This window comes from Diadema antillarum, unplaced genomic scaffold, assembly GCF_040938485.1.
Source record: "Diadema antillarum isolate AM-2024a unplaced genomic scaffold, OU_Dant_1.0 seq00000847_RagTag, whole genome shotgun sequence".
Classification (NCBI taxonomy): domain Eukaryota; kingdom Metazoa; phylum Echinodermata; class Echinoidea; order Diadematoida; family Diadematidae; genus Diadema; species Diadema antillarum.
In genome coordinates, this window is record NW_027271721.1 from 96296 (window position 1) to 344363 (window position 248068).

At 39.2% G+C, this 248068-nt stretch overlaps 9 protein-coding genes across 9 annotated transcripts; 3 read left to right on the forward strand and 6 right to left on the reverse strand.

Moving 5' to 3' along the window:
- Positions 1 to 2407: 2407 nt before the first annotated feature.
- On the forward strand, positions 2408 to 32991 carry LOC139740335 (atrial natriuretic peptide receptor 1-like). The gene is made up of 22 exons (XM_071650929.1): positions 2408 to 3101; positions 10338 to 10483; positions 13950 to 14105; positions 14697 to 14832; positions 15284 to 15378; positions 16095 to 16227; positions 17214 to 17295; positions 19166 to 19319; positions 20258 to 20302; positions 21150 to 21227; positions 21994 to 22098; positions 23587 to 23658; positions 24246 to 24396; positions 25039 to 25188; positions 25822 to 25993; positions 26893 to 27045; positions 28809 to 28932; positions 30013 to 30081; positions 30706 to 30880; positions 31358 to 31456; positions 31988 to 32079; positions 32926 to 32991. Exons 1-22 carry the CDS (start codon positions 2408 to 2410, stop codon positions 32989 to 32991), a joined length of 3147 nt encoding a protein of 1048 aa, XP_071507030.1.
- Positions 32992 to 37485: 4494 nt separating this feature from the next.
- LOC139740314 (uncharacterized) lies at positions 37486 to 52512 on the forward strand. The gene is made up of 2 exons (XM_071650908.1): positions 37486 to 37787; positions 48935 to 52512. Exon 2 carries the CDS (start codon positions 48959 to 48961, stop codon positions 51152 to 51154), a length of 2196 nt encoding a protein of 731 aa, XP_071507009.1. The 5' UTR covers positions 37486 to 37787; positions 48935 to 48958; the 3' UTR covers positions 51155 to 52512.
- A 13008-nt stretch (positions 52513 to 65520) lies between these two features.
- On the reverse strand, positions 65521 to 71042 carry LOC139740336 (collagen triple helix repeat-containing protein 1-like). Its single transcript, XM_071650930.1, has 4 exons — positions 71037 to 71042; positions 67163 to 67312; positions 66498 to 66702; positions 65521 to 65666 (listed from the first exon to the last, which is right to left on the reverse strand). The coding sequence occupies exons 1-4, from the start codon at positions 71040 to 71042 to the stop codon at positions 65521 to 65523; spliced, it is 507 nt and encodes a 168-aa protein (XP_071507031.1).
- A 1016-nt stretch (positions 71043 to 72058) lies between these two features.
- LOC139740337 (collagen triple helix repeat-containing protein 1-like) lies at positions 72059 to 81897 on the reverse strand. The gene is made up of 5 exons (XM_071650931.1): positions 81837 to 81897; positions 80168 to 80193; positions 78749 to 78898; positions 72609 to 72813; positions 72059 to 72204 (listed from the first exon to the last, which is right to left on the reverse strand). The coding sequence occupies exons 1-5, from the start codon at positions 81895 to 81897 to the stop codon at positions 72059 to 72061; spliced, it is 588 nt and encodes a 195-aa protein (XP_071507032.1).
- Positions 81898 to 82019: 122 nt separating this feature from the next.
- LOC139740338 (collagen triple helix repeat-containing protein 1-like) lies at positions 82020 to 85674 on the reverse strand. Its single transcript, XM_071650932.1, has 4 exons — positions 85612 to 85674; positions 85096 to 85245; positions 82881 to 83085; positions 82020 to 82165 (listed from the first exon to the last, which is right to left on the reverse strand). Exons 1-4 carry the CDS (start codon positions 85672 to 85674, stop codon positions 82020 to 82022), a joined length of 564 nt encoding a protein of 187 aa, XP_071507033.1.
- A 3064-nt stretch (positions 85675 to 88738) lies between these two features.
- Positions 88739 to 93282, reverse strand: LOC139740339 (collagen triple helix repeat-containing protein 1-like). Its single transcript, XM_071650933.1, has 4 exons — positions 93193 to 93282; positions 92189 to 92338; positions 90199 to 90403; positions 88739 to 88890 (listed from the first exon to the last, which is right to left on the reverse strand). Exons 1-4 carry the CDS (start codon positions 93280 to 93282, stop codon positions 88739 to 88741), a joined length of 597 nt encoding a protein of 198 aa, XP_071507034.1.
- A 3891-nt stretch (positions 93283 to 97173) lies between these two features.
- On the reverse strand, positions 97174 to 100324 carry LOC139740341 (collagen triple helix repeat-containing protein 1-like). The gene is made up of 4 exons (XM_071650934.1): positions 100250 to 100324; positions 99279 to 99434; positions 98669 to 98876; positions 97174 to 97322 (listed from the first exon to the last, which is right to left on the reverse strand). The coding sequence occupies exons 1-4, from the start codon at positions 100322 to 100324 to the stop codon at positions 97174 to 97176; spliced, it is 588 nt and encodes a 195-aa protein (XP_071507035.1).
- Positions 100325 to 115498: 15174 nt separating this feature from the next.
- On the reverse strand, positions 115499 to 213284 carry LOC139740315 (cilia- and flagella-associated protein 410-like). Its single transcript, XM_071650909.1, has 6 exons — positions 213101 to 213284; positions 163621 to 163639; positions 154616 to 154886; positions 136034 to 136199; positions 121055 to 121145; positions 115499 to 115625 (listed from the first exon to the last, which is right to left on the reverse strand). The coding sequence occupies exons 1-6, from the start codon at positions 213178 to 213180 to the stop codon at positions 115521 to 115523; spliced, it is 732 nt and encodes a 243-aa protein (XP_071507010.1). The 5' UTR covers positions 213181 to 213284; the 3' UTR covers positions 115499 to 115520.
- A 4021-nt stretch (positions 213285 to 217305) lies between these two features.
- Positions 217306 to 242824, forward strand: LOC139740342 (separin-like). The gene is made up of 22 exons (XM_071650935.1): positions 217306 to 217389; positions 217639 to 219115; positions 219614 to 219756; positions 220469 to 220671; positions 221267 to 221374; positions 221866 to 222006; positions 222422 to 222566; positions 223306 to 223563; positions 223861 to 224112; positions 224323 to 224653; positions 225073 to 225229; positions 225766 to 228110; positions 228585 to 228789; positions 229869 to 230059; positions 231299 to 231429; positions 233344 to 233466; positions 233904 to 234071; positions 235190 to 235375; positions 237166 to 237383; positions 238166 to 238249; positions 239243 to 239407; positions 242596 to 242824. The coding sequence occupies exons 1-22, from the start codon at positions 217318 to 217320 to the stop codon at positions 242822 to 242824; spliced, it is 7332 nt and encodes a 2443-aa protein (XP_071507036.1). The 5' UTR covers positions 217306 to 217317.
- The last annotated feature ends 5244 nt before the right edge of the window (positions 242825 to 248068 follow it).

The following is a 248068-nucleotide window of genomic DNA, read 5'->3' on the forward strand; positions in this document are numbered from 1 at the left end:
CGCTGCTGAGACTCTCATTTATCTGGTTTGCTGAGCAAACACAGATTAGGATTGGACTGATTCTCACTGCCAAGCCCCATCGACTGAGTGAAATTCATCTGAAACCAGCCGTTGACATCGCCGTGGCAACGATCAACAGTCGGAGCAGGCTTGGCCTGTACGTAGGAAACCTGTCCGTGTCGTCGGTTCTGCTCGAGACCATAACTTCCTGCGATGACTTCGTGTCCATGGTCGCCCCCGCGGTGGCCGCAGAGCTGCTCTACCGCCAATCCGTGGTCGCTTTCTTCGGTCCCTCATGCTCGGAGGAGACAGTGGGCGTGGCCGATCTGGCATCGTACTGGAATCTGCCCGTAATCTCCTCAGTTTCTATCTCGAGCGAACTCGACGACAAGACCCGCTTCAGCAACCTCGTCAGGATGTCGTACACGGCGTCGGAAGTATCCCTGGTCGTCGCCCGAGTCTTTGACAACTTCAGTTGGGCTCGAGGAGCGGTTATCTACCAGGACTGCTGCGTGTTTCAGCGGACATCACTCGCTGTTGGAAGCTACATGCAGTCTAAACTAGGCGCCTCCAACTTCCACATGATATCCATCGGCAAAGGAGAAACATTGGATGCTCGGAGGGGTTTCCTCAAAGCTTTGCCAGAAGCAAGGAGTAAGATCACCGTAGAAATACATGAAGTATGATCCCTATTTAATTGCGTAGTCTATCTCATCGTAAGGCTCCTATCACAAAGTCTAGCCCTATAATTATTTAAAAGAAAGAACACATTGCATAGTTAAAAAGTGAAAATACCACAATTGTCTATAACTATCATTCAGAGCCTTAATAGCATGGGGTAACAAGATTTTACGTACCACAAAGAGACATAAACAATAATAACATAAAAAGAAATTCATCCGTTATTCTTCCCCGAGTATTGAGACCATGATTGTAATTATGTTACAATCAGCATAAAAGCTTGCCCCTTATACTCACATGCATCACACGTACTGACTTGTGCATTTTTTTTTTCTATTTTCCAGTGTATTATGATATCACCACATGATATGACATTAGATTTCATTGTTATGGTCTTGCTGTACGTACAATGTATGTGCGTGAATAATTTGAATATCTTTATGACTCATATCTTGATGTTAAAGAACTTGTATATTTAACTTTTTCATTTATGCCACAGCAATTCAGTCTTAGACTGCGAGAGTGGATCTGTGTGAATAAATGTGCCCCCGCGATACAGAACCCTCTACAAAATAACTTTAGGTTAACACAGCCAATATAGCGCATTCCACCTCATATAGCTGCAAGTGTCATTATCATGACCTCTGTTGTGGCATGACACTTGTGTGTGTGTGTGTGTGTGTGTGTGTGTGTGTGTGTGTGTGAATTAATTTAAGTCTGGCCGATGCCAGAAACCGACACACCTGATGATATACTTTCAGTAGACCAAGCCCTCATCAGTGAACTTCCTAGAAAGCTGAACAATGCTGAAAGGGTGAAACAAGGTGTTGTAATTCGGAGATATTCGATATATTCAATATTCCGATGCAAGTAAGTCATACAAGTCATACACAAAACGCTTTGAGTGTATGTGAATGTGTCCAAAGGTCTTTTGTTATGTATTGTACATTGTGTTCAACACTAGATGCCCCGGACTTGATCGTTATAGCTTCTGCAGTTAAACTTAAACTTAGACTTATTGTTTTTGCTTAAATGTCTGTATGATCAAGAAAACGTATTGCATTTCTTAACAGAATAAAATGATCCAACTATCTCTTTTCTTATTTTAAACAAATAAAGAGAGTTGGACAAGAAGATTTTCGTTATCGTTAACGTAATCTGAGAAGCTTAATTGTTCGACAATTTGTTGGAATCTGATTTAACTATTCATATCTGTCACTGTCTGTAGGAGACGGTGAAATAAGCTGCTGTCAACTTTTTGTAAATTCAATGGAATAACAAAATGTAACATGATGACGTTGATCAACAAGTTATAAATGTTATGAACGAAGGGAAGTACCAGTAGTAGCATGTTGTTTTGCATTCTTTGACTAAAGGTCAATTCAAAATACATCTGTCCTCGCTCAAACTTCAAATTGTTTATCGACTTGCACATTTGACGATAATTCCGAGGTTCGTCTGTCAAATGCGGTGATTAAACTAATTTGACGGGGCGTTCAGTTACGTAAATTATTAACACAAGTTCCACGCCGTTCCCTGGCAACGTAATTGTAGAAAGGCTTAATTACGACTGGAATTGACACAATCAGGTAGAAGATGGTATGATTTATTAGTCCTAATAGATCCATGGGAGTGATCACTCCGGTCTGTGGTCCAGAGTCTCAATTTTTACCCCGTGAATCGTTGAATTTGGGGTACTTTTGCTCCGATTGTCATCACGGTCACTATGAAGCGGACGGTGAAGAAGCTTTCAGTTCTTTTCACTTGTTGCATTTTCGACATCGTTTACGGATTGGTGGAAGGCAAGATCAACGTGACTTTAGGACTCCTGTCTCCGTTGGAACCGGCATTCATAACGACTGCGCAGATCAAACCCGCCATCGACATCGCTGTTGAGGCTATCTACGACCGAAGTCGGCCAGAGATTCGGCCAAATTTCACTCTGTCCGTTGTCACGAACAACAGGGATTTTGGTTGCGAGGACGAGCAGATCAAAGTCATCGCTCTGGCCGCTTACCTGTATCACGTCAAGTACGTGTCCGCCTTCATCGGGCCCCCGTGTGGTCCGGAGACGACATCGGCTGCCGACCTCGCCGAAGTCTACAACCTTCCACTCATCACGCCTACCATCCCCTCCCTGAGCTTCATCAACAGGAGGACTCGCTACCCGTATCTCACAAGAACCGCCTACGAGGTCCGCAGCCTCACCGCGGCAATAAAGGCGTTACGCAAGCATTTCAATTGGAACAACTTTGCCGTGATTTACCAACAAGGTTCGGACAATTCGTCGATATATCTGTTTGATTTTCTCATACCAATATCTGAGGATGACGACGCCACTCAATCAATGGAGCTTATACCTATCGATCCACCGCTGACCCTGGACGCCGTCTTGCAACATGCCATCAGAACGAATACGAGTAAGTACGTTCAGTGATCAATTTAAGCGTGTGCTGCATAGGGCAGCGGCCTACCACTTTCATGTCTTTACATGAAACCCTGATCACTTTAGACATATTACATGAGCCTATCATTTGCGGAAATAACTTGATTGTTGTCTCTCTCTTCTTCTTTTTCACACACGTCTGCAGCAAGAGACGATCTGCAAAAGCGTTAGAAATGAAGCCGTGTTACTATTCAGCCAAAATGATTTCTTCATTTTGAAACAATATGGTGTTGATATGTAACCACAAATTCTTCAATCACTCTAGGTTCATTCCGTGATCCGTGTTTTCAAAATCTACAATTTCTCTGCAAGGTCATAAGTTGAACAAGTTCATGAATCTCCTTTTTTTTTCCTTATAGGCTATCGTTCGAATACTATAATTTCTCTTTGTTCATATGAGCGGTCTTGTCGGAGATATTGTCTGGTTAAAGAATATAAATATAACATATTATTTAAGCAAGTTCTCTTTTAGGTATCCGATTTACTATAACAACACAGTCATAGGACCTAAGTATCACATGCGCTTATGAAATTAGCATATCTATTGTAAATGAGTTGTAGCGGCAGTTGAATCAATTATCGCAAAACATCGCTGATGATTCAACTCTACTAATCATAATCAATATATTCAAATTATTGTTGTGTTTCGTACGAGTGGAGTGTACACCAGTCCTTTGTTTTGGTTATATTCTAGCACATGTGTGAAAATTTATTAATGAAGAGACAGGAAAAATATGCGTTTAGCACTTGTGCGTTGCCAAGCAAGACGATGTCGCACTTTGTGTCCCAAGAATTAAAGAGGCACTGCCATGATAAACAGTCTTTCATTGAGAAGTTATGATACTTTCAGCAACTTGACAAAATAATACCTGTTTGATAATGAAGCTGTAAAAGAAATCGGAATTTGGTGATGATATAGGTAGACCAAAAAGTACTAGTATTAGGGAGAGGGATATGTTCTTTCGCCATTAGTGTATGTTTTGTTTTTGTTTTAGTGATGCCAGAACTCTTACACACTACATTGATTTTGGATGATATGAAAACGTAATTGCCATTGAAATACTAAAAAGACAAATACATCAAATACACCTTTAACCTAATGAAATGACATAAGTGTATATTGCATGTAAAGAATATAGTTCTCGCATTGACAAGATGAAGTATACATAACATGCAAAACTGTCAAACAATCGATTTGTGTCACAAATTCCTTTCTGAAAAGTACAGCATTGACTTTGTATTACTTAATAATACACGCCGTGTCAAAATGTAGCATTTTGCCATACACATTGGAAAACTATGATTCCATGATACTCATGAAAGTATGCAGTAGTATATACAATCATTCGTCATTGTCCGTGGTCTTCCTTCGGATTAGACATTGATTACATATCGCTAATATCTCTTATCTGATACATTAAAACCTTGATAAATAATTTTTGTGTTGCTACATGTTACTAGCAACAACCTTTGCAACACTTTTTTTAATTGGACTCTTTATTTGTTGCTTGCTGGCTTGCGGAAAAAAAACACAATCAACACATACACAAAATGCAATTCGCTTGCTGTTTCATGTTAAGACCATGGAGCTGCATGTTCTGAAGATCCATGTTGAGATTGAGGCTTAATACACTAACAAGTCCATTTTAAGACATTCTTTTAACGACCCAAAGTTACCACTAATCTAGAGAAGGCCCTATCACTGCCTTTTTTTTCACATAAATTGTTTATATGTTCTGGTAGAGTAAATGTAGGTTATTATTAAAAGTTTTTTTTTGCGAATAGCTAAAGACAGAAGGGGTCAGAGGAAGAGGACATCGTACATCCTTGAGAGGGATGAAAGTATTGGATCAATGATGAATGAGGAATACTCGACAAGCCCTAATGTTCTGTGGTCATAAGCACACTGTTGATGACTTTACACTGTACTTATGGTGTTCGGGGAGAGGTATTTGCTCTCTTCCACTCGTAATCTAAATGTCGAAGTGATACACGAATAAGAAAAGGGCACTTCCCGCAATTTACAGGAGCTCGTAATGACGAGGATGTTGGCATCGTGTGTCAAGAGTTTGGCAAATACAATGATGTATCTCTTCTTTGGGGACATCGAGTATGGCGTCCTTGGTGCTGGGGACGATTTCATGTCTGGAAACCACTGTCTGACCGGAGTTAGAAGATTCCAGTGGTTTCCAGTGGTATTTAGACGCAATATCTGTAAAAAGAACACATTCTTTCATATCGGCGACACCATCTATCACTATGATTACGGTCATCCTGGCTTTGCTCTTGCCTTCTACGCCAAACTTTCTCAGCCCCGTTCATCTCCTACCTGCCATCGACATCGCCTTTGAAAGAGTGAACGATGACGTACGTGATGGAAGCTATGTTAACTTCACGATGTCGTATGTGCTCCGGGAAACCGGTCCCAAATGCGGTAATCGGGTGATGGAAGCACCAGGAGTAGCGGCAGAGCTGTACAGGTGTTACGACCTGGCTGGATTCCTTGGCTCGCCTTGTAGTTACGAGACGGTGAGTGTGAGTGATCTCGCCAGCTACTGGAATCTTCCCGTCTTGTCGGGGGTGTCAATCTCGGCAGACCTCAAGGATAAGATTCGCTTCAGCACCCTCACTCGTACGTCATTCAGGGGGCATGTTCTGGCAGACGGAATCGTATCGTGCTTACAGGCATTTCACTGGCGTCGGTGTGCGATCATGACTGAAAATCTAGGCTTCTTCGACATCACATCGCACGCGATCAAGCAGCAGAGCCGAGCTGTCGGCATTAAAATGAAATATACGCCCCTACAAAGATACAGCACGTTGTATGAAGCGCTGCAAATTGCTGCCAATTCGTCAAGAGGTGAGTTAAAGTAGAAAATCCAGATTGTGAAAATGGCACAGAAAGTGGTTGATTTCATACAGAGGGATCTTCTCTGGCAGTGTGAAGCACTGATATACGACGCTGTAGACGAGCGACCATTAATCGTCTTCTTAATCATGCATGAGGACTGTTTTATCAATATCTAGTTCTCCTAATGTGCAAAGAAGGCATTACTGTTATCGTTATAGTTATGATCAATACCAACAAGTAAACCTGATCTGGGAGTCGTAACATAAGTGGAGTTAATCAAACTTTGCCAATGGTACAGTCATTGTGAGATGTTAATCCTATTCTCATTGGTTTATTTTGAAGAACTAAAAGAAAAAAAAACTGTAAGATGCCTCCTCGATTCAGTTGCGCTAAAATCCTATTAAATACTGCTTGAAGTGACACACTTCAAGCAGAACGTCAATCGGAGATGAATGCCTCTAACTCTCCTATAAACGAAAGTCCTACTTTTTTTAGGTGAGGGTATGCAAAACGTCGAAGAAAGCTGGGCGTGTCAGAGTTTGTACCTCTAACTGACAAAAACATTTTCAGCCCACACAAGACGGCACTGAGAGCTTCTCACACTCTCAGACACTTTCTAAAACATTATGCAATATCAACGGATTAAACATGTGAATGCATTATTGTAAAACAATTGCACTATGCATTATTGTCAGACAAACTGCCGAATTTGAAAAGTCCTTGACTTTAACTGTTTCGTGTGTCTTTTGTTTTATTTCGGGTTTTTTTTTTTTTCTTGCTTTACGTTGATGCTATATGTAATGTGTCTACTGGGAAATACGAAAATAGTGATTGTGATTTCAACCTTTAATTACCGAAATCAAAGGCATTTGTATAAGCATAATATATTTTGTTATTTTCGTATGGCATGTGTCTAGTCTTTACTGATCATTGATGGTCATCTTGGGCAAACCATGAGGGGTCAGCGTCATTCACCGGTTTTTCTGGTATGGATGTTTGTGTGTGTGTGTGTGTGGGGGGGGGGGTTAACACCGTGCTCTTTGCGAGAAAATTAAGTGGGATCATTTTTGTGCGTGAGTTGTGTCTCCCTCACAAATGGAACCTCGATTTTATGTTCCATCCGAAGGGCTGTGTTTTTGTTTCTTACAAGAGGAGATGGCATTGTCATACGTAACATTGCTCACCTTGACTCAGCAGGACTTGACTCCGTATTAGTTGATTCAGGGAGGTGACACCTCCCTGGTTTGCAAGGGTGACGCGCTACCGCCTGAGCCACCTCATCGCCCTTACTGCGCGATCAGCCAGAAACGGACAGTTGGTGTACTCAACATCTAAACTACTAAATGGTCACTGTTCGGTGTGCATGTCTTTCAGACATGATAACGAAGTTTTCCAATCATTGAATAGATTGCAACACTTACAGACTAATTCATCGATCTAGCCTTCAACAATACTTTTGTATGTATCGAACACATGAGATTTTTCAAACTCATTTCTCTGTTCCATTTGTTATAATTTCACAGATTTCCATGGTTTGCCAGACTTAGATATCATGACTAACGAGTGTCAAATGGTCTACAAAGGAGACTGATTGTTTGCAACGTTGATGATTCTTTTTTTTTTGTTTCCTTACTTAACCAACACAAGGAAGGAATGAGGTATGCGTATGAATTATGTATAAACCTATATATTGACATTTTTTCGATTTTCTAAAAACACAAGAAAATTATGGTAGTAGATTATAAGGTCTTACCTCTGTACTTCATATCATAGGAGCTTTTTGTTGTTGAAATGTTAGTATGATTATTAAATTATCTTCTTTTTGTTTGTTCTTAGAAATACTGCTGAATTAGTAATGTCTATGCGTCATCACATCTCTGACGCGTGAAGTATAAAAAGCGCATTTCTAATGCCATTAGCAAGTGTGGAATAATATTAGTACAGGTTTCCATCCCTGGCACTGTAACTAGGTTTTGTCGTTTTAACTGATTAACGAAACCTTCTATGCGCCAGACCAAACCTGAGTGACAAAAATCTTTAAAAGAGAAAGAAGCGCACGGTTTCCGTAGTTACAGCTACAACGAACCAACAAGACGAACATTGTCAACATCACCTTGTACGTGACCAAATGAAAATTGTCCGGCACGTTTTCCGTTCGAGTGTTGTTATTAATTCATGTCTCGCAAGTCGGTTTGCTTTACTTGCTCTACATTTCTGATTCAATATCAGTCACTATCGTTACTTCCCATTTCCAGATAAGGATAGTTAAAACAAGGGCAAGAAAGGGTGGATAAGGCTTTTTTTTTGGGGGGGGGGGGGGGGGTGAGTACATTTATTCAGGTTTCTTTTCTTTTTCTTTTTTTTTATCTATGCTCCGACACACAAACTGCACTCTTGAAAAAAAAAACTGTGAGGGGAGATAGGCATATGCGTAAAATTCATAAAAATCATTACACCTCTCTTCGTTTCTTTGGCCTCTCCTCGTCAAACGTTCACTGCTGCGAATACTGCAGCAAAGCAAGTAGCGAAGAAATCTTGATCATTACCATTTCCTAGTTTGTTGCCATTACTGTTGTGCTTAATATACTTTAAAGGTTTGGACATGATTTCTATTCTGCTTGGGTTTTTGCTCCCCAGCATTCCTAATAAGATGAGCTATATTCATTTTTTGCCCGCCGTTGACATCGCAATGGACAAAGTCAACGGCGCTGGGGCACTTGGAAAATACTTTAATTTTACTATGTCATATGTGCTCCGCGAAACCGGTCCCATCTGTGGTGGAACCACAATCACGACAGCTACTGGGATGGCGGCAAATCTTCACAGGGACTACCTACTGGACGGTTTTCTGGGCTCGCCATGTGCAATCGATATGGTGAGAGTAAGCGAACTCGCCGCCTTCTGGAATCTCCCAGTCGTCACCGGTTACCCATGCCCGGACGTCGGAGACAAAACTCGATACCCAACGGTAACGCAGGTGGATCTTGAGCTTGAGGTCTTAATTGCAACGCTCAGACAGTTCGGCTGGATGAAAATCGCCATCATGGCGGAAAACACCGACTTCTATTTTGCTTATGGAGCACAGCTATTCCTGAAAGAAGTGCCCGACCTTAACGTTACTTCACTTTGGTTGTTTGACAAGTTGAGCGATATTCCTGAAATTATCGGAAAGCAAAGCGAGTTTGCAACAAGTACGAGATCTTACTTTAGTAACTCCCAAGGCAACTATTCTCGTTCTTTACTCAGAAGTAGAATGTAGTTGCATTTTCTTGATTATTGGTAGTATAGGGAAAGATGTAGTCGTATAAGCTGTGATTCAACATTCAGCGAAGGAAGTACCCTTGTATCCTTGATTCAACCTTCCATAAGGATCCCCTCGGCAGAGCCCAGAAATGAGGAAAACCACCGACTATTAAACTGTTACAATGTAAAATCCTTCCCTATCTCCTCCGCTGATAGCTATGCCGACTGGCTTATTATCACGTCATGTACATTGGTTTTGATATCTACATGTACTATCCCCCTTCTGCAACATAATTGTACTTCTGCTGGATTACCAGTCCTCATACATTCATTGGGGGAAAGAATTTAGTTAGGTTATAGAATGATTTAGAATCTGTGTTTTTTATCTTGTTCATTTGAGTATCTCATGTAATTCAAGGAAAGAACGTAATCTTCAAAAAAGAAGAAGAAGAAGAAGAAGAAGCTATATTAAAGGTTCATGTATTTGATGAGTGTGTGAAAGTTTGTGAGAGGTGCGTGTATCGAGTGGACAGCAGAGGATTATTTTGCTCATCTCTTGCTGAAAGGATACGTGGAAAATTATATCCCCTTTGAAATCTTGGTCTTTTTAAATATTGATATAGATGTATTTCATTTGCGCTTAACGGTGTATGGGGTGTATGTGAACAGATGGTAATGCTTCAGCTGTAATTAACCCTTTATGACTATTTTTGTTTTTACTTCGATTGATGTGCTGCATGTTTTGGTTTTGTTTATAATATTTGTTATAATTATGTTGATATTATTTGTATGGACCCAGTGGAAGACCAACTATGTCATGGTGACAAAGCTGAATATGGGCAATCCATCCATTTTTTGGATTGTGTCGTGGACTACGATATTGTACTTTACCATATTGTGAGAAAATTAGTCAAACGATCAATTGTTAATTCGTTAATTTGTCAAATTTCATATCTTGTAGAAACTTACTTTACACCTGACTATCTGTCTATGTTTTTACTTCCTTTAGATTCTTTTTAATCTTATCTTCTTCTTTTTTTCAAGACACAGACCACTGAAGAAGTTACCTGTATCTGTTTCTACCTTGTCTTTCCTCGCCTTATTACGATTATGCAGTAATCATCATCGCAGCCAGGGGTGAGGTGGTTCGGGAAACCATGCTGCTGGCCTACGACATGGGTCTCATCAACGGTGACTACGCTTTCATCAGCATCGAGCCTTTCAGCAACACGTTGGTCTTTGGAGACGATTCATGGAAACAGGTAAATGTAGCTTTCAATTACCACTTCAAGGAGAGAGAGAGACACACACACACAGACACACACACACAAACATACCAAGAGTCATTATATGATTGAATTTTCCTGAAGACGATTTAGATATTACATTTGATTCAAAACGAAATAAAAAATAGGCTTGATTAACATCGCTGAGAACTTACACGCTATCCATGACATTTAATCCATGACAAGTTAAATCCGTGGCATTTGTTGATCAAATCTCAGATTGCGCTTGGAGGAGGCTACTTCCTATATCAATGACGACCTGTCTTTTCAAAATTTAAAAGCATCTTATTCGCCACAATCCAAGTCTGGATTAAAACAAAATTAACGAATAATAGTATTTGTTTTTGAAATCATCAAAATAGTTTTCCGTCTTGGATGAGTTTCCTCTAATGGAGCACATTTCATTTCATTTTGTTTTTCAAATCCGAAATAGTGCCAAATTACGATATAAAAATAGCAATGATAATTTTGTACAAGCAGGGGTTTGAACGGTACATGATTTTCGTTCTTACATTCAAAAGTTCAGAATGAGGTAAAAATGGAAAATGCATGATTTATACGGAGTTGGTAGGCTTCAAAAAGAAAGAGTTCTAATCATTATTGTTCTAAGGCGAAGAAAGCCATGCTTATTGTCATTCTGATCAATGCATTAATGCTAAACGACAAGCACCTGTGTAAGATTTTCTTCTGTTTCAGCACGTACGTTGATAGTCATGTATAAAGGCCTATTAGCCACATTGGAGGACCTGACGTATTTACATCAGGTACCGTTAATCAAAAATGTTAAAGATTTCAATCTTTGCCAATTCTCCCCAAGGGAATGACAGCAACACGTGGCTGTTTTTCAAGCAAGCAATCATAATGATGATATAACAACAGTAATTATAAATGAATTACGTAAGTATTCATTGCGAGTAACACGAAAATTTCTAAATACTTTACAAAAGATATACATGAAAAGTTTGATTGCATAACAAGTTAACTCCATTCTTGTTAAGTTGACATATTTGCGATGAAACCTACTTAAAACAAAGAAAGAAGAAAATATGGAACGTTTTTACTCATAACTTCAAAAGCATTGCTTGTTATACAACAAAGAAAGTATCAATGAAATGTATTTACTTTGCTTTACTTAAAATACTCAGCTATGGCGCTTAATCCGTTTGCCATCAAGCTCTTCATGTTATGATTGTATAAAGTACATGATTATACAATACAGTTATTATCATATATCATATAATCATATGATATTATACATAAACTTATAACAAGTATTTGAATTCAATTTCAATAAATTTTAAATTGCAATATAATAATACAGTAAACATGTAAGTAAATCAGAATGCCATCACGAGCATTCTATAACAATGTGATCAAGAATAAAAAAAAAACAAATCAGAATTAATACTGCAACTAACTTAATAAAACAATGATGATGATGATGGTAATAATAATAATGACAATAATAATAATAATAATAATGATAATAATAATTCATTTAGAAGCAAATAACGTGTGCAGCATTGCCGAACCACTTACATGTTATTCCATCAACTCAAAATGTGCATTTCATCAAGTAGATTCTCAAAAGAGCATTTTCTTTCCCACATTTATCCTGGCTCAGCTGTTGCCTAAATCAAAAGCATGATCCAGATGCTTCTTCATGTATCATTTTCATTCGACCCTTTCCTGTCCAAATCTATTTCTATTCATTGCAAGTAAAAGTAGGACCGACCGCTGAGGCAGATTATTGACGAGAAAATGGCAAGTATGTTTCTATGGCAACCAAACCATTCAAACATATTTCAAACTTCCCGGACTGACATGAAAGAGGAAATTCAATAACAAACTGTATATACAGTAAAACCGGGTTGCAACTTCGATTGAAATTATGTATGTTTAACATAAAGGACATACCAAACCGAAATATGCCTTCATTGATTGCTGTTGATTCCGTATCAATTTCCAGTGGCGCTTCAGAAATGATCTGCCCCAGTTTCGAGTGGTATAATCAAGAGTTCGTATGGACGAAGAGCTCATCAATCATGTATTCCTTCCAGTTTTGACGGTCGAATGTCTCCGGACAATGAATCATAATTTCGCTGTCATGGTGGCAAACGCGTGAAAGGAAGAAGCCAGGAGTAAACAAGGCGGCATTTGAGTGAGATAAATGAACCCAAAAGTCACCCTAAATTTTCATTTGTCTTCATCAGTGTCGCAACTCTAAATGATTCCGTGAACTTTGGTTTTCATTTTCTGAAACGCAAGCCCCGGTTCCCATGCACGTTAGAATCCGCACAATTAAAGACTACTTTGAATTATACCAGCTACAGACATGCCGTGTCAAAAACGAAATAAAATGTAAGAATACAATGCTGTCGTGCTGTTTTGATTGATTGTGATTTGATATTCTTTTATCGTAATAGAAGATAATGCAGCACCATTTAAAGCACTAATTGTATTGTTGTTGAATTATTCAAAATGTGTTTTTGTACAATAATTTCATTAAATATCATTTCATTCTACGATTCTTTCTGTGCCAAAATATGTGCCGCCTGGTTCCTTTATAAGGACATTGCATTTCTAAATCTGAAAAAGACTTGGATTCTGGTATTTGAAATTATGAATAACAGCAATTTCGTTCACAACGTCTGGTGTATGTCACTGTCAGCAGAGCACTAAGTGAAATATGAGTGAAAGTATAAATGAATAAATGAACTTAACAAATCCGTAGTTATCTAAGTAATGTCTTTTGTCTTTGTTTATGGCACACGTTTCGTATGTGTGCTATAGTTTCACTTCAGTAAGAGAGATGTTTGTTGCTCTGTCCTTTACTTAGATTTGTACATTACAATCAGTATTAGACACAAATACACAGCCACATATTATACACTAGCACTCTTTAATATCAATACCTTCATGAATGCAGACATGACCACGTTTACACTCATGCTCTGTGTATATCCCTGCAAACACACACTAACATTAGGACAGACAGAGACACGCAGACACTTTTTTTATAATTCTTTATTCGAATTTCGTTCAATTTCATATCACAGAAACAGAAGCGTCCACAGAAACAAAAACAAAACATCATACAAAGACAAACTGCATTATATACAAACATTGAACAAAACAACGTCAATCTTACACTATATGAGAACAAAATGCAGTAACACCAATATTGTGCAAACTAATGTCAAACTTACATTGTAACTCTTTTAACCAAGGAAACGAAATCCGCTTCTTTTTTTTTGGAGAAAAACTCAGGAACACACTTCACACGCACACACACACGCACACACACACACACACACACAGACACACACACACACAACCCTCGTAGAACGTGCATGCGCATGCCCACCCATCCCAAAAAAGGGGTGGCGTTCTGCATGATTTTCATCACATTCCATGCAATGTATTTTGTATTCGTTACCAGAATGATGGCAGAGACGAGGATGCAAAGAAAGCATACGAAGCCTTGCTTACCATCAGACTTTATGAACCCACCACTCCCGAGTATCGTGAGTTCCAGAAGGAACTTGAACGTCGCGAACTGCGGGACTATAACTGGACCAGACCTACTCCCGACCACGTGAGTCTGTAGGTTTAGATGTTTTAGATAGGTATTAAGACAGAGATAGCGAAGATATTACTTCATACTTGGATTATTCAATGTGTGGTTAGAAGGTGTTAGAGTAAAGTATCATGAATTTCCAAGGTTAAACTCTTTCTCCCCAAAATACCGTTCTTACTATGACTGAAATGAGGTGAACTATACTTCAACGTAAAAGAAGGCAAAAGGTGATGACGGAAATTGGGACAACGCTGTGTAGGCCTACAGATTCTGTTATCTATAAAATCATTTTCAGTGTGTCGTAACTGCATCTTATCAACACACTTATTTAGTGTCAATATGATTAACAGTACGTATTACTGTACATAACGTATAACTTTGGATAATATTGCAAGGAGATGTATCAATGAATACGTCAATCATTTCAACTTGAATTATTCCGACAGTAGTCCACTTCAGTTTGTATGACATTAACAAATGGGTCCTCTTGAAATATTAATGTTTGCTGCTTTTGCAAAGTTTTGCAGGAAATTTTCAAGGACATCGAATACTTAAAATGCTGATAATATTTATCACGATTCATTATTCTTCCATTTTGGGTCTGGCCAGAACAATTATTTCGCCAGTGCGTTCCACGATGCTGTCATTCTCTACTCCCTGGCCGTCAACGAAACCCTGGCCGAGGGCGGCGACATCAAAGATGGCTATGCGATTACCAGGAAGATGTGGAACCGCACGTTTGATGGTAATGTTTCCAATTGAAATACACCTGTACCTGAGAAAACTACCTACGACACATGAAGATCATATATCTTAAGAACAAAGATCAGTTATAGCATGTTAAAGAAACACCTCTCATGAACTCCAGAAACAAGTTTATACGTAACTGAAGTGGAATCTGCCGCTTTCTCTCTCTCTCTCTCTTTGTTGTGTAGTAATATGTATATATATATATATATATATAAATTTCTATCTTCCCTAGACATTACCGCGCCTGTTGTACATTAAACGAAGTCGTAAGAAATCGGAATGTAAACATTGACGACAATGAAATTAATAATCTTTTTACAAAATGAATAAAATCGATGTAAATGAGGCACCTATGACTAGAGGTAAATGATACGAGCTGCAATGATTGCGTCTGTTTAGGTTTGACGAGAATAAAGCTAACGACATTTGTCGATGATTTGTTAAAGGGATTTCTGGCAAGGTGACGATCAATAGTAACGGGGATAGGGATGCTGACTACTCTCTGTGGGACATGACGGACACTGAGAATGGGACGTTTCAGGTTGGTACCTTTATGACTGCTTGTATTTATTTGTTTATTTTTTCTTAGAGGATTCGTTATCTCATTAAAATTGGATTGGATTGGATTGATTTATTCAATGATGAGTAACGCTATATGCCCATAGCACGAAAACAGTCGTCGACCTTACTATTCCTCAGTTGGGAAAACATGACTCGGAAACCTTCATGGAATAATAGAACGCAGAGTATATACGACATGGAAAGAAAATAATTAACGATCGTGTCTGTAGTTGTTTATTTGTGTTTGTTTATTTCGAGTTGTGCTTGCGGAGCGTTGTCATGTCCATACTGCCCTGTCATAGTAAACAGCGTGAACCCAGCAATGTATTCTATCCTTAATTATAGGCGTAGACCTATGGATGAAATAGAAATGCAGCGAAGAAGGCAAGGGGAGAGAATTGAACAATGACTACAACTTATTTTGTATATTGAATGTCGCACTGAATAGCGTGTTTCTGTTGTACATATGCTCGTAAACAGTGACTGTATATAACTGTAATAATCACCTTACTGTAGTAATTATCAGTAGGTTTCACTGTTAGAAAGATTGTCACTCGCCAAATAAAAAAAAACAAAAACAAAAACAAAAAACACGCCATCATGTTTGATTCTCATGCAAAATTTTATTTCAGTGACATCTCCGGCCACGAGTTATTTGCATTACTGTTCTTAATTAAACATTATTTTGTACATCAGGTCATTGCTAATTACTACGGAGCGACAGGTGTGTTTGAGACCACGGACGTGGAGCCGAAATGGCCCGGAGGAGCCACGGGACCACCTAAAGACACCCCTCCGTGTGGCTACAACAACGAGCTCTGTCAGCCGGGTATATGTGCCTTTCTTTCGATTCCCTTATCATTGGAGCAAACTCTGTAAATTCGCTGATTAGGAACACGATTTAGCACTTACTTTATTTCAAACATTTGCAATAAAGGAACAAAATGTCAATGAAAGCAGCAATGCATGTACCTTTCTTGTACCTCAACTACGCTCGACCTGTTGAAATTAATGTGCGACTTTGTAATGACTGTTTACATCCTTAGACCGTTCTGCTTTGATGTGAAACGTTACCATTTGTCGTTCTTTTGTTGTTGTTGTTGTTTGTTTGTTGTTGTTGTTGTTGTTGTGTTGTGTTTTTTTTTTTGGGGGGGGGGGGTTCCGTTTGCTGGATGTCCGATAATTTTGTGACTATTTATAGCATGATATATTTATGACATGATATTCTAATGTAATCCATAATTTTCTTTTTGCACCGTAAATCCTGGGTCAAATTGGAATCCCAGCAAGCTCGTACATCCTTTCATGTGTTTTACACGTTTTATCTCCTTCAGCCAGCTGGGTTGCATGATTGAGTACTTTACAGTGATGAGGTGGTCCTTTGTGAGAACTGTGCTTACACAGCAGATTGTACCATGGGTAATATCAATGACGATAATAATGATACTATTAATGATAACAATGATGATGATAATAATAATAATAATAATGATAATAATAATGAATAAATGGTAATAAGAATGATAACAATCATAAATATAGCCGTCGCTTGGATGATAATGACGATATAACAATAATAATAAAAATAATCATTTTCATCATTACTGTTACAATCTTTACCTTGTATGTACATTATACCTTGCGTCGATCCCTTCTGAAAGGTCCGCTAGAAACTATGCCCGCAAATTAATAACCAGAAATTAATACTAAGAGCAATAGTACAAAATATACTAGCAAAAACATTGCTACTGATACCACTACTACCAATACTACTAGTACTGTTCTTATGGTCATCATTCTGTGCTTGTGACACAGGCCTACCCGTGCTTGGGATTATCGGGATAACAGCGGTCGTGGTCATCGTGGCGGCGTTGTGTGTACTGGTCATAGTTTACAAGTAAGATGAGAACAAAACCACTCGGTGCTCATCAAGGTTCTTAATTGTGTTCTATATAATTATGCCTGTGTATTTATGAATATGCTTACTTGTCATTAATTTCTTTGGTTAGATATTCCATCACCTGCCGCCTTGGAAACAATACCAACATCTATTATTTTCGGCATGGTTTTTGTCTCGCCCACCGGAGGTGAAGGCGAGACTAAGGGATCCAAATGACGTCCGTCCGTCGTCCGTCCGTCGTCCGTCCGTCGTCCGTCCGTCGTCCGTCGTCCGTCCGTCGTCCGTCGTCCCTCACAAATGTTAAAGTTTACCTGCAAGACTCTCTTATGATGCATAACTTGGCAACTGTTACAGCAATGGCAGCCACACTTGGGTGATAGAAGCACTAGGGGTATCTTCATGTTATGGTGTTGTCGGAGGTCATGTGATGATGTCAAAGGTCATTTGAGGTCATATATTAAAGAGTATGTGCAAGACTCTCTTTTCTATGTTAAAGTTTACCTACAAGACTCTCTTTTGACAAATAACTTCACATAAGTTGCTTGGATTACAACCTAACTTGGGTCATAGATGCACTGGGGGTACCTTCATGTTATGGTGCCGTTGGAGGTCACAGGATAAGGTCAAAGGTCATTTGAGGTCATACGTTAAAGTTTACTTGCAAGACTCTCTTATCACACGTAACTCGACACATGTTGCTACAATGGCAATCAAACTTGGGTGATGGATGCACTGGGGGTACCTTCATGTTATGGTGCCGTAAGAGGTCACATGATAAGGTCAAAGGTCATTTGAGGTCATACGTTAAAGTTTACTTGCAAGACTCTCTTATCACACGTAACTCAGCACATGTTGCTACAATGGCAATCAAATTTGGGTGATGGTAGATGTCTCTTGGGAAGTTGAAGGTAACCACAAGGTCAAAGGTTACAGACAGGGGTCAACGAACTTTTAGGGCCCAATGTTAAGTTTTTAGGGCGCATTTCGTTTATGGCTCATTACTTTTGATCCCTTTGTCCGTTTGTGACCAAACTTGGATGGAAGATGTCCCTTGGGGAGGTAAAGGTCATCACAAGGTCAAAGGTCACAGACAGGGGTCAACAAACTTTTAGGGCCCAAAGTTATGTTTTCAGGGCGCGTTTTGATTGTGGCTCATAACTTTTGATCCCTATGTCCGTTTGTGACCAAACTTGGACGATAGATGTCCTTTGGGGAGTTAAAGGTCATTAAAAGGTCAAAGGTCACAGAAAGGGGTCAACAAATTTTTAGGGCCCAATGTTAAGTTTTTATGGCGCGTTTCGATTATGGCTCATTACTTTTGATCCCTTTGTCCGTTTGTGACCAAACTTGGATGGTAAATGTCCCTTAGGGTGTTGAAGGTCACCACAAGGTCAAAGGTCATAAGCAGGTCAATTAACTTCTGGGAGTTATAAAAGAATATTAATTCCTTGTACGCGAATGGGCGAGACACAATTTGGCGATTGCCTTGTATTTATATTACATCACTTTGATAATAGGGCGATTCTATCTTTAAAAATAATGTGTCGACTTATACTTCTTCGATTCTTCTCATTTGATTTCATTTCTAACAATACAAAAAATTTACATACACATCGTGATTCTGACTTGAGGTGTTATTCTTCGCTGCTCTTTCATATCTTCCAGTATGTTATTTCATATATGGCAAAATATATTCTTTATTGAGGATAACGTGTCATAGTAATTCTTTTTGATCAGCAACTATTTACATTAAATGTGGGCGTTACTACTTCGAGGGTGTTATGATTATAATTATGATATGCTCATGTCTTTCCCCCGTCCGGACTCCCTCCTCCTCTCGTCCAACCGTCCAAACTCTCACTCGAAGGAAGCTGCGTCTGGATGCTGAGTTGATGAGAATGTCCTGGCGAGTCAAGTGGGAGGACCTGATTTTTGAAGATGTCGGCAAATCCGTTGTCACGGCAACGTCTGGCTCACGACTCACGGCTTCTGGTCTCACCGGGGTAAGGTTGCATTCCTGTGTGTCATCTATATAATGCCCTTAGACACAATCTCACAAGTAATATACCTCAACACAAAAGGAAATCTGAGTATTAATTTTCGCGTGTGTAGGCTGCATTAGCTTACAGATCGGCATAATTTAACCCAAAATGTGAATCATGTCGAATAATGATAATAAAAATATATGTTGTTCATCATCCTCTGTCATTTTTTCTTTTTTAGCAGAGAAAAGAAAAACACAGGACTTGAGCCGAAATTCAGCTCATGAGTAAAATAAATTCCCAATTGCACGCTATTTTCATTCAATCCAATTCAGTTATACTCTATGTCCATCCAACAGCAGGTAATGCAGAATACAGAGTATTCATTTGATAAAGTACATTGTTTTTACAATTTGTAGGAGGTACACGTCATTAGGTGTAATACAAAGCATAACAATGTACAAATGAATGAGAGAAACAATGTGGGGCCTATACTTAGTAAGGATTACAAAAAAAAGGAAGTAAATATACCAATGAAAAACAGTTCTCTATTTAAAAGCTTAAAAGGTCAAAAAATCTGAAAAAGGTAAAAAAAAAGCTGAAAAGCTACTTAACAAGCCAAACATCACAGTGTACAAAGTAGAGAGACAATGCCCCTGCAGACAGAAGTATATCATTAGCCCTCCCGGTTACAGTAACTCTACACGTCATGTCAAAGGCGTTCAATCTCTATTCTATAATACATTATAAGTTTTATTACTACACACTGTACTATACAAGGGTGAGAGAGAAATAGTGACTTTTGAGATGTCTTTTTAGCTGCTTGAAAGACTGAAGTATAAGGCCCAGTTGGCTGATCCGCAAAGAATCTCACATTTTCATACCTCCAATAATTTTCATTCTACTGACGATGTGGTCTGGAATGTGACGTAATTACGTCGATTTTCTTTAAGGGAATATTCAACTCGATTCATGAGCGCCGGGACGCCGGCCAGCTGTTTGCATCGGTGGCAAGATATAAGGTATGATCACGTGTTTCTTTGTTTGTCTCAACGTTATCCCTAGCCTAAAGCCGCGAAAACTGTGATCTGAATGAAATGTATGAAAATTACCCTTTCTTACTAAATTATAAACTTTGATATTTTATCAACATTTTGTTCGACTTTCGAAATCTAAGAATGATCTCGATTTCACTAGAGTATGGTTTTATGTTATTCTTAAGTCTCTATCTGTGCTTGAATATCCCATCTCCCGGACGTTTGATTACTAATACCCTGCTAGGGTTACAAGCAATCTTCTAAAATTGTATTTTTGTATAACGTAACCAGCTGTTTCACCAATTGTATTTAGTACCTAGCTGAAGGCAAATTATGTTACATCATTAATTATCAGTGGACAGCATTAAGGTTGGGAGAGTACAGCTAAGTATGTCACACAAATACATGTTTACACACACACATACACATATGCATACCTATATGATTACATATACAATAATTATACATAAAACATCCGACATTTTTGACTCCCTATAATCTGTTGTCCCTTCACTTGTTCACCCTAATTCTCATGGTTCTACGCCAGCGAGGTACAATGTGTGTATGCATATACGTTGTATAGAGGAAGAGAGAAAACAATGATGTTGATTAAAAGAGGTATCGGAATTAGTGAATAATAGTTATATCAATGGCACTTCGACGCATTTTGAGCAGATGTAAAATATGCCTTCTGCCCCTTGACGTCAGGTAAAGAAAAAAATTTGTTCATGATTCGCTAATAACTATTTTAATTGCTCTCCCTCATAGAGATGATAATAAGAGCAAGTTTGCGATGTATAATTTTCATGATGGACTCCCTTTTCTAACACAGGGTCGACTTGTGATGGTAAAGCGCATTGTGAAAGGCAAGATTGAACTTACGCGCAGTGTGCTCATGGAATTGAGAAATGTGAGTCGCTCATGATCTTTGCATTATCCGTTCCTTCGAAATGAGAGAAAAATAATGTCTAGTGCTACCCGAGGAGTCGATGATAAATTGTCTTTATTGGTACTCAGACGCATTCATTTCCACCCGATGCCGCCATTCCATAAATGTCTGTTGTCTGGGTTACGTTTGAGATGTTGAGTGGTCAGCCCATCTTGGCAGTGCCGTTTATGTGTGTGTGTGTGTGTGTGTGTGTGTGTGTGTGTGACAACGCTTGATTGTGTGACACACACACACACGCACGCACACACGCACACACTCACACACAGATATATACATACATATACATACACGCCGTGGTCATAGTACTAGTAGTCTTATCATAGGTTTTTGAATGCATTTGTCGCCCTGTCCCTTCAGATATGCCATGTATGATGACCATCTTTTGCGAGTCCATCCTCGTCGAGTCAAATTTATCTTAAAAGCTGATGATAAGTTTCCTAGTTGTAGTGGCGAAATTTTAACTCAAATTTTCACTGTAGAGAGTTACATTGGCATTAATCAAACCGTTCTACAGATGGCATCATACAAAATAATTCCTTGAGACTTAGTTGGAATATTAACATTAACTTTGCCAGGTGCCCTGGGTCCCTGAAACAAATCATCGTCAGCCTCATCGTTACAAAGAACATGTTCTATCTTTTTCCTCTGCTTTTTTTTTTCACGCTTACCTCACCGCTCGCTGTCTCGATGGGGTTAAAAAATACAACAACAAAAAAATAAAATACAGATGAGGAATGTGGAACACAGCAACGTCGTTCGTTTCGTCGGTGCGTGCCTTGATCCACCTAACCAGGCTATCCTCACGGATTACTGTCCCCGGGGCAGCTTACAGGTGAGAGCAGCCCCGTTCATCTCGTGTCAATTCAGCGTACGAACTACTGCTACCTTATTATTTGTTTGGGGAATCCCTTACAACAGACAAGCGATTTATATAATTATATTTCGTTGCGACAGTGCTCTTTTCGTAAAGTAAAAGAGATGGTGAATGTAAATCCTCTGGGTGGCAGAGCAATATGAGAAAATAGATGAAAGCGCAGTCGTAAGGCTCTTTATTACCCCAGATGTGAATGAAGCGGAAATTAGATTCTCAGGTCTAAAGTTTGACGACATTAAATCACATGTAGTCTCCACAGCTGCCAATTTAGAGTTGGACCAATGAAGTATTGTCGTTATGTTTGTCTGTAATGTTGCTGTGCACATATATAAAGAGATATATTTCATTTCTTAATATTATGATCATATTATTTAGATATTCTTGTAGAAGCAAGTTCTTGTAATATGTTTTACTAACCAAAATTGATTCAATGATTTATATGTTTAAAGCCGATGTTAAATTCATTCTTCTTACGCTGAAAAGAAACTGGGTCTCCGATAAGTGGTTGATTACGGTCAACGTTTCCTTTCGGGGATGCATCGCATTCTTTTTTAAAGGGATCGTACAGTTTTGGTTGAGACCTAATTTCAGGTTTCTAACATTTTTGGTGAGATAATCAGAAACCTTATATGAAATATGAAAGAGCATGTAATTCTATGAGGAATTCAAAGTTATTTGATGAAAATTGGTTTTGAAATGGCTGAGATATCCAAAAAAAGAGCGATTCTAATAAAGTGTGGGACCCACACTTTATTACGATCGCTTTGCTTTACTTTATTTTTGAATGTTTCAGTCATTCCAAACATGATTTTCATCAAATAAACTTTGAATTCCTCTTAAACTGGTATGCTCTGTACTATAAGTGTTTTCTTGGTATCTCGCAAAAAGTTAAAGCCCAATTTTCATCTCCACCAATACTGTACCATCCCTTTAATACTGACAATCCGTGTACAGTCATCTACGGAGAAATGATTAATGTGAACACTTCTGAAGAGTATGTCATATATTTGCAATAACACCACATTTTATGTTATGAGAAATTTAGTAACATTCGCAATTTAAACATTCCTCACGTTTCCATGCTATGTTGGTGTTTTACTTTATGCAAGGACGTCTACATATTTAACAAAAATAAAACTTTGTGACAGAAGACGTTACAAAATTTATTTTCACTGTTATCCCGCACACTGAAACCACGATAGTTTGATAGTTCGACGTTAGTTCGAGGTTAGTTCTTCCCGTATATCCACTACGTTGGTTGAACTGATACATAATCGAATATACTCTGTAAGTAAACGAGATATTTAACCATTAATGTCTGATGTATTATCCACTGGTACGTTTAACAGAGTTTTCGGCATATCTCTCATAAATTCAATAAAAATGTGCCACGTACGTACAGCCATTATTGATAAGTCACATATCGTACTATCTTTTCGTTGAAAGGATATTCTAGAGAATGACCACTTAAAGCTTGACTGGATGTTCAGACATTCCCTTCTCATGGACGCTATCCGGGTAAGAGTAACATCGCGCTATTTTTTTTCTTTTCCTGGTAATATTCAATTCATATGGAAGAATAAAACTGGAAGTTAGTCTTTCGTCAGCCGCACCATACTAGTCATTTTCTTACAGTTCCTCTGTTCATTCAACGTTTACATAATCATATCAGTACATTGGAAGAATCATTCCCACATTCAATAGTCCAATCGAACGCTAATTTTGCTTCTTGACTAGTGCAGTGAGTTTTACATTATTCTGTCCTACACGTCCTAGGTTACATTGCACCAAACTTTCCTGATTTCTCCTGTCCGTCTCATTTAAGTTTGAGATAAAATTCACCTGTTTTTATCAAAATTACAATATCTTATAGTTCCAAATGTATAGCGATGTGATAAGAAATATGATCCATAATGTGACATTAGCGTTGGAGTTTTTATTAAGAAAAAAAAAGACTCGACCACACCAACAGCAACAGGTGGAAAAGAACGATTTAGGATCGTCTAGGAACTCCACCTTTAACTCCACTCCTGAAACGCCATCCGTCAACTTCTCTGGTAGGAGGCATGTCTTAAACTGTTGTCGACCTTTCGTCCCACCTGCAGGGCATCAAATATCTCCATGATAGTGTGATAGGTGTCCACGGTCGATTGACCTCGTCAAACTGCGTGGTCGACGGCCGATTCGTGCTGAAGGTAACGGATTTCGGCATCCCGTCCCTGCGAGACACACCCCGGATGAACGACAACAACTACAGTAACTGTTTTCTTTCCTTTCATTTCATTTAATTTCAATTTATTTTCATATTTCTCCATGAAATAAAAAAGATTATTATTCGTAGTATTACTTTTAGTACCGTGATTTGATAATTTACCTTGTTATCATCATCATTACTACTATTATCAACATTGTCACTATGGAAGTCCTGGTACTATAATGTCATCATTGTTAGTTTATTATCACCATTTTCAGTTTTGATGGGAAAGGAGAGGAAGTGAGCAAAATCCAACAAGTATCCACAAACACTTATAAACATTAATCATAATCAAAGAAATCCTCTCCTCATTAAATATGACTGAAGTATGATTTTCATGATTCCTTTAAAAAAAAGAAACTGAACGTGCTGTCAACCAGAGTAAACAAAAGATAGCAATTTACTTTGTTATAAGACACGTTGGCAAACAAGTAGCAAAATTTTCTTACTCCTCACACTTTTCACCTCTCTACTTTCCATACTTCTCTCTCGACCTCACATTACCCCCCCCCCCCTCTCTGTCTCTCTGTCTCTGTCTCTCTCTCTCTCTCTCTCTCTCTCCTTCTCTTTTTTGTCTTTCGCTTTTATTGTTTCAAGGCATTTTCCCCTATTTCTTTCTCTATTTCATCTGTGTCACATCGCAGGGCTTTTGTGGCGCGCTCCCGAGCATCTCCGCTACCCTAATGAGCCACCGTCGAAAGAGGGCGACGTGTACAGTTTGGGAATCATTATGCTGGAGCTCGCTACACGGTCAGGCCCGTTCGAGGAGGAACGTAAATACATGGACACGGAGGGTAAGTTTGGCTAGCCAGATTACTGTCGATAGAACAGGGAAGATGCAATAAGGATATGTTACTTTTTGGAGTAAGAAAACAAGAGAGAGTTTATTCGTAGCGTTGCCTTTGACAAGATATAATTATGATTATACATATTTTTTTATTTATTTTTTTTTTTGGGGGGGGGGATGAAGGGTGGAGGTAAAGCAGATATGCACTCCTTTAATTCAACAAGCTAGAATCAAACAATCTATCACGACGTGCCCACATTGCGACCGCTTTACGACGGATTCCTCTATTCCACAACAACAAAGAGCAAATACAGTTTATGCTGGAATGGTAAAAATCAGTGTGCCTACACTGCACTAGAAGAAGTAGAAGTAGAAATAGTGGTAAAAGTTAGTGGCAGTAGGTAGTAGTGGCAGTAATAGTAGTAGTAGTAGGCCCTAGTAGCCTAGCTATTACTACTACTAGGGTCTACTACTGCCACTAGTACTGCTGCTACCAATAGTACATGCGAGTATACAAGTTATTAGATATGTGGTAATGTAGTAACAGTTACAGCATTTGAGATGCATCTGTTATTGCTGCTTGTCGATATAACTGTCAAACGATTACGATCTAAAAGTTTGTAATTTTGCCGTGATTCAGACATCTTGAAGCGTTTGAGGGCCCAGTCATCTCAGCAGCAGCCTTTTCGTCCGGTTCTCCCGGAGACAGTCCGGAGCCCGGAATACAAGAGCCTCATGGCGAAGTGCTGGGAGGAAATCCCTGCAGACAGACCCACCATTCACTCGCTGATGACTGCCTTTAAAAAATCCAAGTAAGAACTGATAGTAACACGTTCATGATTTTACCATATCATATACACTTTTTCCAATACCATTTTATTCACTTCCATTGAAATGATATAAAGAAAATAATCCATTTGGTATTACTATACATCGTAGCAGAAAAAAATCTTTTAGTATGTAGCATTCCGCACTTGGTAATGGCTGAAACGCACATTTCATTTCATACACGCACATTTCATACACGCACACACAATAAACATCACACATGAACACAGACACACACACAGAAACACTCACACACACCTCACCCGCACAAACATGTCACACAAACAGGCACAATTGAATTACTTTGAAGAATTAAGTCAATAATCTAAAATTTGAAGATAATCGCGAAAGAGGTAAAGCACAACAGGCCTTTGCCTTATCTGATACGAAGGTTTCACACACACGCACGCACATATACACACACACACACATACAGAATTATCATGTTACACACGCGAAACGTTTGAAATAGATGGCAATTCATAATTGTATAGTTCAGTTGAATTTTTATTCAGTTAGCCGCGATCACACTGGCAAAAGATCGAGAAGTTTAAAATCGCGATCTTTAAGATCTCGAAGTTTTGCCAGTGTGGTCGCGGCTCATGATTCATCATGATTCACACGAGATGAATTCAGGCTTAACAAGGATTAATGAGACAAAAAGAAACCTCTTGTTTGCTGGTATCATACAAGACTTAACCGATAGCGGGAGCGATAAAAACACCTTAGAAATGAATAACAAACATTGTCCCTCGCCGTAATCTATCATTAGACTGTTTTTTACCATCTTGTGTACTTAATTAATTGTTTTATTATCGTGTTATGGTCCTGTTCTTTCTAGAGTTGTTGTTTGTTTGTTTGTTTGTTTGTTTTTATTGTCTAGGTGTGCGTCTTCCGGCGGCAACTTTTTAGACAACCTGTTGGACCGCATGGAGCAGTATGCCACCAACTTAGAAGCACTGGTGGAGGAGAGGACGGCCGCGTTCCTCGAGGAGAAGAAGCGATCGGAGACGCTCCTGTACGAGGTGCTACCAAGGTGCGAGACGTCACATTTGCATCTATTCTTTATCAAAATAATTGGAGCACTTATTCTTCCTGAAGGGCGTGGCGTTACACCGACCCTCTCCCGGTAGTGGCGACTGTACGACATTGAATTGCGCTACCAGTAGTTATCTGAAGACGTGGTCTTAAGAGTCTTGATACAGCATCTTTTTAAAGGAAGCAAATGTCTTTGTAGGAAAAAGAATCATTCAACAATGGTCAGAAATTTCCCTCACAATGGGTGCAATGTACAATGCGTGCATTGCGAGCAACGTAATCATATTTCCCTGTAACAACATATTTCCTTTCTTTTTTTAATGAGGGTGTTTTGAATCTTCATTGTGACAGAAAACCTGGTACTTGAAAGCTTATTTTCGCGATTGCATTCGCAGGAAAATAAATGTACGCAACTTGAAAAAAATGTTGCAAGTTTGCTCGTTTGTATTATCCCGACGACACGGTAGGTCACGATATAGACCTTTCTAAATAAAGATATTCAGAATGATTTTCTGAAATACCACTTCTTCATCCCTTCATCTTTCTCAGATCTGCATCATTTTTCCTCCTCCTCTTCTTCTTCTTCCCCTCCTTTCCATCTTCCTCCTGCTCCTTAAAATAATGGTAGTACTGATTATTAGTCAACTTTAAGCGTAAGTGACATGAGCATACACACACCATTTAAGTTCAGCTATCTTAGTTAAGCCACCTATGCTGTCTTTACATGCTGCTACTCAATATACTACTCTGTAACTAACCATAAGTACCATCTTGGATGTAGATAGATAATCGGACACAACGACATGTCTGTGTTTGACGTTCAATCCCATGAAAGTCTGTCCAGACATTTCTACTTCCCGTAACTGTTATGGTGCTTGCGCTTTTTGAAAGAAGGTTTCATACAACCTGGTAAATTCTCCGCCATCATCTGACAAAGTCTGAAGGGAGCGGGAAAATGTACCACAATTGAAACGAAGTAACATGTTATAATGGCTGTTTGTTCCGGTGAAGGTTCGTCGGCAGCTTGAAAGCAAAGCGATTGTCGCGCTCTGAGAGACTGGAGGGACACAATGGCATTGAACGTTTCTTTGTTTACCATGCTTACACTGACACGGTGTTCTCACAGGAATATCGTGCTCAAAGGGGGGAAATATTGTCGTCCGCGATGGCGACTTGGGTGGTTTTGTGGTGCTAGGGTTTGCGGTTTCCTTTCTCACATGATTCGGGTAGCAGTCAGAGAAGTTTGCCTGTGACCAGCAAATCGACCAGAGCATGGATTGTTAAAGGGGATGGCTAGTAACTGATCAGTTGGAATGCTGGGGGATGATTGTTCCAATCCTTGTGGGATTCATTTAAGAGTACATTATATATAATTGTTGGGTGAAAATTATTTGCTTCAGAATGGTCTCATATTCAAGTAATGTGCAGTGTAGTGTTTCCAGGTTAGCATGCCTGTACAGTGACGAGGCGATCGTTAACAGGCCGTAGGACCTTATGCATATTAAGTTAGAATTTTGCGATAAGTCGGAGGCATTTTCCTGGAAGTAATAAGTAAAACGCGTCATGCCTAAGATAGAGAACATCTTAATGTTGTTTTTTCCATCTTCACCAAAATAGTATAATCATTGAAATAAAAGCGGATTATGCTAAAGATGTAACAAAAAATTATAAGAGTCCATTGTGTTTGTTTCGGAATCTCTGTCAGTAATTCTCTCCGTTTTTCAATGATTAGTTTACTGTAGGATCTCTATTGGTTGACAGGTCTGTCGCTGAGCAACTAAAGCAAGGGTTGTCGGTGGATCCGGAGTCGTACGAAAGTACCACCATCTTCTTCAGCGACATCGTTGGCTTCACCTCGCTGTCGGCGCAGAGCACCCCCATGGAGGTTCGTCCTCGTCATCATCATCTTCATCATCAGTCCATCTCCTTCGTTTCTATCTTCTTCTTTCTTATCAACACCATTCTCTTGTCCTCTTGTGTTTATTCTTCTTTCTGCCTTCCTTCTCCTGATTGTCATTCTTTCTTTTCTTTTCTTCTTCTCCTCGATATTCTTTTTTTTTCTTCTTCATTCTCAAACTCTCTCTGCTATTTGCTTTCTATGACTCCTCTTTTCCTTTTTTCGCCATCTTCATCGTCTTGTTCATTTTTTGTAGGCGAGACATGTCATGGACTACATAAGTGAATGAACTAGAATGATTGTTGGCAGGCATGGTGCCGATACTGTTCATTTCGCTGATATTATCTACAATTTGCAACTAGAACAATCTAGTCCCTTTAGAGGAGTTCGACGTAATCATGCTAACGGGGAGAAAAGCCGTCATTGCCAACGGTTCGTCAAGCAAAGGATATAAATTGTTTATTTTGACCCCCCCCCCCCCCAAGAAAAAAGTATGTTAGGCAAGAGAATATGTAACCCTTAAATTTGTCGCCGTTATGACATATCGTGTCGTCGTCATCAAACTTTTTTAATTTTTCATCTTTATTTCTGTTTAGTCCGCATAGAGGACGATGCTATAAATGTACTTGCAATGCATTATCAGCAACTACGCACTTTTCTTTAGGTTTCCTGTATCATTCGACGGGAGAGATGAAAGCAATTATTTTCTCTGCGTCGTTTTACAGAATTGCTATGTGATTCGGTGGTTGCAAAAGTTGCGCTGGCAGGAACATTTCGGTGCACGCTTGATTTCTCTTACGATTACGTGTATCTTCTGCATAATCATTATGAATTTACTTAGATCAAACGGTATAACAGCATGATCATTGTTCCCTCTCTTTCATTGCTCCGCTCTGAATCATTTGCGTGGGCACTTAAACGACTTCGATCTGACACCATTTGACTACAGTGACATTTATTGGAGAGTTAGGCGTACTCGTAAAATTTCCTTTTATGTATACTGTTAAGCGGATAATGGCAGTTTGTATTATCATGACCTTCTGCCACTTTGCACCATGTTAAATCCAGGTTGTGGCCCTGCTGAACGATCTGTACACGTGCTTTGATGGGATCATCTCAAACTTTGACGTTTACAAGGTTTGTCTGTGCAGGAAACCATCAGAGGCGGGGATACTCTAAAGGGCGTGGGCTCTGCTTTATCGCGAAGCTTCATCTCTTGAGTCCCATGGTGCATTTCCCGCGCCTTTATGATGCCATCCACTTGTTGATAGCAGTGATGATGATTATGATGATGGTGATGATGATGATGATGATGACAACGATGGTGATGATGATAATGATAATAACAATAATAATGATAGCAATTATTGCAATGATAATGATAATAATGATAATAATAATGACAACAGGAATCATTGTTCGTTAACACTTGGCAGAGAGTGGTGGCAACATCTCAGTGCAACATTGACAAGTATGTCACAACCAAAATCAACGTCAGTAGCGCAGTATCAGTAGATGGAGTTTTCCAGAAGGAAGAGAAATGATCGTGCGAGGGAGCAGTGGTAGGCCCTCCAAATAATAGCTTTGATTGGTGGTTACAGCAGAATGGAAGAGCAAGTTGCCAGTTCTGTTTTCATCTTGCCAAATTGAAGCAAGATATTCAGTCATCTTTCATTTGTGCGTATTTCTGCATGTACATTAATCAATCTAAAAGAAAAAAACAACAACTTCTAAATTCTAATACATTGTATCATATTTTAGGTGGAAACGATTGGAGATGCATACATGGTGGTTTCGGGACTGCCCATCAGGAACGGGACAGCTCACGCCCGCGAAATCGCGGAAATGGCACTCGCCCTCTTGGCGGCGGTCAAGTCCTTCAAGATTCGTCACCGGCCAGACGAGAAACTCAAACTGCGAGCAGGAATTCACTCAGGTATGTTTCGCTCAATATTTCACATCGATTATTTTTGTTATTCAAAGATAGATTGATTGTTAATGAATGCACAAATAATGAAATGAATAATCAAGTCTACATAAAGTATGCAACTAAATGAATGAACAAGTACATGATGGAGTATAATAGCATAATATGATACTATACCTATACTAGCTGAATTGATTGCTTGAATATAATTCAAGTAATTGATTCAATTAAATTCCAGTTCATTTCCTTTTTTATTTGCCTTTCCAAACAATATACATTGATGCCACAAGTGTCAAAGTCATGGTATATTTCTTGTAACATATAGTATAACATGATCAGTAGGAATGCATCTTGTTTCAAGTTATCCAATACCTAGATATCTAGTTATCCATTAGATATTTTGACACTCTGTCGGGATGTACATTGTTATGTCTTCGTTCTTTTCTATGAATGACAGAATATGAAGGTTTTTCTTCTGTGTATTAGGTCCATGTGTCGCAGGAGTTATCGGTCTGAAGATGCCTCGATACTGTCTGTTTGGTGACACCGTTAACACCGCGTCTCGAATGGAGTCGACTGGTGAAGGTAATCATGCCAATGGCCTATAGTCAGTGCGACGGATTGATAATAATATGGTGAACAATCATCGATTATGTCGATTAAGCAACAAATCTCAAGCTAATGTATACGTTCATTCAAGCTCAAGGTATACCTTGCCAACGCTATCACCCCACCACACCACAAAGCTGTAATATTTTTGAGTTCTTTAATAAAAATTATGCGGTGAAAAGGATCTCTTCGTCGATTCAATTGATGCCGCATTCCCTCTTTTTTTGTTCTCATTTTTAATACACGATATCTCTGCCTTCTGCCTTTAACTGAGTTATTTCTAACATGTAAACAAACACTTCAGAACAGACTCGTGAAGGAGTAATATCAATCCTCAGCTGCTATTGTTCCGTATTTGCTTGTCTACTAGAGCAGGACTGTTGGCTGTGCAAACATGTTGGAAAGAATAACAAAATACATTGTAAATCTTTTACCCCGGTGTCTTACTCATGAAATCCAATTCATTTCCTTCCGTTCGTTTCTCTTTTCACTTTTGTTTCATTACAGCGCTGAAGATTCACGTCAGTGTAGCGTGCAAGTCCATTCTGGACAACTTCGGTCGCTTTGAGTTATCCCTTCGCGGGCAAATTGAGATGAAGGTAAATGAACTACCATATACCCCATGTTTGCAGACTAGGCTTCAATGTATGCTTTTCAATGTAATCAATAATATTTTCTAGCAAGACGTTTCGTCAATATTAGCTAATATTAACTTTAATGTCAGCTTTCGAAAGTGCAGGAAAAGGGATAATATTGCATTACATGATTTCAGAATATATCAACACACGAAAAGAATTTGTCAAATTGTAAATTTTTTTGTGTGTGGGTGAAACTGGGATATGCAGAGACATCTTCCTCTGACACATTTCAAAGATAATGTCACTTAAAAAAAATTCGAAAACCTTTTAGAATTTCTAGTATATACACTATGGACGGCATTCCACGTCAAACTGATATCTTCGAGTTTTAAAACAAAATCTCTGATAGAGTTTTAGGTATTTCTTTTTTTTTTCTCATCTTTGGACTGATACAAAAATAGAGACTAATTATGATTCGCCGACTTCACTCGATGAGATGTCAATGCTTTGTCTGAAAAACTAGGCTGCCTGACAACTCTTTGTATATTATTTACACGTTTAGAATCTAACATTATCATTTACTCTTTTTAATCCAGAATAGTTGAAGGCAATTCATCATCACTGTACCTCGTTTTATAAAGTATCAAAATATATTTTACGCAAACATTGTTTTTCCGACATCTATTTCCCTTGCTTTGTTCGTGCCTGATCGACATGAAAACAACATATACACACCCAGAAGTTCGAGAAGAAATTCGAAGTCTGCAGGAACTGTAGAAATGGATTGGAAATCTCATAATGAAAATTAATGACCTTCCTGATCATCTTAATCACCTTCCTGATCATCTTAATCAATCCCGTATACAGGGTAAGGGCATGCAGACGACATATTGGCTCCTTGGTCAGAAGGCAGAGAAGTGTTGGTATCGATAGCGAAAGTCGAGACTCGACGGACTCGAGACGAACACATCCATAGAGAAAAAAATGATACCTGACTGTTGCCATGGCTACTCATATGGTCTCTACATTACATACCCTTTCATAATCAAGGATTTTTTCTGAAATCCTAGCTCGTTAGTATTTGAGAGGCGTCACCAAGACTGTCGTATATGGTTATCTGGACAGTTCTATACGGTGCACTCCTTCTGTGTACGGTGTATACACTTATCTAAGTTGCGTAGCTTGAAATCAGGATTTATTGGCGTTTCAAAACCAGCATCTACCTGTTCTACCATTATACGCACAACATAATCAAACCAGAGAGACAGAAAACACAAAGATTCCATGATGTTCGTATTTCCCTAACTGTGAGCCGGATACAGAATGAAAACCATAATCATTGGGTGTTCGACAACCCCCGTATATTGTCAAATGATATTGCATGGTATGATCACCTATGACAGTTGGCACACGCTATATGCATGACTCATCAACCAAACAACAAACAATGACGACGATCATCATGGTATATGATTCGATTCTGTCAGTGTCAAGCATGCTGATGCTAGTGTACTATGTGTTAGTTTATGCGTTGATGGCGCAAATCACGCGTGTGGCGTACAAAACATCTTTAGGGTCACATGTAATACAAGTTCATCAACAATATGACTCGTGCAGTCATATCAACTCTGCCAGTGTTGCTGTTTCCGTGTTTCTAAAATGGTATCAACTAATACGTTTGATTTCAAAACGATGATGAAAATGGTATCCTTTATGATTGAACAAGTTCACATTAATTACCATGGAAAGAGAAAATAATGGAATTGTTTTCAAACATTTCTTTGGTTTGCTGTGTTACAGTACTATGTATGATAACAGTCTCTGTTGTTGGCAGATGATTTAAGTACAGTAAGAAAAATGGATCAAAGTCATATATCGACACTAAAATATAATGTGTGTATTGTACTAAGATCAGATTAGTACACGAAGTTACGAATTGGGTTACGGCAGGGCTGATGAATCGGTCCCGAGAAGGGGCGAAGGATTAGATTCTGAAGATAGGCCTAAGTAGCGATTCACGATATTTCATCGATATTTACTTATCCACTGCTGTCATGGCTGTTGTATACTCTCATAAACTCCGTGAGACAGTAGCAGTGAATTAGGGCACAGGATAAAGCAAGAGCGACGGGCCAGGGTGAGAGTTATTGTACAGGATGTTGGTTTATAGGAAGAATGGAAGATGAAGTCATTGTAAAATACGTAGAATTGATGTAATTTGACAAAAGAGTGACAGATTATCTATCACAAGGATGAAGGATAAGGTTGATTCATCTTAAAATGAAAATGCAGATTACGTTTTGTTAATAAAAATGAAATAAGGTAAGTAAGAAAGAAGCAGTGGTTCACATTACTCTAAGGGTCATGGAATTTGTTAAGCCTGGAGCAATAGAGCAGGTTAAAAATTGAAAGTAATACACGACTCCGGTGTTTATAGAGCGAATGAAGTCAGTTTCGTCAAAGAGAGAGAACAAAACCCTGAATGTTTCATTGATATCAAACACAATGAATAAATAATGTTACCAGTGACAATATCATTTGCAAATTGAATGACCTTATAATGTAATTAGATATCATTTTAGGTAAGTTGTTTTATCTGTGACTGATTTACCATATGTCCACATGTCATGAGATAAAAGGAATACACATGCACATACATGAATGTACGCACTTCAATTCTGTAGTGCAGTGAGTCTATTCTTTCTTCCTTTTTTCAACTGAAGCATGACTTTGTATTATATATATATTTTTTTTGCCAGTATGCGCTCTTATGTTTATCGATATCATTTATTTATTGCAAAGGCAAGTGTTTTTTTTTTGTTTATGATGTAATACCTGATTTATCTTGTGTTATGTTTTTGTTGAAAGAAAAAAGGAAGAATGATAATTAATGAATTGAATTGAAAAAAAAAATAAAAAATTGAAATAATTATTTCCATTTGTCAACGCTGGAATAACTTTAATCGGCAGATCGGTGGCAATGTATAGGCGTGATATTGTACATGTATAATATTAAGGATGATACATGTCGTTATATGTCGTAATTTGTATATCGCGTGTTGTATGCCATCTGATAGATTCCGGGTGTCATCTGCGGGGTCATGATACCTGGAAGTAGCCAACTTGGCTACGTGACTGATGTGGAATCATTTCATCAGGAAGTGCAACATCCATATAATGAACTGTGCCTGTAAACTTTCATTTCACAAAAACTTCTTTTTAATGATTCTGCATGTCACTCGTTAAGTCTATTAGGATTTTACACATTTTAACTACAACGGTGGTAAGGGGGGAAGGGGAGGTACCTTCGTGCAAAATTCTTTTAAAACCCGTTGAGGACGGACCGATTTTGCGACAACACGCATTTCCCATACACACCTGCCTGAGTGTACTCGGGACTCGGCCTCAAAGGGAAAGGTATACATTATTATGTATATGTGAATACTTTTGTGCATTTGCGTGTACATGTAGTTGGAAAACAAACTGCTAGACGAAGGCACCTACGTTACAAGGAAATTTACTTTCTACTTTGTGTTGGGTCTGTGCAATGAGCAATTATGCCACTTCGCAGCATTGTGTTTAGTTTGCGGGTGAACAAGATTTTTTTTTTTTTGGATATTTGTTATCAACGATGTAATCAATTCATAGTAATGTAAACATTATTGTCCTGGCAGGAATGTAGCTTAGTGCATATTAACCCCCATTTTCGAGGTAAACTGAAATTATTAAATGATCGTTAAATGTCAAGTTCTATCTTTTTCCTGAGATAATTATTTTAGGAGTGTATCATCTTAGTACATGTTTGTGGTACCAGTCTGAGTCAGTCATTCTCTATAATGTAGTAATACTTCCATATCTCCCTTCACCAGGGCAGTATAATATATTTAACTATACCTTAATGGATTAATACCACGACCCCACCCCACCCCACCCCGTCAGTCACAACGAACTTCCTCCTCTCCTTCCTATTCTCCTCACGCTTGACCCTTCTGATCGCCCTTCCAACCTTAGTGCACGGTCAACCCCCCCTCCCCCCAATCTTTCCCCCACCTTCTTTCCCCTCCTTTGGGCATATTCTATCCTTTCAATCTACTCCAGATCCCTGCTCCTTTTTGAACACTTAGCCCTTGCGACCACCCCACCCTTGATACACGGCCAACCTCATTGATCTTCCCCTTTCTCATTGCCTCTCGCATTTTCCACGCTCCATTGCTTCGACCACACCCCTCCCCGCTCCCTGACCTTATGTGAACCATCAGCTTCCTACCCGACCCTTGGTGCACGATCACCACCCCCCCCGCTTCCCCACGTTCACATTTTATTCCGATTTCTCCCCTCCCCTGACTCACCATTTTGTGCTCAGCATAATATGTTCATTATGCGGTTTTGTCATTAAATGTCAACACCATCACTGCAATGAAATCAATTCATATTGATGATGTAAGTTATGAAAAAATATGATGTGTTTGTCATTTATATCTCATCACTGTTCTATATGAAAGTGTCAGAGATACAGAAGGCAAAAATTGTAGAGAAGGAAAATATAATGACAAGGGCAGATTGTGATAATGGTTGTATACAAAAGATTGGTAAATTATCAATAGATCAACAATAAATAACGGACACTGTGATCTAACCTCGTTTGCTCCATTTTGCGTCAATGATAAAATCCATTTTCAATACAATCTCCACGCTAGCAATTCGATGAACATAGACAAAGCAGAGTATTCGACTCATACATAGCAAAGAGTAAGGCTAATTGCACGTCTACAAAATCCCTCCTCTGCATACACACACAATGCACATACTCCTACTGAGAATCAGTCCCAGGTATCTAACCTTTCTTCCACCCCACCCCACCCCACCACATCCCTGCTCCATTAAAAAAAAAACCCGAATAACATTATGTCTTGTAAAATTAGCGCTTATACAACTAATGCCATCATTGACTATCTATTACCCTCTGTCAACATACACAAATGGCCGATTCCGCTATCATTATGTAGTTTTAGATTCACTTTACGACCAAATAGAAAGCATTAGGTTGAACCTCGCCGTAGGGCAACTGGCCTGCCCGCAATTAACAAAGTTTGATTGATCATCAACTGGACAAATAGAGTTATAACATGAGGGAGCAATTTGTTCACACTCTGATCGAACACGTGTTACGGAGAGTCATACCGGTCATACATTCTCGAGGAGTGAGCTAATATTCATCCAATAGCTGCACTTGAACATTCTTTCAGATCGACCTTTGCCCCCAAAGCGTGCGACGAGCTCCCGCTATTTATCCCTATTCCCATCTGAAAAGAAGTTGAAAAAAAATACGCACACACACACACACAACACACACTCACACACATGTACACAACGATCGACTACCGAGGTAGCGGAGGCGTCATTCTATCACAGATTTCAGCACGGCTTTTCATGTCCCTCCGAGCATGCCATTGTGTTATTGAAATGCCTCAGTTCGCTTCATGACGGTAAACATCGGTGGAAAGCGACATTTTCGTCTGCATTCCTGCTATTCACCCGCTGCTGGTGCACACTTTGGAAAAAGGTAGTGCTGTCGAAACTGCGGATTTAATAATCTTCAACATCAACTGGAGTTTACGCGAACTTGTTGACGTTTTGACACGATCCCAGGGTTCGCAAACAACCACTGATGAAGGAGTAAACGGAGAATTCGCTTGTTACTGGTCGCTTTGTTCATATACGCAAAACAGGTGAGTGATCTTCCTTATCTAGCTACCCCTGCATTAAATCGATTACAGTTCTCATACATGTTTATGACATTCCGACCTCTATTGTGTGGCGCGTGCTGCACGAACTGAATTCTTCAGCGAACGAGGACACACATATTATATCAGCGTTGTGTGCTATTTGCATCGCGAGAAGCGAACTGGTAGTGGTATACAGGTGGGTGTGGTGTATAAGGATATATGCGATGATACTGCTGGATACCACTTAGGAAGTTGAGAAACCTGGGAGTGAGAGTCATCGTTATCTACAAACATATCGAGTTAGCTCGTTTGCAGCGTGGCTTTAATGGGCCAAATGATGGTGAAATGTTTGTGCAGTGATTTCAGAATACTCACCTTCGGTATGCAGCCACACCAAAATGTTTACCGTTACTTTCGTGGTCACAGCATGCTACCACCTCGATGCGATCGCCACTCCACGGCAAATCGTCAAGCTTCGCAGAGTACATACTACATGTGTAAATCATTTGGTAAACAAGGTTCTTTGAGCGATTATCAGAGACTCGTGTACGTGTTGTTTATTTCGCTCTCGCGAGACATGCTTTTACAGATTCTGGGTATCGCGTGTGGAACGAGATTAAGCCATAGAATCCATCTCATCTCACAATGATAGTCATTCCATTTTAACAACTAAGAGTCACTCCATTCCATGTAGGCAAATCTCTGATCATGGAAGTTACAGCCGTTAAAGGTGTCTTGTAGAAAACAAAATGGAGCGTGGGGTCAAGTTTCAAGACAAATATACCACTAGGAAACCATAGCATTTCAAAATGATATTAAAACGTCAAAATCTTAAAGGGGAAGGGTAATTTCCTACCATGCAGAAAATGTGGTGTCACTCTTTATATGACGCACAGGATGCATTCTACAGAAAATGGTTAAGCTTAAACTAGGAGAAAGGGGAAATCTAAACCTATTCATCAATCATCTTGTACCACCTTGACGACATGGCCCAAAAAGTCCTGCATGTTTATCAAACACAATACAAGTGGTGGACATTGCACATCCATTACGTTCGAAAGGATACCACTGAAAGCAAAAACACAAATAACAGCCAAGAAGGTTTGTCACTATTAGCCGATTTGCGAGGTTCACAAATTATAAGCTCTAAATGGTCGTCCCCACTGGAACAAACTAGAAAAAAAAAAAAAAAAACTCGGAGAACACAGACCCCAAGCAGCAAATTTCCATAGCATATTGTGAGTTCCCCCTTTATTGTATAGTCCTGTATGAACATTACTACAGTACCCCACTTCGTCGTAAGAATTCATTAACGGTCATTGTATAGTGTACAAAAGAGTGGTGACGATGCTAACTAATCTGGCTATCTATTGTGGAGTTACACTTACAGTACTGTATATACAATGACACATATGCTGAAAATGACCCGATTTTCCAATGACAATCAATCTTTAAAAAAAAATAACAATCCTGGATCAAGACAGTGATCAGAATCACGGATCACTATAGAATTAACAACATTGCTCCTCCTGAAAAGTTTCATACAGATGCGTTCAAAACTTTTTTTTAAAGTTATTATGCAAACAGACAGACAGACAAACGAAGAAACGGACCGACGAACAAACACCGGCAAAGGATAACCTCCTTGGCGAAGGTGATTAAGAAGTAACTCATCATAATACATGTATTATATAAGAACAGTGAAACATGACACTTCACTTTCAGGATGGGCTGTTTAGACACATTTTAGAATTACATAGCATGTTGGGCTTTTCCCCCTCTTTCATTATGCCTGATTTATCGCCTGATTTTTATCGCATACGTATTTTGAAGGAAATGTTGACAGCTACCGGGACAGCACATACAGGATGTGCTTATGCGAACTCATTTAAAAAACGACCGCAACCAAAAACCGTAGTGACAAGACCTCGAATATGTCCTTTCTGTTTGTTTGTTTTTCAGATAACATGCCTATTGTGGTAGTCTTTATTGATTCTGTACAAACCCTCCTCTTGTCGGTAATATCATGTTTTATATACTGCACATTGCGGGGTTTGTAATAATTATTATTCCCTATATTGCAGTTGCTCTGGGAACAGGCCCGTTTAATGATGTCTCCAAGTGGAAGTTGCTTTCCACTTTTTTTTTTTCCAGCGAGGACCTAGTTAACGCCAGTTTACATGCCGTTGTTGTCGTTTATTTGGTTTTTATTGAGGCGTCAGTCACTAAATGGCGAATACCTAGTAATATGTATGACAGTGTTACTGCCATGTTGCTATCATGGCTGGTAGCCTTGGATGAAGCTTTCTTATTTTTTATCCTCTACATGAAATTTTGATGTCGTAAACAGGCATCTCATTGGTGGAACAAGAAGACATTTTTTTTTTTCAGTGGATTTATTGAAATACAATCGTACATACCGGAGGATTTTACGGCGACAGACAAGCACTTTGGGATTGTATCACATCTATTTTCATAAGCGGTGTGTTACCAATGATTCTTATGATGACAAATAATAAATGTTAAGTGTCAGGTTAATATCGTATCGATCGAGCTCGTGTGAATTCAGACTCATGAAAATGCGTACGCTTCGATAACTTTCCATTTGTGCCTTTCTTGTGTTTCATCATGGAGTTCCCGACCTCCATTGTTTGATCATGAAGCTACATCGTTGTAGCTCCATGGTTTGATGAAGCCATTTTTCCTCATATGAGAAAACGAAATCAAAACGCATTCACCCAAAGAAAGGCGACCCCTCTCTATACTGTTCCTTTCCAATAAAGAAAATCCGACAGCAGCGCTTGTTGCTTGTCTGAGGCGTTATTGCATAGATAAAATATTGCAAACTTTGATCTGGATTTCGCTTGTGCAAACATGATCACAAAGATGCAATGTTGACAAAGGGACATGTCTACGTGCGGACGGGGGAAGCTTCAGTGAGAGAGACAGCGTGTGATTCACCCGTAAAGTATCACATATCACATATATCCCACATCATTCTTCTGTTGTTTGTTTTGAATATCTTTTAGTTGTTGTTGTTGTTGTTGTTGTTGTTGTTGTATATTTATGTCTGGACATCCAGTCGTTTTTTAATTTGTTCTACTTATTCTATTTATTCGATTTTCTTATTTTCATCGAATAAAAGGCGATACATAATACAATGTATACAAGCAAAAAGCAAATAAGTATACACACTATAAAGAATAGTACTAAATGTATGTGCGAATGAATGTGTGTATGATTTATTCGTCCAAGACAAAGAAACCCCCCCCCCCCAAATAATCAAATGACATGTGTTCGTCAAAGAAAGAGTGATGAAAGAAAAAAACCTCGCAATGTAGTACTGCATGTGAAATGACATGATAATACGTAGATCCGTATACCGGTATGTGTCGTTAACGCATTTATAGAATTTCACAATATTAAGTAAATACAGACATCTACCATCTACAGTCTAAATCCTCCAAAGAAATTATATATATATATATATATATATATATATTATATATTACTGACAGTAATAGATATATAATTTCTTTGGAGGATTTAGACTGTAGATGGTTGATGGGAAATACCCTGAAACCTATGGTGCATTTGCTACTTTTAGAGTTATTGTCAATGGGTAAAGTAAAATCCAGCGATAACCCCGAGTGTAAATACAACTGTAGACACTCCTCTTCCCCGTGAAAGATACAACTGAAGTAGTTGTTCGTAAGCAAACATCGAGTTGTAAACTACAGCTGAAGTCAGATTATTCTTCTCGTCACGAGTCTGTACGCTTCAATGCCCGTGGCTTCTCGTGTGGTTGTAAAAGGGCGTGCAGCAGAACTTACCAAAATCGCAATTACCATTCCAACAACGATTAGCTTTCAAAAAGTCATTTGTTGCCGTTGCATTTACATAACAAGTATTTTTGGATGGCTTTTAGAATGCTGGTGCTTGGGTCTCGTCTATTCGTGTGAGTCTCTCATCGAGTATTCTTAGGAATTTAGAACAAGTAGGAACTGACAGGTCAAATGATTTTTCTTGTTGAAGTCAATTCATTTCAATTCAAATTTAATTGAATCATTTATTATCATTGACATTATAAACCACTTTATTTCGCGCAACAAAAGTGCGTGCTACTTGACTTGAATTTTCCATATAGTGCTTTCGGTTGATGCATCTATCCAGTAAAACAGAGGGAAAGCCTTTGACTCACATACATTCCTATTTTTGAATACAACTTAGCATGCATGGGCCTTCAGCAGCAAACTCATATTTTTTTTCCAAGCACAAATTCATACCAGGAATCTACAGACGACGAGCCATTTCCTTGCGCAGCACCTGGTTACCCGGAAAACGCCAAATACCCACACGTAGAAGGTAGACCTAAAGTTAACCCATTGGTGAAGGGGGTCGCGTGTGTCATGTGCAAAATCTACGGTAGATCAACGCATCTTAGAGGAAACGGCTTAACTGTAGTGCTGTGAAATTTTACAGAATTGGTCGAACGCATTAAGTTTGCAGTCACTCTACTTCTCTCCTCTCCGCTCTGTGAGCATGTAATCTAATGAATAGGTGAATGATAATGTGATTAGAGTGAAAAATATGTGATAAGTCAAAAGGAAGGATGTCGTACAGGCTTCAGAGAAATGGGGGATTAACTTCTAGCTTGTCAGACAAAGACTATTATCTGATGATGGTAATGCGTTCAGTTGTCATAAAGGGGTACAGCCAAACCAGGATTTAATGTCTAATCTGTACGAGAGACTTCAGGGTCTTCCTTATGTTGGAAAAAGGAATAGTTTCGCTCAAGAATCATTGTACGTATACTAGTAGTCTCTGCATGAGTTAGCCTGACTTACAGCGACTGAGATGTGTATAGTTATGCATGATTGTGAATTTGTGATACAATGAACGACTTTTTGAGCAAGTGGATCTGAACATACGAATCTCAGATTTTAGAAGTATGAGGTCAGCATAATAACGAGAAAGTGTAATGTAAAAGTGGTCGTGCAAAAAATGGGGAGGGGTAAATCAAGCAATCAACAGTGGAATTTTTTCTTCAGACAGGAAAATGATAAAGTTTTAAGAGCTTCATAATTATGTGTTATCCCAGGAACATACAAGTTACATGAAGCAATGAAATTGTCGTCAATGTCTAACTAAAATGAACTAATATCTAGTTATATGCAATTGATAACCACAAATGCCAACGGCCTTATTTACAATGTTGAAATTGATTATACATGTACCTGTCTGGCGGAAATCCGCCTTTCCAAGTTTGGCTTTTTGACCAAATCAGCTAGTATTTTGATTGTTGTTAAAGGGATGATACAGTTTCGGTTGAGATAGGGCTGAGAGTTTCCAACGATTTCTTTTAAATGGTTATTTAATTAATAATGAGAAATATGAAAGAGCATAATAATTCTAAGAGAAATTCAAAATTTATTTGTGAAAATTGGTTTTGAAACGGCTGGGATATCCAAAACAGAGCAATCCTGATAAAAGGTCGGATCCACCTTTTATTTGTATCACTTTGTTTTACTTTGTCTTTGGATATCTCAACCATTTCAAAACCGATTTTCATCATATAATCTTTGAATTCCTTTAGAATTGTGTGGTCTTTGACAATTCATAAAGTGGTTTCTAAGTATGATACATGTATAGGAAAACGCTGAAAGCTGAATCCTCCACCAATACTGAACATCCCTTTAAGTGAGGTAGGCCTAGCGATTACGAGCAGTGTGCATCCTTTCATAAACACGATTTTTTTTTTAGGTGGGGGGGGGGGGTGGGGAGGTGGAAAGTTCTCTGTTCAAGCACTCCCTTAAAAAGATAAAAGATGTTGATTTATCGCCAACTTCAACCATGTTTATACACATTTCAGTCAAGACTTTGCTTTGATGTTGACCCTTGACGGAGTTGGACGCAATGATTGACAAAGGAAAATTTTCGTGGTTTGGTGACTAGCGCCCTCATCTCAACCCCACTCCACTCCCCCCTTTCCCTACCCTGATCCCAGACACAGTACTTTATTTGTCATGAAGCTTACGGTAGTTCCACTTCATGTGGATCTTCTGACTCTCCAGTTCTTGATATTTGGAACAACATTGACAGTAATGATCGAATCACTCTGAAATGTAATCTTACAATAATGATGTACCTTGCTGTTCTACGGAGTCCATGGTTACAAACCTATGAGGACTAAAGTTTACTGAATGCTTCACTCTCAATAGACATGTCAACAGGTGGATATATTAAAACAAGAATCGAGATTTAGACTTTTGAAACTGACAGTTTTCAGAACGAATCTGTGTATCTCAGTTTAAGTTTAGTTTATTTTATATTTAATCGTGGCAATTTGCTTCAGCAAAGCTGTTCTTCTACAACAAAGAATAGCTCGAAGGATAGTTAGAAAACTTCTAAGGTGTTATATGTTTCGTTTCCGCATGAACATCTTCTTTCATCCTAATCAGATTGTACAGCAATATTCTCTGTTTGAACTCCGGTAATAAGTCCCTTAAGTTACACTGTGCTAATATAAACTGCATACACACATTGAATGAATTAATCCAGCAACAAAAACAATAATAACGAAAAGTCCTTTAGATTTTCAGGGACAATAATTATCCAGCCCCTAGACTGGATGGCTTTTCTATAGAGTCATTCACCCTCACTATAACATATCACTAATTTTCATCTTCGTTATTATCATTGGTTGTTTTGATAACATCAAATTGGTACAGCAAATGTACGAAAAGCCTGGAAATATCCACTTTTCTTCCGCAGGTGCATGCAGACCAGTAAGTGTACGGCCATTTGTTCATGGCCCATGCGACACAGACAACCATGTAAGGCCTATCAAGAAGTGTGTGCTAGTCCCCTGGGCCTGGTGACTTGCTTGACAAATAGTGTGAACCTAGGAGATCAAGCGTTAGGTGGCATTCGCCATATAAGGGTGGGCATTGTGTCCCGCTGAATGTCCTCCGACCTTTTGTTGTACAGAGGTGACTAATCGTGTCACATCCCCAAAAGAAGCCGGGCTAGGACATCTACTCTATGCGGAGCAAGAGGCTGTCCTTCGAACTCTTTACTAAATTCGGAGAATATTTTGAATCCGTGACCGAGGCCAAGCGAACACACACGGACCGTGAATCAACGTGCAAGAAATTCACAAATGATTTTTTTTCTTTTTTTTTTTAATACGCACCTTGGTACATGTATTACCGTGATTACTTAGGTATCAAGAAGTAAGTGCTTGAGGATGAGGACCATGTATCGAAACGCTGCCTTGAACACGCCATTATAATGGACACATAAGCTCCTGGCCGATGACTGTTGAGACTAATGCAAAACAGGAATGAACCAATCCAAATGCGTGGATGAAAAAGTGATAGAAATGTGTCTGATTAACAAGTTCACATGGCAAATGACGGTACGGGTGCTTAAATTCATCTTTGTTTTCAAACCACAATTTGGTATGTACATGGTCGCGTAGTATTTTGAACGTTGACTTTGTGACAGGCCTAACATTCAGCTAATACCCAAACATTCATTCTTATGTCATTAATATTTCTTCAAACCCCAGGGACGACCAAAGAAAAGAATGATGTCATCTCTATAAATTCACACTAACAAAAGATAGCGCGTGACAGCTCAGTATTGGGTCCTCAACACTTGGGCGGGAAATTAAGCAGGAAAGATTATCACACAATGGCGCCACTCTTGCAGATCCCTGCCTGCGTCGAAACCAGTTGCTAATGGCAACGCTCGTAACACTTTCATCATCACCACACTCGCTATACCTCGTACCCTATACATGAGCCACTGAGAGATTCCGCCATTCACCTGGCACGAAGGAATATCAACAGCAATACTGTAATATAAAACGGGCGTGTGCGAGGAATGAAATGAGCACACCGTGTGTTTCTACAGTACTGGAAACTATATTGATATCTAAATGTGTTATGAACGTATGAAAATTAAATTTGGTTCGACGTATTGGTCAGAACTGCGAGCGCTCGGGGTTTGGATGATAATTTTTCCATTGCAGCCTACAAGAAGGGAGAGAACGACTGTTTGCTAATCCCAGGGGTGTTTTGGGTGTGGCTCATATGTCTAGTGTTCTTCACTTCGGCTGGAGCACAAGGCACAAAACAAACACATAGTACGCATGCAATATTACAGGTCAGCTGTAGGGCTGCTGGTATTAAAAAAGAAAGCGTCGTTTGAATGAGTCATCGGCTGAATGCTACTTTCTCCCCTCTCCCCTTCTCTCCTCTCTCTTTTACTCCCCGTCTGCTCGTGCCATTGTTTGTATTGTCTTCAGTGATGTCAGAAAAGCAAATGTGGGCGTTAACCGCTGACCGCATTCATTAGGAATTCAGACGCATTAATCTTGTCGGGGTTCGGAAGCTAGATGATACGTCCAATTAAAAAATAAACACAAAAGAATGAGGCAAGGGACCAGCATGGAAAACTGTGCCTGATTTCATTTTTGCTAAATGCCGTTCAAACAGCTGCAGCAGTTACGAGGTGTCGAGTTGAAGGTCATGATTTTGTTGTATTTTACTGTACACACAATGATTATGATACCCGTAGTACAATGTATCTCTTTTTGCTTTAGACGACGGACGTCTTTGCAATGTCTCTTGCTCACACACACACACACAAACACATACATGCTGACACCGTCTGTAGTTTTGATGAAGCACTTTGATACCAGTTTGCCAGTTTAACTTTAAAGTATATAATGAAACATAGCTGGACATCTTATAATACACACAGCGATAATGACTATTATTAAAAACTAACAACACTAAGGCCCATTTTTGAAAAACATTTTCCCATTTAAACGAATATAATCTTAATCATAACACACACATTCTCTCTCCATCTATCAGTCTATCTATCTCTCTCTGTTTTGATTTTTATTTTGGTATTTTCACGCATGTCTGCTAATCATGTCTGCATAATGTCTGCTAATCTCAGGGGAGCTGTATCAAGAAACAAATGTCATGGAACCTTTCAATTACCTGTATACTTTGAAGCTTCTCTGAATATTAACTAAGGATTTAATCTTTCAGAGGGGGAAATGCCCTAATTGTTGACTGATGATCATGGTGATGATACCACCCCCTCCTTTTGATTGTATGACATTTGTCATGTGTCTGGAAGTCCTTTCAATATAGCGCGCCTCCTACTGCTGAGATGGGGAAATAGTATAATAGAGAGGTTTCTTCCAGACAATATGTCGTGATGTCATGGTTGTAGTTCTCACCCATATATAGGTATCCACAGACAGAGCTTGACTTTCCGAACAATAGGCGTCACCTTTAATTGTTGCCGGTCACCATGCCAATTCTTACTCTTATTAACAGCATTCGTGGACCGACGAACGATGGAAGCTTCATATTAGGAGGGGAGGGTTGATGGAGTCTCAGCTATTTTGTCTCTACATGCGGGATGAATAAAGATTTATTAAGTCTCATAAGATGCATACTCATTTGCAATACCAGTTACATGTGTAAGTCTACTTTATGGAATTGGGTCAGGTATAGCTAATCGGAAGCGCTGCAATAAATCGAATGTGTTCTCTTTTTTTCGCTATTGCACGGTAATGCAAAACGTTTGCAAAACAAAAACAAACAAAACAACAACGTAACTTCTGTGACATAATTATTACCAATAAGCCAGTTCGGGGTTAGCTCATGGGCACATGGGTACACATGACCTTTATTCTTTCTCAGTTTGCCAGGCACTCCATTAGTTTCAAGCGACAGAAGGCATAAGCTTGCCCAATGTAACAATTTATGGAATTCATCATGCAGTCAGGTTCAAACAAAGGATGAAGTTGCGAAGAACAGGTGACCAGACTGATCCGCAATAATTAGCACTCTGGAAAGCATCCATTTCATTAGTTTGCAATGAATGTACATTATGTATTAACAATCTTTTTCTGTTGATATTGTTAAATACCGCTTTTGCTGTCAGGTGGATGTGCTGGCAAGCACCACTTATAAGGATCACTTGAATAATCATTACGTCACAGATGCTTATCTCAGTGAATCTAACAACCAACATGCTCTGCTGGTACAGGTGACCTTTTTCTGCTCATGCTCAAAGTGGAACCCCGAACTGGCTTATTGCTCTCTGCAAATGTGTACAGGTGAGCGCGCGGCGTTAGTGGAGATGCAACACACTCTCGGGTAATGTAATGAGACATCCCATGCACCACTGTGAATACTGCGGTATCGTCGATTGCGCTGCATATTCACCAACGCACTTTCTACTGAGTATTATTCGTATAAAATTCGTGCCTTTCTGAAAAGAGGTGGAACGCAATCCAGGTTGTGTACGCGTTGCTCCATGCGAGTCCTAGATATGTTTCATGTAACGCAGAGAACCTCTAATTGGACAGTCTGGTATAATTGGCATATAGGCACACATGTGTCACCCACAACGGGCATCCTTTGTATCTAAAAAAAAAAGGAACAAAAAATACTCCCGAGTTCTCTGCGAGATGTATCGTGGCAATTTCACGTGAGATGCCATCCTTTCCAGTCGATATGTTTAGCCGTTTTAAATATCTTATCTCTGTCCCCCATGACGGTAGCACGAAATTTGAGATACAATAGCCGAAGCTGTTACTCTTACAGCAAAGACTAAGATCAATTATTCTTCTTTATGAATTGTTTGTGATTTGGGGTCATTTATTGAAATACTAGCGTAATTGTTTATTGATGAATGCAAGACACAATGAGATCTTCCTAGTAAACATGAACAAGGACTTTCATATTTCCTCATGTCGTACGTTTTTTCTCTATGAAATGAACCTTGTTAATTTATTGACATTTCATAAAAGAACTGTCACAGTGCATCACACACCCAAAAGAAATTAATTTCTATAATGCTGGGTTGGTTGACAAAATTGTCGGTTAGTAGCGAGAAATGTTATGATGCAACAAGCCATTTTCTCGGACACATTTTACCTCCACTATGTGCTAGAAACGAAGCAACTTATGATATATTGATATATTATCTGAAGGAGGGATCATTGCTATCACATCTCGATATTGAAGTGTTTCATCAAATTAATCGTTTTTCTGTACATCATTGCTAATTTTCACCAGAAGTATCTTTTTTTCTCTTTTTTTTTTCTGCAGGCAACAAATCAGAGATTGGCCATCATGGATAACGGGTTAAACAGCACCATATCATGTCCGGTCTGCTTTGAAGACTACGACACCCCCAAAGCGCTCCCGTGTCTTCACACGTTCTGCCTGAAGTGTCTACAGCGCTGGTCGGCAGAGGGCAGCATCACGTGTCCCTTCTGCAACCTGGTCCATGACTTACCTCCTGACGGCGTGGCGGGTTTCCCGACCAACTACGCCCTCAGTAAGGTAGTCACCGACCTCAAGTCACCCAAGTTCCATGAAGTGATGAGCCAGAAGTTTAAATTCGAGGAGGTGGAGGACATCGTCAGGCGAGAGGTCAATAATCTGAAACACCTTGTTGACGTTGTTCATGTTCCTCTTCTGCAGAGCATTGCCAGGTTGAAGAAGGGCGCTAGCGTTCAAGAAAAAGACAGTGTACTGCTCGTGAAGGATCTCTACAACAGCGTCATCGCCCATGCAGAAAAGGAGAAGGAGAAGCATATCAAACGTATTCAGATGAATACGGCGGATTCAGTGAGATACTTCGATGATGCACAGACTAGTATCCTCAAGGAGAAAGGTAAAATTGAATCTTTCTGTCGCAAAGCTGAGCGCCGGACGTACGAAGAACGCGACAAGATGGACCTTAACAGTTTCCTTACTGATTCTGCAGAGTACAACCGATCAGGGCGTAGAATGGCCACCGATCATTCACTCCTCATGTGGAGTCACGTAGATGTCGTCGAGGGAAAGGAACAGGTGCGTCTCATTCATTCGAGTCTCGGAGGTGTCATCCGTGCCCAGACTACCAAGCGATCGCACCGTCCTCGCATTGGCACCATGGAGGTTGGTAAGGGGCGCAGAGAGGCAGCCAATAAGAGGGAGAGGAGTAAGAGTGAACCCAACCCCGATGCCATCAACACTGCTTGCCTACCCAGGGTCGATAGGGGGAAATTAAGTGATCCGGTCAGAAATGTGGTGGATATAGTTCTCCAAAGGTTCCGCAACAATAAGTCGCAAGCTGAACGATTACATGATACGAGCCCTCCTCAACAGTCCACCAAAAGACGGCCTCAATTTAGTCCTACGACGTCTGTGAAAAGGAACACAGTCAACGGACCACCTCCTTATCGCAGCCACCCAGACATGAGGCGGTACACGTCTGACGAAGAACCGCTGGTCATACGCACATCTCAAAGTAATCACTCACCGCCTCATAGATCAGAGAGCAGCAAATCAAACATCTCAGGTAACAGCAACAGCTCAGGCACATCGTCCATCCCTGGTCCACCCAAACCTCCACGGAGTCCCTCTACGCCGGCTTTCCGATCACCATGTGGTATCGCGATTTCCAGTGACGGTCAATTGTTGATAGCAGAGCGCAATCCTGGTTTGATTCGCCTGACATATCCTAGAAGTCTACGAATGAAGAGGCAAATCAACCCATTTATGGGCCACGCGGACGAGGCAAAGGCGCATGCCCTCTTCGACCTTACAATACTGCCTACTGGTGATATCGCCGTTACCGATTCGAATGTCAAAAAAGTAATCTTTTTGCAGAAAGCCAACAACTACGCTGCTCCCCAGCAAATCTGGATGCCGCACGATATGGTGCCCAGGGGAATAACCAGTGACGGCTCGTGCATCTACATCGGCGACGCGGGCAATGGGTGCATCCAGGTCTACACACACACGGGCAAGCACTGCAGTAGCATTGAACTGGACAATCTCACCCAGGGCGTATCCACCGCGGTATCGAAAGTGTGTCCGCAGTCTGTTGCCGTTAGTCCAGGAGGACATATCCTGGTGAGCGACATCATCAATCGTTGTCTTTATCTCGTCCTACGCACAGGCGAGATCAGTGGACACCCGATGAGGTTTAGACAACTCAATGGCATTCGCTGTTCATCCTCGCCAGCTCAGGCGGTCCCTCGTGGAGTCTGCTGGTTGGACGACAGATGCGCATTCATCGTAGAGGAGATCAGCCAAGAGATACTCCTCGTCAATGTCGGGTCAATGGAACTCATCCGGGTCATCAGGAGACGCGAGTTTTCTTCCATACAGGGTTTGATCGTCGACAAGGCGGGTGATGTGATCGTTACCGACATCGGAAATAACAGAGTCCACGTGGTGTCTAGGTCAGAGTACATCTCGAATGGTAGAGGGGTGGGCTTGATGAAGCGCTCAAAGAGCCTCAGCGGAGAAGAAAGATTGAGCACACTGGTCTGACGGGCTCTTTTTTGTGCTCAATTGCATATTATGGAGCAAAAACATACCCACTGTGTTAGTCATGGAGGCATATGAACACTCCCAAAAGGCTATTGAATACATTGGGATTTTGGGAATGTGTTAAACGAATACACATCAGTCTTCCTCAACCTCTATCCGATGACAACAAATCATTTATAATGACATCATTGAATGAATTAGATACTCTTGGACGCGCACACTAATAGCCACAAACGTTTCTTATCCTTCTTCCTGATCTCTGGCAGACGACTTGCATTTTTGATCATGTGACTGATTTTGTCAGCGCTCTTGGTAATTATGAAGCCATGTTTTCGAGATGGATGAGTTATTTGTATCATACACTGTAGTAATTTGATTGGTGTTGCGCAGGTTCAGTTTCCAGCCTTAATGAAACATTTTTGCTGATGTTGGTATGATGACTGATGGCTGATGACGGTTATGTATTCGAATGATTGGACATGGTTCTGTAATAGTCATGTGATGCTAATGAGGTGAGGAGCCAGGCTTTGATCTGCCGAGTCCTTGGGGACTTTTTTGTTTTTGTTCTTTTTGTAAAGAGTTTGGCACGTTCATCAGTCGTATTATAATGATGTTTATCCATATCCTCGCACGTTTTTTTTTTTTTTCAGAGCCATTTACCAAACTGATCGATTACAGTACGGAATACTTCATCCTCCTTTCCATCTCATCAGCGAGCTTTAGATCTGCGACGCGAAGCCTAAGACGACGTTAATTAGGCAAAAATTGATGTTTGCACATGCATGAGACAGCTGTTTACCTTTCACTCGGAAGGAAGTTTCTATACTTAGCGTTCGCGTCGCAGATCTTAATCTCGCTATTGTAATGTGCCGTGCGGATTAGGTATTAGGGGGTAGAGTATCTGAATCGCCAGCTGAGAATGCAAAAAATGTTCCAGTGGAAAATGAAATTTTAAATTTCTCGATGCACTGTATAGCTATATATGTCACCATTATGTGCTGTGATGTGGTGAATGATCTAACTGTTGAGATGCAGGATAAAACCTACATTTCGTAAGTTTCATGCACTATGTATCTGTTACTATAACAGCAATTTTCGTGTACATTCCACACTTGTGCATTATATGGATTAGTGTTCTGCAGATATGTTTTGTTCTTAACGATATTGAATAAGAATTTTCTCCTCGATCAAAACGATCAACACCACTTTTGTAATACACATACATTGCATGTACATGTACATGTTAATAAGATGAGCAAATCAATGCCTTGTAGCCTTCCCGTAAGTCAGGAGTCAACTGTGTTAAGATTTTTTCTTAACACTTTCGCTGGAGGTTTGATGTAACCTTCCAGCATTATGACATGGCCGTCTACCTGGTTGTGTCGCATGTACAAATGTATTTGTGTCATGCCGTAGATCCGGGCAGCGGAGCAACGAGTTGAACTAGTTTTCGAAAGACTGGTATACAATGTATTGCATTTCAACCAAAGATGGCGCTCTGCAAAAGGCGTACGAACGGCTGCATTGAGTGTCTATAAATGATGCCGTTTTCTACTTTCATTATGGACATTACGGGCTTTAGTCCACAGGCTTCACGGCTATGCAACAACCATTACCATCATTAACGAATCTTCCCCTCTCCTTGGATATTTGCAAGTGCATCATGAGTGACTCAATAATGTTCTGCTATGTATTAGCATCTGCGGACTTAAGCAACCTGGAAGTGAATTTTGAATTCTCTGTAAAGAGATAGTGGAATGTGCTGAAAGGGTCAGAACAATCATACAAAATGTAGATACAATTGTATTTTCATTGATTATCGGTACAGCACACTCGTATCTTGCAACTGTAGAAGACTTGTAAGGTCAAAAACTGCTTAAAGCCATGTAGGATTAGGGCTTATGAATTCGACATATGTCGTTGTTTGCCAGTTTATTTCAGGCGGGGATTTGTGTGAAACGTGTATACGATTCATGTGGTGCGTTACCACGTTACACGTATAAAGTTGGACATCCTAAAAGAAAGAAAAATGCGCTTAAAGCGACTTCGACAATATGACAATTTTCTAACTTTTATATTTATAAAATACTTCCCGTATTTGGCATTGTTCGGAAGGAGAGCAAATTATATAGCAATTTAAAGCCTAGCATCTAACGAAGTCAAATCTGCCAAAATATAATGTATTATAATATAAATATTTTCCCGACAGATGGCTTTCGTAGTTGCAATTATTGGTGCATATGAAGAGCAATGATTTCATCTCGTATCCATCTTCTCTTTTTTTTCAGTCTAAGCGACCACAAATCCAACATGGCCTGAACGTATAGTGTCTAATGTGTCTGCATGCGGAAATATGGACAGTTGTGCTAGGGAAAATATCTGAGCAACGCTTTTTAAGTACTTTTTGCTGATTTTTTTTTCTCACAGTATATACAAGCGGAAACTGACTAGGACAATTCAGATTATCCCGTTGACTAATGAAATACTTTCATCATAATCATTTTAGATTTTTATACTGTTATGCACAGCGGCAGGGCAGCAAGAGGGTTGCTTCACTCTATACAGTGAAATGAAATCACACATAAACGCGATGCTCTGGATCTTGATTTCGTGACATTCATTGCAAGTTATCATATTATAAGCAAGGGGAGTTCATGCATTCATTTTATTCATTCTATTTACATTCTAATTATGTGTTAAAGCTCATGATGATCTGACTATCGTATTATTGTGGTAAAATGAGCCTATAATGCCTTGATTTTTGTACGTCTGAGATTGTAAATATTGCAAGAAAATTATACATAATGCAGATAACAAAAATAAACTCTTGGTGTTCATATCTTTACTGTCTTGAGTCTTTTACACAGATTTGATATATATTGTAGTTGTGAATTATTTGAAAATGTTTGTACATGTTATTTGACAGTGGGGGCGCACTTGCTAAACAAACAAAAACCCTTCATGTTATAAGTACATGTGTACACGTTTCCAAACAGAGCGCAAAAGAGTTGAAAATTGACCAAAATGTGACCTGAAAGAATGGAAGCCACACTTTTTTGATATTTTGAAAATCTCCCTAGGTCATTATCAATTCTGCGACACAATACAACTGCGACAAGTACACATTTCACTTTACACAATCGGGTTAGACCGTAAAAACTTAGAAGTAATTTTAAAACTTTTGAAATTTGTGTTTAAAACCAATGTAGAATTGTCTACTCGTTGGACCCAAATTGACTATCGCACTTCGGAGAAAACTGCTTTGAAAAAAAAAGAAGAATGTATATATATATATATATATATATATATATATATAGGCCTACAATGAATTCCTTTTTTTTAGGTCCGAATTTGTTGAAAGATGACAAACTTCTGCGTTTGAAACATTACCATATGATAATAGTATGAGATGCAGAATTGTACATATGCGCATATGACATTATCTATCAATCAAGCTATCTATCTATATATATATATATACATATACATATACATACATCAAGAATAAAAACATACGAGTCAAATATCAAAGTAAGTCTGAACATAAGAAATAGATGCAAGAATCTTTCAAGCTTCTTATATCCATTTTCTATCTTATGTTCAGACTAACTTTGATAAAGGTCTTTGACCGAAACGTCAGTCCAATTTTTTTTTTGGCTCCTTCGGTGTTTTTATTCGACCCCTGAGTTTATACTCCTAATATCTATTTATTATACACCGACGCAGAACTTTCATATTATTATATAACACAAATCCATGGTTCTGGCATCTTCTCCACAGCAAGCACTCGTTAAGGGAAGATTGACAATTGATGATAATTCCTATGAATCTGATTTCCAGGACCTTTGTGTGTGTGTGTGTGTGTGTGTGTGTGTGTGTGTGTGTGTGTATGTGTGTGCGTGTGTGTGTATCTGTCTGTGTGTGTGTGCGTGTGTGCGTGTGTCTATGTCATAAATAGTTTACAGATATTTGCAATTACGTTTAAAGCGCTGTCAAGAAGTCGAAAGAGATATAGGCCTGTGGCAGTTCCACGCTGAAGACGTTACTCCTGGTAAAGAAGCCATGATCTGATTTATGCTATTGCTATCATGATGATAATGACAGTAACAATGATATGATAAAATGGCCTTCCTTTATATGGCCTGGTTATGTTCTTCCACTGGCGTAGCCAGGGGGGGGCGATGGGGGCGGTCGCCCCCCCTAAGATTTGGACCGGGGATTTGGGAGGCGGAAAAAAAAAAATGCGTGTATACTGTATGCATGCACATGAAGCGGGTCTCCTTTGCAACCTTTCATCAAATAAGATTTTTTTTTGATATTTCACTCAAAGTGTGCACCAGATCGTTGAATTTCAATTCAAAATATGCAAAATCTCTCGTGCTTGGGAGGGGGTATCCCCCTCCCAAACCCTCCCCCTCTGTGCCTCTTTCCCTAGCTAAGTACTTTTTTTTAGATTTACAAAAAAAATATGAATAATTCTGAGTGCACAAGACTTATCTTTTAATTCCGAAAACTCAAGGTTCCCTCATGTATAAGGGGAATTTCCCCTTTTAATCGACCCTTTCCTCCCTCAGCCCCCCCCCCCATCATTTTTTTTTTTTTTGGGGGGGGGGGGGGATTTCCCAAATGTTGATTCCATCAAATATGCGTATACGAGATATCTCAATTTCAACCTTAAAAAGGCAAAAGCTCCATCGGAAGGGAAGGGTGGAGATAACACTCGCCCACGTCTTCTCCCTGCTCGCCCCCCCCCCCCCCCCCGCCATGCATAGAAGTAGACTGTGACTATACCCAGATCGCTTTATTTCAATTCTAAAAACGCAAAAGCTCCACGAGCGGGAGGGGGAATCCCCCTTCCCCTAAGCTCTACCTCACTAGACTTTATACATACACCCAGATGGTGCACATTCGGAATAAGAGCTAAATTCCGTGATTTTAACACTTCGATGAAAAAGTATTGCTCCAAAAATTTGCACCAGATCGCTGAATTTCAGGTCTGAAAACGCAAAATCACCTTCGTGTGGCAGGGGATATGCCCCTATCTACACCCTCGTGTGCATGCTTTTTCTGTTTGATTGCTGAACAGACAGCGTTCATGATATTCAGTGTAAGAATTAATACAAGAAGACTAGTGTATTTAAATTATACCATTTTATAGGCAAATTGTTCAATAATAATTTACACTAAAATATACTGCTATACCTTGAACAAGTGGGACTGTTTCACGTCGATAAAACGCGCAAAAACGTGCATCAAATTGCACCATTTGCAATATCAAAATGCAAAAAGTTTTTATCGTGGGAGGGGGGACACCCCCCTCCCACACCCTCCCCTCCCCCTTCGCTCGCTCCACTCGCTCGGGTTCAGTCGCATTTATGATATTCAGTGAAAAGAATTAATACAAGAAGTGTATTAAAATTATATCATTTTATAGGCAAATTGTTCAATAATAATCTACACTCAAATATACTGCTATATACCTTAAACAAGTGGGACTGTTTCTCGTCGATAAAACGCGCAAAAACATGCATCAAATTGCACCACTGGAAAATCAAAATGCAAAAAGTTCTTACCGTCGGAGGGGGGAAACCCCCCTCCCACACCCTCCCCTCCCCCCTCGCTCGCTCCGCTCGCTAGGGTTCAGTCGCGTTCATGATATTCAATGAAAAGAATTAATACAAGGAGTATATTCAAATTATACCATTTTATAGGCAAATTGTTCAATAATAATCTACACTAAAATTTACTGCTATATACCTTAAACAAGTGGGACTGTTTCACGTCGATAAAACGCGCAAAAACATGCATCAAATTGCACCATTTGCAACATCAAAATGCAAAAAGTTCTTACCGTGGGAGGGGGGACACACCCCCCCCCTCCCACACCCTCCCCTACCCCCTAGTTCGCTCCGCTCGCTCGGGTTCAGTCGCGTTCATGATATTCAGTGAAAAGAATTAATACAAGAAGTGTATCTAAATTATACCCTTTTATAGGTAAATTGTTCAATAATAATCTACATCAAAATAAACTGCTACCATAAACAAGTGGGACTGTTTCACGTCGATAAAACGCGCAAAAACATGCATCAAATTGCACCATTTGCAACATCAAAATGCAAAAAGTTCCTATCGTGGGAGGGGGGACACCCCCCTCCCACACCCTCCCCCCCCTCGCTCGCTACGCTCGCTAGGGTTCAGTCGCGTTCATGAAATTCAGTGAAAAGAATTAATACAAGAAGTGTATCTAAATCACACCCTTTTATAGGCAAATTGTTCAATAATAATCTACATCAAAATAAACTGCTACCATAAACAAGCGGGGACTGTTTCTCGTCGATAAAACGCGCAAAAGCATGCATCAAATTGCACCATTTACAACATCAAAATGCAAAAAGTTCTTACCGTGGGAGGGGGGAAACCCCCCTCCCACACCCTCCCCCCCTCGCTCGCTCCGCTCGCTCGGGCTCGGTCGCTTCCCTCCCTCGCACACTAACCGCCCCCCCTAAGATTAAATCCTGGCTACGCCGTTGTGTTCTTCACGGGCAGCATAATTCTATACCAAGAGACACTGTCACTGACTGTCAAAACCATAAAATCACGGTAACCACAGCATTGCCGGGCATATATCTTCTTCGACGTGTTGGAACAAGAGTATTTTTTTTTGGGGGGGGGGGGGAGGTGGGGGTGGCATGTTAATTCTTACAGGGAAAGTCACTGCTAAAGGAATATTTTCCTCGAATTTCAAAAATACAGAAAAAAATAGAAGAACACTTCAGCGCAGTATGAGGAAATTTTAACAACTTATAAAAGGTTCAGAATTTTCTGAATTTTGGTTCAATCAATGTACCATCGTGAACAACAAATCGCTATGTGGAATACTAGCAAGGATATACGAGAAAAAAAATCACCACATTCTTAGTTTTTTATTAAAAGTATTTTTTTTTATCTCGAATTGTTTTTGACATAATGTTAAAGATGTTATTTACCATTGGGAGCAGTGATTAAAAAAGGTTCGAGTTATCACATTTTGATGAATATTGGTAGGTCAGTTGTACACAAAACATTATACCATATTCAAATTTTGCGGTGAAAACCTAAAATATAGGGAGATGTCACTTTTTTTCTCACTAAGTAATAACTGTAGACGGTTTAGTCCAAAAATCATTTCATTATAACTATTTTTCCAATACATATGTATATTGTATATTATAACAATATTTAACATTGATTATATTGAATAACTTTTTTACACTGGTTGTTTCTTTCCCTAACTCACATTTTAGAACTATTTTGAAGCACAAAAGCTGGGCTTTTGTTTCATCTGCAAATGGTAGATAACGCCTCTACGGGGAATGTCGTTCCTTCTGACAGAGGGAAATCAAATGCTCATGAGTATGATGAGGGTAGAACAATAGAACTTTTGCGGTATCAAGTGTATATTTTCTGTTTATAATCTTATTTCTCTGACATCTAAACGATTTATTTTCCCTCTCAATCCTCACTGATGCGTCCTATGAATACTTCTGAATCCATACTCAATTCATATTTGGGGTAAATTTCCAGCGTAACCTCTGACAGTGCCAGAGCAAAGCAAGTATCCATTATTAAACGTGGCAAGAAAGTCGTTCAGTGAACAGACATGGCAATTGGAGCACTGTTTAAAACACGGCGCATTTATGATTTCTCCAAAATCAGTTTGATTACAGCAACCATGTTGATCAATGGTATATTGTCATTCATCATGTCTGCGGACGTCTCAGTTCACCATTCTGGAGAGAGAAAAAAAACATGACAATAATGTAACACCAACGCTCTATAGGTGACGAAATGCGAATCTCTTGATGGATGCAATGATGCGTTTACACGAAGTGATAACAAACTTTGTCATTGACAATTATGGCGCCTCCGAGCGTTCCAAGCCAACTTCAAAGCAAGTACAACGAATTGGAGAATACTATCCACAAAAAATAGAACGTGCAAACCCCTCAATTTCTTACATGAAGTAGCTATTTTCAGGGAAGTATTACTTGATAGATTATATAGCGTAATGCATCAAAAACCCGAGAAATATTATGAAAATACATTGTACAGTGAAAACACAGAATTTTACGACTTTGAGAGCGCATCTGCACATTGTTCAAGCACACGGCTATCTTACAAAATCACAGCAAATGATCGAACCGACGTAGTAGATTATGCACAGCAAACAGTGTCTGGTTATTACAATAATTACAATCAACATAATCTCATACAATATAGATTCATGAAAAAAATGCATACTGATTTGGGGCATTGTAATCTCGCACATTATCAACAAATGTCTCAACTTTGTTTTGCTATGAAAAGCCGTAGATTCTATCGTGTTTACAAACTTGGGTGAGATGCGATGGGACCCTCTGTTATTGAGACCACGTTTGTAACAATTAATTTGTTTTAAGAGCAAAATACGTTTGATGAACGGTCGAGCATTGATATATGATTACAATGTATCTGCATTTTTGGATTTGTTCCGTTTTCGTGGTGGGGGTCTAACTGAGGAGGTCTCTGGTTGGCAAACAAAAAGACACCATGATATTATTTCGTTTTTGTGTGTAAAGCGCAGGGGGCATCTTTTCAAGTGTCCGTCACAAGTCACCTCGCTTGAGTACACCTGCATTGTAACGTTGTTTGCACGCTGTCATTAATTTATTGATGTCGAGAAAATTGGTTTTCCCGGCTGCACAAACGTCGGTGAAATTGTGAAGTTGCAACACCTAAGAGGTCCTGATCTTATTGAGGCCTATGAATCATTCAGAGCTTTTAAACACACCGATCTCTCATATTAGTAGAAACCCGGTGTGACGTACAACTGTACAGATTTCTTATTTGAAGCTTATAGACATGAATATCGTTATACACACGTAGGTATACAATGAACGTAATGTATATATATTTAATGTAGTGTGTATATATTTCGACAGTGGTTCGCTCGATGATAATAAACTTGTCATCCTTTCAAAATCTAAATACAATTATGGGGTTTACACTAATGGTCGAAACCGTCTTTAGCAACTGTCCACTGTCACTCTCTGTTTAAAGGTTATCACTCACTCAGTTGAAAATTACTTCATGCTTTACAATTATCCGCTGACATAACAACTGTCGCAACCTCAAAGTTCAACTTAAAATACAGTCTCGGCATATATTATGTTCGTGGTAATAGCATTTTAAAGTACTCCAGAGACATCTGCTACTACAACCACTCGCTTCCTCACATTCCATTCCAGTGCCCCCGTGTAACGTAAGTTTCTTAAACTTTACCTCCTTGAAAATGATGAGCTCGAAGTCACCACATCTATATCGAGGGTATAGACATTGCCAATAATCATACAATGATAATAACAATAATGAATTATACTGCGCCAGTTCCACTCTGTGGAGTGCTCAAGGCCCATGTATATTATTAATACCCGGTCACTGGATATAGGCCTCGACCTACATTATTTCCACGTATAGCACTGACAGTGCTCACTCTTCACTCCTTGGGGAGCATTCCAACCGGTCACCATCGTACAGTACAGTCGCCATCGCACATACATATTATGCTGATCAACATGCATGTCTATTTCTGTTGTGAACGGAAGTAAACACACATAAAACAAGAAAAGAATAGCAATAATCTTGTTGGAAATGCAGAGAGGAAATCATAAGCATAACGATGGTTGCGGTTAACGAAAGGTATACAGTAATGTTCTAAAGACGAATGTATTTATCGGTGTTCACGGCAAGAGAAATTCCTACTACCATTCATCTTTTTTTCCATGCACCATACACATTATGTAACAGATAATTATTGTGGAATATAAACAAGTTGATTATCCACAAAGAAAAACAATCTTCCTCTTTCTGATGAAAAGAACGTCCATAAACACAGTCTGTTGTTCCAACTACTGCGGTGACTCAATTGCCATCAAGTCGGGCAAGGGTACAGTTGTCAGTCTGTTATTTGTTTGTAGACACAAGAGGACATTATTCCCCGAGATTGTGACTCCCCTGGGATTGGAAAAGGAAGTGCAGCTTTGCGTTTTGGGGCCGAATTCCACGTTGATTTCGTCGTTCTTGACGTCGTTCAAGCGAAGATAATGATCAGTGTTGCTCCGCACAGCTACGACAAACTTGGTTTCATCAACCCAACATATGCCCTGAGGGATAATGTTATTTGGAAACTCCTTGCATCGCTTCCTCGTGATACCATCATGGTCAATGTAATAAACAGCACGAATCACAGGATCCGTAATAAGCAGGTCTCTTCTGGCGTTGACGTCGATGTACCGTGGTGTGATGAGTCCACTTTTGTCTCGTGGAAGATTGATCTCCCTTACGTAGTTCTTTTCGTCAATGTTGATTTTCCACACACATCCAGCCTGCCCGTCCACAACGTAGAGAAACCCATCTGCATTTGTAATACCATATGGGACCACATCACCCATCTCGAGGAAGATTTCGAAATTTTCCCCATCTTCGGGCACGTCGGGAACCCTCAATAGCCGGTTTCTAACTGAGTCGCTGACAATTATGTCATTGTTTGGCAAAACTGTAACATCCATAAATCCGCATGCTGTCGCTTCATCAGAAGGGCATAAAGGAAATTTCTTGATCAGTCTGTTTTTGGCTAACAATGACAACTCTCCCCCATTAACAACTACGAATGTACCATCCTCGCAAACATCAACCCCAACAGGACTTTCAATAGTAGCACTGGAACAATCATGACCAGGGGACATTTTGAGCCGCGGCGTGCATGAAAAGTGTCCTGCAGATTTGTCTTTGGTTTCTGTTGAACAGGTGGTTAGCTCTGGTAAACTGGCGTAGTTCGTTCCAAGTCTGTCGACTGATGCCGAGTATCTCCGACGTCTCACGTTCGGAGGGCGTGGTCGGCAGTCTAGAAGGGTGAAAGATACTCCGGTCAGAGAGGGAGGCGGTGGGCGTGGAGAAAGAGCTTCTGATTGTGAAGTCACACCTAGTCTTGGCAGGGTTGGCGAAACAGGCTCATTCACGAAAGGTTTGAGGGGCTGAACGTTCCGAGATGAAATCATGAATAACTTCCTAATATTCTCAGAGAGTTGAAACGCAGCAAGCTGCTTTATTTGTACCGTGACATCTTGGACACAAATTTCCGCATACTTTTTGGCGATCTGCACACTATTCCGTCTGTAAGTGTCAGTTTTGCGAAAAAGATGATCCAGCTGATTGTTGTCAAGTTTTCCTGCTAATTGGTTTTCTGTTTCCTTCACAAAGTTCTTCACACTATTCTGTTCCCTCGTTACCCCTGCTTTTATCGCCTGTATTTTCCTTTTCTCTTCTGCGCATGCTTTAGATACGCTGTTTCTATATTGCTGAAAAACACCTTTGATGATTTGATTGATATCATTCTCCTGTTTGTCAATTATTTGAAGTTGGTTTTCCAAATTGCGGTTTATTTCGTTCATCCTTGCGGCTACGGCCCTAAAAATAGGCTCGAACACCGTACCATCATTCTGTTTCAGAAGATTCAGTTCATCCTTGATCTTGAAAACATTCATGTACACGTCACGTGTGGCGAACGGCGAGCGTAATGCCAGAGCAACCATGATATTTTCGAAACTTATACCACCATTTCGTCTTTTATCATATTCAAGATCTACGCTAAGAACGAATAAAGGTCCGTTACCTTCAACAGATGTGTGTGATAAACCGAATTTCCAGTGATTGCACCAAATACCCAAGAAACGGTGACTTTTGTGAAGGCCAATCAGAGGGCGATCTAAGTTCATGAGTTTTGTATAGTCCAGCCTCTGAACTTTTTCTCCTGGCGGAAGAAGGGCTTCGGGTCGCTCGATCAGAGGATTTGCACCATCTCAGTCTGTCAGGAACGGAAATATGTACCGATAAAAAAGGTACGGCATCCACAGTTGTGACTTGTTGTTGTTGTTGTTGTTGTTCTTGTGTTAAAAAAGGGAAATTGAACCCTATCAAAATTAATTTGCCCCAAACAATACTGTCATCAAATCAGACCACAATATTTAATCATAAACAAATCGAACATTATTGTTTACATTGTTATGAAATATATTAATCTCCACGAGGGAGCGCATAATGATCGGGTGGTCTTGGGTTAATTCTTGCTTGGATTTGGTGGTCTTGTCTCTATCATTTCCATCTCACAAATGTCTCTCATCATTAAGATTACTGTTGCAAGGTTAGTCCTTTGAATATTTTCTTTCACTAAGAATAGCAACATTGTCGTATCAGTAAAGTTCTTCAGCAATATTAGACTTCTTTGAATCATCGGTTATTTTCTTCTGTTGAATGTTCTGATCTAAAAACCTACACATATGATAGGAAGTCGTCTATTTATAATTTCTCTCAAACTCTGACTTATCTATTTTTTTGAAGCCATATGACTCACTTCAACTTTAAAAACTTTTCAATACGTTATAATAACCTAAATATTACATTGTACTTTGGCAAAAACAGATGATGGTTGAGCAACGCAATATAGAAATGATAGGAAAGCCATGAGGAAATCACAATAATAGTTTATCGATTTAATCTCCAGTATTGGAAATGACGTCACATCTTCGTATACATGTACGTACAAACTTTTCTTTGTTTTCTTCAAAAGGAGTCTCTTTGAAACTTACACTAAAACACACGCTGGAAAGAGCTTGGCATATTTACACATGAATCTAATAATATATCACTAACTTGTTACCACCTGTTCAACCAATCAAACTGTGCAATTAAGTCGTACTTATATCAATCGCTGAATTTTCACTCCTTTAACAATGAGAGAAACCTAAGAATATTTCGGAATCGAGAAGAGAAACGACTAAAACTGAATCCTCAGCACATCACGTTTGGGCTCAGAACTTAAATTATTAATTATTTCGCGAACATTTTCTTAAACTCAGTCCAACAGATAAAATATTTAATGTCATTTAACATCCGGATTTCTTTATTTCGAAAAGTTTTCCTCTTTGACGCATTCTGACCTTTAAAAAGTCACCACCACACGTACCTTACTCTTTACACATTTCTGACATTTCTTTTTCTTTTTCTTTGCTTTTTCTTCTTCATCATAAACATCTCGATTCTAAAAATATGTAATATCTGTGTACAGAAGAAAAGAATAAACAAATAAAAAACCGTTTGAATCTTTGAATATTGAAACTGCCATTTTTCCTGCTTATTAGCCGCAGCTTGTATACAACGTTGGACACATTATCGAATAAACGACAGCACGGCTGATATTCTTACTTCTGAATATCCACAACGAATGCATATCGCTATCTTGTTAATGGGGTAATTTGATATTTTTTACCTTGTTCAGTTAAAATAAAAACCCTGTCACACTACAGGGAGCAAAACTAACGTGTGACCAACTCTGTTGAAATGTTTGGTGTGCGTTGGCGTAAGTTGTCATTCGTGACAAGTTTGACTTACGTTGTACATATGCTAGTATTGAGCCCCTCCCCCCCCCCAAAAAAAAAATGGCTTGCAAATCTAACCAATTTGCAGGTATTTTGTCTACATCAATTTTTTTTTTTTTTTTTGGGGGGGGGGGGGGAATACGACACTCTATAGCGTAAATTTGCTCTATAAACTGCAAAAAGAAGGCCGTTGGAGAATAGAACGATATCTTAAGAGTAAAACACACTATTATTCTATGGAACATGTCGAACCAATTCACCAGTTCACGCAAATTTACATTTTGTTCATAAATCACTCCGGCAATAACTGTTATGGTCAAAGCCAAGATATGAATATAAAGCGCATGAGGAAACTGCGTTTTTAAATGTTGAGCCTATAACATCACGTACACATGGTTGGTGACGTCCTCAATGGCTATCCAACACTGCTCGACATCAATATCGAAGCATACAACGATGGTACTTGGCGAATGCCATTGAATGAGCAGTCGACAAGTATGCCCCCCCCCCACAAAAAAAAAGTCTTCTTTGTCTTGTACAGAATCAATTTTACACCCAATCATAGCACGTGGGATCCGTATGGTAACAAGAAATATCAGGAATGTACGCACTGTCAAACAGACACAAATTATATGTAAGGATGAAATATCAATGACTTTTTAACAATGATTCGTGTTCCATGTTCGGATGCAATTATCAAAAATGTTTGATCTTCGGATCTTTCTAAGATTGTTTTTTTTTTCATCGGTACGGCGTATTTTATAATGTAAGCGGAGGAGACATTATCATGATGATGAAAATTTATATATCGCTGGCCTGGGAATAAATGCGGAAGAAAGAGTTTATTAACAATGCTGGGAAAGGTTCAGTCTTTATTTGTTTTGTGTTCTTGTTTTGGTTTCCTTGTGTCACCCCTCAGTAGTTAGATGCTGGGACTTCCTTGATGATGATCCTTGAGGCGCTGTTCCATCCCGTGTAGGCGTCGTAGTCCCCGTACCCGGAGCAGTCCCCGACCATGAACTTCACGTCCACGCTGCCTGCAGCCACGTTGTGACAGTAGCCTATCATTTGACATGGGTGAAAAAATATGCAAATAATGGTCTCCCGTAGTCCTATCGACTGATTTGAGCAAATTTGAAATATCAATAGTTTCATATTTTCTTTCAAAAGTAAATCTTTACAACATAAGTCTTTTTTATAAGATGATATCAAAAGTAATTCGCCTGTGTGGACGTAAAGACCTAGTTTTCTTGGACTGTCCAACGTCAAAGCCCACTGGCATACCAACACACGCGCGAGCTTTCAGTCCATTTCACGTCCGTTAGCTACGCTTTGTTCCTTTAAGCCAAGTACACTTTTCATTAAACGTTCGATCGATGTCTTCTTTACATGTTTTAAATGTTCATGCGTAATCGTGTTCATTGGTTTTGAATATTTTGTAAAGCATATCTTGGTTGTGATAACTGTTACTCTTCATGTCTTTTAATCTTTTCGTAGGGGACCCAATATGTGTTCAGTGTAATTGTTATTGTCTGTATGTTTGAAAAGTATCCTTTTAGGTTCTTACCTACTGTGAAGACAAAAATTTTCGCGAATTTCAAGAGAAGCCAAGATTCGCAAAAACTTGAAATGCATGCGAAATTTCTGGTCTACATTATGTATTGAATGCCAGTAGTAATTCGTAAAAACTTCATTCAGCGAAAGAGACCGTCCGCTTCAATCCGCAAAAATTTCATGCCAGAGATATTTCTGGGTTTGTAGTACGTAGTGAACTTTTTCTGTTGTGAATTTTACTGCTGGCACTGAGCTGCACAAGCTTGAACTGTTAAAACAGCTTTAAACCAACCCAAATCTACCTCCAAGTCGACACAAATAGGACATTAATAACTTACCTTGAATACTCCTGTGCCGGTGAAGATTCATGTAGTAAGTGTTTTCCTGGTAGACTACGCCGTCAATGGGAGTGGGAGAACATTCGTCGTCGTTGAAGGTAAAGTACCATCGCTTGCAGCAACCGGTACAGCCGTAGAGACGGATGTTTCCTCCGTAGTAGACCCATAAAGCCGAACTGCTTTCTTTCTTATTAAACGTACACGTCTGAAGAAAGAAAAAACAAAACAACCAACAAAACAAACAAGGAAATGCAGTTATTCTAGTAGAGCCATTGGTTAGGTTACCTGACCGGCAGAGCCTCTTTCTCACTGATGAGAGTGAAGAACAATTAAAAAAAAAACATCATGGAAGCAGACAAAATCGCATGAATAATCAAGTTCAAGTTCAAGTTCAAATTTATTTTCATTTCCATCAAATAAACAGAGAAAATTATATACAATGTATAAGCAGAACATATTTGTAATATTTGCAATAACGCGAATTAGCAAAATACATGTGATAATGAGTAACAAAATGAAGAAACATAATTGTTTTCAAATTACGGCGCAATATCTTTTTTGTTCTCAAAATGACGTTAGGTATCTTTAAAACCTTAAATAATTCTAATGTATGGATTGGACAACGATGAACATTAGTAACATTACTGGTGTACCAAGAAACTTACGTAGATTGTATCGTAGTCGTTCCCATTGGCAGAATACCAGGCACACTGTTTCCAGTTGTTGTACTCGAGGAGTTCCCCCGGGCCCGCATCTCCGGTAGCACCCTGTGGCCCTGGGGGTCCGGGAGGTCCCACCGGTCCTTGAGCGCAAGACTAAAACAAACAATTGCATTAACTATCTCTGGACCACCGAAATCTACGGGCCGTGTCACACCTTTCCGGGCAAGCCTTGCGTGCGCCTTGCGAAGAACAATTTTTACTACCCGGAGCCGGAGGTCCCCCAGATGACCCGCACATGACAGTACCTAGCACGTATCTCACCCTTGGTCGCCCGGAGGTGCGCACGTAAATCTTTTCACCCGCATCTATGTTTAGGCCCTGTCACACCTTTCCGGGCAAGTTACGAGGGCTTGTTGAGTGTAGGGATTTTCCAGCATACCGGAAATTCCTGAGGGCGGACAAGGATTTGAGCGAGTCAGTGCACGTGTCTTACAAGCTGGACGCTCTCTAATTAAGTTCTACTTGCGGTTATTCTGTGTGACCTGCGTGCCAGGCGCGTGGGGCTGATCACTCAGTGAAAGAATTCCTCTGAAGGAATGGCAGAAGTCCCACAGAATGTCATTATCTTGGCTGCATACGGGGACTGCGAAGAACTGTGTGGGAGTTGCCTTCGAGGTGCTGCCGCTAAGGGCCTCCTACTGGCGTTCTGCGTGGACCTCTGCGGGCAAAAGTTTTGGTCATGCTCAAAACTTGGCTGCGGGTAAATCGGACTTGCGTGCGCACCTCCTGGCAACTATGGCAAGATAGGTACTGCCAGGTGCGGACCAACTGCGGAGAGCTCCGGGTAGTAATTTTTTTTCCCCTTAAGTCAACCCACAAAACTCCCCCAGATACGGTATGAAAAGGCCTTGAGCATGCTCAAAACTTGTTCCGAATGAGTCGCGGGGGTTCGCCCGCAGAGATACACGCAGAACACTAGTAGGAGACCCTTACCGGCAGCACCTTGCGGGCAACTCCAACGCAGGTACTTCTCGGTACCCGTAAGTCGCTCGTAACAGAAAACGGATCGGTTTCAAAGCTCTCACGCAGGTCACACGGAATACACGCAAGTAGAAGGTGAGTAGCACGAGTCTAGCAGGTAAGACACAAGTGCAAAACTCGCAAACATTCTTGTCCGCCCGCAGAAAATTCTCCTGCGTGCTGGAAAATCCCTACTCGCAACAAGCCCGCGTAGCTTGCCCGGAAAGGTGTGACACGGCCTTAAGACTTAGCATCAAAATGTTAATGATAAGAATGAAATATTGATGAAAGCACTCAGTATTATGAATTTAATTTGAATGAAAGATGTATGATCAAGTGTAAGTGTAGCACACCATCGAAAAGAATTCTTAAGTAATCTACCTTCTAGAAAAACAGTCATCAATCTACAGTTTGTCAATATTCAAATGGTCAAACGAAAATGGTTTTTCTATATTGAAAGTACTTGTAACGTTAGATAGAGGAAAACCAATTTTGATGGCCCTATATACGCATGTTTAATTTTGTGATAAGTGTGTCTTTCGTCATAACTGCTTCGGAAATTTCGGAAAAATGTCTTCCAGAGGTTTTTAGGTAAATAATTCAAACGTGACCCGGCAATGTGTATCAAAGGAACTAAACTCCGCAGGGAAAGACTTTCGCCAAAATTTTGACATCTTCTGGTTTTCGATGTTTACCCTATCCTGATTATATGAGAGGCAGCACGGTTACCAAAAGGTATCACTCCTGATAATGACTTCACTTAAAAAAAAAAAGAAATCACTTTACACTGTTTTCGGATTACCAGACTGCATTTACCTATGTAGTAAGTTTCTCTGTTTACATGGCAGTACTTTGATGATTTTAATACTATATATAGCCAGGGATGTGTATGACACCTTAATGTGACATATCAGGAAGAGTTAAATTAGATCAAATTCATTTCAATTCAGTAATTCTTCATTTGCTCATTTATAAACATCTGTATAAAAAAACATATCACAGTTATGAAAATAAAAGGCCTTTTCTTTCTTTCGAAAAAATGGAAATGTAAAAAGTAACATGTTATATTGTCAACTGAGCAGTAACACATGTCAGAATGTCGAGAAGTGATTTTTTAAAGTGATGCTTAGCATCATCCAACAACACACGCGCGAGCACACACACACACACACACACACACAAATATGCATGTGATTATATATTAAAATACATATATGTGTGTATATATATATATATATATATGTATATATATATATCCCTGTCATCCCTGTCATCCCTGATGAAGAGGAAGGATCCTCGAAAATTCGGATTATTCATTGAAATCAAGATTGGCTTTTCATGCATTCCTCTGTTGTGACATTATTATTGCTATTTCTAGTACTGCCAATACGCGGAGCAACTACAATATATTTATGTATGTATATATATATATATATATATATATATATATATATATGTAAAGACCTGAAATATGACAGGCCTTCGTAACGCAGTAATTGTTACATTTCCTAAGTGCATGTGACAGAATTCTTAATGGCGATTGTAAGATCATTCTTCAATATTAAAATCGAGTCTTCAGAGCTAAACTCAGATAAAAGGAGATATCTGCTTCGTTAATATCACTAACGGAGTAAAATTCGTGATACCACATTAGCTATACCAAGAGTGAAATTGATAATATCAAGAACTTAATTTGTAGTGTGTAAAAGTGGTGTCCTCTTGGAATGCAAAGTCTTTTTCAATGTCAAAAATGGAATCTATGATATCACGAATCTATGTATTATCATTAACTGTATACTTGATACTTGATATGAAAGAATGAATAATAATAGGACTTATCATAAGCCCAAATAAGCATTTGTATATACAAAATGTCACCTTATTTTAATCTTGAAAAACAACTATGATGTAGAATCATACTGAAATGAATCGAAATTAATGTCAATTTCTATATATAAAACATTGCTGACAAATCTACCTCTCCATACAAGAATTTCGAATCCCCTTAGACTTAAAGAGCACTCAAAAGCATCATAAACAATGCACACACAGGAAAAAAAAATAAGCAAAACACATATAACAATAGCTTTCATTATTATTTTTTAAAACCAGGTTACATTGTGATAAGAAACTTTTATTTAAAAAAAAACTTACCGCTCCCCATGCATGAATACATGGAAGAGTGAAACCGAGTAAAATGATGAGGCTATACAGCATTTCTTCGATTCGAGCAGCTTGATTTATTCCCGAAATAATTCCATCAGTATACTTTAAAAGAAGATTAGCGGACGAAGCTGGATAGTTAGAATATCAAATCTCATCTACCTATCTCGTGCGAGACACTTCTCTTGCTAGAGGTGTTATGAAAGGAATCCCTCTTGTTCATTACTCAGAGAAAGTGCATTGTAAAGGCAATCAATACGAGCCATAAGTATGGCTGACTGTCACCGTGTGACACAGACTGACTATCATACAGTGTACTAGTATACAGTTTTTCAGGTCTGGGTTAATCAATATGCATAGGCACAAGTATTGCAGAGTGTTTCGATTATGACGCAACAATGGACCTGTTGCTATACGTATAACGCATATTGGCCTTGAGAGATGTAGTCACAAAGAAGAAAGGAAATTGGGAACAATATTGTCTAGAAGTGTGCCTGAAGTTTACTTCTGATTGACAACATCTTGTTTTTGCAAACTTATAGGCAATTTTTGACATACTGATATGTATAAATGTTTCGATGCCCCCACTTTTTTTAGCACGATTATGATTAGGGCAAAAATAGAAAACAAGTCAAGTCGTATCTACTTGTTTTTCTTGAAGGAAAGTAACAGCAATGGATGAAGATCTTCTTACCATCATGGTTAACATTCTTATACTTCATTGTACTTTCTGAGGCACAAGATAGAATATTTCCCCTACAACTAATTCAGACTTCAAACAAACAGCTTAGCTTAAGTGCCTCCAAATCAGGAATTTCAACAGTGAATTTCAGATGATGAAATACAATTTATAAATGTTTTTAATGAAGATTATGTCTTGTAATTAGCTGAATTCAAGTCAGTTTATTAGATAGATGGAAACGGAAAGATGTTGTAACTACAATAGACATTGATTATTAGACCATGTTTATTCGGAGGGAGCAGTAATTTTGTGCTAAGGGCTTACGCTGGCTTCGATGTCTTCCAAACAATCACAGACAAATTCTTTCTACAGATTCCGTAAAAAGTTATGTTTAGATTGATATTATTGGTGATCTTCTTCATTAAAACTGTATCATAGTTATGATGTACATAGTAGGTAAAAAAAATATATATATATTTTAAAGCACAATTTCTAGCGTTCAAATTATTGTATTGACATATACACTGCTCTCTTCAATACAATTAATATTGTACTTATTCATGGATGTCCTGATAGTGCAGAAAACAGTAGTCGAAAGCTCACACAAGGTAAATAGATTTTTGATTGTGAACTAGTGAAATTCGCTTTTATTAGTGACAGTATTAGTTTAACTTTTTTGTATGCCGGAGTGTGTGTATTTTTCTGTTATCACGCATTTGAACATCACACAATATTCAGTCAGCAAGGTTCCACAGTTTCTGAAATTGGATCACAACAATATTCAACATATCCATCAGATTACGAAGATTGTGGGGATTGATGATGAGGATCTTAATTATTGTGAAGGAAAAACACTTCATCAAACTGAAATGACTCAGTTGATTTGAGAAGATAGGGAAAAGATTGACAATCCCTTTAAGCCTTATCATTGGGTCCTACAAAAACAAATAAAAACACACCCAAGAAAAGAAAAAATATATATATAATGTCCAATCTTTTTTATTTTTTATCATTAATCAATGCTGCCACTTCTCCTAGTAGTTAGATGCTGGGACTTCCTTGATGATAATCCTTGAGGCGCTGTTCCAGCCCGTGTAGGCGTCGTAGTTCCCATACCCGGAGCAGTCCCCGACCATGAACTTCACGTCCACGCTGCCTGCAGCCACGTTGTGACAGTAGCCTGTAACATGTACATAGACAGACAAACATAGTAGAGGAAGCGATATTTCCTTTTGTTTCTATTGGTGATGTCAAGCCTGAGGAAGAAAAACGCATGAAATTAAAATTTACTTCAAATCACTGGAATTTGATTTTTGATTGTATCAATACTTCACCATTTAGACCTTGCTTTGATCTTATTTTCAGACCTTGCCCTCATTTTGCGTTTGGGTGATTATGTATTTCCAAAAAGTACTTGCAATTTGTATCAAGAATTCGATTTGTTAATGTATCGATATCTCATTATTCAAACCTTGCTTGGATCTTCAATATACCACACCCCATTTTGCATTTGGGTGATTTAAAAAAACTAGCATTTGGAAATGCATTTCCGAAACTAGTTGCAATTTGTGTAATGTAACTCACCCTGAATACTCCTGTGCCTATGTAGATTCATGTGGTAGGTATTTGTTTGGTATACGACGCCGTCAATGGGAGTGGGTGAGCATTCGTTGTCGTTGAAGGTGAAGTACCATCGCTTGCAGCATCCGTCACACCCATAGAGACGAAGATTTCCTCCGTAATACACCCACAGAGCCGAACTGCTGTCCCGTTTATTGAACGTGCAGGTCTGGAAAAGATGCATTGATTACAATGAAAATGCATTTCCACATCGGGCCTTGATTTAAGAAAAAACAAACAAACGTGATTTTTATATTTTAGCATGATTCCAGGAAACAGTGATGATTACAAAATTTATCAGGCAAATTACATGACGTTTTGCCGTCATGGCCTCAAAGTATCCAGCCCCCCGCAAATCTTCACTAAAACCCTTCTTTTTAACAGAAAATCACATGATCATTTAAGACCACATTTTTTGTGTGACATAAAGATATAAAGTAGACCTTATAGAGAAAAGGTTTAGTTGCTAAAGTGTGATTTTTATGACATTTTTTGATATCTTTATGATATCTTTGTGATATCTTTACATTTTTTTGATATATTTCATATTTTGTATGATATCTTTTTGCACACTTTCAGTTCTCTAAGATGACATCACCTGTCATTACTAAAGTTAATATGCACATTACGCTCGCGACCAATATACCGTATTATGTGAAAATATGTGAAACCGTATATTGTCATAACTTTCTCATTCTCATCATGGGCGTCACCAGGGGGGGTGCGTTGGGTGCGAACGCACCCCCCTTCAGACCCTTAAAAAAAAAAAAAAAAAAGTCAGTCTGCGAGCGACCTCAACGCCGGACCCTAAATAATTACTAGTATCATTTTTTATCTATTTTTTTTTGTTGTTGTTGTTGTTGAAATTTTGCATCGGGGAAAAAAAACACAAAATCGTGGGCAAAAACAATTCGCACCCCTGGTTCTGGCAGCACTGATTTTATACATTATACATATCTACTAGTACTAGTGTATTCTATACAGTGTTTACTATTTTGATAGATTTTGGACATCCTTCCCATGCTTGGTCACTTCGACGCCACCTCGCTGGTCATACCTCCCCCAGTCATGAACATAAACCGACACCCTTGACTACCAGTGGCGGATCCAGGGGGAGGGGCGCACCGGGCGTCCCCCGCCCCCTCGCTTTTCCAAAGCGAAAAAGTATAGCTACAAACGGCAGTTTTTGGACTGTAAAATGTCAAAATTTTCAAGTTCGCTCGCTCCGCTCGCTGGCATTTAGTCATAATGCCATTCTCCTGAAGTTGCTGCCAGTAATTGCCGGCAGCTCCACCCGGTGCGCCCCCCCCCCCCTTACTGCAACCAAAAAAAAAAAAATATATATATATATATATATATGTATAGCTACAAACAGCAGTTTGGGGACTGTAATGTCACGATTTTCAAGCTCGCTCGCTCCGCTCTCTCGCATTTAAATTCTCCTGATATTGCTGCCAGTGCCAGCAGTTGCGCCCGGTGCGCCCCCCTTAATTTCGAAAGCAAAAAAGATATAGCTTCAAACGGCAGTTTTTGGACTGTAAAATGTCAAAATTTTCAAGCTCGCTAGCATTTAATCTTTATGCAATTCCCCTGATGTTACTGCCAGTAATTGTCTGCCGTTGCACCCGGTGCGCCCCCCCCCCCTTAATTTCCAAAGCGAAAAAAAAAATACAGCTATGAAACGGCAGTTTTTCTACTGTAAAATGTCAAAATTTTCAAGCTCGCTCTCTTCGCTCGCTCGCATTGAATCGTTATGCAATTCACCTGATGTTGCTGCCAGTAATTGCCAGCAGTTGCGCCCGCTGGCATGCGCTCCACCCCCCCCTTTAATTTCTAAAGCGAAAAAATATGGCTAAGAACGGCAGTTTTTGGACTGTAAAATGTAAAATTTTCAAGCTCGCTCGAACTTAATCGTTATGCAATTCACCTGATGTTGCTGCCAATAATTGCAAGCAGTTCCTCTCGGTGGTGCGCCCCCCTCCCTAATTTCCAAAGCGAAAAAATATGGCTAAGAACGGCAGTTTTTGGACTGTAAAATGTAAATTTTCAAGCTCGCTCTCTTCGCTCGCTCGCATTTAATCGTTATGCAATTCACCTGATGTTGCTGCCAGTAATTGCCAGCAGTTCCGCCCGGTGCGCCCATTTCCAAAGCGAAAAAATACGGCTAGGAACGGCAGCTTTTGGACTGTAAAATGTAAAATTTTCAAGCTCGCTCGCTCCGCTCGCTCGCATGTAATCGTTACGCTCTCCTGATATTGCTGCCAGTAATTGCTAGGAGTTCCACCCGATGCGCCCCCCTTAAATTCCAAAGCGAAAAAAAATATAGCAACGAACGGCAGTTTTTTCTTTTACTGTAAAATGTCAAAATATTCAAGCTCGCTCGCATTTAATTGTTATGCCTTTCTCCTGATGTCGCTGCCAGTAATTGCTGGCAGTTGCGCCCGGTGCGCCCGGTTCACCCGGTGCGCCCTCCCCCTTTATTTCCAGAGCGAAAAAATATAGCTCCAAATGGTAGTTTTTTGACTGTAAAATGTCAAAATTTTCAAGCTCGCTCTCTTCGCTTACTCGCATTTAATCGTTATGCCATTCACCTGATGTTGCTGAAGCCTCCTCCCTTGCTCGTTCCGCTTGTTCGGGCTCGGTCGCGTTCATGACATCAGTGTAAGAATTGTTACTAGAAGTTTATTTGAATTATACCATTTATAGGCAAATTGTTCAATAACAATCTACTTCAAAATGTGCTGATACCTTAAACAAGTGGGACTGTTTCAAGTCGATAAAACACGCAAAATACCTGCATCAAATTGCACCATTTACAACATCAAAATGCAAAAAGTGCTCACCGTGGGAGGACACTCCCTCCCACATCCTCCCCCTCGCTCACTCCTCTCTCTCTTGCTTGGCCGCGTTCATGATATTCAGCGTAAATATTAAAACAGGAAGGTTATTTGGATGATACTATTTTATAGGCAAATTGTTCGATATTAATCTACATCAAAATATACTGCTTTACTTTAAACAAGTGGGACTGTTTCAAGTCGATAAGACAAGCAAAACATGCATCAAATCCCCCCTCGCTCTCTCCGCTTGCTCGGGCTCGGTCGCGTTCATGACATCAGTGTAAGAATCAACACAAGAAGTTTATTGAAATGATATAGTTTATAGGCACATTATTCAACAACAAATTCCATCAAAATGTACTGCTGCCTTAAACAAGTGGGACTGTTTCAAGTCGATAAAAACACGCAAAAAACCTGCATCAAATTGCACCATTTACAACATCAAAATGCAAAAAGTTCTCACCGTGGGAGGGGGGGTGGACAACAGGCACTTCCACACCCTCTCTCTCTCCCACCCCCCCCCCCCCCCGATGAAATCCTAGCTACGCCGGTGCCCTTTCCCCGCTTGGTTTCCCTCAAAAACAGTAAAAGTCTAGGGATTTAAGAGAGCTTCCTATATTCCAAAAAATGTCTGTCCAAAAAAAAATCTCGTTACATTAGGGTCAAAACGCACCCCCCTTGAAAAAAAGCTGGTGACGCCCCTGCTCATGTATACTCATACACACTTTGTATCCTTCCTCTGCATTAAGGTATGATTCGAAACTACATTGTATCAAACACTGACATTTCAATAGTCATTCTAAAGTGCTATCTTGAAGCAACGATTCCAAGCAGAATCGAACTGCATTCACTTGTTCCCTATACCCGCTGCCGATCTTTTGCGATTTCCTTCAAAAGCTAGGGATATCTCTTTGCAAAATACTTTTCAAAGCCAGACGGGCAATTAGAAGTATTCAAGCACAACCAAATCCTTATTTGTGGGGCAAAGACAAATTAGGCCATCACTCACTCCTTGAGAATTTTTTTGGAGAAATCAACATCTCAAGTTTGCGGATGAGAAGTTCGGTGCTCTTCTGGTAGCGGCGAATCTCACGAAGTGCGACTGTGCCGGGCCTATAGCGACCCATATCTTTATTATCTTCTATTTCTAAGATTCTTGAAAGAATAGTCTACACCAGGACAGTACGTTTTCTTAAAACCTGCGACATATTTTCAAACTTTCAATTTGGATTCAGGGAAAATCACAGCACAACACACGCACTACTTGCCCTCATCGACAAAGTCACACACGCACTCGACACACGTTCACACACAATAGGTATCTTCTTGGACTTCTCCAAGGCCTTTGAAACGATTAACCACGGAATACTTCTCGCCAAACTGTCTCATTATGGAATACGTGGAAAGGCCTTGGAGTGGTTCACGAGTTACCTATCAGAAAGATCCCAATTTGTACATGTCAACGGCTTTGACTCTCAAAGTAAAACAATTGCATGTGGTGTTCCACAAGGGAGTTTATTAGGCCCATTGTTATTCATTATTTATATTAATGATTTTCATAGATCCTCGGAGAAACTATCATTCATATTATTCGCGGATGACTCTAATCTTTTTTTTTCCCACCCTGACCCAAATATCTTAATAAGAACAGTCAATGAAGAATTGATAAAGGTCATACAATGGATATACGCAAACAAATTGTCATTAAATATTCAAAAAACAAAAGTTATGCTTTTTAGTAATTCTTTAGATAGCCTCCCAGGCAATATAACATTTGATACTACTCCCTTAGAAGAAGTTTCTTCTTTTAAATTTCTTGGTGTTTGCGTTGATAACAAGCTTTCATGGAGGAATCATATTGATAACATATGTAAAATTATTTCACGTAACATTGGCGTAATGAATAGATTAAAATATTATCTTCCTTCATCTGCATTATTAACTCTTTATTCTAGTTTGATACTCCCTTATTTAAACTACGGGATTCTTGCTTGGGGTAATACATATCAGATGTTACTTGATAAACTTCTTCTATTGCAAAAGAAAGCGCTTAGAATTGTTTTTAATTTACATACCCGAGAACATACAGATGCTTTGTTTTCTGACCATAAAATATTAAAAGTAAATGATTTGTATGTGTTTCAACTTGGTCAGTTTATGTTTAATTACAACAGTACCTTTTTACCTAAAATATTCCACGATTTATTTCATCGAAACAGTCATGTTCATAACTATCCCACGCGACGATCCGACGAATTCCATCTTCCGTTAATGAGAACCGCACATGCCCAAAATACATTTCTTTATACTGGACCCAGACTTTGGAATAATTTAGATAATAGTTTAAAAGATTCCCCCAAATTTGTCACATTTAAATATAAACTCAGAAAACATTTACTTTCTACTTATAATCTTAGATAATTTAAATTGCTATAATTTATGCTTGAGCTTTCACCTGTCCTGATGTCGCAGCACTTGGCGTGTTCTGTGTGCAGACCTCTCTTCTTTCTTCTCTCCTTTTCCTTTCCTGTCTATTGTTCTTCGTAGACTTGTATTGTTACCGTCTTCTCTCCTCTCGGTACTGTCTCGCGTCCAATAGTGTATATGCGTGTGGGTAATTGAATGTGTGTACGAATGTATTGTCCTTGTCTTATTTTCCCGGTACATGTGGTTCAATGAACAGTGTCCGGGCACTATAGCATTGGTATTCTATATTTTTTTTCCCGACCTGTGTATCTCAAAATAACTACATGTATATTGTTATAGAATAGTATATCATTCACTCATTATTTATCTAGCGATCCACGTCCGACAAGCTTTGCTTTTTAGTGGATCACTATTTTCCATGATCGAATTTACTTTCCGCTCGCCCACGTAGTATTTGTACAGTGTTCCTCTTTATTATTGTACATATATGTTGTTCTATAATTTGTCTCGTATATTACATGAATCTTTTGCAAGCGTTTGAACAATATCAGTTAATGACATGTATACATTGTACTATGTTTTTGATTTTCGTTGATTGGAAATAAACTATGATTGAATTGAATTGAATTGAATTGAACATGTTATCGTTAAATTGGCACCTCTTACTGTAACTTCACATCTTTTAGTGGAGAAAAGATTACATGTAAAATAGACTTACTCATTAGATACGCACAAGAGTCAGAAAGAAAAAGACAGACGTGTTCCAATTTGAGACGGAAAGTGGGAATTTATCTTTAAGTTTCTGAGAGTTTTATTTTCCATCATTTGCTCACTTACGTAGATTGTATCGTAGTCGTTCCCATTAGCAGAATACCAGGCACACTGCTTCCAGTTGTTGTACTCAAGAAGCTCCCCCGGACCAGATGTTCCAGACGAACCCTTCGGCCCCGGAGGTCCAGGAGGGCCCACCGGACCTTGGGCACATGACTACCAAAGACAAAAGGAAAAAAACACAAAAAAGAAGCAAGAACAAATACAAAAACAACAAAACAAAACAAAACCCCCTTCTTCCTCACTTACATCTCCAAGCAAACTTCCGAACGACAGAAAACAAAACAAAACAGCCACCAGCATCACTTGGACAACCGAGGAAAGTACTGACGTTACTGTGAATGTCATCATGTTTAAATTTATCAGGTGTTCGAGTTCAGATGTAAACATATTTCTCTTAATTTGGCGGATAAAGAACAATATTCATATTTACTCATACCAAGCAAAAGTGAAGAACAAATGAGTGCTGAATTTACTGCAAAATGCCAATATTCCAATCGTGCAGAGCATACAGCTACAAGGAATCATATACATTCAACTTCTGGTAAGTCGGTACCTCATGGAAGTTTGGAATTGTTGACCATTTAAAAAAACACACACACACACACAAAATCAAAACTTAAAAACGAGAACAAAATATCATTTGTACTCTTAGTATTAGTTATTGTTCGTTTGCTTTTTGTTTTTGGCAAGAAGCAAAATCTGAGATGCAACAACGCCTTCTTATAATATAGCATGTGTTAATTGGCAATGGTCAAGACGGACGATAATTATGTCATGGTGTCTATGTCACGATTGAAATCCTATATCAGTCCATTCTTTTTTTCCTATCCACCATGGGCATTCACTCAAATATCAAAAGATCAATCTGCATATAAATTGAAAAACTAGAACACTTAACTGATAATGAAGGGGACTTGTCTGGAAGGTTACACATCGATGAAAAAAAAAATCTACATTAGGCAATGGCTCTTCCATGCGACTTGATTTTCACACCATCTCCATCAGTGCCTTTTCTCATAAGATAGAAGAGAAGATGCCAATGCTAAATGGGCAATTTGACTAATGTTGATTGTAACGGGCCGACTGGCATGTTTGTCTCATTCGTTACGCAGTAAAATCACCCATAAAATTAGTGGAATACAAGATCCACCACCAAATGGGGAAAACTCACACATCTTTCCCTCCCTGCAAACACGCAAAGCACACAATGTTTTGAACTTTTTTGACCGCACTTAAAATAATTCTGAATGATTCCTTGTCCCCATAAGGATCTAAGTAAAGATTGGAACACACATGTCACCAATTTCACTTTTCAAACACCATCACTGCAACGCTGAATCGACGACATACGAAGCGTACACTCACTGTACGAGTTTAAGACACCAGTAGTTATACGTCACTACTATGACTAACAGAACTTACCGATCCCCAAGCAAGCACACATGAAACTGGGAAGAAGATCAGAAAAATGAGGCAATACAGCATATTCTTCACTTCCCAAGTGACTTTAATCCAAGAATAATTCCTTTTACAGAAGTTCTATATATACAGGATGGATGCTAGCACGACGGAAATCCGTATATTCTTGTCGAAATCTTGCTTACAAATTCATTCTTAAAGTTCGCTCCTTTTCTAGGCAGTCGAAAAAGTTCCACTAAAAGCAGTCCGATAAGTTGACTCTTTGCTAACAGATCAATTGGGAGACCAAGAGATATGCTTGATTTCATTACAACCATGCAGTTGTCGGTCTGTCGTCACTGACCGAATCAATATGTAGGTGTTTCGATTTTTTTTTGCACGATGTTACTGGTTACCTGTTCGGTTCTAACATTATTGTTCGTACACCTCACACTTAATTGGGTGTAGCCTCTGGTTTGCTACTCCATGTAGTTTTCTCAGTTTAGTAATGTATGGTTAGATCTCTGGGGTGTCATCGAGGTCACTGCAGAATGCAGACGTTTGAATGATAGTACATATTGCATTCCTATATTCGGCTTAACTTCCATATTTTTTAACCTCGCAGTTTAAGAATACGTGTGCAAGAGTCTGGTATATTCGTGCAGTCACAATAATACAGTACCGTAGTTTCTTACAATTTTTCGTTCGATCGACATTTCCGAATAATCAGTTTCTTAAACGTAACTTCACACCAGTTGAATAAGCTGATAGTCTGCGTTATCATTGTCTTAATACACACTCATTCATTTGAACAATTTATGCCACTACGACAAGAATGACGACGCAACTAAACAACGCACGTAGTTTGTGCAAGCCCAGCTACAAAACACAACAGCTATGACCACAACACCGACACGATCTGAAGATCGATACATTCTTCTCAACGTTGTTTCGTGGCGCTCTTCTACGTAACTCCTTTGTTGGGCTTGAATAGTATACTGACGAATGGCTCTAGAGCTCACGTCTGCAAGACAAAGCCCACGGTCTTTGAAATAAGATCGCATCATTTGTATGCTTATAACGCAACATTACTTTAACGTCTGATAACAGGAAGGAAACGATGTTGGTTTTTTCCAAGTTTTATACCAATACGTATTATAACTGTTTCTTTTCCTGATGTTTAACAGGTGTTGAACTCGACTCATTTTATGCTTATTTGCACTCGAGGTGTATGCCGAGACAGTTATCTTCAATATAATAATGCCATGTACTCATTTAACCCAGCGTCTAGGAACTTCGGACATCTATACTGATTAAACAAAGAGGCTAATATACTGTATATACATCCGCAGCGGAAAACGGGTCATCACGAGTTTTATCACCGAAGGAAATAGGCTGTGGCTTCAATTATGGGCTTTCGTCCCACTCTCTTCATAGACGTACTTGTCCAACTATAAACTGAGAAAAGATGTACTCATATACTCATAAGGTTCCATTTTGAGAGAAAAATGAACAACTATGGACGGTCTTCTTTTTCACTCCTTCGTGAGTATTTCGTTTCCAAGTTGTAACACCTTTGACACATCGTCAAAATCTCATGTTGGGTAACAACGTTGGGTATGCATGCTCTACTAAAAGGCGTGTAGCTACGTGATGAAAGTTAGAAACTCTCACGTAACTAGGGTCCCTATACCAGGGTCTGTTAGCAGCATGAGGCTGTTGCGACTGATGGTGATTTCTTTCAGCGGGACCATTAAACAACAGCGAAATTATTTTACTGGAGATGATTCCGAGAACCTCTTTTTGTTCAATCCCTCATTAAAGTCAGTAGCTGTAATAAGCAAGTCACTTTATTTGCTGTTGCAGAATCTGTCTATTAGTAGTTAGATGCTGGGACTTCCTTGATGATGATCCTCGAGGCGCTGTTCCATCCCGTGTAGGCGTCGTAGTTCCCGTACCCGGAGCAGTCCCCGACCATGAACTTGACGTTCACGCTGCCTGCAGCCACGTTGTGACAGTAGCCTGTGAGAATTGAATGAAAAATGAAGAGGACGAGTACAAATAGGAGAACCGTTGTATTCCGCCATATTTTCACAAAGGATGACAAATGACATAATACTGATTCAAGTTGTCAGTTTTTGTTGGCGTTGTTTTGATCGGATTTAATCATATCATATTTGTCTTGTAAGGCATGTTTTAGAACAGTGCTTATACTGAGGCTGAGGTTTGATGGATAAGACCACAACACTGTAGAGCCATCTTGTCTTTTTCAGTATACAGTATATGTATGAATAAAAGCTAGACTGCATGTCTATTGAGATATATTACGTAGATTTAAAATGAGTCCTGCATGTCTAAATTCTTGCAACCGGTGAGTCCTTTTCAATTCAAGACCGACAGTGTCTTTAACTATATTTACGTCATCATGTTGCTAAAACATTTTATCTTGAGTTGAACTTGTCAGGGACACCATCCCAGGAACATCTAACCATGATGGATCCTCCGTAGGGTCCATGATCTAAACCGTAAGCCTCTTTCACACGAATTGGAAAGTAGTGATTTTTAAGCAAATGTCCTTCTTTTTCCTAACACGACTTGGAAAGTAGTGATTTTAAAGTAAATATCCTTCTTCTTCCGTACACTAATGATTGTGCCTTAATTCAAAGTTGAGAATGTATATCATGTTAAATACATGATACATTCACGGTATAATAGATGTAGATAGAGATAAACTCACCCTGAATGCTTCTGTGACGATGAAGATTCATGTAGTATGTATTCGTTTGGTAGACTACGCCATCGATTGGAGTAGGTGAGCATTCGTTGTCGTTGAAGGTGAAATACCATCGCTTGCAGCATCCGTTGCACCCGTAGAGACGAAGATTTCCTCCGTAATACACCCACAGAGCCGAACTGCTGTCCCTCTTGTTAAAAGTGCATGTCTAGAACAAGCAAACCGTCAAACGAACAAACAAGTTAAAAAAATATGAAAAGCATTCGCTTCTTCTATCATGTTATCTCTCTGTAGACAAACTGTTGGAAAGTATTTTACATTGTACTTAATAACGCCGTGTTCATTTATTTGCTCCCAGATTCAAATAGCGTTTCCGAATCATCCGCGTCATCTCGATATTAAGACGCCATAAAAGGAAACGTTAAAAAATTGCTGTAGTAATTTTTACATTTCAAATTTGTTCTTTCATACTTTGAATATACATTCACCTATTCCCAGTATAAATGTAAGAATCTGAAAATATTTTGAAATTCTAATCTTTCCATTTACTTAAAAAATTGTTGTTATAATATTATATGAATTTAATAAAATCGTTCGTTTTTTAAAATGCTTAATCTCCTGCATTTTTTTTTCGCATATTGCATATTGTTAGCTTCATTTTGATCACTTCAGTATTTATTGCAATGTAAAATAATAATAATACTAATGATAATAATAATGATGATAATAGTGGCTACTTGTATAGCACACAGGTCCACCTTTCAGTGCTCATGGCGCTTCACGAATGAAAAGATAGATCATACATGCATATACACATGTTCAAACGTGACAGCAAAGAAGAAAATGACAAACAACAAACAAACATATACTAACAACATAATATACCAAATAAAGAATAAAAATGTCCCGAGCATTAATGACAACACTTACAGTCCTCAGTGTGAGAGGAACAGATACGTTTTAAGTTTGGATTTGAATGTCTCTGTAGATGGCAGTTGCCTTAAGTGAATACGTAACTGATTCCACAATTTTGGTCCCATAACGAAGAAAGCACGATCATCCCATTCATGTTTTACTCTGGGTTTTTGGAGTAGCAATGCATCTAATGATGAACGTAGACTTCGTGTCGGATTGTATTTTTGAACAGAGTTACTTAGGTATACGGGGGAAAAAGAATGAACTGAATGATAACAGAATCTTGAAAATAATCCTTTTCTCTACAGGTAACCAATGTTAGGAACGGAGAATTGGTGATTTGGAATCAAACTTATTAGTAAAAGTTAACAACCGGGCAGCAGAATTTTGCAACCGTTTAAGTTTTGTGACATCTTTTACACAATAATGAATTCGAAAAATCCAACCGAGAGGAAATCAAAGCATGAATAAGTATCTCAGCTGCAGATTTAGACAAATATTTCCTTATGAAACTTAAATCACGCAACTGATATCTAGTATTCCGCTGAATTTGAGTTATATGACTTCGAAATGACATTTCCTGATCAAATATAACACCAAAATTACGGGCTGTCTTTGACGGAGTACTGCAAGTGCTACCGATGTTGACATGACATGATTGGTAATCAACTTTACTTAACATATGCTTTGAAGCCAATAACAAAAACTCAGATTTATCATTATTCAGTTTAAGGCCATTGGATGTAAGCCAGATTTTCAGGTCTTGCAAACATGCTTCAAAATGATTTTTATATTCTGTTCATTTGTCATTGCCTTGTTTACCTTATTCTCTGCTATACAAAAGACAGTGAAATGTTTTATATGTTTTGTCGAAAAATGAAAATAAATGAGAATTGAAATTGAAATTGGAAATCTACATTTCAGATCCATTATTTTTTTGTCTAGCATAAGTGAGACAAGTAACTTGACCTTGAGACAAGTAACAGTGGAAAGTATATTGTCTGGAAAATACAATACATGCTATTCAGAAATCAGAAGAAAGGTGTTATTTGATGAATAAGGCTTTTGTGTGTATGATAACAGGTAATATTAGAAGAACATAATGTCATACTACTGGATGTCCGATAAAGTCAAGTAGGTGATGTAATGACAATTTAGACCTTTTTTTATTAATCAAAAGTATAGCAGAAACATTGGGTGATGATTTAAAAGAAATAACAACATATACAAGCAAAAATTGAGCGTTGTCAATATGCGACTGTTCTCTAAACAAACCAGATGGGTCATTTTAAGACGCACTCACATAGATTGTATCGTAGTCATTTCCATTTGCAGAATACCAGGCACACTGCTTCCAGTTGTTGTACTCGAGGAGCTCCCCTGGGCCCGATGTTCCAGACGGACCCTTAGGCCCCGGAGGTCCAGGAGGGCCCACCGGACCTTGGGCACATGACTTAAACAAACAATAATATCATTTTTGTATAATTCAGTCAATTCAGTGTTGATTTCATTGTCAATATCGCATGAAAGTAACATGTTCAATATAAACTTCATATCAAATAACTCACACTTTTGTTGACTCTGGAAATGACGATTAATAATGGTAATTTAATACGATTTAAGTTTCACATGATATTCCAGTAGTAGTCGTTATTATGATGATATGGTAAGCATAACAAATTGAATATTTCGCCAGAAAAAGAAAAAAATAGGGTAATACATTGTTTCTTTGTTCTGCACTTTGTCATGATAGATATTACTTTATATGATAACATGAGATGTATATGTTGTTTCAATGTTCTGTTTCGATTTTACTTACCGCACCCCAAGCATCCACACTCCTCAACGTTCCGATTAGAATAAATGACAAGACACAAATCATGGTCCGGGAATCCTTCATTGTTTTTAAGTTCTGTCTGTAATTCCACATATATTCCTGATATGACAGCTCCAACAGATTTCACAACTGGTCTTATAAATGCCGGATACACAAGGCACTGAAGAGGCTCAACTGCACTACTGCTGCAGCAAGTGCAATGATGGACTCCTATGACTTTACCCAAGGACGCGTGAAAATCTGACTACATTCAGGGCTCTTGCTCCCTAAAATATAGACTTAATCCTCACCCCAAATGGTTTATCGATTCAGTGTCCACAGCCTCGCTTTGCAAGGGGTACTTTGGTATTGTCCCATGTACTCCGTCGATAAAGGGACGTCAATACATACTTTCGTCATAATTCTACTTCATCCTAATATCTAGAGTATTTTCTATCGTTTCTGTAGGTCACTGTCATGCCATCAGTGACGGGCAGTAAAAGAATTACCTTGCCCCCTTCCCCCTTTATTTACCTGATGGGCAAGGGAGAACATAATATCTATAACAATATGCATAGATACATTTCCCAGTCCATTACTGTCACTCTGTCTTTACAAGGGGCGCAGTGTATGGTTAATCGACACAATGTCTTCAAACGATCGTTAAGCATGACACAATTGAGGTATTATTAGAGAGTAAAATAGGATCTTTGTCGCAGTGGTGTTCTAAGGCTGTTTATCCTTCGAAGTGGTTCACTAACACAGGAAGCAGATATTTTCTTCTTACCCAGTAGCCCTCCAGCATTTCACCCTAGTCAGTCACTAAAAGATGTTACCTTTTTTATGAGAAACATGTGTGAGTCTTGCTCTTGACATGAGTCCTTTTTAAACTTCCCGTCATGATGAATAAACAAGTAGGTTAAAAATTATCGCAATTTCCTTGAAGACATTGTTGTGACAGATGGGTTTCTGAAACTATACGACTTCTTAAGAATGTATCCATGCAGCATGCACGAAATATATATTTCACAATATTCAAAAACAGAATATGAGATCTTAACGGATTGTACAATGAAGCGTAGCTTTTCATATCTCTCGTATAGTTGTTATATTCTTATACCTATACCGGACAAAATGTTGTTCATTCGCGCTATGTGCGGAGAATGACTCTGACAGTCTTAGTGGGAGCGGGGGGGGGGGGGGGGGGGGGGGGGGTTAGTGTTTAAGATTCTGGGCTTGTATTCGTAAACAAAAGATCTTGTATTGGTATCATGCTGAGTGCGTTCATCGTATGACATCATGTTTTGCACTCGATGTCCCACACTTGTGTAAAAATGGGCACCTGACAATGCTAGTGTGATAATGATATGATGTCAGGGCCCACTGGAAGAACAATATGAAAAATGGAAGAGGATATCCCAACTGCAAGAACCTTTACAGAAACAATCATGCGTACGATACATTCCATGAGAGACTGACAAACTGTAATGTCGATATAGTAACCTCCAGCGTTGTGACGTCACTTTACAAATCTTCGAGAAGTTAAGTCATTTTGCACGCATTACACCTGGTCGAAAGACCGCAACATCACAGGAGAAACTACCTTCAACAAACACACGTGCAAACTTTCGTCGATTCCGTGCCTAGTCTACGTGAGGAAGACACAAAAATACTTTTTAATCCTTATCGTGTACAAGGCATCTCTAAACGAGAACAGCTCAAGAAGGTACCAATAATCTTCTGTAAATTCATCTTTCCAACATAGCAAATAATTAGCACTCTATAGCGCTGAAATACTTGTACACGACAGAAGTCCTGCATAATCTCCGTGCTACAATATCATTCACATTTAAACACATCTCTGCGTTTTCGTCAAACTGTTGATAACCTCATAGATTCCTACAAACATTTCTCAAATAGAGGGATCCAAATTGATTGATTTCATCGAAATTCAAAAGCATACGCTTACGCAAGAATGTTAATATGCATAATATCTTTCTTAAATTTCACTTTCACGAGACTGATAAATCCAGGCCAACAGGGAACCAGCTGATCTTCTTGTAGTCAAGGAAGTCAGAATATTTCACACTGTGTCACCATTGGTACATTACGCAGGAAAATAATTGCTTGTGTTCGAAGAAAGGCTGGCAGCTATTGAGAGTGATTACAATTAGGCTTGTTTTATAATCCGCCATGATTGGCTGATTCAGGTTCCACAAGCACGAATCAGGCACTTTCAACAAGACGCACTCGGATCGTTGAGATCTGTATCCAGCTCAAGTTTCTTATCATAGCGCACTGCACTGCCACCAGGATTCAGATGGAGACATCCAAGTCTTGAAACAAGAACACAAAGGAGACTCCTACATGTCTACATCAGTGCCGGCGCAGTGTTTTCAAAAGTGTGGGGGCCCACTTCCCGGTTTCATGAGCTAAAAAAACAAAACAAAACAAAACAAAACAAAACAAAACAAAAAAAAAAGGTCCTCAGCTCATCTCTCCCGTCCACTTCCGGGTTTCTTCAGCTGACAAGCAAAAAAAAAAAAAAAAAAAAAGGTCCTCAGCTCATCTCTCCCGTCCACTTCCGGGTTTCTTCAGCTGACAAGCAAAAAAAAAAAAAAGGTCCTCAGCTCATCTCTCCCGTCCACTTCCGGGTTTCTTCAGCTAACAAGCAAAAAAAAAAAAAAAAAAAAAAAAAAAAAAGGTCCTCAGCTCATTCTCTCCCCTCCCATTTCCGGGTGTTATAAAAAAAAAAAAAAAGGTCTCAGAAAACACTTAACCTTACCGCCGCCATACCTTACGTACTTCCGGGTTGAAAAAAGTGTGGGGGCCCAAAGTGATTACACCTAACGTATTCCTTTGTATGGTGCACAAAAAGTGTGGGGGCCCGAGCCCCCACGGCCCCCACGGCCCCCACGGCCCCCACGGCTGCGCCGCCCCTGTACATTCTTCCCCACGCATCAACACGCTTAACCGATCAATGCTATGAGGAAACTTTAGTAAGTCTCCTTAGTCAATCCTCTGATTGGTTCAGCCACACTTTCGACCTGATGGGAGGGAATCTGGTCAGTAGGAGTCATTTGATGTGCCCTTGGAATACTAGTAGGATGTCCTCTTCGTGGTCAAGTGCCTAGTACCCATACGGCGATGCCGGTACTTCCTTAATGATCATACGAGAGGCGCTGTTCCAACCCGTGTAGGCATCCGAGGAGCCGTATCCGTTGCACGTACCTACCATGAACTTAACGTCGATGCTTCCGGCCCCAAGACTGTGGCAGTAGCCTGGCACGAGGAAACAAGATATAAAAAAAAATGAGACTGCCGTGAAATCAAAGATAATTTACTAACAAAATGGGGGTGTATAGTAAAACCAATGGATTATTGACAATACATTCAGAGATGAGTATGACAGGCTCGTATTGTATGGCATGTCCGAGGAGTTGACATCTACATTTGTTCATTAAAACTTGCATGAAGATACTGATAGATGATTGAAAGCATGTGCTGACGATTATGCGATAGACACAAACATTTGCTTCACTGGAAGATGAGTGGCCTTGCCATGAATACTATAATGGTGGATGTCATCAACACGATCAATCCCTGACATGATGAACATCAAACTATGCAAATATGCATCTCCCACAAAAAGCAGAAGAAATATTTTCTTTAAAAGAAGTCCTCCTTAATCATAAAATCCTCCTTAAAGTAATGCTCCTTAGCCCTACGACAATGAGAGTCTTGATATATGAATGAACATTAATTTTGTTTCACTCTTAAATTCCTGACCATCAATGACTCTACATTTGTTCTTCACCTTGTCAACATCTCTTCTCTTTCTTTCTGTTTTCTTGTCTACAAACCTCTTGTTTTGTTTCGTTGTCACTCCTGTCGAAAATTTGGTTGGCTCCAAAACGGACACTTTTGATCAATAAGATTTGTCAAAGGTAAGTCAGGTTAGTCAAGGTCCTTTAAAGCTCGTCTGTCCCATTTACAACTCTAAAAATTAGATGCATTTCATGAGCAGGTATATCAAAAGAGTAGGTAACTCAGATCTTTCCTGAGACTTATAAAACTGGAAAGACATTCATAATGGGGAACGAAACAATACTAAAGATTTCCAGTGAATTTTGTCGGACCCCGAGAACATTTCAACTGTTTTCTCGGTTCAAAAGGGAAGCGTATTATCGAATGACATGGGGTTAGTTTTGCAATTCTTTTGCAAATTTTCTGCGGCGTATTGCTGTAAGATTTCATACACAATGTTGGCAGATACTATCCATCAACCATACAAAATGTCGTGACTTTTGCAAAAGGGATAGTTGCCGAGTAACCTCATCATACCCCGGACATACACACAGTCACGTGCACTTATTGACGGGGAAGCATTTTTTAAATCTATACAATATTAAACTGAGTTTAGCCTTCCCCACGCTATATCGTTGGGTGCACAATAACATTTCCTTCTCGTCACCCATAGTTTTGATTCTATATTTCCTGCCTCTGGTAATAGTTGGTGATATTTTTACCCCCCCCCCCCCAAAAAAAAAAAGGATTATTCTGCTTCCCTGCTCTGTGACTGTATTTTACCTTGTATGCTACGGTGTCGATGGAGGTTCATGTAATAGGTGTTGGTCTGGTAGACGACCCCGTCAATGGTGATCGGCGAGCACTCGTTGTCGTCGAAAGTGAAATACCAGCGAGCACAACACGAGTCGCAGCCGTAGAGGCGAAGGTTGCCTCCATAGTACACCCAAAGAGCAGAGTCCGACTCGAGTTTGTTGAAAGTGCAGGTCTGAGATAAGAGAATTTGGAGATGAGAGATGTATAACTGGCTTATATCTACTTTATTTTATGTGCTATAACTGGAAACAGAATATTAAATGTCTTCTGTATGAAAATTCCGGGCCCAATTGATAGTGCTGCAGTTTACGCATGCAAACTTATATGCAAACAACAAACATATGCACGCACACACAAATACATACACACACTATTTTGTTTTATGATTTTCTTTATTTGAATCTTATTTGATATCAAGCCCATGTTAACAATGACATTAATATGAACACAAATAAGCAGCTGTATCCTTCTCTCTTGTGCTGCTAAATCATATTTTTTTCAACAGACATTTTGGGGTTTGTCTGTTTGTTGTTGTGTTTTTTGCAAATCATACCATGTATAAGGAAACTGACATAGAATTCTGCATGACTCTCAGAAAAAGCTATCTCGATCAACTTAATCAAGCAGATCCATATCTGCCTCATTACACAAACGCTTGTGCTGCTGATTCACCTTTTTTTTTTTTACATATACCCCTTTTTGGAGAGCTACCCTATATACAAAAATTACATTAAATTCTGTATAACTCTTAGAAAAAAACCATCTTGATCAACTCGGTCAAAGTAATCAATATCTGCTTCATTGCATGAACTCCCTTACACTCCCTTGAGAATACGGCATTTCCCAAAACCTGCAGTGAACTAAAAAACAACAACAACAACTCATACTTACATTAACCGAACGAAATTCATCATTTTTCACCTATCAACCTACCCCCATATCTGATTTTGTTATACAAAACCAGGGAGGTTCTTCCCACCTCCCTGTACAAACACACACACACACACACACACACACACACACACACACACACATTATATATATATATACATATATATATATATATATATATATATATATATATTTATATATATATATATATATATATATATATATGTATATATATATATATATATATATATATATATATATATATATATATATATATATATATATATATAAGTCGCTAGTTCTTTGCTGTTTTGAGCCTTTCACTGTTTTAGCCTGTTGCCAAGTTCTGTAACCCCAGCACAGTTATACATCATGCATGTATACAGGTGAGTTCCCCCTTTGTCCATTGTTTCATCCAATACAACAAGCAGTGCAAAAGATAATAGGATCATGCAGGTCCCTGTCTGTTGAAAGTGACGACCGAACACATTCCTATTGTTGGTCGAAAACAAGTGGAGGGACTTTTGCTTTGTTGTGTGTTAGCCGACTCCTCGATCCATTCAAGGCCAGTATGTCTCTAATGCATCCCAGCAGAAGCCACTAATATTGAGCACATTAAATTGCGGTGTGCATAGATGACGAGTTCTAAAGCAATATCATAAGAAAAGCACGATGGGTCTGTCTCTCTGTCAGGCTTTCTACACAGTTTGAATATAATATAAATGATAGCAATAGTACATGTATTACTATACCATGTAAAAATGTGTTTATGTGTGTGTCTGTAATGTGAGTGTGCATGATGATACATTATTTTTACCAGTAACGAAAGGCAGTTGACAGATATTTACTTGTGTCTTTTTTTTAATGGCAGACCTTATATTCTTAAAACAACAATAACAATAACAAAGACAAACAAACAAACAAACAAAATGGAAGAATTTCCTTGCATGTAAGCACCGAACAATGCGTCTTGCTGTCTTGCTAACCTAGAAAGACATTTTATGAGACCGGGTGAGAACAAGTCATAATAATTCTCACAGCATAATGGTGGACGAAACTGACTCACGTAGATGGTCGCTGAATCTGAACCTTCCGCCGAGTACCAGGCGCACTGCTTCCAGTTATTGTAGGGCAATAGCTCGCCGGATCCGCCACTCCCTGTCGGGCCTTGGGGACCTGGTGGGCCCGGAGGACCAGGTGGCCCTATAGCGCAAGACTTCAATTGACAAAAACACCACTGGATATGAAAGTGTGGTAACATTTTTCATACTTTGTCTGAATGAGTTCACATCGAATTAAGGTCCCTGCTCGTCATACTTTGAGCGCCGGGATTTACCCAAAAGTCATTATGTATATCATAACTTTTCACACAATTGTCCATGTTGTTTCGGTCATTCATTAGGGCAGATAAATGTATCTAGATTTTAGAGTAGTCATCTCCGAAGGGCTCTAACATAGTAAAAGGCATCAGGATTACACTGTTTCTTTGTTTTTCTTCTTTCCATCCACTGACCATATCAGAGGCCTTTTGTATACTGGATCTCATATCAAAGAAAGACGTGATAGCGAATGGATGATCGAGTGTATGTTGTTTGAGTGACGGTATGAAATCATCTCATATCATTCGGGGACATTTTGTTTCCACGTACGTATCAGAGAATAATGTAATGGCATGTACAATTTCAAGACACAGACAACCTTGAAATTGTAATTTGGCCTGAATAGAAGGGTAGTTTATCAAACATATGGATTCTCGGAGTGATCCGTACATTATGATAAAAATCACTACCAACGACCTTAACCTTTTATACGGAGTGAAACTTGTTTATTAAGCAGAAGAGAAATCGTGGTTTTAAATAAGAAAGGGAAAGAAGAAGAAATGAGGAATGGAAAGATAGTCAAGAGATAAGGGCAGGAAAGGGGAGACACAAAGATAAGGATTAAGGCATTGGGCGAAGGAGATAATGAAAGACAGAAAGGAACAATATGAGTGAATAAAAACACTAAGGACCCGAAAAATTGCAGCAAGGCAAAAAGGGGAAAAATACATGAATAAATTATTTATCTTACCGAGCCCCATCCGTCCACTCCGTGCAACATCAGGACAACGCTAGTAAGTACTACAGCATAGTTTCTATTCCATTCAGATTGTAGCTCCATTTTATTTTCAATAAATCAGTGCACCGGGTCCGGGCTCTCTCCTTTGATGAGTATCACATCAGCAAGAGGTCTAGAAAGCGATATCTCTTCACTTTTCACAATTTACCTTTCATCAACTTTCCACATTAATTGTTTAGGCAGAAGATCCCCTGTGCCAATTATTGGTTCGTCTGTGCACTGTGACAACACATGAACTTCTCCGCAAAACACTTTGCTGAATCAAATAGACATCTTTCGTAACAGCTTGAGGCATCACAGAGTGGCGCATGCGCGCTTCCGTGCTATTGTTTTCAGTTATCTGCCACGACACTTGATGAAAATCAATTTCCTGCAATGGCATTGCCTTGATGATTTTGTCGTTTTGCCATGTTTACTTTAAACAAAATACCGAAAGGAAAAAAGAAATAAAAGAGAGGAAAAATAAAAAAGAAGAAGAAGAAGAAGAAGACAGGGGGCAGGAAGGGGAGGAAAATAGGAAGAAGCAATGTTTTTTTGTATAGCATACTTTATTTCCATTGCAAATTAAAGCATGTGATAAATAATCCTAGGATACTACCTGCCCACAGGCAGGTACGTACAAGGAAATGTATTGATATGACAATCTTGATTATTCGCATCTCTGTGGAATTGGAGTCTCGGTAAAACAATTTTTTATTGTTAATTTTGAAATTTCTGTGCGGACTGAATGACTGAAGCCTAAGTTTTTCATATAGAGTTATTTTTGTATTTTGTAATTTATATTTTGTACTACTTATGTACATTTGAATAACTATTCAACCAATTAAGCCCGAATTCTCTGTGATTCCCATGATTATCAATGATAAATACCTCATATTGGCGACTCTGTCGATAACATCTTCCATATTTGCATATTCTCTTTAAAAAAAAAAAGAATGGCAGATTATTTGCTTTTGAAGTCATCAGCAGACATTGTCATTCTGGATATCCTGCTAGACTCAGCATGAAAGTTATAGGCTACCTTTTCTGGCAGATATGAAGATTATAATATCTTGGATATCAGCTATCCTTTCCATCTTTTTTTTTTATTTGAATGTGTACGTCTTGCGCAATTCCCAACTTATCGGATGTCTGGGTGGTCACGTGACACGCAGTACCGACCGCGACTCGTGCCACTACGAGCTGACTCCAAATTGCAAACCTCGGACAATGCGCCAACAGTCGAAAGTTTACCCGCAATCGATTCAAGAGGATTTCGTTTGTACCCCATCCCGAACTCCCCCCCCCCTCCATCCCCTGCCAAAAAAAGAAAATTGATTTTTCCCCTCCAGGGTTGTAGCTGCATATGCCTTCTAAGAGATGAACGACAGCAATATTTTACCCTCGGAAACAAAGATGACACCCGAGTTGTAGCTTTTTGGACAGGCATTGCGTAGGAACAAATGAATAGTTCATAAAAATTCAGAATTTTACAGTGTCTGACTTGGCGCTGTTGTGAAATCCATGCTAAAGAGGAAATCAAACTACATCCAAAGACACAACCATCAAAGAAACGTCAAACTCTGAGCTTTCCTGAAGGCGCATCTTCAGAAGACCTTGATCTTATCACTAGCAATTGTGAAAGAATAAAGCAAATATTCACGTATGTCTATATGTAGGACTATATATTTCTATCTACGTGTATTGCGTTATGCATTTCATGGCTACATGCCTATCAAAAGAAAAATCTCTACCTACATAACTTTTTCGGAAAAGTGCAAGAGTTGAAAAGTTGGTTTCCGCCGGGAATCAAACCCGGGTCTTTGGCATAGAACGCCAACGCCTTAAACCGCTCGGCAACGTCATAGCGGTTCAGGCAGACCTAAGCTCGATTACCCGACGGACAAACCTTTCAACCCTTTATGTGCATGTATGTATGTATGTGTGTGTGTGTGTGTGTGTGTGTGTTTGTATGTGTGTATGTATGTATGTATATCATGTATATATATATATATATATATATATATATATATATATATATATGTATATATATATATATATATATATATATATATATATATATATATATATACATATCCTCCGGCAAGAATTTGGTTGTTGAGTAAACTTCTTCAACTAAGCATGCATAATATTTGAAGTGCACATTACAGAACCGGTCTATTTGACTCATATCCTAGACTGGAGAAAGATGTGATTCGATATGTTTATTAGATCTGCGCAAAATCAGAAAACAACAAATACACAAATTTGACAACATGAGAGAAAAACAGAATTTTTCCCTTTAGCAAGTACAGTATGTTGCTGATTTGAGAACAAGTAATAAAGTTAGCAACGACGAGGCTTTCGAATGTACTGCAAGCGAAATAAGCAATCGTGATACTAACAGCAATGTGCGTAGATGAAAGGGAATTTGTAACTCTACATTATAAAACATTAACAACGAACACGAAACAATCATAATACAAAACATATAGACCACTGAAATGATGTTTTTGATACTTTGTAGGTTAAAACTGACCATCTGTTTCAATGAAGATCGTGCGTTTGAAGAAAAAAAAAGGCGTAGGAATGTGAACGTAGTCCATCTGGAGACCGTGTCTAATTTTGAAAATTTTCTCGTGACAAAACCAAACCATATAAAAATATTGTCACCTTAGCGTTGTTTCGTTGTTTGTTTTTTTGCTACTTGAAGTGAATGCTATTTAAGTGTTACAGAAAGATAATGGCAATGAAATTTGTATCACGTTGATACTGAATATATCATACAAAATATACGAAAAGTTCAGATTCGTATTCCAGATATTATTCAAGTACGTGACATGATATGTTACACTCCATTTGGGAAGAGGAAAAAAGCAGGAATTGCGTAATATGATAACAAGATTGTACCGACAAAACAATGTAGAAGACTCTTCTACAATGGGAAGTTTAGATTTTTAGACCCGCTGACGATTGGGAATTTAAAGGTGATATAAACGTAATATCATTCAACAACGCAAATCGCCATGACAAGCATTGTAACGTTTGTATATGTTATGTACACTATATACAAATAAATATGTACATGTTAAACTTTATGACTATGTTAGTATTACTACAGTCTGTGGATATACCGGTAAATGAGAAAGTAGAAGAGATATTTTGATAGAATCAGTAAAAATGAAGCATAAATATTCTAACGAGTAATAAAAGCGAATTTCATTAGTTCACAATCAAAAATCTTTTACCTTGTGTGAGCTTTCGCCTACTGTTTTCTGCAGGTTTCTTCAGACTGGCGTTAGCCTGCAGAAAACAGTAGGCAAAAGCTCACACAAGGTAAAAGATTTTTGATTGTGAACTTATGAAATTCGCTTTCATTAGAGATTTACCAATCAGATGAACCTCTTCCAAGATTCTAACGAGTAACTTGAATCGGTTTACTGCACCTGCCTCCTCTATTGTTTTGTCTAAAGAATTCCAGTTTTGTATATAGGATCTGTGAAAAATAAGTTTCGGTAGCAAATACTGTTCTGCTTTTAGGTAAGTGATAGTTACTTAACTGTCCAGTATCCCCTCAATGCACATACCGGTAATCACTTTCATTATTTTAAGTCATAATGTAGATTATTTCTGTCAAGTTTATATTATTATATTGATATAAATGTAAGCGATAAAGGCGATTTATTCTAAGAATACATTTGTAACAAAATAATTCATCAGTATTTGCTCTAAAGGGAGCATTGCATATTATTCTCATTACTTTTTTCTTTTCTTTTTGAGGCATTAAAACAGTGTTAAGTCTTGCTTGGGTAGCATTTCCGCATGGCAGAATCTCATGTTTATTTAAGGTAGGGTAGAATAATAGTACAACACAACATGGTAAATTCTGGTATTTGAAGAACGCTGTAGTGTCGAATGTATGAGTATTTTCCGTTGATGTGTCTCGTCCTCGAACTAGCTGTAGGGTGATGCCGGTAATTCTTCGATGATGATTCTCGAAATGCTGTTCCATCCAGTGTAACAGTCAAAATAGCCGTAGCCGCTGCATGCTCCCACATTGAATGCGACGGTGATGTCTCCCGCTGCGAGGCCGTCACATACACCTGTGTAAGTGGAAATAAGATTCTTCAAAAGTCGTTCTTTCTTCTGAAGGCTGAAGAGACATCAAGATTCTTTTGAACACGTCATTTTTTTAATCACCAACAACATTACGACTTCTGCAATCAACAATTGTATGGATATAACTATTAGCGCCATTGCGACCTCCTGTGACTGCCGTCATTATCCTTTCGTTGTCATTGCTGCCAATATCGATATCATTGTCGTCTCTCCGAACCATTATTATCGAATCAACCTAAACCTTGACCAAATGAGAGTCACGAGACACAAAGTTCTGTGGATAGCTGTCATATGCAAGGTAAGGTCCCAAAGGGATGGTATTATTGGCCACCTTTATACAGAATATTCGCCTCGACTGAAATTGGCATAAAACCGTCGTACCGTCATCTCCACTTCGATTGATGTCACCACACTATCACCACACCCGGAACCACTGTATATCATATTTACCATATTCTACCATATTCATATCATCATCAAAATAATTGTCCTAACCATCTTCTCCACTTTCATCACCTTTTTGTATCCCCCTTCCTTTTTTTCCTGCTATTTCTTGTTCTCCTCGAACTTCTTCAAAATTTCCTTTCTTGTGTTTTGTTTATACTTTTTTCTTTATTCCTTATTTCTTTTGCAAGACTTTGTGATTATTTTTTTGGGGGTCAAAATAGGGACGGAAGATCTCTACTCCTTGATCGCCTGCGTTTAAGGGTAATTGGTTCCATTCACTACTTTGTAGTCAAAGTAACTGTTGCCCAGTTCTGGATTGTTATCTCTATGGATATTATCATGATCACCATCACCTCAGTTACCAATGTAGCCCTATTGTGCAAGCACAATTAAGGGTTGCATGACATTTGCTCCTGCGGCAATAAATTGCTCCCATGAAATATCTGCACGCTATAAGCCAAACATAAATTCTGCCCAGAAACATAAACCCAACCCTAATCTTAATCTTCACATCAAACTAAACCTAAAACTTAAACCTAACCCTATCACAATCCTAACCCTAAACTTAAGTTCTTGGAGAATATATGACAGGAGCAATTACCGCAGGGGTAAACATCGTGTCACCTGTCCAATAAGGTCCTGCCATATCTCTTTTTCTTTTTACCTTAGCATTGCCAGATATGGATTGATAAACCTGGGTATAAAAAAAAATAGTAAAGTGATACCCCTTTCAACGTCTAATCCACGATATCGCGGTGCTCGATCATTGATATCTTCAAAATCATTATTTTCCGCATATTAGTCATCAAGTCAAACCCATTGTTTGTCTATGACAATAGCGAAGAAAAGGAAAAAACATAACGAAAAAAGAAGAAAAACGCACCTGATATCGTTCTGTGTCGATGTAAGTCGGCGCTGCTGTAGTGGGCCATGTACACGGTGCCGTCGATGACTTGCGGGTTGCTACACTCGGCACCGTTGAAGGTGAAGTACCATCGGCAGCAGCAGCCGTGGCATCCAGAGAGACGGGTGCAGCCACTGAAGGCGACGAAGAGCGATGACGTAGCAGAGTTCTTCGTAAACGAACACGACTTCGATACAAAGAAAAGAGAATGGAGAGACGTCATGAGCGAAGATTGGCAATCAGAAAAACAATCGATGCGTTTTCACGGTGTGGCGGGCTGTCCACTTTCTAATCAAATGCAGCATGCAGTTTGCATTGTAACCAATGCAACCCATGCAAATCGATGTCAACAAACTTTTTCTTCTTGTATAGTCCTCTTGCTATAACGATCTATTCCCCATTACCCTTTATTCTTTAACAAATCTGAATGTGATCAAGATTACAACTTGCAACGAAAATGAGGACTGCTTGGTTCATAGAAATTATCTAGTAGTTCATTTATACATGTATATTTAAAAAGAAACCCCGAAATGAATTACACTCTGACAATCATGTGCATATTCATTATGCTTCAGATAGAGACACTCACGTAAATGGCTCCGTTGTCCGACCCCGATGCCCAATCGTATGTACACTGTCTCCAATTTTTGTTGGCCAGCATGACGTCATACCAAGTGTCGCCGGTCCCGGACCCCTGGTCACCTTCATCTCCTGAGGGACCTTGTGGGCCTTCCGGTCCCACACACTATCGATGATTCGACAATATGAAAAAATAAAATGTATGACAGTGTGAAAAACAAGTAATTGCGTGTAACATAACACGTAATGCACTGACTCAATTAAAATCACAAAGCGAAGAGTATCTTGATTAGTGAGGCTTCATCTTTCTATTTGGGCCTGTAATAAGATAGGATTGATGAGAAATGTTCCCAGTTACCTTTGTTGAACATTTATCGAAACCTTGTCCACGGTTTTAGACCATGGTTAATACAGAGAAGACTATAGTGATTCTATCAAGACACGTTTTCCATTGTTAGTCGACGGGGGTATGCTGGAAAAGTGGGTTGCTTCGATTAAGATAAAAGAACATAGATCATTGCAAATGTATAGGCTTAATAATACTAAAGGGCGTGGTCACTCGCTAACACAAAACATAAGAAACCATGGCCAGTAACACAAATGCACTCATCAGTTCCATAATGTACTACTTCTGTCACAAGCTTCGTACGACTGAAGTTACATACATCATGTACCACAGCTGTGCGCCTTGGCTCGATTCTCGAAACCAGGCAGATTTTGACACCATTCACCTAACACCTTTTAAATAAACGTGAAGTGATCATTAGCACCTTTGTTTACTACCCTAGTGAAAAGTTGGACCTTTTTAAACAAACAAACAATGAGAAAAGCAAACGCTTTACTATTCATGATATTGACGCTGCACAATGCCGTTGGATTTAAGCGGATGACATAAAAGTGTGAGAATAAGCGGGTGAATAATTGCTTACAGTACAATAGAATTAGGTAATTGACAGCATTAAAATTTACGGAATTGCTTACTTGTTGAATCGATCTGCCAATCAGCACGCTGCTAAGGAGTAGGAAAAAGAGGTAGTGATGTTTGATCGCCGCCATTTTTGGACGACTCGGCTCTTGTTGTTCATGTCTTGCTCACTCAAACGCCCTGAGCACCTTGTTATCGATCCGTTCCCTACTCTTATGCTGTGATGCAGAGTGCGGCTTTCTCTCACCGCTGAAAGGCCTTTAAGTTTTAGACCTCAGCGGTGTCCTGTTGTAGGCAATTCGTCCCTCCTCTTTGGAGATCGATTTGGAGTAATCAGCATAACAAAGATTTCGTGCGACAAGTTATCGGTTGTGTCTTGCACATTGCTTGTTTCATTTGTTCTGCAACTACATAAGGCTTGTTGTCACTGATAACGGATGCTTAAAATGGCAGAAAAGTAAGAAATTATGACAAAATTGCCTATCTCATCACAGGCATTTCATCGACTATAGGTGCGGTGCTATAGTTAATACAGAGAGCTCATTATATAAGTAGATCACTGAATTGTGTTCAAACAAGTTTGATAAGTTCTTCCAGTGGAATCATGCGACATATTGAAATCCTTTACCAACTCTTCAGAATAATTTGTGCATAATAATTGGGGAATTTTGCATTACAAAAAACAAAAGGACACAAGCCCATATATATATATATATATATATATATATATATATATGTATATATATATATATGTTACATATTTATATATAATATGTATCCATAAATGTATATGTATATAAGCCTATGTACTATACTCAGTGTATTCATAATGCTTATATGCATTCATTAACCTCTTTATATATTCATCAGGTCATATTAAGGTAAGATAAAAGGCGAAACATACTAACTGCAGGAACATTATCTTTGACACTTTAACTTTCGTTAAACTTTAGTTTATTTTATTTTATACATTATATCAGCGTGCTGACCAGAGCAGCATTAAGTATCAACAAGTCGATGTCACATTATTCTTTAAAGTAATTTTAAACACTTTCTACATTGTCTTCTTATCCTCTATAACACTATTCAAGTATATTCACACATATCGTCTCCCAAGGCTGAAAATTAGATCATGAGAGAATTTCTTCATAGATTTACGTGTCAAAAATCCAACCACGTAGCAGGCGCATATGAGAGCATCATTTAAGTTTGATAAGTTAATCTTTTGCACGTTTGTAATGAGCCCAATGCGAGCGATCTTTAAGACATTTTACCTGCATAACGCAACAATATTTACAAAAGTCGCATAAACAGAGAAGAGATAATATCATAGAAATTAATTCTAGAAGTACGTAACTTCAGCGTCAAATAATAGATTCAAATACATTCAAATACATGCTGCATTTCGGTTTCATAAAAAAAAGTTGATACTGGTATAACTCTGAAAATTCATAACGATATGATGATTATTCTTCTCCGTGTAAATCCACGAGAATCCTATTCGAAATAACCAAAAATATCAACAACAACAACACAAACATGTTACAGGGCCGTGCACATGTCCTATAATGTTTGATTACCAGATACCTGGATTAACAAGTTGATAAGAGAAGCCTGAAATTTACATGACTGTCGCAATAGATAATAATGTTAGCTCATGATTATCCAAATGAAGTTAGAATTTGTAAACTCTGCAGATCTGTTGTTACACGTCGAGGCAATGGTTTTGACGTCATGGCATGCAAAGCTAGGTGAGCAAATAGATCAGTTAGAGAATCTCAGAATGTTTCAACGTACACTTTGGCTTAGTACACCTATTCAGCTGAACATTAGTTTTAATTTTTCAAATCTTCGGGTAATTTTGATATAGGTCAAAATCTCCCGCCTCCATAAGATTGGTACTTCTGAATTTTAATGTATATCCTAGACTTGAAAAAAAAAGATCAGATGGACTGTTGAATTCATTAAACTTGCACAAATCAGAATATAAATACAGAAATTTGGCAATTCGAGAAAGAACAAGAATTTTCATAGTGCAACTATATTGCCAATTTTAGAACCTGTTACAAATTTAGTGATGACGAGGTTTTTATATAATATAGTGCAATTGAAATAAAACAATCATGTATGAACAACAAATTTATCAGATGAAAGAGAATTTAAATTCTCCATTATAAAACACTAACAACGAATAATAGCAATCATGATACAAAACATAGACCATAGATATGTTGTTTCTGATATCTATTTCAGGGAAAGGTCAGAAAAGTATTGAAAAAAAAGTAGAAAATACCACTGCTGAGGATGCGAAATTGGTCCATTCTGATGCCGTTCCTAACTTTTACAATCTTAGTGTTAAGACGAAAACAAACAAAATATTCTCTCCTCGGCGAAATTGATATTGTTACGACTCGAAGGAAAGGCTCTTAAGGACAGAGAATGCCACTGACGTTTATATCAAATTAGTGTTAAACTGTCGTAAATGATATGAACACATAAGTTTATTTTCCGTTGACGCATCTCGTCCTCGAACTAGCTGTAGGGAGATGCCGGTAGTTCTTCGATGATGATCCTCGAAATGCTATTCCATCCGGTGTAACAGTCAAAATAGCCGTAGCCACTGCATGCTCCCACATTGAATGCAACAGTGATGTCTCCCGCTGCGAGGCCGTCACATATTCCTATGTAAGGAGACACAAGATTATTCCAAATTCAGTCTTCCTCATAACGAGACATTAAAATCATTAAAAAATACGTAAGTTTCAATCACCGACAATTTTAAAACCACCAAAGCGACATTCTCATTAACGCCATCGCTCTGACACATTTCAGTGTCGTTATCGTCTTCCCTTTCAACATCAGCATCTACTTCCCCCAAGGCCATTGTTATCGAAGCCACCTGAATCCTGAGAACACGGAAGTCGTATTGCGACAGACTAAAGCTCTGTGGATAACTATCATTGATTGATTGATTAACTGATTGATTTGAATTCATTTCCACCCTGTGTTAACAATAACAAATAACAAGCATAACTGCGTTACAATGAATATGCGATAACAATTTGTCTTTTTGACGTAAACGGAAAATACATAGAGAACTTATATTTTGATAACATATACATTTGCAACAAATGATGAATAGATAATATCATATAGGAATCAAAGTGGGGGAGTTTAAATGGCGCATAGTGTGTCCTCGAGTGGATTGTACTAAAATGGTCACCTTTGTAGGATGCTTATCTCGACTGAAGTCAGTATAAGACCGTCATAACCATCATCAACAGTAAGACTACCATCATCACATTACCACTTCTCTCTAAACTGCTGCCATTCCTATCGACGTCAAAGCCACCATCTTCACCACCTTTATGATTTTCATCATCTATTCGTTTTCCTCTTCCCCCTCTTCTTTTTGCCGGTCTCAAATGTCTCTATCTTCTTTCTTATATTTTCTTTACTTTTCTCTCTTTTCTATTCGTCTGAAATCCAAGTATTTATGTATTTATTTTGCTACTGAGAAAGTGCTTCATTTTGTTCACTCTTCATGGGCTTGGAGATGGAAGACCTCTATTTGGTGACCGTCCGCGTGTAATGGGAACGAGGTTCCATTCACTTGCAATCCGAGTAAAGAACGTGAGAAGTTGTTCCCTCTAGTACTAGATTATCATCTGTGAAGTACCATCGGCAGCAGCAGCCGTGACATCCGTAGAGACGGGTACAACCACTGAATGCGACGTACAGCGATGACGTAGCAGAGTTCTTCGTAAACGAACACGACTTCGATAAAGATAAATAAGAAACGTTATGATTCTTACTTCAAATGTAGCACACCAAACCACATCAACAAACTTTCTCTTTTAGAGTCCTTCTCTATGACGGTTCTAGAAACAACTTTAAGTAAGATATACAGAGGACTGCTCGGTCATACTAGAGTAAAAGGTTCATCAGCATATTCTAAGAAGCTTAATGGACTAGTTATTTAAAATAAGCTATGTGATAACGTTTTGTTACTGTCAATTAGCCATTTCCATAATCGAATCTATTTTCCGCACTGTCACAAAGTATATATGTATCGTTCCTCCTAATTATTGTATACATATATATATATATATATATATATAGTATATATATATATATATATATATATATATATATATATATATATACATATATATATATATATATACACATATATATATATATATATATATATATATATATATATATTGTTATTTATCTCGGATCCTTTATGAATCTTTTGCAAATGTTTGAACAATATTATTTCATGTCATGTATACTTTGTACTATGTTTTGATTTTTGTTGATTGGAAATAAACTATGATTGAATGACATTCCTATGACATTCGCAAACCCCTGCCCTTAACAGCAGTTCTGATTACACTACAGCATAATATTGCAAGTGAAGTGTTGCGATCACCGTGTCGATGCCGCCCGCAGCGCCTGGCGCCGTTGTAATGGAGCAGCCAACATTTGATAAGTCATCGGCTTATATCATAATATAGTCAATGATTATCTGAACCCATTCCCTTTGTTTGAACCACATCGCGAATTCAAAGGATTGGAAGATTTGTTGCTGATGTTTTGGGGTGTCGTGACTAATACTTGTTTTGAAAAAATGGGGTATGTCATGGTTTCGCTTCGTTAACATACCAAACCATTGTCCGATTTGATGCCACATTCATCGCACCTAAAATACATTGAACAAAAACAAACGACAGTTTAACATGAATGTATTCCCTAATGGTGCAGATAGAGACACTCACGTAAATGGCTCCGTTGTCCGATCCCGATGCCCAATCGTATGTACACTGTCTCCAATTTTTGTTTGCCAGCATAACGTCATACCAAGTGTCACCAGTCCCGGACCCCTGGTCACCTTCATCCCCTGCGGGTCCCTGAGGGCCTTCCGGTCCCACACACTATATCATGGTAAAATTAACAGTATGAGAGAAAACAAACATGACAATGTGTAAGAACACTATCTTGGTGAAGAATACACCCACGGGGAAGCTAAAAGCAATTAGCAACTTGGATTGTGAGGCTTTACTATTCTTTAATTGGGGTCATACTACCCCTATCATACAAATATATATATTTTTAAAGAAAACAATATATATTAAAAAAATATTTTGTATCAATAAAATTATGTTATGTATGATTGTATATGACTTTATTGGAAAATGAGAGCTTTATGAACTGAAATTTAGGTCTTCAACCGAAATAGAACCAGTCATAGAAATGGCACATAGTCTTGTAACGGCGTTTATGTTGAACATTCTACGAAATCTTGTTCATGGCTGTAGACATCAGAGAAGACTCAAAGAGAAGATTTGCCATGACTTATCTAACAGTAAGATCTGGCGGAAAAGTGAGTGGCACAGTTCACGATACAAGGAGAAAGAAATAGTTCCAAGCACGCGCCCTTAATATACCTGATTCTGCGCGAAGTTTCACATAATATCATGATGCGTTGGTTTTACTTTAGTGAAGTATTGCCTTTAAGATAACCCTACCTTTAAGTATAACAGTCGAATATGAGGATTTAGTTCAAAGGCTTGATTTCTATAGTATTATCAAGATTTGAGAGTTTCAGAAAAATAAATATTTTCACTATAGAAACATGTTTCTATGTCGTAGACAGTGTAAACTTTTTCATGTCGCCGTTGACATTATTTTGCTAACATCTTGGGTTCCTGGCACGCAAAGCAACCATTGAGAAAAAATAAAAACCTTGTCCAATTTATAAGCAGACATAACTCATCAATGCCACACGCTTCTATCAAAAGCATTGTCAACACTGGTTGCATGTATTATGTAACTGTGTGTCTGCTATGGACTCGATGTTGTAAAGTGACTAGTTTTGACACCGTTTACGAGACACTTTCTAAATAAGATGGTCGTTATCATCTTTTCTCACGCTCGTCAGAGTTTCCTCTTTTTGAAACAAACACAATAGTAAACTATTCAGGACAACGAAACTGCACAACGTTGTCTGATTTCAGCCGAGAGGAATGTAAACGTATGAAAATAAGCGGGCAAAGAATGGTTTATTGTGCGAGAGAGACAGGTAACTTACTGTATTGAAAATCATAACTTTATGGAATGACTTACTTGTTGAATTGATCCGCCAATGAACACGCTGACAACGAGAAGGAAGAACAGGCAGTTGGGTTTAGTCACGGCCATTTTGGACTACTTTGAGTTCTTGTTGTCCATCTCTTTCTCACCACTCTAACTCTTTGCACACCTTATTATCGATCCATGCGCTTTTTTTAATGCAGAGAATGAATTTCAATCCCTGCTGAAAGACCTCTGAATTTTAAGTCTTAGCAATCGCTCATTGTAGGCAATTTGCCCCTCCTCTTTGAGATCGATGCGGAGTAATTAGCATGACAAAGATTTCGCATAATGCGCAACAAATTTCGGTGTTGTGTTTCGCACTTGCATTCATTAAATGAATGCAAGTAATGTGTAATTGATGTGAGAGACACAATGCTGCGTTTGTTGCACATCTCATGAGAAATCTTTGTTGAATTTTTTATGTGACTCTGCAAAGTTTGTGTATAGTGGAGTCTTTAAATGCCGAAAAAGTAAGTAATTTATGTAAAATGCCTTTACCGTTCATGCATTTAGACGGCTAAATGCCATGTACGATTTAAGAATACAAGAAATGCAATATATGGCAATATATGAATGTATCTCTTCAAATTTGATATTTGAAATTATAATCAAATAAATAACATCATATTCCTAGATATTGTGTTTCCAGAGCTCCTGAATAAAAAAGCGATCGGTTCTTCCGACTGAATCCTGATAAGACACGTTTGGGTTTAGAGGTAAAATAAAAGAAAGAAATGACCCTCATGAGGTATTTTAGACATTGTTTAGAGAAATTACTGAATATATTGTGCAATTATTTAAACTCCACTCCCCTCGTACCCCAAGTTAAATTTCAGTCATAGGTCATATATTGAGGAACATTTGAAAGTGACGAAGACAAGGTATCAGGTACCAGGAAAAAGACATGGTCCTCTGATATAATAATCAAGAAACCCATTAGTCAAAAGTTGTGTACAGATTCAAATATTTGAAATTAATGTATTTATAGTCCTTTCAAGAACTTCGTCAAAGATTCAATTTGATGAAATCCTGATGCCGCCCTCACACGTCGATAATAAAGAATATCAGGGATGCTCTCTTTCCAAACATATCTTCAAAAGAGCATTGCTAACGAAAAATATCAATTCCCTGAATCTCTATCCTTTGGAATAGTTTACCGCTTCTTCTTAAAAATATCCCATTCCTTAATGGTTTTAAACGTGCTGATAAAGATCTTCTTATGAGTTTGTATTCTTCCTGTCACTGATTTGTTTGTAAGCTACTTTTGTATCGTTATCTACTTTTTTTTTTTAATGATTGTCCGTTTGTGTTTGTGTTTTGTGTCCTTCTTGATGTAATATTTTATATTTCTGGGGTTTTTGTGTCATAAGACTTTAAAGGGGAAGGCTAGTAACTGATCAGTGGGAATCAGTGGAAATGCTGGGAGATGATTGTTCCAATTCTTATGGGATTCATTCTAGAGTTCATTGTATATCTATTGTTGTGTGAAAGTGATTTGCTTCAGAATGGTCTCATATTCAAGTAATGTGCCGTTTAATGCTTCCAGGTTAGCGTCCCTGGTCAGTGACGGAGCATTAATCTGCACATTACTTGAATATGAGACCGTTCTGAAGCAAATCACTTTCACACAACAATAGATATACAATGAACTCTTGAATGAATCCCATAAGGATTGGAACAATCATCTCCCAGCATTTCCACTGATTCCCACTGATCAGTTACTAGCCTTCCCCTTTAAAGTTCTTTTTGTTGATCCCCATTCTCATGAAGCAAAGTTTTTGAAGTTTGTATAGTTGTATATGTCCTTGTATTTTTATGTATTTTTATGATGAATGAAATAAACCGAACTGAACTGATATTATGGTTATTTAGTTGCAGTTGGGTAGGTTAAAGTCTGAAGGTTTGATCAATAGCTCTACTCAGTTTTGTGATAGTTAAGGTTAATAAAATTCAGTGAAACCAACCAACCTCCTGCAAATATTTACGTCCGTGACATTGCAGTGTTGCCAATATAAGAGGGCGCAGTAAAGATTTTACTGCAATTTTTGGTCATAAACTGAGAAATTAGAACCTTGAATGCATTATCTAAATACAGCACTTGGCCGGGGGACCGTTCGAGCATAACATGTATCCCCCGAACCAATTCCCCATACCCCATTTGGATGACATCTTAGGCCAAAATGTTGTGAAATATGGCAACTGGGGACCATTGTTTGAATTTTGGGCATTTTTAAGTTGTTTTCACAGAACATACAATGAAATCCGATGAGAAATGAGGCTGGTATGGCACATTCAAGAAATGATAATTACATGTATGACATGGCATCCTATAAAAGTCGGAACAATGAGGGCGCTATTTGTGAAAACTTTTGCATTACTTAGAATAACCCCAAACCTCCATAGCAAGTATGAATACAATCAAGGAGCTTCGTGTCTGAAGCTCCTTGATACAATCCGACAAGAAATGTGACATGGCATCCCAGTCGGAACCCTGAGGGTGTCGTCACCACAAACTGTTGTGTCCTACTTGTAGAATGACCACCCATACACCTCCTTAGCAAGTCTGCATAACATCCGTTGAGAAACAATTTAGTTATTGCATAAAAGCAGCTTTGCAAATTTGACCTGATGGTGACCTTTGACCCTGTAAAAGGTGGAATAATGGATGCAGCATTACCAATAGGTACCGTATAGGCGTCTGGATTTGATTATGGTACATTGATATACAATATTTGGTTTATATGCAAACACGATTTATCTGTGTCTGTCTGTATGTATGTAGGCCTATGTATGTATGTATAATACATATACATTATTATTATACATATGCACGTGTGCTTGTGTACAGATATCTATGCCATCATTGCTATCCTGATAAATCCATGGACATGAAAAAAAAAACACAAAACAAAACAAAAACAAAAACAAAGCAAACAGAAAACAAAAAAAGCCTTTCCAAAGTTGCAAAGTAAGGTATTCACACAGTTGTTATTCTGAAGATTAAAATCAGTTTTGAAATGGCTGAGATATCCAAAAACAAAATAAACAAAATGATCCTTACAAAAGGTGGGTCCCACCATTTATTAAGACCCATTTGTTTTTGGATATTTCAGCCATTTCAAAACCAATTTTCAAAAAACTAACTTTGAATTCCTCTTAGAATTGTATGCTCTTTCATATTTCACAAGAGGTTTCCCATTATCTCACAAAAAAGTTGGAAACCTGAAGTCCTTTCTCAACCAAAACTATACCATCCCTTTAACAAGCCTTTGGAATAACAAACCTTATACTGTAAAAATGGATATTTTCGCGCGACTAATTTTTTGCGCTTGGCCGTGTCAGAAGACTTTCGCGTGTTTTTAATTCCGCGGAATCAAGACATCAAGTACTAGAACATATGGCATCCAAAAATATTCGTGTGCTTTTATTTTCGCGCTAGCTTCTCGTTGCGCGAAATGCGCGAAAATTTCAACACCGCAAAAATTTCCACTTTTACAGTAACGCACTTGAAAACACAAACCTTCAAAATGACACAACAAATGTTTGGATTGAAGAACCCTATTTCATTTTCAGATAAAGAACATCTAGGTACTGGGAATTTGTGTGTTTTGACATAACAAACCTGATATAATTTTTGGATGAACGAATATTCAAAATCATGAACATGACCCTCTTTTTTACATAGTCAGTAATAAAGCAATGAATGCTCACACTGTATATGCAAACTTCCTGAAGACTAGCCAAAGAAGAGAAGAACTAGGCAATGAGGATGATCAGGTGCAACTGCTGCTGTCAGGGGATTTGAACCACCGGCTTTATGATTGAAAGTCTGTGGTCTTAACCACGAGACCATGAACAAACAGTTCCTCAGTTCGCAGAATGTTTGCTGATACACTTGTACAACAAATGAAACGAGACCATGGCACACCATATAGCTTGTATTTCCACATGTACAAAGTAGTTTAATATCTCTCTTTTGTCACCATTTTTTCTTGTTTTTTTTTTTCAGAATACAATGCTCATTATCAATGAAATGTTTGCAAGATATGTAACAATGCTGTTCCAACAATGTTTTTGATGGAATAAACAAGACACAGACACACATGTACATGTATATACAGGACTTTGTACATAGCTGAAGACGATCATTTAGCAATAAACATTATGCAATAACTTCACACATCTCACCACTGATATCGCTGAATGTTAATCATGTTTGTGATTGAATACATAATAATTAAAGCTGTTTACTAAGTGACAGAATTTTCTATCTGCCAATAATTCCCCCCCCCCATTCCCTAAAATGACTGCAGTCAAATATTCCTCAAAATGCCATAAGAAAATAATAGCATATAATTTCATCAATGTGCAAATTTCCTCATACATATCACCATATTCAAATAATTTACAGTGCAGTGTTACATTGTTTACCTTCCCATGTAGAATACAATACTGGGAAAAACAAACAAAATTCATGAGCACAGATTTATCAAAGGATAGCAAAATATATCACTTTCTCTCTGGAAAAACAGCTTCGACATTGAAAAAATATATGTAGATTCACCAAAGAAAACATTAGTCAGCTTTTACACTGTAATAAATGATACAATTTTTCCAAACTTAATACAGCTCTATCTAGGGGTTCTGTCAAATTTGGAAGGTAAAAAAAGAAGAAGAAAAAAAAGTCATACATAGGTAGCTTTTTATTACAGACTAAATGTGATTATGGCTTCTGACTCAAACAAAATATACAAGTCACTGCATGAGAGATTGATCCTAGGAAAAAAACATTTTGATCCATAAATGCTTAAATCTAGCCGAAGATTTACTGGGCGTACGAAAGCAAGACATTGAAGGACCAAATCTCTCATGACTGAGCTTTTGTGTGTGTGTGTGTGTGTGTGTGTGTGTGTGTGTGTGTGTGTGAGCGTTTTTTTCCTTCCTGAGTTAAACAGGAGAGATGTCAACGATCTTTTGCATGTAAAAGAAAGAAAAAAATATATACCATAAGTATGCCACAATATTTTATATATATCACAAACAAGTGGCAGTTGTTTTTACTTTAGTCATTATCAAAACTATGCAGATAAACATTTATTGTAACTGGTGATAAATCATACAAATCAATAATTTGATATAAAAAAATAGCTTCCTCCAACTGTAAAACTATAAGTCTACATCTGCAAATTTGGGGGAAAAGTGTTCAAGAATTTTCTAAGGAAGCAAATAAACTAAACAATAACAAAGAATTAAAAAAAGACCCACGTAAACTCCATCAGTAAAATCAATTTGACCTATTGACTTCAAAATCTAGAATTACACAAATACATCTCAAGATCGCTGTTGGAGTTTTAATCCAGCTATGACTGCACTTAGTACAATATTCAACTTACATTAGTAAGGTAAGTAATGCAAGATTAAGGTTGAGCTATGCATCACAAAATCACAAACACCTAATGCACTAAAAATAGTTTGCTATGCATTTTCAGAGGTTTGAAACCCACACCCACCAGTGTAAATTTGGAAATTCACCCTTCTACATAAAGTGATTGTGTTTTTGAACTGATAGACAAGCAACTTAGATGGACACATGTCAGAGGAATGGATAATCTAATTTAAGGGAGTGTAACAGACATACCGCCATATTTTAAGTGTATTCAAAACATGATACACACCATTGTTCCCATCACTGTCATTATATGGCTACAAACATACAATATTATGTTCTCACCAAAGCTCAAGAGTAAAATACTTCTGACAGTGCGCTAAAAGTGATAGGAAAAATGAAGAGGGAATGTTAACAGGGAATAAGCATTTTTATTTGCCCTTCTACCTGGATTTTTAAAGGTATTGACAAAAATATTGCAGAACAAAGAAATACATGACTTCAAGTATATGTGTGTGTTTGTGTGTTATCTGTCAGTACATAATAATGTAGACTAACAGCCTCCAAGAAAACCCTGCTTAGAAGTGGCAAAAATGAATATTCTACAAATTTCATCAATATTTCAGTTAACCAGAAAAAAAAAGAAAAAAAAAGAGAAAGAAAGGGAAAACAAGAGCAAGTCTTGATGCAAAAACTAATGGATCTCAATAATCCACTGTTTTAGATATAACAGCCAATGAATGTCATCCATCCACTTACACTGATAGACGCTGATGCACGATGGATTATGTATCAAAGCTTCTATTCTATATTATCATAAACAAGCTTCGAGGCTAAAAGTTTGCTCTGATGGCAAAGATTAATCACTTGCTGTTCACTGCAATGCAAAACACAAGCAAATCTTTAGAACTTCAGTGCTTCCCTTGAAGTCCGTTCCACATCCAAGACTGTGCACGACTAGAGATATATCATGTCCCCATTATCTAAACCTAGCATGCTGCCCTCTGTAGGTGAGAGACTGCCAGTCAAAGTCATTCTATGCTATCAGAGTGCAAGATCTTTTTATGTGCCAGGAATATTTAACATAAAGGTACTAAAATGTAATGTAAGGGGGGGGGGGGGCTTGAGGCAGGATCTGGCAACATTTTACTGCTAGAGGTCTATGTCATTCCAACTTGGACTTCTTCAGTACACCTCCTGTACTTGTCTTCTCGGCTGCTGCCATGCATACTGCATCACACAACTCAAAATCTTTTACACCATCGACATCACAGTTTGTATCCTGCCATCTTTTACACAATTTAAACATGCTGTTAGCTGCAATGAAGTATCAAATACAGTAAACCTTGCCTAAGTCAAATCTATTTGGACTAAAGAAATAGCTTCGACTTATGAGGGATGAAAATCAATAGAATATAAAGAGAAAAGGACTTGAAAAGACCTTCAACTTAGGTGATTATTCGACTTACATGTAGGCGATGCCGACTTAAGCAAGGTTGACTGTACCTCACAAATAATAAAAGCACCTGCCAATCAGGTTGATATAACCTTGACTAGGTTCTCACAGCATCTCAATACAAACATGTCTTCATAAATAACCTTCAAATCCATGAATGCAGGAAACTGGCCTAAAATTAATATCCTCACAAAAACCAATGGCATTATGCTACAAAGAGAAAATCAATGGACATGAGGCCGAATGATGAGCCTGTGTAAAAGTGTTGCTGTACAACACATCACTCTGAATAAAGCATCTAATTTAGAGCCTTAATAGTTATGGGCAGACCATACCAATGATTTACTTAACGGTCATTAATTTTGAATGTCAATCATTCGATACTGTACTATATAAAGCAAAACTTAATCATGCATTCTTTCCTTCTTATTTTTGTTTTCCATGAAATGGTCTCAAGTACAAATTTCTTTTTTTTTTTTTTTGAAATGAAACTGACAACATATTTGCATGATTCTCCTCAACATGATGGGGAAAAAATTATATCAAATGCATCACAAATTCATTCCTCACAATCTTGTAAACAGAGCCTCTAACTGTATTCCTCAAGCTGTGCAAAACAAATCATTCAGCGAGTTACTTTTCTACACTGAGTCAAATATCCGCATTCAAGATGCCAGTGGCATTCCACACCTTATGATGTGCAGACAGTATAAGTTCTTTAAACATTTGTCTAATTTCATTGTCTAAGTTTACAATATAAACATTTTACTAATACAATTCCTTACTGTCACTACCTTGATTTAAAACACTTTTGTCTGAATCTCAACATAAGACAGATTTGGCAATTCCTGGTTACCGTTCTCCAGAAGAAATGGACATCAAAAAGCCCATTATAATTTTTGGGAAACACAAAAATGAAAAAAACAGAAAATACAAAGTGGTATGATTTACAAGCTCAATATCTTATGGACCAGGGAGGTGTAAGAAAAGGAGAGACAAACCCTGCTCTCCTTTGAAGGATGCGCGGCACCGCCGAGAAGTTATGCGCATAACTACAGGTGGAAATCAGGTGCTTTGACAAAAGAGAGCATCAATAATCGGGACTAGTGCTCTCACATCTAGAAATACTTGCCCCTACTGCATTTCGCTCTCTCTCTTTCAATGTGATGGCAATAATGAATTTGTGTACCTTGAATTGGAGCAGCGAATCAAAATGCAGTGTAAAACTGACAATTTTAAAAGCAAATGGTTTAAAAGCACACTGGTGCTCGCTTTAGCGGAGTACTTTATCTGAAAGATCAAAATATCGAAGATTAAAGGATAGAAAACTAACATGTGGAAATGTGCGCATTATACAAAAATATTAGGTTTTTAAGAGGGCCTAATTTTCATTTCATTTCGATTTGCGCATTACGAAGAAACTAGAAATATATGTTTATAATATTGAATTCTTTCCTAAACTACTCTTAATCAATTCGAGTATTTCATTAAAAATTTTACGGGGGAATAAAGCTTGTAATTCAACGAAAAGCGAAATGCGTTCTTCGTCTCCGAACTTCGCCTTGCAACTAGAGAGGTGCAGAGCATGACTTCAAAGCATATAGTGGAATGCTAGACATCCCACTGTAACGCTTTGAACCAAAACATGTGTTTGCATGAATACGAAGAGTTGTCTCTCCTTTTCTAACACCTCCCTGTATGGACAAAACATATAAGCAAATTCAATGGCACTCAACTCCAGTACTACTCCACAATGACTAACATCATCTCCACAAGAACTCTTTTTTTTTTCTTTTAAATAATCAAATCACAAACGATATCAAGTGTTCTGTGGAAAAGACCAGATTTCATAAAATATCATCACCCGTTCTATCTCATCAAGTTCCTCAGCAGTCCAAGTAGCTTGCATCAACCTTCCACCAAGTTCTCCATTTGCGATTCCAATTTCAAAGCTGGATGGGCATAATCACAAAAATCTCAGGATGTGCCTCAGATGGGCTGCTGACTCACACTGTAGCCAGTGTTCTCTTTAGAGTCATAAAACATATAATGCATCGTTAGAGAAGAAAAAAAAAAGTGTCTTTGCTTCACGTGAGTTTGATACAATGTCAGTACTTCTTCAAGCAATGATGGGGAGTCTGCAAAGCGTAAAGAATGTGTGACGCACCGACCACAGATCTGCTCACTTATTTGATGACATCGATGATGACGATGCAACAATGTCTCTTAGCATCATTTGAGTTCACAGATGGACCGCATCACTTTGTGAGCTGGCTCGATAAGGACGACACCCGACAACGACCGAGGGTGGTAGTGTCTGTTGACTGAGGCGGGGAGGGTGAGATCATAACGACTCTAACCGATCCTTGCAGGCATTGGCCACCACCTCCAGACTGTCACGATCCAACTCCTTGATGAGTGTCAGTACGGCCGATAGAATGCTGGCATTCTACAAGGCACAGAGACAAAAAATAATAACAATGATAATAATAATAATGATAATAATAATAATAATAATAATAATAATAATAATAATAATAATAATAATAATAATAATAATAATGATCATAATAATAATAATAATGATCATGACAATAATAACAATGATCACAATGATAATAATAATAATGATGATAATAATAACAATAACAACAACAATAACAATGATAATAATAAAAATGATAAGGATAAAAATGAACTTCATTCAAATACAATATCTGACAATTACGTCTATGCTCTTGAAAACAATGTATGGCTATGTGGCTGCAACCACCGAGTGTGAAATGGATTCACCATTTCCCAAGTATACTTGCGAGATTTTTTACTCAAATATATAGGCCTACCTAAAGCAGACCAGTAGGTACCCATGTTTTCCATTTTTTTCTGGTCCGTTCCTGAAAAAGTTACTGGTGCGACAGTGATTTTTTTCTGGTCAGGGACCGTCAGACCAGTGCCAGTGTGCAGCATTGCCTAAAGGAATACTCAAGACAGCAGGCCATCTAAAACTAGTGTTAAAAGAGTTTGCCTGCTTAAAGATATGTTGCTTAGCTTCCACTGAACATTGCAAATGAACCAATTTGTTCATATTGATATGGTCCTGCTTTCCTGTATGACGAACAAATCAACAAGGGTCCTCAATCATCTTTCCCCTACACCTTTGCCTCATTCTATCCCTTGTTATTCCTTATTCAATTTTGCAAAGGTTTGCTCCTGTTGATCTTAATTCAGCTTCCTTCATGTCTTGTAACTCTACTTACTCTGTTTGACATAGCCCACCACTTTTACTGATAAGAAGCAGTGAAGCCATGAATACATTACCAAAAAACCTCAATTTGTGGATTTGAGGGTGCTTTCCCTGTGTTGATAACTGCATAATTTCTGAGGCACTTTTCACAAGACCGAAAGAAACTCAGTTTACATGCTTTGCAGTTTATCATCTTTTGCGCGTAAATAATTTTTTGCCCTGCACTTAGACCAAATATATTGCTAAACAGTTTAGCAATCTGGTCTAAGTGCTGGGCAAAACAGTTAGATTTGATACACATCATGTTGCAGTCCCACACAGTACATTTTCAGAGAAATGATGTGAGAATGAATAAGTATTTGGTTGCATAACAAGTCATGAAATTAGTTGTTAAAAAATGCTACAGAACTCTCTACTCAATCTGAAGTTAGTGATTCTACCAATTGTGCATGAAGGATACCCTGAGGTTTCTCTAAATCACAATCTATTTTGTCCCTGGGGTGACAAGATCTCATATCTCCAATGGCGTATATTAAAAAAAAAACACCTCATTGCTCAATTCTAAATATAGAAAAATTGATATGGGATTACAACATCACAATTGCTAGTGTTCTTCCAAACATTGTTTCTAAATCATTTGATATTAACATTGATGTCATTTTGTGAAAATGTTGCAAAATAAAAAAACTCTTTTGCTCTTCTGAAAATCAATGTTTTTTGTTTGTTTGTTTTAGATTAGAGGTCTTGTTACACGAGGATGATGTGTACATTATTTAATTAGTGTGCTGAATCACTAAAAGATACACTGGATTGACACAACTGGTATGGAAGCAATGGCTGCTTGTATGCAGGCAAGCACAGGACGGACGGATTTGAATTCCCTCTGAAGGAGCAGACAATGAGGATAAAAAGCCTTGCCTAGGGACACAACCACTGCAGCTAGGGGACTTGAACCAGGGACCTTGTGACTCATGGTCCATGAGCTTATCCACTGAACCACAGCAGCTCCTCGCACCACAAAAAGCCTGCTATGAAACCTGCATTCACCCCATCCTCGTACCCTTCTCTCAGTCTTCCCGTGGTTTTGACATTGACGTGCATCATGTTTTATGCTTTCTGATCAATTATGGATGACTTCAGAGCTGCCAGCATTCATCAGGCAAACATAACGGAGGCTCCAAAGAGCCGTCGGGAAGATAGTCGTTCGTTTGTTTGTGCAGGCGCTTATATTCTTTTTGTCGGGAAATGAAGAGATAGTTAATTTTTCAGGAAGCCTCCAGCACAATCGAGACTTGGCATCTGTGTAAAACTGATCATTCAGCCACTCAATCCCTGATCAACTGATGAATGCTGAGAGGCGCACAAATTGCAAAACCAATACAGTCATTCCCAGGTACCTGCCTCAGATGTTAATGTGTTTTCTATGCGAGCCACATCACTTAAAAGGAGGTACTTAAAACAGAAAACTTGAGTCAGAAAGTGTTTCATACCACTCAGAAACAATTCAGGAAATCATCATAGGATGCATCAGGGAAAGGGTCTAATGATTTCTCAAGGCTCTTGCATACAGGAATACATTAGCAAGTAACGATTATCAACATAGTATACTGCTACTTAATTTCTTTCCAGATTTATGTTGACTCTGTATCACAAATCCACCAAAACGTAGCCAGACATGGATTTTTAGATTAGGGCAGATTCTGAAAGAGCGGACTCTAAGCTTTGAAATGCCGGCAGCCATACTAACTCAATACAAATGGACTTTCCCAACCCATCTAATGATGTAGAGAAAGTACACCCTCTAGAAAAGTGCTTACTGAAAGAAAAAAAAAGCTTTGAAGTTTAAGGTCTTTTCCAGAGCAATCTTACCCAGTGGTACTCTGTGCAATGAATGGGACAAAGAATAGGATGTAAAATTCCATAGCAACCACAATAATTAGACTAAACTGCACATGCATCAAGAATATTCTATTCACGACTAACATTAATTTTCAATGCAATATCATTATCATTTCAAATATTATTAGAGTTAAAAGTGAAGACTGTGTAAAGGATTTCTCCTGCTCCTAATCCATAAATTCTAGACAGCCTACATCAAACTGATAAAAAAAGTGTTCTAGAAAAACTGCAAAAGAGACAATTTCCCATTCATTTTATGATCCAAAACTGTAAAATTACATGGAAGATCTATACTCTTTCAGAAAATATAAAGAACTAAAGATTATTTTAGTTTACCTATTTTACCTAATTTAAGTCCTCACTTAGAATTGGGTTGTGTGACTTTTAGTTGGTTTGGTGATGCACGGTCACATACAGGACATATTCCCCTGATTATTTGTCCATTTTGTCCATTTGGTTTATAAATCATTAACCCGTTGAGGATGAGTCCCGAGTATACTCGGGCAAGGGTCTATGGGAAATGCCTGTTGTAGCAAAATTAGCCCGTCCTCAATGGGTTAAAGTTGAAAAAAAAAAGACACACGCACATAACAACTTCCAGATAGACCCATATTAAGGTATGATTCTGGAGCAATTGAGTCTGTTTTTTTTTTTTTTGTGGGGTGGGGGGTGGGGGATACTGCTAAGAGAAGGTCAATTAGTCCACTCCAAAGTTCTTCTCACTCTTAGATCAAAGGCCCTCCTGTGATCCCTCTAGACTCCTCCTTGACTTACCTAAAATTCTACCAAGTGGGAAAGGCTGTGACAAGTGGACCAAGAAACCCCCTGAGCTCAAAGAACTACCTTTCCACCACTGGTGACTAAGAGGTAGCAGGGGATTCGGTCCATCTGATGGGACAGAATCGGCATTTTCTACGTCTATGTCATTATCTGGCTCTCGCAAGGGACCCTACGGAAGACAGCACAGCGTGCCTTCCTCATTTTGCCTCTATCCTACTGATTATGGAGTGCTTTCTGATGGAAGCAATCTTATTCCCTACAATAAAACCATTACCCAGACTGCTGCTGCTTAGACTCGGCTCTGACCATCAATAAATACTGATTGTACTGTATTGCTTATCTTAGCATTCTGTTTGTGATGTAGAAGACATAGACTGAAAGATAAATACTGTTTGGCTAAAGTGGACACATCATTGGCAGGCTTTTGTGTGATTACAAGGATCTGGTGCCTGTGATAAAATAAATTTTTAGCTCAGGTCTCAATGGGTATTAACATGTGCACTGCTCATCAACTGTGACTATATCAAACAGTAATGTGCTGTGGCTCATTTACTGTGCAGTGAAACATATTTCTGTTCATTTTTAATCAAGGGTTTTTTTTAGCAATGAAGTAGCATTTACAGTTTCATGCTTCAATGCCACCTCCCCCTCTCATACCCACCTCCCCTACCTCCCCCCCCCCCCAAAGAAAACCCTTGATATGTCTAACTGAGCTCGAAGTATACAATCTGTATGCCTGCACCATACTGAGGTTTGCTGGGCATTACCTGTATCTGTGCTATAACTACACGCAGCACCATCGTATATTGAGAATTTGCTGGCTTCACAACAGCTCCATGTTTATATCTAGTGTGGGGACGGTCCCCTCCCTTGTTCATAGCTGCATGATTAAACCTGCAAAGTTTGGCGCAGTTCTTTCTTCTGGAGCCATTCTGCAATGTTCATCTGCTAGGGTGAACAGTATGTTCACGTCGGTGGAAAAAGATCATTTTCAATTTATCGCACTGCAGTGAAGAAATGACTTGTAAGTATGATTTGACAAACTGGGCAAATAAAACAAAATATTGTTTTTCGCTATGATTGATCTCAGCCTCCATTTCAGTGTCATGACATATTATAATTAAGGTATGATCAAGGAGATACGAAAGATGGAGTTTCAACTGGCTGTAATCATTCAAACAGCTGTCGATGTTCCTATAGATGCACAAAAGAATTGCACAGGTGCATTTGTTCCTTTGATGGTTGGGGTTTGAAGCCGCTGTCTTTATGAGCAATCTGAAGATCAATTTTGAATGTAACAAAATGTAGGCTATATTTTGCTTGTTTATTTACTATTTCATTTCATAATACTAAATGAAATGAATTTTCATCCTTTATCATAACGCATATAAAGCAGAAGTAAATCCCATACAGATATATGTTCAAAAGAGTAATCTAAACAGTATGTTGTGTAAGTGTTCAAAACTGTACCCTCATTAAAAAGCCTATTCTATCATTTTTTGATCACTTGCGACAAATGAAACTGATATAGTGGAATTTTCAAGTACAGTTCTTCATTCATTTATATGTCAGATCAGTGTAAAGACATGTGAAGTCAAGAAATTTTGAACTTTAATTCGTCAATCTTTGCACAATTTTTATTTGCACATACCCATGTTTGTACCAGAATGTACCGCTCATCTTTTGTAGAAGAGACAGCGAAAAGTAATTATCAACATAAAGACATATCTTCCTTCGAGAGTGGCTGGTCATTATGCAATGCCACATGAATCAATTGTCTTTCTATCTGTGGGGCGGCTCCAGTTTTACACATACTCCATATATTTTTGAGTGGTGGCATCAAACATGGGATGAGAGGAAATGGACTGTTGTGACTCCATCTTTTGAACCTCCTTTGGTAATGATAGCAATGCACAGCAAGAGAACTCACACAATTAGTTGATTAATGTGCTTACTTTAGTTTTGTGGCTGCTTACTGTCTTGTGCTTGGCAGGGGAGAGTTTGTCGGCAGGTAGTGGCTTCAGTCCCAGCTGTTCTCTGATTTTACTGCAGCAGGAAAACAAAAATAAGTGAGAGAAAGTTGTGAAGTGCCCATATGGAGACATGGAGACAGACAGACATACATACATGCCTTCATACAGACAGACAGAGATAGACAGACAAGCAGACAGACAGAAAGAAAAAGACGACAGATGGACATACATGTATAGACAGACAGACAGACAGACAGGCAAAAAGAATGAGAGAAACTGAGACAGACAGAAAGACAGACAGACAGACAGACAGACAGACAGACAGATGGACAGATACAGAGACAGAGAAACCTATTCAGGCCTGGATATTAATGTTTAATTGTAAAAGTGGATTGTATGTGCATTAACTGTCCAGCGTCTGGAGCTGATGGTGCATTCAATACCTGCGGGAGTGATCATAACCCACTTTAAAAGGTTATTGCACATTCATAACAGGGCTGTCATGTATAATGCATACACAGAAACTCTTCATTGCCATAATCATCTGTCATTTCAAACATTACCCGCAAGCAAAGTGACAAAATTCTAAAGAATTACATACATGTTCACTGGCAGACTAAAATCCATAATATTCATGAGAATAAGGTAATTTCTACACTTCGACGAATAAAATTCCTAAAATGACAATTTTATAATTTCTTGTAAGTCACAATTTCATGTAAGTCACAATTTCAACACCAAAATCACGAACATTTTGTTTCCAGCTCATGAAGGTGTATCTGAAGCACTTTTTAATCTACAGCAGTATGTAAATTTAAGAAAAAAAATGCTAACTATTGCAGTCTGCATCTGGATGCAAAAATGAGTCAATCTGACTCCCCCCCCCCCAAAAAAAAAAAAAAAAAAAAAAAAACCGTAAGCACAAATAATTTGCCTCGCACAGAGTGTACAATTGTATGAACTCCATCTTTTAATCTTTTGATGCAACTAACAGCACTAGGCTTGGGGTAATGCTCCCGACATTGCTTAGAAATGGGCAGTTCCAATATTTCAAGTGCCTCACGTGCAGCGGAATGAACTTTTTTGTTTTCAATGTGTAAAAAACGGTAAATGAAATCAATATTTGCATTGCAATCCTAAAACCAATGACTCTCGTGAGTGAATGGGTTTTGAGTCTGATACTCTTCGCATGATATGTTTCAAAGGATCATCAAATCCATTTGGGTTTTTTTTTCTTTCCATCCTTGCTAAGAATATTTTTATTCCAAATTTCTGCTTATTGAAGAGATACTTGGATTTTGTCATCTCTAGCTCTTTTTCTCTCATCCTGAAAATTCTTCAAATCTCCTCAAATTTCACAATTTCATGGTTGTCTCTCTCAATGCCACTTGTAGATGTTGCTACCAATCCTGCATACATTGATGACTATATATGCACACCACAAGAAGCACACAGCAGGATGCCACTTTGTATTCCCTTCATGATAATACAGCACTGTATGCTGAGAAAAAAAACAAAAACAAACACACACACACAAAACTTTCCTTGTTGGGCACTGATGGTAGCAACTTTAAGCTGATCTTGTATGAATTTGCCTCATCTCCTTCTTCTTTGTAATTACAAGAACCAAAATCAAGAAGACTACAATACAAATTACCTACACCATAAAAGCGGAAATTTTCACAGTGTTGACATTTTCGCGCATTTTGCGCAACGAGAAGCTAGTGCAAAAATAAAAGCACACAAATATTTTTGCTTGCCATATGTTCAAGTAATTGATGTCTTGATTCCACAGAATTAAAAACACGCGAAACTATTCTTAACCGACCGAGCTCGAAAAATTAGCCACGCGAAAATATCCACTTTTACAGTACATGATGGTCCTTGTCCCAATTTGTTTTAGAACTAAAATATGTTATGTACCAATGATGACTTTGATAATAGGCAATAATCTACGCTTTTATAGTCACACGTGTGAAGATCTTATATGGGGTGCGCACAAAACCCTCTTTCTGTTGAACTCACAGACAATATGATACCTTCTACTTTGCCACGTAAACAACACACGGCAGATAGTACCTTCAGTCTCTGAAACAGAAGGTAAGCTCCTGTGAAGACAAAGCGACTGATCCAACATGCGGCCTTGTCTTCTGGCGTTGCACGAGACTCCGTGCTGGTGCTGATATGGGTAACATAATTTGCAGCTAACAAGCAAAACATGTGTCCAATTACGGCTGCTCATACATGCCTGGCACATCGCAGCACAATATTCTCCCTTCATTCACAGCTTGTTTGCAGTCCCAATCAAAAAAATGCTACGCACTAAATGGAAAGTCATACGAGCAAATAATGTCGTCATTGCCGGGATGGGGGAGTTTTTGGAGAAGACTGACGATACGGTGTATTCAATGTGACATTTTTTTCAAAACTCAAAACAGAAAATACTCTCTCATTATAAAAATTGTATCATTAAGAAATTGTTTTGGAATACCTGCTGATTTATCCTTGAAGAAAAAATTGTGTTAGTTTACATTGGCAATATGTGGTCGCCTCATTAATTTAAATTTCTCCGTGGGGATATAATCCAATTACAGAACCTCAGTGGGTTTTCAGTGGCTGGCTGCTGCAGTCTGACTGCTGATGAGAAGTTAACTGTGATGGGAAAGGGAGAGGGCGGAAGAGCAAGAGATGGAGAGGGGGAGGGAGAAAGAGATGGAGGCGAAGGAAAGACCTCACTAGGAGGTGTGAATGAGAACGACAGTCAACCCCAGCTGACTGACGCAATTGGTAGAGGGGCAAATTTTGATAATGGGAAAACATTAACCGAGTCCTCACCGAGCTTAAAGAGACAACATTAAAAAAACTAATTTTAATAGAATTACTATCATGAATCTTTCATTTCTAAGTGAGGGAGACAAGTTGTCTCTGTGAGGTAAATCGATGAAGATAGAACAACTGTAAAAGTGTTTTGAGATCATCGTATATGGGAACAGAGCAGACAAAGAACAAACTCAGATGAAGATAAATTGAACAATTCAAGTTAACGGGATGGTATAGTTTTAGTTGAGATGGGGCTTCAGATTTCCAACTTTTTTGTAAGATAATAAGAAACCTCTCATGAAATATGAGAGAGCATGTAATTAATTCTAAGAGGGATTCAAAGTTTACTTGATAAAAATTGGTTTTGAAATGACTGAGATAGCCAAAGCAAAGGGATCTCTATAACAAGTGGGACCCACTTTTAATTACGATTGCTTTGTCTTACTTTGTTTTTGGCTATATATCTCAGCCATTGCAAAACAGATTTCATACTTGTGTGTCACATAAATAGACAGAAATAAAGAATTTGTATATAGGCTTATAAGTAGAGTTGGGACAGAATGTAAAATGGGTGAAATCTGTAGATTGATACCAAGTGGCGGATCCAGGGGGGAGCGTACTGGGCGCCCCCCCCCCCCAAATTATTATTTTTATTAAAACCAAAGAATTAAAAAGAAAAAAATGGGGGGGGGGGAGGGGTGTGTGCACCCCCCTTTAATTTTGTAAAGGCAGCCCCTCTTAACGGAATTCCTGGATCCGCCCCTGGATACCAGAATATAAAACAAAGTAGCTGGTGACTACTGGTGACAGTAAATCAGCATTCAGCTCAATTTTCAATGCAAAATATTGTATGAAAAACATTCAGGGATATTACAGGTGAACTGGACATTTCACTGGTAGCAAGTTGCTGGGTTTGTTTTTCTTTACGACTGGATATCAGACACAAACGGGGCAAGACTTTGGGTGGTATAAAATATTCCCCTGATTCCAATCTAAAATACAATCAAAATCAGAGTAAATATTCATCTTTCATCTTTTATCACTCTACCTTTGTTGCCTCCAATATAGAATATTAATCAGGAAGTGTACAATGTACTATAATATCCATATACAATGCAAGTGGTTATAAAGGAATTTAATTACAACGAAGTAAAAGATTAGGTAACAAAATCATCAGAACATCTTTATATGCCTTATTTGTTTGGATTTTACAAATAATAGCAAAATGAAAATGCTGGTCCACAGAAAAAGAGAGGCCTGTATAATTCAAAATCATTTGTACCAACTTTTATCACCAGGAAATGTTAATGAATCATCCGAGCTGATTCAGGGAGTTTTATTTGATTTTGCCCTCTGTATATCTTTTTTTTTTCTGTTGATTTTGTTTAATGCAGCCTCCCTCCCGCTTTTTTAAAATTTTGTTTAGCTGCTGCCACTGAATAGCTGCAGGGGTTGAGTCACTTACGGCGGAACCGCCAAAGTGTGGCAGTTTTCACAGGATTATGTCTTTGGGATGTTGTGAGACCGTTAGCAACGCCATTATGACATGCACCTGTCCTCCGTTTCACCCCTCCCCCCATAAAAAGGCAAAAAAAGTTGATTCCAATGAGACAGGAAAAGCCCAGAAGATAATAGCCTGACTGCATGGATGGAATCGGAAGGGGAAAGACATGGTCGAGACTGACGCATCATAAATTTATGACTGCAACTAAGAACTAATAATCGTTAGTGCTTTTGAGCTGTCACGTATGAGTGAACACGAACAAAGGAAGGGGCTACCCTGCCACCCTTGCTGGCACACTTTGGCGGGGTTACTCATTTTGGAAGCCGGACACGAGGTATGGAGGAGGAGGTGGGGGCAATCATGCTTCTTAAAGTGCAAGGTATCTTTCCTCATCATCCCCCGGTCTCATGCATCACTCTAAGTTACACAGTCGCCGACAGGAAACCTTTCCTTTATGCTATGTGTACTGTCTGCGTATCAACCTTTACTTGAAGATCCAATTGAAGTTCAATCTACCTCTCTCCTCAATCTATCTCTCCATCTCTCTTCTCTTGTCCAAATGTTTGCTGTTCATTAAGGCGGGGAGTCGGCACCTCAAAGACTGCAAAATGATACTCTTTAGGCGAGGGAAGTATTGATCACTCAAGACTACACCTAGACATCTTCATAAAAACCATTCTTCAAACACACCCGTTGAAAGAATTCATACATGAGAATATTGAGGCAAACCTTTCATGCTAAATCTCCCAAGGACTGAGCCATCTGCAAAGTAACTGAAGTACAGGTGTGATATTAGTACTCAATGACCTTGAAGCATGCTTCACAAAAAACAAGTAGTGGTAGAGTAAATACTATTCTGTAGACTCTGTATTGGTAACCCACTCGCAGCTTTATAACAAACTTTCTGAACATATTGAATCTCCAGAGGGAATGAAGTTGCTTTTCATCCAGTGACAAATACTGAGATACACCACATGATTATGATGACCAACTTCATTAGATGCAGCTGCAGAGGAAACTGGCATTAGTCCAAAGCAAAACATCAGCCTCACCACATAAATTAAATGACTCAACCCTCCAGCAGTAGACATTTAAATCACTCTATCTCCTTTTCACGTTTCTGGTAATTAAGATATGATATACCCAGCCATGTCCCTCCACTCCAAGCTATTCTCTTCCAATCAGTGGGAATATTGGCGAAATCCCCCCAAAATCCATGATCCGTTGAGTCACTCATACAAACTTAAGACCCAGGCAGACACATCAATATCCACACAGGCAGCCAACTATTACGCACTGCCTACTTGTGGTATCAGCAATTTGGGCTTGCATGATGAAGATGATGGTAAGGTATTTTGATGAATTAGAGGGAAAAAGCAAAAATCCATTTCATCTCCCCCCCCCCCCAACTTGCCACTAGAGACATAATTTCATCCGCACTTACCAATACCGCTGGAAAATTGGGTTGACAAAGAATACACCTAAGTGCATCTTGAGATGATATCTTGCAATGTGAGAAGATAATTGAACTTCACTTTGATGTCTGGTGCAGAAATGAATGACTGATTTCCTCATACTATATGAAGAAGAATGGTTGTGGTTGTTGTTAATGTACACTACAAATGTGCCTCTCTCCAAAATTGTCATTTTCATGGTCATACGGGCATACTTTTCAACTCTAACATAAGAGTCGTCTACTACAGATGTGAACATATCTTCAAAATGAGAGGGGCCCACAAGGCAGAAGAAATACTTGCAATGGGAAGTATGCAATGATTGGATCTGGTATCAGTAATACATTCATCATCGTTACCATCATTATCTACATATAATCTACCAATGTACAGCCACAAACTTAAAAGAGAAAGAAAAAAATGAAAATGGAAAGTCTCAGTGGCGTGTGGGTTATGAACAACTCTTAGAAACACACTTGAAATACACTTTAAGATGTACTGTAAATGTTCTGATTGATTTCCTATTTCTTTCTATGTCTGTCAGTGTGTCTATATCTGTCCTTCTCTTTCTCTCACTACACACATACACACATATCTATATAAATCTATGGAGAGATAGCGAGTGAGAAAAAAAAAAGGAGATTTGGTATAGATGTGTTTAAAACATATGAGTCAATATTGGAGTTAGATTTGTGCACTTCCTCTGCTTGAAGCAGAAAGTTGAAAGAAAATAATAAAACACTACAAAGTTTAACTTGTGGGAACAATTTCCATAAATATAAGCTTTCTACTACATGATAGGCTGGCAAAATATATCTATCTTATGTATCATTGAAGGATGAGACATTTCCCCAGCCAAAACTTGTTCTTTTATCAGTAGTTCATTTCTGCAGATGAAAAGGATCTCCTTGGTTTGATTGCAGCATTTGCAAAACAGGAAGACTGGTAGATTGGGAACTCCCCTGCAAGCATGTTTGTGTGAATTTCTGAGAATTGCGAGATTGCTTGCACGCCCCGAGACTGTCTGAGGCATTGTTTTTTTGCTTTTACCCAATATTTTCTCTTCTCTTTCTTTCCTTCCTCCTATCTTTCTTCCCCTGTCTGTTTGTCTGTCTGTCTGTTTGTCTGTCTGTCTGATTGTATGTCTATCTATCTATCTATCTATCTCTCCTACAATAACACTCTCCTGTGGCCAGTGTGAGATCACACACTGTCGGTGTAAACAGTTTTGCTTCCTTCTTCCAAACACATTACGATACTGTTTGGAGGCAGCCTCTCTCTGTTTTCTTGGTCTCCTTTCAAGCTGTCATCCTGTCATTTAGCTCATTCTAAGAAACGAAAGAAACCCAACTTCAACTCTGACATTCATTGTTTGCAATGCACATGTAGCATGTAACTCTACCATTTGCTAATAAAAGTTATGATCGACACTTCAAAAATACGTCCACGATATCATAATTTTCTATTCAAGTGTGTCACTATTTGTCTAGAAATACGTCAAAGGTGCTAATGAAACATTATCACAAATAGGTAGATATGAAAAAAAGAATAAAGACAAAAATTGCTCCTCTTTTTAACTTCACATGTACAAGAATTTTAGCATCCTCCTGGCATTATGGTAGAAGCTGATGCAACCCTTACTCATGAAGATGGAAATTTGATGATTTTGCTTTTAAAGTTTCTTCTCAGTTTTTCATTTTCTTCATTTTCCCTTCTCAAGTCCATATCCCATCCCAAAGCATCTCTTTTTCTGTCGCCCTCTCTCTTTCTCCATCATCTACCACCAACTCTGTGTGCACTCCGTCTCATTTTTTCGCCTGTCCAATCTCAAACAATCTCGGCACGCCTCACTGGGCACTCGGCACTGCCCTCCCCCTCCCCCCCCCCCCCCCCCCCGCACCCTTCAAGGAGCTCTACAGAGAGGAAGACGGGGAGAGGAAGAAGAGAGATGTCTTCGTGTCGTCATTGATTATCACTGCCATCCAATTAAAGATGATTCAGGCATTTAGCGCAAGGATGGACAGGTTCAAGGCTGGCTTGGCTGTGGGGAGGGCGAGGGTGCTGTGTTCATATCTTCTCCGCAAAGTCTGACTTTCTCTAAATGACCAAACTCCATCCAGAGAGATAAAAACACCTTGATATGGGGCCCCACGCAATATTTTGTTTTGATGCATACACAAGCACACACATACACTCAAACATACACAAGCACACACATACACATAGACACACACATGCACATACATAAAGCCGCATTAATACACCTACTGCAAATAACTACAGGATGAAGAAAAAGACTTTGATTTCTGAAAATAGTTTAGTAACTTTAGCCACACTAGCTTGACTGGGCTTGAAGGATATCATTAACTATAAATGTGGTCATGCAATCATTTTAAAAAGACAATTACTCAACACTAATCCTCGGCTTTATACTGCATATCATGCACTAAGCTGTACAATGGAAGGTATGTGAGTAAAGGGACTTTGTTTGCTGCAATAACATATTCTAGGAATAGTCTAGAGATCATTAATGAGAAGTGGAACAATTATGACGAATAAATTCTGGATAATGCGTGCTTCATATATCTAGAACTATGAGACAAAAGCGCAGATGAGTTTCTCTCCTAAAAAACTTTGGCAATTATCTCTGCTCTATACCCTCTCAGGAAGGAAACTTGCAAGGGAAATAAGAGAAAGTCAGTCTCACATAGAATAATTCGACAAAATGTCATTGTTTTAATGCCCTATGATATCTTTCCCATCATAGCCAAGGACTTATTGACGAAAGAGCCCCATTTGCACAAAAAGACAGAGCCCATAACTGACAATCACTCTCATCACCTAAAGACATCTCGCGAGTCATTTAGCCCCCAAAATATGGACCATTAGCTCTGAATGTCAATGAGCGGCCATAAATCTGGATATCGCCCTCTATCAATTTGCCCCCATGCAGGAAAAGAGTAAACTGCATACACGGGCTTAGTTCAGACTAGGGGTGAGCCCATCAAAAACTCCCTGATAGACCACTAGTGCCTTAAATAGACACCAGGGAATGAATGAGGTGTTAGAGAGACCTACAGTCACGCTCCCTTATGGGAATACACACAGAGTTTCAATGCACGAGTGTCCATCTTCTAGCTCTCATTTTAGTTTGATAAAAAAACAAGAAATAATCAACAACAAACACAAAAACACAGTTTTCATCTTTCTATTGAGAACATTTTTTCTTCAGACCTGTTCTTGGTATATAGCTACAAATAGAGTAGTACTACATTTTTTGCATGTCCTCCTAAACGAATAAATATGTCTGTGCCTAAATATTGGAGAAAAATGAAAATAAGTGAAATTTCTTACAAAACTGGTGGAGACCCCCTGAACAACAGCATCATACAGAGTTGCCATTTTGCCTTAGTCTCTACACTTATACTGTAAGTATTTACATGACCTTTACATCATGTGTCCATTTTTTCTCAATCATTCACTGACCTGCCTCTCTAAATTTTCTACATGTACTTTCATGCCTAGCACCACAATACTAGGTTGGACTTGCCCTTTTAAGACAGCATTACTCTCCATGGTAATAGCTTTTTAAGATAGCTGCTGGATTTTGTTAAATTGTAGAGCTTACATATTATCATATTCGTCAGAATCTACTTTCTCTCCATGGTGACTGACAAGCAGACTGTGGCTAACAAGGTCTTGTAATATTCTATTTCGAGAGATGGAAGTTTTAAAATAAGGCTAATGAGCTAAACACTGATGAAAGATGCCACCTCCAGATTCTGGTGCTGGTATTTGCATCAAAAATTTACTGGCACAGGGGGATCGATGGATGGTTGTTGATACCTCATACAATCATAAAAGAAGAAAAAATTGCTAAATCCTTCATACTGATTAGAATCTCATGCCTTCATCATCATTAAGCACAAAATACAATGCTTGTATATTAAGAAACATATCTGCATACATTACATTACGCATAATTAGTTTGGAAAGACGGCAGACAACCATATCAAACCACTCATGCTGAGCGATGTAAGTGGGCTAGAACCTACGGCAGAAATGAACTGAAAATTATCATAAACACTATGTAAACTACTACATGCACAAAAAAAAAAGCATGGAATATTTGATTGGAATTCTGCATACACGAAGTCATGTTCCTCGTCATTCACACATGGTTGAACACAGAATTACGAAACCAAAATGAAATGTCAGCATCTTCATTTCACTTCTTTTATACACACAAAAAAAATGGACTTCTGGTTTCATACATACATAGACTACAGTAAGTAATCAAACTGTGTGCTGAGGGTTGCTGCTTGAGGGAGTGTGTTCACTAGGGAGATAAATTTATTTCTAAAAAGAAATTACAAACGAAACAAAACAAGGAGATGAGTGTATTTGCATAACTTGCACGAAAGTCCGTCTAAAAAATCAAACACATTTGGGCTGTTATTCACGTATGTGGCTACGCCATGCACCCTTGAAATTATCTCAAGTATCACAGCGTCCGACTAAAATGCTGCATCCCACTTTCAAGCACCCTTCAGAGACATATTAATTCCACCCTATACAAACATTCCCTGGCCGAAACATACTACCACAAACCAACCATCTTTTCCTCGGCAGCACCTCTCCCTCTCTCAGACTCCTCTGACTCCCTCCCTCTCTGTGGAGAGCCGTCCTACATGGACATTCATTCCCCTGGCAGCTGAGCCAACAGCGCTGGGACCAAGGGGTACCTGTGACTCGATCGATTTCCGTCTTGTACAAACACGGCAAACAGATACCTTCCTTCCGAGCCGTGCGGTCTGTAATTTGCGAACATTGATTTTTGCTCTTTTTCTTCCCCTGTTCTGACACTCTCAGATATGTAGGAGGAAGATCTCTTTCTGCCAAGTTTACAATGAGCATGGAATATCTATTTTTTTTTTTCATTGTGAAATTGCATATATTTTTTCCCCACCATATCTGAGAAACTGTACTGTGAAACTTCAGTGATGTTGAGGGAAAATATCGATGCACAGCAAGAAAGGTGTTTGTTGTTTTTCACCAGATGAAGATACTTGGGATGATTTCCATGGTCACAATGATAACAAATGAGAAAATAAAATTGCATAACTATTCTAACACAGATGACAAAAGCAATTAGGGGACCGTCCACGAAAGAAAAAAAAAGAAGAGCAATTATGATCAGATTTCTTCCATTTTGCCTTCAGTTCTTTCTTCATTCTTCATCAATACTTGTATAATTCACAAACTTTTATTCTACATGTAAAAGGCCTACATTTCTCTCTCTCTTAATACAAATTAGTACCTCTTAAAAACATCCCATGCATGAGATATACATGTTTCTGTGTCAGAGGTCAAAGTGTAGGTAAGTTTGCGCATGTGTGTGTGTGTGTTGGGGGGGGGGGGCATGGTACGATGTCTCCTTCCTTATCTAAGTCCGTCATCCCATCCTTCCATCTATCTTCTTCATCATCGGTTACATGTATATTTCAAACATAAATTTTCTGTTTGTCACAAAATATACGTATAGGACCTCAATTTCTTCTTGCAATACAGTATATCCAGCAAAATTCATGTAATTTCCCACTCCCCTATCCTGAACATACACACACACACACACACACACACACACACACACACACACACACACACACACACAAATACCATCCCGAGTGTGTATAGTGTGTGTATATCAAGTTCAGCTGAAGGTGCCCCTGCCTATGCCATATCACTTATCCCTCCATCACTCATCCCTGCATTGCCGGCAATCCACGAGAGTCTTAATTATTGTCTACGAAGAATCGCCGGATTACCCTTCAGATCCCTGCGATTGGCCATCTAAAGTGATGACATGGTGGGCAAACACGAAGGGCACACAAGGAAGTGACTGTGCCGCTCCCGGAGAAAATAAAGCAACTCTTGTCTGCTCCCCTCCGTGCTGAAAGAGGAGAAAGCCTTAACCCACAAGATGCCAACAGCTTCCAGAATGAAGATGCTTGGAGAACACAGTAGCCTCATTGTACAAGATTTCCCCTTGCATAGTATCAGGACATGGCTATGCCAAGTATGTGGGCACCCTGGGTCATGATACTGCGGATGTGTGTGTTGTGTGCTTTATATTGTATGTTTTCTATTAAAGGGATAGATGATCTGTGTGATGTCAATATACTGTAAAGCAAGATTTTTTCATGGCATATGTTCGCGAATTGGAGCCGACGGCCTTTTTCGCAGCATGAACTTTGCGCAAATTGCCACTGGCATTCTTTGCCTATAGTGCAGACAAGAACTTAAGCATGCATTTTGATTTTTCGAAGCTTGGCTCTCGTGAAAATAATTGATTTTTATCTATAGATTTGTCTTTTACTAGTACTTAGAAACATAAAAAAAGCCAAAGTTATCTTTACATCACTACACAATTGTCTCCAGTTATTTTGAATTATTTCTACCTTCTGCTTTTCCGGCAGATTAACAAAAGGGCCGAGGTTTGCTCCTCCTGATACATCATCATGCAAATCCAAATCAGGTCTGACAATCGGGCAGGTGCTGCGCGCATGTCATATTCAAGTGTTTACCTCAGTGGGCATCATGTTCGCTCCAACTCATGAATCTTAACTGATACACCCAGACAATATTAATGACCTGTGTCTCTAGGCGTCGCCACGTTGAAATATGCAATGTCTGAAGCTTTGTTTCGAGAAACACATCCCTGAAAATTGACTGAAAGTAAAAAGAAAGAAATGAAAAAAAGGAGGGGAAGGTAAAAAGCAAGTTTTTCTTTTTTGTGCCGATTCTATGCAATCATGCTTGAGACTTCAAAGTTAATTTAAACTCGGAGGACACAGAGCACATGACAGAATTGTTACCATGGTAACAGTGCCGTTTCTTGTAAAGAGCCATCCCGGGCAGCCTAGCCGGACTGGTCAAGGATTAGATAGTGGCCTACCATGCCTGATAGGACACGTCGCAATCGATTCTCCGCATGACTGTGAGTGACGTGAGAGGCGGGGATTTACACAGGGCCTCTCTCTAGCAAGCCAGGACGTGCTATTGATGGTTGCAGTGATAACCAGTTGAGAATCCTTGGTTCTGTGTCACAATCTGTCCGACTGAAGGCTGGATGTTGCAAGATTCATCAAGGATACGGTTACAGGGAAAAACGTGCAAACAGGTAATGTTTTACTACATTGGTTGAATTCTTGTTTTTAACCTTGACAAGCCCCAGCATTTATTTTTTGTTTTTCATCACTCTGTATATGTTTGAAAGTCACCTGTATGACCTTGTAATTTCCATTAAAGTCTGCCAGTTCTTCTACCATCAGAAATATACCTACATGTATTATGATCGACAGCCTCCTGACTCATTTAATTGGACTTACTGCTAAAGCGTCCAGTTGTCAACAATTAACCAAATCAACAGACAGTTTGAGGTTCAGAACAATCTAACCATTTTGAAGAAGAAGAGTTAAAAAGGACAACGCACTGAGAAGAGCTTCCCTCGTGATATTGAAAGACCAAGATCCTTAATTGTTCTCCACTAATTTCCCCATGAAAGAGTCAAGCTAGGTCTAAGTATACAAAAAAAAAAAAGTGTGTGTGTGTGTGCAATTGCGTGGGTGGGGGAGGAGCAGGTAGGGTAGATGGATATTCACACTTAGTTCATATCAGCTGTAGATAAAGACCCTGGTCTGGGCAGACACATGTCCAGGTGTAATCTCCTCCACTCGGCTCCATCGGGCCGATGAATTATTTCACTGTCTCGTCTCATCTGTCACGGACACATTGCTCCTTCACATCCTTTTCACTCTCTCATTTCTCAACCTTCTTCTTTTCTTCCATGTCCATATAGTCCTTTCTTGTATTCCACTTATAATTTCATCAGTTTTTCATTTCCTATCAATGATTCAATTTAATGTTGCTGCTGTCATCTGCTCTTTTCACCAAGTACTCTATCTGCATCAGACTTTTCCCTCCAAATTACTTCTGACTTTTCTTCCATTTTATGCCTCTGAAACGTTTCAAATATACAACCATTATTTGCGTGGACTGACTCATTAAATCATAATTCTTATTCCTATTCTTCCCTTGTTTTCAAAAATTTTCCATTCCTCTTGTTCATATAATTCAGTGTTACTCCTATGATCATCTCTTCTAAATTTGCATCGGCTACTTGTTTGCATCAATCACAAGAGAGTTCAAATCACATCTTGTCTTTATAACAAAAGATATAAACATACAACAATGCAGCAAGATCATAGTCACATCAAAACTACAAATCTTTCCTTGTTCTAAACTTACTCACACAGACAGACAGACAGACAGACAGACAGACACACATATGCACCCACACTTTTGATGCATCTAAAACTGTTCGTTGAGTCCCAATTATTGACAATGTGTCTGCTATCTATTGCCTATTTAGGCTCTCTCTCGCTTTTTTCCTTTTTTTTCTTTGTCTACCATTTTTTTTTTTTTTTTTTGGGGGGGGGGGGGGGTAGGCTGTTTCTTTTTTCTTCCACCTATGCCTGCATTTCATTCAATCCATAATCAACTTCTACATAATGGTATATACAATGTTTACCAACGTTTGTTTTGTGGATGGGCGAGGGATATAAACCAAAGCCCACACAAGTTAATCAAACTCTCACTGCACCAATTAGCCAGGTACATAGGGGAAGCGGCATGAGTCAATGTATCGCGGCTCTCTTCCGAGACTGATGGGTTTCACAAATTGAGATGAAAAAGATGGGAATGCTCCCTCTGAAAAAGAGTGTTTACGCAGTCATGGCAATCTACCTTAGGTTGGTTCGATTGTTGCTGACTCAGAAAGTTAGCATGCTTGTTAGCTGCATTGACTAAGCAACGTTTGAGAATACAAACTCATCTAATCAGCACTGTATCTCTGGCTACACACGATAAAGGTAAGGTAAGGCGTGAGTGTGCAAGCCAAGCACTTCATTTTCTTACAAATTCACTCAGCCAGCAGAGAAATGCCATACTGCACCCAGGGAGAAAGAGAGAGAGAAAAAAATCTTGGACTGACTCACAATGTGAAACCTCTTGAATGGAACAATGGGTCAGCGCTTGCGGACCAACCTATTCTCACTTTGTGGCTGAGAACGGTTGCCACGGAAACGTGGAAATGGAAAAGAGGTAGCCGGCATGACTCACTTTGTTTCATCTAACGTCATGAACTCCATGGAGCTGTCGCGGTTCTCCTTGTTGTCCTTGTTGTTGTTGGGAATGTGGCCGTTGCTGTAGATGCCTGTTGATGTGATGGGGGGTTCCAGCTCGTCCCCTTCCTCCAGGGCGCGGTTAACCTCGTCGAACGTGACGACTGGATGGACAGCGGAGGCGGGATGAGGCAGGAATATGGATGGAGAGGATGAGGGGGAGGGAGATGAGATGGAGGAAAGATGTTATTAATGATGGCAAAGACAGAGATGTGCAAAGAAAAAAAATGAAAAAAAAGATGAGATGTAAGAAGTGTTATAAGAAAATGGATACCAGATGAGTAATGGAAGAGGAGAAAAATGAATGGACAAGCAGAAATAGATGTATTTAGTAAGTTTATTGCAGGTGGGATAGGCAGAGAGAGATGACAATAAAAAAATAGGGAATGGAATGGAAAGAATCGGGAAGAAAAGAACAATAAAGAGACATAAGCAACATGAATTGCTACAATATATTATACATCATTCAATCATCCTAAATACCTGTTTACAATAGACAATTATGAAATACAGCAATGCGTCCGCGCATTGATGTGGTAAAATATGAACTTAACAGCAGTAAACACTACATTAATGCTACACTGTACCACCTCCATCAAAGGAGCTCAAGTTCCTACAGGCGATTATGGTAAATGCCTCAGCAGCAGTATGTTTCACACCAGGCACATGAAACGCTATTTACATGAATCGGGTAGTCGCATCGCCATGGCAGACATAACTTGGAGCGCTGTCGATCCTAACAGTGTGACGTTTCCCCCCCTCTCACGCTCCTTCCCTCTCCGTCATCATGAATAGATGCGGCTGGCCCGTTCTCCGCTCACTCCTCCCGTTTGACTGCACCTGTGTGACGACCACTGGCGGTTGACAAACACGGCGCGACGCCACCAAGAGCGACGAGACAAGAGAATGCAAGGGCTTTCACTCACATCCATCCAGTGCCGGCCTTGAATTCAGAGCATGGCGAGTGCATTTGCAAGATCCCACTGTTCATTTTGCCAACCAATTTTGCGCGTAATGCTCACCCATCTCTCCCTCCCTCTCTCTCTACTCTCACTCTCTCTCTTCCTCTTCCACTTTCTCTCTCATAATAGATTGGTATCTGCATCTAGGCTTGCCAAAATGCATGAGTTTTCACATGTTAAGTCCAATTCCATATCTCTTCTCACTCCCTGATCACATTTCAATAAGCCAAAAGTTAACACCAAAGTTACTGATATATGGTATGACATCCACTTCATTAACTGATGCATCAGGCTGCTCAGCGTAAAAGATTAACAACAAAATGTCAGGGTTCATCATTCATCTAAACATTAAATGCATTGCATATCATCTTAAGCTTCCTTAAGCTCAGCCATTTACATATTTTTCCCTCTGACAAATGAAATATACCAGCATGAGGCAACAGCTGGGGAAACACAATAATTCACTTTAATCAATTAGTTTTGCAGAGTTCGTTTAATTTTTCCACTTTTTTTTTCATTTGCTCTCTTTTTATCAGACGAAAAGTGAAATATTGATGTATATATGGCATCTTCTTCTTCTTTTTTTTAAAAAGGAAGGACACATTGTTGTGTTGTTGTTTTTTCTCCCATCACACAACAAACTGCTCTCTTAGGTTCTTCAGTGGAACCCACTTCAACACTCCAAGCTGATGCAGCATGGGAATGTATACATCTTTAACCACACCCCCCCCCCCCCCAAAAAAAAAAAAGAAGAAAGAAAGACTGCTTAATCATGTCCTCATTCATGCAGAGTCAAGCTTGGAGAGTGACACACTTGCATCCCTCCCAAACCCCACCCCACCCCTCCCCCTCAGCTCTCTCCCTCTCCCTCCTCTCCTGTCCAACTCTTCAAGTGGGTACCATTGACGTCTTGTGAGCGGGTTCCTCCTCAGCTCTACTCAAACACTTGACCCTCGGGTCTCCCATGACAAGAATTTGCTTGCAAACTTGCCAGGATATCGATTTCATGATCCACTGTGGGGTGTCACACGCCCTCACACTGGGAGCAATCCGTCCCACTTTGACCCCATGGGGTCACATGGTCATCACACAAAAGATACAGAGCCGAAAATATGCGGACACCGGCACAATGTGGATACGCAGACTGAGGGCTCCCCATCCAATTTACACTCGGTTTAACAACAATCCCTGTGTGAGTGTTTCCTATCGGAGAATTCTTTTATACAAAGAATGACAGAATCGAAGTACCAACTGATAATTAAAATCAACATGGTACTGGAGTGCTTTTTGGGAGTAATCAAGGATAACATCACCCTAGCACACCTAAATATGGATTGGATGAGATGGTCGCTTTCTGATAGTTCTTGCTTTCAATGAAAGCTCATAATGTGTTCATGAAGAATTACTCTAGTGATGAAATCTTAACCCGTTGAGGACGGTTTGATTTTGCTACAGATGCATTTCCCATAGACGCTTGCCCAATACTTGGGACTCGTCGTTAACGGGTTTATACAATGTTTAAGTCAGTGGGAACAAGTCTGGTTATTAGGTGAATGTCTGTCCAAGGAGATACTTCATGCACTTGCTATCGACAAAACAGAGATATTTTGCATACATTCACTCTTTAGTCTCCGAAATCCTACAGCATACTCATAGTGAAAATCCAACATACCCTATTATGCATTCTGAAGACTATTATAGAGGGTAACTCTGGCAGCCCACCTCAACTGTTGCCTCAGGCTTCTATGTGGTGTTGATAAATCACAAATGACTGATGCATGCAAATGATATTCTACCTCCAGGACTACAAAATTGAAAGAAGGCAAAAAAGGAAGGTAAGAGTAACCAATGTATGCAAAACAAATTCCATCTCGCTAACACACAAAGCCATAAGAGGACTGTAAAAATGGTGGAAACGCTCATCTCAGCCATAAACATCCATGGATTCTGAACCAATCAACGGCGCGGCGTCTTGACGCGGATCATCTCTGTTGCTCTTCCTCTTGTTTGGCTCCTTGACAACCGCCCTAATGTACCTATCGGCCCCCCAAAAGACATCCATCCTGATCATCATCAACCAACAGAAAAAAAAGAAAAACCCCCGGCTGTCATCTGGCCACTTGCAGGGGGAGCGCATCAACGTCTTCTTCGCACCAACCTGTTACAGCGGGTATTAATAAACACCCTGTCGGGCCCGTCTGGCACATGACACCTGTCCAATCAGTGCACTCCAATCTCGTCTTCAGAGAGAACCTCCTCATTCGTTTATCACCAGATTGGATTCATCCATCTGTCCGTAACCTGTCTCCGCATTAAGGAAAGGATCTACCTAATGTGTTCACATGTCACAGATGCAATCACTTTGGCTTCTCTCTAATATTAAGTAACTACAAATGTATACTTTTGCCTTAATGATGATTTTTCTTTCTGTTTTCATTATCATTCATGCCTTAAAAAATAAAGACTTTGATGTTGATATGATCTTAAAAAAAAAAATACCAACAACATGGGCCTTAAAAACAATTTCAGCAGGTGGGTAATAACCAATCACTTGTAAGTACTACAATTGCTACTATGGTTCCTGCATATTTGTTTACAAATCCACTACATTTGTAAAATCTCTACGAAACTTTGGATCTTGACATTCAATTCACTTTCCAGTGCATCATGGCTACAAAGAGAGACATGAGAAAGAGGGGGGGGGGGGGGAGGGAGAAAGAACCAAAATGGTGCATTTTTCATTTATTCTCCTTTGTGACCATGGAGTATCTACATAATGTACATAAAAACAACAACCTGTAGATATGCTTTCAAAAGGTTTCTAGCAGCTAAGCAATATGCTTTCCAGAGACATTGGCCACCTATTCATTAAGAGCCTCCAAGCCATGTATAGCATTTAGCATAGCAAAGGGAATGCTTTTTTTTTTCTTGCATGTCTGAATTGGGAGATGAAAAAAAAAACACTAAAGGTAGTGTAATATGGCAGGAGTGTGTTGTTGATTTGGTTCAGGTAAGTATTGTGTGGATGCAGCTAAAACTTTACCAAATGCCACAGTGTTCTTCAACCATGTACAATTTACTTTTCACATCAGCAGGAAAATTTGAAAGTTGTTATCATTATGGTCAAATTCTTCTATTTTGCAGGTAATCTTCTTTAAAAAAAAATCCTCCAAAACTTATGAAGTGAAAATGACAGTTTTACAACATTCTAAGCAGTATACTGTAAAGCTGAAATTTTCATACATAAATATTTTAGCAAACTGCTACTTGTCAGACAATTTTGCATGCTGCTAATTTCATAGTTGCAAGAGTCTAGTTACCATTACTTCACCTTTCACAAAATAAATACGAATGACTAAAAAGTGACAATACTAGAAAATGCTTTTACTCAGTGATTCCTTGTATATAAACAAGTAGTGTGTTCTGCAATCAAAGTTCTGTACTAGCATATTGTTATGCCCTTGATATCACTGTGTCACGTCCCACGCTACGTGCTAGACTTACAGTACTTACTAGTTGTGTGCAATCCAGCACAGGCACGGCTTGATTTTCTCCGATATGTTTCTTTTTAAAGAAATTATATTCTTGCGTGCTGTTTTCACATATTTTTATATTTGCACTATTGTTATTTTTGTAGTTCAAAGGAGAGTCATGAAATTTGCAAATAATAAAACTACCATGAAAGTTTAAGCTTGAAGAGTATAGGAACAATGAGCTTTGCTATTGCTGGGAACAATCAAAACACATACACCAAACATTCTTGAACAATATTAATGGTATGTGACTGTTCTGTCTTCAAACTTACTAGTATACTACTCTTCCTTCCACTTGGGATAAGGACAACTTAAAAAAAATGACATTTTAAAGTGGTGTCTACAAACTGCTGCTACTCTAAGTTTATAATAAATGGCTTCAGCAGCATGCTCAAAAACTGTCAGGCAACCACCCCTCCCCCCCCCCCCAAAAAAAAAAAAAAAACCCAAACACACACACACACACACACAAAACAACAACAACAACAAACCAAAACCCAATAATAATAATTTTGAAGAACAGGATGTCCCATGCCTTTCTGCAAAGAACTCTGCCTACTTATAAACTTGTCTGGCACTAAGAATTCATATCTTTATTCCTACAATAAGTACATGTATGCTGCCCAAAAAAGAACGACAATCTACACTGAAGTGGTTCCAAGTAGGCTAAATCTCCTCTAGCTGCAGACGAAACCTGATATCATTTTAGGTAACGTTGACATTTACACTGAGGGGCTGCATTTTTGCCTCGTTTCTCCCTTCCCCCGCCAATGATAATTGCCCAGCCATGGTAAACACTTGGACAGAAATAACCATGGTGAGTACGGGGAGAACCTGAGAGGGACCAACGAGAAACGCAGAGGGACAGATAACAAGCCATCCACTGCAAACCCTATCTCAAAAACAAGAAGAAAAAAAAAATGAAAATGAAATATCAAATGTCAAGTATAGTATACGCACATGCCAGTTTGCCAAATGCAATTATACCTTTGATGGGGGTAAGGATTAAAAATAGGGAGCATTTCCCATCAACAATCTTAAAACCATACCTTAAAGAAAATAGTTGAGATGTTGGTCTTGTTCTTTTATTCTGGGTCACCATTGCCAACATGTGCTAGATTGACTGGATATCCCATAAAACTCATCAGCCCAGCTCTTATACATATTTCACTTTTTAACCCCCTTTGTGCTATCACTTCTTTTGTAGCGCAAGACAATGTACATGGGGACAATTTCCTGCAAAGCTAATGGATTACAAATGGAAATGCTGAAGTACAGGCTAAATGGTTTCACCCATAAATATTTCTAAAAGTTTTTTTAATATCTCAATGACAGTAAATCAACAAAACAGACAGGCTTTCTAGTCAGGCAAAGGAGTCTCTTAGATCTTCTTTTACGTATTATCATGCAGTCTAATACATTGAGTTGTCTACACTGTACATGATTCATATTCAACTAGATATATCGCTACGGCTACTGATATGCCTCCGCCATAATGCATGGTTCTCCTAATAGGTCTATAGTACAATGTCTTGACAATGTGTGATGACAGTTTCACACAATTGGCAAAATATTAAAATGACAGGTTTGACACAAATGTGCTGAATGTTCACTTTCCTAGAACTAGGTTCAATTGGATGAATGATTGAAATGTCAGAGTGCAGGTATTTGGGGAACTGATGATTTTTACTTGACTTTTGACCCTTTTATAAGTTAATGCATTGAGTAATTTTCAAGGTATTGAGAAAAAGTATAATTTCAGTATCAAATGGGAAAATAGCATTATCTAAACCTGGCCTTTGACCTTTGACCTCACAGTTCCAAAGAGAATCAATGTTAGGTTGAACATGCATAAATATGTAAGTTTCATGATGATACCTTGAGTTACTTTCGAGATATGGAGGAAAAAGTGCAATTTAGCACTTTCACTTGACCTTTTACCTTTTGACCTTTGACCTTTTGGCAAGAAACTTCCCCAAAAATATATATTGGGTAATACATGCCATACATCAAGTTTAAAAAAAAAAACCTTCAGCCTATTGCATTTTAAGGAAAGTAGTGATATTTTGAGGAGTTGACCTTGACCTTTGACCCCTGACCTTTGACCCATGACCCCAACTTCCCTAGATAATCACTGCCCATCGGTACAAGCATATATACTAAGTTCCATGAAGATACCTTGAACCATTTGCGAGATATGGAGAAAAACATGAAATTTCAATTTTTTTTCCACAAAATAAACCTGTGACCTTTGACCTTTGACCCTGTGACCCTAAAATCCACACAAAGTATTATCCCCCAAGGATATACCCTCATACCAAGTTTGATGTAAAACCACCACACGGTTCTTGAGATATCGACAAAAACAAAACGGGACGGACGGACGTACGTACGGACGGACGTACGGACGGACGTACGGACGGACGTACGGACGTACGGACGGACAGACGGACGGACGGACGACCCGAAAACATAATGCCTCCGGCCACTTCGTTGCGGAGGCATAAAAAGTAGAATTCTACTGTTCCATATGGTAGCTCAACCTAGCCTTTTTGTGAATAAGGATTACACTGATTTTTCAGTTTTCTCTGGGGACAAATTTGCTGACAATGAATGTCAGCATGTAAAACCACCACCTACTGTAACTACTGCTAGGACTCCACGCTAGGAGGGTTTCTCATTTGCTTTCATTGTCTTGTTTTGTTTGATTTCACTTGCTTTCTGTTTATTTTTGTTGTTCAATGTGGACATAGCTAACAATGCAATAGATGTTTTACAGATACACACACGTAAACAGAGACACAATGTCATCCACAGCACTAGGGTAAGGAAAACAGAAAAACTCTTGGGCATTTTGTTTTATCAATTGACATGCATGCTACCTTGCAAGTACGGTTGTACACACTACCCGCTTGAAAATGTTTCAGTAAGTTCACGGAGAAAGAACCATTCCACTTCATTGCCCTTGATTCCCATAGACAGCTAGGGGAGAGGACATACCCGCAGGGCACACTTTTCGTTCATGAGAGAAAAGTCAACTACCAACCCCCCTTCTCCCCCCCCCCTTTCTCTCCCTCACTCCATCTTTTCCCATTCACCCATCTCGCATCAACATCAAAACCTTCAGTCACAATGTGTTTCCTAGCACTTGAAGGCAGGTAGCTGAATACGAGTAAAAGCTGCATTATATATCTTACAGATGCATGTAAGTACATTCCAAATATATCCTGGCAACAACTATGCGCATAGTCTACAGATGACAATTAATGCATTCAGAATCTGTGTGATGAATGCTTCAAGGTGAGTGTTTGTGTGTGTCACGGAACAATAAGCCAGTTCGGGGTTCCACTTTGAGCATGAGCAGAAAAGGTCATCTGTACCAGCAGAGCATGTTGGTGTTTAAATTCCCTAAGCATCTGTGATGTAATGATTATTCAAGTGATCCTTATAAGTGGTGCTTGCCAGCACATCCACCTGACAGCAAAAGCGGTATCTGACAATATCAATAGAAAGAGATTGTTAATACATTCAATGCAAAATAATGAGATGGATGCTTCCCAAAATGCCAACGGAAGGATCATTCTGGTCACCTGTCTACGCAAGTTCATCATTTGTTTGAACATGACCGTAATGAATTCCATAAATTGTTACATTGGGTAAGCTTATGTCTTCTGTCGCTTGAAACTAGTGGAGTGCCTAATCAACTATCTAAAGAAAGAAGGAAAGGTCATTTGTACCCATGTGCCCATGAGCTAACCCGAACTGGCTTATATTGGTGACAGCATGCGTATTATTATTATTATTATCATTCTTTTTTTTTTTAATACATAAGAAGGCAATCACACTATCATCATTCACTTCCCTTGCTGTACAGGGTTTTACTGCTGTAGCTTATACATTTGTTACTGACCCTGCAAGAATGTAGATTTCACTTGACAATGAATGAATTTTCCTGTCTAAAATGTTCATTTTCCTTGCAACTGGCTTCTGCAAAGATGATACACTGTATGCTGACCATCAGGTACTGCTTTGACGATATCCTCTTGCTATGGCTGTACAGAGCAAGAGAAATTTTACAATATTCTGAAGTCCACTGGAAAAAAAATCACTGATACAATTTACTGATGTGTCAATTGTAATTTCATCTGATCCTATTACAAAACGCAGGTGCACATCATTTGCACTATTAATTCTATATCAACCAGTAATAATTAAATCATTAACTACAATTGCTTTTTGAGTGTGCATTTTTTCCCCCATTATAGTCACATAGCATAAGTCTGTACATAGTTCATCCTGTCCCAGCCCTCACAAACCTGAACTGGTATGTGAAGAAATCTAATCTATTTATTGGCTGCAGGCTAAGTGGTGCAAGCAGTAATAATGCCATGTGCATCCCTTAGTCCCTTGCCACAAATCCTAAACCCTTTTTGACTAGGAAAGTGGGGCAACCCCCTCCCCCCCATCTCCCCCTCCCCCACACCCCACATCCTCCTCCACCCAAACCTTCCTTCAAGACATCATGAAGAGATCCAATCAGATACCCGGACACACCACCATCATTTTCGGCTAACTGCCCGATAAGACGAAAAGTCAATTTCCGGCTGCAATATCAATCTCATCAAGAAGGAGTTCACCCTAAGTAGCAGGGCAAAACGCCAGAGTTGAAGGAGGTTGTTGTCTTCATTGTTTTTCTGGGGGAGAGCTCAAAGGTAAAATCCAAGTCTACCACTCAACATGGAAGGATAAACATGAACATGCTGATGAGGCATTAACACATAAGTAGTTTGCTCACCTTTTATATATTTTTTGTGTGTGGGGGGGGGGGGGAAGGGGGAGGGGGCTTTTCTGGAAAGGAGAAAGAAATATGTAACAGCTTAAAGCAACAATGCAGAACAATTCCAGAATGTTATTGTGAGGTTTCTACTTACATATTCCACACAGACACACGCACACACACACTTGGAGAAAAGCTTGTTTAGCTTATAAAATTTGGAAACTGAAATGAGAAAGAAATGTCTAGAGTCTGTGATACGTTACAACATGTCAAAGACAAGCTGGTTGTGAGAGTGATGATAATGATAGCATCAAGAACAGCAATGACAATTACTGTCAATATTAACCTTTTGTTCATAATCATATACATTTATCTTTCTGTATTACAAAGTATTTCACAGTAAAAAAAACCCACAAAACCCTCCCATGTAGCCTTATAATAGTCCTCTACTGCATCAAGTCTGGTTTACAAGCCTACAACTACATGAAGTGAATTCTACCTTTACTGTCAAAAGGGAAATTGTCTGGCAAATTGCTTCTAAATATTAGAGGGCCTCGATAAGATGTCAGACAAAAAGCCCAATCATGGATAGCATCTTACAGATTGTCATTTAAATGAGGTAATTACTGTCCTGTCTATGTTGTACACATGTTCCAGATTTTCCCTGGAAACTCTAGGCGAGTTTTAGAGTGGCCAGTCTGCGGCTCCTGAGAGGAGAGGGTGGAGTGGCAGGGGAGGGGAAAGAAGCCAAGAGACACAAGTGGGTTAATATGACTGTGTTGACTACACGGAAGACAACGATGCGACCGAGGCAGACTCAAGAGTCAGATTAACTTTCACGATTGCTCATCTCGAGTACCAGTAGCTAATCAAACAGCATTCTCCACCCACTCGCTATCCTACCCCCAACATTTGCTCACCTTTGTCTAACAGTCAGCACAGCTATTTTAAGTTGCCACTTTCTGAACACTGTGGACTGCACTTCTCCTCCAAAAAAAAAAAAAAACAAAAAAAAAAAAACCCAAGTACATTATTAGTCTTTCAACAAAAGCTGGCACAATGGGCGTGACGTGCCTCTCCCTTCAAACAAGGATGGCAGGGCAAAGAATCGGTTATTTGCTCAGACTGCAACAAACAGGAGCCCTCGTTTTGGTTTGCAAGCGGACCTGCGATTTGAAAGGATGCGTCCCATTTTTCACTTTCCCTTATCCTCGAGGTGGTGCTGCAGCACAGCACTCTTGAGTGCACAGTGAAAGAAACTTGGCCAATGTTTGATCACGTCCATGGACAACTAGTACAGTTTGCCCGATACATAAAGAGAAATGATACAAGAGGAAACACAGCGTGACAGGCAGGGACAAAGAGAAACATAGAGCTAAATACATAAAGAAAAAGAGAGATAGAAATGTGCAAACATTTGTTCAGTTACACACACAGAGAAGATCAGACAGATGTAAAGACAGATGGAAGATATAATCAACGATTTATGCTGCTGGTACTTTAAGCAATATGCAGAAAACAGTCAGGGTAGAATGAATGGGAAAAGTAAAATACTAAGAAACAAAAACAAAAGAGAACATGCACATAGCTTCAAACCTAGCAGACTGACCAAACAAAAGAAAAAGACTGGAGTAATGAGAGAGCATAGGAAGCCTTTCCCTGACGTAATGTGATAAAAAAAGAACAGTATAAAGACACATAGATAGAAAGAGAAATATGAGAACTGGGAGTGAGAGACAGACAAACACCAGATCTGGTAGAAAAAAAAAATCCCTCAAAACATCCATTAATTCCAAATTGCATATATGCAGCCAAGGGTCCCTTTGGCCTGAATGTAAGTGAAGTGTTTTTCCCAGTCGATTCTCTCTGGGCAATACCGCTGTGAAATCCGCACATTCTGCCACTCGCAATTCAATTTCAAATGATCCGCTTCGGATGAAAAATGTTTTTCGCACCCCTCTCAGGCACCAAGGGAGCCTAAACAGGCCTGCCGTGCAACTTCGAACCTGTGGTGATCGATGAGGATGTGTTTGGCTAAAATGCACAGAGAAAGTGGCCTCAAAATGTCAAGAACATACTCATATCGACCCGCCGTACACAGAACAGACAATTTGGCAACCATCTGTTCAAGATTGGTCAAAGGCAATCAATTCCCATGTATAAATCATAAGAGGAAAAAATGGTTCATTCAAACATTCAAACATTCACAGTAGATCACACAAAACTCCAACTGAAGTAATAAGATCTTAATTTAATAGCCTAAATCTCTTTAGTGAAATGATGGAAATATTGATTTTCTCTCTATTCATATAAAGGTCTAATTTCTAACAACATTCATTTCAATACATTTATCTTTTATATCAAACGAGAGCAAATCAAGAGCCTGCAAACATGGATGTAGGATGCAATCTACTGTTAATGTTTTACAGTTAGTTTTGCTTGATGTTCATCAAGCCTACGTTTCATTTGAAGGTGGTTACTTGAATCTTTGTATGGAGTCATGCAAACTGGCACAAATTATGGAGACATGAAATTCCAGTGAAAAGCTGGCATTAATTTGCTCCTACCTACATGTATGGCTATTATCAGTTATCAGCATCACCAAAACTTTCTCACAGGAAAACAAGGTTGGTTCTACCTGAAGAAAACTTGACGACGAAGAAGAAATGAAACAAAGAAACACTGCAATCAACTGTGACAATGCTGTCTCAGGACAAAAATACTCTCAGGACAAAATTCACACAGAAAATTGGCTGTCTGAAAGCATGACTTGGCAAGCAGATCAAGAGGATAGAATGCAATTACAGAAGCTTTTTCCATCAGATTATAAACTTTCTCCAGGGGTATCACAACAACGAACATCACATTATCGGTATTGCTACAGCACAGTCCAATCTTGCTTGAAGTCTGGCTGATCAGTTGCTTTGAGTTTAACAAAGGCATTCTCAAAAACTTTATCCTATGGAATAAATTCTCCTTCTAAGACCGCATAGTGGGCAGAAAGGACACTGAGATTGCACACAACTGATTTTCATCCACACCTATCAAATTTACCAAACTGAGGCTGACCACACACTGAAAATGAATTTATTCTGATAACAAAAGCATTCACTGGTAAGGGGTACTGGGGGAAGCCCCTGGTTTCCCACTTTACACCTCAGAACCATCTTGTTTGCCCACAGTGTGCTGTTACCTTCTGGCACCAGCCTTTCCTGTCTTCGTCAATCAATGCGCCATAATCACTTCCCAAAATTTGCATCATTCAGCGGCGTATCTCATTTCCTGCAATTTCAGAAGGAAGATTAAAACCGCACCGATTTCCACAAGGTGTATGTTTCTTCCCTTTTTCATCCGCCTCTGCGTATACTTTCTGTATGTACCAGTACATGAGGCAAAGAAAATGGCAGGGACACTGGGGTATGGGGGGGGGGGGGGTGGGGGGGTGGAGGGATAATGTAGCTTTGCAGTAAGTTTGGGAGAAGTATTCTCATTTCCTGCACTGATTGTTCGCCTCAAAGGAGATAATCTTATGGGAAAACACGAATCCCGAAATAAATGCTTCCCCAATTTCAGTCACGCATCATCCTCAGCGCAAAGCAGGGCAGAGGATAAACATGATTGCTTCCTATTCTATCTGCCCCTCTCTTTCTCTCTCTCCACCCCCCCTCCCCCCCCCCCCCCCCCCCCCCCCCCGCGCACTCCATCCCCTCTCTCTCTGTATATCTGTCTCTTTTATACAGAAGATGCAGAGGAACTGAAAAGGGGCGTACGAGGAACAAGTCGATGATGGAAAAAGGGTGAGGTAGTGGCTCGTACTACCTTGCTAATTGCTGCTTTGTGACCAGTCCATTCCTCCCTGATCTGTCAAATTTGTTCTACCTCTTCCAAGGGGCTAGCACAATGCCTCAACAATGGTTTTCCTTTTTTTTCTCTGCATGAAAAATGTCTTGTATTGTTGCGGTTGTGAATTCGGCCTGTGAAACCTGCTTGACAGCAGAATGGAAGATAAACATTGCACATGGTGCTCTCTTGTGAATACACTCACAGAAGAAAAGGGTTGAGTGTGGGAATGGCCAGGTAACTGCACCTGGCAAAGGGACACAAATAGATATGGTGGCAATAAACATTTTTAAAAAGTTACAACTGATGCCAGCATTATACCTGTAACAATGTACATGGTCATAATGTGATGCCAATATGCCACAAAAATGTCAAACAGGCCTAACTTGTTTTGTCTGCAACTTTTCCTACATGTATTGTTCATGCAATTGGCATATCAATACTGATACTGCATGTTGCCTCCCTAAAAGGAGAAGTTAGTAATTGATATTTGATATCATGATCATTTTTTTTTTATTTGCAATGGATGAAAAGACCTATTTTCTTGAAAAACAGTGATTTTTTTTTCATTTATTGTGCATAGCACAGTTTTAGCAGGATATTGCACCTATGTTAAATCAAAGTGTGATGAGAGGGAACCTGCATGTGTAATGTACGGTATATGCCAAATACTGTACTTGCCTACACAAATACACACATATGTACATACACACACATACATACATATTATGCATACATACATACACATACATATATATATATACATGCATGCATGCATGCAGTATACATGCAAATACTCATTCCTGATTTTTAATCATGAATATAATGACTTCTGTATAGCTGTCAAGATATTTCATATGAGAATATGGTTACTGAAAAAATGGTTCAGCACAAACTTTCAGAACCATAAAATCTATTAGTAATCAAAGTCTTAAGGAGGCAATTTATGTGCGGGTGCCCCTCTATTCATTCCTCATAAGTTTTCCATTTTTGCTATCTCCCTACCTTCTCTTCACTTACTCGCTGTTACTGAACATCAACTTTTACATTTAAACATGCTCCAAGAATCGGCAATAACACCGCCTTTTGTTCAGTTTCTGCTCAGGACAAATTGGCTTAGCGGTGTTAAAGAGGAAACAGCCGTGTTTCAAGTGGTGCTGCACGATGAAACGATCTTGTTTTTCAAGCGCAGCACAGTTAGCAGGAAATTGCGCCTAAAAGTAATAACAGGACTGTCTGGTTGTCAGTCTCGTTTCAGTTGGCACCATAACACGCTATGTTATGTCATCCATGAGATACTGTTTTTGTTTTTCAATCTTGGTCCTCGTTATCTTCCTCTCCCCCCTTCTTTTTACGCAGCTTCAATATCATCTCTCGCCCAATCTCCACCCTTCCACATCGATCAGGAGCCCCTGGAGGTAAGATTGCTCTGACATTTCTACTTACAGGATTGAAAATAGATTTGATTGCAATTATCGCCAGGTTTACGGTGCACTCCTCTGGCAGCCTTTCTGGATTCCAGGGGCGGGCTGAATCTTACACCGATTATCTTGATGAAATGGTTGTATCTGATCCTGGCCCATTCACATCTGAGCTGCTCTCTCAATCTCTCCCTCTTTCTCCATCTCGCTCTCTGAGCAATATGTTAAACTTTGCGAGAGATGAAGCTATCAAGTCATTCATACTTGAAGTAAATGTGATAGAAAAGCAGGTAAATCTTTTTCTCATGTTCTGCGGCTGAGGTGATTTTTGTTCCCCCCCCCCCCACTTCACATTCTAAAATGCGCTTGTGACACTTAAAAAAGTTCAACATTATGCACTAACTGGAAAGTTGAATTTCTTTTCCCTTTTTTTTGGGGGGGGGAATGACAGGTAAAAGTAGGGTACTTTCTTTCATGCATCAAAAGAGTGAGTGATGGGATAACAACGATATAAAATTCAAATTGGTTTAAAGTAGAGAAAATTAAAGTAATATGACAATTTTTTTTTCAGAGACTACTTCAGGTTCACATAATTTGAATCATGACCACATATCGTGGATATTGATATCCAGTATGAAAAGTGGGGTGTGGTCTTTGCAAGGAATGTGGAAATAAAAGTGCACATGTTTGATGTCTTCCAGAATGGCTGCTCCACACATCTGGCAAAAGTGGGTTAAATGCTCTTCATAGAATGTGATCACACATTCAGGAAGACGCATTCGTCAGAGTACGAATGAACTTTGCAGAAACAGAAAAGTATGTGTCTGGTTCTCATGGAGTATTAAGTTCTCCTCGTGCATCATCTGATCACAATGTAAATGTCAGTTGTCAAAAACTATTTCATCATACAATGATGTAACATAATAATGCTTTGTAGACTCCATTGACTTTACTGCCGATGAATTCAAATTAGATTTAAAGGATAAAGAGAAGAAAGAGTCTTCATTGCACTACTGGGATTGCTAATTTATATCGTTTTGTTTCACTTTCCTCTCTTTTCCCTCTCTTCTTTTATCTACGGTATTCATTTTATTTCTATTTCACTTCAGTTGTCTTACAGTTATTTGTTTTAGGTGTGTTTTTTTTTTTTTCTGATCCCAGAAACCTTTGCTGAAAGAATCTGATCAGCAGTATAACAGGCCGATAAGTTGTTAGTGCAATGAACCACTATTATAAAATGTGTGTGAAGCCTGAGAGACAAAACAGATTAAAAGTATCCATTTCTTGCAGACTTTCCAGATGTCTCAGCAATTAACCATCCTAATGTAGCTCTCAATTTTCATAACTTTATATAGCAAATGTATTTTACAGTGCATGATGCATCATATCACACAGAAGATTGACAGGAACGTGTCTGTGTAACATCAAACGCAAATTTCCTATTAATGTACATTTCTCCAGTCAGCATTTCAAATCGAATTATACTTAAAACACAAATTTTGCATTGAGGCAATGCTCTATTGCTGTATTTCCTTGTTTTTTCTTTCTTTTTTGATGACAGAGTGAAGTGAGGACCCCCTGCAAATGTATCTACAGTTTCTATCATGTCACACAGGTAGAAGATGATCAGTGTCAACCTAAACTCTTACAAGGAGTGACAACATTAAGATATAATGAACACTAGTAAACCAATCATTTCAAATGAAAACTGAAAACCTCTCATCTCACTTCTGCTTTTTTCCCTCACAAATAATGTTTTCCTCGACAAAATCTGCTTTAGTGAAACGGCCGATTCTTCACCGGGGTAGCAGCCAAGCTCGACAACAAAGCTGGGCCGGACGCAGAGAGGTAAATCTGATCAAGTTTTGATTACGGCCTCCTGGTGGCACATGAAATCATCCAGGGAATGCATCACCAAGGGAAACAAGCTGATACCGGTACTGTTTGCACACTCGCCCTCTAATCAGCATCAGTGAAAAAAGAAAGCATCCTGCAAAGTACTCAAATTAATTTGCCCTGCATTTTACCTTATCCTTACTCCAGTATCAGCTCTCTCTCAACACACACCCACACACACATTCTCACTATACAAACACACTTTCTATCTTTCTCTCTCAAAGATACACATGCTCTCCCTCTCTCAGACACACACATACATACACACACACACACACACACACACTCCCTCTCTATCTGTTCTTCTTCTTCCTCCTCCATTTTCGTCTTGTCTCTCACTCTACGTATGTCCCATCTCTCATCCTTTGACTTCACACTGTAAGGCAGTTAGTCTACGCCAAGGAGATGTGCAAAGTGGTTTCAGTATGCACAATCACGCCCTCGCTTGACGGGAAGTTGGGAGAGATTGCTCCAAGCAGGTTTCAGAGGAACAGATGTGGATCAATGCTTGTGTTCTCTGTTTGTCAAACGCCTCTCTGGGTCACAGAAACCTCTTCCTTTTTATTTTCCACAGTCTGCTTGACTCCCATGGGGGTTAATAGTGTCTGTAAAACATTCCACTAGTCACAACACATTCACATTTAATAGTCAGCAAACTATTACAGTATCTGCTCTGGTTCAGATTGAATGAGATTTGGTAGAAACAGTTTTACAACATTAATCACTAAACAGCTAGGCACATCCCACATGTGCATACATAACTGTTGAGTATGTACTTGAAACAATATAAATCTCACCAACACCACATAGTGAGTAATGGCAGTCACATTGGACTCATGACGGAATGAAAACCAATTCCTTTAGAAAGGCATGAAAGAACAGTGCCAATCCTAAAATGTGCACCAGGCTATGTAATTGAATGGCCTTGATACCACAGAGAATTCTCGCCTTCTTTATATCCTCCCTCATGAACATGCGTGAGTTGCCTGCGTCCAGTTCATTACATCATGCGAGCAGATTTCTTATTCTACCATGACTCCTTCTGCGCAAAGGTGTTGCACGCAGACGTGGAAGCTGTTAAAAGGATTCCCCCACGCCACTTGATCACATGACCAATCGGGGCATCAAATTCACCACTGGAGCATGACTGGAACCATGCCTCTTCGATCAGGCCATCTTGGGGGACTACCTTCCCACGGCAAGGGACTGGATCACCAGCACTTCTCTGGGGTAAGAAGTAAGAATTTAATGGAGCCTGGAATAGGAGAGAGGTGTTTGATCGCTGTGAAGTGGGTGTCGCTTACATCAGAATTTCCCACTGGGAAGTTGACGTGAGGACAGTGTGAGGGGTTACGATACGTGGAACCACCACCTCTGCATTTCTGTCATTTCTCATAAATGCCCCATCTGGATTCAAGAATTAGGTCTGATGTCTTATATCATACTCCTAATCTGCTTCTTTGAAAGAGAGAGAAACTCTGTGTAAATTGCTGCCTTTTAAACTTCATGGAGATTTCCTCCAAGATAGATGCAGTGGCACATTTCCATTTCTAGGGGAATTGAAGCACCTGAGACATGGAGATCACAAACTTTTTTTTCAACAGCGATGCATTGATCATCTATCCAATCTCATTAGCAAGCAAAATAAATAGACAGAAGCACGACAAACACCTTTTTTTCCGAAGATTACCACAAATGATGCATTAAAACACCACATGATGCAGCTATTTTTCTTCTACTATTTCTTCTTATGGCACAATGAGCTGACTTGATACTGTTTGCTGACTATTGGTAGTCAACTAGGGCGAACCACTTCGGGTCGGCATCATTGACCAGTTTTCTGGTGTGGGTTCACGGGGGCAGATCCACTTCAGCAGGGTAGCGCCCTGCTCTTTGTCAGTAAATGAAGTGGGATCTTTAAAATGTCATACATGAGATGTGACCCTCTTCCCCAAACATGCTGCATAAAGAAGACCATCGCGTAATACCAGGATTGAGCTCAAATTACAGGTTTTTTCCATTTAAAAAAAAGATGTGCAGATAAAACTTTCAACCTCCAAAGGTTTGGTCAGATTGCCCCCTTCAGCTCACCTATGTTGTCGAGTTTGTGCAGGTTGGGCAATATCCTCAGGATGGTTGCCCTGTAGTTGTCTCCCGCTGCACAGGGGTTGTCGGCCAGCCACAGCACCCGAAGCTTGGGCAGATTCCGGAGGAACCAGACCTCCGAAAGGCTGGCGATGCAGTTTCTCCTGACGTAGAGCTCGGTCAGGTTGGAGCAGTAGCTGAAGTCCTCCAGGGTGGTGATGCTGTTGACACTCAGGCTAATCACTTCAATGTTGGGCATTTGTCTGAATATTGAAACCTGTCGATAGAGAACAAAACAAAAACAAAAAAAAGTAGGAGAGAAAATTAAAGCATGGTTCCAAGCCATTAGTATTTGACAAGAAGCAAGAAAGGTATCAAATTTCCTTCAGATGGTCTGAGTGGTTTACACAGAGCCATATTACATTTACCTTCTAGGATCAGCATGTTTGTTGTACAATTACAATTTTTGGGGCAAATTATTTGTATAGGGCCCCATTTCTCTCTCTCTTCTTTCTTTCTATAAAACAACAAACATACAATTACATGATGTCAAGTAGTTTTTGTAATCAACAGTAGTTCAACTATTCTATTTTCTGTATCATATGGCATACATGCACGCTGCAGATCTTACTTTCCTCAAGATTCATCAGCTCATGGAATCACAAGTATGAAGAACCTGGTATTGTCATAGATGTAGTCACAAAGCTTTTCTACACATTTTGTGCTTCTTGAGCACATAATATGGGACTTGGTCTTCGCAGCCCCCACACTTGTATCACCCTCTCCCACTGCACATACAGTTGTAGAGTAAGTACAACTTCATGATTCATTTGTTATGACACCATGCTCATCAATTGTACAAAGAAACTTCAGGTCCTGTGTACTTCACAGCAAGTCAGGCTGCACAGATAGTTTGACTCGTTAACTAGGCGACTAAACAGGTGCATAATAGAATCCTGGCATGAGTCAGCTCCAGTCATGAATACACACATTGTGCAAATGGAAAATTATACACCTTGATGACTGCCACAATGAGATTTCCCCCTCCCCCCTCCCGAGAGGTAGGGGTGGGGGAGGTCAGTAGATAACTAATGTCTGCATGCATCTGCAAAAAAGTATTTATCAATCTCAACAGCTACAAGCAGTAATTTGGTATTCATGACTAATGCAGACATCTTTATGAAAATCCTTTTGGCTTTCTACTCAATCTTTTATGCAAACACGTGCAGCCTGGCTGGCAAATCAATGACAATGATTAGGAAGCAGAAGAGAATAGAAATACATCAGTGGGCAGCCTTATGTGTGAAACAGATGATTACAATGTGCTTAAAGCATGACAGTTTCAATGAGTGCCTAATGACGTTTTAAGCTGGTGTCGGACAGACAGCAAAGAACCGAGGGAGATTTGGCAAATGGGTCAGTACAGCAGCTAAAGTAATTTGGCATTGGTAGCAATTCGACAAGGAGATCTTCGCACTTTCTGCGAGGGTTAGACACAAACTACTGGACACGAAGAGGAAGTGCACTCCACTGTGCTGAATTGCTGTTACATCTTTGCTCTGGGTTGACAGACATAGTGCTACTGTTTACAACTAAAGCCTGACCCCGCATCCTTCTCCCACTGCCGATAAGGGCGGCTCTGGGGCGCTCCGATTAGACGGTAACCATTCTGGCATTGCTCTGTCAATATCACTTGCAAGGGAGATTCTTGTTCTCTTCCTCGTCCTCACCCCCCTCCTTCCAATCTCGCATGCTCTGAGTAGAGTGCAAACATCCCTCACAGTGAGTGGGGAATCACTCAGCCTGGACACACAGTGTCCCTTGGTGTCTTGATTTATGCATGCAGAGCATGTAAACCCCTATTTCCTCGCCTATAAGACCATCTGTCTTACATCCCCAACCCACGCAGGTACATGTATATCCCCTTTTATTCATTCTCCGGCCAGCATCTCATAAACGTGTTTGGCATGTCAGTCGCATTTCTCCTCCAACCTCCCCTCTATCCCAAAATCCATCCTCTCTTTCCCCAAACTTTTCCTCCTTCCCCAACCTAGGTGCTTGTCTTCCCTTACCAACACCCCCCCCCCCCCCAAATTCCCTACAGACCAATGCATCATCAACCGAACATCAGGTGCGGGGGGGTGTAGGATACCCCCATGTGCTGAGAACATCCGGAGGAGTCTGTCCACAAAGAATGCTCCCCTCCTCCCCAGGAGCCCTGAGACACCTCTATCCAAACCCATGAGACACATGATGCTTTAACCACACCTACCACACACATCCCCCCACACAAGAGACATCGATCTCCGCAGACAGACCACACATAATTTTCATCCACTTTCTTTCCATATCCTTGCTATGTCTCATGGAATGAGAAAATAACAACAGAAACCCAACACAACTTCCCGATGAATGGCAGCATCAGGGAAAAGGAGCTGTGAAACTACAAGTTGAAGTGTTAACCTAATACCGCAAGGAATGGAAGCATTAATCTCTTGTTTGGACTTGATGCTTAAGTCATCACTTACGCTTTCATTCTGACACATCTTATGAAGATATGAATAGAATACAGGCTCATTCACCCAGGCACGGCAGCTCTGGACACACTCTAAATACTCCCTCCCACAGAGGTATTCAATGTGAATGATGGGCTACATTTATCCTCAAAAATATGCGACTGTCAAATGCTTTGTGAATATGAAATCTCCTGCTTTTATATCAAAGGATTGTAGAAGTCTAGGTAGGAGCTACTTTTATCACAATTTACAGGATATGCACACCAGACAACCACTCTTCATCAAAATATGGGACATGCATGCAGTAACCTCAACAATTACTAGACTGTATACAGAATAGTCATGATCTTGAAAATAAGCAGTATAAAAAGAAGGACAGAATACTGCCTACCTTTAAAACTAATCCTTACTACTTCAATTTCTTTCTTTCATTGTCATCAAAGCCGATGGTGACGTTCTGCTGAAATCTTTGCACAACCAACTATTTTCATCTAAACCAGGAATGAGAAAAGATGTCGAATTTTAAGGCAGCTGTTTTTACTGCAAGTCTTCCGTGGAAGTGACGAAATTGATTCAACTCAATATGGGTCAAAATAGTGGAAATATTTCACAATTTTAGTTTATTATCTCAATGTAGGTTGTCTCTGCTGGATGAATAGTTAAAGAAGTTGTATGCACTCAGAAAGATGAAAACAGACATTTTTCAAGGAACGAACTCCTCCCAAAAACAGAATTAAACAGAACCTTGGTAGAGGGAACACAAATCAATGTAAGTTTTGACATAAAGTGTAATCTACTCATGAACTTTGAGGGATATCGGTAAGGTTTGCAGAAGGTATCTACTACACAAGAGGGATTCTCAGTTTTTGTTTTTGGTGGTATTCTTTTTTTTTTTGGGGGGGGGAGGGTTGCTGTTTTTTCTTGGGGGTGGGGAGGGAGAGGGGTGGAGAGGGAAGACCTAACTGAAGTGCATCTAGCTAGGTCAGATGGATCCCCTGTGTCCCTTTTCTCCAAGATATTGGTGCCTTCCTTCCATGGTGACCCAAGGTGTAAGTGCACAGCTACAACCATCTGACCCATTCCTTTCCTCCGTAGGCTTCATAAATAAGTCAAGGAGAGCCTTAAAACTGTTTACTGCTAGTGTCGGCCCAGCCACCTACACAGCCGGGGACCCCAGGGCTGTGCAAACACACATCATCGCCTCATCACTCTTTCCCTGTCGTCTCTCCCCACTCCCCCCTCCCTTCTTCTCCTGTGGTACGAAGTACTGATGACACTCTTGGAGTAGGCGTGGGGGAGGGCAATACTCCTTGGGGTGGGGCGCTGGCGCGTGGCAGAAAAATTTATGATAAACAGATCATCCATCTTCATTCATTCATCCATCCCTTTCTGAAAAAGCCATATTCAGTGAGAAGTGGAATATTGACAAGAGTCCATGGAGGTAAATGGCAGTCATGGAATGTAGTTTTGTACTCGAGTCCTATGACACTGTACAATAACTTCATAGCTCAGCCCGTCACAGGGGCTCAAATCCCCAGTGAAATATTCTGATCAAACGAAATGCAAACAATGGGTTAGATATTTGCAATAAATACAAAAGGTTGTTCAAAAATACCATCACTCCAAGGAATTAGGAAGTTGAAATGTTCATATATAAAGGATCTACCTCTAAACAACTTGGCTCATCCAGCTTATTCATGGCACGGAATGAAATTTTGTACAAGAAACTGATCACCCTAAAAGGAAATAAACAGTTCAAGGGATTTCCTTGGCTAACAGTATTTCTTGGTCATATCACTGAGTCACGGTAAACTTCTTTCTCAATGCAGCTTGCATAAGTGTACATCATGGCACATTTAAGACATGGTACAGTAAAACTACTATGACACCAAATTCTAACATTCCAACATGACAAAGAAGATGATTAGGTTTTAATGTCTTGCTATGGCTGTTTTCTCTCCATAAGTTCCTACATTAATAAAGTTTTTATGCTGTGGGGCATGTCTAACCTCAGCTCAATCATGTCCCCTCTCTTTCAAAACCTAGCTAAAATACAAACAACAGAGACTCTCGGTTCTGGGGTCCAAAATAACCCTGGTGATAAAGTGCAAGGGTAAGGGTTGGGGGTAGGGGAGGGGGATATGGTGTGTCAATATGAAAAGCAATATCTGAGACAAATCTTAGGATTGTATTTGTGGTAGGTCAATTTTGTATACATATTGTGAGTGACCACTCACATTGTTGGTACATGAGTTGTTGTTCTATACAGCGCAGATTTATTGTATCACACAGCTGACATAGATTCAATCACACACAAATTGACTTTCACTAAAGGGGCTACTTGCGATTTCGATTTCACGCTGCCTTTTGAAACATGGCCATAATAATATGAGGCTCTGCCGATGCCAATAACTCATGCTCGGATATCTCTTTAGGATGGCAACTGTTCCATGATTTGTAGAATGTGAAATTTTCCCACCGTTGTGGGGATTGCGAAAATATGAGGCTTGTTTTGAGAGAGGTCCCGCACCTGTCATAACAGATCTCAACCAGTCATATTTTTTAGATCTTCCATCTGTCTCTATTTCTGAAGGAAAATATACAAATATGTTTTTGCCAAGAGAAAGATCTCTCAACTTTCACTCAAAAACAGCATCCGGTGGGCTGGATCCTGCTATTATAAGTCTTTACACATAAATTTGATTTGTTTGTCTCAGTTCCCACTGAAATGTTCTTGAAATCTCCACATAAACAGAATTGACAAAAAGCAGCATTGTCATAGCAATATACGTATTTACCTACAGTGATCCAGATAATTATCAAGAGAGCCAACAAAAGAAAGTTTGTGCAAGTGTGGTCCATCATTAGTTACTATGCAAATATCAACCAAAATGGCCATATCCTGCATTAAACATCATTGCATACTACCATACACACGAGCCCTTACTAAGTTATGTAGATCTAGTCAAACTACATAATATAAATAAAAGGTTTTTTTTGCTGTCACAAACAGTACAATTTATGTGTGTGTGTGTGTGTGTGTGCGTGTTTTGGATGCTTGGACACATTATACCTGAATCACTTTAATAGAGCAAAGATAGTGATGAAATATATCTACTTTATTAGAAATGAAAACATTTGATGATCAAGACTGATATGATGTACAAAGACAAAGCAGGGGAGCATTGAAATACCAAAACATGGAGGTGTACGCATACAGTATTTACGAGTATAATGTCCATCATAGGGGAGTGTACAGTTGGCCATTGAACTCTTAGGATATAAGACTCAAAATCTGCTGGAACATCATAAAGTTGGAAATGCACAAAATGAAGTCTTGCTCTTTAATCCTAATCAATGAAGACTCTTACTTCATAATGATGCCAAGATGTTTCTATTCAAATTGACATACATGTAAAACTAACATATGATCAAGATATGAACAGTTTTAAATGTCCCAAACGGTCCCTGGTCAGAAATGACCGTCGGAAATGACACTATAATTGATGAATTTTTTGACAAAAACCCACCAAGCTGAGGGTGGACGGATTTGGATCCCCTGCACGGACAAAACGCTCGGAATCAGCACGCAACTGCTGATGGGTTGGACATCCCCATTACCAACCACACACAGTCTGTGTACTCACTACAGGGGATACACTCATTTCACCTGAGAACCCTGTTCAGCTGCGCATGAAATTGAATCTGGTTGGGATGTAATTGCATTGCTGCCACTTGGCATGACAATATCACAGTGTTCTCACCTTCCGAGGAGAAACAATCTGAAAAGTTAATTATGGATCAGCAGAGAGGGGTTTCCACTAGCTGAGAGCCCTGTCCTTGGACTTTATCTCATGCTTAATTAAATCCTAACAAACTTTTGTCAATCTAACGGGCTTCTATTTGTTTTGTGCACTGTTCAACATTGTACTCATCTCTAATTTCGTTCCACAGGCACCATAAGGAAGTGATGTAAAAAGAAAACAAGCCAGTGTAATTAACATGTTATATAGGATCACAAATTGTTGCAGTTGTACAAGTCTACTTTTGTTCTTCAGTTTTCTCAAGCTTCAGAAAGATGTAGCATAAACAGCATATTCAAAAGCGAACAATGATCAATATGATGTATTTGTGCATGCTGGCTGTTTACTTGGCTGCTGCACGATAAAAAAAATCAATCAATCTCTCCACGCAATTTTGTTTTAAAAACTGGTTTGTGTTTGGTACTCAATCTAAGCATGGTAGCTACACTGTAGAGGCACAAGTAAAGATGTTTATATAACATGATCATAATGACAAGGTTGTGAGAATGTTACAGACTGGATATTTTAACGATTCAGTTTTGTCTAAAGGATGCATACCCTGGTACAGGTAAATAACCACTCCTCTGATTACTACAGGATAATCGCTCTCTTAATCGCGCAACAAGGTTCTTGCAGAATTCACAGGAATTGATGAATACTGAGTAGAATTAATATTTTAGTGTCTCCTGGCTACATAAGCAGGTAATCTGACCTCAACCCTGATAAGCACAACACTCATGACAGTCATCTCATGATGTAAACTGTACAGTACAGAGGGCTACATCCAGCAAAATGAGTGAAATCTAACACAAGCAATTTGTAATCACTGTCACAGGGGACTTCTTGGAAAGTTTTTTTTTTGCAGAAGTTCTGCCCCCATTTCTCATTGGCTAGTGTTTTCTGCCCATCGAAACTTTCTCAACTATTTTGTTTTGCATTGGTCAAGTCTCCCCTTGTTGTCATGGCACGCCAAGTGATGACGTCATTCCCGTTCTGAGTATCAATAGGAGGATGTAAAATCCTTACAAGACGCGTTCTGGATTCTGGCGTTGGGCATGCTGGAGAACTTGGAGCATGTGCAGTTCCAATGACGTCATTACATCGGCATCCATGTACATGATGTGAAATCGAAAAGTCCCTATCACTTCATGTTCTCGGAAACCAGGGGTTCTCTGAAATGGCCCTGTCTTGGTAAACTGTAAACTTGTATGGTGTGACGCGAATTCCTATGCCTTGCAGTTTAGCATGGCGGCATTTTGCTTTCTTGGAAATTTCCACCTGCCTGGCCTGGCTGGCATGGATGTCGGGTTTCCCTCACATCGAGTATGCAATCTCTTAGCCTGACATGCATAGTTATCTTTTTCTGTAACCTTTTGTTGATTTTTTATGGCAATACCATAACATGGGTATTAAACAAAAATTGGAACAAATACGGGGAATCCGTAATGGTTGGTATCTTTGAATAATGATGTCCACATTCCAGACAGTATGAGGTATACCGTCAGGGATGCCCTTTCCTTGTATTTTTGCGTCACATAGGGTCTACTCATTGTGGAAACATTTATTTCCAAGCCATTGTCATTACCTTTTATTCTTGAAAAATTTCCCAAATCTTTACAATCTCAACCTGATGCCAGCCCTCCCAGAACAGGAACAAGAATAAGAAATGCAATCTTAAAAGTGATTCCTACTGGTGAGTTCCATATACAGTGCAGACGGAGCCACAGTATCAAAAAGTTTTCTCCTAAAACTTGCTAGAACCTGAAAAAAACTTGAAATATGGGACAAGTCAACACGGCACAGCGGACGAGGCAACGTGATCCAGACATAGGAACAGGGAGAGGGGGAGCTGTTTACATAACTTATATTGCACAATTATTTGGCAAATATTATCTTCTAAAAGCTCCCAGCCATTGATTTTGAGCGGACGTTCGGCTCCCTGTTTGTACAACAGGTATATCAACAAAGACGGATGACATTTAGGCTCTCCGTCGGAGCATACCGGTTCGCCAAATATTTGATTTGCATGTACATGTAAGCCATTTTTAGTGATAGGAATGTCAATACGTCCAATTTCTGAACACAGTACCAGTGTAGCAAAAAATCTTTACAAACCTGAGCGGCCAAGAAAAAATAATAAATGAAATCAAGTATAAGAAAAAAATGTGAGAGAAACTGCATACACGTACACTCAAAGTGCAGTGAATTAGACCTTATATCTATTGAAGATAAAATCAAGGATATTATCAATTCGGCATGTTCTTACCGTTCACAATTACACTTTTTAAAGTTCTAATAGTAAATTGTTATACAGTTTAATAAATCATGATCACATCTTTTCAATGTGGACATTTCAAGGAGTTCTTTGAAATTTGCTTATTTTAATATCAATAAAGCACACTACTGCCTCTATTTTCCTTAAAGGTCATACAATTCATTAAAAGTCTATGTGAAACTGGATGAATAACTTCATGTACAATTGTACTTATTATCTACAGTGCAATAACAAAATAATTTGTTGTAAGTGGTCTTTGTATTTTATAAAGAAATCACAAACTAATACATATTTTAATAACTACAGTATACTAAAATCTAGATAATTCCAGGAACAAAACCACATGTCAAACATCAGCTACCAATTCCTTTATCTGTCTACAAAGTGATGAAAAGGACTAATTTACATTATACTTACATCTGTTAGACCGCCGCCCCTGCAGAGAAAGAGAGAAGAAAAGGAAAGCATGTTAGAAAATAATCAATACAAAAAAAAAAAGTTTTATGATATGAGTGTTTATATGATATATCATGTATATTCATATCTCATGATTGTACATGGCAAAATATGAGCAAGAATGCTGGCATCATACATTTTACATTGCTTCACAAACTTGATAGCAATGAAAGCAGAGGGGCTAATACTGACTACTGACTAGTAGGTGTGATATAGAATGTCTATATCAACATGACAGATTGGTATGATTTGACTTCTGCATTTGTTTTTCTTTAAATGTAAAATTAAGTCAATTAAACACTGTAATTGAGTAATATTGAATCTTACAGTTGATATAGACCCGGTACTTGGAAACAGGTAAATGATAAGCTTAAATGCACAACATTGTTTCATCATAATACAACATGAAGATGAGCGGGTGTGATTTTATGTATACTCAAACTTAGAATTTCATGTGTACCTGCGGTTCCAGAGACAAATTGAGAAAATCTAAGTGTAATAGAAATCCATGAGACCATATCATAAGCAGACAACTGACGAGGATAATGGCCCATGAAACATTATAGTTACTCCTAGATGCACACGAAGGATTTAGAAAAAGTCTAACTTTCACAAAGTCAAAGAGCAAAGAATTTGATTGCATTACAGAACACGATTCATTACTTGGTAAAACCAGTTTTGTAAGCTATGGTTAAATGCCATTTTATTTTGTCTGCCTCAAATGTAAACAGAAGATATTGGGATCTGCTACTCCCTGCTCAGAAATATAAAACACACTTGTAGTATTCTCTAGACACAAATGTTTGATAATAACGGAACAATCCCACATGTGAATATCTACACTGCAAAATCACATGCACACACGATCAAGTTGGTGACAACAAAACCACTTGTATGAAGCTACCTCAGAAATACAGTTGCACCAAGCTATTTTCAACTTGTTTGTGCTTGTGAATATGGTTTGAATATATTATTTCACTTATTTTAGAGAAAATAATTCCTTTGCCTATCTGAGTCTGAAGACAAAAGCTAACATGGAAAGAAGAGGAAACAAGCATATCAAACTTCATACAACTTCTGCTGATAGTAATTGAAATTGTTCACAATGCTCAGAAATTGCATGCAAGTTTTCACAAGTTGGTCACAGTTGCCCCTGAGCGTAGATGAAGATGAGTTGTTCTTTTCCAACTATGTCTGTCACACTCTGGTTCCCTCTCAACTTTATTGGATGCTGGATTTCAGGAGTAAAAGAGGTTTCAGACTTTTAACAGAACTTGTTCATAACTGTCTTTATGAATGCATTTCATGCTAATTCAGGTGTTTTTCAAAGGCTCATTATACATGTAGCAATCTTGAGTCAGGTTTTTCCTCAACTTGCTTCTCACAACCACAGTCTCATGCTCCATTCTGGGAGCATGTTATGCAATCTGAATGACTTGATTTAAAAAAAAAAAAAAATGCAATTGGGATGGAGCTAAGCTTGACTTTTTATTCACTTCTGTCATGGTGTGTGTGCATATGTAGATTATGATTATTGAAAGGTTGTAATATTTCACCACCAGGTGATGGAGTTTATGACAAAGTCTCTTGTATAGAATGTAGTTTGCAGTTTGGAGCCTAGGAGGAGACTCAATGCAGTATCTCAATGACTTTTGACTAGAAACTTGAGTGGAGACATATTACAAGAAACATGATTAACAATGATAAATGTTTGTAGTCTGAAATCCCCCTGTTATTGCGCCCCTAACATCACATCTCACTGCTCATTTGCTTCTTGCACACCCTCTTTCTCTTTCTGTCTTTCCTGTTAGCTTTTTGTAGAGGAGCCTCCCTGGATTACATCCTTGAAAACTCATATCGCCATGCCATCATGCACACTATACTTTTCATATATTCTTGTTTCCTTCAAACAGTTAGGGGCAATAACATGATTGAATACCATACTCCCCCTCACAGTTCGCTGGAAGCATCCCATATTATATGCCATCAAGAGTATCAGAGTGTCCTCCCATCCCATAGGCATCACCCCCCCCCCTCCCAAGAAAAAATAGATAAAGGCAAACAGGATGCAATCAGAGCCTAGAATATTTGTTGGCTTAGGGCAATGTAGCAGTGCCTGCTTAATTAACTCAAACTTTCTCTTCTTTCTCTTCTTCTTCAGTTTCTTCTTCTTCTTTTCATTCTTCTTCTGCAATACAATATTGGTAGCCTACATGTCTAGTGGCATGTATTTCATGTTATAGTCTCCAGCTTAGACAGTAGAGTTATGCAATCCCGACAAAAGTACAAACATACTGATAGCGGACTTATCTCTACTGGAAATTTATAGACTAAATAGAACAGAAGAGAAGTAAATTTTGAGTGACCTGAGAATAGCTAATTGCTCATCAAGCTGCTGCAACATACTGATGTTTTCAGAATCATCATTTATAAGTTTAAGCTGTCTTTTGGAGTCCTTAGTCTGCCCACGGTGTGGATAGCAACCTTGCTAGAGCCATTGTGTGAACGCAACCTTGCTACACTATGTGTAGATCCATTTGTGTGAACGCAACCCACTCCAATCAAGGAATGGGATGAAACATATTGCCAATAAAAATGGGATTACCTAGTCTGCCAAAACAGACGTTATGAACATCTGTCAACTCTTGGTATTTTGAAAAGCTAAAAAGAATATTTTGATTGAGGTTCTCTCACGGCAGTCATCTTACAGTATATGCATAAAACATCAAATTTCAATATATTTCAATTTTTTCTAACATGGGCAAGATAATGTAATATTTGAGCTTATCCCAACAACAAAGGCATGTTGAAATTTACTTCTTATCAAATACAGGGGGGGGGGGGGGGGGGGACTCTCTGTTATCCTGTCATAACACAATCTCCGCTCAAAAAATGGACGCAATTCCTTTGAAATAATGGTCTGCTCCTGCTTCAATAAAAAGAGGTCTTCCAAAACCAATTCCATACACCCCTCCTGAATTCTAATTTGGTCTGTAACTTCAGACTTCGCCATCCTAATTAAAGTTGGGATATAAACTTTTTATGGATGATGCCGATTTGACCATGGGAGCAAAAATACGACCAATCTTCGCAGTACGACACAATGCCAGGAAGCTATCTAGGGTAACGATTACACGCAACCCCTGCTGATTTAATTTCAAGAGGACTGCAAATTATCGTTGTCACAATGTTTAAGAGTTTAATTGGGGAGTCTTCGCTAGACAGAGAAAGCAGATCACGCTGTATGAAGCAGGGGCAATTACCCTGTGAAAATGTTCATGAGGGCCAAATGCAGGGCAGGCCAGTAGTGCATCCTGACCCGACAATTTTTGTAGATGGCATCTAATGGGGCAGACCCCCACCTGGGCATGTATCCCATTAGCGGAAAAGCCCATCACTGCTGACTGGTTGTTGGTTATTTTCCTCTGTGAGCTATAACGGGGCATAAATATGTGAATTTGTTCGAGGATGTTAATAACTTTAAGAGAATTTTACTATAAACAGAAAGGAATGAGTTAAACCAAAGCAGTAATGTACTTTCAATAGATCGTTGAAAGTAGAAAGTTTAAGACGGTGAAACCTACAAAAATTGCTTCTTTTGGCCAGGAATAATCTCTATCCCCTCCCTCCCCCCTCCCCACCCCCTGACACACAAACACACAATGGCTGCCTCAGTCATGTGACCATGTCACTTGCGTCATTCTCTGCAACTTGGTCAAGCACAAGAGCACATGAAATATGCTTGATGGCTTTTCCTTCTGTCTTGGACGAAAAAAAACACAATGCCCCTAGGTTCAGGGAAGCAACATTCATGAAGACAAAAACAAAAGAAGAAATAGAAAAGGAGTCTTACAAAATTGGATCATAGCTGCCTGAAGTGACAGCTTGTCACATGAGCTGAAATGCTAAATGGCTGGGGGTATATAATCTCCAATGGGCCATTAGTAGTTATACACCTGACACCTCAGGAATCAGTGCAAATTTGCAAGTGAGCAAACAGCAAAATTTGATCGGGAAACCCACTAGATTCTCTGCGATGTAGTATACATGTACCTTGTAGAATTGATGCACAACCCATAACGCACATGCAAATCCCGATTATAATATGGCATCAAGCGCTTAGACCAAGCACCTTCACATATCAACTTATAATTATTTAGGGTCCTGCATACTCTCACAAGAAGATCATGACACACAAACACTGAATCTAATCTCCTGTTCATGACTATATGGTTGCAGTTCATTTCAAAACTAGTAATAGCATAATCCATCCATTACTGTAAAACGAAAAATTTTTGCGTGCACTTCAATTTCGCGAATTTCGCGAGCGCCAAGATTCGCGAAATTAAAATGCACGCGAAAGTCCTTGTTTACACTATATGCATTGAACGCCAGTGGCACTTCGCGAAAATTTCATGCCACGAAAAAGGCTGTCGGTTCCAATTCGCAAAAATTTCATGCCGCGAATATATCATGTTTTACAGTATCTTGTGTATTTCTGATAAAGTCATGTATTCAAAATAACAAAAAAAAAAATCTCTTTATCATAGGTATTTTAAAAAAAATCATTTGAGCCTTGCCACTTTAAACTTCCACGATCAGCACGGACTTTGCTGGCCACTGCTTTCCACAGCATTTTTTTTTTTTTTCAGTTTCGAGGTCTTTAACTGCAGAATATATTGTGGGAATGTCCTTCACAATAAAGAGCAACGAACCATTTGCCTACACAGTAATAATTTCTCTAATCACCCATTACATGCAGATTATTGAGCATATTTCCCCCCCCCCCCTCATCTTTTTGCTAAACTGACAGAAAAGGAAAGTAAGAGACAGTAAGAGAAAGGAAGAGAGAGAATAGTAGCAATTGGTAAAGTTCATATCCTGGATAATGAGTTATGTTCCATTTCATGATGCATTGAATTGATGGACACTAAGAAATTCATGAGTGCTTTGTTCTGTATGTTCTGTGCAAATACATTGACAAACTGTGGCAGTTTGAGAAAACATGTGACATTGAATTTGTTTTCACCATAAAACACTAATTTCATGATGACACTGATGCTCATTCTTTCAATGTCAATATTTAAATTTTCTTGTTTGTCAGCTGAATGAGTTCCGTTTCAATATTTATCAAGTTCTTGACAGAATTCAACACATATTTTGGGGGTCTGTCTTTCTTTCATAAAAAAAAAAGCGAAACTTTTACTTTACTCTGCATATCATATAAACTGACATGCTTTGAACACATATGTATAATGTATATGAAATAAATACAGCAGTTGTAAAGTAGTATCAGTGTGTGTGTGTGTGTTTACTACATGTACAAATGATAAATTCTCTGATGTGCTGCATCGAGTTTGTGTTCAAAGACATTTTCGCATTGTCCAACACTTGCGGCTATGAGCGGCACCTCATGCATAAATCTGGAATGTCGCATGCTTGAAGAGGGCAGATCCTCAAGGCGTCTTACACTGACAGAAAGTCAATAGTCTTCCAGTAAACTGTCAGGTGGGCTGTGTTGATTGATTGCGGAAGAAAGGAACTCCTTCCAGCTGTGTCAGCCTCCGTGTTTGCAACTGAATGTTCATCTCTCAAGATGGAATACATCGGAAAATAATCTTGTCAAGGAAAACAATGAAATGGTTCGGGTGCATTCCTTTTTTCCTTTCTTACTTTCACCACACATACAATGCACATACTAGACAATATGTGAAAAGATGAAGGATAAAGTATAAATGGAATCCAAAACCCCCATACCATATGAAACCCATCCTCTTAGTTGAAATGGGAGACAAACAAAATTATATCAAAGCTTTTGCAAAGCTTTGCAAAATAATCAACACATTCAGCATAACACTGAGCTTTCCTTTCATTGTTCAATATAGGTAGATATCATATCACACTACTGGTAGTAATACCTATAAATGGACCCTGACGGTCTACGCATTCATATCAAAGGTAATGTGAGGAAGCAGATTTGTTAAAACTTCCTATTCATATGCAATGACTTTCTTTGCACTCCAAATTGTTGAACATGCTAATAGAAGCTCTTTCAAATTCCCAAGCATTGTGAGCGGGCACAAAGGTAGTTGTTCATAATGTACAGATATTCTCAGCATTGTAAAACAGGCATAAAGCGTCTTGCTAAAAACCTGAGGAGAGGACTGTCTTCTGCTAATGACCCATGCTAAGGTCCCTGAATCAGGCGAATTATCCAATCGAAACCACACTTCAGTGGTAGTCTGAGACTTCAGACTCTACACATCACAGGAGTGGTGCCCATGATACTCTGTCAACTTTGCAAACTGACAACTGTGAAGTGTCATTATGTCTGCCACCTGTTGATAGGCCTATATTCAACAACAACAACAACAACAACAACAACAACAACAACAACAACAACAACAACAACAACAACAACAACAACAACAACAACAACAACAACAACAACAAACAACAACAACAGTAAAAGACTCAAAACAAAATACAGGATCATTACCAGAAAATAAATTACAATGTTCTTTACACTTTAAATGCATTTCAAAAATGCACTGAAGTTGTCCACTACTAATTGTACTATTTCTCCACAGTTCAAATGCTGCTCAGCAAGATGTAAAAAATGCCAGAGGCATCTTGAAAGTACAGATGACAGCTCTCGTTCTATTTATTTAAAACAAGTCATATGAACTTGCATGGAATGAGGATAGATGTTCGTAATGGCCCCTTACAATTTCTCCGCAAAATCTTGAAGGCGGGCACACACGCACACACCGACACTCTACATGCTGGAGGCTCAAATGGTCTGAATACACAAGACAAACTTGACAGCCATGGTTCACATGCAACCAATGAGGTTTGCAGTGAAAACCTGGCCAGTGCCTTGACCTTACATGACACGACAAGTATGGCATCCTCAGCAGGTGCCTGAGTAGGGGTCCGCTCACACCCAGATGGGGAGGTTTCTCCGCTTCACAAAGATCAACTTGACCATACTGGGCAGGCACCTGATAAATTTTTCATTCAACCTCCTGAGAGTACATAAAGAGCATGAGTGGAATTGCTAAACACATGTCTGCATGGCTAGCATTCATGACCACACCACCTCTCTATAGAGCACAAGAACGTGATTGATCTAATATTGAAATGTAGGGGCATATTATAGTCTCAAGACAACAATGACAACAAAATGGGCTAACAAGGAGTACCTTGGGAGTGCTTTAGCCAAGTCGAGGAAATGTGTTTATTACTCTGCCATTTTTAGTGCTCATTCAATGACCATAATAATGGGGAAAAGGGGGGGGGGGGGACACAATTGGCTGGAACCATACTTTGACAACCCATTCACACACTAAACATATGGTTACAGATCCCATTCATAGTAAAAAAAACAACTGGTCATCCAATAATGAAGTGTATGTAGCCCTACAGTCTGCACAGAGTTCCAGTGCATGTGATCAGCAACGTCATGCTGTTATGCATCTTGTATGAACTAAATTTGTTGCTGTATAAAGATACTTTTCATAAAATTACTTAAAAACTAATATTATTGATAAAGGGACATCAGTTAGAATAAGAGAGAGTGCCTGATAATACACATGACGCTACGTTCTACATGAAAGGGTCTGAAGTTTGTTCTACCAGGGTCTGAATTTAGGTTTTTGCCTGAAAATGGGCATCAGATCCCTGTTAATAATGTCATTGGGTCACTGAACCATATAATACATCAAGTACCTACATATCATTTGTTGTCCATGATGATATCGATGATGACAGACATGATACAATTATGATCTTCGGCTTGTCCACTAGGGATTTTCTCGACTTTTTAAAATCCGATTATGCATGCACAAGGGGGATGGATTGATAACGTTGTATTTCCTCAATAATCAATTATTCGAAAATGATGGTCAAGATGACTTTTTAAAATCCATTTCACACCAAAAATTACAGAGGGGCTACAGCTATATCATTGTGTGCTGATATGAATAGGCCTACACAGTACACAGAAAAACAAACAAGAGTAGGCCTATAATATTCCAAGGTGCATTTATAGTCCTCATTCAGAAATGATAGAGGATTATATGGATCCAATATTACTGATTCATAATTTTAACAAACAAAACACATTGCCTGTTGCTAGGTAAAATCTCGGTATGAGAATAACAACCACACACAGTAACAGCCATCCCACATTTAGATAACCCTGCCTCATTTCATTCAGTAAACTATATCTACATAACATAAAACAGCTCTATCACAAACATTTATCACTCTTAAATCCATTATTTTGATTTCTGAAAGTACTAAAAGCCTTCCAACACAGAGATCCAAACTTTCTGTGCAATCCGCCCAAGACTACTACTGCTCAACCATCTTGTAATACTATAAACATTCTGACAGTACCACCAGATAGCAAAGCCCCATGCAATTCCAGCAGTCTCTTTAGAATTTTGTGGCGAACCTTTCACCACAGAAAGCATCAGAAACTCATCTCACCACACAATAGGCCATCATCGTTTGCTGAATTTAGGATACTAACCCCGCCACGATGTCTGGATTGGAACGAAATTGAAATTAGGCAGGAAACAGTACACAGAGAGAAGATGGTACCATAAACATCTTCATCCAGCTATTCTGACCGAAAAAAAAAAGGGAGAAAAGTTCAGCGATCTATAAAAGGCAAGGTCATTGTTTGTGTCTGACTGCACTCTTCTGCTGCATTATCTCAGCATGTGCCGTACTGTACCATGGGGAGGACAAAGATGAATAATAAATAATTTGGGTGGTGAAATATGACTGCACTTTTGACTGGCTGGGGAAAAGACAGTAGCTAGCGCTGTCTCCGTATCATCCTCTCCTCTTTTTTTTTTCCCCTCCATGGCATCATTCTCTCTATCTCAAAAAATATTGGCTAAATAATTTTATAATATTCTTGATGGTATTTGTTCTAAGCCAGAGCTCTGTTGTTGACATACTTTCCTGTTGAAAGTTCAAACAGGGGAAGTGGAAGTCGCCGCGGTCCATCAAACTTTTCAAAACATGCAGCCCTCTCAAGTGGAGTGAACTTTCCACCACCCCCGACATGAAGATGGAAGCGATCCCCAAAATTACCGAAAGGTTGCTGTTTTCATGAATGTTAAAACTGCATGGGAAAATTTGTTGGAAGCAATGTTCATTACTGGCGAGTATAACGTTGAACACTTTTCACAAGAGGAGTTCAGCACGGCCTCAAGTAACAAGGTGAAAGTTTCTGTGGTGTGACATTCAATAAACTGCCTCACATACTAGAATGCTGTGCGGTTTTCACATCTTAGCTTTGATAAAGTCTTATCTCATGAAGAGTGAATGATTAAATGGCTTTTAGAGTGTCATTTCAATCACTATCGATATAGCCTGGACTTTCACGTAAATTCTTTAATTTTCCTCTGACACTTCACAAGAGTGAAACAAAAGCATAACATCCAAATGTTCAACTATATGACCATAGCCAAGCTGTCCTATTTTGAAGCAAATGACCTGCAATCTTTCACATACCATGTATGCTCATGTCATTTTACCTATTATAAAATGGGTTCAAGAATGTAGCCAATAGGAAGCGCTGAAATGAGACACACCTCCTTCCTTTACTTCAGTACAATTGCACTGCCTGTAATCCTATGGTAGATTGCCGATCGTCTGTGCGCGCGGCGGCTCCTTTGATGAATTGCATGCATACGCGCTGTCAATCCTGTAAACAACTTCTAGTTCGGGCTGCCGGCCGGCCGGCCTGTCTTCCCTTGTGCATAACATGTGTGGCGTACGTACGTATACTCTACTATTAAGCTATACGTACACTTTGTACAGTACAGTAGACCAAGCGTTATGGGACCGGACGCGTACATGGAGTCACTTTGAAGAGCAAATCCAACGATTTAGCAGGTTAATTCTCACGCCGTTTTCAGAGTATGTTGTCTAGTAGGCCTATATGAGGAGTCTATATCAAGTCTTTAAGGTAAAGGGTGCATATTCTATGTAAAATAAGTAAGTTTTCATGCGGGAACTTAAGTGTCCGGAAACCCAACCCCCATTATACTTATACTGTATGTGCGGGACTTCCGCGAGTGCGACGTGCGTAAATGTTTGGGACGAACATCTTCGGACGTCTTGACCCACAAAGGTACGTGAAAAACGCTGAAAAATGATGTCAGTTTTCAAATTTTCGACCCATTTTATAAAACAAATGATGCACAGGATTATTTCGTGGCATTAGTGGAGGCGTAGCTCACTCTCGGGTATTTACAATGTAGTGCAACATGCACTCGGCTTCGCCTCGTGCATGTTTCACACTTGTAAATACCCTCGAGTGCACCACGCCTACACTAACACACTCTATCCTGTGCATCATTTGTATAATACTACACATGCATTATTCAATAATGCCATTTTTTCTGAAATATAACTACAAACTACAGTACAAGTAGATATTTTAACACGAGTAATTTTTCGCACTCGACCAGCTAAGATGAATTTTGCATAATTTTAATTCCGTGGAATCAAGAGCATAATGGCATGCAAAAATACTCACATGCTTTTATATTCATACCAGCTCTTGTTGTGCGAAATGTGTGAAAATTTCCACTTTTACACTGTAGATCTCAAAGCTAAGAAATGCATTTGCACTCCTCAACCCATTTATGGAGCAGGTATCAGGGTAAAATGTTGATTTATTCTTTTATTTTTTGTTCTACATTAAAACAGTCTTTGAGAAGCAGGAAGCAGACAAACTTCTGAGAGGATGTCAGAAAACATCCCAACAACAATCTTGTCAATTTGTTACAACTGGTGAAAAATTGTACTCTCTGCATCATGTTCTGCTGTAAATACATTAGACTACAAAATTATGCCAAAAACAGAAATCTGATGGCTTTGACTGATTTTGATGATCTGACTTCAAACTCAATTTTCTCGGTTCAGCCGTCAGCGACTTTAGGATCCTTTTGTTGTAGCTGGTCACATAATATATATAAATCTCTGCTCTACTTATCTTAAAAAAAAGAGGGGATGGTCAATTAATTGTTCCAGAAGTGCATTTAGAAGCCCCTTGGTACAGTTGTACATCAAGGAAGGACAAGTTATCACATTAATCTTCACTATTCTGGCCAACATTTGACTGACCTGTATCCAACAGGCTGGTAGGAGAACCAGCCAGGGGTGATCTCTGTGAATCAGGTTGACTGATTTCAGCCCCCACTACCAGGGAAGCCCTCGTGTAAAGACACAATTAAGAAATTGGCAAGATTTCTTCATGCCTGCATTTCAGCACTGTTGCCTTTATTTTACTTTAATACGCCACTGCTGAATGCAGATCCGAAATGCGTGCGAACTCTAGGGTACAATCAAAGAAGCACATTTATTCCTGATGAATGCAAAATGCCTGATGATTGATCTTTTTGATTGGCACAACTTTGGAATATGCCACTTCCTTCACGAGCAGCATGTGTAACTATTGTAGAGTGATTGATGATCGTAATAGAGGGTATTGCCATTAATGTGGCTATAAAGAGTTGCTATCTACATCTCTGTTCAACTGCAGAAAGTCTTAAGATTTGTACTCGATGCACAATTCCAGGCATAACTGAAGTAGTAAGCATGCATGTTGGCAAGTTGTGTGATACAACACTGTACGTGCAGAGCATGAAATACAGCGTGTGAGAAACAGATCAAGATATGCGCTGTTCTATTTCTGCTTTTTTTTTTTCAATGCAAAACGATATTTCATTACTACGTCATGCTCTTGAAGTTTTCCTCATGAGGGAAAACATGCCCAAAGTCATGAAAGTAAAAAGTTTGCTGGCTCCTGAATAGTGTCATGTGGTTTGTTTACAATGTACGAACAGTCACTGAAAGTGAGAGCAGCGAAGTATTTGACAGGTGGCAAACTGTAGATGCTTAACTCTTTATGTGCCACGTTTGCACGTCCCACTCAGTTGACGGCGTGCCAACTTTGCATATTCTGCTCAAACGCACGAATCCGCCCAAACCTATCGATAAATCGCCTAATGCCGCGGAAGCGTTTCTCGTGCTTTTGTTCCTGTCACATACAGCTTGCATTCTATGTGGTGATTGACCATCAAGCGGTGTTTCCAACTAGATTTGCGTGTAAATTCTAAGTTTCTTTCACAGTTTTATGTGCAAAAGTCATGCCTTTACAATAATGTAGCAACTGGTCATTTAAAAGAAAAATTAGAAATAGATTTGTAATACTATTTATATCAGTGCAAAGCTTGGCATTCCTCTTCAACTCTGCTCACTCTAATATCCAGCCTAACAGAAATTTGTAGAAGTTATATATATTGGAAAAACATTATTCTTTCTCAAAGCATGACCACCTTCGTGTCTCAGAATAACGTGGCACACAGGGGGCTTCCACCATGGCAAATAAAGAGTTAAGGTTCTTACAGGCCTCCACTGCTTGTTTCATATTTGGAAAAAAAAAAAACCAAGTTCAAATTGCTTCTGGACTGAAAGATTAAAAATAAGTAAAATGTTGTTTGTTTGTTTGTTTTTTCCTCGCATCAATCCAAGAACCTCTGCTGACTGAATAGCAGAGCCCCAAATGCAGCCAATTCTGATTCATCATGAACCATGACAAAATAATGTTGTCATGGTTACTGCTGCATATCATAACACCAAGAATCCATTCTAATATGTGACTATCACCCTTGCATTCACCGGCCACCTTTGTAATACATACATGAAAGTATGAACAGAATATCTAAGAAAACAAAAGACATTTGATCTCTAATAAAATTCCCAGACTTTTGAAACTGATCATCATGAATAGCTCCAGGACAGGAGAGGCTGCAATTATAATTTGAAATCAAATAGCAAGATGCACAACAAATATCCCTCTACTCAGATGCACACAGCTGTTATTGCCTTTTCATATCTGTAGCATTGCTTGCTATAGCCTTCCCCGTGGGCAAACCATCTTTTTTAATCTCTTCTGACATAAAACACAGGAAGAGCACACAGCATATTGTGTGTGCATTGTTCTCAAAGGCAGATTAAAGGGATTGTACGGTATTGGCCCAGGCAAGGAATTCAGCTTTTAACTTTTTGCGAGATACTTAGAAATCACTTAATAAAATGTTAAAGAACATGCAATTCTAAAGAGGAATTCAATCTTTATCAATTTGATGAAAATTGTATTTTTAATGGCTGAGATATCCACAAACATAGTAAGACAAAATGATCCTAATAATAGGTGGGTCTCACTTTTTATTATGATTACTTTGTTTTGGATATCTCAGCAATTTCAAAACCAAATTTCATCAAATAAACTTTCAATTCCTTTTAGAATTATATATGCCCTTTTATATTTCATAACAGGTTTGTCATTATCTCAAAAAATAATCATCAAAAAACGTTGGAAACCTGAAGCCCCATCTCAATCGAAACTGTACCATCCCTTTAAGTATCAGCCAGATAAATTTTCTTGGAAACAGGAGGTGGGAGACAATATCCCCCCCCCCTCTCTCTCCTAATAGTACAGAACAGCAAAACCAGATATTACAATTTTGTATGCTTTATGAGCACAATGAGAAATGAATCACTGTTGAGACTTTATTTGTTGTTCAAAGTAAGACTACTTTCCAACTACTCCTCCCCCCCCCAAAAAAAAAAAAGAATTGAAAAAATAAAAAACAAAAATGACCAAAACAGACAAATAAGTCAATTTAGATAAAAATTTGTTTTTCAAACCACCATTTGACCAGTTGAGAGCAATCAACTATCTGCATAGTATAAAAGTACCCTACATTGCACCCATCCATGCTTTGCCTCCAGCATGGTATACAAAACGTTCCTTGTGATTGCTTTCTAAATCAAGTGCAATCTCGCGCACTTGCAGCCTTGCGCATCGCAGCCGGTTTGTTATTACTTTCCCCTTTTCAGCGCTGCATGTCTCTCCATGGTCCATCAAAGCCGATACAATTCAATGCACGTCATCCCACCATCCCAATAAGTATTGGGCACTGAGTCCAGGCACTGACAATCTCTGCATTATGTCGCCACACAAAACAGTTGAATTACTTGAATACTTTGCTGCCACAAGCAAAAGGATATTGTATTAGAATGACAATGCAGAGACAATTCCGATTTTCTATGAAAGAAATGAATTGACAATCCCCCCCCCCAACCCCACTGGGGAATAAAAAAAAGAAAAAATGCTTGGGGATGCCTTTCAAGATTGAATTTTTTTAAAGGGAATTTTTAACCACACGACCTCCCCCTTCAGCATTTACTGTCAGCAGCACATCCTTATTGGGTTGATTATTCTCTACATAAGCTAAATTCTTAGAAGAAGCCTGCTATCAAAGTGCAGACCCTCCTCCATTTCTGCCTGAATTCCATCTACAGATGACATAAAGTGTCATTTCACAATGGCACGAGTCAAGCTTCAGCGAATCTATCCAAATTCTGATCAACCCATACTATTAAAATAATTTCTTGAATTTCTTCTCCTCTTTATATTTTCTGATGTTTTAGGGATCCTGCCGAAGCCACATGACTACTGTACATTAAGTTGACATTACTTTATATGTTGAAACATGTAATAGTGTTACCAAAGACGCTTAACTGATAAGACAGGAAAGTGCGCGCTAATCCTGTATAAAACAAATGGACAGCGCGCAGTCCTCAAGCGTATTACGCACATCACTTGAGACCACTCAGTTAACTTTAAAGACAGTGCGTCTCAGGTGATGTGCGTCCATGCCGAAGACACGCTGTCTTTGAAGATGTTGTTGTTCTTCATCAAGTGTCTTTGATTGTGAGATCATGTTGTTGGCAAATTTATACCTCCACGAAATAATCCTTATTACCGGTACTCAAAATCTCGTTCTTCAAAATAATCCCCTTAATAAAAAAAAAGCTACGACTATAATTTTTAAATCTTTTTAAGATAATAAAAATACCACTGTCTTTGGAAATGAATGATGTTCCTACATTGTGTAGGTGTACTGAGTTTGTACTTAGCTCTCCTTTGTATCGTCATGTAGGGTAGCCATTTTGTGTCCATTTCTATTACGCGCCTTCGTATCTTGTTATCTCTACTATCTTTGGTGTTACCAAGACTTGTCATCTTGCACAATGAGTTCACTTCTTTAGATTCTGCTCATGACATGCCATACTGCTATTTTAATAAGAAAGTGTAATCTTATGACAAACTCAGGTCTGAACTGGACATACAGTACATCAAGAGAGAATGGTGAATTGGGGAGAGGACCCTACATGTCATACTGCAAGAATAATACAAGGGAAACAGACATGCTAGATATGAATTCTTCCTATTAGTGAGTTGTAAGCAGATATTGCTCCACATCCATCAATGTATATGAAAAACTTTCACACATTTCTCCTCAACTCTTGCAGCCCCAACGAGAGCTCTATAACACAAAAGGGCAATGATATTCCCTCTTCCATGTAATTACTTACTCCAGCAATTGTAAACAACCACTCTGATGAGGAGAGCTTGAAAGTCATTAATCAGCCAATTTGGATTGCGTCACACGCGCAACGAAAAACAGCATACCGGCCCTTTCGGCAGTGAAATAAACTCATCTTTTAATCATGCGGATTTCCTTGATGTAATAACAGCTCCTCGGCCTTGACATTTGAAATTCATCTTACCTCATGTTTTCTGGTGCAACATCTCAGCCTTTAGGGAGGTCATAAATTCATCTGAAGATCAATTTATGACCTGCCTGAGATGTTGCCCCAGAGATCTTGCAGCCATAAACACAATGACAGAGTTCTTCCCATAATAAACCCCCTGTTGGTGTGAAACATAAAAGCACTTTAAATCCTTTCCACCTGTACCTGTAAACACATGCTAACAGCACTCCTAGATGCATTAAACCAACATTATATTAAAGCATAACTGCTATAGTATCTCTGGATACCCAAGGAACAAAGCAAGACCGCTGCATTTTTCATTAGTTCAAGCTGCAAGGAGATGCAATCAAGCTCCATATTGGTCACATGACCTCTCTGACTGGTATCTCCCATCCAGTGCCTTCCTCCTGACGAGCTCTGGCGCCTAATTAAGCCAGGCAGCCCATTGTAGTCTTGGGACATCTAATTTCTAGTACGTATGAACTTGATGACATCACAGCCGTGTGTTTGTGCGCAGGTTGTATGGGGCAGCCATCTCCATTGATGGATTTTAATGATCACACCTTGTTGGACCGATTATCCTCTGAGCCAATATTGGCCTTGTACACTCAAAGTAACAACGCATTACTTGAATTGAAAGGCAATGGCGGACACAAAGTCATCAAGATAAATACTTTATGATTAGAACACAGGATCATACTAGGGCTGCTGCACAGCTATCAAACGATCTTTGTGTACATTTGAAGTATGACTCACATATAAACATGGGGCATCCTTTACACAGGCGAAAAACCTTCACATAAACAGTGTGTAGGGTTTCAGCAGTTTCAGTAAATGAGCTAGCTCTAAAGGTTTCAGAGAGGCTATTGTGGAACTAAATGAAGCTTTTCTTGCACTGCTCTCAACTCAAAATATCAAATGCACTTCAAAATAACAGACCATTTGCTATCAACGAATTTTCATAACAGCATTTACATCTGTAGGCTACTGAACTGCAATTGTCACAGAATATTTATTTGTTAAGGTAAAAAGAATGTCAGCACATGGCAGAGTGATCACTTATATGGTAGCACTTAAAAAACCTCCCACAAGCTACACATTTATCAATACGCATCAGATCTTTTACTTTTGCTCATCGTTGCTGATGGACACACAATGTGCTTAAAAGAAACTCTTCAATTTTCTTTCCAAATTGCACATAGTCTAAAAATCTACTTTCCTAGCATCTGTCTGAAAAAAAAAATCTCTTTTCCCCAACTCTCCATTTTTCCCTCTCTCTGTCGATTAATGTAATGCAATGCTTAATTTGTGCTCAACATTTACAAGAAAATCAATTCATTTGAGTGTGTTTCAAGCCTGCGGAGCTTTCAACACCTCAAGCAAACTCTCCCACATGTCTGGCGAACTTTACTTCCTCTTACTTTAACCGCTCCTCCAGGTACTTCCCTTCACAAATACCACATCAAACTAATTGGAATTGGACGAGGGGCGCTATCCATTCCACTGGTGCTCATTTCATGCATCGGTTCTTGAGTGTGATATCATTCATGCTGCTTTAATATGATGAAACGAACTCACTTTCTACTCATAAGAGAAATCCTCTCCCCCCAAGTTTGACAATGATACGACAGAAGGATTTGAAATTTGCGATGATGATGATGGTGATTGTGATGGTGCACGTGGAAATATAGGTAAGGCTTTTTGAATTTTGATGCATTCATGGGGAAGTGGGAGAAAGTAGATCGGTTGCCCTTGATTGAGATGACAAGAAGAAATACATGAAGCATAAAGGGACATGAAACTCTTCTCTCTCTTATAGGTCAAGACGGCATGCAGAGAAAAAAAGGGGGAAGAAAAAGAATGAGAGATAAAATGTTGCAAAAAATGTATTGAATACAATTACAATTGTTAGCATAATACAACAATTTGCCAAGACTTGACTTTTTTTTTTTCATTTGACATACCTGGTAATCCCTGTTCTTTTCTGTTGTCATGACAGGATCATGTAAAATAGTTTTCATCAATATCAAAACATAAGTAAATGTTAAGCTGCATGTTTCATTACACTTTGAAAGAGACTTAAGATGTGTGTATATTGAAAGCAGTGATGTGAAAAGATTAAGTGTGCACCTGCGAGCTCCACCGCAAAGTTTGTAAGCTTTCATCCTACTTTATCTCTCAAACACACTTGCTTTCCTGGACGTTTATGTGTCTTTCCACGAAGATTGTATGTAATCTCATACTGACTGGGAAAATTATGTAAAAGGATATGGCATTCGGTGTTGGAAGCAACAATTGCAGCAGCACTTTCAGGACTACAAATATATCACTTACATCAGGCAGATCGAAGTAAATATCCTCTGTGAGAAGGATCAGCACTCTTTGCTGGATGAAAGCAATAAATGTGAAATCTAAGACTTTGCCCGGATGAACATATCTTCTCTGCTATGTCACTCTAGAACTAAATGAGCAAGAATTTGTGTACCGACTTAGTTTGAATAAATGTCAAGTTTCATGAAAAAAATCTTGAAGTTCTTGCTGGATTTTGCAGAAATGTGAGAACGTAAAGGACGGATGTGAGGAAAATATCCGTGCAAATGCAATTAGGTGGAAGAAAAAAAAGTGCAACTGGTGGGTGCTGTTCACTTCTTGATTTCTGCAACCCTGTACTATACTGAAACAAAATATGCAACATGTGAGAAACAGAAATCATTGAATGTGTAAAATTTCAAATGTCACTCGAGCAATAACCTCTCATGGCATAAACTGTCCCTATGATAGCTCAAAGGCGTGAAATAGTCACCAAACAAAACAACAACTTCTTACTTGTGAAGAACACAAGCAGATACAACATAGTTAGTGCTAAATTCCTTCCCAGTGAATTAGGCTTTAAGTATTAAAAGGAAGAGGAAGACTGTCAAGTCTCACAAAATTGAGCTATTCAAGGCTAGAGACTTTGACCCAAATTTAAAAAGGGGGTTCAAATCCAATCCACAGTTTAAGTATTAGTCTGTGGTCTAAAAAATCTGTGAAATGAGCACATGACACCACAATTTGCAATACTTATTAAGCTTGAACGTGAAAAAATGGAACTTGACCTTGAACTTGAACTCCATTCTGTCGCAAAACATGAGAGGATATGCTAGGTAAGATTCCCCCTCAAGGCATGGTGAAATTGTTCTGCACATAAAGCTGGCCCAATATACCTGAACCCTTACCCTCAATCTTGGTATTTGCTGGCCCAACTTTTTTCCACTCACCCCCTCCCCTCTCTCTTTTATGATTCAGAAAAGAAATTTTGGGCAAGTAAACATAGCTGTGTTCCTAGAAAAAGCATGGAGGGTTTGCATGGTGTGGCATTACCCATCCCCATATGGCGTGAAGAAGTTGTGCAGACTTTGTGCCCTGGGATGTCATACACTCCTCCTACTTGAAGATTTGAGAGCGAGAGGAAGAGATGAAGGCATGCACCCAGGCAGAGACACCATATACCGGTAGTCTTTAGTATCATTGGAGATCAGGGAGGGAAAATACTGGAGACTGCCGGACATGGGACACTGACGGGGTAGTTTGGCAAAGTGAACTTTATGCAAGGAAGAAATAGAATAAACTTGGTAACAGCAGTTCTGACACAGACAAAAGTAAAAAGAGATACCAATTTAAATCAAACTGTCTGAAACAAATTGCACCCTTGGTACCCTCTCCCCTGAAAAAAAAAAAAACCCAACAACAACAAAAGGCAAATGAACAATATCAGGAGGAGCTGTATCATCATCACCAATGGCAAAGCTTAATCACATCCTCAAACCTTTTAGTTCTACTAAAAAGACTATTCAACATGTACAAAGGATGGATATCATCAATTTACATCGTTGCCAATAGCATTCAGACAGTAAGCCTATATTTTGCAGATTTCTTTATTTTTTGCTGATATTGCAAGTCAGGTGTTCTTCAAAAATTTTACGATAAAGTGAAGTGAAGTAAAGGCTACGAAAGTGCAGTGTACCAAGTCTGACTCAGACATGAGTGTAACATGCCTGCATACATTTCTTGATCCATTACTTTTCTCCATAACTGCGAATTCAACCACTCGCGAAATTGTTAGGAAGTCCCGATTTGAAAAAAGAAAAAAAAAGATTTGCTAAATATATGCTCTATGCAGTGCTCTACAGATTACATGCAAGCATGCATGTAACTTTTTAATCCATATTTAATCCTCGTGACTGCATTCTTTTCTCAATTATTGCAGACCTTTTTGGAGTTACTTATGGCAACACTTCATAAGGCCCTACATCACCTGTATGCAGGTGCAATAGACATGTGCAGCAATACAATTTGGGAAAGCAGTATTTTACAGCAAACCTGTAGTATTCAAATTCATGAAATTATTCCATGAGCATCGACATATTTACGTCTATGTAGGGCAATTTGTCAATCAGTTGCAAAACCTGTAGTATTTTTAGCATAAACAGTATAAATATTGCTACAACAAAAAAAGTAACAGGTGGCATTTCTGGCATGTAGCTGTGAGTGTAAGAGAGGCAGACTTTACTGTGCAGTCTATAACAATTGGACTGTCATCAGCTTCTGATACTTGTGTGATCCACTTTTCGCCCTCTCCCCCGCCTCACTGAGGGACCTTGCCACCCTACTACGCAATTCATATCCCCACTCCACTTGAGACGAGCTTATACCTATTCAAGCTGGGGAAAAAAATATAAACCAAGGTTGGCACTCCACTATCATGAACGAGCCTCTAGATAGGCTTTGGTTGCCAAGGAGTCTGTTGCTAGGCATAGCTGCAATAACATGACATGGCATGACCAACTTTCAGGCAGTGGTAGTCATGCGAGTATTCTCTGTCTTCTAACCTTGTTCACCACAGAGAGCATCTCACATTAAAGAGGACTTGATTGTAACAATGAAATATCTCTCAGAAATTGCTCTTTCACATTTGCTTTGGAGCTGACACATATTAAAGCCCTTATACAGCAAGGGAATGAATATCCATTCCAAGTCACACTGTATTGTGCTCTGTTGATCTCAATATAGGACCTCCTTGGTTGAACCAAGACCCAGTCCACACTCCCTTCATTCTGCTGCTAAAAGGTATCAGGTTGGTCTTGACACAAGCTTGGTGCTTATACAACATGTAGATTTAGCCTGACCTAAATCCAGACCCAGATGTGTGTTTGAGACCACTGGCTAGTCCTGACCTGGCCCACATCAAGCCTACTTCAAGCATACGAACATGGTATTTGTACTTCAAACACAAAACCCCCAAAAGCAACACTGGTGATTTGAATGAATATAAACCTTCGACGGGGTGTTGGGATACCTATTCACTATTCCAAACTCCTGCCTACAGTGTTTCTGCAGCAAGAGAGTTGGTTACTGGCCTTCAGCACTGCCATTGTCCAGTAAAATATCAAATTTTCATAAGAAAAACAATTTTGGTTATATGCTTGCCCTGGCCTTTGCCAAGGGCAGCTGCACAGTATGAATTAATTATAAAGTGAGATGATACCTTTGCAATGCAAACAAGGGTCATTGGATTTATCATACTGGTAGTGGTAAAAAGGTTTGCATTGCACAGGCTTGCACAAATAAATGCTGGTCAATGAAACATAGCACTGGAATCCATCCATCATGCCAGCTTGGGCTTTGGGCATTCTTCACTGTTTGTTTGTTTCTGTTTTTTTTTTTTTTTTTTTGTGCTGAACTGATAGTTTTATAATGAATTACATCTTATTGTATGAAAGATTTATGTTCAGCCTGCCCAACATCAAAGGGTTTTGTATTATACCATGGTATATGTTGTACAGGAGGAAGAAAGAATTCTGTACCATTATACACAATGTAATATCTGTGACTACTATAAAAGTGTTCTAGTCATGGTGTAAATCATTATTAAAGCTTTCAACATCAGATGCAGTACTGTGAAACATAGGCCAGGCAAACTTGTGCCAGAAACAAATCAAGAAACGATTCCCAGGGAAAAGCATAATTTCTGTTTTTTCCCTAATTCTAACATGCCAAGTAATGTGTTCCCTGGTACCATGGCAACTGTCGGTTGTACCCGTCGTTATCTCCTGACATTTCCTTCTTGACATATACCTTTTTTGCCAGGATGCGAAATTGATGAAAGAAAAGAGAGAGTAGGAAGAATATTGGGAAGGGGACGAAAGAGATGTAAAGAAAAGAGAGGAAAGAGTGACGAGGAGAGAGGGATGGGGAGAGAGAGGAGGAGGAGGGATGTAGGGGAGGAGAAAAAAAATGAGATGAAAGGAAAAGAAGAGAGAGAGAGAGAGAGGGTGTGCATGTGAGAAGTGGCGTGGGAGCGTGACACCTGATTCTGTCCATTTGCCATGTGGCCGAGCCCATTGTCATAGAAACAGGAACACAATGCCAATATTTTGATGCTCAGCTGATGACAGATGTACAAAAAGTAAGTCCCTTTATGATGCAGCCAAGGTTGCACAGGCAGCACTTTATGCCATTGAACTGGTGAAAAAATCCTTTCAGGCGCGCAAGATTGCCCAGCATTAGTCTCCGCCGCATCGCCTGTGACATAATCTATAGACACACATCATGCGGAGGAATGCCCATCAATTCCACACAGAACTGCACCCGAACACATATTTGGCACCACACGCTGAATACATTTTTAAAGTTTTGCATGAGAAAGGATGGAATAAGCACACACAGTAACAAAATTTCATTGACTAGCAAACAGAGTGATGCTGTGAGCCTGCGAAGAACACTTCAGTTTGAAATTTTGAATGAATAATCGCCCAGACAACCCTCAATTCCTCCCCCCGCCCCCATCAGTTCTTTTTTTCACCTTCAAGCATTACGGAAGTAATAAAATCGAACAACATCATGAAAGATTCAATGGCAAGAACAAGTGCAAACAGGCTTGAAGATTTTGACTTGATCTGAACACCGAGCTCACACTGGCAGCTGTCTGCAGGCAGTCTATTTTTTTCTCAAGGTCACATGAAGAGCAATTCTCCTTTTTCTGAGCAGAAGCAGAATTCGCAGCTCAATCGTCAAGGCATGAAGATTTGCTTAAATGCCCAAGTACCATGTTCCAGGGGGAATTTACAAAAGGTGCTTCATTCCCAACGTAAAAGGAAAAAAAGAAGGAGAAAATAACTGTAACAGATCATAACAAGTTGTCTGTCTCCAGTGTTTCAGATCAAAAATTTAATATATTCATAGCAATATCAACTAGCATCTGACACAAATGTTTGCATTTGACAAAGAAGGAAATGATGATTTCATTATCATTAAAGGACAAGTTCACCTTCATAAACATAAGGATTGAGAGAATGTAGCAATATTAGTAGAACACATCATTGAAAGTTTGAGGAAAATCAGACAATCCGTTCAAAAGTTATGAATTTTTGAAGTTTTTGTGCAGCACCCGCTGGATGAGAAGACTACGGCAGTGTATGAATAACTTAGATGTCACATGCGTACAACAATACAAGGAAAATATAAAGAGAATTTCACAAAATTCCATCTTTTGAAAAAAGTACACATTCCCCTGACTCGTTACCGATAAATGTTATGGGTAATATTATTCCCCCTGCCTTTAGAAAGAGGCAAGTCAATTGCTCTTTTATTATGCGAAAAAAGTGAAAATATGTTGAATTTTCTTTTATATTTTCTTTATACTGTTGTACGCATATGACTCACAAGCTGTAGTAGTCTCCTCATCCAGCGGTTCCAACACAAAAATTTAAAAAATTCATAACTTTTGCATCGATTGTCCAATTTTCCTCAAACTTTCACTGATGTGTTCTACTAATATTGTTGCATTTTCTCAATCCTTATGTTTATGAAGGTGAACTTGTCCTTTAACAAATGCAACTCTGATGTTTGCTCCAACACCTTTCCACAGCTACAATGTACCTGCTTCTATAATCTATCATCCTTTCTAAATTTTCACTACATGTCTTACCTACACAGTGAAATACAACTGAATAAACATCATGAAATTCTGAGAGACTTGACAGATATGTCCCAATGCTGTATACAGTTTAGATAGCTGAAATCGAGTTCATGTGGAAATGGGGGGGGGGGGGGTAGAATAAGAGAGAAATCTCTCCCAGGGAGACTAAAATTTCAGTCAACAAGATATGCTATTTCATAGACATCAATATGTTTACAAGGATTCATAGTTTTCCTTTGTTTTGTTTCGCTCTCCATCACAGAAAGTGGTATTTATCGAGAAAAATGAATGTGACAAACACACAAACACACAACCATACAATATTTGTGTTTCTTTCTTGTTTCTTGGGTTGTTGTTGTTGGTTTTTTTTTTTGGTCCCTACACATAGGTCTGGATGTTTCAGTCAGGATCTTACATTACATTACCATCTCCTAAAGCGCAGACAAACATATCACAAGCAAACACATTATACATTCTTCCACGATTTCAACACCTTGTCAATGACACTACATGAGAACATAAAACATGTGATAATCCGACGACGACAACGTGTTTAGTCTGTCGCACTCTACCCCATGTCAAGCGGGCTCAAGCCCTCCACGAGATAACCCCTGCCTTGTTTAAATGCCTCAGGTGGCCCCGGGCAAACATTTGCTCAAGATTTCACACAAATGACAGTCAAGTACACTTTTTCCCCCTCTTCCACACCAAATCCCATTATGCACTCTCTACTTGATCATCTGGTTACATGTAATACAGAAGGGGGGTTCTTTAGGTTGCATTTAAAGGCATCAGTACTTGAAATAATTTGCATACTCAAATATAATCCTGGAGAATGCAAGCAATTACATGAGTGCTTTAGTTAAAGTAGATATATTCCACTACTCCTTTATGAGAGGTTTGGGCTCATTACTGACAGAAGTAGCATCAATAAAAGGAAGATAATTGGGTCACTAAGGCACATATGAAAACTTAAAATTTTTGTTTTGTCTAGATATCTTGACACACTTTATAGTAATCTAATCTAATGACATAAAATAACAGAGGCAAAGCTAACATCTATAGAAGAACATCATTGCTCCAAGGTATATTCAAAGATTTTACCTGAAATTACTGTAAAACCGGAAATTTTTACATGTATGAAACTGTCACAAATTTTGCAAAAAGCCAAGATTCACATAAGTTAAGTATTCAAAAGGTTTTGTCTATGCAATGCGAATGCCAGTGGCATGCCTTCCTCGGTCGCGTAACGAACAATGATTTGAATCATAATTGCAATCGTGTTTGTAATTCAGCATTCAAATTCAGCACTCTTGGCATGTGTGAAAGCGCGGTAAAACTATTGGAGAAAATAAATGATTACAGAGAGAGAGAGAGAGAGTTAGGAGAAGTGCTATAAATGATATGAATTGTAAACTTTAATGCCTTCTTCTCAGGCCTGTGTTCACTGATCTCTTGGGATTTTATTTCATGTTTCCTTACAATTTATATCTGAGTGGTAGCATTCTGGGATTTGTCGAAAAGGTGACGATAGACACCACAGACTACGTGTACTTGGTTGGGGGAGATTGATAACATATCTTCTTGTGCATTGAGCTAATACATACCACAGATCTGTAGACTCATCGGAATCAGAGCTTTCAGAAGCTACACATAATTCATACTTGTGAGTGATCTATTGAGGAGCTTTTAATAAGGGTGGGTAATATTGCTGACATTTTTCATTTGTGGATGCTACAGATATCTAAATAAATCTATTATATAAAACGATTTTCAGATTTTAGACAATGAATGTTATGTGTGGCTCACTGAATGAAATTTATCCAGTCTGAATGGGGCAAGAGATAAAAATGAAATAAATAAAGCAGAGTACAGGTTTACTTTTAAATCCAGAAAAGCACTGTTGACAAATATGGACTGGGGGTTTGAAATAATTTCCATCGCTGTGGAGCCAGCGCTAGACGCACGGCTCCACACGCTGACGGAATGTGCATCGCCTGCAGCAGACCTAGAATACTACTACGGATGGAGGGGGCCATGGACAAGGTACACCACCACCTCACCTCCCCTCCTACCAATACTCCTGCAGAGGGTTAATATTTTCCACCATTTGTTGAGGGGGATTCTGTCATCCTCTGAGCTCTCTTTGAGCAGTTCACTCCATTGTGCACCCCCCTTTTGACTCCGGCGAACACCATTACCATTCATCAATTCAAGTACACAATGCTTTTTGCACCAACAGCATCACCATTGAATGTTTGACTCAAATGAGAGAGGTTGGATTGCGCTGTATTGGATTTGTGATCGATGAGTGGAGAGACCAAGCACTCATCTGTAAAGGCAAGAGTCTGAGGTTCCTCTCTGGGGCTACACTATGGATTTGGAGAATGCTTGTATGGCAGATATTGCTTTCACCTTCTGATTGATGATCTGGTATGCAGGACTAATGTTTAAGGCGGAAAACTAAACAAAGAACCACAAAGGAATATGATTATGGACAGAGACAAGATTGATGATCTGAGTTTTATGTCACAAGACACAATGCTATGGTACAAATGGCATATTTCCACAACTGACCAAGCATACATCATAAGATTGAATTGTAAGCGCCTATTACAGCACGGGTAGTATTCCACGCGGCAGGTTGGTGGAGCAGAGGAGGGTGACAGAAGTACACCTGATACTTTTGTATGCAATACTTAAATATTCAACGCAAATTAAGATAATACAAGAGTGGTCAACCTGGGGACATTTCATGAAGCATTGTGTCCGACAAAGTTGTCTGACAAATTTGCTCTCAGCCAATGAGATGCAAGGATTTCAGTATAGCTTGTAACAGTTTGTCAGAAAAATATCCGACCAAAACGCTTCAGGAAATGCCCCCCCTGGTATCACACTCGGGCTGTGACATCATTCAACTGTAAAATTGTGATGTTGTTGGGCAAAATAAAACATGAACAACTTTTGAACATGCTTCAAGACAATTTTGCATGAAAGATAGGCACAAACCCTCAAGTGTAGAAGCTTATGTGGTGTAAAACGATTTATTCTGTCCAACCCACGACAACTCATTAAAATTCCAAACCTGTTCCCTCTGTGGTGTGCAAATAAATCTCCTACGCTGAAGAGATTCTGATCAGAGATTTGTTTGAGCTTAACACACACTTCCTAAATGTCAAAATCCTTGTGGTAAACCATCTTCTGTGGTTAAAAGACTAGCGGTGGAGTGGCTAGGGCATCTTCCAACATCACCTTGCCCTGGACACTGGCACTCTGATGTGATGGATGACCTGGGATTTACCACTTCACACCAGACACTGTGCCATTCACACTCAAATATTAAGACGATGAATTTGATACAGTTCTCACAAAAATAGCACCTACTTCTACTCTCATTTTGTACTATCAAATACAAAAGTGTGCCTCTCTATGAATGATAGTTTCAAGTGAATTTCCTCCAACCCAAAATCTGTCCATCTTGAAGAAAGCAATATGTAACACAGCACATACTACCTGCAAATGTATTGCACATGATTTACCTGCATATTTTGGAATATCTGAACAACAAAAACTATGAGCCCATCATTTATATTTTGTGATGAAGGAGAGTATGTATCCTTAAATGCAGTCCCCATAACTCATTGAAAACTTCAAGAAAGCTGCAATAAATGACCAGGCATCAGCGGGCTTTCAGAGGTAAAGAAATGCTCATGTTCGAGTGATGTCACTGAAACTTTGTGAAAGAGTTTCACATAATCAATAACTCAGATACTATTCGTTATCAAATTGACTACAAATGCGCAAGAACGAGAGAAAATGGCAGAGTTGATTGATAAGGAATGGCTCTCCAATGTGAAGAGGAAAGAGGTTGGTTGATTGTAACTAAACTTTCAGTTCAATCTCTCCGGAGAGCCTCAAGTTTCCTTCAATCAATTCTTCCAAGGAGCAGCATTTCCAGGGGCACACCCGAGGGGCACATTGTTCCTCCAGTCTCATTGGCCCTAAGGACATGCAGTTCTCTCGTCACAGGTATCCAGTGTTTTCACAGCCTCGCCAGAAACATTGCCTTATCCCCGTAATCGTCGTGTCTGTTTGCGTTTCAGCGATTCTCACACTCGCCTTCCCCACAAGACTTGCATGTCTCTCTTTACGGCTCAGCAGGAACTGACTTGAAATTGACTGGCAGATTTTTTTTTCCTCCTTCCTTTTGCCTTTCATTTCCATTAACTGTTGTTTTTTCTCATGCTTTGCTTTGAAAAAAATCCCAAATCCCCAAATTCCCTGATCAGGGACTAGCTTGTATAGTCCAAGTGATGGGAAACTGTAATATCAACAGATTTGCATTCTGCATTTTTGTTCACAAATAAGATAATGCTTATGAGCTATACGTTTGTACCATAGAAAGCTCCGATACAAGGCATAGACCTATACCCCCCCCCAAAAAAAAAAAAAAAAACATTTTAGTATTCTACCGGGCAACAATAACCTGAAAAAAATCGATCCAAACTTTCAAATTACAGACCACCTTCAAAAATTTGCTTCTTTGCAACATAATTGGCAAACCTACCTATTACAAATATATGCAATTTGAGCAGCAAAGTTTCTACAGGTCTGCATCAATCTGGGAAAGGTGTGGGGGGGGGGGGGGGAATATGCAGTGAAACTTGGCAGCTCTCTATCAATCAATAGGTTGGTGTGAGTCACTGGAAATTCTGGCAAGCTTTTTAAAGACCAGGAAGTCTTAGACACACCTTGTGCCCACCTGAATGCATGATGCCAGTCAATCTCCATTCTCCTGGGAGCGGGAGGCACAGCGGTCACTCCATGTCAAGGAGTCGGAAGACCAGTTCAAGTTCCCATATGCCTGTGTCCGATTACCAACAGGTAGCCAACCCCTTGGATCCTCTCAGTTCAAAGACAGAGGCTGATTCTGTACATAAGATTACCTGAACTTCTAAAAAAATTTGCTCAGAAAAAGAAAAATGTTTGCAACCAGAATCTTTACAATTTTAGAGATTAGAAAGATAGATGAGAGTTGTTTGCCTGCATAGAATGTCTACAGAATACCATAAATGACCTCACACACATACACATCATAAGTCACCGCAATAAAACAAGGGGCAACATCTCCACGAGGACATGCGAGATATGAATTACAATTCTCTCTCTTTTGGGGGTTTTATTACACAGCATCCAACCTGCTGCGCACGTTGCCATTCTGAGCAGGTACAAACTGTATATGCCATGGAAGGGGTCAGGAGAAAATGAATCACACGAGAGTGACCTGGAGGATTTCACACCACACCTGAAGAGGCACAAACCCCAGGGGAGAACCAGAGCTGGTCACTCTACCATGAATACCTCATGAATAATTTGAATATTTTACGAGAGATCAAAAACAATGATGTGCCACTGCGATGCTCGCCCCACTGAGTCCTGAATCGAGAGCTGATATTGCAGCTTTCCTTGAATCTATCTGCCCACATCCCATGCTGGGATATTACTTACACCTTTCTGTGTCCGCTAGTCATCCAAGATCCCGCATGAACGAATGCCACGCGAGGACAGAGCCGAATTCAGAATGATGTCTCCACTCTCACAGAAGAATACAATTTTAAAGGACTGATATTGCATCAGCAACAATATTTCCCGTGACTATGAACCATCTTCTGTGTGTCTCATTATGACAATTCCAATATTTTTTTTTTCGAAGTCAAACAGATAAGAAAAATGTGAGCAGCAGTAAAACTCAGATGAACAGCAAGTGCATGATTGCCACCTTCCATCAAATACATCGTATGTGGGACTGATATACAGGCATGAGACAGAGAAAAGTTGAGAAAAGAGGAGAGAGTTTGCGAGGGAGCGTAGCGACCGAGCGGGGGGAGGGTGACACCCCCCTCCCACGGTGAGGACTTTTTGAAATTCAAGGTATGAAAAAACTCATTTTAATGCATTTTACAACTGAAATTTACTATTGTTATGAGGTACATTTTACAGAGAAACATTGTGATAATTGAACTCATGAATGACACTTGCAAAATCTAAAGGAAGGAATAGTATGCTTAACTGTTGAATACCTAGGACCTACTCAAATGTGAGGCCATAATAAATCACAGTAATGTACACCCAGGTGACGTCTTGCTGGATTCAGTTCATACGGGTACAAAAAAAATAATAAATCACAGCTTAGCATTGCCATTGTTGGCTGTCTTTACCTTAGTCCATTAACAGTTTACAGTGCGCAGACCAGGCAAAGTATTGCTGATCTTGTACTTGGTCCATGTAGTCTAGTAGAGAATCATGTATGTAAGACAGCTGAAAATAAATCATACATGCAGCTCAGCACTGTTGACCGTCTCTACGTCCATGCAACAGCTAACTTAGACTGCCTATAATACCTTACAGGAGGTACAAAAATTTGTTGACCCGGTTAAGTCCATAAACAGCTAATGTAACGTTAGACCAAGCAAATGAAGTATTGTTGGATGAAGTCCAGAATGTAAAGCGAATCCTTGCGGCGGATGATGTATCACAAGTTCCAGGTCCCGAGGAAGTCGATTGACTCGCTGGCCTAATGTGGTTAGAAGACGAAACTGGTTCTGGGAGATCAACTTCATATTCCAACCACTGCCACTTGAACTTACTGTATTGGAGACATCTGTGTCAATATCTGCTACACGAGGCTCATCCTTATCGAGGGTCTAAGAAAGAAATATTCTCATCGGTCCACAAAATCACGATGACAAATGACGAAATGTAACGTTAGGTCACGCCAACGTAATCAGCGGTATACAAAAGCAGCGTATCGCGGCGTTGACCGAAAGATCGGTCTGTATCTGTCCGTCGGGGAATGTTCCGCGGAGACTGCGTCTGGCTTCACGGATCCCTAAGGAGGTCTACGCATCGCGTAGACAGAAAGATCGGTCTGTCCGGAGGACTCTTTTATATTTTGCCATAACGCTGTCCTCCGTATACGGAGGAGATCCGTGAAGCCAGACGCAGTCTCCGCGGAACATTCCCCGCCCGACGGACAGATACAGACCGATCTTTCGGTCAACGCATCGCACTGAATGCTGCGGCAGCATGCATGCCGAAGCTCCTTGATAGTAATGATACACGTACATGTAATTGCAGTTACAGCCTCACACACGTGTGCATCATATCACACCACACTGCAAGCTACACTGGGTGATTTCAAGTTCGGTGCTAGTGCTAGTGCTAGTGCTAGCCCCCGAATAACAGCGTTAAATCGAGCTCCAACACCGACGGTCAGATTAACGAGGCGATACCGATCAAAATTATCGATCACCAGCACTAGGTGTTGGAATCACAGCACCGCTAGCTCCGCGGGAATTGCGCGACGAAAAAAGTGATTGCGCGTGATTACAGTCAAATATTAAAAGATGTAGCCAAAACTGCTTAGTTTTAGGGACATAGTGGGGAAGAAATATTAAAATGCCACAAATTTCATCCACTCCCCAAAATACAACTGTCTTAATTTTGCTCCCAGGCTCAGATTTATGAAGCCATGTCGAGAGTGTTCGTGTACGTTACGTGGGCGACCACTGCAGTAGCATAGACTTTGCACGTAAAACGTGCATCTATTACGGACGTGAATAAGAGTTCTCGCACTGGTAACGCTAACACCAGCACCGAACTTGAAATGACGAAAATGTTAATCTCTAGGGGCTAGTGTTAGTCAATGGCGAAAAAGCACGTAAATCGCTAACACAATCGGCGGAGCTCGGTTCAGCAGACGACATTCAACACCGAGCCCAGCACCAGCAACCGGAAATACGTCATAATTTTGAGGTCAACTCCCAACACCGACGTGATTTCAAGTTCGGTTTTATCGCCGGTGCTAGTGCTGAGATAGCACTAGCACTAGCACTAGCACCGAACTTGAAATCACCCACTAAGTATAGTAGCTACAAGTTGATCGACACGCACGTTTCACATCCATTTCATGCATGAAACATGCAACATCGCACAGCTGCCCGCTGACAAAATGCACTCATCACCATTCACACACGGCGAGATATGGTGGCTGCAAAAAAAAAAGAAAGAAAGAAAGAAAAAGAGGAAAATCACGGAAATTTTCCCGACTGTGTATTTTCTCCCCAGAATTTCAAAATCCGCGGAAATCCGCGGATCCGCGGAGAAATCTCATGCCTGGATATATATTTAGCTGTGAAACTACACCATATCTGCCACTGGATTTTAATTTCTCGGTAAATCAAGATGGATGTATTTAGAGGAAGAAGAACAATGAACAGCAAAAAAAAATTAATAGTACAACCCTTTTTGTTAAAATCCAGTAATTCGTTTTCCATCACTCTTCTTTTGAAAGCATGCATAACTTGGGAAAAAGATTGAGATTGAAGAAAGTGGGCAACATCAGGTGACCTACTCAAGAATGTCATGCTAAGACTAGCAAAAGAGCACTCAACAAGTATGAAAAGAGGTATAAGACCCAATTCTGAAGACAGAACAAAAGCAAGTGCTTACTACTATGTTTCATCATTTTCCTGGTATATTTCATCTTTTTCCTGTTATGTTTCATCTCTTTCCAGCTACATTTCATCTTTTTTCCTGCTATGCCTTACCTAAGTTCACTGGAAGGATAGCACATTGTTGAGCTCTTGATGTCATTATCACTATCATCATTATCATATTTACATCATTTAGCTTTGGCCACTTTTTGCAAGGCACTTACATTTGCATAGCAGTGAAATGTCAACAGAGGGTTAAGGGGCTGCCTCTCGCGGCAACATTTAACCATGGCAAAGGCAAAGGCAAAAAAAAAGAAATGAAGGAATATATATTGTCGACAAGAATTGGAGGGTGCGGGGAGTTTCGGCTGATGCCACGGAGAGTGATTACTCGAAGCTTTCCCGTCGGTCACTCTGCCACTTAAGGACCTCATCAAAATTCAATCGTACTCGCGCGGCGAGGGACGGTGCTGCGAACCCAAGAAGAGCAGTTTGCCACTTTCCATCTGAGGGCGAAAGTGGCGAGTGTGCGGGGGAATGCAAATCATTTTCCGTATAGCACGGAATTGTGATGACATAGATATATCTGTAAATTTCCCATCATGCCTTAAAATGCTATCATATTTTCCCATTCACGGCAGCATCTGCAGGATAAGGAATTGAGCAAAAATCAGGTACACTACAACACAACGATGCATCTTCATGACATCTAAAGTCCTTCTCTTTTTTTTCCCATTTTTTTTCCCACAGGAAGAGCACTACTTAAACTAACTGTCCAGAGACTAGGAGCCCTGCAAATCAATGACTTTTCTATACCCTATTAACTGTGTCTATTCAGCCTTGCTGGGCTTCAAGCTAGCAGTGGGGGCTATTATATTGACAGAGAACTCTCACCCAGCAATTGTTATATCTATTGAGGCTCTCAACTAAGGAAGGGCATTGTTGCAAGGTTTGGATGTTGACACAACAAAGGCCATCTAATGTGCAAACTCTCTCCGTCGCTAGTCTTGGATCAGACCTTGCCCTTACCTGCTACCTGACAGAACTTCTGCTTCTGACTTTCAAAGAAGTAGGAGAGAATGCTTCACTGCTAGGTAGATCATTATACTGTCAGCATTTATTTCTTTGTGCCTGATACTGTTCTCATGCAGATGACTTGGTAGGATAAAATCTGAATGCTAGCAATGTCTGCACAATAATACTACTGGCATACAGACCAAAGGCAAATAATAAAGCATTTCATAACATAGAAATATCAATGTGCTATGCATTTCAGTGTGATGATTTTAAAAAAAAATTGTTGACAAGCATGTTTCTAGTTCACTTTGATGGCTCATTCTGTTAATGAACACTTCATACTGATTGCATAAATAGTAGTACGTCACTCCATATTTCTAGGATGACCCACAGCCACAGATACAGGGCTGGTGGTTTCCCTGGTGTTGGGGTTAATCCTGTAATGCATCTTTTGTTGCCTTCCAACCACCACACCAAAAAGTGCAGGGGATGGCAGGCTCCTCCGTCTGTGCACCCTATAGGACTCCACACACCCCAATGAGCATGGTTATTCCTGTTCCCATGCACCTGAGCAGTAAATCGTTAAACCAGTCATGGGTCTTTCATAGCCACACAAAAGCATCACAATGAGAACAGTCTCTTTCCAGACTTCAGACTTTGGTCCTCTGGAAGACAGGAGTTTATCCTATATGAGAGATGTTGTATGAAATATAGCACATATATTGTAGTTAACCCTCTTCTCACAAATTTCCTCAAATGTCACAAAACTAAACCTGCAATGACAGCTCTGGGTATTTAGAACATGGCAGTCATGTCAAAGTTTTGATCACAAGATCTGTATATCAAGATATGCATTGTAGGAATGAGAAGTACATTGACCTACAATGCATAATGTTTTTGTTTGATTCTCCAATTCATCCCTACAATCGTCCACATGCCCATAACAGACAAATGACAATTATGATATTCTACGAGAAAAAGTTACCATCCCTGTAAAGACAGCTTTAGGTGATCTCCCCCTCCCCCCTTCCTGGACAAAATGTGGTAAAGAATGGCAGTTATCTCCACTAGTGGCCTGATTGCTGCCAACAATGGACTCCTAGAAGGGTGCTGTGCACTTTCTAAGACGCAGCATCAGAAAAAAGGTGTAGGGGCGACCTTCATGGGGCGTTCCACAATAACCGGTGGTGCATAATCCGCATTTAACTGCGACATTATTCCTCACATTGCGGCCACATGCCATGCCCCATCGATCCATCTTAATCCACCTGCAAATTAACGGGTAAAGCCCATCAAATATTCATGAATGGCTCGGCCGCTCCACAGTTGGTCCAACATGGATGCGCTAGGACTCATTGTGCCACAGACAGCATATTATCCCACCTATTGTCGGGCTTTGCAAAGGGTGAAGCAGCTGAAATTGAGGGAATTATGTCTCTGAAAAGGTGCTCAGAATTGAAAAGACAGGGAGAAAACACATTCACCCAACATTGATCAATTGTGGCTGGCTTGATGAGAGGCTTGCACTTAGATCACAAGAAAATTGTGAAACACCACAGAAAAGGTGAAAATACACATAAACGCTAATGGTCTCACTCTCATCATTTCTCCAAACGTCCGACAATTACCTTCTGGTCATCCTGACACAATGCATGCTTGTGAAGTAATTTACACCGTCTCTAATTGCTTCAAACACTTTTATGCCTTCTCTTGTGGACGGGGAAGGGGGAAAAAAAAACAACTTTCGTGTACACAGCAATCTCACTGCACATCTTGGTAAAACTGCATACCACTTACAGTTGAAGTATTAAAAGAAAAATTGTATTCAACTTGCCAGTTGAAGTATTAAAAGAAAAATTGTATTCAACTTGAATCAATGAGAGAATCCTGCACTCTGAACTTACAGTATATTGAGTTCATACCAAATTTTACAAGAAGGACCTATATGATACTCTAGCAGATATGCATCTAAATGCTTGGAATTACAGGGCTTGTCACACAATGCTACATTAATGAGTGGTCTACACCAGGGTCTTTCTAACTTGTTCAGGATACGTAATACAGTGAAAGTTCTATTAAATGGTACTACTTCGCTGGGGAAGTTTGCTCAGGTTACGTACAGAGCATCTCAGCTGCTTTGCCACAAAAAATTTGTTGGAATGTATGCAGCTTCTCACCATTCCAAAGTGTAGGGCAAAGAATGGATGGAATTCCATCCTCTGTAAAGCTACTTGCTTGGCCCAACAGGTGTGGGAAACTTATTGCACATACTGCCAACGAATAGCAACTATGCAAAAACACGGCAGAGCCTTGCTTCAGCCACTCCTGCTTGTCAGGAGGTTAACTCCACTCCCCAGAAACTGAAACTAAATTTGAGTAGGAAGCCTCCTACATTCTGCCATCGAGCCAAATCCAAAAAGAACAGGTGGGACTTCTACGGATTTGCTCCCTACCATGCACTAATTTCTGTGCTGAAAGCAGGGTGAGAGCATATTTCACTCAAAATGTACAAATGCGCTTGCTGGTCCTCAAACAACTTCCAGCGACAGAATGTGCACCTTTTACACTCAGCACACTTTCTTTCTTCTACTTGTCTTCACCTTGCTCTCGCTCTTTCTCCTTCTACCCATTATGCTACTATGTGTGTACCCATGTCATATGTAACCTCAGTATCAATGCTCCATACAAGTACATTATTCTCTTTCATTCTCTGTAATTTCTCTGTTTAGATCCTTGACTTAGTAGTATTTCCCTGCAAGAATTATGTGCTGAGGTTAACAATAACAATATTCATACACAGTCATGATATTTCCACAATGCAAAATTCAATACCTCATGATTGGAAAGGGAGAGCTACAATTGTAGCAGCCTCAAAAGCTTTGACAATAAATGTGAAAATACCGCCCCATAATGTTTTGCCTCAAAAAGTGCATTTTCGAGGGAGGACAGTCAAATGGCAAGCATCTATCTGCCGAGACAGGACGTTGGAATAGACAGAGGGAAAACAGAACTAGTGGTAGTGTCATGGGAGAGGGGTGTACAAAAAAAAAGTGATTGGTGAATGCCTCTGAAAGCCCACTTGTGCCTTCTTCTTTCATTCTTCGGCAAAAAGGCGAAACCCGCAGAAATGCAGCAGCGAGGTGTGTTTGGTGTAACTCGAGTCAGCTGATGAAGTGTCTGTGCAAACAACGTGCTGGGATTTCACGCTCTTCCAAAGCCTGCATCTGTGGACTAATACGTCTGTCCTGGATGGGACACTGGCCCAGTGAAAGCCTCTCGCTAAAGTGAAATGAAAATCCGCCTATTTTAAGATGCCCTGAGAAACTGGGGATTGGGGATGAGGCCGAGGCACTTTGGGCCATCCAAAACCTTTATGGCAGTGACATTTAAACTGAGTTAATGTACTGCCTTGCCAACTTTTTCACTCAGTCAGCAAGTTTAGGAAGAAGGAACTAAGTCTATGTCTGCAGTGATCCGGTAGGTATGTTTTTTTTTTCTCCCAACAAGTTTCTGCAAACTTCCCCCGCCTGCAGAAACTAATTGCCGGGATCACTTCCAGAAGAATCTAGACAGGAAAACACACTTGTTGAATAATGTTTCGCATACTCTCCTACTGTGAGTCCTACATCTTTGGCTGAATATACTATACCTGGCTGCCTTGTTTCCACAGACACTAAACAAGAAAGCAAAATAAAATAGAAATATTGCTTGCTGACTCTCTTTCATTACACAGATCTCCATCACTTATAAAAATGTTTCCAACCACTCTGTTTAGAGTACTCGATGGAGCAAATTCATTCCACAATTCTTAGGAGATTGATATCTGGCACATCAAAGAATTCTACAGAACTGTCCTAAAAAGTCTCTGCATACTTTTCATGCAATGAAACATTGTCACAAATTGCTACGGCCGCATTCGGTGCATTTGCTATTCAGATCTTGTGCTGTCCGGGACAAGAAGGGCTTTTTGTTCGTATTTGATCTGCCGACAGCAAATCCATAATTTCTCTTTTATTTTTATTTGTATGGATGTAGACTACATGCTCCATGCAAACTTTTTTTCCATTCTGAAACTTTTATCTACTTTTTCCTCATAGTCTCCTGTTTTTCTTTCCTTTTACCATGCCATCATTCCTGTGTACGCACTTGAAACTGCGCCACTGCAGAGACACTAGCGTTCTGCTGCCAAACTCCGTAATCAACACATGTCGTTCCGGATATTGGCTGACAGCCTGCACAAAATGGAGATGAAGCTAACTCCCCCGTGGGGTGAGGATCATTTACCAACAAATTGATCACAAGAGTTGCGGGCGCAGATAACAAGGGCATCACTGCTGCCTGCAGGTGCCAGGGAAAGCCGATTGAAACTACAGATTACATGTGTACGCCGGTGTTTTTCATTCAATTCAATTCAATTCGCGTTTATTTCATTCAAACAGATAAAAAACATTCAGACATAGTATATAAATAAATTCAAGTTGACAATAAAAAATGTAACAGAATGTGGAGACAGCAAGAAAAACAAAGTTTTATAAGCAGCTGCCACCATAACAAAAGCATTTATAATAAGTCATATTAAATTTTACAAATAAATATGCATAGATATTAAAACCAAAGAGATTGAAAATACATATTCAACAATATACACATAGAGACAAAAACAAACAAACAACAAACACAGAGTAATACCCGAATGTGTAGATTACTTTTCTTTTCCCAATAAGAATAATTTAAATCTTCGTTTAAAAACATTTAAAGATGGACTCATTTTAATTGACTGTGGCAAGTTATTCCAAATTAGAGGTCCTCTATACAAAACAGAATATAAACCAACATTTGTTCTATTAAGAGGTAAATGATAATTCAGAGGATTTCTCAAACAATACGAATGAATAGCACTATTTAACTGAAACAAGGAAGAAAGACTTGGGGGAATACAATTTTTAAAACATAAATACATAAATACACCAATAATATATTTGTTCAATTCAAAAATATCTAAAACATTACATTTCATAAAAAGAGGTTTAGTGGAGGCAAGATAATTGGCGTGACATATAATTCTCACTGCTTTCTTCTGCAGACGGAAAAGTCTGACCATAGAATAATTTGATGTATTTGCCCAAGCAATGTTTCCATATTGAAGTTGACTTAATATAATAGCGTTATAAATCATGCATAAAATATTGTGAGGAAAATATCGTAATTTGTATAAAATACCGATACATTTAGAAATCTTATTGCAGACTGAATCAATATGTTTATGCCAAGATAATTTATTATCAATAATGACGCCAAGAAATGACAATGAACTCGTAATTTTTATAAGATTGTTATTCATATAAATTGCTGAATTCTGTATATCAATTTTCTTATTAGTAAAAATCATACATTGAGTTTTCTTCACATTCAAAACTAATTTGTTCATAAGAAGCCAATCATAAATTTTTTGAATCTCTTCATTAAAACGTAACAATAAAGTATTAATATTATCATCAGACATAAACATACTGGTATCATCTGCATATAAAATGAACTGTATTTTTTCTGTGACATTGCAAATATCATTGATGTAAATGAGAAATAAAAGTGGACCAAGTATTGAACCCTGAGGCACTCCACATCCCAGGCTACACAACTCAGATTTACATCTATTAACCAATACAAATTGTTTCCGATTATCCAAGTAACTTGAAAACAAATTGAACAAATTACCTCGGATACCATAAATATATAACTTATCTAATAAAATAGAATGATCTAAAGAATCAAAAGCCTTGCTTAAGTCTAAAAACAAACCAATAATTGATTGATGAGAATTAAGTGCATTAGTTACTTTTGAAATAAGGTTAATCAAAGCATGGGACGTGGAGTGCCCAGAACGAAATCCATATTGACATGGTGTTATTATATCATATTTGTCTAAAAATAACAGTAATCTATCATATATACATTTCTCAAGAATTTTAGAAAAAACAGATAACACAGATATAGGTCTATAGTTATTAACATCATGACTTGGACCACTTTTAAAAACTGGTATAACTTTGGCAATTTTAAGTTTGTTTGGAAAAATACCAGTGGATAAAACACAATTAAAAATGTCACATAAAGGATAACAAATCACGTGTATTACTTTTTTTACAACAGCTATATCAATGTCATCATAACCAGAACTTGAACCATTGTCACAATTACATACAATCTTTACAACTTCTCCTGGGGTAATAGGGCTAAAAAATGCTGTATTCTCATTTTTCTTTACAAACTGAGTATAGTTATCATTAGTACAGACTTGAATTGTGTTCTTCAAATACAAACCTACATTAACAAAATGATCATTAAAAACTTGAGCAATTTCTTTACTTTTTACAACTTTCCTATCATCTGCCATAAGATAATCAATACTAGATTGTACATTCCTTTTGCCCAAAGCCTTATTAATAAGTTGCCAAGTTTTTTTAATATCAAATTTAACTTCCCAAAACCTGTTCTTAAAAAAATCATTCTTAACACGCTTAATCTCATTATTCACTTTATTACGAAATTGCTTATACACCTTTTCTCTATAAATTGTTGGATTTTTAATGTATTTTTTATATAAAACATACTTCTTATTACACAATTTTCGTAAATCATTGTTAAACCACGGTTTATCTATACGGCGTTTACATCTGCACTTCTTTTTAAGAAAACATTTATCATATAAGTACATAAATTGAAAATAAAAATTATCATATGCAATATTAGCATCACAGTTATCCACATGCCAATTAACTTTCAATAATTCACCAAGAAAATATTGCATATTTCTCTCATTTATCAATCGTTTCTCAAAATATTCAAAATTAGTACTTTCACTCATTTTGTACCGCCTCAAACAAAAAACTGGAAAATGGTCAGATACATCTGCCAAAATAATACCAGATACCAAATAATTCATGTCATTAGTGAATATATTATCAATTAGCGTAGCTGAATGATTTGTAACACGTGTAGGAAAGTGAATAATTGGGTAAATAGCTTTAGTCATAAACATATCAAGGAATTCATTAACTTGTGGGCAAGAATGAATATCATATAAATTAAGGTTAAAATCTCCTGAAATATACAATAACTTATTTTCCTTAATAATATTATCTAATATTGCGTTCAATGAAAATAAAAATTGAGGCAAGAGAGCATTTGGCGGTCGATAAACAGTAGCAAATATAATATTTTTTGGTTTAAAATCAATTTCAATAAATATACATTCAATCCAGTCTGTGCATAAATCTAAATCAACTCTCTGTACAAAATTCAAATCATCGTGGATAAAAACACCAACTCCTCCCCCTCTGCGATTGTGACGAGAATTTCCAACAAAATTATAACCTTCAATATCAAACTTAGGATCATCACTTTTTAACCAAGTCTCGGAAATTCCAATAACAGAAAATTGTAAATCAATACCACTCAATAATGAACACAGATTATCAAAATTTCTTTTCAAACTTCTTGAGTTTAAATGTAAACAGGTGAAACCCTTCTTGCACAAAGACAAATTGCTATTATCCTCTAAAAATTCATTGAGTTCATTTGGAAGAAAACATTTTTTATTAGAGTCAGATGAATCATTACAGACAGAAGACAAATATTCATTAATTTTGAAAATATCATTTTCTTGAAGTTTTTGTTTATACAAATCAATATCAGGCATTACAAGGACAAATGTTACAAATTCAACCAAAAAAAAAAAAGAAAAAAAAAGAAAAAAAAGAAAGAATGGACACTTAACAAAAGAGAAGAATAAAGAAAACACAAAAATCAAAGAATCTCAAATTCAGACACAATGAGAGGAAAAAAAAGAAAGAAAAATATTAACCAGGTATGTGAATATCAGGAGCGAGTAAAAACCATCGGGGGTTATCGTAAAGATAACTCGCAAAATTACATGTACGTACATGTATATAACGATTGATACTGTTAGATACATATATAGTACTAGACAACTGAAGCATAACATTGGCAAAGTGTAAGGCTAAACGAGTTCAACGAATCATCTCAGTGAGTTCAGTTCAGACAAGTTTCTGATGGGTTTCTTGACCAGGCGACCATCGTCTTGCTTTACCATTGCAAAGATACGGCCATCTGAAGTCCATGAGGTAGTTACACTTGTGTGACGGGATGTCTGGGAAAGTAGATCAGCGTTTTTCTTTGTCAGATCTTCAACAATCACTATGCCAGAGCCTTTCAGCTTCCTACGGTTCCTCATCATCTCAAACTTGGCCTTGTAGGAAGTGAACTTCACAATGATGGAAGGTGGAGAAGCTCGACTCGCAGCGTTCGCGTAGGATGGCTGACCATCAGGCAACTGAGAACGACGACTAGGTAGGCGATGGGATCTGTCAATGTCGATTGGCCTGACAGTGACTCCAATGCGCTGGGCGATGTCACACACGACTTGGTCTGTGTTTTCACCTGGAGAAACCTTCACTCCTTGCAGACGGATGTTGTTCCTCCGGGAATATTGCTCGATGTGCTCAAGTCTCAGACTGGCATCCTGGATCTTCGCTGAATTGCTTTCGACAGATGACTCAAAACTGCGAAGCTGGTGAAGCTTGGAGTCGACGGCAACCTCCAGCTCATGTAGGGCTGCCATCTTCTCATCCAGCAGTTCACGGAATCTGTTTTCACTTCTCTCAATAACAGCATGTATCTTTATCCTTTCTGTCTCCATGGCTGCGGTAACTGCATTCTGAACCGCATTCTGAACTACAGCCTCGATGCTTTTGAGGTTATCTGGGCTCAGGCTGAACGTTTTGGGCAGGTGTGTCACCGTTGAAGGAGGAGTGCCATGAGATCTACATCTACCCTCTTGAACAGGCGTAAGAGAATGAGAATCAGACTTCATTCGAGGCCGTAGGTTGGGTTTTCTCGTATCAGTTTTGTCGACTGACATGATGAAGGTTTCAAGGTAAGTATGACCGATACACAGTGACACGAAAACACTCTGGTGGGACTATTTGAGAGACTAGTACGTATGACGTATACACTAACGCGAATACATAGGTATGGGACACGGTTTACGTTCAAACCTCTGATATGCGTGTTCAGCTGATAAACAAATTCCGTGTAAAGTAGATTTAGGTCCCCCGATGGTTTCAACAGGTTGTCGAGGTGAGTCTTTGCTACATCACAGGTAGTTGATCAATGATGCAGGTAGATTTAGGATTCTCACAAACACGGAAAACGGAGACTGAAACGGGTAGTCCCACGATCCCACGATCAATACGATGCAATAGTCCTGTCAGTGAGTGAGAGGGCTACGGTAAGCAAATATTACCAGTTTTTTTTCAACCTGTCTCCAATTACACTTGCTTCAAGAGCTTTCACATTAAAACAATAACAAGCAAAACCATTTCATGATACCACTATTAAAGATTACAACCAAGATGCATAAATCACTGAAAAAAAAAATGTTGTGTGCAACACAGAGCCAATGGAACTTGGTCAACTAGAAGTATGAGTGACATACAAATACACTCAATCATTGGTATAATGCACTATTAAAGTGAGTCTTGCAGATGAGACCAAAGCATTGAAGAATCAATTTCACTATTTTTATTTTAAAGAGAGAATTCAAACATACTCATAAAAAGACCAACTGAGTTTAAGCAATGATTGACAAATGTTTACGAATTATTATTAGTCAATCTATCACCTGGCTGGGAAAGATCCCTCTCATTCATTCATACATGGCCATGCAGGTGACTGCATATATCTGAACCTTGATACTGTATATGTTATGAACTGAATTAGAAATATTTGATTTCTCTTAAATTGTCTACTTCCCCTGCCTTGACAGGGCAACAGAACATTCTCTTTTTATCCAAATTAGTTTACTAATGCTCTCAATCTTGTACCGTAGGCCTACTCCTTTCATTTGACTACACTCATGCAAATTAACCTCTCTCTATGGTATGTGTATTTGCCATAAGACATAAACCATCCCTTCACTACATGGTGTTGTTTCTTGCAAATTTAACTTTTCAATACATATTTAAGAATTGCTCAGAACTAACAGACTAAGAGCATTTTTATCATGCTAAATCAAAAGTAACAGTTAAACCGTACAACTAATGTAGTATGCTACTCAAAATATTTATAAACTTGCCCTTTAATTACCCAAAATATACACAACAGATACACTAAAATGTGGTATAATGTGATGTGTACGCTTAAAGAATTCTGCAGCTCATTCCACAGCAGATCGTCTCTTATTTATTTCATTTCCATTCAGACAATAGGAAACACGGCGATGTGACGCCACCCCTCCTACACCTTCCCACAATGCTGGTATTTCTGGGCGTACAAGGTGGATAGATGGCGGAACTACTGCAATTTGACGCTAATTGATTAATGGATCCCCGTCTAAAACATGATGACAACCTCGGCAAGGCTCTCATCCCACTCAAAGCACTGTCTGACAAATTTCATTACCCCTCGGCCAAAGATGGCTCTTAGTGCATTTTAGGAGGTCCATCAATACGACAATCAAGGTCATAGAATTTCTCCTCACTCAGAAACGAAACAGGGGGAGAAAAAAAAGTACATGTACCACCGCTGTTGGAATATCGGAAGTGGAATTCATTTTTCACAAATGAGAAATCAGTAATGGCAAAGTCTCTGTTCGTATTGAGACAATTTAGCCCTCTGGATCTGAGGGGTACTGCCAGAAGTGGTCGGCATTCTATGCAACAATTTTGTTGATGAAGAGCCACCGAACGGCAAAATAAGAATGAAAACAACTGCATCCTTTGGCGCACAGTAATTTGATTTCTTAGCATCAAATGCACAACATGAGCACATGCAAGTCAGCTGAAAATTGTCCTTGACCTTGTCACGACATCACCAGGACCTCAACCATCTTCATGTAAAAGGAAATACTGAACTACATGGTGTAGTTACCCATTTCAAAGACCTGACAGATACCATGTACCAGTACAACTGTACACAACATTCTGCTTCCAAAAAGTTTTTGGGCAAAAAGAAAGAAAGAAAGAAAGAAAGAAAGAAAACAAACAAAAACAAAAGAAAGAAAAAAAGAAAAAGGCTCATAAAAGGCAAAGGCTGTTGAAAGCAAGGTTTCTTGATTTGCTCATTCTGTTTTACTTCTTTTTAAAAAGAACATGAAACCTAATTTTAAGACTGTACAGACTTATTCATGCAGGTTTGAAATGTGTAAATTGTGAAGTTCTTACTGCTCAAGTAAAAAGGTTCGAGCGTAAACACATTATCCCCTTAGCACTTCATTAAGCTTAATGAACAACAATAAAATTATTTTACAAAGCAAGCCAACATTGTGGACACAATCCACATACAAAATATGTGTTGAGCTATTCCTGACTGAAGAGACAACCCTTTTATGCATCATGAAATCTCTGCAGTGTCAAGAGAGCTTTTAGACTACCATTTCACCTAAAGTAAAAAGCGATGGGAGTGGAGGGCATCAAAATTTCATTCTTTTCCTCCACACAGCTAGGTCTGGCTTCTTTTCCTCTTCTTTCTCTCTTTTCTTCTATCTTAGAGTGTTGAAAAACTCTATAATATACCCCCTCCCATTATACGCCATCTATTTTAATAGCCAGTCTAATTTTTTTTTTTTTTTTGCGTGTGTGAATCGGGACTTCCCAACATTTTCGCGAGTGATTGAATTCACGATTGTAAAAACACAGTCTGACTAAGACATGTATGCGTGATGTCACATTCATGTCGTGATCAGAGTTGATATTTTTTGTGTCTTTTTAAATTCCTGAATAGCACGCAACATAAATTTCTCAAAAATAAAAACCTCAAGAAATATTCGGTACATACAGTTTATCAGCACAGCACATGCACACACTGCACATATGTTTGGATGAGTTTCAAAAGCAGATGGGTGCAATATGTAGAGTTAATAGTTAGGGGAAAATATCAAAAGAGGTACAGAAAAACACACGACAGAGGATAAGGAAAGAGTGGGGACAGAAAAATGAAATAAAAAGAAAGGAAAAGAAACATTAGGTTGCATAACCTGTACATACATTAACAAATGTACACAATTGCTTTATTCTATAGATTTTTTTCAATAACTCAATGAACTTGTGTTCATAAAAATTGTGAACAGAGCATAAAATCAAGAAATTCTCTTCTTAAATGCATGTATACAAGCTACAATTTGTATGTGCCTCTTGGAATAGCAAAGTAAAAGATACATGCAACCAAGACAACATAAACGGACCAAGTGAGTGCACAGAACTAGAGTCATGTACAGTACAGTATCTGGCAAGCACCATTTCATCAGAAAACTGAAGGCCACCACATGATCAACAAACTGCTTTCAAATAGCTCCATTTAAACAGGTAGAGTAACTTGTACTCTAATCAACTGACTTTCCATCACAGTAATTCATCCATGCATAAATCAGGAAAAAGTACTTTGGTTGTGGCTGCATGTAAATCCCTAGAGGCAATGATGGTTTGTGAAATCATGATGCATGAATTCAAACTTGCAAACATCTGTAATCTCTTCCCTTTACTAAACAGAGTAAAGGGACAGAGGTCAGGAAATGATAAATGCCATCTTTCATTGTGCTGGGTTAGTGACCTCCTCATATCTTTATGCTAGAATAATTCCTAGTCTATCACAAACTCAGAAAAAAGAAAAATCTAATTTTATTGCCATTTTTGGGGTTCCACACAAAATGAAAAATTGCTGCGTGTACACTGATTATTGCATTGATTTGCCATAGTGTATACATGTAAATGTATCTGCATTATACAATATGTTTGATCTGAGCTGACAATGTAGTAGTATAAAAAATGTGGCATAATGATGTCAAAGAAGCAGAAGGTACATGCTTACCATAACTTTTCAATAGACTTGTCACTTACTGTGTGATAAGATGCTACTTATATTTGTCCACAGTATAATAAAAACACTATTACCGTGTGCATGAAAAATTTCACTGAAAATGATAATCACATTGAAGTGGATAAAATGGCCCAGCGAAAACATCTTCAAGCACTCTTGCACAAATGCTGTTTCAAAATGAAACCAAAGAATCTCATAGAATTGCAATACAAACTACACTGTAATTACAAATCATAAAATCTTCAATCTAGCGTAACAAGAAAGTCACTGAGACATTTAAACTTTTAAGTAACATGTCATTCAAGTTTTAATGTACCAGGTATGCATTAGAAAGAGAAACGCTCTATGGATAGTCTTGAAAATCTAAGACATTTATACCACCACACATTGCTGTCCACCACAGATGTAGCTCGAAATTGATTCTGGATACACAACTTCTGACAAGATACCATGTACATAATGTATGGTGAGAAGGTATACCATGCATTGTATTATGTTTGCTGTACCCCTCCTACGGTATACACTATAAGTGCGCCATATTTGGCGAGTCTAATTCATCATAAATTGGAACTTCCCCACGATTTCATGAGTGGTTACATTAGCGATTGTATAGTACAGCAATGGTATAAAAAATGTGTATTACTATCATTCACTAGTTTTCATAAAGCAAAACTAGCAATCCTGCATTGAAAACAAAAGTGCTATAAACTTACGAAAAAGTGTCGACATTGCCATTCCTGTATTATTGAAATAATTCTAGGATCATTTAAATGTTCCTAAAGTAGACATTCAAGGTATTCAAAGTACATGTATACAATGTACACTCACATAAACATGATTTAGACACATACAATTTGTACACAATCATGTTTGCGTGCTATGCATGTGTCGTACTGTACTGCTACATATAAACAGGTATAATGCAGCTCATTCACGATTAGAGTTGATAGTTTAATATGTTGGAAAATTTGTGAATAGAACCTGATGCGCGAAATTCACAAAATATATGGCGTAAACCTTGCATACAGCTGTACGATTCATCTACTGTTCCCTACTCATATTGTAAAACTGTTATTTTCATTTTCCCAAGGTACAGTGAACAGTTGTATGTCTGCTAGAGGGAACACACCGTTCTTCTGCATAAATAGGCACAACAGCCACTATTCCACAGAAGGAGGTTTACACCATCGTCTAAACCAAGAACCGCACAGCGGGGAAGAGATCTGTCTTTGGTCGCTGCCACGTGGGTTAGTTTTGACAGCCTGCTTATTTTCCTCAGACTCTGGTATGCCTGGTATGAAATCTTCAGGCTACCTCGCCTATTCCTCTCCAATGAACAATCCCGCCTGCTGTGCACTCTCACCGTAGACATTTATACTGCAGGCCCAAAAGATGAAGTGATGGGTACCGGTAACCAATCCTACTACTAATTACGCTTTTACATACCACAGGACTTATTTATATTTTAAATTCATAGAAAATTAAAACAAGTAAATTTACTAAAAACCTGACCCAAGATAGATTGTATGTTTAAGTGAATTTATCAAAGGGCAAAAATGAGGAAGAAAAAATGTGAAGATTTTTCAATAAAATCTACTGTTTTGTTTTTGCTTGAACAATAGAGACACTGCAAGGGATTGGAGTGACTGAGCCCCAAGGGAGCGAAGTAGGGGGAGGGGGAGGAGGTGTGGAAGAGGAGGGGTGTCCCCCTTCCACTGTAAGGAACTTTGGCAATTGCAATCTGGTGCATTCATACTTTAAAACAGTTGTCACTATTATGACTGAAGTTCTATGAAACACCCCCTCCTGGTCTTGCAATAGTTATCAATCATAGTTGTTCCACAAACCAATTGTAATCCAATATACAGTATCTCTTTGCTTGAGAACTGAGAAAGATTTTCACTGGTTAAGCTTTGCGCAGGCGGGATAATCTCGAAACTTGGGGCTTGGGTACATATCATATATTCAGAATATCAGAAATTTTGAAGACATTTTTTTTTCCTTTCTATTTTTGAGATTCGGCATGAGAATCAGTTCTTAGAGTGAGTCAGTCAGAATTGGGTGAATTGTGCAAGTCTCAAGCTCAATGCATGAGAGTTTGCAGCCCTGCATTCAGATCAAGATTTGCATTACATTTCCATTCTATTTGATTGCATAATGACCAAAATTAGATATTATGCAATGGAACATGTATGTGTGTACACACATTGTGCATATCCTGCATAAAAATATAATGCCAATACAGAAACGGCTTTCAATGGGAAGTGAGGGCAGACAATGATTTATTCCACGTTGTTAGGACCGTGTTGCAATGTTTGTTTCAAAGTTTCAAAACATTCAATCCTTATGGAATTTTGCATGCAAAATCAAAATAGATGTTGAACAATTTTAACAATGAGCATTATGCAAGCAATATCAGTTACAGAGCTCTATTTATGGTAAGATGATAAGTTACAGAGCTCTGTACACATGTACAATTGTACAATGTATGTGTGCCAAGCAACCATGACGATTTATAGCTCAGTGTCATTCAGATGGTTGCAAAATGTAATTCTTGACTTAGCTACTGTAAAAGTGGAAATTTTCGCGGTGTTTAAATTTTCGCGCATATGTTCCTGCGTGGGATGTCTTGATTCCGCGGAATTAAAAAAACATGCGAAACTCTTCTTACCCGGCCAAGCTCGAAAAATTTAGTTGCGCGAAAATATCCACTTTTACAGTATAGATCTACAGGGCGCAACACTAACTTTTTTTCTCTTTGGTGGCCCTCGAATTGACGAATGAAGTGATTTCTTCTGTAAAATGCAACATTCACATGCGTGTGTCATTTTATGTCAGGAGGATTCCTTTACTTTACAATCGATTGTTTTTTCTTCACGATCGATATGTCACTGGAATCTTATTCTTACAGTTTTAGTTGAAGACTGGAAGGATTGTTCAGGCTATCAAACAAACTGTGAGTGTACCAGTGTACCACCAACAATTCCAGCTCCAGTCAGTGGGATTTTTAGTTGCACATTATGTAATAGTTTAGTATACAGATGTAGGGCACTCGCCCGGCTCGGCACTTCACTTCAGGCTTTGTGACACACACACACACACATGCACACCCTTTCATAGATCTGTTTTAAAAGTTAAAAGAATCTTTAGCCACAGGAAGAGTGAAAGAGGCAGATGAAGAGGACGAAGAAAAGAGGAGGAGGAGCAGAGCAGAGCAATAGACTCCTAACTACATAAATTGACAGCGTCGTGGGATGGGGAGCGCTTGAGCGCTTCCCGCTTGTACTGTTGTATCAAAATCGAGGAACTGACAAAAGTGTAGCCCGCTGTGCATGGCGGTGTCTCGAACATGAACAACCTAGCTAGCCGGTAGCCTCCCACCACCGCAACTCAATGAGTCAATGACTGCAATACTCACCAACAATTCAACTTTTTGACATTCTCTAGGTCTGATGCTCGTGCTTTTGCAAGCACCATGCCCTCTGTCAGCTTCACCATGGTCGAAGAATAATGTGACTCTGATGTATGTGGAGAGAAATATCAACAAATTCCGCGAACAAAGTTGTAGTGGAACCAGCAGCTTGCAGGGAAGCTCTCGAGGAATAGTACTAGACTAGTATAAACGATGTGGGCTTCAAATCGACGCGGCGTTTGCGTTGCCCTGACAAAACAAGGACGCACGTACGTTGGCTAATTTAGCCGTTTCGGTCGGTTTTCGTCGCGTTAGTCGCCGATTCTCTCTCTTCACCACCAGCGGTAGGTGAGCTACTTTTAGCCACTAACGTGCGGGCGGATGTATGGATGGTGCGATCTCACTCAGTCCCTTGTACACGATCGCTGGCTATGTAGAGCTGAAGTCTTTCTCAAAACATAACACTAGGGTTTACGTTGTTGGCAACTACATGCCTCATTCATAACTGTTGAAAGTTCGCGCGTGCACCAGCTAATAGCTACAACTCATCCTTCTGCAATCTGCTCATCCCCAGCGTTGCGGGGAGGCTAACTCCCTGTTGGCCGTAGCTAAAATCGCCGCCGCATCGGCGATGAGTGTGCGTATTTACCCGGCATGCATTTCTCGAGGAGGTAAGTGCACTAACGAGTTTTTTCATTGGCCACAAAATTTGGTAGCAGGAAAAGTTAACCCAATCGCAAAATGTTTTCGTTAACTATCTTATAGCGGCCATTTTAAAGTGAGAGGACAACAAACGCTTGAGCTAGCCAGCTACACACAACACGCACGAGCTTGCAGTTTTACTGAATGCTGTATGCTAAATATTGCTATGCTATGCGCTGCGCTGATACCTAACGAGTTACACTAGACCTCTATTGCGGATGTGTTTTATTAGCAGATCGGATCCGGAACAAACATGACAAATCCAGCAAGTGTGTATCTAGAGACTCCCCGTCTGAACCAGCGATCGCATCGGTATCGTAATCGTATCAACAATCAACCATCAAAATTAGTTTTGTAACAATATTAGGAGGCGGAGGCGGCCAAGACTTCAACAAGGTAAGGTCGTACTCATACTCGTATCGTATGTCGAGTGGGGGTTGGGGGGCATTTCAGCTCAGTGAATCATGAAGCGTTTTGTGACAAATATCAGGGAGCTTTAACGTTAGATTTTGAGGCGCGGACGTTTGAGATGACGAGTGTGATGGACGTTCTCTCTCCTCTCCCCTGCATCGCGTTGTTAAGCTGCTGCGTGCTGGGACGCAATGTATAAAAAATAAAATGGCGCCCCCATATGATCGGTGCATCAAGTACAGGAAGTAGTTCTCTGCGTTGTTGCAAACTGTGCGGACGTAAAAATAGTCCAGGGCCCTGTTTCATAAAGCTGTTTGTAAAGTTATGAACAACTTACGAGCGACTGGTGATCAGTTCTTGTGCTGAATTATGGAAATTCTGATAAGTATAGGTCTAGCACATCAGAACTTATCACCAGTCGCTCATAAGTTGTTCGTAACTTTACGAACAGCTTTATGAAACAGGGCCCAGTACGCGTAGTGAAAAACTCAGGCGACGCAAGCTAAAAATTGATCGACTTGACGCGCGCTTCTGCGCATGCTCAGACTCTAGTCAGAGCATGTTTTTTTTCCTTTAAACGTCCGCGCATCTAAAAATAAAAATCTAAAGCTCCCTACAAATTACAATGTATAATGAACTGTGTAACGTTAGTGTCTAACAAGTTAGTTAGATCAGAATTCAGAATCAGATCTCACGTTACTACCATAAAATTTACTAGTTAACGTTAACTTGTTAGAGTAAAAGCCCCAATTTTCGGACACTGACTTAAGCTTTTTTGCAATATTTATTCAGTAGTAGAGTAAAAGCCCCAATTTTCGGACACTTAAGCTTTTTTGCAATATTTATTCAACTCAAATAATTTTCCACAAAATGAAATCTATAATAATGTTTGTTACAAACATATATCAAACTAATTTTTCCCAATATTGATTTTGTTAAACCGATCATAAAATTTCACAAAATCCCCAAATATTATCACCTTGTCAATTACCCAAAATTGGGACAGCGTCTCCAAAATACGGACACTCGTGCAATGTCAGTACGCATACAAGGCCGCTGAAAAATCCGCGCGCGCCATACCTTGTTGACGCAAGTTTGCATTGGAGATGTTGCGGCACCTGTTCGTGTCCGAATTTTGGGGACTCTGCACTTGCATTCAGCCCCTGTACATTCATTCACTGCATTGGCACGTACGGAGATTTTGTTTTTCTTTTGTGTTTTTGAGGATACCATCACACTCTGAGCTTGAAAAATCTCGCAACTGAACGGCGTAATTTTCAATTTTTAGCGCTTTCTCGGCGACCCCGATTCTTAACCCGGGCCCTAATTTGTGCGCGCTTTGGAAAAGTCGCGGCGATTCCGCGATTTTGACTGCAAAATTTGGGATTTTGGATGGATTTTTGGAGGTGACTCAGGCATTTTCGTGTGGTGAACGAGTGTGCTAGTGTGCGAGTGATATGCTTGTGCTGTGACAGTCGACTTTGCTGCCTTGTGATAAGTGGTAAGTGTCCGGATATTGGAGGCCGTCCGAAAATTGGGGTTCTTACTCATAAAATTTCACAAAATCTCCAAATATTATCACCTTGTCAATTCCCCAAAATTTGGACAGCGTCTCCAAAATTCGGACACGTGCGCAATGTCAATACGCATACAAAGCCGCTGAAAAATCTGTGCGCGCCATACCTTGTTGGCGCAAGGTTGCATCGGGGCTGTTGTGGCGCCTGTTCGTGTCCGAATTTTGGGGACTCTGCACTTGCATTCAGCCCCTGTACATTTATTCACTGCATCGACACGTATGGAGATTTTGTTTTTCTTTTGTGTTTTTGAGGATACCATCACACTCTAAGCTTGCGATAAGCAAGAAATCTCGCAACAGAACGGCGTGATTTTTTCAATATTCAGCGCTTTTTTGGTGACCCCTATTCTTTACACGGGACCTAATTCGCGCTCGCTTTGGAAAAGTTGCGGTGATTCCACATTTATGACGGCAAAATTTGGGATTTTAGATGGATTTTTGGAGGTGACTCAGGCACTTTCCTGTGGTGAACGAGTGTGCTAGTATGTGAAACGATGTGATATGCTTGTGTTGTGACAGCCGACTTTACTGCCTTGTGGTAAGTGGTAAGTGTCCGGATATTTGAGGCCGGCCGAAAATTGAGGTTCTTACTCTAGTAAGAGGGTGTCCAACACATCGACACCCGAATGTTTTTCTATCAATAGATAAAATTACTTAAAATATCTCACAATTTGCCTGATATTTTACTCACATGTAAAGAAAACACTCTGAATTCACAAGCGCACGTTAAAAATGTGATTTGCAGTGTTACATGCTCCTAACTGCGACCAGCCCCAACGCTACGCGTTGGCTCCCACAATATTATACTATAGTATAACTACAGTATGTACAAGGAGCGCTCCGGGGTTAACACGCTCCAAGAGTCCAGACCAAGATAACTGCTTCAAACGCGTGGGTTATTTTGATGCACTCAGTTGCGCCGTAATTTTGAAATCAACACCCCTACCCTCCATTGACAATACGTGTGTGTGAAATGCATGTAATGCTTTTCCAATGTGCATTTATAATTTACGGTATTGTTTTGCTGTTGATCTTTTTTATTATCGTGTTTTTCAGTAATATTTTGACATTATCAAATCCCCAGTTAAGAATGCAAAATCACTGTACGCAGTCTCATGCTTGAAACTAAGTAAAATAGTTACTAAGTTCGTTTAATCTATTTTGGTGTGATACAACTTCATATCGTAAATTATCATATGAAGACAGATGTTAAAGATCTTGAATCCCCTTGGATTCATCAAAATTTGATCCCAAGTTTTAAAAAAGGTGTTTCAGCGGGAGAAATTAAATCTCAAGCGGGAGAACGGGAGATTTTGCGAAAATGGGCTTTTGGCAGGAGACCTCCCGTCGAAAGTGGGAGAGTTGGAGTCTCTGTATTTGCGATTGAATCTCCAGACTGACATTTTAAATGGATAAGATGATTATTTGACAGTGATTTTTTTTTTTTCATGCTCTAGTCTGATCCTTTATCTATTGCATGTGCACACTGCAGGGCTGAACCTTGATATCCAGAAGAGGCTGACGTACAGAAGCCATGGAAGGTGAAAGGCTTCTTCAGCGCTTGAGAGATGGCACACAGACTGACAATCTTGTTAAGGATGTGCAAGTGGGTATAATGATATTTGCCTGCTGACACTAATCAGACATGCATGTCTAATTCTGATTTATAATGTGTTCTTACATTCAATTTGAGGACCCTTCCAGCTGATATCCAATTTGTTTTTCAAGTCATTATCATCACAAAACCTGTTGCAGTTTGATTTTATGATAATGCCAATCTTGATTCATCTTGACACTGTTAGAAACTAAAATTCTACTGCAATTACAGATTACATTTTTGTTTGTCTTTCGCTAGGTATACTTTGCACCTGTTGGTAAAGTCAAACAACCCAGTTGTGAGATTGCCAGCAAGTATGGGCTGACTGCAATGAAACTGCTCCGTGCCTGTGTTCAGACTACTAGCAGCCTGGGACTGGGCTCTAAGCACCTGATTGCTGTCACCAGTGTGGCGCACACCTGCTATGACTGCATCAGGGTAGCACAGTCACAGATGAAGATCACCCCTCTTTCACTGGAGAAGCTGTTGTTCCATATGATGATGCAGCTGGCCAATAAGGGCCTGCTGATGGACGCTATGTCCTTCGCCAAGCTTCTCTTCGCGCAACTTGCCATCAGTAGGCCGAGGTTTGAGAATGCAGATGGAGTGGACAATGAGTTTGACACAATCGCCAAGCAGGCTTTCAACCAGCTATGGAAGGTGTGCGCCCAGATTGAAGTCTCATCGAAAACTGGTGCCAGACATGAGCTAGTTCTGGATGCTCGCAACATGGCACTCGCCTTCTTGATGCTGACCAACCACGAGAGTGCTTGGGTTGCGGAAAGGGCACTGAGGGCCGGGATAGAATTTGAGAGGCACGCAGGGAAGGAGGCGGCATGCCCTGAACGTCTCTTTGAATTTTTTGATGGGGTTGCAAAGGGGTTGCTTCAGACATTGGAGAGCAAGCTTGTTAAAGGACCACCAGTCTCTGATATCTCCAAGATGTTTGGTCCAGCCCTAGAAGTGATTCTGCAGCTTGCAAAGTACTCTTTTGCATCTGGCAGAGCACATCATGCTGTGGATATGTTGGCAAGAGTGAGAAAATGCGTTAGCGGAAGTAAAGTGCAATCAGAGTTTACTGTCACCATAAGACTTGTTAGTGCAATTTGTGACAATGTTGGCTTATCCTGCTCACTGTCTACCTCTGCATGTGAAAGCACCAAGTCAAAAGGAGCAAGGGGAAAGGGAACCAACAAGCTGAACAATGGTGGGACGCATCTAACCTCAATAGTTGAGCAGTTAGAGCGCACACATGATGTCATAGCAAAGATTGTGGAAATAGGAAGTGTAGAGGCTGCCCTCTTCCAGCCCATGGTGGACTCGTATGAGCTGCTTAGGAAGCGCCTTGAGAATTTCCTCAGCAAAGGAGAGTTTGAGGGTACTGCCGCCATATACAATGCATCACACAAAACTCTTCTCATGTATGTTGATGTACTGCAGTCATATAAGGAGCATCTCCAAGTCTTATTCCAGCACCCAACGGATGGCTACCGTGGCATGACGGTTAGTCACTTCACCACCAAGCTGGTCAACAAGCAGCTTACAACTCTCAACTTTCTCGCAAACCTGGCTGTCCAGGAACTCAACACTACAAAGCAACCAATGAATGAAGAAGTCAAGGGAGATGACTCTGGGAGTAGGGCCATTACTGTCTGCAAGAGAACTAAAGCTATCATGGAAGATGTCTCAGCAGGGGGCGGTGGCGTAATCTCAGTCAACGAGCACAGATGGTTAGGTTAGTGTGCTTTCTTCATATGAATCAACAGAACTTATGTTTAGGGCACAATTTCTTAAAAATGAATATAGTGTTAATCTACAACATATAATGTCACACGTAACCTTTTCTAGCTACGTATTCCTCACTAATGTAGCTATTAAAATCCTTAGAAATCACAAGGGTTGATCAACATTGATATTTATCTGGTAACATACAGTATCTTATAGATTGCTTATGGTGTATTATGTTGATTTATAATTTATTACAATATTCCTTTGTTCTCTTCATGTTCCACTGTTTGCTCTTCATGTCAGCATGTATTTGTAATTTGAATATATTTGTTCCTTTTGTTTAAGATTTTTTTTTTGTATTTGTCCAATTTTTTTTTGTATTTGTCCGACTTTTTTTTTTTTTAGATTTTTTTTTTCTCCAGATTTGTTGTGATTCTTTGATTTGCCTCCCCTATAGGGATGGACATGAAGGATATGTGTGTAATCTCTTGTTTGTATTTCACAGGAAGCAGTGCCTACAACCTTGGGCTGATATGCTACAAGAAATCATGCTATGGTGTGTCTCAAACCTTGCTTAAATTGGCATGTGAGCATCTGCAGTTATGGTCCAGTACTGAACAAGGACTGGATGTCAAGAAAGTTCAAGAGGTGATACTTTGCTAAATCCGTCTTCCTCATCGACCCCACCCACTCTATACTTCCAATGCTCGTGCATGCAGTGATATGGTAAAGGTTTTCTAGCAAACCATCTTTCTTTGGAGTGGGGTCTCCTGTCTGTTACAGACCATCAAGGAATGCTCCGGTGATACCCAAAAAAGAATTTGATTCTGTACATTGCCATGCATTATTCATAACTTGCTCTGATTACTCCCAGGTGACTTGGCCAGGGGAATGTAGCACATACTGCATAAAAAAGTCTTAGACTAAATACCTCAGTCAAACACCACTGAAAAAAAACCCAACAACATGTGTACTACCAACAAATGAGTACAACTGCTGAATATTTCACTTATCCCAGTTATGCAGTCTACATTACATTTTATTCACTCTCTTAATTTCTTTTTGACTGTGTGTTCCACCTGTGTATTGAGTCATTGTGACCAGAGGCCATTTCATGCGACTTAATCCCCGTACAGCTAGCTGCCTACAGGTCACTGGCAATTGGATATTGTGACATTGACAGATTTGCATTGTTTGTCCTATCTCAAACTCTGTGAATGATAAGGTTTTGCTTTGCAAGTGCATTGTGCCTATGTGGTCTAGAAAGTGGACATTGCCTTGTAGAGGAGAGCATTGACTTTTTATTAAGAGCAGAAGACAACTATGAAGCCAACTTTGTGTGTGCATTGCTTTGTGACAGATTCAGTTGGCCAAGAAGTATGAACTGCTGGTAGACTGCCAGAGGAGGTCAGGGAACCACCGCGATGCCATGACAACTGTGGCTCTGGGCCTCTTGGTGATCCCAGGTCTTGTGGCAGAGGACATTAGCAGCAGGGCAGAGCAGTGGGTCAAGGCCAAGAGGGATGCCCTGAAAACTCTGGACGAACCCAACTTCAGAGACAGGTGCAGTACACTTTCATCATCCCTCGTGCCTGTGAAATGTCCTATATATGTGTTCTTATCCATGTATAGGCCTGCTGCCTACTGACTGATAGAGCACTTTCATGCAACAGTAATATGATGAGTTTTGCTTTGCTTCCAATTGTACTGCAATGCAGCCTCCTCAGAATTGATTGAAATTGTTTCTTCTTCATTTGTTGTTCAATTTTTATGCATGGTTCATCTTACAAGGCAGTCATTCTCAGGAGATATATATATACAAGATATCACAACGCATTCATGAATGTGATTGTGAAATTCAAATGAGAATATTTGAGTATAATAAAGAATGTTCAAGGTAAGTTTCAAATTTTACTCAGTACCAGCCACAATTCAATGTAAACTAGCAGAGCAAGCAGGCAAGGAGGATCAACACATTTCTTTTGATAGTTATGACACTGAATGTGCTACCTCCATTGATCATATATTACAAACTGTAGTTTCAATCATGGGATGGGGTGAGGGGGATGTGGCCCCAGTTATTATTTGACTGTATTCAGCACATGAATTTTTTTTTTTGCAAACCTGTCAACTGTCATTGTTTATTTTTGTGTGTTAGGACTCTGCTGAGCGAGTGCCAAGAAATGGAAAGTGACTTCACCGAGAGCCAGCTGTCGGTCATTACTACTGCTCTTCATGCTGAGCTTAAAGTGTACAAAACCCAGAGGTAAGATAAGAGTGACTGATTTTTTTTTTTTTTTTTTAAATAATAATATTTCAAGATCCATGTAGTGGTATCTTTTTCATTGTGTTTGCATGTGTCAGGATGAGGATGAGGGTTAGGGCCAGGGGAAGGGGCCGGGGTAATTGCGAAGGGGATAATTGCCCTAGACCCCATAATTTCAGTGCAAATCAAACATCTTATTAACATGAATCTGACACTTTGTCACCTTTGCCTCAGATTATGTATGTGCTTTCATAAGTGGTTGTTGTTTCTACTCTCTTGTAAATATAAAGGTAGATAGATAGATAGATAGATAGATAGATAGATTGATAAATAGATGGATAGGTTAGTCGTCCCCCTCCACGATGTTTAAAAAAAAATGCTTTGACTTTGTTCCCAGAGTGAATTTTCTCCACTAGAAATGTGTCCTTTGTACTGCCACAATGGCTTGAGCTAACTCTGACCATGTAGAATCGACCCCTGTTTGTCAGCAGGCATGATACATCAGTAGAGCAGTGTGCAGTCATCCATGACCTCTTGAGAGCCTGCCCTGATCAAGGAGGGGAGATGGAGAGGGCGACTGCTCTTATTCAGCTGGCTCAGCTGCTCTATTCGACTGACGTGGCAAGAGAAAGGTGAGAATGGCCATTGGTGTCCTGCTTGCATGGCTCTGTATCCATTTCCTGCTCGTTCTGCCTGAATATGCTTCTTTGGGGGCTTTGTCCAGCGTATGTTGGAGCTACACAAATGTTGAATGCCCTCCTTTTGTAAAGGATTATAATAATGCATTGATAGCATCAATAAGTAGGCAAGGTTATTTGGCATTATTCAAATTAATGATTTTCATCTTAAATGCTTTTATTTTTCACAGTTCGTGGAAAATAGTTTGGGTGCTTGGGTGACATACTCTGTTCCATACAGTGCAAAAGTGTGATAGTGAAATGTGACAGGTATTCCATAGTATTGTCTCAATTACTGTAGATGGCGCTAGACATTGTGGCATATGTGATGTCATGTTATCTCATTTTTATTATTTGGAAATGTGTCCAGTTCCCCAGAGGAATGTTGCATGCAAGCCATAGAGTTACTGAAGAGTCAGACTCAAGAGGAGCATGACGTACACTACCTTGATCTGTTGGCCCAGGCCAAGTTCTGGCTGTACCTCTGCCAGTTGGAAACCAAAATACAGGTAGGTGTTGATGTGCTGTTCATCCTTTTACCTAGCATCTACTAGCTTACTAATACTCATTGCTCATCAAGCAACACAGTGGAGAGTAACTTGGCATTTTTTTTATCTTTAAAGGGGATGGCTAGTAACCGATCAGTGGGAATCAGTGGGAATGCTGAGGGATGATTGTTCCAATCCTTGTGGGATTCATTTAAGAGTACATTATATACCTACTGTTGTGTGAAAATTATTTGCTTCAGAACGGTCTCATATTCAAGTAATGTGCAGATTAATGCCCCGTCACTGACCAGGGACGCTTACCTGGAAACATTAAACTGCACATTACTTGAATATGAGACCATTCTGAAGCAAATAATTTTCACACAAGAATAGATATATAATGTACTCTTAAATGAATCCCACAAGGATTGGAACAATCATCCCTCAGCATTCCCACTGATTCCCACTGATCAGTTACTAGCCATCCCCTTAAGCTGCATAAATGACAGTATTCCCATGCAACAAGTAAATGCAAGCATTTTCTCAGAGCTTTTAGATGAGGTCACTATGCTCTATTAGAAAAAAAAAAGGTTTCATTCAAGATTCAAAAGTGACCTATGATGGTTGTTTGATAAAATAACCATGTCAGGTTCCCTATAATGTGGCTCATTCAGTTGCCTGTTTTTCTCTGCAAAATATGGAGTACCATTCCTGTTGGTATTACACATGGTCCATTTTAGCATGTCTGGTTTTCATTTCATTGCAGCATTGCCAAGCATCAACCTCGTATGATGTGGCCATGGACCTGGAAGAGGAGTCCTCACTGACAATCCCGGATGATGAGACCCAGGTCTCCTTCTCTGTGAGCCAGGAGACCAGCCTCATGGCAAACCTGGAGGCTGCCCTTGAGCTCTGGGCCAGTGCGCTCCACCAGGAACAATCTGAACCGTCCAGCTTCCAGGACCCCCTAGCCACCATCCAGTGTCTCCAGCTAGCAGCGGATGTGCTGGATGCAGCTGATAAGGTAAACTCTTAGTGAAATGAAGTGTCAGATGTGGTAGAATTTAGAGCTATTTTAATTCATGCCTAGCCATCACATGGTAATAACAGGTGTGAACTTGAATTGGCATCTGGGCTTATACAAAATCTGTTTGTCATGTAGTAGACACTCCTCATTTAGTTTGACAAAAAAGAGGTAGATCAATGTTGATCACGCAGAGTGATACTCATTGAATACATTGGACCCAAATAGTGGCATCAAGTAGGTTTTGAGTGCAAAGATATGTGCCTGAAAGTGTAAGTTTTACTTTCTTCTCTACAGACGGTTGAATTGATCTGGGTTCTGAGTATGGTCAGCAAGCTGGCCCACTCCACCTGCATGCAGCTCCAAGCCGCCGAGTCTGATGCACGTCTTGCAAGACTCCTGGCCAAGGTTGGACACGTGAGTCAGGGGTCGGTGATCATCAGTAGGGCTGAGGAGGTGGCCAGAACCATTTCTGAGTCCAAAGGATCTACCGGCGTGTTTGCTGAGGTCATCCTATCAAAAGCTGCAGTTCTCCTTCTTTCAGGACAGGTAGATAGTTTCAAATGATACAGAATTCTTTATTTTTTATTTTATTTCTTTATGTTATGTCAGCAAATAAAGTAAAAAACTATATGTCAACTTTTTATTCTCCATATTTAGTGAATGCATGTTTGGGGAGGAAGACAATAGGGCATTCCAAATGAAAATCATGATATGAAATAGTATGTGCCTCCTTTGTTTCTCTCACCTCACACATAGGTGCATGAGTTTGAAGAAACTTTTTCAGAGTACCTGAACCATTCAGCTACAACCAGTGGGCACAGGAGCTGCAGAACCTACCTCAGGACAGCCCTAGCCAAAGAGCTTCAGTCAGCCTACCTCGCCATACCCACAAGTCTCAGGACGCCTGGACTCGACTCCCTCTTTCAGGATGAGCATGGAGAGGATCTTTCACCCTGTGACCTCGAACTGGAGGCAATGAGACTTCGGATGGGAGTGGCCAAGATTGTCATGGGAGCAGGGATGGAGACCCGCAGTGACCCAAGGGACAAAGACAAATCGACAACATCAACATCCTCTGCAGATTTAGGTACATAGTTAGGTCTCCCCCCCCCCCCCCCCCCCCCCCGACAAAGTGTGCCACTTGTAGATACACTTTTTGTTTAAAGCTATTCATCAAGCATCACATACTCTCTGAATATCATTTTCTGAAAGGGGTAGAGACCGATTACCTGTGATTGAGGGCTAAAGGGCAACGAGATTGTCCTCACTTTTTTAAAGTATTATTACAGCTTCGTGTTTTCTACCACGTTTCCTGGTATGTTGCAGATTTTTATTTCGACTTCAGGCATGTAACAAGAGCGTCTGGACAAGGCCAAATATGTGAACTTCACTTCTAAATGGAACAGTTTCAATACCGTCTTTTCATACTGTGATACATTTTTACTGTGAGTCTGACAAACCCATTTTTTTCCTTTTAATACTTTTATTTTATTTGTATTGCTCCAGGGAACCAGTCGGTGAGCAGATGGCAGGCGCTTGCCTCCATGCTGCAGTCTCTGTCTCAAGTGGCTGACTGCTTCTCTCAGCAGGGCTGTGTCAGGGAAGCCCAGTGCTACATCACAGAGGGCATGACACTGTCACAGAAGTTCCATCTCCCAAGAAGGTGTGTGGCCTGTGTTTGTGTTGGTATGACAGTGCCTGCTGGTTATTCTTTCAGAGAGAAAGTATTAGGTGAAGACAAAACTGTTGCTGTCAGTATGATTGCCTGTGTAACAGCAACTTGCTCTTTAGAATCCTATGCAATGCTAATATGTGGTGAAAAGTTTAAACGCTTCTTAATGATGCAGCAGACAATACTGTTGTCATAGGCAAGATATTGTGTGTGAAGGTGATGATCAAAGGTCGTGTTCTGAATTATAATCATTTTATGTGATGCTTCTAGAAATATTGATTTTGATTTTCTGACACCATGTTTTGGATGCAGTATTACTAAAACAATTGATCAGTCACAGATAAGGCATCTATCTATGATAGTTGATGGGGTGTATACCTGCAATCCCTACAGGGTTTTGGGTTGAAAACAACATAGCCCAAGGGGGTACATATTATATGGTTGTATGACTCTTGCTCTGTATTCCTATGTGGAGTTTGAGAACATACTCTAGTTATGCAAATGTCAAATACGTTGAATCTTCCCAGGTATGCAAGGTATCTGCAGCAGTTGGTCACCGTCCAGGTGAAGTGGGGTCAGGAGGAGGAAGTCCAGTCGACACTTACCCTACTGAAGTCTGTTATTACATCAAACAATCAAGATACACATCAGAAACCTACGAGCAAGAAAGAGAAAGCAGGTGGCCGAAAGGCAAAGAAAAAAACAAAACCTAAGGGGCAAAAATCGGTGTCAGAGCAGGCAGAGGAGAGTGATGATGAGGAAAACTTCATTCGATCAAGGCCATTCTCCTTCTCAAAGTCGTTGGCAGACTGTGTCAGCACAGACATGAGCAATTCACCCAGCTTGAGGCCCGCTCCTGCCACTCTGGCAAAGCTACCCTCATATACCACCCATCATCAAGACTGTTCATGTGCCCAGTGCACAGACATTTCTTTGCATGAACTGGATAGTAACTACTACCTGAGTCTTGCCAGATACTGTTTGCTTCTTACTGACTATGAGGAGGGGTTGTCGGCAATCAGAATAGCCAGGCAGATTTTGGAATGGTCTGCAGAAAAGCACCATCAAGCTCTTGAGCACAGATTAACATTTCTCGGTGATTCTGTAAATCAGCATTTTTCTTGGACAGCTCATGAATACACCCTAGGAGTTCTACTTTCAGCTCAGGTGCAACTTGAGATTGAAGATGGAAACATTGCTGAGGCAACATCAGTCATCAGTGAAGGTATTACACAATGTGAGCAGAACTCTGCAATGCTAGCACACGATGCAGCTTTGGTGGCATCGTTTCATTACTACTCCGCCATCGTCAAGATTCAGCAGAAAAGTGGACAGAATAGCATTCCCATGCCATTTGATTCATCGTGGTCAGTAATCTGTGGGAACAAGGGGGACTCTGGGAATGAGACCGAAATCGATGATGTTGCCAGCAGGCTGGGCAATCTCAACCTCTCTGTCTCCGGCAAGACTGGCTCTACTGCTGCAGGGGCCGGACCCAGCTGCCGCTTGTTCCAGAGTATGCTGGATACTTCCTCAACCAGACCGGAGGTGACTCGCAAGAGAGATTCCAGGGGCTCAGAGAAGGGTGCCGACCTCTCCGAAGAGTTTGGTCTCTTTGATGACGTGACCTGTAGTGAAGAGTCAGAAGTGAAGGAGCAACGACAAGCCAAGGGGAAGCCAGGGCGTGCCAGGGCCAGGCCAAAAACTGCCCTCCAGGTGGCATCCAAGAAAGGTGCCATGACCTTCAAAGTGGAAAGGAAGGCAAGCAAAGCTACCAATTCAAATTGTGATCTACCTCAAAATGTTCCTACCAAGGAAGATTTCGAAGGAATATTTAGTTTTGATGACGAATCTGCAGCTGATAATGTAAAAAAGAGGGCAAAGGGAAGAAGTAAAAAAGGAGCTCTCCCCCACAAAATCACGTCTGTAGACAAAGGGGACAATGATTCCACAGCAACGACCAAGACAACCTCAAGAGGAAAGGGCCGGGGTGCAAAGAAGAAGGAAGCAAGAAACGAGGACACCCTTGAGGCAAATAGTGATGCAGAAATATCACAGATGGTGGATGAGGTAATGACAGAAATCTCGGTAAAGACCAAGTCTGTAGATATAGTAAATGAAGCTGAATCAAAACCCAGGAGAGGGCGGGGGAGAAGAGGTAAAGAATCGACCGCTGAGACTCTTCCAAAGGAGACCATGCCCAAAGGAAGGAGAGGGAGAGCCTCAAAATCAGCAGCCACGTGTGACATCGAAACTGCCAGAGGGATTCCAGATCCCCGCACAGTGGATGATTATGAATTTGCATGCGATGAAGTTGAGGAAGTCAAGCTCCTCATAGACTCTTCCCCAGGAGCATCCTCTCCCTCTCCATGTGCGGCATCAGCTCTGCCTCTACGCTTCACCTTTGACAAGACCGGCCCAGAAGTGTCAATCTCTGAAGGCCTCAGTGACGTCTCGCTGACAGGAGGTTCTACACTTGAGACGTCATTGATGTCACCGTTTGAAGTGCTGTCTCCCTCGGCAGAATTAAATATATCTACTAGTTCCTGCCCACCAGAAGCTGCCGAACCAGAAGTGAGCATCGGTTCCCTCCCATGCGGTGCCACAGAAGACTTTGATGACATCGAAGTGCCTCGTGGAGGATCAGACTCAGAGGACGCCACCAGGAATGGAAGGAGACGTGGCAGAGGTGCCAGAAAAACTACAGGAAAGACTAAGCCAAAGGTTGTGGTGCTTGATGAGGAAGAGGTTGAGACCAACAGGGGAGGCAGCAAGGACCTCAAGAAACAAACCAGGAAGTCCAGACCAGGAACCACAGAGGCCACTATCCCTGCAGCAGATACCACAGCTAATAGTGCTTTGCACAATTCAGGTAACTTTTCTCAGTAATCACTTATTGATAAATATCGCTTGGGACAATGTCTTGTAATCACATAAAAATTATGTTAAGAATGACCATTTGCAAAGATATGTTCAGTTGAAATGTTCTCATCAAAATAATGAATGCTAACATTGTCAAAGCTTGATAGGCAACTTATGTTCATTCTGTCCACATGAACTGTAAAATGATTTGCAGAGGACAGGGGACATGTTAGATCTCTCCTTTCTTCCAAACTTTATTGACATAGGAAATACAAAATTATAACCAAATTGGGGGGGGGGGGGGGGGGGGGGGAGCAATAAAATTAACCAGCGTCAGAGAATTGTTAGAATTTAATTGTTAGTTTAATCACGTGAAATACAGTAAACATACCATTATTTATGTGTAGTATTTATAGTATATTTACATATTTTGATTTTTACATATTCAAATATGAATTCATTTCCATTCCATTTCCTTTATCAGATGTATCATCAATCCGAGAGAGTCTGGATCAGGCCTTCAACCTGATGAAGCACATTGCACCCAGCCCAATGTACCGCCACACCTGCCAGCTTCTAGCCCTTTGCCACGGGGATGCTAATCCAGAGGAGAGCAGCCACTACCTGGCCCTGGCAGCAGCAGTGACTCTAAGACATCAGAAGCTTGCTAGTCTCAACAAGAAACTCAGGTAAGCATTTAATATCACTGTATGGTTCTGCCCAACCATGATGGTTGGCCAGTCAAGGTCATGTTCCTGATGTGATGAGTTTTCTTTCTACTTGCTTAGTTTTCTCTGCAAAATAAGGATTAAATTCTTTAGAAAGTGTTTTCTTAATCAAAGGTATTAAATGTGTACATGAAAGGAATGCAATTATAAAATACATATATCATGTGTTTATTTACAATCACCTACTTGCATGGGTCTCCAAATCTGCCAATTTCATTTGCTGATGGCATCGATTTCAAAATAGTATATATGTCAAATTTTATCTCAAAATTGTGACCAAGCTTTTTGTATGTTTGTTTGTTTGTTTGTTTAATAGTATTTAAAACATTCTGTAATTGCCATTCACTTTTAATTGAACAGTTTGCTAAGTCTGTTTGTTTGTTTGTTTGTTTGTTTGTTCATTTTCCATCTGAGAAGATGGCTGGATAGCCCATATTCAGCTACGTTAAGCTGGTCTTCCATGGGGTCCAGTTGGATGTGAGGTGGGACCACTTCACCGGGTTAAACACCCTGCTCTTTGCGATGAATGAATGAAGCGGGATCTTTTACGTGCATGAGTTGTTACTCTCTCATACACGGGACCTCCATTTAATGTCCTATTTGAGGGACAGAGTGTTTTGCCTCTTGCTAGAGGGGACGGTATGCTTACACACAACATTGCTCAGTCCAGACTCGGGTTCGAACCCGGGCCGCGTGATCATGAGGCAGACGCGCTACCGACTGAGCCAACTCACCTTCCCATGGAGAAAACTGATAAACATCATGTTGCCTAATTGCCTGACACCGACCATGGCTTGCCACTGGAAAGTAACATCATTTTTAGATACAATAATTACCTACTTTATTCAATACCTTGATGATGATTCACTTTGAAGAGCTAGTACCGTAAAGGCATCGAATCAAGTTTAAAGCTCATTTTGCAGGTATGTCGTCATTACTGGCAAATTGGTAGAATAAGTTTTCAAACACTGCCTAGATAAGTAGGGATCTTGTAAAAATTACAGTATGTTATAAATCTGTGAATCATTGTGTGGTTGCAGGAAGCTTAGGAAAGCCAGTGAGAAGGAAGATTCCACCCTCCAGTCAGCCATGGATGGCCTGTCCCTCCACCAGTCTCCCAAGATGGAGGAGGAGAGGCTTAGCCAGGCCAAGAGACTGTTCACCTTCAATACCCAGGAAGAAAAGACAGCCAAGAATATCATCAATGACTTGAAGGATATGCTTCCTGCAGGTGAATGATATTTTTTGCAGCTCCAGAAATATATTACCTAAAATATGCAAATTTATCTGCAACATGGTGATTATTAAGATAAGCTGTTGTATGATAAGATATATGTATGACGATTGGGGAACAAATTAATCACTTGTCTCGCGAAGAAAATCGTAGTGAGGTGTACGACGTTACGCTCGCTACCGCTGAGCTTCGTCAGGTACAATAAGAGACGGTGCGTGCAAGCAGGTTATAGCGTGCAAGCAGGTTGTAGCGTGTATGCGGACGTGGTAGTGGGCACGCCGCTATCGGGGCCGGGTCGGGCAGTGCACCATCCTGTGTCCGCTGTTTGCTGCGTTCATGCGGACCTAGTTGGCAGCACGCCGCTTCCCGCTGCGAGTGAGGTGGCGTGCTGCCAACTAGGTCCGCATGAACGCAGCAAACAGCTGACACAGGATGGCACACTACCCGACCCGGCCCCGGTAGTGGCGTGCCCACTACCACGTCTGCATACACGCTATAACCTGCATGCACGCACCACCGTGTCTTATTGTTCCTGACGAAGCTCAGCAGTAGCAGGCGAAACGTCATACATCTCACTACGTTTTTCTTCGCGATACAAGTGATTAATTTGTTCCCCAATCGTCATAGTATTCACCGCGATGGTCAACATCTTCACAAGATGTATGTAGTAGTCCGTTTTTAGTCAACCATGGCGTGGTAGAATTTAGAATAACGGTGTATGAAATGTCTGATATATTGAAAGATGACAGATATGTAAGGGATTTTTCCTGTGAATATATGGTATATTGTTTCTCTACCAATGTTCAGCTTAATTTCTATAAGCACTGAATATGCAGATGAGATTAAACTGCATATTGGTAGTGTTAAAAAGTTGTCATTGCATTTTATAATTCACAATTTTTTATTTTTATTTTTATTTTTTTTTGCCACTGGTGGAACATGTGGTATGAGATGGTCATTTCATGCCTACATGTCCTGTCTAGCATGCTATATGCTTTGTGGCTATACAATAGAAGTGTATCAAGTTTCTCTCTGTGGTTCTGAAATAGCCGGAGTGTCAAAACATACACGAACTTGAAACAAATTTTTTCCACATTTTTTTCTGCACTTTGGTAGGTCTATGTCATTATCACAATTTGCCCCCATTCTAAGTTTATGTGAGTATCCTATGTTGCAGTTTATTTGATACACTGTTCACCTGTGACTTATGTTATAAATTATGTTGTGCACTGACAGAGTACACTGTTTGCCAGTTATCAGTGATCTCTTGCAAGCCATCCGACATGAATTCACTCTCCACCAGCAGTCGCTTGGTGGTAACCAGGCTGCAGAGAGGCAGGGAACCCATCGTCATCCAGATGCCCATGGTATGGAGATATAACGCTTTTTAATGGTCAATAAAAGATATCATCCTTCCAGTCACATCAAACTTGTCTTAATATTCTATGAAATACAATAACTCATGTTTGCAATTATTGTATGAATGGTTTGTGTCAGTGAAGACTACAGCAAAACAGGCGTGAAGGTAACCATGAAAGAATCCGAAACTAAAATGCAACTACTATTGTTGAGTTGTATGGTATGCATTTGTTGTTTTATAAAATTGCTCTTCCCATTTAACTTTGTAATTTCATGTATAGCACTGCAATAAAATGTCTTAAGTCATATCAATGTTTAGACTTCCTTGATAGAACACTAAGCATACACCCGTGGTCGAGTGTTTGGTGTTTGTCTCAGGAAATGTCCAGTGGACTGATCATTACCAACTTCAATTTTAGCAAAATGAAGACTTTTTTTATGCATTCACTTTTAGCTGATCTCGTTTTAAATTCATGCTGTAGTTTTTCAACTTGCATATGCTAGCACAAACCCCTTTTCATAGGTAGTAGCCTCCTAAGTAAGAATTCAAATTTCTCTTCAAATCCCAGGCGATGATAGCATTTGATATATGTTTATGTTATGAAATGCCATAGGAACTATACTATTTGGTTTTCTCAAGTGACTCTCAATAACCAGGACACCAAGTATAAATGATAATGGTCAGGGATGTTGTTTTTTTTTTTATGCCTCCGCAACGAAGTGGCCGGAGGCATTACTGTAAAACGAGAAATGTTCGCGTGCATTTTAATTTCGCGAATTTCGCGAGCGTGAAGATTCGCGAAATTAAAATGCACGCGAAAGTTCTTTTGTACACTATATGCACTGAATGCCAGTGGCAGTTCGCGAAAATTTCATGCCGCAAAAAAGGCCGTCGGCTCCAATTCGCGAAAAATTCATGCCGCGAATATATCATGTTTTACAGTATGTTTTCGGGTCATCCGTCCGTCCGTACGTACGTCCGTCCCGTTTTGTTTTTGTCGATATCTCAAGAACCGTGTGGTGGTTTTACATCAAACTTGGTATGAGGGTATATCCTTGGGGGATAATACTTTGTGTCGATTTTAGGGTCACAGGGTCAAAGGTCAAAGGTCACAGGTTATTTTGTGAAAAAAAATTTGAAATTTCATGTTTTTCTCCATATCTCGCAAATGGTTCAAGGTATCTTCATGGAACTTACTTGTACCGATGGGCAGTGATTATCTAGGGAAGTTGGGGGTCATGGGTCAAAGGTCAGGGGGTCAAAGGTCAAGGTCAATTCCTCAAAATATCACTACTTTCATTATATTTATGCAATGAATGAAGGTTTTTTTTTTTTTTAAATTGATGCATAGATGTATTACCCAATATATATTCTGTGGGAAGTTTCTTGCCAAAAGGTCAAAGGTCAAAAGGTCAAAGGTCAAGTGAAAGTGCTGAATTGCACTTTTTCCTCCATATCTCAAAAGTAACTCAAGGTATCATCATGAAACTTACATATTTATGCATGTTCAACCTAACAGTGATTCTCTTTGGAACTGTGAGATCAAAGGTCAAAGGCCAGGTTTAGATAATGCTATTTTCCCATTTGATACTGAAATTATACTTTTTCTCAATACCTTGAAAAATTACTCAATGCATAAACTTATAAAAGGGTCAAAAGTCAAGTAAAAATCATCAGTTCCCCAAATACCTGCACTCTGACATTTTAATCATTCATCCAATTGAACCTAGTTCTAGGAAAGTGAACATTCAGCACATTTGTTCAAACCTGTCATTTTAATATTTTGCCAATTGTTTGAAACTGTCATCATACATTGTTAAGACATTGTACTATAGACCTATTAGGAGAACCATGCATTATGGTGGAGGCATATCAGTCGCCGTAGCGATATATCTAGTTTCTTCATCCTTTGTGTTGTTAGACTGGCTGTGAGGATATTACCAAGACTTTTGAGAGGATTCTCACAGAGAGCAAGGAAACGGTGAAGGAGACGGACAAGAAGATCTGGTGGACTACGAGGCAGAGACTGGATGAAGCGATGCAGGTAGGTACCAGTAGACTGCCACAGCTGTTGCTGTATAGGTCAGCATTCATAAGCAGCATAAAACGTGCCCCCCCACCACCACCACCACCACTTTCTTCACATCCACTGACGGAATAAGTTACTGAACTCTACGGACATTTGAACACTGCCTGTTCAGGAAGAGATGACAGGCCTCATCTGGACTTTCTTGCTGCGATAGCCATTTGTGGTAATGAACGATGCTTTGATACTTTGGAGTTCAGCCTCTTCATGGTCCCAGCAGATGAAGATGCTGAGGAATGGACTTGATCATGACTAAAATGTGGATGATGATGTTGATAATGAGAAGAGGAATATGTACTTGTCAAGTGAGAAACAGAGAAGTGTATCAGAATGAAATCTGCAAGTTCTCCCCTTAGGCTTCAGAAGTCATGTTTCAGTTTTTTTGTCTCTCATAGAGTCTCACAAAGGACATGGAGAACAATCTCCTTGGCTGCTGGAAGGGAGCCATCCTTGGTAACCATGGGGATGAGAAAGCTGCATCCCAGTTATCGAAGCTTGCAAAGAAACTCCACAAGAGCATTCAGCAAGAGTTGCAAAAGGATGTGAGCATGTCTCATTGTGAGGTAAGTTTGTCATTGCTTGAATTTGCCCTGTAGTCAAAGGGTTTAGAGAGTGTTTTTCACCCTGCTTACTGAATTTGATCAGCTGAATTTGATCTTACAATTATGGTCATCCTTGCCTAAATTGAATCAGTTTGGACTGAAGAAATAGCTTTGACTTAGAGAAACTTTGACTTATGAAGGATTAAAATCAGTAGAATATAAAGAGGAGGATTTGAAAAGACCGACTTAGGTGATTAGCTAGCTTATGCCAGGTTGACTTAAACAAGGTTGACTGTACCAAGTCTCTGTGATGATCTCTTGGCAAACTCATGGCAGACACAGAGATGCCACGTCTCTCTGATTTTGCATGAGGCTTCCTGAAAGCTTTGAATATTTATTCATGTCTGGATAAGAGAATTTAAAAATCTTCCTGTTTTGGGAGTCACATTTGCCTATAGATAGAGTTGCATGTAGCATACAAGTATAACCTTGATTGCTCTTTAGAATCTCCCTGGTTTCGACGGGTCGGTGTTGGAAGTGTTTACCCTCGCGTGCAGTGTGCAATACGTGCAAAAATACCCTCACCAATGACAATACACACACAATTGAGTGTTAACATGAACATGTGGGTACATACCATTTTAGATGTGCACATCGCTGTCACATAGCGAGCTCTTCTGTTTATGTTCGTTAGGAGCAGACTGCTTCCTTCGGCCCCTGTGTGTGTATTTATAACCCATTTGTCCGAACACAAAATTCAAATACAGTATTGTGGAACAAAGGGATAATTTGTACAGACCACATGGCAAACTTGATATATGTGTACTGTGAATGCATAGAATTCCTATGAGGATACAATGGCTTTGAGGTCACCATGAACATATTAGAAATACCACCATGCAAGTTAACATGTGACATGTAATTTCTTGTCCCTAACATTTAGATAAGAATGGATGTTAATGAATGTATGTGGTCTCCCTTGCAACCAAACTGGTCTAAAACAAGTTTGGCATAATTTGCATTCTAATCTGATTAACATTTTGCAAGCAATTTTCTTACATCTAGCATTTCCTTCATGTGCAAATCTGTAGTTATGTCAGACTGTCATGACTCCATTTATGTGTGTTTTTTTACTGAAGCTTCTGATCAACTCGTACCATCACTTGAGTCACCAGCAGACCAACGTTGGCCTGTCCAGTCTGACTGGTCTCCAGCCAGGGAGTGACGCTCTCACTCAGCTGTCCCTGACCCTCAAGGCCCTGGCCAAGGAGTGGCAGGAGACAAGACCAGACCAGAGGAATCCTGTCATTCTCATACTTGATGCGGTAGGCTTTTACATTCCATTTTGGGTTTTTTTTTTTTTGTGGGTACAGTTATGTGTCACATATATTTGAAGTGTAACGCTGAAATGTATTGGACTGTGATGACATTGACAAGGAGAATTAGGTAGACACTATAGATTACAGTGACTGTGGCTGTTTGTTTTTTCCTTCAATTTCTTTACATCTAAATCATTAAATCCTTTTTTTTTTTGTCAATGGCCATTTTTATGCCTCCGCCACGAAGTGGTGCCGGAGGCATTATGTTTTCGGGTTGTCCGTCCGTCCGTACGTACGTCCGTCCGTACGTCCGTCCGCTTTCGTTTACGCTATAACTTGAGTAATATTGACTGGAATTTTACCAAACTTGGTCCAAGTATAAAGTATGATGGGGCAATTATTTGATAAGATTTTGGGTGAAATTGGCCAAAGGTCAAAGGTCAAGGTCAAATCATGAAATTGTATCCGTTTACGCGATAACTCAAGACTGGATCGAGCAAATTTCACCAAACTTTGTCGGAGGATGATGTATGATGGGGCAATTGATAAGTTTTTTAGTGAAATCGGACAGAGGTCAAAGGTCAAAGATCAAGGTCAAATCCTAGAATTTATCTGTTTACGTGATAACTCAAAACTGGATGAAGCAGCTTTCACCAAACTTGGTCCAAGGATGATGTATGATGGGACAATTAGTTGAGTAGATTTTAGTGACATTGGCAAGAGGTCAAAGGTCAAAAGGTCAAGGTCAAATGCTAAAAATGTTGCTATTTCCCTTATATCTATGTGATGCCCAAAGGTATTCTCTTGAAACTTAGTGTAGACATGTACTACTGCGTAAAGATTCTCCAAAGAGAGTTTCATGTCATAAGGTCAAAGGTTAGGTGAAACTGTTGCAATATCACTTTTCTCGCAAATGGTTCAATGTATCTTCATGGAACTTGGTGCATACGCATGTACTGACTGGCAGGGATTATCTAGGGAATTGAGGGGTCGTGGGTCAATAGTCAGGGGGTCAAAGGTCAAGGTCAACTCCTCAAAATTTTACTATTTCCCTCATATACTAGTATATGCAATGCTTGCATTATTAGTTTTAAAACTTAATATATACATGCATTACCTAATGGAGATTCTCCGGAAAATTTCCAGCCAGAAGGTCAAAGGTCAAAGGTTAAGGGTCAAAGGCCAGGTTTCAATGCCCCCCTCCCCCCCCAAAAAAAAAACAAAAAAAAAAAAAAAACAACAGAACAAAAACAAAAACTATTTTGTACTGTAATTACACTCTTTCTTCATACCTTGGAAATTACTCAATGCATAAACTTATAAAAGGGTCTGTCAGAAGTCAAATAAAAATTCTCAGTTCCCTAAATATGTGTACCTGCACTCTAAGACAATTATAGCATACCCAGTTCAAGGAAAGTGAACATTCAAGATATTTCTGACAAACCTGTCATTTCAATATTTTGCCAGTTATGTGAAACTGTCATCACACATTGTGAAGACATTGTACTATACACCTATTGGGAGAATCATGCATTTTGGCGGAGGCATCAGTCGCCATAGCGACATTTCTAGTTAATATCTGGATACAAATCATAATCGATCCTTAAAGTTTTCGTCTATCATAAGGGAATATATATTCAAATATTTTCTCGGTCTGTATTTCAAATGTGTCTTTCTTGCCTCAGGTTCGTATTGTGCGAATGGTTGTTCTCGTGGAAAGCACATTGTTGCCATGTTTTTTTCCTAGAATTACATTAAATAATTTCTTGATGTATATCTGTCTTCTCTTACTGCAGGCAATACAGCACTTGCCGTGGGAGAATCTGCCCATTCTTCAGCAGTGGCCAGTGTGCCGCCTTCCAAGCCTGCACTTCTTGTTGGACCACCTGCATGCCCGCCAGTCAGAAGCCAGTGTCCTTGGCCATGGCGTAGACCCGAAGAAGACCTATTTCATTCTGAATCCAACAGGAGACCTGTTGAACACCCAAAAGACATTCCAAGAATGGTTCCAAAAGTAAGAGTCTTGGGAAGAATGATACTTGTAATAACTCACCAAGTTACCTGTGGTTAATAGATGCCAGTTATAGTTACGTCTGAACATCAATTCTTCCATAATATGAGCAAGACTGTTTGTTACTCCAGACAGTCTGTGGAATTTTTATTTCAATATTTGTTACACTACACTGTGCTTGCTTGGTGTCTCCACCATGAATTGATTTAGGGGACATGCTTCTTGTTCTTTATGTTTGCTGTTTTTGGGGTTGTTTGTGTTTATTTTTACCTATCCATCCACCCATCCATCCATCCATCCATCCATCCATCCACCCATCCATCCATCCATCCATCCATCCATCCATCCATCCATCCATCCATCCATCCATTCATCCATCTATCCATCCATCCATTCATCCATCCATCCATCCATCCATCCATCCATCCATCCACCCATCCATCCATCCATCCATCCATCCATCCATCCATTCATCCATCCATCCATCCATCCATCCGTCCATCCATCCATCAACATTTACTTTTTACTACCACAGTAACTTGCGAATTACTAAAGATGTCATGAGTAAATTTCAGGTGTATATGCATAATTATGCCACAAAAATCATAGTATGGAATTATTCAGACAGTGACTAAATTGGGATATCATCTGTCACCTTATAACTAAAGCCTGCATTCATATGCCATCTAGTGATACCAACCCATGATGCTACGCAGCCATGCCCTCATTCTCAATTTGATATGCCTGGAATCTTAAAAGTTGCCATAAATTTATTTCCATGACAGGGAGAATGGATGGGAAGGTGTTGTGGGCAGGGCACCAACCAAGCCGGAGTTCACCTCAGCTCTAGCCGATCATGATCTCTTTGTGTGAGTATGTCTGTTCCCCTGTCTCCTAGAGACTGTGGTTTACTGTTGTACCTTAAGTAAAGACATTGGATGATTCTCCGCTTATTTGTGTTTGTGTGTGTGCAGTTTTTTACATTTCTATCTGTCTGTCTGTCTGTCTGTCTCATTATTTCGTTGTTTGTGTGAATGTCTCTTAACATTTGAAGGGGGAAGACAATATATTTGAGGGAAAAAATCCAAAGAGTAAAACATTTCACTATTAGCTTAATACAGGATGTTTGCTAGTTATCAAATGGATGATTTATTGTGATGTATATGATGGAGGAAGCATGTATGACCACAAATTATGCGGAATGAAGAATATCCATGTACAAAATTCAGCCATCTTGATAATAGCAGCATTATTACATAACTCGATCGCAACTTCCAGTCAAGAGATGATCTGTGTAACTACTCAAACAGCTCATCCTAAGTTTATTTGTTTGTTTGTTTGTTTTATATGGCTGTATACAGCCTTATTTTTGTGCTGGGTGGCTCAAATACATATTTGTGTATTCTCAGATTGGCGCTTTGCAATTGCTTACTCCTACAATATGTTTTCATTCAATATACAAAGGACAGAATTTGTGTTGACATTTCCCCACATAAAATTTGATGTACCAGTACATACAAACAATCCATTCAAATGTGCAGCCTGCACAGAAATTTACTGGCATAACACATATGCGCTCAAATGAATGTTACATGACACATACACACATGCGCTCTGTGTAGGCACACATATTCTTAGTACTACTGTAGTAGAATTTATCAGCTGATGATGTGCACAATTCAACCCGTCAAAATGTGCCTAGATTATCATGAAGATATATTCACAGGTTTTAGAATTTGCATTAGCAAAAAAGCAAGTGTGAAATCTGTGAAAATTGATGTACAGCAAGATCTGCAATTACAGTATTTTGTACTTGTATTGCTTGAGAGTGGAACGTCAGTATTTTGATGTACTCCTTACAGATTCTGCGGACACGGTACAGGTCGAGAATTCCTGACTGGCGATGACATTCAGAGACTGAAGTGCAGGGCAGCCACTCTCCTGATTGGCTGCAGCAGTGGCAAGCTGCAGGTCAATGGCTGCCTTGATGCCAGCGGCATGGCTCTCAACTACCTACTTGCTGAATGGTGAGTACTGCATGTTGGCTTTTACACTCTGCTCCATCTATTTATGCATTGTGTGTGTAAGGGGATACAGGCCCTAACTAGGATTTTTATGTGGGGGGGGGGGGGGGGGGGAGCGGGTTGAAAATTAGAAAAAGTGGACCTTTTTAGTTCAAGTTTATGTTCAGTTCTGTTATGTTACACATTGTTTGTTTGTTTGTTTGTTTGTTTGTTCGTTTGATGCTGCTGGCAAATAGGGCGGGGGTTCCGCAGAACCCCCTTAGTTATGGGCCTGGGATGTCTGTCTGTCTGTCTGTCTGTCTGTCACTGTCACCCCATTCACATAGAACATTTAGGGAGCTCCAGGAGCACTCCTGGGGGGCATTTCATGAAGCGTTTTGGTTGGATGTTTTCCTTACGAACTGTTAAAAGCTACAGAAATCCTTGCATCTGATTGGCTGAGAGCAAATTTGTCTGACAACTTTGTCAGACAAAATGCTTCATGAAATGCCACCCTGAAGCACTTTTAAATTCTGTATGCTTTAGACTCTGTATGAACAGACAAGAACAGGCAGTCGGGCCCGAAACTCTCGAAAGTTATGTCCCTTTTGGAGGCTAGGTTCAGTAGCACTCCTCAAGAGCTCTAAACTCCTTAAAACAAATTGTCACTACCATTTGGAGTGCTCCGCAGAAGTGGTGACCTTTTTCCAGTTGGGTTGAAGGTGCATCTGTAGAAAAGGGGTTGAATTATCTTCAGCGCAATCACAATATTATTACCTCTCATAACATGCTTTGCTAAATGTGATAAAAATGCACTGGGAGCTGCAGCGCATGCTGTGCATATTGTTCTGTTTGAAGTTCCTGTACATGAGTGTGTTACCATGACAGTTACGCCTCTCTCAACCACTGTGTGTGTGGTCTCAGTGGCCCCTGACTCTAAGTATGAAGTGACTCAAAGGAGCCTAAGCTTCAGCAACACTCATGTGGCCGACTTTGTGTAGGAATGGGGTGTCGGTGTGTGCGTATGTGTCTGTCTATGTGTTTGTTTGCCTGTCTATATGTGTGTGTGTGTGTGTGTGTGTGTGTGTGTTATGACTGAAGACAGAAATCAAAAAGAAGTCTTACAAGTTTTTCTGTTGGCATTGAAATGGTTAACATTTTTCTCTCTCCCATTCTATGAAATATGAATTGAACCCCTCAAATCACATCTTTGTTTTAAGTAATCCAAGTTGAGACTAAATTAGCACACAATTTCTCTCAATCAGGACCACTTTACTGAAGTTATGGGTGATGGAACATGTTATTTTGACATGTCATCTTTCCCTTTGGCCTGCTACAAGTGCTAGAATTCTAAGCATAATAATTTCCTGTCATTTTGTATTAATTGTAGATATGCAAGTAGTGTAGTGTGACTTATTCTAGTCTTACCAAGGGCCCATGCTTGTAACTGACAAACACGAAATGTAGATGTCGCTAATCTCAGATGTGAATGGTTTGTCATACAGCTGCTCTTATACATGTACAATTTATTACTGTATATATCCGCATTTGGCTTTTGTTTGAATGATATTGACTTAGAGCGACGTGACCCCTAGGGGCCCTAGTAATATGTTACTGTGTTTTATGACTTCATGAAATGTGTGTGTTCAGGATTTTGTGTGTAAAGGTTAGAACATAAAACCTCTCCATTAACATGTATCTATTGTAACAACACTTTTTTTTTGGTCAAATAAAAGAGTTCATGAAGGTTGTACTAGGATCGTAACCATTTTTTTGACGTCACTGTAACTCTGTGTAGCACCTGTTCTGTTTGTCATACATATGTAACTGTGTATTTTCACCCAGTGTGTTCTTTCAAATCTTTTAGCCTAATTTTTAGCCGATCAAAACTTGATTTTTTTTTTTCATTAAAATGGTTGATTCACATATATGTATTTAGATTAAATTTATTTAATCTGTGTTTGGATGTACACCGTTTTCCAAAAATCTTCCATCTTTTGAATCCTGTGATTTAGTGACTCGGTGGAAACTCTGCTTATTATTTGATGATATACTCGAGTGTGTGATTTGTTTGCGTTCTTCATCTCCACTAACAATCCTTGTCCATACTGATTGCTTAACGCAGATTTCATTTCAGTTTAATCACTGACTCTGAGCATTTTCTCAAAATGTAGTGTTGCTGATCATTTGCTGTGAATATTAGTTTTGTAATTTGTGCTCGATGGGATCCGTACACGTGCATTTCCACGAAGTATTGTGCATCGTCACTATACTCACACAGTGCTCTCCCGTTATAGTTAACACAGTTATTGAAATTCCTGTTATAACGAAGTAAAAATTCAGGCTGCAACATTATCCACTCTCTGTCTTTTTAAGTGTTTATTTGTTTGGTTATAACAGAATTTCGATATAACGAAAGAAAACTGCTGGTCCCAAAGACTTTGTTATAACGGGAGTCCCCTGTATGCACGATGTCCTTTGAGTTTCATGTAGCCTACTTTCTTTTTATATATAAAGCAAAAAGAAGAAGAGGAAAAAAAAACCTGATTCGTTGTATGGCACCAATACATCTTCCTCTTCCAATCTTGTCTGTTGAAAAAGCTAATGAAGAAGCTGAATAAAGCAAGTCACTGTTTCTTACAGACTGTGCAAGTGTTTGTATACAGAAACATGAATGATGATAGATAATGAAGACAATGTGTTTTAAGGGAAAGCTCCTGTGCCAGGTATTCAATTTAATGAATGATCTTTGCCAAGAACTTGGATAATGTACGCTACGTTCAGTCCCACCAAGTTTCCAAGTTTGGTTCTTTCTTCAAAATGTATACTTGAAAAAAGAGCTCTCTAGGCCGAGATCATACTACTGCACTGCTAACTTACAGTGCAATGTACATTGCCAGTTAATAGCAAAGTATGCCGATTTGAAAAGTCACTATTGTAGTGCAACTTGTAATTCACAAATGGAAATTTTACTTCCAGCAGATTTCAAAGAAAAAGTTACAATGAAAATTTGCCTTCATTACAGTTACCAGAAAACAGAAGGTGTAAAAATTTCTGTAGAGGACCAGTTATCATCCTCCCCCTGCCACCTTATGGCTCAGTCATGTATACCATTAAGAACTGCTACGAACGCCATACGAACGATTTTTAGACAATTTCATAAGATCTTCTTAAGCTATTTACGCTCTCTGTCATTTCCATGCTGTGTACAGTCCATGCGTTGTTGCCAATTTGTGGGATGTCACTGACCGAGACATCGACCGTTTCCTGGAATACCTCTTGAAGGCGTGGCTCAACACGGGAGGTAGACCCACTGCAGCGTCCGCCAACAACCCCTCGCTTGCCAGCTTACTCAACTCCGCCAGACAAGCGTGCAAACTCAGGCACCTCATCGGTTACTCCCCTGTCATCTACGGACTGCCAGCTTTCATGCAAGAGTGAATAGTTTTGTTCTCCTTTCTGGACATAAGCTTAGATTAAATCACATCAACTTGGCCTGACCTAGTATTCATCAACTCAGGCATGAAAATTTCACAATCTTGCCATATTTTGCATTGGATTTACCAGGAGTCTTCCCTGAATTGTTACATCAATTTTCGAGTGAGCAAAGTTTAATCTTTTATGCAATATTTCCTCACAGTCAATATCAAGGCCCAAGAGGCTCCTTCCTTCTGTTGACTTTGAAGTCTTTTTCAGCAAAATCCCGGGAAAAAACAAAATGTTTCAAGACATTGTTTGGTATTTTGGGTCTATTAAGTAACATGGGATTGTTCTACTCTCTGTCTTCAGAGACCACAATCATAGTCTGTAGAATAGAAGAAGTATCCATTGTGTAATGAGGCCTTAAAATGTGCTAGTAGGGCCTATCTTTCTGTGACAATACTTGCACTGCCATATGTTTATCACTGTTTCACACCACTGCAGTGTATTGTTTCTCAATAGTTTGCCATTTGTATTTGTGCTATTAATGAAATATTTTGTTCATATGACTGCCATGAGATTACAGCCTGAAAAGCTGAATTGTATGAATGAAAATAAAGACCATACTTCTTGGGCATTCATCACTATTCAAGTAAAAATATGATAACAAGACTGAAGAAAACACTAGCATTATAACCACTGTCGTGCTGATTTGCTTTTGTTGTTGGTAAAAGTTACAAGGAATTATACCTGATTGTTATACACCACTTTGACCATCAACATCCCTGTAAGTGCTTCATACCTGTAGTCTCAAAATATGATATTGATTTGTTTCATAACCCTTGCTGTAATCATGAAAAATTTCCTGTGTTTATGCCATGTTACATATATAGACAGAAGCTCAGACCAATGTAAGTGATGATGACTTCCCAGATGAAAATTAGAAATTCAAGATGAATGTTGTTAGTGGAATGATAGCGTACTGAATGGTATTGATATCTAGCCTTTATAGTATGAACACCATGGCATATGATATGATATGATTCTCACATATATGGAGGAAGAGAAAAAAAATTATCTTACGAAAGTTACCTGGTGTTTTAATTGACCCAGTGATATATGATGGTCAGTTGCCGTATTTATCCTGCTGACCTTTGTATTCAGCACCTTACATAAGTGACCATTACCAAAGATGCTTGCTATTTTTTAAATCTTCGTTTGGAATGTTTGTCATTGATAGTGTAGTAGTTACATCACTTTTGAGCTTTGCCCATTTCATTGTTTAAAGTCCGCTAAGTGGTCAATAAAGTGTACATTGCCCCCTTATCTTATAATCAACCCTATTTGCACCTCTTTTGTAGTAATGATCTCCCAATCTTTGATTTATTCAGATGCTCACTGTGTTTTATAACTTGAAGATGAATGTTACATACTTCAACTTTCTTAAGAATTGTGAAATCATAATATATCCTGCAGTGGAAAAGACAGGAACATCCTGACTTATGTTCAAATCCTTACATAAAATTTGTAATTTTAAATTGCCTGCTTAATGCATGTTACTTTGTACTGTTTGCCACTGAGAGTAGCAGAGTAGTTGCATCACACTCATGCCTATCATTCAAAGCCCAGTGAGTAGGAAATTATACATAAATACTTCCTTGGATGTTTCTCAGACAGACCCCTGTCATTTAATGGTCCTTGAACAACGATGTAAAACCAAAGCGAAATTTACCTACAATTTCCTGGTTTATGCAAGAAAGTGTATGGTGTATGATTTTAGCACAATGAATGAGTATTGACATTTGTCAACTTTACAATAAAGATTTCAACACAATCAGATGGACTTAGATTTGCCACTTCATATTATTGTAGTAAACCATTCCATCGTTAGTAGTCATAATAATGAATCCCTACATACCCAGTATATGGAAGTGTGATTATATGATGTCATAATGGGCAGTTGCGAGTATAATAGCAATGCCTTTGATGTGTGCTATGTGTGTACAGCACTTTATTTGGAATGTTCTCATGTGAGTGCAACAGGTGTCTTCTGTAACACTGTAGATGGTAGGAATGGAGTGTATGTCTGTCTAGAATACATTGATTTTCCTGTTACAGTATTAAAGTTCAGATTGACGGGTCAATTATTCCACCCACGTGTGTCACAGATGGAGTTGCAATCTTATTTGATTTCTCAAACATTTTTAATTCCAATTTGTGTCAATAATATATAATTTGTATTTTTGACAACATAGGGATTACAAATGCTTCGTGTGAATTTTTATCAGAATGACACCTGCATTAAAGTCTGTAGGCCTACATATCATGCAGTGATATAAAGATATGGTTAAATCTGAGCAGATCATATATCCATTTTGTTAATGGCCTACCTCAGAGGAAGTTTGGCAAGAGAAATTAAGTGAAATTACATTATAACATATTTATCTGCCTAGGTGTGATTATCAAACAAAAAAAAAAAGTAGGCGAGGGGAGGGACTAAGGGAAGAAACGAGTATTAACCTGGGATTCCCATAAATTTCTTTTTAAACTTTGTACTTAAATACAAGTTTGGCAGTTTCTGAAAATCTGAATACAGGTACACTAGATATGAATGTAATTACCATTAAAAAAGAAATCAAAAACAGCTCTAAAGTCTTGATCTAGGTCTCGTGTGCTCTGTCCTTATTCTAATGACCCAGCTTTTATTAGGCTTACCCACCGCTGTAAAAACCCAAGGTTTATGCACACTTACGATGTATGATTGCAAACAATTAGTACCTTATGGTCTGTTAAAGTGAAAAAAAAATGCATTGTTTTTGTTTGTTTTTTCTTGTGTCAGGGGTTTTTGTTCTTGGTATCGTGCATATATTTTGGTGACTGTGTATCAGACCAAACAAAAGATGGAACTAGAAACAGAGTAGCATCTAAAAAATGGGGGAAAAAAGGAAGAAAATACAAAGAAACCTTGGACAAATATCTATCACTTGATCCTGTAATGTTTCATGTTAAATTGAGTATAGTGAGACAGTTATTAGCTTTATAACATGTATGAGATTTTATATTGCCCCATATTGGTTTTCACATTCATAGCATAAATTCAAATATATATGTCTGTTTTTAGGGTCAGTTTATGTGAACATTTTAATTGACATTATGCGGGTATAACTGGTGTGAGAGAAAAAGAAGATTCCTCAGTTGTAGATTGACTTCAAACTTTCGATTTACAGTTGTATGTATGGTGTAGAGAAAGCTTCATCTCAGTTGTATGGTGATTATATGTTATTGTTGTCCACTGTTGAATGAGTAAACTTTACAAAAGTGATGGATGGAACTGCTTTAATTAAGTAATATACTTCATTGTCTTTAAAAGAATTATCTTTGCTCTCAACTGACCATTGACTCAGAAACTCTTCCTCAGTGTTCTGCAGCATGCAGCCAAGATTTTAGTTTCAATTTATTATGTCTTCTTTTTCTCATGTGCTGATGAAGTTTTCTTATTCTCATGAAGTAATTTTGCATGAACGCTGTCAGGAAATGTAAAATCTCGGATGTAAAATAATGAGTGACTTCTAAAGTTCTATGAAAGACATATAATCATGCATTGCAAGTCACAATCTGGCTCTCTTCATCTGTCTTACAATTCCATTGAACTTCAGTGTGTAGCTGGGCAAGTGTGTCATTGGGTATGCAATTTTATATTGTTAAAAGGTGCACTCAAGTTAATGTTGTGTTTGAATTTGTACACATTTTTGTGATAATTGGATTGAGAGTTTGTACAATTGTAATATGTTGACAAGTTTGCCATGATTCATAATTGACTGTACTGTGAAAATGAAAGTATATCACCTCTATACATGTACAGATTGTTGGACGTACTTTTCATATCAATAAATTATTAGAAGATATATCACAAATTCAAGACATTCTGAGTGTAATTTCATTTGATTAATATGTCTTTGCATTTTTATCAATCATTGAGAATGTGATGTGTATCTTGTGTAATAGATAGTCTTTATCCATTCATTGTGTTTGCATTTATGATGGTGATTGAAATGATATTTAGTCATCATAAAAGCACTTTTTTTGGGGGGGGGGGGATTCCAAAGTGCATTAAAACACATAAAAACACAAAACATTTCAGTTTCAAGAAATGTTTAAGCCATGTAGAGCACTGGATAACCTGAGGGTATGTTGTATATCCCATTAAATGTTTTTTTTTGTCTCATGTTAATGAAATACATCAAATGAAATTAAAAGTGAGAAAATCACAATATAAGTGGGTTGGATTGACATAATATCAGACTTGTGGAACGTTGGCACATAATCTAGATCAAGTTAAAAGGAGCAGCATGAGATTACACGTGACTCAACCTTCACCCATCTTCAAAATTGTGTCTCCCTACCACTCAGCAGGGGGCCCTCTAATTCTGAATTCACCAATCTGTGCTTGCAATGCGGATATCGAGCACACTGGCTCCTTGCATTGCCTTGTAATGAGCCTTGGGTGCCTTATCAGGACCTCTAGTCAAATAGGCTCTGAGATAATATGTTGGATATCCATCAAAGCCTAGCATCATATCTCAGCTCAGGATGGCTCCTAAACCCTCCCACTTTTTGTACTAGCCAGTACCAGAATGAGTCCATTCCTACATTCTTTGGAAGACACATGTGTTGACACGTGCACGGACTTCAATTTATTTAACTTTATGACTCTCTTTTCCCCCCTTCTCATTCCCTCCTCCATCTATTGTTTCCTGTCAACATGTTTTTGTGATGTAAGTCCATTTTCTGTCATTGTCTCTGTTCCTACCCCTTGCCTTACCAAAAAAAAAGGCTCTGTGTCTGTAATGCCCTTTATTATATTTTTTTCCCCTTTGTAAATCTTTCCAAAAATTAAAAATCAAAACCAAAAAAAGAGAGAAAATTTTGGCACATTGACATAAATGTAAAGTGCCTAAAGACACATTTTTCTTTGTATTTAGAAGGTTCATTTTATCATAATATTTTGGTCAAATGCTGTACACATTATCATATTTTAATGTCACAATTTTGTTCTCAATAAGATATTTCTGTATTTGTGCCAATTATGAAATCAAATAGTAATATGTATGTCTCATGTTACTGAGCAAACATATGAACTAAATTTCCATCACTCATACGGTCTTTGAATTGCTCATTGAGCAATTTGCAGCACCATGTAAGGGTTTACTTTGAGAGTACGGTGTATTGTGTATCCATTTTATCTCAAGAACAGAATTTCACTTA

What these genes read in the sequence shown, in the direction of transcription:
- LOC139740336 (XM_071650930.1), bottom strand. An exon ending in ACGACTACGATACAATCTAC is followed by an intron (nt 66,703 to 67,162) that starts GTAAGTTTCTTG and finishes TTCTTTCTTCAG; the next exon opens with ACGTGTACGTTTAATAAGAA. An exon ending in CCGGCACAGGAGTATTCAAG is followed by an intron (nt 65,667 to 66,497) that starts GTAAGTTATTAA and finishes GTCAAATGATAG; the next exon opens with GCTACTGTCACAACGTGGCT.
- LOC139740335 (XM_071650929.1), top strand. Translation starts at nt 2,408, where the DNA reads ATGAAGCGGACGGTGAAGAAGCTTTCAGTTCTTTTCACTTGTTGCATT. An exon ending in CAACGAGCTCTGTCAGCCGG is followed by an intron (nt 16,228 to 17,213) that starts GTATATGTGCCT and finishes CTTGTGACACAG; the next exon opens with GCCTACCCGTGCTTGGGATT. An exon ending in AATGGAGTCGACTGGTGAAG is followed by an intron (nt 31,457 to 31,987) that starts GTAATCATGCCA and finishes GTTTCATTACAG; the next exon opens with CGCTGAAGATTCACGTCAGT.
- LOC139740315 (XM_071650909.1), bottom strand. Translation starts at nt 213,180, where the DNA reads ATGGTGAAGCTGACAGAGGGCATGGTGCTTGCAAAAGCACGAGCATCA. An exon ending in GCACAAACTCGACAACATAG is followed by an intron (nt 136,200 to 154,615) that starts GTGAGCTGAAGG and finishes CTGTCCATCCAG; the next exon opens with TCGTCACGTTCGACGAGGTT. An exon ending in TAAGCAGCCACAAAACTAAA is followed by an intron (nt 115,626 to 121,054) that starts GTAAGCACATTA and finishes TGTGCCTTGTAG; the next exon opens with AATGCCAGCATTCTATCGGC.
- LOC139740341 (XM_071650934.1), bottom strand. Translation starts at nt 100,324, where the DNA reads ATGGCGGCGATCAAACATCACTACCTCTTTTTCCTACTCCTTAGCAGC. An exon ending in TTGGCAGATCGATTCAACAA is followed by an intron (nt 99,435 to 100,249) that starts GTAAGCAATTCC and finishes AATCATCGATAG; the next exon opens with TGTGTGGGACCGGAAGGCCC. An exon ending in TCGACACAGAACGATATCAG is followed by an intron (nt 97,323 to 98,668) that starts GTGCGTTTTTCT and finishes CCACTTACACAG; the next exon opens with GTGTATGTGACGGCCTCGCA.
- LOC139740339 (XM_071650933.1), bottom strand. Translation starts at nt 93,282, where the DNA reads ATGGAGCTACAATCTGAATGGAATAGAAACTATGCTGTAGTACTTACT. An exon ending in CAGATTCAGCGACCATCTAC is followed by an intron (nt 90,404 to 92,188) that starts GTGAGTCAGTTT and finishes CTCTTATCTCAG; the next exon opens with ACCTGCACTTTCAACAAACT. An exon ending in TCGACACCGTAGCATACAAG is followed by an intron (nt 88,891 to 90,198) that starts GTAAAATACAGT and finishes TCCTCGTGCCAG; the next exon opens with GCTACTGCCACAGTCTTGGG.
- LOC139740337 (XM_071650931.1), bottom strand. Translation starts at nt 81,897, where the DNA reads ATGGTCCCGCTGAAAGAAATCACCATCAGTCGCAACAGCCTCATGCTG. An exon ending in CATGCTGCTAACAGACCCTG is followed by an intron (nt 80,194 to 81,836) that starts GTATAGGGACCC and finishes TCTTCTTCCCAG; the next exon opens with TTTCATGTGTGCTTGCTTGG. An exon ending in ACGACTACGATACAATCTAC is followed by an intron (nt 72,814 to 78,748) that starts GTAAGTGAGCAA and finishes CATCTTTTCCAG; the next exon opens with ACCTGCACGTTCAATAAACG.
- LOC139740342 (XM_071650935.1), top strand. Translation starts at nt 217,318, where the DNA reads ATGGAAGGTGAAAGGCTTCTTCAGCGCTTGAGAGATGGCACACAGACT. An exon ending in ATGTCAAGAAAGTTCAAGAG is followed by an intron (nt 219,757 to 220,468) that starts GTGATACTTTGC and finishes GCTTTGTGACAG; the next exon opens with ATTCAGTTGGCCAAGAAGTA. An exon ending in TAGTGCTTTGCACAATTCAG is followed by an intron (nt 228,111 to 228,584) that starts GTAACTTTTCTC and finishes TTCCTTTATCAG; the next exon opens with ATGTATCATCAATCCGAGAG.
- LOC139740338 (XM_071650932.1), bottom strand. Translation starts at nt 85,674, where the DNA reads ATGATTTGTGTCTTGTCATTTATTCTAATCGGAACGTTGAGGAGTGTG. An exon ending in ATGACTACGATACAATCTAT is followed by an intron (nt 83,086 to 85,095) that starts GTGAGTGCGTCT and finishes TGCTTGTTCTAG; the next exon opens with ACATGCACTTTTAACAAGAG. An exon ending in TCGTCACAGAAGCATTCAGG is followed by an intron (nt 82,166 to 82,880) that starts GTGAGTTTATCT and finishes CAATTCTCACAG; the next exon opens with GCTACTGTCACAACGTGGCT.
- LOC139740314 (XM_071650908.1), top strand. Translation starts at nt 48,959, where the DNA reads ATGGATAACGGGTTAAACAGCACCATATCATGTCCGGTCTGCTTTGAA.